The sequence below is a fragment of the Vipera berus genome (assembly GCF_964194415.1).
Source record: "Vipera berus genome assembly, chromosome: 3".
Classification (NCBI taxonomy): Eukaryota; Metazoa; Chordata; class Lepidosauria; order Squamata; family Viperidae; genus Vipera; species Vipera berus.
Window position 1 is genome coordinate 136262720 of NC_138204.1, and position 288358 is coordinate 136551077.

Below are 288358 nucleotides of genomic sequence, written 5' to 3' on the forward strand. Positions count from 1 at the left end.
AATAAGCATATTAGATGAGATAATATAAAGTTCCTGAGCTAGAATTTTGAATGGTCTTGCCATATTGGAGTTTTATCTTGGATATCATTGCTTCTTGTAGTGATACTGAATTCTTGTGTTTCACATAAAAATCTTATAAAAATAGAATTAGTATCAGTTAGCATTCTTGAAAGCTATAACTGATAAAAGACTTAAAATCACATGATAAGCAGTTGGCACTGGCTTAGTCAAAGAATACTGTTTCCAATATGGTGGCAATCAGAGCTACTGCCCTTCAAAATCCATATGCATATAGATAAAAAAATTAACAATTATTCAAATCAGAATCTTTAAAGGTTAACTCATTTCTGCTGGGCAAATATGCAAGTAAACAAGAATAGAGAAGTGCTCTCTGTTATTGTTTTTTTTTAATACACATCCACATAGAGCATTTCAAAAATCCCATTATCCTCTCTAAGTTCACAAATAGTAAGTTGTACCTTTTCATTACGCAGTTCTCCTGTTTTAATTGATAAACACATTTTTCTTCACAGTTCCATGGAATAACAACATGAAAGGGGCAATGTTCAGGAGAGAGGGAGAAGGTCCCAACATGCTGAAATCATCACCAAGATAATTGGCAGCATCCATAGTCACAAATACTAAGCCCAAATGAGTCTTTTAAGAAGTAAAATATGTTCTTTCAAGCACTTCTTTTCATTATCCATAATTAAGGGTAAGAAAACAAGCTTCCTTAGTGGCAACTGTCACTTTCAAAGGTTACCATGACATTTCAAAAACATTCTGCTGCACATATGACTGAATTATGTCTCTTCCTTTGCTGTTGCTTTATCTACAACACCAAATCCTTTGGAATGGAACTGACATTTTACATGGTAAAACAGGTTTCTTTTCTTTTCTTTTTTTTGTTAATTAAATGGGGGAATTAATGGTGTTGAGTTGGAATATTTAATAAAGTAAAAGCAAACATGACAGAGTGCTTGCAATCAGAATCTTGTATCAAGAATCCAAATGCAGCAATAGAATTGTTAACATTGCCAGGTGCTGAGAAAAATGCTCTTCTTGTTGCAAATTGGAGCCGGGAAGGAGAAATTACACATGATAGAAAATAAAATATAGAAAAAGACATATGAGTGGTGGAACTTTGTAAGAGTTTTATTGCTTTTATTGATCATCTGATGTTCTTACTGCTTAGGAATTTTGTGAGCAGTTACGCTGAAAATAATTACAGATGCAAACAACCGTGGTTTAAAAAGTAGTGGTTGAAACTGCTTCTGTATGAATCTGTTTGCTTTATTCATCCTTCAGGACTGACACATCATGAGAAATCAAAAATCCTGAGAAATGATGCTCAGACTAGATTAAAAGCAGCCTGAACAAACATGGGACTTGTCCCCTCCCTTATGCATATCATGATCCCATGGTTTATATAGAATCTCATGGAAAAATATTAGGATTTCTATGTTTTTGAAATTAGATTATGGTCTACCCTTGGCTTTTTATACCTTACCCTCAAATATACTACACTTTTTGCTTTAGAGATACCATAAGATGTGTATTGTTTTTTTTAAAGCAAGATATGCAGTGTCATGATTAAAGAGACTTTTTTTAAAAAAGATTTCCAGCCGAGAAGCTATAAACCTAAGAGCAATGTGCTTGTCACATTAAATATGCCAAGAGTAACAGGTCATATAAGACAAAACCAGAATCAAATTGGCTTTTTAAATAATTTTCTCTTCAGATGCTAAATCCGTCAAAGAATCAACGATGGGTTTCTCAAATGATGGAGTGGTCCAAGAAGGTCAAGCATTTCTCTCAGAATGATAAACATTCTTCCAATTTTCTTCTTACCTACATAACTTTCTGATCTAAAAGGTTAGGTGCCTTTCAGGGTACCATTTGATCTTTTACAGACCTCGAGAGAACCTTCTATCCTTTTTTGCAAGATTTGGGGGAGATATGTTGTGTCAATCTTTAACTATCAAAAGTTGAACTAAAACGTCTGCTGCATAGCCAAGACAAAATCCATAAGCAGGTCAAACTTTCCCTCTGTTTTTGGGTGTTTCCCTGAAAGTTGGGGGGGGGAGAAGGAAAGAAGGGCACTAAACACATTAAAATATAATCAATTAATATTTGTCCAGACTTTTAGATTAAACTCCTGAGAGACTGGAACAAAGATTTCAGAATTGCTCAAAGAATCTTAGACATGGAAAAGGACATTTAGTCCATTGGCTTTAAACTCTTTAATCAGTAGAAATCAATACATTCAAAAAAGGAGGTCTAGCCTCCTCTTGAACATATCCAATAAAAGGGTATTGGAATTCATTGTCAGAATGGAAACTGGTTGTCTAGTAATTTTAATTCTAATCCTTTTATTCCAGGGTTCTCCAAAGTGGACAATATCAAATCCCAAGGCTTGATTGGACTATCCAAGGGGAAATAATAATAATAATAATAATAATAATAATAATAATAATAATAATAATAATAATAATAATAATAATAATAATAATAATAAATAAATAAATAAAGTTGGAAGGTACCTTGGAGGTCACCTAGTCCAACCCCCAACCAGGTTGTTCCACTGTTTAATTGTTTTAACTGTCAGGAAGTTTCCCAATAATAATAATAATAATAATAATAATAATAATAATAATAATAATAATAATAATAATAATAATAATTATTATTATTATTATTATTATTATTATTATTATTATTATTATTATTATTATTATTATTATTATTATTATTATTAACACCAGCTGCCTGCAATTAGTGCAGGTTCGCATCCCACCAGGCTCAAGGTTGACTCAGCCTTCCATCCTTCCAAGGTAGGTAAAATGAGGACCCAGATTGTTGGGGGCAATTAAGCTGACTTTGTAATAATGCCGCTTGGGGTGTGTGTGAAAGCCCTAATAAGCAGGCATATACATAGAATGAAGGCTACTGCTAAGCTTGTAAGCCGCCCTGATTCTTCAGAGAAGGGCGGGATATAAATGGAATTTTTTATTATTATTATTATTATTATTATTATTATTATTATTATTATTATTATTATTATTATTATTATTATTATTATTATTTCCCCTTGGATAGTCCAATTAAGCCTTGGGATTTGATATTGTCCACTTTGGAGAACCCTGGAATAAAAGGATTAGAATTAAAATTACTATATGCAGTGAGGAAAAATGGGAAAAATAGAAGGAATAGAACTGGGAAATGGAAGTATTATGAAAGCACTAGCAAAGGATGATGGTTACAAATACCTAGGCATATTGGAAGCAGATAACATCTTGAATGGAAAAGTCAAAGAGTCAACACAAAAGGAATACATCAGGAGAGTCCGCAAAATACTAAAATCAAAGCTGAATGCTGGAAATATAATTAAAGCCATTAATACATGGGCAGTCCCAGTGATACACTACCCAGCTGGAATTATCAACTGGACATTGGCCGAATTGGAACACCTAGACTGGAAAATGTGTAAACTTTTGAATATGCACCACACTCTACATCCATGAAGTGACATCGACAGGTTGTACCCGCCAAGATGATATGCAGGTTCTGAGATTTTGCAGGTAAAAAATACAGGAAACCAGAAGCTGCCTTCAAGCTTTACGTTATTTATTCAGCTAAACAAAAAGACAGGCTCCTCTAAATGACAGCAGCCCCGAAACACAAGAAATCCTTGTATTTATCCTTTCTGGTTACATAAGCAAGCTATCCAGCAAAGCTGACACGCATATGATAAAGATTTCACCCAGTAGGTCTGGCATACTGTAGATAAGAGAGCAGAAGTAACAAACATGTTCCCTTCTGGGTGTTTCCTATAGATATTGTATGTTTTTGGGTGGATTAGGACATTGGGTATTTTCCTTGCTGGCCTTTCATGACCCTGCATCCAGGACTGTGCAAGAGCCCAAAGACAGTAGGGCCATCTGCACATTCACAATTGATATTTCCTATACTGTCCCCTAATTCTGGGTCAACATAATCCCCCCTTTTCATACTTAGAGCAGTGCGTAAAAGTATGAATACGGGATAAGCTTCTATAGTATCCAGGCCACATTGTTGAGGACAGGCAGAGGTGAATAGGGGCAAGCAGTGAATGACACAGCAGGATACAAGAACAAGGAATACTACAAAGAGAGTACCAAGAATAATTCCCTAAACCATCTTTATAAAGTATCAGTAGAAATCTTCAGATTTTTAGGGTAATTCTTAATTCCTTCCTCCATGAGATGTATGGTATCCTTGTGTTGGATAATATGAACAGAGGGAAAGATAATCCCTATAGTACATGTACCAGATCAGTAAGCTGGCAAAGACTTACAGGCAAACTGATCACAAAGGAACCACCAGTCTGAGTGATTAGCAAGATAAATGCCTGGTTCGCCTTCCAACCCCTTAGGCATATAAGCTCTTAACACCAGACATATAAGTTATGAGTCCCATTGCTCCAAACGAACTACAAAGAGCAGAGGGGACCTTCTTGTATGCCAACTATCCCACATGCCAGTATTGACCTTCCATGTGACTGTGCAAGGTGTATAGATCCCTAACTTATCTCTGGAAGAAGAACTTTCCTGACCCAAACGCAGGAAGAGTCCAGCCCTTTGTTACATTGGTCATGGTGAACATGAAGCTTCAAAGGGTGTAGTTTCCATGGCCAATCCATGTATACCAGTGGGGGTTACAGGGTATTTAAAATCAAGCAGTACAAAATACAAAATACAAAAGTTAAAAATACAATTTAAAAAGATTAAATTATCCCTTAACTAAAAACCTCAGTTAAAAATTCTCAGCCTGGGCCGGAGAGCTCAAAGAGCCAGGTCTTCAGGTCCCGGCGGAATGAACGAAGGTCAGGGGCGGTCCTAAGCTCCACGGGCAGCTGGTTCCAGAGGGCAGGCGCACCCACAGAGAAGGCCCTCCCCCTGGGTGTTATCCGCCCGCAATCTTTTACCGGCGGCACCCTGAGAAGACCCTCCCTGTGTGAGCGTGTTGGACGAAGGGAGTTTGATGCTGGCAGGAGGTGTTCCCTCAAATATCCTTTCTAGCCTTTCTCTCTGTCCCATAAAACTGCTGCTGTCTGTATACAGGTCCCCAGGGCTTTTTTTCTCATAGAACGCTCAGAACTGCGTTCCAGCACTGTTGTTTTTTTTTTGGAAAAAAAAGCTCCCTCTATTGGCCTTAGGAGTAGGCAATCTTGGCTCTTTTTTATGACTCATGGACTTCCAGAAATCCTGAGCCAGCCACGCTGAGGGGAAAGAGAGGGATTTCCAAGCTGAGCCATGCTGGCTCAGGAATTCTGGGAGTTGAAGTCCTTGAGTCATAAAAGAGCCAAGGTTGCCTACCATGCACTAGAGAAGGACATTAAAATTATTTACAAGGTTTCTTCTTTAGGAACTAAACTTTTAGAATCTAAAACAGCTAATTCAAAAAAGCCAACAAGAAAGAACCTCACATTTTTCATCTGCTTCTGTCTTTTGGAAGGTAAAATTAGATAACAAAATAATCTATTTCCTATGTTAACATCTCTGCAATGAAATCAATAAAGGTAACAGGAAAGAAATGAGAAACATTTTTCTCAATGTAATATGTCTAATTTAGCTGATACTAGAAAAAATAGTATCTTCTGTACAGTCTTGAAAACCATTTTGAATCTATAACCATCTATTACAACTAAACCATTTTAAATTAAACAATTCTTAAGAATGAAATATTCTTAATTTGGACTTTACTTTTACTGTTTGGACTGTTTGAAAAATAGATTATTTAGAATCAAGTTATGTTGCACTTCAGTCTTTAAATAATTAACCTAGTATATACATAACAATATATGATGTTTTCCATGGTGAGCTTAACATCAATAACAACATTTATTAAAAAGGCTAAAATAATTTCTGGTGGTATTATCTGTACATTAGAATTTTGTTTAGTCACAATCTTTCACTTTTCACATTCTGGACAAGCAGTGGTCAAGTATCCTAGCAAAAGATGTTACATATGTGCATAAGTGTAGTCAGTAGCATATGCCTTTTTAAAAATATCAAACATACAAAGAAACAAAAATAAGTCCAAAATATCTGTATTACATCCAGAAATGCCAACTTTGCAACCAATATTTCTCATCCATAACTATGGCACCCTAAGGATACCTGCATACATGCAAATGCTTATCTGGGATCAGTAACACAGCAGGGATTGCTTTTTCCTTCCAGTAACAGATTGCTGGGAAATACCAAACATGGCCTTGAGAATTCCAATGTATGTTACAATTTTTTCTGGATGTGGTTGGAAAAAGGCTGTTTGGTGCCAGAGACCACTGGCACAAGGAACACAGCTGTGGGTCAGGGTTCGGAGCAGCTCCGAGTGGGGGCTCAGCACGGGCCGTGGCGTGGCAACTGCGGGGAGGGGAATCCCCATGGTGGCTGTGGGGAGGGGAAGCTCCGTGGCATGTGGCTACAAGCCACAGGGGTGGGGGTGCAAAGGATGGGTGGTGACACTGTATTTGTGTGGGGTGTCAGTGTAAGAACACAATCAGTCTTCCCATACATAAAGATCAGATGTGGAGAAGGGAGTACGAACCAGGACCTCATCAGTGTCCCCCCTTCTAACAGCTACCTGCCCTGTGAGGGAGTAGATCCCCTCATGGGTGGTGGAGCAGAAACTAAAGCAGGAAAAGGTGGTGCCATAGAAGGTCACCACAGCCCTCAGTCTCTAAGCACCTGCTTATTCACATGTAAGGTCCAGAAAAACAAAAACAAAAACCAAAGAGCGTATGAAGTGTGCTGATCATGATCCATGCCTCTTTAAACACAGTCTCCATGGTTTCAAAAAGTCCCAAATTTATGGATTCCCCTGTGGGCCAAACAGTGGGTATGCCCTGGTGTCAGAGAGCATTGTATTTAATCAGAGTTTCAATTTCATATCCTGATGGGTTTTAAGCTTACCAAAGTTCCTTATGACATAGTCAAGGGGGCTGAGGACACATCTCTTCCTTTTATTCATTCTAACTGCCCTTTTATTTAGTCTAACTGGTCTTTCTGGGCTGAGCCCATGTGTTCAAGTCACTCACACCACTTGCACAGCCTATTGGGCCACAAGAGATCCACTGACCTTCATCCAAGATCAGTATCATGCCTAGGCCTAGTCAACAGTGGGAAATATATATATAAGGAGCAACCACAAACCACAAACCTCAAACCACACACCAATCACAACCCGTTGGAGCACATGAGTACAAGATTAATGCCCCTTGCTTTCTAGGTCCCCCCTGAACCCCCCAAAAAAGAGGGGGTCCCTAGGTGCGGCTGGCATTAACTCTTCCGCCAAGCTCTGGTCAACGGTGGGAAATAATTTAAGGAAACAGACACACGTTTACAAATACACACACAATCCCCAAGCAAGCCGGTGCAACAAACTAATGTATATCTGTGTGTCCTACCTTATCTTCAGCCCTCCTGAGTATGCAGGAACAAAGTAAAAGGCAACCAAAAAGAAGAAAAAAAAACTGGTTCCTGTTAAAACCATAATGAAGAGTCAAGAAGGGGGGCACCTCCAGGAAATCCCGGAGCGCGCTCGGTGCCTTCCCCTTTCCTGAGCCTCCCTAGGATCAACCAAGCACTTCTCCTGGTTTGCCAAAAATGATATGCAGTTTCTGAGGTTTTGCTGATAAAAAATACAGGAAACCGGAAGTTGCCTTCAAGCCTTATGTTTTTTTATTCAGCTGAACAAAAAGATGGGCTCCTCTAAATGAGAGCAGCCCCAAAACACAAGAAATCCTTGTATTTATTCTTTCTGGTTACATAAGCAAGCTATCCAGCAAAGCTGACACGCATATGATAAAGATTTCACCCAGTAGGTCTGGCATGCTGTAGATAAGAGAGCAGAAGTAACAAACATGTTCCCTTCTGGGTGTTTCCCTATAGATATTGTATATTCTTGGGTGGGTTAGCACATTGGGTATTTTCCTTGCTGGCCTTTCATGACCCTGCATCTAGGACTATGCAAGAGCCCAAAGACAGTAGGGCCATCTGCACATTCACAATTGATATTTCCTATACTGTCCCCTAATTCCAGGTCAACAAAGAAGAATAGGGGGCAGAGGGCTACTGCAAATCCACCAAACTGTAGAAAAAGAAAAACAAAGTTTGAATGACTATGTAAATCAAAGTACAGAAAAATTGCTGCAGGCTGTGAAAACAGAGAGCATTATAAAAATAACAGAAACAAAGGCAGAATATAAGGAAAAATGGCTGGATGACAGATTAAATAGAAGGAAAACTAAAGCTTTGCATGGACAGCATTTGAAAAACATTGAAGGAAAATGTGATAACAACTTGATATGGGCATGGCTTAAGATGGGAACCATCAAGAAAGAAACAGAAGGTTAGAGATCAAAGTCAAGCACATATAAGGAGGATATATAATGCACTGATAGAAATAGATTCAGAAATGGAACTTGTTAAAGATTGTATGATAAAATGGGCCCAGAATATTCAAGAGCCAATAACGATGGATGTTTGGGGAAAAAATTGGGTCAGAAACGTAAAATTTACCCAGGCACAAAACTTAAGGGAGAATTTTTATAAAATGTTTTATAGATGGCACTTAGATCCTAAAAAATTAGCATTTATGTATCCAAATTATCAGCATAAATGTAGGAGGTGTGGTTGTGAGGACGCAACGTATTACCATATGTGGTGGACTTGTAAAAAAGTTAAAGCTTTCTGGATTAAAATTTGGTGGAATATGCAGAAGATATTTAAGAAAAAGATAAGGTTTACTCCACAGTTATTTTTACTGGGTATTATTACTGATTGTACTGTTATAGAAACTAAATTGATGTTGAATTTAATAACGGCAGCAAGACTTTTGGTTTCGCAATACTGGAAGAAGGAGGAACTGCCTACTATAGAAGAGTGAACTTTAAAAGTTTCAAACTTGGCAGAAATGGCAAAAATTTTGGCATATTTGAAAGAACAATCACAACAGAGATATATCTCGGAATGGAGAAGATGGATTGATTATATTCAGAATAAATATGGGACTAAAAAATTTCACCTAGCATATGAATGAATATTAGAATTATAAGATGTATTATTATTTACTTATGTTTAAGGGGAGTTAAAGTGCGATAAGATTTAAAGTGTATTTATAGTTGGTTAGCATATTTTAGCTTAAGTTTGTTAGAGGCAATACCCTGTATTCAGCTCTGGGAAGTCGGGGGAGAGGTGGGGGAGGGAGGGAGTGGGGGGAGGGGGAGGGAAGGAGTATATGTTTAAAAAGTACTGTAAAACTTTTCAATAAAAATTGCTGACTTTGCAACGACACACTGGGCATTGTGTAAAAAATATGACTTGCCTGTGTCCGAGAAGTCATGGGAACATAGGGTGGAAAAAGTTGTTGAGAATGAGAGGGTGAAGATCTTGTGGGACTTCCGAATACAGACAGATTGCCATTTGGAACACAACACACCAGATATCACAGTCATAGAGAACTGAAGCATACAGTTGATTGATATCGCTGTACCAGGAGATACCAGAGTTGAAGAAAAAGAACTGAAAAAAATTATGAAATACCATGACCTGGCCATCGAAACTGCACGATTATGGATGAAACATGTAACAGTGATACCCATTGTCATCGGGGCACTGTGGCCTACGTCCAAAAACTTTGCAAAATACATCAAGAAATTACAGCTTCCTGCAATAACTCCAGCAAAGCTACAAAAAACTGCGCTACTCGGAACATCTTACATTTTAAGGAGATACCTGGTTGATACCTAGGATGCTGGCAGCAACCCGTGTCAACCATTAGTGCCAGTCAATCTGAGTGTTCAGTTGACTGAGTTTCATGTTTTATGAATAAAAGTTTTATAATAATAATTTAAACAACAATATAAAGTCACAGATGCCAATACTTTAGCTGGTATTATTCAAATTTCCAAGAACATACAATGTCTTAATGTATTGGCACAGTATATGTGCAGATCCAAGCAGTGTGTCCTTTTGTAATTGACAGATAGAAATTTAGTCTATGTGCAGATTTTCTAAGTGGAATCCAAGACTTTTTGTTAAGTGGCCACCTAGGTATTATTAATATTCATAATACAATTAGTTAAAGGTATTTATTAAATGATGTTCATATTTATTGATTTAGAAAATTTATTGATGATAAATTTTATAATGAATGTTTTGGGACTGATGAACTTAATAAAGGAATCAATGAGCTGAAGAGTTTGAGGACTTCTGTTTTATTCTGTAGCCAAAAAACAAACAAACAAACCACAGTTTGTGGCCTTTGTATCACTTTTCTGTAAAGTCTGTATCCCCCTCTGTCCATAGCTGCTGAAAACTGATGGCAGAGATTTTTACCATCCTGAAAACTGTAATGAAAGTACTTTTTTAAAATAATTTTCTTGCTTTATTTTGAAAATAAAGGAACAAAATATTTCAAAACTCTTCCTTTGCCAACTGGATATGTCTTAAAGCTCCATTCACACTGTGGCTCTCAACTTCTCCTAAATGGTAAAACAAGTGTGGTCAATGTCCACAAATGTTGTCTTCCCTTGATTTAGTGGCTGAGATCAGGATCCAATGTATTCTTGCTATTCACTATTTAGAACATCTTTTAAACCTTTTAAGCCTCTTCATTCTGAAAGATTTCTCATCCATGCTTTCCTTTAACACTGAATAGGTAAGACTTAGTCTCTTTGTCAGAAAAAACATCTGCAAGGAAGACCCTTTTTAAAGATCTTTTTTCTTTCCTTCTCATTCTCTTACTTGTTCCTTTCCATTTCTGCAATTTTACTTCTTCCCGAGCCAAATATTACTCAGCAGAAAAGATTCATACACTCTTATTTATTTGTCATGATTTAGACACTTTTGGCCTGTATAATTGAATTTTCATTAACATATTTCAAGCCATTTTGGAGAGAAAACCCCTGAAATTGGTTTGGCAAGAGCTGGTACATTCTTTTTCTTTCTTTTTTATTGGAAATAGATTTACTGACTTTATTGGGAAAGTAACTAGATAGTACACACTCCTGGCAAGTGTACAAAAAGTGACATCTTTGGTATTTTTCTGAGGGAATGAAGTGATCTCTAAGAATTTATATGCAGCCAAATTTCTGATGAAATGGAACTTCTTTTTTAATTTTATTGAATATACATTTAAAAAAAAAGTGGACATGTTACAACTTCTCTGGCTTCAACATTGCTATTAGTATTACCTTATATAAAGAAAGAAAAAAAAAGAAAAGAAAAAAGAAAAAGAAAAAAGTTACATTGTAACTAGTAGCTGGTACATTCTAACGACTCTTTGACTCTGCCTAACTAATTTTGCTCTGACTGATGAAGTTGTTTGGATGGCTCTCCAGCGTGGCTCTCCAGCGTCGCGGATGATCGGAATCGACCGCCGACCCTTCGTTTCTGTTTAAACCGCGGAGCAGCCGACAATCAGCTGCTCTGCAGTGTGAAAACCCCACTCCTTGGGTGAAGAGGGGAGGGGGAGTTCCCAGGTAGGGGTAGAGCCCCCTTAGAGCCCCAGAGTGTTTGTTCTGGGGCTTGAAGGGTGAGGGCCCCCCCAAAGCCTGGGAGTCTCCGGAGCAGACTCTTCTGCTGTTAGCAGAACAAGATGCTGAATCCACTCCTGCTGGATTTGATTGACATCTAGAAACATTGTTGCAGCAGAGCAGAGACAGGAGTCATATAAACAGCAAGTACAAGGCTTTAACCCTCAAAAAACAATTCTTTTTTTGTCCTGCTTACTATTTGGAAAAGAAAGGGAAAATGGCGTCTGAGTGAATAGGGAGGAGAGAGGGGAAGAACTTTTTTCTTTTTTTATAAGAGGTGAAGGGGTTTTTCTTTTTTTTCCCCTCTCTCACTTTTTTTTTTATAGTGAAAGTGTTTGCTGGGAGATTGAGGAGGAATTGGACTTTAAATTTGCTCTGCCTGAACTTACAAGATGTGGTTTTAGTTCTTAAAGGAGAAGAGAAGTGAAAGTGTGAACGGAGAGTTAAGTGCCTATAAAATGGCTTCTAAGCCTCCTAGAATCCCTGTTACTAAAAGTGCAGGGACATCGCCTGTTCAGCAATCTGGACTGCAGTCTTTGACATCATCCCCCACAGCTTCTCCACCTGTAACGTTAAAGGACTTGCAAGATGCCTTAAAAGTGGCCTTAGCCACTCAGTCTGAAAAAATAACTGAAAAAATAACTGAACAGGTGGCTGAGCTTATTGAGGAGAAGAACAAGGAAATGCGGGAGGACATTCTCTTAGCACTTCAGGGGCTGGCAGGATGTATTGAGACTTTGAATGAACGGGTGAAAGAAGTGAAACAAAATAATTTGTTGTTGGAGGCTAAAATGGGTGAAGCTGAATTTTAAATGGATAAAACGGAGGAAGAGGTTCTGATGATACAGTATAGAGATATGGAGTTTGCCCTAAGGATCAGAGGTTTGAAAGAGAACTCTCAGGAGAATTTGCAAGAGATGCTGGTGGATGCTTTGGCACCTATTTTGGGGTTTAAACCTGAAGAATTCTTTGGGGAGATAGATAAAGTCTTCAGAGTTAACTCTTGGATTGCCAGGCAGAGGAAATTGCCAAGAGATGTGGTTGTGTACTTTACGAAGAGGAGGATAAGAAATGAGATTATCCAAATTTTTTATAATAAGAGATTTACAATTGCTGGTCAAGAGGTGTTGATTCTGAAAGAGATTCCACCAAAAGTTTTGAGAAAAAGGAAAGAATTTGCTTTTTTGGCAGAAGAATTGGAAAAAAAACAACAGCTTCAGTTCAGATGGGAGATTCCAATGGGGATTGTGGTGAATTTTGCTGGAATAAGATATCATCTTAATACAGTTTTGAAGGCATGAGATTTTTATACTAATGTATTGAAAGCAGGTTCACCGCCCTCTACAGAAGATAAAGAAGGAAAGGATGAAGGAGTGCAACAGTTACAAGAAAAACAGCAATCTTCAGAAATTGTGCAACCCTTGGCTTTAGCAGAAGAAACTTTGACTCAAAGAATAACACGGGCTGCATCTAGACGTAAGGCAAAATAACAACAACGGCAACAGGATCAATGTTTGATGATTACAACTCCAGAATCAAGTGAAGCAGTGGGAGGAGCGAGGCCGAAGAGGCAGATTTCTGAAGATCTTCAGGCAGCGCTCCGGAGTCTTCAAGTCGCAAAGGATGGCGACAAAATTCCTGGCTTGGAATGTTAATGGCTTGAATTCACCACAAAAGAGGAAGAAAATATTTCAGTATTTGAAACATTTTAAAAATGACGTTGTATGTTTGCAAGAGACGCATATTTGGGTATCTGATCAGAAATATTTGATAAATTTGAGACTAGGTACAGAATTTATTGCATCCGCTCCAGAGAAGAAAAATGATGTAGTAATATATGTGAAGAAGGGTTTGATAGCCAAATTAATAGAAGCAGATATACAAGGAAGATATATTATTATTGAACTTTTGATTGAAGGGAAGAAAATACTTTTAATTGGAATATATGCTCCTAATCAACAACAAGAAGAATTTTATAAATTGTTACATAACAAAATAATTCAATGGGACTACAAGTCTTGTATTTTAATGGGAGACTGGAATGGTGTGATAGACATGCAGAAAGATAAAGGATTTTTTTAAAAATACTCCTAATCATGCTAGATTGCCTAGATCTTTTTTTGATTTGAAAGATGATTTGGAATTGAGAGACATTTGGAGAGAAAGAAACGCGGATGGAAAGGATTTTACTTTTTTTCTGACAGACATCAATATTTTTTGAGGATTGATTTTATATTGATTACTAATTATTTTTTTCTAGGATTAAGAAGATCAAGATATGTCCAAGAACTTTATCGGACCATAGTCCAGTTTGGATGGAATTGGATAAGGGTAACGGTGATAGAAGATCATGGAGATTAAATGAAAATTTATTTAGATATGTAAAAAAATGTGGAAGAATGTAAAAAGCAGATGAAAGAATTTTTTATTATGAATATGTACAAAGGCACCTCTATTAAAATGGTATGGGATGCAAGTAAAGCTTACATGATATGTGTCTTGATATATCTGAATAATAAATATAGACATAGAATGGAATTTAAGCGTAAAGAAATAAAGGAGGAAATAAGAGGAAAGAGAAATCCTTTACTATGGATCCATCTGATAAGAGGCTAAAAGAATCAATTAATTTGTTAAGAAGTCAGTTTGATATGTTAATGGCGGACCAGGTGGCAACTAATTTAAGATATGCTAAACATATTTTTAATAACGCAAATAAACCTGGCAGGTGGTTAGCTTATTTATTAAGGAAAAAACAAAGATCTTGCCATATAGATAAGATAGAATATAGGGGTAAAGAAGTATTTCAGCAAAATCTTATTAAAAAGGCCTTTGTTGAATTTTATTCTAAGTTGTATGTAAGGGATAAAAGTCAAGGTGTAGACATAGATAGTTATCTGCAAGGAGTGAAGATCCCGGCGCTCACACAAGAGCAACGGGAAGAGATGAATCAATTGATAACCACTGAAGAAATTATTCTAGCAATTAAACAATTAAAAATAGGAAAGGTACCTGGGACAGGTGGATTGACTGCTACTTATTATAAAAAATTACAATTAGAGATGGTGGAACCTTTAAAATAATTGTTTAGAATGATTCAATCCGAAGGGGAGGTACCTCCATCATGGAAAACAGCATTTATAACATTGATTCCAAAGGAAGATCAAGATCCTGTACAAACCAAAAATTATAGACCTATATCATTGTTAAATACTGATTACAAGATATTTGCAAAAATGTTAGCAGATAGATTGATGAAGGTTATGCAATAAATGATTTATACTGATCAAACAGGATTTATAAGTGGTAGGCAAATGAAATATAATGTGAGACACATTGTAAATGTATTAGAATATTTAGAAAGAAATAACTAAGTCCCTGCAGCGCTGATTTTCTTGGACGCTGAAAAAGCTTTCGATCAATTGAATTGGCAATTTTTATTTAAGGTGTTAGAGAAGATGCAGTTTGGGGATAGGTTTCTACAACCTATTAGGGCTATATATTAAAAACAAACAGCTCAAATAATAATTAATGGTAATTTATCAGAAGTTTGTAAAATTGAAAAGGGTACAAGACAGGGATGTCCATTATCACCATTGTTGTTTGTTTTAACATTGGAAATATTATTGATTAAAATACGTGATTCAAAGAAAATACAGGGAATTAAAATTAGAGATCAAGATTATAGATTGAGGGCGTTTGCAGATGACTTGGTTATTACGTTAAGTCAACCAATTCAATCAGTTTTGGATTTAATTGAAATAATTTTACAATATGGACAAGTTTCTGGATTTAAGGTAAATAGACAAAAAACTAAGATATTGTCTAAAAATATGACTATAGAACAAAAGGTAGTTTTAGAAAAATTAACAGGATTTGAAATAGTTAAAAAGGTTAAATATTTGGGGGTATATCTTTCAGCTTCAAATACTAAATTATACAAGAATAATTATGAATTTTTATGGTCAAAAATACAAAAAGAGCTTGATAGTTGGAGAAAATTACAACTGTCTTTATTGGGAAGAATTGCAGCTGTGAAAATGAATGTTTTACCTAAATTTTTATTCTTATTTCAAATGATACCTATACTTAAAAAAGATTCAAATTTAGAGGAATGGCAGAGAAGTATTAATAAATTTATTTGGGCAGGGAAGAGACCGAGAGTTAAATTTAAGATAATGCAAGATGTACGTGAAAGAGGTGGTCTCAAAGTGCCCAATCTTAAATTATATTATGAGGCGGCAGCATTATCGTCAATTAGTGATTGGTTTAATTCAACACAAAGGAGTTTATTGAATATTGAAGGGTGTGATTTGTTATATGGGTGGCATGCTTATTTATTGTATGATAAAAAAGTGGATAAAGTTTTTAAAACACATATATTAAGGTCTGCCTTGTTGAGAGTTTGGAAAAAATATCGATACAAGTTGAATTATAAAATTCCTATTTGGGCAATACCTAAACATGCAATACAAAATATAAATGTGGGATTTAAACATGATGTGATAACATATAAAGAAATTCTTAGATTGGAAAAGATTGAATGGCAACTGAAGTCTTTCAATATTTTAAAACAAGAAAAAATAGTACAAACTTGGTTTCAGTATGGGCAGTTACAGGCTAGATGGAAAGAAGATCAGAAAATTGGTATTTCAATATCAGATGGGAATTTGGTAAAGCAAATTAGAGATTAAAGTCGAGCGCATATAAGAAGGATATATAATGCATTGATAGAAATTGACTCAGAAGCGGAATTGGTTAAGGATTGTATGATAAAATGGGCCCAGAACTTTCAAGAACCAATAATAATGGATACTTGGGAGAAAATATGGGTTAGGAATGTTAAATTCACACAGGCACAAAATTTAAGGGAGAATTTTTACAAAATGTTTTATAGATGACATTTAGATCCCAAAAAAATAGCATGTATGTATCCAAATTGTCAGCCAAAATGTTGGAGATGTGGTTGTGATGATGCAACGTATTATCATGTATGGTGGACTTGTAAAAAAGTTAAAGCTTTTTGGATTAAAATTTGGTGGAACATGCAGAAGATTTTTAAGAAAAAGATAAGATTTTTACCACAATTGTTTTTGTTGGGTATTATCACTGATTGTACTGCTATAGAAACCAAATTGATGCTGAATTTAATAACAGCTGCAAGACTTTTGGTAGCGCAATACTGGAAGAAGGAGGACCTGCCTACTATTGAAGAATGGACTTTGAAAGTTTCATATTTGGCAGAAATGGCTAAAATCTCAGCATATGTGAAAGATCACTCGCAACAGAGATATATAGTGGAATGGAAAAGATGGATTGATTTTATTCAGAACAAATATGGGACTACAAAGTATCATTTAGCATTTGAACAGTTATTAGTTATTGTAATCAGAGCCTATATTATTTTTCTTTTCTATGGTTAAGGAGAGTTAAAGTGTGATAGGGTTTAAAGAGTAATTATAGTAATTAGAATATTTTAGAGTAAGATTGTATGATGTAATACCCTGTATTCGGCTCTGGGAAGTCGGGGGGATGTGTTGGGATGGGAGGGATGGGGAGAGGGGTGGGGTAGATGGGGTATATGTTTCAAAAATGTATTTTAAAACTTTTCAATAAAAAAAGTTGTTTGGATGAGCAATGAAATATCTCAGATTAACAAAGATTGGTCCAGTTGCCATGATTCAACCTTTAGATACTTTTGGCCTTGATGATCGAGTCTTCATTGACATACTCTCATCAAGGATTATCTACAAAAATTACAAGATGACAGGAAGGCCACCATTCTTTTTTGGTATATACCTGCTGTTTTTGTTGTGGATGTCCCTGCTTTCAACCCATCTCTTTCTTTTTCAATGCTCCTTTTTATACACTTTCCCCACTCCTTTCAAACCCTTCCTAGTTTCCTTTTATTTGTACTTCTCATATTAATTTTACCTCCAGGATTTTTGGGGATCCCAGACTGCAAGTTAAAAACCACCAAATTTAAACCCCCCCCAGCTAATGTTATTTTTCTTTTGACTTTCTACCACAAATTTCTTTTGTGCTTCAAATTGATAAATTTTATAATTAAATTAATTAGAAATCATTAATTGTTGTCTTCTCCCCGCAATTACTTGATGCTTTTTGGTCCTATAAATGTTATGTGTTTCTACTGTAGATACTGTACAGTGGTGAGATTCAAATATGTGAACAACTGGTTCTCTGTGTGGATGCTGCTTCCGGAAGTCCTTTCTGGGCCTGGGCAACAAAAAATTAGCTACCGGTTCTGCCGAAGTGGTGTGGACTGGCTGAATCTCACCACTGATATTGTTATATACAGTATATAGTAACCATATTTCAGAAGGTGCTTTGTTCCTGTAGCATAGGGAACTAACAGAGGGATAAAATCAAGATCACATGAAGTGTTAGTACCACTTTATAATGCCTTGGTAAGACCACACTTGGAATACTGCATCCAGTTTTGTTGTCACAATCTAAAAAAGATGTTGAGACTCCAGAAAGAGAACAGAGAAGAGTAACAAAGATGATTAGGGGACTAGAGGCTAAAAAATATGAAGAACAGTTGCAGGAATTGGGTATGTCTTGTTTAATTAAAAGGACTAGGGATGACATGATAGCACTGTTCCAATATTTGAGGGGTTGCCACAAAGAAGAGGGGGCTGAACTATTCTCCAAAATATCAGAAGGCAAGACAAGAAATAATGGATGGAAACTAATCAAGGAGAGAATCAACCTAGAATTAAGAAAAACTTTTCTGTCAGTGAGAACAATAAACCAGTGGAACAAATTGCCCTTCAGAAGTTGTGAGTGCTCCATCCTGGAGGTGTTCAAGAAAAGATTGGACAGCTATTTGTCCTGAATGGCTATTGGGTTTCCTACCTGAGTAGGGAGGTGGACTAGAAGACCTCCAAGGTACCTTCCAACTTTGTTATTCTGTTATACCCTCCTGTTGTTGTTGTTTTGTTTTGCTTTATTAAAAAGAAAAGAGTTTTCCATAACTGTCACAAAATTTTGCAAGAAAATTCTGTATATTATGAAATTGTTACATAATTTTATTTGACATTTCTTCTTAGCTAAAAAAATATGGAATTTGGGAGGGAGAATTGTAACATTTTATCCTGACATTTCTCTGAAGTGTATCACATAATTAAAAAAATACCTACCAGACACTATATATTATTGCATGTCTACATATTTCTATTTTTAATGAGATTGTGGTTAATGTTTCACATTTCACATTTCCTGATCTGTGGAAAGCAGGCATGGCAGCTTCAGAGTTATTTATTTACACATTTATCAAATTTGTAGTGATGCCCAGAGTTCCTCTAGAGTCAGGTGGACTTTCAGATCTGATAAACAGACATAAAACTCTAACTATTGTCTGCTCGTGTCTGTAAACTCCTTTTTCACAGGGAATTTTTGCCATGGCGAAGCATTGAGATGATGAAATATTTCTACCGATGTTCTGAAGAGACCCAGTTTGATATTTCCAAATATTTTAAATAGTTAAAGGATCAAAATATATGGCAGCTTTCCCTCCATTTCTTCTCCTCCAAATATCCTTTCCTCCATTATTCCAATATACCGGTAAATATTATTTGTGAAAAATATCAAAAAATGTATTTGATTATAAAGGCAAAATTCATTTTAGATGTAGCAGGTAAAAGTCAATACTTAGCCACTTTGAGGCTAAGAAATAAAGTTAGGTGCTGACTGTCACTGCATTTTTTTAGTTTTGCCCGCAGCTCATTTCTATCTGTACATTTTCCCCTGCTCTCTGCACCTGTGTTACTATCTTATCATGTAACCATAGTGAATCTCACATGTCCAGCCATTTTATGGTTTTAAATTGCTTTGTGCGCATGCCTAGAAAAAGATTCCCACAGTTACTCTTCTACTTCATTTTTTTCCCTTTTGCCTGACGAGAGATGTAGTCAGCTAGATTTTGCTTTATTTGCTCATTAAAAGTTTTACAGTAGAATATGCCTCGGATTTTCTTTCTTTGATATTCATCATGCATCAGATGAGCCACGGTCCATCCTCCTCTGATAGCAAGGTTAATTGTTCCTTGACACTGACAATATTAAAGAATTGAAAAAAAAAACATAAAACACTAGTTTTGATACATAGATCAAAATAGCACACTTCGAGCTACAAACAAATACTTAGGTGATTTTCGTTTTGACCAAATCAGGGAACCTGATGCCTCCAGATGTTCTGGGTTGTCATAATCTTTCCCAGTGATCATATGCTGGCTGTGGTTGATGGGAGATGATATGGAAAGCATTTGGAGAAGACCCAAAGTTTGATCCTGGTCTAGTCTTTTCACATAGGGTTTGCACTGAAGGAAGTTGGTACAATTGTTCCAAATCCATTTATGTTACTAAATGAAAACATGAAAACTTTTCAAGCTGCATTATAACTCTCTGAGTTTTAACTCATGACAGAGAGGCTCTGAGACCTTAAATGATTAGTGAACATGTCTTATTCTGACCTAATCCCAAAATAGGATTAAAGCAATTACTGAAGATATTTGTGTTCAGAAAAATACTCAGTGCTATAGCCTAACAAAAATATTTGTTTAAAGTAAGTACCGTTTAATTTTGTCTCTTCAGAAAGTTATTCTAATAACAGAGGCGCAAAGATTTTTCCTACTTCCAAAGAAAATGGTCAAGCTTTATTACAAGACTGTTGATACAAGGGTTGGCAAACCCTCTCTTTATATATATATAGTTTGTTAAACATTCTTAGATTACTTAATGTAATTGGGAATGTCAGAAAAAACCACCTTTGGCCAAATTCATAGAGTTTGGATTGGTTAACTAACCTGAAGTCCACAGCTTAGTTTTCAAGCCAGATAATCACCTGATTCTTAACCTCTTACATTATCGTGCCTTATTCAATCATAAGGGGAAAAGTTTCTCATGACAATTCTCTCCTGTACGGATTGGAAATAGCTCCATGCTGCATCTAATGTGTTGATGCTCTCCCTAAAACTTCTGTTTCTCTCAAGCCCCACTGATTTACCCGCAATGGTAAACTATTTCTTGACCACAACCAAGAAAGTAGTAGATGGAGTTGCCAAGAGTTGAGTTTACTCAAATGTCTCATTAGTTTTTCCAAGGCTAGACAACATTGTTGCCTCCAAACTTTGCATTGGATAGATATTGGAGGCTGAAACTTGTGGTCAACAGGTTTATGTTATTCTTTTGGGAGAAAAACGAAACCAAACCATATTCAGAACCCATATAAAAATATAGCAGAAGATAATGCAGACCCCATCCAGGTATTCATGTATCAAGGCTTGAAATTGAAAACTAGAGAACAAGGGCACCCACTCCCTCATCTTGTCCTTGCTGAATTTGAAGAAATGACTATCATTGTGTAATCTACAGCCCTGCTTTATTAAAAAGCCACACTAGAGATTTTGCGGAGAGGATGCACTGACTTTAAAATTGTGAAGAACTAAACGTGGTGCTTGACTTTTCTTTTCCTCATCCCTGAAGCCCCCTCTATACTATGCTTCCTGTTAATAGACAAATTTTCTTGCCATGTTGAGGTGAGGAATACATGAAAACACTAGTGTGAAACCTTAAAATATACCTATCACAGTTAAAACAACTCTCTCAACCTCCACTCCTCCAAACGGTCTTATCTACATGTACTGTATGTAGTGTTTCTCTCTTTGACTCCCAGTCTTCCCCCTCATGGGATTAAGTGAAGTCCTTGGCCATCACTTTTCCTATTTTGTTCCAGAGTAAGCACATAAAATCAATGGAATTTCTCTGGATCAGTTGGCTGCAGAGATAGCAAGAAGAAATTCCCTTCATAGGATGGCTTGGTTCAAGTTTCTTTCTTAAGGTCTGTAAAGGACAACATATATGAGCAAGTATGGAACAGCATAGGGGGGATTGTATTTCTCAGTTGCACTCACAAAGACACGTCCTGCTACTAAGCATCTTGATAGTCATAATGCTAAATTTCAGCTAATATAAAGACTTCCTGGAATAGTCAAGGATAATGTTACATGAGGAGAAAATTAGAAAAGCCTGTTTGATGAAAAGGGTTGGGGAAGTTTCTCTTCCAGTATTTGCATGTTTTGTTTAAAATCAGTTCAGTAAAAAGCCATGGGAGGAGGGGAAGCACTCTTATTTTTTTTATTTTATTTTTTTACAGAGAAAGAACAATTCTTCAACATTTCATTTCTCTCTGACATCATCGTTTATTAGATTCCATGAATTTAACAAAGTGGACTGTAAACTATGAAACCTTGTGTCAAAATAAGTGTATTAGTCTCCACAGTGCCCTGGGTTCTTTTCATTGCTTTGCTGCAAAAGGGCTAACTTTTTGAACACCAGAGTATTTGGCTGTGTTCCCATGGCAAACTAAGACCAGAAAACTCAGTTAAAAAGCATGCCTAGGCTGTCATTTTACCTCCTGCTATGTACAGACTTTTTAACCAAGTTCCATAGCTTAGCTTATGTTGCACACAAGTTAATGGTTGCATGTGCACTCACCAGATAATCTCTGTAGGCAATATAAGTCAAAGTTTAACCAATAATTTATAGTATAATCTTATATGTCTGTAGGAGAGAACCAACCCAGAACTAAAGAGAAATATCCTGACAGTTAGACCAATTAATCACTTGCCTCCAGAAGTTGTGGGTGTTCCAACACTGGAGATTTTTAAAAGCAGATTGGACAATAATTTGTCTCAAATAGTATAGGGTTTCCTGCTTGAGCAGGGGTTGGACTAGAAATCCTTCAAGGTCCCTTCCAACTCTGTTATTCTGTTATAACTTTGTTAAGTAGGATTGCACTATTAATAAAATCTTAAGTGCATTCACAACAGTCATTGTTTGAAACCTTTAAAATGTCTAACAGTCCCATGTGTGTATAAAGCCTCACTATATTTAATAAGATTTGCTTGCATGTTCAACAAGCCTTATTTAAACTTGTAATATCTTATTTCCTTTTACAGAACAATCCAGCAACAGAATCGTTATAAAACTGGTTTATTTCTTAAAAATAAATACAAAAATATAAATATAAAACATTGGCAGATAGAATCTGATGAAATGGAAGTTGCACAAAATTTTTCTTTTTAAACCAGCTGCATATCACATTAACACCACGTGTACATTTTCAGGGGTCATTTTTTTAAAAAAAATGTACAGAAATAGGGGCAATTGTTTTCTTCCTATTTCTTTTGGGTTATGATCCAAAAGGAAATGCACAGACATTCTGTGCATACCATTTCACTTTTTTTTCCCCAGTTCATTTTTCGGAAGCTGCACAAGCAAAAATCCCCCTAGTTATAACCGTTGTTCTAAATGAAATCCAAACGTGTATATCAAAAACTCTCAGGGTATACACCACCAAATTGTTTTCCAGAGGAGCTATTTTTCTTAAAAAAAAAAAAAGAAACAAAAAACCCCATATAACTAGTTTGTTCATTATATGTATAGATTTGGGTGGGAGCACACTCTCTGAATGAAAATGCTTAATAAGGTTTATGGGGGGGTCTTCTGTGCATAGTTTCTGAAAATGTGGATGTGCATGTAGAATGTGTATGCATGATCCTTTTGTAGATCACTGTCTGGGGTCTTTTTCAAAGCCGCCCTCACAAGTGGAGGATATGTACTTAAACGAAGCAACGCTCATATACTGTATATGACTGTTTGAGAGATTATATACCGGCTCAAACAGTGCATCCTCTATTTAATAAAATGGATGACACCAAATTTCAATCGCTTTGGCTTTCAGAACAGGGTGAACTAAAATGCTGACTATATTCCATGTGACATTTTACAAGAAAGAATAAAGGACATTAATGAGCAATTCAAAACCAAAGGAAAGAAAAAAAGAAGAAAAAGAAACATTGTGCCGAGTGGTAGGAGAATGCTCCTGAACATCAAATATTGTCACGTGGAAAAGGTATCTGTAAAGTTACTTCCTCTCAATTGAACTATATATCCTACTGTAGGTTAGGAAGTGTCTTTATCACTTTCGCCTCCACCATACATCTCAGCAAGCTTATTAAACCGAGGGCCCCATTCCTTGAGGTAATCATAGTTTTGGTCTCCCTCAGTAATGCCAGACTCTAATGAACTCAAGGATTCAGCTATAGAATCATTTCCTTCATAGGCATAAGTCGCCAGGGAGTCATATGGTGGAGCAGAGGGGTCATGATCATGCTCCTTCAACCTTTGGTTAATGAAATCGCGGACATCTGTGTTATCTGGAGCAGAAGGAGTCCTCCGTGGTATAAATAATGTTTCTGGGATAATATCTCGGCGGAGTTTCTTATCTTCAATAGCTGCAGGGTTTCTCAAAGTGCCTATATCAAAAGCCTGGGTGTCTTCCTCTCCACCCCCTTCATCGTTATAGCTCACGATATTGTCTCTGATGTCTTCTTTAGACAGGATCAGAGGCTCTTTCTTGCGCTGCCTCTTTAGAGCAGCAAACAACACCACTATAACTTGGAAGAAAGAAAAAAACATGAATTAACTAAAGCTCACATTTTATAATGCTTTTCTTTATGAACGCAAGTATACAACTGTATACAAGTATACAGCAAGTTTACTGTCATCATTATTAGCGTATGGCATTGTTACATTAGCCAGGAGAATACAATGCAATTGCAGAGTAGTAGTTTGGCTGCCTGTTTACCATCTCTGTCAGGTACACGCTTGTGCGCTTTCTATGATGTGCCACAAGCTTTGCACCAGAGAGGAAGAATGCCTCTTCCTGTAATGTCATCCAAGGCTCTCCTCCCTCCTCCAGAGCCACCTTGGAAATGGGCATCAGAACTGGGACGGTTCAGAGCCAGCAGGAATCTGACTGTCTATATGGAGCATCAGCTCACCTCCTGACTGAAGTGGTACCTATTATCTACTCACATAGAACATGCTTTTGTACTACTAGGCTGGAAGAAGCTGAGGCAAGTGATAAGATTACACCCCGCTCTGTAGTGCCAAAACTAAAACTGCTAGAGCAGAGACCAACTCCAACATCATTAAGCCACTGAGCCCCTGCCTCCTTACAACTTGGTTATTAAGTGCATTGTTATTTTACTAACTTTGTATATGTTTTCAGTTGTGGCCTGTTTGCCTGTGGTCTCCCTGTCTGAAAGGTTTAATATAAGAATGTTTTGCTATATATTTTTTGGGTAAACCTAATGATTCTGATTCTTGATTTGTGGAATGAACCAAGGATGAAGTGTAAATATCTCTGATGAAGCAGTCCAACATTTCTGCTTTGCTTTAGCATTTTGTTTTGTAGAGTTGATAATTTAGGGAGTTGTGATTCCAATATAACTGGAGGGCACTAGATTGAGGAGGCTGCTATAGAAACGCAGAAAAAGAATAAGAAGTTAATTGTCATCTTCTATCCTTGTTTCAAGCAATAATTATATATTATTGCACCTGAATATGGAAGGACAGATTCATTGCCAAACAGCTGCTGATTAATCTATCAACCATCAACTTAATGAATTTTGCTTTTTAAAAACACAAAAATCCATAAAAGCAATCAATTATGAACAAATTGAAACCTGAATAACCCCCTCCCCAATTTTTCCTGTTTTTAAGCTACTATAAATATACCATATTGAAAAAAGGGAGGAACATTTCATTAAGACCTGCAGTTTTCTCTCTCTTGTATATTTATACAAGTCCTTTATTTTTTATGTGTCTCTATTCTATACCACAGCAGGGCATTCTACACAAATATTAAAAGAAGTCATCCAAAAATACTTATTTTTAATAAAGTGTAATAGAACACGGTGCTAATGCTTTCTTGTTTTGCAAAACATATTATGTCAAGCTTTTGATCTGATCTGATCTGTTTTCCTATACAGTTTCATTCAGACTTATAAGTTGAAGAGAGAGCGATTTCTTTTGAGGAAAGAACTGCTAACAAAACTATGTATTTGGAGTCAATATATACTAATGGATTTTTTAATGCTTCTTTAACATGCATAGTCATAGTTATCTACCCTTTTAAACTATATATTACATAATGTATATATGTTGAAAACTAATTGCTTTCAATTAAATTAGATTGAGAATATCTTGGAAAGCACTTGGGAGTAATGAATTGAGACCTAAGGCTTAAAAAAAATAGATGCCAATAAAAGAAATTCATTATAGGTGGAAAACCCCACTCTTCTTATTATCTCAGCTTAATCTTAACAAGAAAATGTTGATTCACACATTTAATATGAAAGTTTTACAAAACTATTCACATTTTACACATTAGTTTCTAAAAAAAATGAGGTACTAAATTCATCAAGTGAGAACTTTAACATCTTAGAAAGAACTGTCTAATTCATCATGGAAATTTTAATAGAGCTGACTTGACAAGTTATATGTGTGGACTTTCAGTGTATGAGGGTTTACGTTTTAAGGAAGACATTGTTAGTGTGTGTATTAGTGTTCAGTCTGGATATGGTCGGACTGAAATCCTGAGGCCATAAGTGGCTTAAATAACACTCAAGAAGGGCTCTGAATTGTCGGGTAGCTGATAGAAATATACACACTTTGAGTTACAAAGAATATAACTAGGAATGTGCAAAATGACTTGAGTGTTCTCTATTTTTGAATGTTTGTTTTGAGTGTTTGGGGTGTTTTCCTCAAGTTATGAAAGAAGACTGTGTTAAGATGTCCTTAACGAGCATTGTCTTTTGAATTTTCCTGCTTGGGCCAGTATAAATGTTTGTCTTTTCTATTTGTTAGGAAAAAAGAAATGGGCCAGCAGGATGAATACAATAAACATCTTTTGGTCTCTAGGATGCTTAAAAAGATCTCCTTAGACATCCAAACAGTTATCTTTTCCACTGTGGCAACAATCTGTAGATTAGAGATAAGGTATCTGGTCTTAAACAGAGCAAAATACCATTACATTGAATGAAGCAGCCATAAAGGGTACTTCAAAGCGATCAGGTTCACACGAGCTACTATGAAAATGATGGCTTTGGACAAGCAGTTCTTCAATTTCAAGGTTCTGATACTGTTATTTAGTTAAGGTTAGTGTTAGGGCAATTTTTGGCTACTTTCAGAAGGTAGTTGGTACTATCTCTGTATCACCCATGCTGGAAAAATACTGCAATATCTGTGAGCACCAGATACCAAAACATACATCTACTTCATTTCAGTAATTTGGATGTAACTTTTTACTTTTTTGTCATTGTGCACTAAAAGGAATGGAGGACCTAGTTATGGGGAGATGCTACCTGATATGCTGAACACAGCTTATTGGAACACAAGGCAAGTGTGACTTTAAGTGCACAGCTGTAATGGGCACACAAAATAAACCTTCAGAGGAGAGGAAGTTTGGGGGCAACCAGAAGGGAAAACTAGGTGGAGATGCTATCTGCAGTAGTAACCAGCCGTCAGGTCTACATTCTGGCATGAGATGGTAATCGCCGAAATATTTGGGACTGTGCATATTCTAAACTTCCCATCAGAATAAAAGATTTGGAAGGGACCTTGAAGGTCTTGTAGTCTAACCCCCTGCTTCCTTGGTCTTAACTGAAAGGGAGTTTTCTTTAATAGTTTCCTGCAGTTTTGATGAAAAGTGGCAGCCAGTGTATATGGCCATGTCTGTTACTTTGGGGGGGGGGCTGTAAAAGGGAGCAAAGGGCTCATATGAATTTTAAATATTTCCTATCTAAAGAACATTGAAAATGTTTCAAGTTTTGTTTTAATGAAAGGCAAAACACTCAAGCTGTTCATAATTTTGTTCCATAACAATGCAGCCAACTCAACATTGTTCCAAGGAAACATTTTGGACGAGACTCTTCTGTTCTGTCCTTCAAATCTAATGTGCTGTCCCATTTTGCAATGGATTTTAATGCAGTATTTTGCAATCTGAACTGGGTTTACGCTGCTTGCCTTCGTATGACTTGTTCTCCACCTGCTTTATAATCCAAGGTTTTATTTTATTTTTTTATTTTAATTCCATTTATATCCCGCCCTTCTCCGAAGACTCAGGGTGGCTTACAAACTTAGCTGTAGCCTTCATTCTATGTATATGCCTGCTTATTAAGGCTTTCACACACACCCCAAGCGGCATTATTACAAAGTCAGCTTAATTGCCCCCAACAATTGGGTCCTCATTTTACCTACCTGGGAAGGATGGAAGGCTGAGTCAACCTTGAGCCTGGTGGGATGCGAACCTGCACTAATTGCAGGCAGCTGGTGTTACTTAAGGAGGCATTAGCCCACTGCTCCACCAAGGCACCAAAGTTGACTCTCAAATTACAGTAGCCACAAAGGGCTTGATTTCTGACTGGTTGCAAGGAGCGTCAAAAAACGTTGTACCCAATTCAGCTTGGTAGTACCTAGCATTTAGTAGTATTACATTTAGCACGTGTGACTTATTCTCTCAAAACTTACCCAGGAGAATAATGATACAGAGCAGAATGGCAATGAGTGCGCCTGTACTAAGGCCCGCTGGGAGGAGCAAAGCTTCAGCGTTGCAGGACTGCATGTTTCCCCGAGTGTCACAAGCACACACCCGGATTGTCAGTGTGCCTGTGCTACTCTGGATGGGGTAGTCATTATCTGATATCACCACTGGGAGGAGGTATGTGCTTTTTTCATGTCGGCTAAAGCCATTCCTTCTTGTCAAAATCCGGGCTGTGTTATCTGAACCAGGAAGTCACAAACAAGACATACATTACATACCATTCCCATCAAGGAATGTAATCCATAGTACTATACCAGACTTTGATCCTAAGAAGCAACTTATACAAGGTGCCTTTTTATCCATAGCCACACTTATAGCCTCACTGACATTTTCTACATGTTGAAACCAACTTTAGTAATAAATTCATTTTTTCTTCATATGGCACTAAATAACAATACTATCTTTCTCCTTTAAAGGTGTTCTTTTTCCCCCCTTTCACTAAATGTATATGCTTGGTTTCTGAGTGATAAATGCAAACATTTGCAACTTTTGTTTGAGAATTAAATTAAAATGTAACATGATAGAAGGCAGCATACTAAAAAGCAAAACACTTCAGTAATTGAACTTTCAGAGTCTATAGTGCAATTTCCTGGACCAATGCAGGTAAGCTGGATCTCTAATTTCTTTAAAATTTGCAATGTAACAGACACACCAGGTCCTGGTCTGAAATACATATTTAAACCCTCAATTGTCATATGCTGATTAAGTAGAACTTCTTTGTACAAAAGCATTTGAATTTGGGGCCTTCTGCATGGAAAGCAGTTATAATCTGTTACTTTTCCACCCTACAGATCTAGTAAGTCTAAGTAGCTTATTTCTAAAAAAATGAAACAACAACAAAAAACAAAACAAGCTTTTGACTGAAAAATAAGCAGGTATCTGGAAATTCTGAAAAACATTCCAAAACGTTAAGTGGTCACCACTCAGTGATTGAAAAGGTTTATCAAATCATCATCATGATCATCATCACCCCTCCCCCGCTCTCATATCTGTCCTTTTTATTTCACTTTTTTGTTATTTCAAACTTGCTAAACTTGCTTTGTTTGCCAATTCTTCCTTTATCAACATGTATAAAAACACATATTCATAATGATACACCCAAGTAATAAATAATACAACAGCTTAAGAGCAAAAAATAGAAATCAAATACTCTGCTATATTCCCTTCATTTTTTATTTCATTTCCAAAGTTATATTTAATTTTGAAGAAAAAGTCAAATAATTATATGCTTTTAACATGAATATACATATTTGTAATTACTACTGGTAGAATATCCACTTTTTTCTTAGTTATATCCAATTAAGAACCTAAATAATAACAAATTAAGAATTTATTATATAAATATTACTGTATTGAAATAACATATTGTACCAAACTGAGAAGATGGCACAACAGATGGTCAATTCAGCTAGATTTAATATGTCAAAGGTATTGTTTATTTATTTATTTATTTAATTAAATTTCTATACCGCCCTATTCCCGAAGGACTCAGAGCGGTTTACAGGGCAGCATAAAATACAATATAAAAGATAATATAAAATTAAAATACATTAAATTAATTAAGCCCAATTAAAACAATATTTAAAAAGCTAAAACCCCTTCAGTCCAGGCCTGATAGATCGAAAAACCAGGTTTTCAGGTCCCGGCGAAATGAACGCAGATCGGGGGCGGTCCTGAGTTCCACGGGTAAATCATTCCAGAGGGCAGGCGCGCCCACAGAGAACGCTCTTCCCCTAGGAATAACCCGCCGGCACTCCTTAACCAGCGGTATCCTGAAAAGGCCCTCCCTGTAGGAGCGCACGGGACGAAGGGAGCTTGATGCCGGCAGCAGGTGTTCCCTCAGATAACCCGGACCCAAGCCATTAAGGGCTTTATAGGTCATCACCAGCACCTTGAATCTCACCCGAAGGGCAACTGGAAGCCAATGCAGCTTGCAGAGTAGAGGTGTTACATGGGAGTATCGGGAAGCCCCCATCACAACTCGCGCGGCCGCATTCTGCACCAGTTGAAGCCTCCGAGTGGTCCTCAAGGGCAGCCCCATGTAGAGAGCGTTGCAGTAGTCTAAACGGGAGGTCACGAGCGCATGAGTGACTGTGCATAGGGCATCTCGGTCCAGATAGGTTCGCAACTGGCGCACCAGGCAAACCTGGGCAAAAGCCCCCCTGGTCACGGCTCCTATATGATCTTCTAAACTGAGCCGTGAATCCAGGAGGACACCCAAGTTGTGAGCCCTATCAACGGGGGGTAACACCTCACCCCCCATAGTTAACGATGGACAAAACTGGTTTTCCCGAGATGCCGGTATGCACAGCCACTCAGTCTTGGCAGGATTGAGTCGGAGCCTGTTTCTCCCCATCCAGACCCGAACCGCCTCCAGGCAACGGGACATCACGTCGAGGGCACCACTGAGTTGGTTCGGGGTGGAAAGAAAAAGTTGGGTATCATCAGCGTACTGATGATACCCCACCCCGAAGCCACGAATGATCTCACTCAGCGGCTTCATATAGATGTTGAACAGGAGGGGAGAGAGGACCGACCCCTGAGGAACTCCACAAACGAGAGTCCTCGGGGTGGACCTCTGCCCTCCCATCAACACCGACTGCGAACGGCCCAGGAGGTAGGAGAACCACCATAAAACAGTGCCCCCCACTCCCAACCCCCTGAGACGTCGCAGCAGGATACCATGGTCGATGGTATCAAAAGCCGCTGAGAGATCTAAAAGGACTAGGACAGAGGAGCAACCCCTGTCCCGAGCCCGCTAGAGATCATTCATCAGCGCGACCAATGCCGTCTCCATGCTGTACCCGGGCCCGAAACCCGATTGGTACAGGTCAAGTTAATCAGTTTCCTCCAGGAACAGAGGAAGCTGATGCGCCACCACACTCTCAACAACCTTCGCCAAAAAGCAAAGGTTGGAGACCGGACGGTAGTTATTTAAAACAGCCGGGTCCAGGGCAGGCCTCTTGAGAAGGGGTCTCACCACCGCCTCCTTCAAGGCGGCAGGAAAGACACCCTCACTCAAAGAGGCAGATATCACTGCCTGGAACCAGCCTCGTGTCTCCTCCCGAGCTGAATAAACCAGCCAGGAGGGGCACGGGTCCAATAAACAGGTGGTAGAGCTCAGCCTCCCCATAATCCTGTCCACCTCCTCGGGAGTCACAGGATCAAACTCAGTCCAGATAATACTACTCTCAAGACCGCTCGATTCCTCCCCGTCAGACTCTGCCCAGTCAGCGTCCAACCCGGTCCGAATCTGAGCAATTTTGTCCGCCAGATGCTGGCTGAACTCCTCGGCCCGCCCCTGTAAGGGCTCCTCCCTCACCTCCTGATTAAGGAGGGAATGATTTACCCTAAACAGGGCGGTCGGGTGATTATCTGCAGACGCGATGAGGGCCGCGAAGTGATTAGACTTCGCCGTCCTCATCGCCGCAAGATAAGACCTAATAAAAGATCTTAGTCGCAATCGGTCAGATTCAGATCGGCTGGATCTCCAACAGCTCTCCAGACTCCGTCTCCGACGCTTCATCTCCCGTAGCTCCACAGAAAACCATGGAGCCCAACGAGATCTGTGTCAGGTCAGGGGTCGCAAGGGTACAACACGGTCAAGTGCCTCGGTGGCGGCCCTCTCCCAAGCCTCCACCAATTATATATTAACACTTTAAAGGTATAAAGTGTTTCTTTAGTTTAGTTTCTTCAAATGTTATCCATTTGGGTGTCCTCTTAGATTCACAGCTCTCCTTAGAAGATCATATAGGAGCTGTGACTAGAGGGGCCTTCGCCCAGGTTCGTCTGGTACGCCAGTTGCGACCCTATCTAGACCTGGATGCCTTACGTACAGTCACCCATGCACTTGTGACCTCTCGTCTAGACTACTGCAACACTCTTTACATGGGGCTGCCCTTGAGAACCACTCGGAAGCTTCAGCTGGTACAGAGTGCAGCTGCACGAGTTCTTTTGGGAGTCTCCCGATACTCCCACATTACACCCCTGCTCCGTGAGCTGCACTGGCTTCCAGTTGCCTTCCGAGTGAAATTCAAGGTGCTGGTGATGACATACAAAGCCCTACATGGCGTGGGTCCGGATTACCTACGGGAGCACCTACTGCCGGCGTCAACGTCCCTCCGTCCTGTACGTTCCCACAGAGAGGGCCTCCTCAGGGTACCACCGGTCAGAGAATGTCGGCTGGTGACCCCCAGGGGGAGAGCATTCTCGGTGGGTGCACCAATCCTTTGGAACCGCTTACCAGCTGAACTCCGGATGGCCCCCGACCTCCGCTCCTTCCGGCGTGATCTAAAAACTTATCTATTCGAACAAGCTGGCCTGGCCTGATGGATTTGGGTTTTAAAATTATTTATCTAATGTATTATGTTATTATGTTATTATGTTATGTTATTAATGTATTATGCAATGTTCTTATTTTATTGCCCTGTACACCGCCCTGAGTCCTCCAGGAGAAGGGCGGTATATAAATCAAATAAATAAATAAATAAAATAAATTTAATTTCTATGTTGTCTATTGTTTTCTGATTGTCTATGAAGACTTTGTTGCATTTCATCATATCTTGTGTTTTTTTTTACTTTACCAATGATTTCTTTTTAAAAAAATCTATCCTAATTTCCCGAATCAAAGAACATTTAACTGCTAAGTACAATAAAAGGAAACACTGTAGAAATGTGTATGAGAATTAATCATCCATGTTCTGTATGCATTATACCTTCATTGTCTTGGACGGTGAAATTTGGATTAACAGCAGCTAAACTGAAGAAAAACTTTTGTCCTCCAAGGGGATCATCTTTATCAATAGCACTAATGGTCTGTATTAGCTTCAGGGAAGAACAAAGAAAAAGAAAGTACAGATTTGAAACTTACATGACTGATTGTTTTAAAAATAAAAAGGAGTCACAAAATATATTACTAAAACACCTGTACTGGTATAATACAAAATACAAACAAAATCAGTTATATATTAGGTATATTGGCTGATTTTCTTAAGCTGGGATAGGCAACAGGAGACCTGGCTTTCTACAGTTTTCAGCTGGGCTTCTAATCCTTAAAACCAGCTGATCTCAGTATTAGGCCCTATTCTAAATCCAAATGGAGAGATAAGCATACAATGCTTTAATTTCTCTTTTCCCTTAGAATGCATATAGATCAGGGGTGTAAAACTGCTAGCCCGCGGGCCGGATGCGTCATGCAGAAACCGCGCCCACCCCATTGTCAGCAATGGGAAAAAACTCGCGATACATCACGATACATCACGTGATGTTGTGAGTTTGACACACCTGATAATAGATGAAAGCAGGGCTTTTTTTGTCATAGAACGCCCAGAACGGAGTTCTGGCACCTTTTTTGGATGGAACTTTGTAGGGTAGGCAAGGTGGGTTGTATGACATGTGTGAGTTCTGGCACCTTTTTCTTTTACAAAAAAAGCACTGGATGAAAGGCAGGAGCAAAGTAGTATTTATGGAATACAGTTTTTTTTTAAGTCAGTCACACTTATAATTTTTCAGGATTTCCCACCTCTGGTTTAATTATCTGTTCTATATAAAAACTTAACGATGATTTTACACTATATTGTTAATTTAGTGCAATATAACTTAATTCCATCCATTTCCTCCTTTTCTTTTGTTTGAACAACAAAATAACTTTATGCAGATCTAACCATATATAACTCATATTGCTTTGGTTCCTTCGTCCCAAGCAAGATACTTAAGAAATCCCGAGATACACAGAGCATCATGGCTACCAAAGGTTCTACTGGTGGCCTGATTTGACATTATTCTGAACTTTGGGTGGTGGCACCTCAGATAAATTACAAAATGGTTGCAGTAGTGGCCTTGGCAATTACACACATACACACATGTACGCCTGGTGCAACAATGCTAGTGGGCACTATGGCGAGTGAATTAAACTATGGCATAACATTATAAACCTCCCGATTCCCCGTTCACCTTTTAACAAATCTGCACATAAAACATTACAACTTTCTGGTTTCAGACAAATGGCTGTTCAATCTCTTCTTAAAAAACTCTAGGGATGGAGCACCCACTACCTCTGAAGGCAAGCTGTTCCATTGATTAATTGTCCTGTCAGGAAACTTTGCCTCATAACTGATTTCCTTGGGTCACAAGGCATAATTCCAAATCCCAGCTATTTCTCATTCCTGGGTTACCTCTTTGCAAAACAAAGGTACAAGGCAATAGGTAAGAAATCAATATGCAAGGGAGTTACTTATGCCGACTAATGTACTTGTAGTTTGATTTGTTTTTATTGCTGTTCTTGTACTAAGGTATATTTTATTCTCTTTGGCGTATTCTGAAAGATATATAAAATTTGTTTCTGTTTCTATATTTGGTTTGTGGGTTTTTTGTTTGCATAGCAAAATCCAGGTAGTTTGTAATGCTTTGAAAACCACGAACATTTAGATATTAAAAATCTTTTTTTTTTAAAAAAAAGCATGATTTCTTCTATTAATTTGTAACGTACCATTAGCATTTGAATGGAAATGCTGCCTTTTGCATTTTTCTCACAATATCTGAGCAGCAAGTATTTCAAAAAAATTGGGCTGTGAGTGATTGGTCTCTATTTTTGTATCCCTTAAAAAATAAAAATAAAAACTATGCCTCTATATATTTTAATCATTCATTTCATCATTTGCTGCACACATCCATGCGTTTTTGATATACACTGTCAACTTTCTCTGAAGAGTTAAATGTACGTATTTTTAAATTATTCAGTAAGGTAAAAAGTATGTTTTTATTTCAGGTTAAAACAGGCAAAAGTCACATAAAAAGATTATAAAATTAGTTTAACATGCCACTGCATTTTACTTCATCAAGCAAGTAACCCACTTCTCTATCTAAGATTGTAAATTATTTGTTTAACATAGCTCTGGGTATCATACACAAAAATGATCTGATTTCTTTACTTTGGCTAACTGCAGTGGCTTTACAATGTGTTCCTTTTATAAGGATCCTGGTAATTCCAGGCAGACCTTCTCTGGAAATATCTGTAAAGTTTATATTTATACAATGTCTACTTTCAAAAAAGGTTTCTGCCCCAAACCAATCCTTGATCTTTTGTTCTCTACACTCTTGATCCAAGATTTACCCAGCAACTGTCACATCTAATTGTGCTTCCTAATTTTATGAAAACAGAGAATAATAACAGAATAACAGAGGAGCCTTGGAGGTCTTCTAGTCCAACCCCCTGCTCAAGTAGGAGACCCTGTACCATTCCAGACAAGTGGCTGCATTTAGTCTCTTTTTTAAACCCTCCAGTAATGGAGTACCCACAACTTCTTAAGGAAAGCCATTCCACTGGTTAATTGTTAGGGTTTAGGAAATTTCTCCACAGTTTTAGGTTGCTTGTCTCCTTGATTAGCTTCCATCCAATTTTTCTTATCTTGCCTTCTGGTGTTTTGGAAAATAAGCTGAGCCCCTCTTCTTTGTGACAGCCCCTCAAATATTGGAAGACTGCTATCATGTCTCCCCTAGTCCTTCTTTTCAATAGACTAAGATAAAGGTAAAGGTTCCCCCGCACATGCGTGCTAGTCGTTTCCGACTCTAGGGGCCGGTGCTCATCTCCGTTTCAAAGCTGAAGAGCCAGCGCTTGTCCAAGGACATCTCCATGGTCATGTGGCCGGCATGACTAGACGCCAAAGGCGCACGGAACGCTGTTACCTTCCCACCATGGTGGTCCCTATTTTTCTACTTGCAGTTTTATGTGCTTTCGAACTGCTAGGTTGGCAGAAGCTGGGACGAGTAACAGGCGCTCACTCTGTTACGCGGCACTCGGGATTCGACCCGCCAAACTGCCAACCTTCTGATCGACAAGCTCAGCGTCCTAACCCACTGAGCCACCGTGTCCCTAGACTGGAGCCACCGTGTCAATAGACTAGACATACCCAATTTCTATAACAGTTTTTCATATGTTTTAGTCTCTACCCGCCCCTAACAATTATCAATATCAAGAGCAATTCCACAAGCCAGACTCCACATTCTTAGAGTAAAACTGGAGTGGTAATTACTTATGGTCTGTTTTTTTGGGGGGAGCAGAGGTCTCAAAATCGGCTCCCTAAAATAGCCTTAATGAGCTCAGCCTTTGATTCTTACTATTTTTTTTTCTGGAAAAAAATATAATGAAAGTAGGATGGTGATTATTTGGTTTCTTTCCTCTCCTCATTTGTTCACTCAGAATCATCCTTGTTCTCACAACTTTGCCCACACATTGGAATTAAGGGAAATGGGTGATCTTCACTATTAAAACAACTGGTTTCTCTCTTCTCAAAAAGGAAATTTCTGACAGGATTCTGAATTTCACTGAACCTTAATGCTCAGTGCTTTGCTTTTTTCAATTATATCAAAACTCTTCTTCTATATAGGTATTCTGTATTCTACATCTCTCTGTAGTAAAGGAAAACATGTTTTTTTTTAAAAAAAACTAACAACTTTTTATTCTTTTGTGACATTTGTCAACAAGCTGACTGAGATAAAAAAATGGCATTTGTAGATGGAAATGCTGTCAGTGATGTTTTGATCCATATCAACTGAAAGAACTGAGCTACATAATGAAAGAAAAGTATACACACAGTCACAGACACACACTTGATTACAAGTAATTGCTTATAGCATACTTTTCTTCCACAAAAGTACCATAAAATATTATCGTATTTCTGAGAAAAGGGCTAAACAAAAACATGGGAGGATTTGAGGGGGAAAAAATGAAGTTGGAAGAACACAGTGTTTCGTGGGCATACAAAAAGGTAATGTTGGCATTGCTAGAAAGCACAACTCTACAAAACTGGATTCTGACATATTGAAAACCATTTTTCCATTATATTTTCAAAAGTACTGTTATATAAAACTTTTATTTTCCCTATTCCTATAACAAAACTTGAAAGTGTGACCTGTGTTCATAATTGACTTACTTGGCCTGCTCTTGCATTTTCACACACAAAAGTGTCATAAAATACAGCAAATTGTGGTGCATTGTCATTCACGTCCAATATTCGTACGTACACAGAAACACGGGTCGTCTCTTTCGGATTGTCTGTGAAAGCAGGGGAAATAGGCAATTTTGTTTAAAAATGGATTCACAGTCCTAAACCAGGATATCCACAAATACACTGCATATTTCTTTAAAAGATAAGCACATTTTCAACCTAAACACATTTCTGACAATGTCTTTGCACCCAGTTTGTGTTCTGTTACAGAGAGAAGGCACCAAAGTCACTGCTAATTCTCCATGTCCTTTCAAGTACGGTAAATAACAAATGTAAAGCGGTGAATAACAGTTTACTGACCAGAGATTACATTTTTTTTTCAACTCAGGGCCAAAGAAAATGTGGCTGAAAATAGTGATATCAATCTCAGCTGAATGGACAGAGCCAAAATTTTAAATCTATTATTTTAAAGTTTCTAGCAGTTTAAAACAGAGCAGGAAGCATCTTATGCCCCCTGTTTTGTGTCAAACATACAAGCGTAAACAGTTTCTTTTGAGACTTTTGAAAGATAGGAAGCAGCATAAAGGACAATTTGCTTCTTCTGGTTTCAAGGAAAACTATATTTGATGCCACAGAATTCTTAGTCTTAGACTGACATTATTATAAGTTATTCCAAGATATATCTGATTAGGGTATTATTTTTATTAACTCCAATAAAGTAAAGGGCAATTGGATAAGAACACAACTATATTCTTGTTTTATATCCCTTTTCAGCCTATCCAAACTTGCTAGTTTCCAATTTCCTCTCTGCATCACCAACCTTTGATATCACATATCAAGACAGCCTTAAATAGGGTAAAATTGCTAATGATTTCACAGCCCACAAAATAGCCATTTTGATAATGAAACAATATAGACTCATCAGTGCAATGAAATTCTCCTTTCTACTATAGTGCTGAATAAAATCCCTCCCTAAAATAAATTGTAGCCAAGCCGTTATAGGAATATGAATGGAGATGATTCAGAAGTTAACATTTCCAAAAGCAAAGAAAAATTGTTTTCTAGTAGCTTTTCTTGTTTTTGTATGACATCATGGCTACATGGGTATCCAGGGAAATGTGAACTGAATTCACAATTCACATATTTGAATTGTGCTGAATTAGGTAAGGCTGCCCCCTTCATGGATTACTGCCTTGTCGTGGCAAAGGGGCTTGTGTAATTCAATGAAGCTATGAGCTATGCCCAAGACGGACAGGACATAGCAGAGAGTTCTGACAAAACGAGATCCACTGGAGAAGGAAATGGCAACCCACTCCAGTATCTTTGCCATGAAAACCCCATGGAGAGTACCAAAAGGAAAAAACTGTCACACATACCTTTTGCTGGAGCACAACAAAACAGTATTACCCAGCTAAGATAGTTTTCTCTAGACCCAATAAATAAAATATATACACCAATAATAATGAACTTACTGATTTCTGATGCTATTACACTAAGGTTGTGCCACTGTGATATTTCTCGGTCAAGCATCTTAGAAGTATAGATAGATCCATTTCCTGAATGTATGCTGAAAATTCTATCAAGATCAGTGTGACGATCCAAAGAAAACCTAATGATTGGTAGGAAGAAAAATGAGTTTTATGTTGAGAAGTACATATATACCACATATAACCTTTGTGACTACAAGTTATTCTAATTGAGAGTAGTAACATAGTTGTCAGCAGCTTTTAAAAAGCATTAAAACCAGCGAGAGAGAGACAGTATTGAGATACAAATCTCAAAATAATACCCTTTATATGAGTGGCAACCACGCATAGATATTCAATATGCTTGCATCATGGCACAATGTTGATCATCTTGATGATCTCGACCCCCTATATCAGACATGTCAAACTTGCGACGTCACATGATGTCGCGTAACGTATCGGGACAGTTTTGCCATTGCGGGCAATGGGGTGGGCGCGGATTCCACATCATGCGTCTGGCCCACGGGCCGGCTGTTTGACACCCCTGCCCTATATGTTGCCTTCCTGTCAAATACTGAGATCATGAAGTTGTTTTGCTCAAGATGCAATAATTAGAACAGCGACAATATTACAGTTTGTGACAATAAAAATTAATCAGAGATAACTGGCATTTCTAGACTTAAACATATTTAGAACTGACAGTTTGGTCAATCAGACTGAATATAAAGATGTTTGTATCCATAAAGCTTAAGCTGCATCTGGTTGGAACTAGATGTGACAGCAAGGACAAGGTTGTACCCCACCAAAAATCTTACTGATGTTCCCTCATAATTAGTGGCATTCAACAGAGGGTCACAATATTATGGATTTTCCAATTATCCCTTTCATAGACAGTACTGTCAAGGGAATTCAGAGCTGGATGCAATACAGTAAAGCATCCGTGATGCTGGCAGATGGAGCAAAAATTTAAAGTTTGATTCTGTATGACCTGAAAAGGTCCATGTGCTTTTTCTACTGAGAACTTTCTCTTTTATAGATTTCTTTAAAACATTTCCAGTAAAACATAGAGAATGTTCATATCATGCAGTCAGCCTTTACAATGCTTCTTAACTGTGAAACACAAGGTAGCAGTGAAGTATATCATAAAAAGGTAATTTCTACATGATTTGCTAATGTTGAAAAAATACATGGTGCTAACCTAAATATATATAATCACTGTTCCATAGAGCTTATATTTAATCCCTCCTTTTTAAAAGAACGGTTTTGTTGCATCAAGTGCTCTTCTATTCACTAAAAAGACAGTTTTGGCAGGAACCATAATAATCACTTATTGTACTTTAATTGGCAAATAGCAACTTTTGCTTCCCTCTGATAAATACAGTAATTTACCTTTATTAGCCCTATTACCTCTGTTGGTTAAAAATATAATAATTGGAAAGATCTAATGAAACCCTATGGCTCTTACTCTGAAATACACCTATTATTACTGCAAATTGCCTAAAATGCATAGGGAGCTTTGCCTTTCAGTATGATCACTATTTCTAGTTCATTATTCACCTACAGAGTATTTTGTAAAAGTTTAAATCTTACCATAGTTCTTCTCTGAGACTACACAGAAAAATGCACTGGAACTAAGACTGAGTGGCTGTACATACTGGCATCTCAGGAAATTCAGATTATTCCATCTCTTACTATTGGGGGTGAGTTACTACCCCCCGTAGATAAGGCTCACAATTTGGGTGTCCTCTTAGATTCACAGCTCTCCTTAGAAGATCATATAAGAGCTGTGACTAGAGGGGCCTTCGCCCAGGTTCGTCTGGTGCGCCAGTTGCGACCCTATCTGGACCTGGATGCCTTGCGTACAGTCACTCATGCACTTGTGACCTCTCGTTTAGACTACTGCAATGCTCTCTACATGGGGCTGCCCTTGAGGACCACTCAGAAGCTTCAGCTGGTACAGAATGCAGCCGCGCGAGTTCTTTTGGGGGTCTCCCGATACTCCCATGTTACACCTCTGCTCCGTGAGCTGCATTGGCTTCCAGTTGCCTTCCGGGTGAGATTCAAGGTGCTGGTGATGACATATAAAGCATGGCATGAGTCCGGATTACCTACGGGAGCACCTACTGCCAGCGTCAACTTCCCTCCGTCCTGTACGCTCCCACAGAGAGGGCCTCCTCAGGGTACCACCGGTCAGAGAATGTCGACTGGTGACCCCCAGGGTGAGAGCGTTCTCGGTGGGCGCACCAGTCCTTTGGAACCGCTTACTGGCTGAACTACGGATGGCCCCCAACCTTCGCTCCTTCCGGCGTGATCTAAAAACTTATCTATTCGAACAAGCCGGCCTGGTCTGATGGGTTTGGGGTTTTAACATTGTTTTTAACTAACTTACTATATTGGGTACAATCATTTAACTTTAAATCTTGTATCCTGTATTCTTATTTTTATTGCCCTGTACACCGCCCTGAGTCCTTCGGGAGAAGGGCGGTATATAAATCAAATAAATAAATAAACAATGTTTTGATATATTTCATGACAAAATAAATGTTTAAATCTCTGGCAATTATGAAGTATGTAGAAATATCTAAACATATTGATCTTAAACTATGTTGCTTATTTTTATTTAATCTCCCTTTTTCAATAGAAGATCTACACAAACTATATGGACAGTTATTTTGCCCATCTCCAATAATGGCTGTTTGGATCTTTAGATTATGAAAAGACATCTTCATAGGGAATGGGGACATTTATATTAGGGGCTTCCAAATTAATAAAAGTACTACACTAGCATGAATTTATGAGTAGCTCTTGACTTAGTATTTTAGTTTAATGACATGTGTTTATCCTCTGTTTTAAGCTGCCATTTGAATGACACAAGCTCAGTCTTTTCCAGGTTTGCATGTAACGATTTGTCCAGGTTTTTTTTTCCATTTATTCATGTATTTCCTTAACTGATGCTGAACTACCTTTATTATTCTACAACTATCCAAAATGTCTACACAGATGTTGACATTATGCAAGCAAAAGAAACTCTTCAGAGAACTCAAGTTTGGGCAAAGCCAATCAGCTTTCATTATTAAGTCACAGTTGTTGGATTATATGTCAATTAATCTCTGATTTAAAGGAACTCTATTTAAAGACTTTGCATAAACATTTATGTCATACTTCACCCTTGAAAATAATGGACAAGTCCATTAATTCTAAACCCTCTCTCTAGACAATTGGTAAAATTTACTAATGTGATTATAATTGTGCACTTGACATAAATTAAGTCAATTATGTAGATATGGGCATTCTAGTTTTATGGATACCTTTTCTCCAGAAATGATCAGTTAAACTGAAGTTTTACTATATTGTCAAGTAAGATAGTAATAAATAATCTCATCATTTCTTGTTAGGGAAAAACAAAGAAGAAAACAAACATGCTTTGAAGAAATTCAAGCCATGGAGCTGATGTGAAATTATTATGTGACTATTCATTGAGGATTTTATATTTAAATTTAATAGTAGAGCTGTAATATTTGATATAACAAATGAAATAACTGTCTTTTTTATATTTTAGTATTGGAAAATTATATTTAATTATTGATTATATTTAAATATCAGGTACTACTATATAAAATGTAATATTTAGCATGAGATTTCAGACAATGATACTATTTGCCAATAACCTAGGAACTTTCATATTTGATATTGGCCAATTGAGATGCAGATCAATTAAACTTCAGGTAGACAATGGCAAGTTTCACATTAAAATTAAAGGGTATATTTCAAATGTGAATTTCTGGCAATTTCCTTCCATTTAGTAATGCCTGTTTCAGTTCTATTAATGAACCTCTATTAAAAGCAAGCAGGCTGCACTATTGGGCATTAGGTTATGCTCTATATATCAGCCTTTCTCAAACTGATATTTTGCAGTTATCATGGGACAACAGATCTTAGAACTTCAAATGGAACAAAATTATTACTTTTTCCCCATTATCCAATACTGACAGTATTGTCTGGAGACCACTTATTTGGCTAAGGCTGCAATATGCCTGCACAAGATTATCTCACATGTCTCAAATTAAATAGTGATCTGATGCTCCATTTTCTCATTGTTTTCTGTACATTTTATCACTCACAACAAAAGTATGAACTTAAGTAGTGATACAAAGAATTCATCTTCCTATAAACTGTAATGTTTTGGATTCTGGCATTTACCTTATTGGGCCTGCAGCAGAATCTGGATCTCGTGCCATGACCGTGCCTATGATGGTGCCCACCTCAATATCTTCATGTATTTCAAAAAGATATGAAGATCTGCTAAATATGGGAGGTTCATCCACATCTTCCACAGATATTTTTACAGTAGTTGTATCTTTAAAAGGTCCAAGGTAATAAAAGCGTGGGTCAACGTACAAATTCTCTGCCTCTACTTTCAAAGTATATAGCCTTCGATTCTCATAGTCCAATGGCTGTATTAAAAGTAAATAAATAAATACAGTTATTAACACAATGACACAGAAGAATCTCAGATATCAAAATGACACATGGTTTAAAAAAGCGTGAAAAGTATATCAAGCACTGTTTCCATTTCATGAAAGGTCAGTTGTGTGCTGGGTCCTGTAGTTAAAACAGAAACTATTTATGTTTTTTTATTATGCTATTTTATCAAGTCAAAATTTTATATTCCAAGTTATATTATGCAGTCTATGATGTAAACCAGTACTTTTAATAATGGAGCCAATGCAACTTTTCTCATGATAGGATTGAATAATGAATTTGCAGAAAAGCAGGTGAACCAATTGTACCAAAACTGATTTCATTCTCCAAAGTACAATGAATGTGCCTTTAAAAAAGACAAAATTCAGATTGACTTTAGGTGACAGATACCTTATTTAACAGATTTAATATACAATGAATTTTGTAATAGTTTTTTTTAATATAAAATACATATGCCCAATTTATCACTTTTTAAAAATGAAGAGATAATAAAGCTTGGAGTTAAAATTTATATGCTGTATGATAGTCTACATGTGTATATGGACATGTTTGTGTGTTTGCATATACTGTGTATTACAGGGAAAAAAATCTATGTTATGATTTCTTTGTAACTTTAAAGGAGTGAAAAAAGCTATGAGAAAATATAGTTAAAAAATGGACCCAGAATCTCTTTGGTGAATACCTTTGAATTAATTTAAACATAAATAAAATACACACAAGAAGTAACACTGTGCTTAAATCTTCTCATTTACTCAGAAGTCATTATATTGGAAATAAATATTCCTTTCCCATATTATCTTAAGACTCTCTTCCTTGGCATTTTAATGTAATTTTCCAGTTGATTTTTATCCTGAATTGTAATTAATATATCTCAAATAAATTGAGGTTTTAGAATTGCATAGGGTTATACACACTGCAGAGCAATAATGTGAATTCCAGGCATTGAAGGGAAGCCATCAAAGAAGACATCTGATTAGAAAAGTCATCCAATATAATTCCAGTTGACCTGTTTGAAATATGTCTGTAATTGCTTGGCTTTGAACAAGCATCAGGCACATGTCCTTTAAGAAGCCAGATGATTTTCCTAAATATTTTGCATTTGATGTTACATAAGCCTACTAAGCTAAGATTCCGATGTCTGTAATTAATTTAATGTCCTTCTCTGAAGACTTTATAGAAAATGCAAAGACCAAGTTCTTCTGAACAGCTTTTGATGACTTCTTCATCACTGCAATTTGGTCAATACATCACTGCCAAAGTAAAAGCATACCGGCATCAATGTATTTTGGATAGGGAGTTTCAAAGCCACATTTTATTTATTATACCTTTGTAGGGATCAATCTGTGATGGGAATGGATAAATGTTTAGAAAATGTTGGATTCCTTCTTATGATCATTCATGCCATGGCTACCTCATGAATGGACTGCTGCAATGCTTCTGCATGAGGCTGCCCTTGAAGATCATCCACAAGCTACAGCTGGCACAAAATTTCACACTATTCCCTGGTGCTACGTGGGCTGCATTGATTGCTAAGAAGCTTCCAGGTGTCATTCAAAGAAAGTCTTTTATGGCAGAGATCCTGTTATCTAAGCAACCACATATTCCGACACCACACCACATAGCCAACCACCACGTAAAACTAACCCTACCCTACACAAGAGGGGTGTCAGAAATGACAGTCAGAATTCTCCAACCCCTAGGAATAGCAATAGCCCACAAACCCACAGCCATCAGGAATTATCCAGAACCAAAGACAAGATATAGAAGGAGGAAAGAAACAATTTGACCTACAAAATCAACTGTAACCATTGCAACCAATTTATGTGGGACAAACATCACCTCAATTAAAAATTAGGATTCACAAACACTGGTTGGAAGTCAAATGCCACAATCCCAAATCCTTGATCTCTACCCACACTGACACCAAACAGCACCAATTCGAATGGACCAATACAAAAAACATCAGCCACACTACCACCTGCCATGCTCATGAGTTCATCGAAGCCTGACAGTCCACAAACAATTCCATCAACAGACACATTGACGTAAACCAGCCTACAAACTCCTCACAATCCAAATCAACCACACAGCCAACCAGACAGCACCGACCCTTAACCAACCCATGCAAGCTCCCCCTCCCATCAGCAGTTCACCTCTCAATGACCCTGACTTGATGTAACCTCCCCATTACAAGACCCATCACAAGACTCAATGATGACTCACACCTGTCCCATCACAAGAACCATCACAGACCCTCACTTGATACACTCACACCTGAAGCTCTTGCAAAAAAAAAGAACAGACACTGACATCTGAAATATAACTAGCATTAGAAAAAAAGGTTTAGTTGTTGCTTTTTTATTCATAATATTGCCAACATATAGTGTTAACAATATGTGCACCAAATTATTTTATATAAAAAGGAGTGTCAATTAAAACAAAACCAAATTGTGAGTATTTTTCATGTTTTTGCTTTTTGGGGGGTGGGTGGGGGCAAGGACTGAATGGTTAGTAGTTCCAAGCACACAATGCATCACATTGAAAAATATCCACCTTTCGTACTGTTATAATGCCTTCCTGTGTGTCCTTTTGTGTTACAATATCAAACATGTCTCTTCCGTCACCATCAATAATTCTGTATTCAAGTTCTGCATTTCTTCCAATGTCAGCATCAGAGGCTTTAATGCTTCCAATGGCAGTGCCAACTGGAGAAGATTCTGGAATGCGTAGATGGACTGAACCTGCAAAGAATAATAAATCAGTAATATGTAAAAGAAATCTGATTAAGACTCTGGTATGATAGCTTTGACCAAGAAACTTATGAATTATTTTTAAATGAATGATGCAGACGAAGGTTATAGATTTAAATCCAAGAGCATCAGGTTTCTACTTAACTACAGAGTCAATGCTTTCAAATGGACTCTTCCAAAAGCAAACTTGCACTTTGGTGGCTTGCTAAATATAGTCTGCTAATCCTATTGGGCAGTCTAAGAACTTGTTTTCCCAGCATTTCAAATTATGTTACGTTGAAACATTATTCCATAGATCAATCCTCCCTCCAATCATTGTATTGTTCAACATACTTAAAAAGAAAATGAAATGTCCAAGAAAGGCTTATGGGACTGGCTGAAAGACTCTTGCTCTACCTTACTTATGTAGTGATCAAGAAACACCATCCTGTCTCTCCCAATCTTTTTATGTCTAGTTTATCAGAAGCTCATGACAGCCTAGATTGTGCTTTTCCTGCAGGCTACTATAGTTGGTGACTATTATACATTTATTTATTTATTTATTTTATTTTATATACTGCCCTTCTCCCGGAGGACTCAGGGCGGTGTACAGAGAAATAAAGTAAGAATACAATAAAAATAAAATTATTAAAGCCCAAATCCATCAGGCCAGGCCGGCTTGTTGGAATAGATAAGTTTTTAGATCACGCCGGAAGGAGCGAAGGTCGGGGGCCATCCAGATTTCAGCTGGTAAGCGGTTCCAAAGGATTGGCGCACCCACCGAGAATGCTCTCCCCCTGGGGGTCACCAGCCGACATTCTCTGACCGGTGGCACCCTGAGGAGGCCCTCTCTGTGGGAGCGCACAGGACGGAGGGATGTTGACGCTGGCAGTAGGTGCTCCCGTAGGTAATCCGGACCCACGCCATGTAGGGCTTTGTATGTCATCACTAGCACCTTGAATTTCACCCAGAAGGCAACTGGAAGCCAGTGCAGCTCACGGAGCAGAAGTGTAATATATACAGTTGACAAATAAGACCAATGCACACTCTATTGGCTAAATAGGAGTGAGATGAAAAAAATGACAGGCTACTGCAACTTCAAAGAAAACACCCCAAAACCTAATGATTCATAAAATTTGAGTCTTCCAGTCAGAGCCAAATCCTTCTTTTGAGAAGTTAAAAAATGGAAACAAGCTTTCTGCTTAATTCCAAGGACACCTTTTTTGGTTCATAAAGCACAGGGAGGTTGCAGTACGATTGGGGATATGTGTAAGAGCAGAAATAAAAAGTAACAAAGCACAGAATCTTTGGGTACTTTGCAGTGATAAGATTAACCCAAATCATCACCCGAGAAATTCTAAAATAGGGATAAACAGAAGTGTATTTTAGGTGAAAGAAACCAGAGAATGTATTTTCACATACCGTTAGATTATCATCAAGTACCTAACCAGCCACAATAAATCACTGTGTGGCAGGTCAAATTAAAAAATAATAATGAAGTAATAAAGTAGGTTTTTACAGTAAGTGCAATTGCTAAGTGCAATTCTCAAAATGGTATTTTAAGTATAGACCCAAATGAATACTAATAATCATTTGCAAATAAATAAGTAAAATACTAAAGAGAAAGTACAAATAGCAATGCAATCCAATAGATTTAGAGGAGACAGTATATTTGCGAATGGATAATGGTAAAATTCTTAAGGTTCATTATGAGGACTGCTTGGTTTAGCTCCTTGTCAGAGGCTCCGCAGCTGTGCTCATTTTAAGTTTTGACTGTAAAAGGATAAATAAACTATAGCAATTCTTCTCAAGTTGTGTCTGAGGGGAGGGTTGGTACTGCAATTACAAAAATAAGCAGTACCCCATTCAGTTTTGAGTAACCATAATACAAGCATGCATCAACTTTCACTTGAATAAATCCTTTCTTAAATAGGGGCAAACAACCTGGCACTACCATTTGCAATAATGTATTCTGGCACTTAAGTTTAATCCTCATAAGTTTCAGCTAAAGTAAAAATGAGTCAAAAATTTTTTAAAAAAATCAAATCTAAGTACTACAATCATTTGCAAGTTCCACTAATTTTTGCAGGCGATGATTTGACCTGGATTTTGCCAGTGTCTTTTCCAACATCCCCCTGGTTCCTTGAAGTACTTTAGTGCTTTCAATAAGAAGGTGAGGTGAAGAAGGAACTGCATTCCAATCTGATACTGAAAACTTGCTTTTGAAAAAAAAAAATCACTGCAAGTGATTCGTAGGAATTCAAGGAAATTAATAGCGTCTGCAGAGTCATAAAATATTGCTCTTGGGCATTTCTCTTTCATTACAGCACAATTTGTACTGGACTTGTTTTTGATGGAGTCATGCCTCAATTTGCAGTATTTGATGGTTTCTCTTGTGTAGCATGTGTTGTACAAAAAAAGCCAAGTTTCTCTGTGTGGGCTTCTGTCTCTCCTGGCACAGGCAAACTGAACAGTAACATCCCCATCTGTATTTCTTGTAGCAATAGCCTCAAGTGAGTGTAAATTTGGTGAAAATGTTTATTTTGAAAAAGGAAAACCATTCTTCCAGTAGAAGCCAGTTTGCTGAAAATCAAACTACTCCAGTAATGTTTAGTTTCAAGGCAAGGCATGAAGAAGAAAGGATTTTATTATTATAGTTATTTTTTTTTAAAAAAAAATATAGTTTGGCTTCTTAAAGAAATCTGTAAGATACTGAGGCTAGGTCGTATCATGAAGAAAAGTACACAGAGAGAAATGTGTGTGAGAGATAAAGTTTCTAGCACTCCTTTCTTTATATTTTATTTCCCTTTTCCTTTTTTGTGCCTCATTAGACCATAAACAAGCAGGGCACCTAGATTTTTGAGGTAAGTTATAAATTACCATTATTATTCTTTATTTGCACTTTGCCTCCAGGAGCTAAAAAGCTCTGAAAGCCTTGAAGTAATATAAAATCACAATCAATCATTTTTTTATAACTCTAGCTGCAGTTTCTATAGCGCTGCCAAATTGCACTGCTCTTCTCAACTCACTTGAAGTGAATAGGCTTCATTTTGTGACTTTCAAAAGAAATCCAGAATACAGAAGAGGAAACTGCTCCTGCTGGTATTCAAAAGTATTTGTAATTTGTGAGGGTTGAAGCTGGCAATGTCTGAAAGTTACCATAGCCAGCTTGCCTGTAGCTTCTATCTTAACCTCTCTCACAAAGACAACGGAACCACCATAATCCCCTGGTGAAATTCCAAGGAAACTACCCATCCTTGCTTCTACTTTGAGAAAAAAGAACATTTATAAAAGAATTTTAATAAAGACACAGAGTGTCATTTCCTGTGCCAGTATCAAAGCGGCTTATGCACCAATCCATGACTCTCTGCTAAGAAAAAAAAAGTGTTTTATTATTTCCTGTCTCATAAGCAATAAGTTGGGATTTCATTTTCATTTTTCCTATTGGAAGAGTCAGGAACTGTAGTAGTCAGGGACAACATGAGGTGTAATTAAAACCAAGGACTTGTTTCAAGCAGATTTGATTTGCCTCCATTTGACACAAGGGAGTATGGAAATCTGGCCAATAATTCTACATTCAATTCTGCTGTTTTCAACCAATTTTTCAGCATCTTTTTTTAAAAAAAAATACCATTAAAACATAGCTATATAATATTAAAATAACCTTTATTATCATTTTTACTGTAAGCACACTGGCACACATTAAAAATGAAAAACTGCTGCCTCCTGTCAAACTAAAGTATATATCTATCCGCACACACACATACATAACACACATATATACATACTATACATTCTATATACATCATGACATGAAAATTGGTAAAAAAAATGTGCAAGAGATTAGGCACAGATTTCTTCTAAAATAAATTGACTTGCTCAATGTTCCCTTTCCCTAAATGTTCCCTTTTCAAAATGATTAGATTAAATTTCAGAGAAATATGACTTCATTCTCTAGTATCCATTTTCAAAATGGGTAATTTTAAAATTCAGGTAAATATTATGTAATTATAATTTCCATTTCAGTGGTTTTCCTAATGTCTTCTTAAGGAACACGCAATGCATGAATTACCATACAACACTTTGCAGAATGCTCTTAAACTCGTTTGGAATACTGCTGACAACAAACTTAGTTGTTTCTTTCTTTCTTTTTTCCCTCATGAGAAGAAATGGGATTTTGTGGGGAAAAAACCCCAGAAAGATCATTATAAATATTTTCAATGGGGTACGAACTTCCTCAAATCTCAGAGAGGAATCGTGGGTGGAAGAATCATAGATTTATTGAATAAAGCTATGCTTTATTCAGCAAAAATCTTCTTCCTGAAACTTACTTCCTCTGCTGTCAAAAATAGGCAAGAGAATCACAGCTGGCAACCAGTAAGAAACATTTTTTTCATATATAATGCTTCCTGATGCTGCTAATAGGACGTTACATCATTCGAATAGCACTATAAGGTGGAAAGATTATACTCCCACTGCTAAACCTTATGGGCTTCCAATTCCAGTTCAGTTACAGACAGGTTAAGCTGCTTTTCAGGAAGCTCCCTCCCACTCCTCACAATTCTGGGAATATTTCTGACTCCCTAGGAAAATATTTAAAATATTCTCCACTCTACTTTGCAGAAGGTGAATGGAGCTATGAAAGCAAAGCATATTACATAGTACCATGCTTATGACATGCAGGGGCTATCCCATTACTCTCTGTAAATTAAGCACACACTCTAAAACAACTTTCTCTATTTAGATCTATCTTGATTAGGAATGGTATCCAACACTTCTAGAAGGCATCAATTTGCGGAAAGATTATAAAACTAATGACAAAATGCTGGAGAAGGGAGGAGCTGTTCAACCTAAACACTAGAATTAAAAGTCCAGCAGTAAACAAAAATAATAAAAAAAAATCCTTATAACCTTACGCAGGTATTAAGAGCATTAACTAAATCTATCTGCAACTAAGGAGACTTAAGCACACAATAGATTTTCCATGAAGTGGTGTTTTTCTGGCACATCTCATGGGGCTGTTGTGGGGATAAAAAGAAAAGAAAGGGAGAAAAGGTATGTAAAAGTTTACATTTTAATTTTTTAGTGCTGAAAATGTCTCCAGCAAAAAAAAACAACTTGACTTGACTTGTTTTTGACTCAGAAGACTTGTCATTTATTGATTGTGTTCACAAGGCTTCAGAAAGGTGCCCATAAATGTGACTAGTTTTTTGTCATTAATACTAGCACAACCCTATTCTGATAATAAACTGTGTAAGGTCTTCCAATTTCAGAAGTCCTCTTGATCCATAATCAAGTCAGCAAATCAGACAAGAGATAAGATACGTTAAGTGTACAGTTTCACATTTGACACGAATGCTATTGATTCTCTTTTAAGAAGGAATCAATAAGGCCTTTAGCGCACTTACATGAATCAACTCCTTTCACAAGCCCATTCATTTACTTTCTTTTAACATGATATAAGCCTCATTAATAAAAAGGCTGTCAGGGGAACTGGGAAGGAAGAATATTTAATTTTAAAAAATGCCTTTTAGCAAAAAGAGAGTTTATCTTACCAAGTTCATATATAAGATAAAAGTAAATAGGCCCTCAAATTGAGTTTGATTTGAAAAAATCATGCAGTTTTCTTTGCAACATTAGAGGAGTGATTTGGCACTGTTCTCTTCCATGATATTTTTCCATTTCCCAGTCTAGTTTACAGGCCCAATGTCTTTTTGCATTAACTAGGCCCAAACCTGCTTAGCTTCTAGACCCAGACTGAAGACCCACTGATAGATACTGGGTTCGTTGCTTGATTGAAAAGACGAGTGAGTTCAGCAAGAATCATTCTTTATTTGGTTGCAGGAACTGAACTGGGAAACAGGGCTGCGAATGCAGCTATTTATACCCTGGCCTCTAGGTGGCGGCCAATAGGTTTAAAGCAACCTATTGCCGCCCTAGAGGCAGCCAATGGAAGCGCTGGAGATGGGTTGTCTGAGTAACTGGGAGCCGTTAGCCAACTTCCCTGCTTAAACAACTTTCTAGCAATTAACCCCACATGATACTCTTTAGTAAGACAAAACCCCAATACATTACACCCACAAACAGATATACGTACATTGTAGTAAAGGGAAAGGAGGGAATTCAAAAAAATAGAAATGTGTGCAGTGCTAACTTCCAGCAGCATCCTGACATCACAAAATAGAGAACTGACCAGTTTCCTGAGACTATAAAAGAAATTCAACCCTTTTTATTATCAGTCAAATGAATTAGTCTAGTGAAGGGCTAGCTGCCATAAGGAAGCTATAAGGAGGGACTAGGCTTTTCCAGCCTTGTAGTCTTATTACGTGTGTTGTAAATAAAATGTGAAAAAAGATTGATTACGTTCCACACTCTCCCGAGAGATCTATGGAATACATCTGGGATGCCTGAATTAATAACCTAAATGTGAATTGAACCTGATGGTCCAAATACCATTTCCCAAGTCTATGGTTTTATTTTTGTTAAAAAAAATGTTGTTAAAAACATGCTCTCCTATTTGCCTCTGATATTTTTTCAAAATGTGATGTAGCAATGCATTAGCAGCTGCAGAAATTCTCCTTTGATAAAGGAGTGGTTGTTATTTATTCAAAAATTACTTTTGAGAAACATTGGGAATGGATCTGCAAATACCTTCTTGAATCCTTTCCTCCTGCTGTTTGATTTTACAAACTGAATAAGGAGAAAGAAATGAAGTAGACGAAGATAGCTCTTTCCAAAACTTGTTCAGTATTTTTTTGAAAATTGAAATGCGTTAACAAGCTCTCTACTACCCTAAAATATATTAACTATGTACATTTGGCCTTGTATTTATGGCTCTTTGAAGATTTCTTTAAATAGCTTTAGTCTGATGAATGGAAGCTTCCTTTTTCAATCTGTAACTCTGAATTGTATTCATCTTTCAACAACCCTTGTTTTGCTACAAAAAGCATTCATATTTTGGTTTATGTTGCTTAAATTATTAACTTCCAAACATCAGTAAACAGATAGGTGCTTTTGCAACTTTTATTATAGAGTCAAGCTCAGAAGAAATCATTCTTCCATATCCTGCTTTGGTCAGACTGTACCTACTATAGAACATTCATTTCAGAGTACAGTTTAGGAAAGGAACTGGCAAATTACAGTATGTTCAGAAGAAAACAATTAATTAAACAATTAATAGATATTAGTAATTAATAGAAGGTATCTATAAAGGGGAAAAGGAAAAGTTTATATGAAACAATTGGAAACTTTGGATATGTTTAACCTTGACAAGAGAAAAGAGCAAGATGATACAATAGTTGTTTTCAATTATCTGGTTGGTTATCATGTAAAAGATGGGGCAGAATTGTTCCGGAAAAGAGAACAAAGAACAATGGGTTTAATTACAAATTCAGTTGGACATCAGGAAAAATTTCCTAACAGTAAGAGTTGATTAACAATAGAGCAGACTGCTTGGGAGGTGGCAGACCCTTCTTTGTAGGAAGTATAAACTGGATGGCCATCTGGTAGAGATGCTGAAGCAGTAGATTCCTATACTGTATTGTGTAGTTAGTTGAACTAAATAATTTCCAAGATCACTTCCAACCCTTACATACCATATTTTCCGGCGTATAAGACGACTGGGCGTATAAGACGACCCCCTACATTTCCTGTTAAATTATAGGGTTTGGGCTATACTCGCCGTATAAGACTACCCCTCTTCCAACGCACACCAAATAAAAATTAAAAAACATCAGATTTGATTTTAATATGGTAATTTTAATTCAAATGCTTATGACATGCAGGTGCTTAGTAGGAAAACTGTCACTTATAAACATAAGGCTGTTTGTCATCAAACATGTAAACATAAAACAGTGCAAGTGGATTAAACAATAATAATAATAATAATAATAATAATAATAATAATAATAATAATAATAATAATAATAATAATAAGTTGGAGGGGACCTTGGAGGTCATCTAGTCCAACCCCCTGCTAAGGCAGGAAACCCTATACCATTTCAGACAAATGGCTGTCCAGTCTCTTCTTAAATACTTCCAGTGTTGGAGCATTCACCACTTCTGGAGGCAGGTTGTTCCACTGATTAATTGTTCTAACTGTCAGGAAGTTTCTCCTTAGTTCTAGGTTGCTTCTCTCCTTGACTAGTTTCCATCCATTGCTTCTTGTCCTGCTTTCAGGTGCTTTGGAGAATAGCTTGGCTCCCTCTGCTTTGTGGCAGCCCCTGAGATATTGGATCACTGCTATCATGTCACCCCTCACCCTTCTCTTCGTTAAACTACACATACCCAATTCCAGCAACCGTTCCCTATTTTCCTAATTCACTTTTTCACTTTTCCTAATTCACTCTAAAGCTTTCCCTGCACAGAGCCTTAAGTAACACCAGCTGCCTGCAATTAGTGCAGGTTCGCATCCCACCAGGCTCAAGGTTGACTCAGCTTTCCATCCTTCCAAGGTAGGTAAAATGAGGACCCAGATTGTTGGGGGCAATAAGCTGACTTTGTAATAATGCTGCTTGGGGGGGAGGAGTGAAAGCCCTAATAAACAGGCATATACACAGAATGAAGGCTATTGCTAAGCACATTAATTTCTGCTTTAAATTGTAAGCCACCCTGAGTCTTCGGAGAAGGGCAGGATATAAATGGGATTTTTTTAAAAAAAAGACCAAATGGGAGATCCGCTCCAGGTTTTCCAGCCAGCCCGCCCAGTTCCTGAGTGAAATGTGTCCTTAGAGCTAAGCCATTGCTCTGGCTGCTGCCTTCCCCACCTGCCTTTCAAGTTGGGATATACTACAGCTGCTCTTCAACTTTAGAAGGAAAGACGCCCAGACCCCAGCCTGTAAAAAATCACAGACTGCAACTTCTTCTCCAATTGGTCCCGCTTTCCCTGCGCAGACTAAATGGGAGATCCTCTCCAGGTTTTCCAGCCAGCCCTGTCCCTAAATTTTCAGCACCCGGCGTATAAGCCCTGTCCCTAAATTTTCAGCACCCGGCGTATAAGACGACCCCTGACTTTTGAGAAGATTTTCATGGGTAAAAAGTAGTCTTATACGCCGGAAAATACGGTACTGTTATTTCTTCCATTCCTTTCGTGGAGCAGGGAGGGCAAAAGAATATCATTCTCGGCCATTATGCTAAGAATTATCCAATATTAAGCAATTGTTCTTTGCAACTGTGTTTTTCCTCTTCACAAAATTGTTCCCGTAACATGTCATTTTACTTTTTAATAATGGTGAATAAATCTGTGGATAAAGCCTTTTTTGTATGTGCTCCATAAACTAGATTTTTTTTACATTAAACCAGATGGTAGTTGCCTAATCATTCTGATATTTTTTGCAGCACAGAAGGACAATTAAAGGAAGCTTACTCTGTGAGAATCGAGGTGGATTGTCATTGACATCAGTCAGGGTGATGTTCACCATGGTGGTTCCTGATAATCCACCCATCTGGCCTCCCATATCTTTTGCCTGGATAACAACCTGATACTGCTCTCTGTTTTCTCTGTTCATATTTGGCAGAGCTGTTCTAATAATGCCTGAAAAAGAAACAAACAAAAAATTGTCATCACTCTGTATGGAACAATATGTCTATTTATCTAGAAAAGAATTTTAAAATGTCAAGCACTGTTTAATGAATACATTGAACACAGAAATTACAAGTAGGCAATAGTGGCAATTATATATTAAGCAGAAGTTTATACATTAAACAGCAATTCTGAGTCTGCAAGTTCAGACACTGAGGGAATATTTTTTGAATGCTCTGCATATTAAGAACAAAAACAACCACCTCTCTAAAGTAGTAAACTAGTAAAAAAAAGGAAGGTAATCTTTGCATAACATACTCCCTCATGTGTTTATTTTAATAAACGCAGGGAACTTTTGAGGAAGAGGGGAAAATATATATGTGTGTGTGTGTGTGTGTGTGTGTGTGTGTGTATAATAAATTTAAAATTTTTAAAATTTAAAAACTGGAATCCCAGGTGTAGACATTTGAAATCAGTAAAAATAAAAACGATGAACTCTGGGATATAAGAAAAAATTCTTTATTGCTGAGCTTTCGTCAACAAGCTGTTGACATCATCAGAGCAAGGGCTGAATGATAAGGGAGTCAGTACATACACTTATATGGCAGTTATAACGGTCAAATTGTAGAATGTGGGTGTGGCCTATTCAAGACAAGCTCGCTCGTGTATAATCACAGTGGTTCTGGCTTTGTTGGAAAAGGCCGGTCTCTGGTTGATTTTTAAAAATCGCGCCTAGCAGCTGATTTGCACCAAGCAGCTGCTAGGCGCGATTTTTAAAAAGATTATGTTTTAGTTCTTAGGAGTATTTCTCTGTGAAATGGTATAAGATCAGACAGCGATCCAATATAGAATAACTTGCTCTGAACTCAGCCTCCTGAGTTCCCAAGATTTTAGAGTCTGTTGGCCACATTGCTAATTTATTTAACAGATGCATAGCTTAAAATTTGCATACCACTGATAACAAACCAACGGGGCAATAGTTGGAAAGGTGTTTTGAAAATCTTTCTTAAATGAAGGTTTAAGGTACAAAAGAGTTTAACTATTTTTCAAACGTAGTTACACTGATTTTCTGAAACTGGATACTCACATTACTTATTCCATGCATCATATATATCACCATTATTAACTTTCAACACTTTTTAAAGTTTTCTACGGAACTGAATTTTGAATTTTCATTCAGATACAACATCTTTTAAATATCTATTATGCTGCTTTGCCCTGGACCTACTGACATTAGACTATATCATTTTAACAATATATAAATTGTATATAGTACCAAGCGCAGGATTCAGATAAATTACATAATGTAGGGTGCTCTCTGAGCGTGATTGTTTTCTTGCAGAAGTTTCATTACCCAAACTAGGGAACATCATCAGTGCTAGTAAGGAGTGTGGTTTGCTGTCAGTTTATATTTTAGTGGCTTGCTCTGTCAGTGTTGGTGGGGATGAATCTACCCAGCAAGCTAACAGTAAACAGCCCAATCAAAGAACCTCTATGATCACCCCACTGACAGGGCAAACTCCATTCCTTACTAACACTGATGATGTTACCTAGCTTGGGTAATGAAATGTCTGCAAGAAAATAACTAAGCTCAGAGGGCACCAATCCTGAGCTACAACCAACCCATTTCAACCCTGAGCTATAAATATTCTCCTTTATATTCAAAATGTAACTTCCCAGAATCTTTGAAATAGTCATTACTAATCATTTTTTATGGTATGAAACCTTTGTTTAACCCTTTTCACCTAGCTTCAGATTAGAAAACAACAATAAGTAAATCCATATCAAAATTTAATTGCTACCCAATTAGTGCCTAGATCTGAATTAAGTTATGGTTATTGTAACATTTTCTCCTATACTTTAAGAGAATTTAAGCTATTTTGAATATGACATGCAGCTGAAGAATAATGTGAGTACCATTTTCTGACAAGGCAGAAATCCTTAATTAAGAACAATAACTACAACACCTGTTTCTGGCTCCACAGAGAAATATGGCTGGCCCTGGAGTATGCTGTAGATAATTCTGGCACTATTTCCATACGAAGGGTCATCAGCATCAGTGGCTGTGACTTGAACAACAGAAGTACCTAGAATAATGGAAACGGAAATTAATTAGTATTATGTCAAAACCAATGCCCCCTTTTTTAAAAAAACTGTTGCTCTATTAATGGAAACATTTATCAACATTATATTTTGACCAGAGAGCTGAGGGGCCTACAGATAATTATAATATCTTCACTGCAATAAGAATGTAAACACCTCAGCATTAGATATTCGTGAGATTCATGCTGCTTACTAAAAGCTGCAGTTCTTTTTTTTCTTTTCCCTTTTATTCTTTTTCATCATATTCGTGGCTTTCCCAAATCATATTCTGGAATGTTCAGAATTACATACATTTCACTGAAAGTCTGTCTGTCTGTCTCCCCCTCTCTCCCCCTCCCTTCATTTTTCCTCCAGTCAGTCCTTTTGAGACAGAGAAAAAAATAATAATAAAGGTATCCCCTTTTCAGACAATTTCCAGAAAGTTGACAGCTGAGGCACCATTTTTAGTGACAGGCTATATTTCCTATAATTTCTCAAAACATAAAATAAAAAACCAGCATTATTTCAGCATGTCATTTCTGTGTTGCTTCCAACATTTAGGTCTCAAAACCCTGAGAACATCTCCAGAAGGTTCACACCATACTGTATATGTTCCTTTTGGACACATTATCAACTGGCAGGGTGGGAATGTTTCAGGGAAAAAGTAAATGCTAGTGTTTTTCTAGCAGTTCTGTGACTTCAATAATATTTAGTTGACAAGGATCTTTGGCTGCCTTTCACCAGCAATATGAATGCTGCTTCTTGAGGCAAGGATGTTTTCCTCATATATTATGTAAAATAATATACGTATTGTTAGTTCTTGATGGATACTTGGGTGATAAAAGCACCAACACATACTTATCTAAAGCCTTTTTAAAAAAAAGGCCAGGGAATGTAATGCACATGAAGTATTTATTTTCCTTGAAGAAATGTTGGCAGCTCCTGCCTCTGAACTTGTTATGTACTTTTGAAAGGGTTTCTATTCTAACATTTTCTGTAATTACAAAATAACAGTCATGAGAACAGAGGGTATATCATTTCAAAGATGGCTGGGAGATAATATCAACCTGTCCTAAATCACTAGTGAGGAAAAGGCCTTAAAAGCTTGCAAGCTTCTAATTTTATGTTCCACCTTACTTATTGAATGGCTGCCCGCTTCTGTTTTAAAAGAGAAGGAATAGAATGGTGGAGAAAACTTCTTCAGAAATGCTGTAATTCAGAAGATACAACTACACACCTGCAAACATTATTCAAAGAGGTCACATAAGCAATGCAGTGGTAGGTAATTTGAAGGTGTTTGAGGTTAGGAGATATTTCTCCTGGATTATCTTGTGAATAAGTCAAATTAGTTTAAACGTGTAGAAGAAACTTGCTAGCAATCCTGGAAGGAAATTAAGCAAGTACCTCTTTTCTTTCCTACTTTGGCATGCATCTTTTTGAAAGACAAAAACCAGCCAGAGCTGGTAGCCATCATTAAATCTTATGCCAACCTTGCCTATTCATTTCTTAAACTCTGGCAATTTAGTAACAATGGGGAAAAAAAAACTCCTGGAAAATCTTTGCCGCCGCCCATACATTTGGTAAAAGGCACACCAGAAAGGTACAATTTAATCCATCAGAGATAAATGCCTGATAATTAAAGCAGGAGATTGGTTTCAACCGTTTAATAAAATTGTAAGAAATAATTTGGTCAGTTTTAAAGGCACAGTGAATTCTCCCCTGTAGCTTTCTTGCCTTCCATTTCCCCATGCTAATCACTTGGAAGACTAATCCATGCTGATCAATTTGAATACATTAAGAGCCTTCCTTTCTATTTCATCTCTATCTTTAGCCATTTTAGAAACTGCACAGCCTTCAAAGACTTCTGAGTTAAATTTAAGTGAAACTCCTGACTCAGCCTTCCAGCAGTACCTTGCTTGTTATATTTTTGCATATTATACATACTTTTCTAGAGAATTATTTCATTTTTGCCTGCCAGCCATGCTTTTATCCCTGCCAGTGTGCACTGCATTGTAAAGCTCTCAGCCCCTATCCAAAGCATTCAAGAATTTCAGAAGGAATTTCCAAACTGCATAGAACTATTTTCCGTTAACTTTTTTTTCCCAGCCGAGGAGCTTTATGATGATGATAACTTTATTGTCACTTTGAATGTACACCAATCGGCATACATCAAAATGAAATTTCGTTGCACACAGCTCACAAAGGGTCACCACCTCCGATACACACTTCTTGTTTGTGGGCCGCTCAAATCTCACATTGTCCACTTTAGTCTCTAGGGAGTGAACGATGGCAAACAGGACAGATGGAAATGGGGCTCCATGTGGACTAGCCCTCAAATTCGCTTGTATTCTGAACATCTCGCGTTCTTTCCTTTTTCTGATCCTGACTCTTCCACCTTTTCCTTAATTTAATTTAATTTAATATTTGCATTTGTATACCGCCCTTTCCCTGAGGACTCAGGGCGGTTTACAGGGAATTAAAAATCAAAACATACAAAAGTTAAAACCAATTTAAAAAGCATTAAATTCACCCTGTACATTAAAACCCCAGTTAAAATTTTCTCCTCAGCCTGGGCCCGAGAGCTCAAAGAGCCAGGTCTTCAGGCCCCGGCGGAATGATCGGAGGTCGGGAGCAGTCCTCAGCTCTACCGGCAGCTGGTTCCAGAGGGCAGGCGCTCCCACTGAGAAGGCCCTATCCCTGGGTGTCACCCGCCGGCAATCTCTCACCGGCGGAACCCTGAGCAGACCCTCCCTGTGGGAGCGCACTGGGCGAAGGGCGTTTGATGCCGGCAGCAGGTGTTCCCTCAAATAACCCGGACCCAGGCCATGTAGGGCTTTATAGGTGATAACCAGCACCTTGAATTTCACCCGGAGGGCAACCGGAAGCCAATGCAGCTCGCGGAGTAGAGGTGTTACATGGGAGTATCGGGAAACCCCCATTACAACTCGCGCGGCCGCATTCTGCACCAGTTGAAGCCTCCGAGTGGTCTTCAAGGGCAGCCCCATGTAGAGAGCGTTACAGTAGTCCAAACGGGAGGTCACAAGCGCATGAGTGACTGTGCATAGGGCGTCTCGGTCCAGATAGGGACGCAACTGGCGCACCAGGCGAACCTGTGCAAAAGCCCCCCTGGTCACGGCTCCTATGTGATCTTCAAAATTGAGCCGTGAATCCAGGAGGACGCCCAAGTTGCGAGCCCTATCAACGGGGGGTAACACCTCACCCCCCATCATTAGAGGTGGAATAACTTGGTTAACCCGAGACGCCGATATGCACAGCCACTCAGTCTTGGCGGGATTGAGACGAAGCCTGTTTCTCCCCATCCAGACCTGAACCGCCTCCAGGCACCGGGACATCACGGAGAGGGCATCACTGGGTTGGTTCAGGGTGGAAAGAAAAAGTTGGGTATCATCAGCGTACTGGTGATACCCCACCCCAAAACCACGAATGATCTCACCCAGCGGGACAGATCGCCTAAACAGAATACATTATCTCTGCCCCTTAAAGAGGCCTTGCTTCTTTTCGCCCCTGGAGCACGCTGCTGCTGCCACCAACTCCTCCAAAAGCCTCTCTCTCTTCCTCTGGGCCTGCCAACAGCCTCATCCAGTTCCTTCGCTCCATAAGGTCCAGGTCCTCTCCTCCTCTGGAAACAGCCCTGATTTGCAATAGAATCCATCACTGGGCCAGCAGTCAGATCTTGCTGCTGGTAGAACAAATTCAAACAGTGCCAACGACTTTTAACGGTCTCACCAACAGTTCCAAAACAACTAGAAACTTGCCATGCCAGCAAAGATTGTCAGTCGTATGTCGTATGTTACCTTAGTTCCACCATGTTGCTCAAACACATTAAAATCTTCCTGATCATGTGGCCTATAGCCTTTACTATCCCTCCCAAAACTATTTGCCTTCAAGAGCCAATGCAGCCGCAGCCATTTCAGGCGCCGCCATCTTAAACTCATCAAGGAACCAACTTTCAAGAAACTATCATTCTTGGTTTTGATAATTAGGATATTCTGTATAATACTGTATATAATATTACGTTCCACTGCTTAATTGTTGTCACTGTTATGAAGAACAATTAGCCAGTGTGTTAAACACAAAAATAGTCACAAATTGAAATTCACTCTGTTTGTGTTACAAATAGAAAAGAAGTTTATTAGACTTCACAACAAAGTCTAAAAAGTAACGGTTTGCAAAGCGTGGTGGATTCAGGAAGGCAAACAATGTAGCCAAACACTGAACCACACCCCAAATTCCAAAATCACATATTATTATACATCCTATCACGACGCCCCATTCCCTCCTCCATGGCCCCATTGGCTTAGGCTTTGGAGGTTACAATCTATCAGAAGCGCCTAAACAGAATACATTATCTCTGCCCCTGTTTGCTTACGTTATACTAATAAGATCCCTCCCCTACTATCAATTCTAGAGGAGAGATGTCTCCCATGTTCTACACCTGCCAGGGGTACCAGGCACCAGAAGGTACTTAAAAACAATTCCTAGATAGTGACTCACATTTGGGCCCCATAGTAACTCCTGTTCTCCCACTCCCTCCACTTGAGGCCTGTATTTTTCCCCATATTCTACTCAAGCATCTCCTCAAGCAATTGATTATAAAATGATTATTATAAAATATAAAATATGATTACATGATAATACTAAAAGCATATATATTTTTATTTTTAAACTTCCTCACTACTTCCAGTTAGTTTCCACAAGTGGAACAGCTTGCCTTCAAAAGTTGTAGATGCTTCATCATTTAAGAAAAGACTGGACAACCATCTGTCTGAAATGGCGTAGGGTCTTTTGCTTGAGCAAGGGGTTGTACTAGAAGACCTTGAGGGTCCGTTCCAGCTCTGTTCTGATTGAAGTAATATTGCTCTAAGAAAAGCAAGATTCAATAGGTTTCCCTTTTCTTCTTTCTTGAAATTTAGAAAACCCTTGGTGAGATTTATTTATCTTATCTCTCTTCAAACTTTTGTGGCCCTTGAATGTTAGAAAAATTCCTCCACTGTTCTAGGTACATAGAGCTAAGCCCCACTAAGTACACAATTTGTTTTCCTTACTTGAGTCATCTGAAGTGGGACATGTGGGACTCAGATGTGATCTTTTACTATGTGGCATTGTTAAATAAGTGCTTTGATTCCCACCAAAATGCATTAAAAATTTTATTTAATGGAAATTAACTTTGGGGAGTGGCGAGGAACATTATAGTAGAGGGGAACATGATTTAGTGAGTTAGTGTGACCAGTGTGAAAAAGTCAGGTTCCAACAACCAAGAAACATACAGAGTTACTTCTAAGCAGTTTCCTTTATTGTTCCTATAAATAGATAAAATCTTACCCAACTAAAGGAAACTATTCACATCATTAAAGATATACTCTGAGAACTTCTAGGGAGGATCAGTTTTTCCTTCTTCTTCCCAATCAAACTTCTCTGATCTTTGCTGCCTTATTCCTCTGAAATCCACTTCTTCCTGGGAATGCAGACCACATTACACCACAGTAACAGTTGCTATATCATAAGCTAGGACCAAGAAGATCCATATTTAAGTCTACTCTTGGACGTAAAAGCTTCATGAATGATGTTAGGTCACACTGTCTCTTACAACAAACTACCTCTAAGGTTAATGGCTGTGAGGAAAGATAATTGTTTATTCTGCCTTAAGTTCTGGAAAAAAGTTAAGATATAAATTTAACAAATGAATAAAATGTTAGTAAAATATAATTAAAAGTCAGATATCTCTGCAAGCATTGTCTTGTAACTAGAAGCAAGATTGTCTTTGGAGATTCTCAGCCATCCAGGTCATGACTGTCTCAAAGGTGCTTTTTCAAAAAGCAACTGGACTTTGTTTTTCCCTTCAGTTCTGAAGAAGCAAAATGTCTTCCTCAAGGAAAAAACAAACAAACAAACAAACCCAAAACTGAAGAAGCTTCTTGGATGAGAAATAAAATGTCTTCCTCAAGAAAAACGAAGTCCAGTTGCCTTCTGAAAAAGTACCTTTGAGACAATAGAAGATTGTTTGTCTGTTTGTCTATCTATCTCTAATCTATCTATGCTGCAGCACGACCTATATTTCCCAGGTTGATGACTTTATCTTAGCAGCCAAAATATAAGTGAACTACTTTATGATTATGTATAGTTTTGCCATTCTGGGATGCTCTCTCAATTTCATTCTTCTGATACCAAAGCATTTTTGCTGATTTACCCTCCATGCAATAATATCTATACTACACACACACACACACACACACACACACACACACACACACACACACACTCAGTATGATGAAGAAACAATAGTAACAGTATTATGCAATAAAACCACTAGGACAAATGATGGTAAGATGAAGGACGCCTTGTTAAGAAGTGTAACGGATCTAGAAGCGAAAAAGATGCCACATCATACTAATGATAGAGTCAATGAGAAAACCGCGGAGGAAGGAAATGGAAGCTGCTAAAAATACCATGCTTTACTTCTGAAAGCAAAGACAAAGGGAATGCTGGCTCCAAATGTTAGCAGGATACCTTCTGCAGACTGCCTGTGGACTCAGAGATAGATCATACCTGTGTGAATTTTGCCCTGATATTTCTGAGACAGGAGGTAGAAAAGATTAAAAGCTCAAAGCTCAACAAGGAAGGATGTCAGCAATCAGCAATGCTGAAAAAAAATATCATGGCTTGAGTAATTCAAAAGATGAGCTATTAAATCCTGAAAATCCAAGGTTGTAAAAGTTTGGTAGAGAAAGCCATAGAACAAATAGGCTAGGAGGCAGAAATGGAATGAATATTGTGAAGTAGCAACCATGGATAAGATAGCAGCTGCAGATCAAGAAAAAATGCTTTAATCTTATTAAAATGACAAAAACAAATAAACAAACTAACAGACTCAAAAAGAGATATGTGTAAATGTGCATATGCACACACAAACAGTGAAAACTGTTGCTGCAAGAGGAAAAAAATGTTATTGAGGAGGGGGCTTTGAAAACTAAAGCTTAAACTAGAGCCTCTAGATCTTTTAATCTGCCAACCTTCTGGGATAATCACTGATTGTTTCGTACACAGCGGATTTATATTTAGGACATATATACTACTTATAGAGTAATGAGGGAGTGAGGGAAAGTTAAACAGCTGGTGCTATAGGATCTTATAAACTGAAGTTCTTGTGAAATCCCTTAGAATATACATAAACAAAAAACAAGATATAAAATGTGTATCTTCTTCTCTTATATAAAAGCAAAATGAATCTTTTTTAACGGGGCTTTTGTCCTCCAGAGATAGCATTAGGATGCCATGTCATTGACACATTTTCATATTCATTTGTGTTACCAGTCACAGTGAGTCAGAGTGAATGAACAAGCAATTCCTGGCTGCTTGACACAGTGCTTTATATGGCTAGATATTTGTGGGAAGGATCTTCTCTCACCAAGCAGATCCACAGACATAATTAATTGCTTGTGTTTTTCTACTTTTCCCTGCTTGTGAGCAGCAACCTCCCCTTAAACCCAAGGTGAATTCAACCATGTAAGGAATGAACACCATTTCCCAGAACAGTGTTCCATTCTACAGATGATTCTTCATGTTGTTTGTGCTCTCCTATGTTTAAAGTTAGTCCATCTATCCAGTGGTGGGATTCAAATATGTGAACAACTGGTTCTCTGTGTGGATGCCACTTCCAGAAGTCCATTTTGGGCCTGGGCAGCAAAAAAATAGGTACTGGTTCTGCCGAAGTGGTGTGAACTGGCTGAATCCCACCACTGCATCTATCCATCTGTCCATCCATCTGTTCATTCAATAACATTTTTCCTTATAATCTTAACTTCCATGTACAGTACTTCTCAGCTTTATAATTATAGTGGGAACAGCTTACTTCTCAGGGTTTCCCCTCCCCCATTCATATATTCTTTTTTTGCCTACCAACAATGGCCCCCTTCCTTCTTTTAAAATCATTCTGGAGAGTGGTAAAGGATGAGAGAAATATATGCATTTTTGAGGAGAGACTGAACATGTTTGCCTCTAACAGCATTAAGTAATGATTGCCAATTCTTTATATGCAGTCTAATAAAATGGGGACAACTGTGAGAAAATAATACATCTTTTCTTTAATTGGTGTGGAAGAGAAAAAGGAAACACAGGGACAGACTTCTCCCCTCATCTTTTCTAACAAACAAGGCAGGAAGTAGCCAGACCTCTATTATTAATGACGTTCCACTTCAAACTGAAATGTGGACAAAGAATAAAGTACAGGTTGATTAATAGCAAGATTTGAGAATTTATCATCAAAGCTGAGATTAAAGAATTAGAGGAACTTGGGAGTTTGCACTTCAAAGATATCAAAAGATATTTAAAAACATGGCGTAAGTGATGGATTTAGGTGTGGAAATAAGTGGTTTCAAGTTACTAATCTACAATAAAGCCCTGTGGATATCTTTGGCAAATTCCTTTCTTTCTCTTGCTGTAACAAGTTACAACATGAGTACGTCTAGCTGAAAGAATTATGTGAAAGTTTACAGACTGACAGAGGTTGAAGACACTTTATACAGAAATAATAATAAAAGTAGAAATAATGCACACAGAGACACATCTCATAATACAGAATGTCTGAATCCCTCTACAATCTTAATTCAAAGTCTGATTACAAGGTAACTTTGATCTATTGAACTATGGAATATTTCCCCTTAACATTTTAGTCCCAATGTATTTTTTTTCTGATTTAGCCAAGATGGGTAAACCTGCACAGCTTGAATTTCATACTGTAGGTAATCCTTGATTTATAACAGTTCATTTAGCAACCATTTGAAGTTACAACTGAATTGAAAAAGTGACTTATGACTATTTTTCACACTTATGACCACATGATCAAAATTCAGATGCTTGGCAGCTGACTCATATTTATGACAGATGCAGTGTCCCCAACTCACGCAATTCCCTTTTGCGACCTTATGACAAGTAAAGTCAATGGAGAAGCCAGCCTTACTTAATAACCATGTTACTAACTTAACAACTGTGGTGATTCACTTAAGAATTGTAGCAAGATAGGTTACAAAATGGGGCAAAACTCACTTAACAAATGTCTCACTTAGCAACAGAAATTTTGGGCTCAATTGTGGTCGAGGCCCACCTGTACATAGCTTGCATTATTTTAGGCAAACCTTCACTAGCAAGTAGCTTATTATTTTATAGTTAGTATATAATTCATTACATTTGCAAATAGAGAAAGAACGATGGGTTACTTTCTGCCATAAATAACAATTTTATTTCACAGCAGTCTTATATATATCTGCTTCAAAATAAACCTCGATGACTTGAAATGCATTTCTAAAGACTGCATACTAGTTTAAAAACATTTTTGTTTTGCAACTTTTTTTTTGACTTTATATATGTTGTCCTGCCAGTCATATGACCATATTGGTTAAAATATTCCAGTCCTTATTTAACAGATTAGACTTTGGATACCATCCAATTTTATAACTAAGGACAAAATGCCAATTATTGTTACAAGCATCTCCACCGGAGCCAAAGTGGAGTGGAGTGCATAAGAAAGGTTGGAATAACTACATTATTTCTGACAGAGGATGAGGTTATTAGTTGCTTATTGCATCATGCATGAAGCCAGTATCCTCAGAGGCTCCTTCCCTATCCTTTGCTAGCTTTCCTGATTCATTTTTACCTTCTGCTTAAGTGATGAGGCATAGATATAAAGCAGTGTTTTATTATTTGGTTTAAGCTGAATAATATGTGTGTGTGAGAGAGATTCATTCTATAATCACAGCTATTTTCACATCAATTTCTTAGTCTGGAATTGCTCTTTTTTGGTAATTTTCTTTTTGGGGAAAAAAACAAGTGTTATTGTATTATATTCAATAGTTTTACCATTTTTCAGTTCTGAAATATGCGGCATATCACAGACACACACATTTATAGCATTGTATGTGTGACAGAGCTTACAATATTGCTGTTTAGAAACTAAACAGAGCTTATAAGGTCTTTCAGTAGGTTTTATTCTCTTACTGACTTCTAGCTGCTTAATTAGTTTCTGTTCAAGAGTAATATAGTAATAGTAATTAAATCTTAATTAAAGCAAAATCTCCTTCAGGTTGAGCTTGACTTTTAGTGACTTAATACAATTTTCTTGGCAAGAATATAAAAGTGATATGCCACAGCCTTTATAGGGGATATTTTGTGACTTCTCAGTGTATCCTACAGCTTGGGAAATCTGCCATCCAAGTACTAAGCAGATACGAACGTTCTTAGCTTCTGATCCCAGACAAGGTCACCCAAGGGCTGGAAAATCTTAATTGCTCAATACTAAATTACTTTCAGAATAGGGTTAAAGTTTAATTAATTGTGCATTATCATTTTTAATAAAAGGATTTCAGTGAGAGTAACTGCTAATTAATGGACTTTCTTGAGGATGAAAGGATAATTGAAGAAGTTGAAGAGAAGTAATGAAATAATGTTAAGGTTGATGGTGTTCCTTCTAATTAAAGTTGAAAAGTAGGACTAAATTCTGAGTAAATATAAAATTATCTTGGCTAAACAATGCAAAACATTTCAGATTTGAAATATCGTAATCTCAAAGGGGCCTGTTTTTAGCATGAAACATTTGTTCTGAACATGAGATGGGATATCCTATGTTCAAAATGATCTGTTGGGCTTTCTGAAATATATGTGGAGTGATTTTAATGCCAGAACCACCTAATAAGGCTGGCTAATAATAATAATAATAATAATAATAATAATAATAATAATAATAATAATAATAATAATAATAATAATAATAATAATAATAACAACAACAACAACAACAACAACAATAACAACAACAACAGTGATCCACAGTTTTAAGGTTTACAGGATCAATGGAGCTCAAAATCTTTTAAATATATAAACTGCTAATCTTGGCAATCAGAAAGATTGCTGCCGGATTACAGATAATAATAATATTTAAGAATCATGTGGAGCCAAAGTTTTAATCTGGCTTTCTTCTGGTGTAGAAAATCAATCACAGATGCCAGTTATTTGGTTGACGTTGGCCTTCATACCTATTGAATTCTTCCTAAGAAGCTAGGACAGGGGTGTCAAACGGCAGGCCCATGGGCCGGTTGCATCATGTGGAGGCTGCGCCTTCCCCAGCTCCTGCAATGTGAAAAAAGTCACAATACATCGCAACACGTCATGTGATGCGGCGAGTTTGACACCCGTGACCTGGGATGTTGTATGTATTAGCATTACATACGTAATTGCCACATTAAGTATCCATGCTTTCCTCTTTTCAACCACACAAATCTGGTGTATTATGAGCCAAGACTTTATCAGTTTGTATTTGGAAATTCCACAGTATTTTTCATGCTTCCAGCCACCTAGAGTTGTTGGATATGAGATGGACGGCAAATAAATTTCCTAATAAATAAATAAAACTTAACCTTCCCATTTTCTACTACTTTTTCAACTCTATGTTCCCACCAATTTTTCTTTACTGGGATGTGATCATTTTTACATATGTTCCAGTTAAAAGTTAAGTTTGCCAGCTGTGTTATGTCATTGTTTATAATCGGTTTGTGCAATCTTCATGCACAAGCTGACTATGTGATCTACTGTTTCTTCGGCTTTGTACAATTTACACTTTGAAACATTTGATGTTTTTTAAAAAAAATTCTCTCCTTGATTACACTAGTTTGAATTACTTGTTTTTATGCAGCCAAAACCAAGAGTTCAGTTTCTTTCTTAGCAGCCGGGAGTGCGCGCGTGTGCAGGACTGCCCTGCCGGCTCCCGCCCGACGCCAGACAGCTCCGCCGATGCTGCCTCAAGAGGGAAGAGCGTGAGGCGCCTGCCATGGCTCTCCGAGGACTCCTTAGGAGCCGGGGAGCGTGCGTGTGCGCAGGACTGCCCTGCCAGCTCCCACCAGACGCCAGCCTGCCCTGCTTCCTCCACAGTTAGAGGGGAGGGCATGCCTTCCCGGGCTCGCTGACTTGCAACCAAGCCGGAGCCGAAAGGGGCTTTTCCTTCCACCCACCCTTTGGAATAGACGCAAGAGCTCCCGGGGTCTGGCGTTTGCAAGGGGGAGGGGAAGGGGCTGAGAGGCTCTTGGGGGTGGGAAGGGAGAGTCACGTTGGAGGGGGGACTGGACTAAGGAGGCTTGAAGTGGCTTTGCAAGAACGGGGGCGCTCGATTGATTTATGTACTATTTTCCGGCGTATAAGACGACTGGGCGTATAAGACGACCCCCCCAACTTTTGAGATGATTTTCATGGGTTAAAAAGTCGTCTTATACGCCGGAAAATACAGTAAACCTCTGCCTCCAGTTTTGCGGAACAGATATAATCCAAATATCACTACAGAAATGTCATGCATACTGAACAGTTATGTGTTCTCTTGTTTTGTATAGCATCTCAGAGATATGGCCCAGGAATTGATGGCTTTGATGGTATTTCCACCATTCAATTTTGTCTTTAGCACTTTTTTCACTCTTTGGATATATTTTTCACTGATCATATTTTTAACTTGTCCACGCTTTTTTTTTGTCTCCAACAGTAAAATGCCTAGATACAGCAGTCTTCATCCTTATGGCTCCTGATGGTTTGCCACTCTGCATTTCAATTCCATTATTCCTTGTGATTTTACTCTTCTTTCTTGCTACAGAGGAACATTTTTCTTATTTAAATTCCACTTCTATATTGGTATTAACAATTCTTGGAGTATTTTTCAGTGGCAAGATTTTGATTTCTGATTTTCCACAAAGCTTCAGATCATCCATATAAAGCAAATCTAGATTTTATTAGATTTTGTTGCTGTTTGACAGTCAAGATTTTTTTCTTCAAAAATCACTGAAAGTGGGATTGTAGCAATGTCAAATAATAAATGTGATAATAAGCACCCTGCAAGATGACTCTCCTAATGTTGATAAGCCCATAATATTCTATTGTTTTTAACTGACAGTTGTTTCTAAACTGATGAATCAATGTGGTAATGAATCAAACACCTTTTTATAATCAATGCAAACTATATGTACATTTATTGATCACAAGCTGATTTTTTGTGCCTCTGCTTTTCTTTATATTTCCTTTCAGTTTTCTTGGGTAGCTGTTATTTTCTTCTAAATAACCTTGGATATTTCCTGCTATTATGCTTGAAAATAACTTAAAACATTAAAAATAAGCATGTTATTGACCTATAGTTTCCTGGTGCTCTAAACCCATTCAACATTTTTATTAGAGTCTTTTCCAAAACTGGATTGTTTCCTTTTTGTTTGGTTTTCCATTTTCAGAATATCTATTGTCATTTATATTTTGGTAGAGTCTCCTCTGATCTCACAGAAATATGTAGCTGATTTTGCACAAAACAAATGATTTGGGCCTCACAGGATTCAATTTTTCTAGCTATTGCTATCATTTATTGCTTTATAATTTCCATCCTTCTTCAATTTCCTGGTGCTTAGCCAATGTTTTATATTAGGCTTTTATTGATCCTTTAGTTTTCACTCTTTAACACTTTTTAAGTACTTGTATCTGATCTTAATTTCTTTATCATGGCAGTATGAACCCCCATTTTGGGACTGAGATTTTGGTTTTTAAATTTCAATACCCAGTTCTTATGTAAACGTCGCTATTCTACTCTGTGTGATTGATAGAGGTTAATTTAGTCTTGCAAGAGCCTTATTCACATCCTTCTTTATAGGTGCAGGTCTTTTGTGAGCACAACTTTCAATGCTAGCAATCTTTGCCTACTGATAGATCCTCATATTACGATTTAGCCAGGTGTTTAAACTGGATTTGGTATTTTTATCTGCCTATCAATTTCTTTCCAAGGATCTGGGATAGGCAGATGTTGCTTGATGGTGTTAAAGATATTGTCCCAATATCTTTTGAAATTGAATGAGGGTGACTTTATCAATGCTAAAATAATATATAGCTTTCCTGATATTAATATTATCATTATTTGTTCACAACATGAAGCCAAAGCTGTTATTTCTTTAGCTGATTTTGGCCTTATATGCACTGAGTTCTTCCCAAGAACCTAGGATGTCATAATGTATTGGTGTAATAAATGCATGGATCCAAGCAGTGTGGCCTTTTACAAGTGACAGATGAAAATATTGTCAATGCACAAGTTTTCTACATGCCGTCCAAGGCTTTTGGGTATGGCACCTAGTGTGATGATAATTTGGGATCACCACAGCCAGATTATGAAATAATCTTATTGTTATATAAGCTATTGGTAAAAAGGCTAAGTTGAGATGTTAATGCTATTCCTTTTTACATCAAATATATTATAACATGCAACCCAACCAGGAAAAAAAACAGAAAAAAACCTTTATTATGTTATTTAGTAAATTATATAATCTGATCACATGAAATGACCTTTGGAGAACCTGTTAGTCCTTCCAACTAGCTAAATTTACAGTTAGATCCCCCAATTCTTTTGTTTTCCATTTCTGAATGGTATAACTTACCAACCACTGACATTTCAGGAACACTTGCTGTATAAATTTCTTCTGGAAATGTTGGCTCATTGTCATTGATGTCATGGATTTTGATGACAAACTCTGATTCAGGTTCCACTGGTTGGAGAGTTCTCCGGTTAATAGCCTGGGCACGCAAGGTATAGAAAGCTTTCTCTTCTCTGTCAATTCTTCTTGTGGCATGAATGTCTCCTGTTCTCTCATCAATAACAAAAAGAGTGCCAGCCCCGTCTCCTGACAAGATGTACTTGAGAGATCCGTCTCCTTTGTCCTGGTCTGAGTGAAGCTAGAGGAGAAAAAAAGGAGAGTAAGAAAGGAGAGAAATACAGAGCTGTGTAAACATAGTAACAACAATATTAATGTTCCAGTTAGTTACAATGTATTAAATTCCACATGACTGTAGAAAATATGAACTGACAAAATCTATTCCAACTCACAGAGACTGTAATGTGTTTCAGTATAGTAAATGTAGCAGAAGCAGGTATAGCATACTTCTCATTACCAGAACGCTCTTAATACAAAAGAATAAACTTGATAATTTAGCTTTGGTGGCAGATTTTAGTTTTTCTAGCAACACCTGTTCTGCAAAGCAGAACATTTGTGTCACAAATCTTACAAGAATTTTATGCTAATGCTGACCTTTTCTTTCTTGAAAATGAATCTATTAAACATTCACAACCTGCTGTGTTGGTTGTAAATTCTCTAAGCAGATAAAGGACATGACAGGATACATATTAATTAAGAATATCATATCTTCTTGAGCTGCTGGTGCACTTAAAAAAATCTCAAAGCTCCATATTTATTAAAGAAAAAATTACATGGAGGATCCTCAGAAATTTGTTGGTAAACTGCAATCCCCTAATATATTATTTCTGAAATCTAACGGAATATGGAACGAAAGCACTTTAGACATGGGACATTTTTGATCTGAAAAAAGATTAGAGACTTTGATTTATTCCAACAGATCTGCCTCTTGAAGAAGTAAATCTAATTTATTAATGTAACTTAACCTAATGGTCAATTTTTGGAGTGTATGGGTATGGGTCATACTGGTTTTGAGGCTGTCACAGAAGCCATATAGGAACAGATGTTTCATGGAAAACCCCCACTTAGTGTTAGGCAGATATCATTTTATTCTCTCAGGTTATTCTTCTTTGTGTTTGATTATAAGTTCTGAAACATTTTTGTTCTTTATTTATAATCTCTCTCTCTATGCATACATACTGAACATATAGATATACGTGCACAATTACCTCTCTCTCTCTCTCTATGCATACATACTGAACATATAGATATACGTGCACAATTACCTCTCTCTCTCTCTCTCTCTAGGCATACATACTGAACATATAGATATACGTGCCAATTACCTCTCTCTCTCTCTATGCATACATACTGAACATATATACGTGCACAATTACAGCCAAATCAGCACAAGGAATTTAGCATACTTGCCCTGTATCTCATACTTTATTCAGACTTTTTTTTTGGGGGGGGGGGATATTTTTCACTTTTGAATGATTTCTTTGAAAAGGGGGTGGGGTGGGGTGAAGGTAGGAAGGATAAAATATTTTCCAATTTTCCAATTCAGCAAAGATAATATCCTTAAATATTAGGTTGTCCCCAGCATTATATTAAAAGCAAACATGGAACACCTTTAGGCACAAAATTCATTATAACTGACAGTATGGAAGGATGCTTGCTGAATAATCATGTCATAGTCAATTTTTGTTTTAAGAGTTAAGGATTGACCCAGGTACTGAGGATTGAGAATATTGGCTAACACAAACTAGAGATTATACTTATTACATTTCTTTTTGTTATTGTTTTTGTTAGTGCAGTTTATGTGTTATATATAAACAGTTAATAATACTTCATTGTATAAACCAGGGAAAGCCGCCTGACAGAAAAACACGCGGGAACTTTGACAGCTGTCAAAGTTCCCCGCACTGCGCAGGCGCCACCACTGACAGCTCGCGGCTGTCAAACTCCGGACCATGTGGAAGCCTGAGCTGTCAAAGTTCCCCGCACAGCGCAGGCGCAACCACTGACAGCTCGCGGCTGTCAAAACACCAACCCATGCGGTAGCCGGAGCTGTCAACAGAAGACGACGCGGATTGGTCCCGGTTTTGACACGGCGCCAAAATGAACACGCCTGATTGGCCCTCGCTGCCAGCTGCCGGCTATAAAAGCCGGACAAGTTATTCTATGTTTGCCTTGCTCTAAATAAACCTGTTGTTAACTAGCCTGTCGTCCCGAGTGGTCCTTAGGCTACTTCACTGGCGACGAAGGTGGGATCGCTCCGGAGCTGAAGTCACGGCCGAGGAAGAGAGTTCCCGGCAAGAGCTGTCACGGAAGTTTTAACTTCCATCGGAGCCACCCAGGACCGGACGACATGGCAAACTTCGGGCGTGTGAGGGAGTTTGATACCCGCCATCCAGAGAGATGGCAATCACACCTAGGCCAGGTCGAGGGATTCCTCCTCGTCAGTAAAATCACTGACGACAGAGCAAAGGCCGCCGCTCTACTATACATCAGCGGACCTCCAGTGTACGATGCTGCCGTTGGCCTGTTTAGCCCGGTACCCATCACCGAAGTCTCCTACGCAGACCTGGTGGACCAGCTGAACAAGTACTATATGCCGGCTCGCTCAGAACTGTACTGGCGAGTGCAATTCGCCCAAAAGAAACAGCGACCGGACGAGCCCGCCAACGAGTTCATCGCCGGGGTCAGACACGCCGCACGGAACTGCTGTTTCCCCGACCTGGAAGACCGCATCAGAGACCAAGTGGTGATCGGTCTGAGGGACGAGAAGCTGCAGAAGAAGCTGACATCCAAACCCGACATGAGCCTGGCAGAGTTGACCAGAGAAATCATGGCCTACGAGCACAGCCACAAGAAGAAGCCGACAACCACGACCCCAGAGAGCCCAGCGACTGTCTACCAAGAAAGCGCAACTTTCAGCGACAGCGGAGAGTTGGTGGATTTCACCGACGGAGAAGCCCTGCAGCGCAGGATGGAGCGTCGGCAACCGAGGAGAGGCGACACGTCGGACCGCCGTAGGTCCAGGAACCCCCCTCCGCCGCCGCCGCGTTATGAGCAACGAGCCGCCTGTGCCAGCTGCGGGGGCAATCATGCCCGAGGAAGCTGCCGCTTTAGAAACGCTAAATGCCACAATTGCGGGAAGACCGGCCACATCAAACCGGTGTGCCGCAGCAAGGGCCGGGACAACATCAATGATGTGGAGGCAAACTCCCCAGGTAGGCCAGCTACCCAGGCCAGCAGAGAAAAACCGCCAGGCCCCCTGGTAGAGACAATTGACAGGGTAAACAGCCTAAGCTCAAAGGTTAAGATCTGGGTCAAAATTCAGGGGGTGCCCTGCCACATGGAAGTGGATTCAGGGTCAGCAGTCTCCTTAATTTCGTTAACGACGTACCAGGAGATCTGTCAACAAGGCAAGGAACAAATTCCCCTGAGGCAAACCCAGGTACACCTAGCTGATTTCCAGAAAACCCCCATTCCTCTGGAAGGGAGGGCTAAGGTCGTAGTGCAGTACAAGGGGTTCAAGGGTCCCTTAGAGGTCTTAGTTACGCCAGGGAATCGCACCAACTTGATAGGGTTAAACTGGTTCGAACCGCTAGGAATCGCCATAACGGGGGTAAATACAATTCAAGCACCCAGCCTGGAAGCCGTTTGCAACAAGTATGCAGACGTCTTCGATGGCACTTTAGGAAAATACACTGCCCCCCCCATTTCTTTACAGTTAAACCCAGCAATCCAACCAATTAAAATAAGAGCTAGGAGGGTACCCTTTGCCCTTAAAGAAAAAATAGAAAACGAACTTGATCGCCTCACAGGTCTAGGGGTGCTTGAACCAACGGAGGGGGGAACCTGGGAAACCCCTATAGTCACCCCAATTAAACCTAATGGAGAAGTGAGAGTGTGCGCGGACTATAAAGCGACACTCAACTTAGCCCTCAGCCCCCACGCTTACCCGGTGCCAGCGGTAAGGGACGTATTTGCGTCCATCCGTTCTGGCGCCATTTTCGCCAAACTTGATCTCACGCAGGCGTATTTGCAACTGCCTGTCACTGAGGACACCGCGGAAGCCCAGACTATTGTCACCCACCGCGGTGCCTTTAAAGTAAAGAGGCTCCAATTCGGCATATCGGCGGCCCCGGGTATTTTTCAGGGTATCATGGAGAAGACCCTGAAAGGAATACCCGGGGTCTGCCCCTATTTCGACGATGTTCTCATCGCCGGGGAAAACGAAGCAAGCTTAGCTGACAGGCTGTCAGCTGTGCTGAGCCGGCTCAGAGAAGCCGGCCTCAAACTTAAGCGAGAAAAGTGCTCCATTGGAGTCACATCTACTGAATTCCTAGGGTACAAAATAGACGGCCAGGGCATCCACCCCACCACAGAAAAACTAAAGGCTATTCAAACCGCACCCAGTCCCAGGAATAAACAAGAGCTTCAAGCTTTTTTAGGACTATTAAACTTTTACCATGCCTTCATCCCCCATAAAGCCACTATCGCGGAGCCTCTGCATAGGCTCCTGGACAAGGGTACGAGTTGGTCCTGGACCAAGATACATGAGAATAGTTTCCAATCATTAAAAAAGATTATCTGTCACAGCTCAACTATCACCCTTTTCAGAGAAGATACCCCAATATGCATCGCTTGCGATGCCTCTCCCTATGGAATCGGGGCAGTGTTAAGTCATATATTCAAGGACGGTACACAAAGACCCATAGCCTTCTATTCACGCACTCTGACCAAAGCAGAAAGAAATTACGCACAAATAGACAGGGAAGCCCTAGCAATAGTTGCAGGGGTCAAAAAATTTCATGACTACCTTTACGGAAGGCCATTTACTATATTTACTGATCACAAACCCCTGCTGGGCATATTCACTTGGAATAAAACTACACCACAAATTCTCTCTCCGAGAATATTACGGTGGTCCACATTCTTAGCAGCCTATTCCTATCAACTAATACATAAACCAGGAAAAGAATTGGGACACGCAGACTGCCTCAGCAGACTGCCCATGCAAAACAAGGACTCAGACCCAGCCCCAGCTGGTCTGATTTTAGCAATCTCCCAACTTCCAGAATGCCCCCTGACTGCAAACATTATAGCCAATAATTCAGCTAAAGATAAAATACTTACAAGAATCCTCAAATGGGCCACAACAGGGTGGCCAGCTCAAAACCCACAACCCCAATTCCAACTATATTTTAACAGAAAAAATGAGATTTCCACCCATAGGGGATGCCTGCTGTGGGGAAATAGGGTCATCATACCAGAGAAAAACATAGACCAAACATTACACATTTTACATGAAGGACACCCAGGCATTGTAAAGATGAAAGCAATGGCTAGAAGTTATGTATGGTGGCCAGGCATTGATAAACAAATAGAAAAGTATGTGGGAGGGTGCTATACTTGTCAGGCAACCAGAAACGAGCCACCCCAAGCACCAATCCACAAATGGGAAACTACCAGGAACCCTTGGTCACGTATACATTTAGATTTTGCAGGACCTATCCAGGGCCAAAGTTTCTTAATTGTAGTAGACAGCTATTCTAAATGGCTAGAAGTCACTCCCCTTAGAAAAACAACGTCCGAAGCCACTATTCAAGCCTTAAGGAAAATATTCGCCACACATGGCCTTCCAGACACCATAGTTTCAGACAACGGACCTCAATTCACCTCTCGTGAATTTCAGATGTTCGCTATGAAGAATTGTATTAGACTGGTCACGTCGGCGCCGTTCCACCCATCGTCGAACGGGATGGCTGAAATTATGGTACGGTCCACAAAAGAAGCTTTAAAAAAATTCGTTAAAGGGAACTGGCAGAGGCGTCTCAGCCAGTTCCTCTTGTCACAACACACAACTCCATGCACAACAACGGGCAAATCACCAGCAGAATTGAGATGGGGGAGGAGGCTAATAACACGACTCGACAGATTGCACCCTGACACATATCCAGAAGAAAAAGAGCACCCCCACCCAAACCGCACACTCAACCCTGGACAATTGGTATGGGCACGGTCATACACGGATAAAACCAAGTGGGTCCAAGGGACAGTATTAAAACAAACCGGACCCATCTCATACCTTATAGCCACACAAGCACACGGCAACATACGCCGCCATATTGACCAGCTCAGGCCCAGACAACCACCACACAACTCAGAGCAACCAAGGGATTCCGAGATACAACCCCCACCGGAAATACTGCCTATGCCAAACCAGGAAGAAGAACAGCAGAACGCACTACCAGAACCAGTCGATCCTCCACCCCTTCGCCGCTCAAACAGGAATCGAAGAGCCCCCACCTACCTAAAGGACTATCAGTGGGCGGGTTCCAACGGCCAAGAGGGAAGAAACGCGCCAGGGGAGGGGTAAGGGGTGTGTTATATATAAACAGTTAATAATACTTCATTGTATAAACCAGGGAAAGCCGCCTGACAGAAAAACACGCGGGAACTTTGACAGCTGTCAAAGTTCCCCGCACTGCGCAGGCGCCACCACTGACAGCTCGCGGCTGTCAAACTCCGGACCATGTGGAAGCCTGAGCTGTCAAAGTTCCCCGCACAGCGCAGGCGCAACCACTGACAGCTCGCGGCTGTCAAAACACCAACCCATGCGGTAGCCGGAGCTGTCAACAGAAGACGACGCGGATTGGTCCCGGTTTTGACACGGCGCCAAAATGAACACGCCTGATTGGCCCTCGCTGCCAGCTGCCGGCTATAAAAGCCGGACAAGTTATTCTATGTTTGCCTTGCTCTAAATAAACCTGTTGTTAACTAGCCTGTCGTCCCGAGTGGTCCTTAGGCTACTTCAGTTTAAGTCTGTTATTGCCTAGTTTTACAAGGTTCAGTCCTTATAAATTTCAACAGAAATTGAAACAATTATTTTTCTGCACATATTTCATCATCATAGACATTTATTTTAGGACATCTATCAAAGGTTCAGTGTTTCTCTTTAGCCCCATTTTGGCCTTTATTTGTTTTATGTTTTTGTTCACAAATTCCATTAAGGAAGGACATTTCTTTGTGTTGTGCTCCAAGAGGCCATATTGCTGAACCCAGATAATCACACCACTCATCCTATCACATGTCTTTAGGAAATGCACTATAGCCTGGCACAAAAGCAGACTGAAAAACATCTGGGTAATCTGCTTTCTCCAGGGCCCTCTGAGTTTTAAACCTGAATACCATGGTAACAATGGTAAGAAGTTTCCTGACAGTTAGAACAATTAATCAGTGGAACAACCTGCCTCCAGAAGTTGTGAATCCTCTAACATTGGAAGTTTTTAAGAAGAGAATGGACAACCATTTGTCTGAAATGGTATAGGATTTCTTGCCTGAGCAGAGGATTGGACTAGAAGATCTCCAAGGTCCCTTCCAACTCTATGATGATGATGATGATGGTGATGATGATGATGATGATGTTTTTGTATGAATCTAGCAATTGCATCTTGAATACACTATTACCTTCAGGGCAGGCAGAACCATTAACTTCATTCAAATTGATTGAAGTTATTTCAAATGAATTGGCTATAGCATGGACCTGACCATGTTTCACCAACTAGAAGGTCTTAACCAGCCAGGAGAGAAATGGATCAAAAGACAGGTGGATGGTTAACAACACAAAGGAACATTTCCACTTCCTTGGGTATTATAGGATCAAATATTTCCCAGATAAAAGGACAATGCTATGACTTAGCCAACTTGACCAGACCTGCCCAGTCAGAGTATCTCTGAGTAAATCTCAACAATGTTATATATCAGATGCCTAGGATATTTCTAAGAGCAGCCCTGAAGATGTTTTTTTATTGAAAAGTTTTACAGTACATTTTATCTTTAACAATCCCCCCTCCCCCCACCCCTACCTAACCCTTCCTATCCCTCCCCCCCATTCCCCCTCCCCCCCGACTTCCCAGAGCTAAGTACAAGGTATAAAAACAAAGAACAATCATAAACATCCATATGCTAAAAACAATAAACTATTTTTTTTAATTGAAAAGTTTTAACATACAATTTTTTCTTTAAAAAAAATCCCCCTCCCCCTCCCTTCTCCCTCCCCCCCTACCTCTCCCCCCTCCCCCCCTCCCCCCCGACTTCCCAGAGCTAAATACAAGGTATATATAAAAAAAACAATCATAAACAACCATATACTAACAACCATAAACTCTAAAATCCATCACTCTCTAGCTTATATAGGATAAAACAAACCTTAGTAATATTAAATATATATAGAAAACAAAAATAGAAAAAGAAGAAAAGAAAGAAGACTTATTCAAATGCTACATGAAACTTCTTAACCCTATACTTGTTCTGGATAAACTCAATCCATTTTCTCCATTCCATAATATAGCGTTCTTGCGAGTGATCTTTCAAATAGGCCGAAATCTTCGCCATCTCAGCCAGGTCGGAAACCTTTAAAGTCCACTCTTCTATAGTCGGCAGTTCCTCTTTCTTCCAGTACTGACCTATCAAGAGTCTTGCTGCCGTAATTAAATTCAACATCAACTTAGTGTCCACAACTGTAGCATCTATAATTATTCCCAACAAAAAAAGTTGCGGACAAAACTTTATCCTCTGTTTAAAAATCTTCTGCATGTTCCACCAGACTTTTATCCAAAAGGCCTTAACCTTTTTACAAGTCCACCATATATGAAAATATGTTGCGTCTTCATCACCACACCTCCAACATTTAGGCTGATAATTCGGATACATACTTGCAAGCTTTTTAGGATCTAAATGCCATCTATAAAACATTTTGTAAAAATTCTCTCTTAGATTTTGAGCTTGTGTAAATTTTACATTCCTCACCCAGATCTTTTCCCACGTGTCCATTGTGATAACTTCCTGGATATTTTGGGCCCATTTTATCATACAATCCTTAACAAGTTCTGTTTCTGAATCAATCTCTATCAACGCAAGATATATCCGTTTAATATGTGCTGGTCCCTGATTTCTGATTTGCTTTATCAAATTTTCATCAGTCATTGTAAAACCATTTTTCTGGTCTTCTTTCCACCTGGCCCGTAACTGAGTATATTGAAACCAATTTTGAACAACCTTCTCTTCTCGCAAGAGGCTATATGATTTCAAACACCAAACATTTCTTTCCAAGCTTAGGATCTCCTTGTACGTAGTCACATCATGTTTGAAACCAGCATGTATATTTTCTATTGCGTGTTTTGGAATTGCCCACAGTGGTATCTTGCAATCTAACTTATGTCTATACTTCTTCCAAACTCTCAACAATGCCTGTCTTAAAATATGCACTTTAAACACATTGTCTACCTTCTTGTCATACAACAGATATGCATGCCAGCCAAACAACAAATCGTGGCCCTCAAGATTTAATAATCTCTCTTGTGTCAAATTAATCCAATCACTTATTCCTGCTAATGCAGCAGCTTCATAATATAGTTTAAAATTAGGCATTTTAAGACCACCTCTCTCACGAGTATCCTGCATAATCTTAAGTTTAACTCGTGGCCTTTTCCCTGCCCAGACAAATTTATTGATACCTCGCTGCCATTCCTCCAAATTAGAATCTTTCTTAAGAATCGGTATCATTTGAAATAAAAATAAAAATTTAGGCAGGACATTCATTTTCACTGCTGCAATCCGTCCCAACAAAGACAATTGCAATTTTTCCCAACTCTCCAATTCTTTTTGAATTTTCCCCCATAATTTTTCATAATTATTTTTATATAACTTTGTATTAGAGGGCGACAAAAGCACCCCCATAAAATGGATTTTGGGGAAATTTTTTTACAACCGATTAGGGCATTATATCTTCACCACCACATCTCCAACATTTAGGTTGATAATATGACGCTGCAAACCCAGGCTTCGGGGGGGCTCAATCCTTCAGCCGCCCAAACTTAAAGCTCAGGCGGCCCCAGAGAGCTCAACCCCTACCTGGGGCCTCACCCCCTCCTCTTCTCCCGGGGAGGGGGCTTCCGAATCACCAAAACAGCTGATCGGCGCTGTTTTTCAGTGATTCAACAAAGCTGCGGAGCGGACAGCCCAAAGATGGCTGTCTTCAGCATCGCATCACCACCGGAAGTCCACCCTGAAGATGTTTTTGTGACATCCCTCCTCATTCTTTTACAGGTAATATGTATTTTATAAGGGGTTGAAGACAAAATAAGAATAGAAAAAAAGATTGTATTTTGATCTGCTGATATTCAATTATACATCTTGATTCCCAGCCAATGAAATGATGCAGACCACAAACACAAAAAGAATCGTCTAGGGCAGAGCTTTTCAACCAGTGGTATGGATACCACCTGTGGTACATTGGCACCTGGCAGGTGGTATGCGACCATCCTAAAAAAGTGGTAGTGGGGGAGGAGAATGAGCTGAACCAGTGGCAGCGCCGCACAAACTTGAGCGAGAGATGGCTGGAGCTGCAGGGCTGTCAGGGCTCAGTGGAAGCGCCAGGATCAGCGCCAGGCTGCAGCTGGAGCTCGGCATTGATACCGGCACATGTGCTGAGCCCAGAAGCAGCGCCGATCAGCTGGAATGTTGCAGCATCTCTAGGGTCATGTGATTTACATTCAGATGCTTGGCAACTGATTCATATTTATGACAGTCACAGTTTCCCAGGGTCATGTGAAGTGACCAAAACCTGCTACAACCACCCAGCGGACGGGGGGAATAAAAACCAAGCACCCCCCCACCCCACCCCCACTGCCAATCCTCAACAGAAATGCTCAGAACAATGAAAACCTTGGATAGGAGGAAGAGTGCCACCGGGCGGCCAGGCAGGTGTCTTGCTCGGCTGTGGCTTGGGGGGGCACTTTTTTCAGTGCCATTGTAACTTCGAACAGTCACTAAGCGAACTGTTGTAAGTTGAGAACTACCTTTACTTCATAATTTTTTTCCTTTTTTTTTTTTTGGTCATCACATTTTTGACACCTTGCTAGGCGACTGGTGGTACTCGGATGCTGCCATATCCTAAAAGTGGTACAATGGGTGAAAAGGTTGAAAAGCCCTGGTCTAGGGAAGAGACAGCTTTCTATACCCAACGTACCCAAGCTATTAACTAAAAAATTACTCCAATAATGGAATTTGAATCAGACTTTTGACATCAAAACTTCTCTTCAAGCAGTTGGCTTGGTCACGTCTTGATTGAACTAGTATAATGTATTTTACATGGGCCTGCCCTTGAAAACCATTTGCAAACTACAACTGGCCTGGAATAACATGGTGGAAGTGATGGATGTGTCACAGTATGAGCATGTATTCCTACTGCATCATAGGTTGCACTTCTCCTGTCCTTTGGAATGATATGCTCTTGGAGATCTGGTATTACTTTTGAATTTTTGCAAACTGTTGAAGATCTGGTTGTTTTCCCAAGCTTTAGGGCAATGTGCTGTGTAGCCAGATCATTTTGGGTTTTGGTTCTGTCTTCCAGGCAGCTTTGTTGCTAGATATATATTATTTTCTTCTATATATTTATTAATTTTAATTGTAAGCTACCCAGAGTTACAGTGGAGTTAGGCAGCCTTCAAACTGAATGAATGAACGAACGAATGAACGAACAAACGAATCCAGGTGGGCATTTCAAGAGAATCAAACCACCCTCTGTCCTAGCCCGACTCACTACTTTCTCCACATATGTCTTCTTTCCTTTGCTGACAATCAATTTTTCCTGATTGCCATCTTGTTAAAAACAAATGAAAATATTCCTTTATTTTTTGCAAAGAAATCACCCACTGACATTCACAACGTTTCCAACGGATTCTGTAATGTATCCTAATTGTATTATCACCAAATTGCAGAAAATGTATTAAAACTGGTAAAACTGTACCTTTCATTAAATAAGTCTGTCTCAAGGCTAATAGCTGATTTGATATTTTAAGCAGCAAGTTTGGCTCAAAGCTTATACTTTTGGTCCCCTTAAGGTGCTATAGCATCATTTATCTTCATGTTTTTGCTTCTTTCTTCTAAATCCAAGCATGTCCCAACGTAAATCATTGTTAAGTTCATTGGTCCCAAACAATGAAAAATGACTTAATGAAAAAGGAAGAGATTTATTTAGCAGTCACCACTCAAATTACAACTATTTATTACATTTTCTCCCCACTACCTCTATCAGTGACCATCTATTAGTAGTTTGGTCTTAATGCAAATAAATTGTTTTATTGTGTCCTTTTATTGATATTTGTCATTATTTCTCTGACATTTTAGGATTATGCTAAAACTCATAACATTCCAGCAATTATTTTAATGTAACTTCAAGGATAATTGGATATCAGCAGAATAATAAGGTTAGGTAGGTAATCATATAATCATACTGTATCTGACGTATTGGAGAAGTACTTTATTTTTAAGTAGCTGTTTTCTAAAGGACTCCCTATTCCATATCTGCATTTTTTTTTGTGTGGGTATGTGTATCTGAGACCAAAATCTACCCATATACTACTAATTCAGTTGGACTAACTCCCGAAGAAGTAAGAAGATAATTGTAGTTTTAAAAATTAAGAATAAAATCTGAGAAGTTACCACTTTTTAATAGTTACCACTTTAAAATTGGGGACACCATCAAGATCACTGTCTTTTCCTGTTAACATTTTATTAATATATCATATATACTCATGAGTGTACTATCTTCATATTTTATATAGTCTATGTCTATGAAAGTATGCATGAAATAAATCTTTTTTTAAAGCTGGTATTTTATTTTACACCATGCTCATTCTGTCCTTCCCATTTTCTGCCTTTTGCATTTCTGAATAATTTCTTTGTGCCTCTAACGCCCCCCCAATTGTCATATTGTCTATATTCTCTCTTCCAAATGCATTGTAAGAGTGACAGATGTCTCTCACTCTGTTCCTTGAAAACTGATCAGAATCCTCCTTCATATTCAAACCACTTCTATTTACCATTATCTCTACAAATTATTATGTGTCTGAGTAGAACATATGCATTAGAAGGGTAAAATATACATTATGTTTTTGAGAGTGACATATTTTATTTTTAGTAGCACAAAGAAGCCTATTAAAATCTTGTATCTTGAGAGAAAGCTTATTAACAAGGCAACACTTGTTGTAATCAAGCTGAATGAGTGGAAAGCTGCTTTTTTCACTTCTGCAAGCCAAAATCCTTTGATATAAATCAAGAGAATAATTTTTAATTATACGAGTTGGCAAAACATTGGCCTTTGAAATCAGCAATGAGAATAATTTAAATTCACATAACTAATACTAACTTAAGTAATAATACATCCAGGACTGAAATGCACCTTTCAATATATGTGCAAGCTTATATATATATATATATATATATATATATATGTCAAATACTTGTTAACTATTTAGATTACCTTGCTAGGCCCCAAACATGGGACAAATCTTTATTTCCTGTTTCAGCCTATCTTGAAGGCCATCGAACAGGCAGTAGTCACAACACCGGTGACAGCTCATATATTTATGTAAATTATTAACAAAGAATTAAGGGAGACTGATATGCATTTCAAACTTACTAGTTTTCATCAGTCAGCCATACCCTTCTGAGATTTGAACCTGGGCTGATTGCACATTAGACAGTTGTTTTTACCTCTTGTGGCTCAAGTATATATATATACTGGTGAAAATTAAGGAGTTATACAGCTATAATACTTAATTATCTTATTTGTCTATAAATTTTATTTAATTTGAATTATAATGTACTTTTTTGTAAGAAGTCTGCTACAATGTGCATATTAAAATATATTCACACAATAAAACACTATTAGTATTAGTATGGATAATATGCATAACTAATAAACGTACATCAGTCATAGTGAGTATGGGTTTCTTGTACTTAGATGTAGATTAAATCAATAAATTATCACAAATATTTTAAAATGGATTTTAGGTTGCACATTTTTTTGCATCCTTGTCCTCAGTGATGACCAAAAGAGCATCAGTAAAACATGCTGTCACAGTAATATTAAGTATCATTATAATAAACTGTATTTTGAGCACTTTTTAAGAAATAATAAATATCTAAATATATATAGTACAGTCAGAGAAGAATCTAAGGTTTGCATGGAGAAGGTTCAGTTTTGGCATCTGAAAGAACAGATGGAAAAATTTGTAACATGTCTTCCCCATTGACTTTGCTTGTCAGAGGGTTGCAAATTTGATCACATGGCCCTGGGACACTGCAACTGTCATAAATGCATGCCTGTTGCCAAGTGTCCTAATTTTACCATGTGATCACGGGGATGCTGCAACAATGAAAAATGCTCATATGTCCCTTTTTATTTATTTTAGTGCCGTTGTAATTTCAAACAGTCACTGACTGAATGGTTGTAAGTTCAGGGCTACCTGTAGCTGGCTCAGCACGTAGAAACTTCGTATCTCCTGACTGATAACTTTCAGCATGAAATCATTTCAGAGTTGCTCACAAACTTAAGATGAGCTGCAATGCCAGCTTTATTATAAATACATGATTCAGGAAATGAAAGTCTTGACATGTGAGACTTGTCTAAAGCAAGGGGCTCCAGCACTTCTGGCTTTGCGGACCGGCAGGGGGTGGGGGTGGGGAGAGAGAGAGAGAGAGAGAGAGAGAGAGAGAGAGAGAGAGAGGGAGAGGGAGAGGGAGGATGGTCCCACACAAGCAGAAGGGGTGTGTGATCACAGCTCCATTTACGCACAAATGGAGCTCTGAGCATGAGTGCTCACATGCCGCTTATGTGGCCCGGTTCCGAATGGGCTGTAGCTCGGTACTGGCACATGGACCCCCAGTCGAAAGGATGTATCTAAACAGAGTAATGAGAACAACTATTGCTAAGTACGGGAGAAACTTTTCTCTAACATTTATATTTTTACTGCCCAGATTTACAGTTTGCCCCATTTTCCAACAGACTTACTTCAACAGATTGTGGCAGAGGCCACCTTTTATGAACATTAACTTTTTTCTTTTTTTTTTGTTTGCTTCATCATGATTACTAAGAAACATATGAGCAGCTAAAAACTGTTCTCTATAGAATCCTTTGATGGCATTTCCCCAGCACTCGGAGAAAAAAAAACACCAAATCCTGGGAAATGCTTGTGTTTAAACAGCAAAATGTCTGTATCTTGCTTGGAAAATAATGAAAAGCAAGTTTTAGGAAAGGATGGTTAGCTCATCCATCACTGGTAAGGGTTTTGCAAAATATTAAAAAGACAACGCTGTAGGCAGTAGCAAGAGAAGGGATCGCAGGAATGTCCTGAATTGACTCTATTTTAGATAAAATAGAAACAATTTATTAGCAATACCCGCTGAACTTGTGTTGAATATGACATTTTTTTCTAAAAGTAAGAGTAGATTAAGAACTGAACCAATTGCCCGAAGAGGTATGGACTTCCTTTTACTGGATATGTTCATGAATATCCACCCATCTGTCAGGGATGCTTTACTTGGAATTCAGATTTTCCACATAACAGGGAGTTAGAGTTAGCAGCCTATGGGTTTTCTTCCAATTCTATGTATTATGAGAAAAAACCAAAACCAAAACCTAAGCATTCTGGAACAAAAGACATGTTTCTTCCTTGGGCCAACAATTATTTATTTAGTACTGTATTATCTGGGCTTATATGCCATTGCCATTCAAGTAGCATCTAAACCCTATCTTGGATGCTGCCATGCTTCCTTGTATATTTTAGCTGCCATTTCTTTCATGTTCTCAAACATGGCCTGTCACAGGTGCTTGGCACTAATAGCTTTTTCAAAACACCCACCTCCTTCTCTTTTAAAAGCAAGGCAAGAGCAATTTTGACATAGACCAAAATCATGCCGGGGAAAGAAGGTGCTTTTGTCAGCAGTTCCAGACAAATATATATATATATATATATATATATATATATATATATATATATATATATATATATATATATATATATATATATATATATATATATATATATATATATATATATATATATATATATATATATATATATATATATATATATATATATATATATATATATATATATATATATATATATATATATATATATATATATATATATATATATATATATATATATATATATATATATATATACACCCACCTCCTTCTCTTTTAAAAGCAAGGCAAGAGCAATTTTGACATAGACCAAAATCATGCCGGGGAAAGAAGGTGCTTTTGTCAGCAGTTCCAGACAAATATATATATATATATATATATATATATATATATATATATATATATATATATATATATATATATATATATATATATATATATATATATATATATATATATATATATATATATATATATATATATATATATATATATATATATATATATATATATATATATATATATTTGGTGAACTGTAACAGCGCCTGTTACTCGTCCCAGCTTCTGCCAACCTAGCAGTTCGAAAGCACATTAAAAAAATGCAAGTAGAAAAATAGGGACCACTATGGTGGGAAGGTAACAGCGTTCCATGTGCCTTTGGCGTCTAGTCATGCTAGCCACATGACCACGGAGATGTCTTCGGACAAGCGCTGGCTCTCCACCTTTGAAACGGAGATGAGCACCGGCCCCTAGAGTTGGAAACGACTAGCACACATGTGCGGGGGAACCTTTACCTTTACCTTAACATATAACATAAGACATTTTTATGTACTCAAATAATATTCCTTGAAATATCCAGCCAGATTTACTGGAGAACAGACTTTGTTACCATTGCCGAAACAAACTGCAAGAATTAAATAGCAAACAATCATTGAATAAAAACATAAGATTGGGGACAAGGCATTCACATTTTAGACTTTGATCTGTAATCACTGAAGCCTTTCTAAATACACTGAGTATCACAAATTATATTTGCTTGTCATGCAATGCAGCCTTATGTACAGGTAGTCCTCAACATGCAACCATAATTGTGCCCGGAATCTCTGTTGCTAAGTGAGACATTTGTAAAGTGAATTTTGCCCCATTTTATGACCTTTTGGGCAATGTCGTTAAGTGAATCACTGCAGTTAGCAACATGTTTGTTAAGTTAATTTGGCTTCCCCATTTACTTTGTTTATCAGAAGGTCATAAATATGAGACAGTTGTCAAACATCTATATTATTTTTTATTCTGATACACACATACACACACACACACACACACACACATGACGCGGTGGCTCAGTGGGTAAGGACTCTGAGCTTGTCGATCAGAAGGTCGGCAGTTTGGTGGGTCGAATCCCGAGTGCCGTGTAACAGAGTGAGCGCCTGTTACTTGTCCCAGCTTCTCCCAACCTTGCAGTTCGAAAGCACGTAAAAATGAAAGTAGAAAAATAGGGACCACTACGGTGGGAAGGTAACAGCGTTCCGTGCGCCTTTGGCGCCTAGTCATGCCAGCCACATGACCACGGAGACGTCTTCGGACAAGCGCTGGCTCTTCGGCTTTGAAACGGAGATGAGCACCAGCCCCTAGAGTTGGAAACGACTAGCACGCATGTGCGGGGGAACCTTTACTTTTATAGATAGATAGATAGAGAGATAGAGAGATAGATAGATAGATATAGATATATAGACAGATTTATATTGAGATATATTGATATAGATATATTGATGTGTGTGTGTGTGTGTGTGTGTGTGTGTGTGAGAGAGAGAGAGAGAGAGAGAGAGAGAGAGAGAGAGAGAGAAAGAGAGAGAGTGTATATATAAATATAAATTTCTTTCAAGAAAACCATTGCTTAGAAGAGCAAATCAGTTCCTTTATAATGTAACTCACATTACTTTTTTACCAGGAATAATGCTGGGTAAGGATCATAGAAATTAAAATTGAACATCTGGAAATCAAAAATAGCTCATCCATGTTTTAAAATATGTCTTTCTCTTGCCTAATTTTACTCAAATGTCAGTCAGGTGACATTATAAAAATTGAACATCTGGAAGTCAGAAAAAGTTCATCAGTGCTTTAAAAGATGTCACTTTTTTTTTACTTAAATGGCAGTCAGGTGACATTATAACTTTACCATCTCAAATTTTCATGGTAACAACATGCAAGCAGAAGAAAACTGGAGGGCAAAGTGTAGCACCAACTGAGACAACTGAAATCCCAGCTATCTTCTTGTGATATTCTTTCTTCAATAATACTCCAAGGGACTACTGAGGAAGTACTCCGATGCACTACTTAATACCAAAGGAGATATTTTGTCTTAATATTCTTTGAATAGCAGGAGTGGTACATTGGCCTACAGGTGGAGCTCTCACCTCACAATCAGGAGGCTGAGAATTCAATCCTAGGTAGCAGCAGATATTTCTCTTTCTGGGTGCAAAGAGAAAATGTCTGCTGTGAGTTCTGGGTAGGCATCAGGAAGGGCATCTGGGTAGTAAACGCTCAGCTTCATTCAGTTGCCCTGACTCCACTCTGAGGTAAGGAATTACAGGTTCATTAAAGGGAAAAAAAATATCTTTGAGTAACAAATTCTATTTACCATCTGTTTTTATGTTTATTAAAAATTAGAGAAAGGGCATAATAGCATTTATGGAATAATGAATGGAAAGTCCAGTACACAATCATGAAAAACAAGTGCCATTTGGGGATCTCTGTGTTCCATTTCTATAGACTTCAATTTAGCCAAAAGGGCTGTCTTGCCTTCTTGGGTGACTATGTAACATTTTATTCAGGAAAAAAAATCTAAGTTTTGATATAGTTCTCAAAATTCACCATTTCATCACAAAATAGCAACCCTTTTTAATGAGGTATCATTTTAACATTATTTTATCTATTATTATGTTCAATCCTCTAGTACCAGAGGGGATTCCGAGGGCTGCTTGTTAAAATACATTAACTAAAGATACTACCATTCACTATGTTTTAGCAAATGATAACCACAATCTTGCTAATGCTGCAGTTATTTGACTTGCTTAAAAATGTCTCTATAATATTGCTGAAATTACATATTAACCTAAATAACTGGAATGTTAAACTCTTAAATTTATAAAGTGGGCCACACAAATTATTATAAGTATGAGAGCAAATTCTAATGAGTAAAACTTACCATTAAATAACCGAAGAAAGAATGGAAAAACTGGAAAATTTTGAAAAGTAAAACTTTATTAGACAGTACATTTCCTGAGTAAAAAAAGAAGTGACTGCAAAATAGCGCACAAATTTTCTGAAAATACATGTTTGGAATATATAAAACAATGCCATGTATGATATACATTATTGGTATGAAAACATTGATTTTTACACTATTAATTTCCTTAAAAGCTAAGATCATTGATCTATAATTATGAATATTATGTAACAAAAGAACAGAAATTATAGTAAAATTTTAATTTCTGAGATATATTCTAGTTCAAGCTTTGTTGTTTTTTCTGTGCATTACTGTAACTTTCCAGAAGATTCTCATTTTCAAGTATGCTGTAGTTGTTTCCAAACTCAATCAATCTGGTGTTAGAGACCAATTTATACTGCACAGAGAAAATATACCAAACCCATTAATAAGTGTTATTAATTTTGATGGGGAAGACATATTTACTAATGTATACAATCTATACCAATGTATATCAAGACATATTTATTAATGCATACCAATGTATACTGTTTGTCCTCTGCAAAGAGTTAGCCTGGTAAATCATGTACTCTCACGATTCTAATTAAAACTCAAGTAACAAAAGTGAGGGAAGACAACTTTGCCATACATTCTTCCAAAAGCAAAGATCTAAAGCCTTTATAAGAATAGCCTAGATAAGATCCCATTAGTCCTTACTCACCTCAAATCCTGCTTTGTTGCCTCATCATGATGGGAGAGGCTGGGTTCCTGGGAATGCATGCTAAGAGCAGGGCTTTTTTGTCATAGAACACCCAGAACAAAGTTCCGACATCTTTTTTGGATGGAACCTTGTAGGGTAGGCAAGGCAGGTTGTATGATGTGTGTGAGTTCTGGCACCTTTTTTTTCTTTTTTACAAAAAAAAGCACTGGCTAAGAGTAATATAATCCCAGCAGGATTACACGAAGTGTGAATGTGAATTGGCACTCCACATTCTACTACTAAGGAAGAACTGAGGATCTTTTGGATCAGACATGTCAAACACAAGGCCCGGGGGCCAGATCCGGCCCGCGAAGTGGTTTCATGTGGCCCGCGAAGCCACCCTTGAAACAGTAAGGGAACGGCCCCCACTGCCTTGGTCCTGGCCCAGAGACCTCCTTCTGCCAGAGACCCTCAGATCTGTCCCACTTCTGCCCAGGCCCCCATAGGCACCCTTGATGCGAACGATGTAGAGTTGGCCATGCCCACCCAGTAGGCCATACACACTCTAGCCATGCCCACCCAGTAGGCTACGCCCACCCAGGCTATACCCACCCGGCCCCCTGAGGGCAACCGCAATGCTGATGCGGCCCTTAATGAAATTGAGTTTGACACCCCTGTTTTGGATTATCAATGGTGGTTGTGATGTGCCTGGATTAAAATCATTTAGTTGTTGATGTTGTTATAAAGGAAAAGAAAATTCAAAGACAAAATTAGAGAAGGAATATGGAATGTATAGGCACCAGCAGATTGATGAATACATATTAAATATGGATTACTACCAGCATTAATTTTTGTAGTAAAGCTCCAGTTATTGTTGCTTTAGGTTTTATGCTAAAACAGTATCTAAAACAGTACTAATTAGAGTCTTAGGCCAATATCCACCACACAAAAGCAGCAATGGATGGTACAAAGCTGGCTTCATTAATAAGAGGAAGTCAGTCACAGAAAGGGACAAGGAAAGAAGGAGGAAAATGTAAATGTAAATAATAATAATAATAATAATAATAATAATAATAAGTTCTAGGTTGCTTCTCTCCTTGACTAGTTTCCATCCGTTGCTTCTTGTCCTGCTTTCAGGTGCTTTGGAGAATAATTTCTTCATATCTTTGTTTTCATTCAATTTTAGATTCTTGCTTTTAGTAATACTAATCTGAAATAGCAGAATTGAAACCACTGGGAAAAATGCATCTCAAAAAGAAACTAAGCCTCTATTTTATTTTTTTATTTGGAATTTGTATTGTTTTGAACAGGAAATACAAAATAATTATCTCATTTCCCTTCCTGCAAAAGACTAGTTTTGTTTCTTTTCACATCTAGAAATTTTGAATGAAAACCACAAGGAACACTAATTTTATTTCAATCGTAGGGAAAAGCAGTTTCCAGTGTAGCCAATGATGAAATGCTATCCCTTTCTTTCTTTTCTTTCTTTCTTTTTCTCTCTCTCTTTCCTTTCTTTACTTTTTCTTTTTCTTTCTTTCTCCCTTCCTTCCATCTACCTACCTACCTACCTACCTATCCTTTATCATTTCTTATAGATGACTCAAGTCGGTCAACATACATATATACTTTTTCCTCCTCCTATTTTCCTGATAACAACAACTCTGTGAGGTGGGTGAGTGACTGGACCAAGGTTGCCTAGCTGGCTTTCTTGCCTAAGGTGGGACCAGAACTCACAGTCTCCTAGTTTCTATCCTATTGCCTTCACCACTACACCAGACTGACCAAATATGTACAGGATAGGTTGCATAATACACAGATTTTTCTTCTAATACTTCACTGACTCTGCCAAGGCTGCAACCATCTGCCACCAAAAGCCACAATCACACTCTGGCTATGGTTTGTCTGGCTCCAAAGCCAACTTTTGAGCCAGAAATCTGCTGGCTCACTGGTAATGTTAAACTTGAAACTAGTCCAGGTCTTGATGGGGTATGAGTGACAATAAGTATGTTTCTAACTATTGTGAGAATGTTTGGAACTAGTTTCTTCAAACGTTTATTTCCTTTTTCTTGTAACTACTGCACTTTTACTTTTCTCTTTTTTCTTAATATTGTTTCCTATATTCTTATGCTTGTCTTTTTTTAAAAAAAAATTTCTAACAAGATATGATAAAAAGGACTAGTTCAGGCCTAATATTATTAAATCATTATTGTGTTTAATGTTGTGCCATCATTAAAAAGGCACAAGAAAGAATGTTCTCCCTGGGTAAACTCGGAAAGTTTAGACTGCCCCAGGAGCTGTTGCCACAGATCTACAGAGGAATTACTGAGTCTGTCATTTCTACTTCTATAACCATCTGGTTTGGTACAGCAACCAAACAGGACAGGTACAGATATTTAGGGCTGCAGGAAAAAACAACAACAAACAATTGCAACCAGCACCTCTTCCATAAAGGAACTGTATATTGCGTGGATGGCTGAGAAAATATCTACAGACCCATCATCCTGGGCATAAACGGTTTCAACTCTTCCCCTTGGGATGCCGTTACAGGGCACTGCATGCCAAAAAAAACCCTAGAGAGTTTTTTTCCTTTGTGGTGAACACCTAATTCCTACAGTACTGTCTTACGTATGTCTAAATATATTTATCCATGTGGTATGGCTATATTATTATTATCCTTCTCATCTTATCTACTACTTCCTCTTATTGATATCATTATTCTGTTGTTTTGCATATACACCAAGAGCTTTTGCACTGGAGACAAAATCCTTGTATATCTGATCACACTTGGCCAAATAAAGTATACTCTACTCCAGAGGTCCCCAATCTTTTGGGCACCATGGACCGGTTCCATGGAGAGAGGTTTTTCGATGGACTGGAGGGTGCATGGTTTTGTGTGCTGCCTGCATCCCGCAGATGGGGCTTTGCTTGTGCCGACTGGTTGCTGGCATGACGCAGCCCGGTATCAGTCCACTGTCCGTGGGTTGGGGATCCCTGCTCTACTCTATTAATATTAAATAGTTCAAGACTACCCTACAGGTGATGAATAATAACAATATTCTGTCCTTTTTGGTCACTTTAGTACAATATGGGGTCAATTATTTCAAAATTTCAGTTTGATTAGATAATTTTGCTTCTAGTTCTGAATGGGAAATATTTACACAGTGTATGTTGGAGTTCTTATTCTTTCCTAGCCACACATTTTGTTTTTAGAAGTCACCTCAAGTTATAGCTAATTTAACAAGATGTCAAAGGCATCTCAGTGGGAGATTTTTCTGTTTCATCAGAAAAATAATAAAAATGTACATGCTGTGGCTAAACTAGAAGCCAATTATGGAGGAGGAAGAGGAGAAGGATTTGCCATAAAATAAACTGAAATAGACTAAACTTTCAGAAATTACCCCAGATTATTTTAAAGGTATTCTTTTTCCTTTGTGCTGTGGAAAAATGACAACAGCCACAAAAATCTGAAGCGTAACAGTGCGGTTCTTATTTTCTGTCATAAGCATAAAATGTTCAGACATTTCTTTTGGCTAATGGACATCTGTGATTTATGTCAGCCAAGCTGAGAAAGGAAAAGACATCTGTTTAACTGAGCAATTTTCTCTCTCCAAATGATCAGCTGTAAAGATGTGGTTTTGTTTTTATATCTTGCCTTTGATATTTTGCAAACTGTTACTTCAACGAATTCCTTTATTTTCTCCCCATCAGTAGCATTTGACTTTAGAATAGTCACTAACCATACCTTCCTCTTTTGAATCTGAATAAATATGTATTATTTGCTACAATATATCATGACTTTATCCTGTAAGGCATTTCTCTGCATGCCAGTTTTTCATTGTATTTGTGGGATTTATGTCCTACTTTCCAAGAGTTCAAGACAGATTTCATGAGGATCTCCCTTCAGTCATATAGATCTTCCTTTTATAAGATATTGGTTGGTGTCATGAAGTATCATGCAGAAACCAATTTGTAAATGTTATGATTCATAAATGCCCCTTAACAGCAAAGATGAATTTGTACAGAATATTACTCTCATATACTTAAAGTTAAATACTTATAGTTAAATATAGATCAATTTGGTTGCTGTAAAAATTCTATTGATTGTTCAAAAAGACACGTAACTATATGTATGTGTAATATTAGTATATTACGTATAAGAATAATGTGTATTCCAATACATATGCATACATGTATGCATGCATGTATTCTCTTGGTGCTTATTAGGCATTATTCATATCAGAGACCATAATTTATAAATGATATAGTCTATTCTAGCTATAAAATTATATTTTCTTCCATTGGCAGAGATGATGATGATGATATTATTATTATTATTATTATTATTATTATTATTATTATTATTATTATTATTATTATTATTATTATTATTATTATTATTATTAGCACAGTCAGCCAGATGTTCAGACTGGATTTGGCATTTTTGTCTTACCAAGGACCTGGGATAGGCAGATATGGATGTTAGATGGTATTACAGATATCGTTGCAGGATGGAAGCAATTCCTAGTAAGGCCGCCTTTTGCAATTGACTAATGGAGAATTTGTCAATGCCAATGGTGTTCAAGTGGTGCTTCAGTTGTTTTGGGATTGCACCCAAGGCGCCTATTACTATTGGTACTATCCTTGCTTGCCTTTGCCACAGTCTTTCTATTTCTATTTGTACGTCTTTGTATTTTGTTATCTTCTCCAGTTCTTTCTCGTCTATTCTGCTGTCTCCAGGCACTGCCACGTCCACTATCCAGACTTCTTGTTTTTCTTATCGACAATTGTTAAGTCCGGGGTGTTATGTTGCAGGTGCTTGTCTGTTTGAATTCTGAAGTCCCAGAGCAGTTTAACTTTATCATTTTCTATGACTTTCTCTATTTTATGATCCCACCAGTTCTTGCTTACAGGCAAATTATATTTCTTGCACATCTTCCAATGCACCATTGTTGCTACTTTTGTCATGCCGCTGCCTGTAGTCAGTCTGTGCGATCTTGCAGCAGCTTACCAGGTGGTCCACTGTTTCTTCAGCTTCTTTGCATAGGCAGCACTTACTGTCTGTTGCTGTCTTCTCAATTTTGACTTTGTATGCATTTGTCTTTAAAGCTTGGTCTTGTGCAGCCAGAATTAGTCCCTCGGTCTCTTTCTTATTATTATTATCTAGTAAAGCCTGTAAAGCTCTAGAATATCTAACTTCAAAAACAAAATAAAGCCATGAGACTGAAAACTATGAATTGAGGTCTGACTGATATATTAAAATAGCCCATATCACCTAAGAAATAATTTCAGTATTTTTCTTCCTACATTCAAGTAAACTTCCCTGGGGCCCTATTAAAGCAAATGGCTGGCTTGATTCTATTTAGAAGGATGGTCTGTATGATTTGGGCACTTCCAAATTCCTTAATGAATGGGAAAGGGAGAAAAAAGAGCTCAGAGAAGAAGTTTTTTTTCCTCCCAACTTTCTCTCTCTGCATTCTTAAGGTTCTATCAACTGCTTACATCACCTGGGACACAAGACTTCTTTGATTGTAAAACAAAGAATTTAGTTGTCATGCAAATGACACGTCAGTCTACATTCTCCTGGGGCAGTTAGTAAGTGTAAGAAGCTCATTGATCACACCCACCAAAAGTACATAACTGTCGAAGCTATGCACAAGTTAGTAGCAACACTGAATAGCTGCTTCAAAGAGAAATTACTTGAAGTGTTGAACTGAAAATTGGATAAGTGCTCTTCCTGTATAGGCAGATACTGTAAGAGATTTTGGCCTTACTGATTTGCATTTAACATCTCAACAAATCTTCAATAAAATTTCCGTGAAACATGGTGTTCACCCCACTGCCTTCAATGCAACCTATTTCCACCAGCAAAATATATGTATAAGAAGTTGGAAATATGGCTCAGAAGTTATTATAACCTTCATTATTCAAGAAGGAGGAGGAGCTGGTGGCAACTATGATGGGGAGGAGGTGATTTGCACAAAACCATTATGTGTGACAATTATGCCCATTTCCTGGACTGGGAAGCCCTGTTCAGGGTCAGTCATGCCTTCATCACTTTCTATCTGGTTTACAAGAAAATAATAATAATAATAAAACCCCTCAAATACACTGATTGGATATTTTATGAGCGTGAATTCTTATTGAAAAGATTCTTCTGATTTATATTTTTAGTGTGCGCATGAAGATTATTTTACAGGTTAATATAAGCTAAGTGTCAACGCTGCTAACATCGGATGTTTTTGCATTGACAACAGATAGAAACGTAGCCATTTTTTCCCTTTCACTTTTAGTTAGATGATGCTGGGAGGGGGGATGTGAGGGGAATGACATATCGAAAAGATGCCAGCTTTTCTTTACTATGGTTTTCTTTACTAGATGGTTCCGCCCCAGGCGCCTAATGGACCCTGAATGGTTCCAGATGGCGCTTGGGTCTATACCTATCGCCCTCACTCACAGCCCAGCTGATGTCTTGGTGGATGCCTGGGAAAGGGCGGCCACTGAAGCACTCAACTGTGTTGTACCCTTGTGACCTCTGACCCAACGCAGATCCCGTTGGGCTCCATGGTTTTCTGTGGAGCTCCGGGAGATGAAACGTCGGAGACGGGGTCTAGAGAGCAGTTGGAGGTCCAGCCGTTCCGAATCTGACCGATTGCAGTTAAGAACCTTTATAAGGTCTTATCTTGCTGCGATGAGGACGGCGAGGGCTAACTACTTCACCGCCCTCATCGCGTCCGCAGATAATCGCCCGGACGCCTTGTTTAGTTTGACTCGCTCCCTTCTTAACCAGGAGATGAGGGAGGATCCCTTACAGGGACGGGCCGAGGAGTTTAGTCATCATCTGACGGACAAAATTGCTCAGATCCGGGCCGGTTTGGACTCTGACTGGGTGGAGTCTGACGTGGAGGAATCGGTCTTGAGCATGTTATCTGGACTGAGTTCGATCCTGTTTCCCCTGATGATGTAGACAGGATCATGGGGAGGCTGAGCTCCACCATTTGTTTGTTGGATCCGTGCCCCTCCTGGCTGGTTTATGCGGCTTGGGAGGGGACACGAGGCTGGTTCCACGCAGTAATAACTGCTTCTTTGAAGGAGGGTGTCTTCCCCACCGCCTTGAAGGAGGCGGTGGTGAGACTACTCCTCAAAAAGCCTGCCCTGGACCCGGCTGTTTTAAATAACTATCGTCCAGTCTCCAACCTTCGCTTTTTGGTGAAGGTTGTTGAGAGCGTGGTGGCACAACAGCTTCCTCTGTTCCTGGAGGAAACTGATTACCTGGACCCGTACCAATCGGGTTTCAGGCCCGGGCACAGCACAGAGACGGCACTGGTCATGCTGGTGAATGATCTCTGGCGGGCTCGGGACAGTGGTTGCTCCTCTGTCCTAGTCCTATTAGATCTCTCAGCGGCTTTCAATACCATCGACCATGGTATCCTACTGCGACGTCTCAGGGGGCTGGGAGTGGGAGGCACTGTTTTACGGTGGTTCTCCTATCTCCTGGGCCGCTCGCAGTCGGTGTTGATGGGAGGGCAGAGATCCACCCCAAGGCCTCTTGCTTGTGGAGTCCCTCAGGGGTCGGTTCTCTCGCCCCTCCTGTTCAACATCTATATGAAGCCGCTGGGCGAGGTCATTCGTGGTTTCGGGGTGGGGTATCATCAGTACGCTGATGATACCCAACTTTTTTTCTCCACCCCGAACCAACCCAGCGATGCCCTCGCCGTGATGTCCCGTTGCCTGGAGGCGGTCCAGGTCTGGATGGGAAGAAACAGGCTTCGTCTCAATCCTGCCAAGACTGAGTGGCTTTCCGTACCGGCATCTCGGGCTAACCAAACTATTCCACCTTTAATGATGGGGGGTGAGGTGTTACCCCCCGTTGATAGGGCTCGCAACTTAGGCATCGTCCTGGACTCACGGCTCAATTTTGAAGATCATATACGAACCGTGACCAGGGGAGCTTTTGCACAGGTTCGCCTGGTGCGCCAGTTGCGACCCTACCTGGACCGAGATGCCCTACACACAGTCACTCATGCGCTCGTGACCTCCCATTTAGACTATTGCAATGCTCTCTACATGGGGCTGCCCTTGAGGACCATTCGGAGACTACAACTGGTGCAGAATGCGGCTGCGCGAGTTGTGATGGGGGTCTCCCGATACTCCCATGTAACACCTCTACTCCGTGAGCTGCATTGGCTTCCGGTTGCTCTCCGGGTGAGATTCAAAGTGCTGGTGATGACCTATAAATCCCTAAATGGCTTGGGTCCGGGATATTTGAGGGAACACCTGCTGCCAGCATCAAGTTCCCTTCGTCCAGTGCGCTCGCAGAGGGAGGGTCTTCTCAGGGTGCCGCCAGTAAAAGATTGCCGGCGGATAACACCCAGGGAGAGGGCCTTTTCTGTGGGTGCGCCTGCCCTCTGGAACCAGCTGCCCGTGGAGCTCAGGACTGCCCCTGACCTACACTCATTCTGCCGAGACCTGAAGACTTGGCTCTTTGAGCTCTCTGACCCAGGCTGAGAATTTTAACTGGGGTTTTATTTTCAGGGATAATTTAATCTTTTAATTCTCTTTTAACTTTGTATTTTATATTGATGTGATTTTAAAATGCCCTGTAAACCGCCCTGAGTCCTTCGGGAAAGGGCGGTATATAAATCTAATAAAATCTAAAATCTAAATCTAAAATCTACTGTTTTCTTCTTTTCGTCTGAGGATCTTTTGATATCTTTTTATCTTTTGCAAGTCATCTAGGTTGTAATATAACTCAGCCTAGTGTCAACTCACACCCATATGTAATAAAAGCCATATCTTCCAAATTACTTTCAAATTAGTGTAAAACTTAAGTCTCTTGTGATGAAGAATTTTACACTGCATTTGAATGAGACATTTAAAATCTCTCCTTTAACTGTTGACATTTTCACTCATTATTGTGGCAACTGAAATTGTTTTTGATTCAATATTGAACAGGATAAGAGGATAAGTAGTCATATAGGGAGCCAAAAGTGGTAAAACAGGTTTTTGTTTCTATCAGTAGTTATAAACAGTGTACCTCAAATAAAACAGATCAATATCATACAGCAAAAGGTTAAACACAGTGCAAAAGGGTGTTGTTAGGGTCTTATTGTGATCCAAACCTTGAGATGGACACTACATAAACTTATATTTCTAGCATTGCCTGCTATTAATGCATATTTTAGTCCACAACTACAACTATATATTTATTAATGCACTTGAGGATCTATGTATATATTATTTTTTAAAGCTTACCTTTTGATTCTTCTTCAGATCTTTTATTACAGGAATTTACTTTGAAAATCTGGTGTTTCACATACTATGTAGAAACAAACCTTAATGTTGTTTTGTTTTGTTTTGTTTTATATATTTTGTATGGTCACTCGTCTCACCATGTGGCTCTGGCCAGCAAACAAAATTTTAAAAGTGAAAACACGGCCCTGTTTGCAGCACAGGTGTGCTCGTGGCCCCGTTTGTGGCGCATGCGTGTGGCTCCTTTCGCATGTGTGCATGCACACATACAGGTGCCTGCTCCTCCCTTTCCTTCTGGACCACCAACCAAGAAAGGTTGGGAAACTCTGGTTTAGAGAGTGCTGTAAAGCATTATGAAGCAGTATATAAGTCTAAGTCCTATTTCTATTGCTAAGTGGACACCGATATTTACATCTGAAAATCAAGACACTAAGAACTAATTTTCAAAAAAAAAAAAAAGGTTTTGGTTTTTTTAAAAAAAATATATAGATCTGGCAAAGGAAGAATTATGGTGTTTTTATTTGACTGTTACAGATTGCATGATACACTTATTCTACCAATATGTACATAATATACACCTATACAGTCCACAACATTTTTGAGAAGATTTTTTTTCCAATATGCTTCTCTTTTTATAAAGGAAACAAGAAAAAAAAAGTATGCTTGATGGTTTCTCAACTTTTTGTTTCCTCTTCTTTATGTCTAGATTATTTTTAAACTCTCAGTAATAAAGCAATCAAAATATCACAAACATAACTATCAGATATTATGAGAAAAGTTCATTAGCTAACACAGTAATGGGTTTTTCTTATGCTAGACATTACTGTGGTACTTTGTTTTATTATTCTATCCAGGCAGCAAATAGTTTAATTTTAACACAATGTATTTTGTCAATGCTTGAGGGAATTCTGTGAGTTATACACTATCAATATCTGTCACAGGGTCTCAGTTTAATATCTAGCAATATCCATTTAATGATTCATGCAGGAGAAAAAGTATATCTTGCTTGCTTTTATATATTAAAGTAGTTTATTTCTATTTTAAATTTCTATTTCACATTCTTGGCAGGTACTAAAACATTTTCCCTAACTAGCTACACTAGCTTGCTACGTGTAATTTTGGAAATTTAAATTCTGCAGGACTATCTGGCTGGCTAGCTCTTTTTCTTCCCTTGGGAACACATTCACTACAGTCAAATTACAAATCACTAGATAATTTGTCATGTTTTCAGATCAGTGCCTTTTAGAGGATTTGGGACTAAAGAATGGGTCTGCTGGTTTACTCTTCAGCCTTATTTCACATTCTTTCTGTCAAATGTTGACATACAGTGTCACTGTTTATTTTCTCTTTCTCTCTTTAGCATTCATTAAACTAGAAAGACTACCGTAGTTCTATTTGCTTATGCCAATTTCCACAATCCTTTATCTGGGTACAAAAATCCTTTCTTAAATTGATTTTTTTTTTGCATGTAAAAAGGAACACTATCTACTTTTCACTGTATCCAATGGAACTTAAATGGGCTTTATGGCAGCTGCTGCTATATCATGCATTTATCACTTCTTAAAAGAATAGAATAATTTTCATGCTCAAAGGTCTATCCCATTAATTTCTGGAATCTAGCAGAAGATGTTTGCCTTGCATGTTTAGAATGTAATTTATCATTCACTAATAATTTTGCTTTTTTTATTGTCATTAACTCTTTTCCAACTGGAAACTGCTCCAAGTCATTGGCAGGTGTACAATTGTAGAAACTAATCAAGTGTTTGATCAGTCAATCAATCAATCAAGCAAACAAACAAACAAACAAATTTCAATTCTTCATAGGCTGAGGCAAGAGTTTATAAAATTATTTCCTGCTTTATTTTTTAAATACCTCAAGACAGCAAACATATCTAATACTGCTTATTCCACAACAACAACCCTACGAGCTGAGAAAGAGTGACTTGCCCAAAGTCATCCAGCCAGTTTTATGCCTAAGGCAAGACTACAACTCACTGATTTCTGATTTCTCAAGAATGATCTTTGAGCTTGGATTTTTTTTTTAATTTAAAAAGTGAAATGCATTCATTAATGCTCAATGATGGATATTATGCTTCTGTGATCCATGAGACCAATCCGTGAAGAAAGGATATTCAAAAGCTAAACTGCTGCTAAATGTATTTTAAAAACCACTAAGATTTTGACAACAGACAAGGCCAAGCCAATGTACTGTAAGCTTGGAAGCGAAAACTGGCCAGCTGAACTGAATTTGCTAATAAAAGTAGAAGCTAATATTTCCAAAAGAATATGAAAAAAATCTGGAAAAGATAATCCTCTTTTAAAATGTTTATTTTAGTTAACAATCTTAAAGTATTTATAGTCTGAATAGAGTTTTGAAATGGCAAATTTCAGATTACCTACCGCAGAAAATTTCTGATGCTAAAAAAAAATATCAACCTATGTAAACAAGACAGCCACTCTCAGTGTCACAGAGGAACATTGAACATGTCTCTTCACTGTGCAGCAGTCAGACATGATTCTTTTCTACATATATCTTAGCTTTTCTAATAGGCATTAATATTTGAGTAATCTTACGGCTGATGAAAGGGACAAGGCAGCTGAAAGAACATGGGACAAATGGGGGATAATGTGATCTTTGTTTTGCAATTTGTCTGACTGAATAGCAATTTCTCTTCCTTTCAGCACATTTCCAGTATACAACCAATCCTATATACTTAATAGGGAAAAAAAGTACTGGAAAGTAAGCATATAGTCATTATTATTATATTTTATTAATACCCAGGATGTCTTCGGCTCTTTAGACTCATGTAACTGAATTTGAAGCCAGTGTCTTGTAGCTCTCCTTATGATATAAAATGTGTGTGTGTGTTGGGGGGGGGGGGAGAGAGATTGCAATTTACGTCCAGCAATGAGATATGAACAAGTTACATCTGCAGGAATTTGGGATTTTATTTTTATTTATTTTATTTTAATCCCATTTATATCCCGCCCTTCTCCGAAGACTCAGGGCGGCTTACAATCTAAGCACAAATCAATGTGCTTAGCAATAGCCTTCATTCCATGTATATGCCTGCTTATTAGGGCTTTCGCCCCCCCCCCCCAAGCGGCATTATTACAAAGTCAGCTTATTGCCCCCAACAATCTGGGTCCTCTGGGATGATTACAAGCAAGTAGCAACAGGAGTATATTTACAGTTTTATGTCAGCCTCTGTCATGCCAAACTGTGGCGTGGAAGGTGTTTTGTGCCGAACAAAGCAGAAGTACTTATTAGTGTTCTGTTTCAGCAATGACTAATGCCCAGAAGAAGTACAAATCACAACACCTATCCTAAGGCAACAAATCAATCAGACGTCTTCAGCAAAATCACAGTTAAAGAGGGGTTTTCTTATAATAGCACTATCAATGACTGTACACTATCACCACCATCTCTAAGTAGGAGTGTTGTCTCTTTATTTTACAGGGGTGAAATGGCAGTGCCTGAAATAACCATCACATCACTTTGGCCAATATGGAATAAGTTGTCACTGTTTAAAAGGGTTGGCTTATACAACAATACACTTCCAAATATCAATTTTAAAAGAAATATTTAATTACTGAATGAGGGAAGGGAAGTGATGCAAACTAACAATCTGTCTTTAAAAACATTTTGGAATACCTTGTGGAGGGGAGGTCTAGAACTGAAAAGAAATGGAAACTTGTGTAATCTAACTGAAGGAGAATCAAGTGAGAATAGGTTAAGTGAAAATGGGATGAGAAATGGGAGGCAATAAATATTTAAGAGCTGCTATCAGTTACTTGGGCTCTGGAGTCACATATTACAAAGGAAGAGAACTGAAATGTAGGTGTATTGGTTGCTATAAATCTATGTTCTAATTCACAAATGGCATTTTCTTATACAACCTCATAACATTTCTACTGAAGGGAGTTAGGTTTCTTTTCAAAAATGGTTAAAAATCATTTACTAAAATTTATTCTGAGCCTGTAAATTCCAAGAGCAGTACTGACTCAAACTGTCCTTGGGACCAATGTTTCACCCATCTTTTTGTCCTTCCTGTCTATTCACCATTTATTTATTGTTTACAATTTATTTCCTGTATTACAGTCAGGAAGACAGACAAACCACTCTGGAACTAATAGCCTTTGATAGTACTTTTTTTTCTCTCAGAGGCCCCAAACCATGTTTCAAATTATATATCATGGTAACTGCAAAATGCCTAAAGGTCTTAAGCAAATAATTCCCTTTTTGAAGCATAGCTTGCTCTGTTGTAAACAGAGCTTCTAATTGCTGCAGCAAAGTTCTAAACAATAATACATAGGTATAGAGAAATAAAGTTCACATTTTTAAAAAATAATGACTTGCAATTTAATATCATATTCTACCTCTATCTACCATATTCTACCTGCAGCAAGAGTGTCTATTTCAGTCATATAACACACAGCCTACCTGATCCATTCCATGGCTCTGCATCCTTCTACCTGCTCATTCAGGTGTCTGGGAATTAGCTCCTCCAAAATGAGTGCTGTGACTCTGGAGGGAGGGAGGTGCCTCTCCCTATTGCTAAACTTTCAAATAAATTGTTTCACAGGATTGACTAATCTTAAATATCCATATTGTCTAATCTAATGTTCCAGTGCTTCTATTAAAACACAGAGTTTATAATTTCTATGCAGGGAAAAATCTGGTTGTATAATATTGGCTATATTCTCTATACATGTACAGTTACTCAGCTGTTTCTTTCAGGCTGGGTTTTAGAACACAATGACTTCATACATTTTTAGATTAATTTCAGTCATTAACTATAGTGGCAGATCCTTACATTCTGTAAGTTTGGTTAGTGGTACCTCATGTCAATGGTTGCTGTTATATACTGGATTCGATGCTTGATTGACGAGACAAGGCGAGTGAGTTCAGCAAGAATCATTCTTTATTTGTTACAGGAACTGAACTGAGAAATAGGGCTGCGAATGCAACAATTTATACCCTGGCCTCTAGGTGACGGCCAATAGGTTTAAAGCAACCTACTGCTGCCCAGGAAGCAGCCAATGGCAGTGATGGAGATGGGTTGTCTGAGAAGCTGGGAGCTGTTAGCCAGCTTCCCTGCTTAAGCAACCTTCCAGCAATTAACCCCACGTGATATTCTTAAGTAAGACAAGGCCCAATACATTACACCCCTTCCCCCTAGAATGTACACATATCATAACAACAAAGGAATGATTACAGCAATTACAAGTTTTACAGAGATACAGAAGTAGTATGCAAATGTACACATTTTTCCGTACTTGCTAATACAGAGGCTCTCCTGGCTAGCAGCAATTCAATGACATATACAACATTATAGCTCAGTTATTTTGGAACAAAATCTTGTAAATACGCAGGTTTGTGAACCCTCGTGGAATGCCTAGGAGAGCCAGGCACTCTCTGGTCTCCCAGCTTGCCCACCAGGCTGGGTAGACCAGGGTTCATAAGTTCAAGTGGGTCTGGCTGACTCAGAATTCTCTGGCTGGCCATTCCCAGTCAGCCCACCCCAGAGTCTAATCCTTCCGCAGAGTTAGCACAGCGGCTGTAGTGTTCTGGTTGACTATCTCCGTCAGGGGCCACATGTTGCACTCCTGGGCTTTGCCCCCCTATGACCACCTCCCCGTTGCTCTGACTACTTGGGACCTCAGAGCATATGGACTGATTGGCCTGGCTGCTGGTTTGAGGTCCGTGGATGGGACCTGGAACGAAGTCCTCGCTTTGTGGCTGTTGTGGAAAACGCTTTCTAAGCTGATCGGTATGGCAATGAATGACTTGCCCACCCATGCCCATAGTTCCAGGCCCACACCCCATTGCCCACTTGCAAACCCCTCGGGGCTCTTGGGCGAGAGGCCTCTGCTGCCACCCAGTCTGGGTGCAACCTGTCCAGTTTCGTGATTAGTCGCCTCCCCCAGCGCAGCTCTGCTGGGCTTTTCCCCGTTGCCATGCACGGTGTGGAATGTTGGCAGAGCAAAAAGTTGGCCAGTCTGTGGTGCCAGTCCACAGTCACTATGCACTTCAGTGATTCTTTCGTGGTGTGCACCATTCGTTCGGTGTGCCCGTTACTAGTTGGGTGAAATGGAGCTGATGTTGCATGCCTAATGAGGTTTGCCCTCAGGAAAGCCTGAAATTCTGCCGCAGTGAATTGGGCCCCATTATCAGACACTACGACGTCCGGTAGCCTGTGCATTGCAAATAGTTTCCTAAGCACCTGGATGGTCCTAGCAGTAGTCATATTTGCGATTGGCATAACTTCCAGCCATTTAGAGTGGCTGTCTTTCTGGGTGAGCTATATCAAATTCTTCCAGCTTTCCGACCTTTGCCATTTCTGCTGGTCTTCACGGCTGGGGCTCATCGTCTTCTTATCCTGATCCTCCGTATTCCCAGGGACTGGTCCTTTGGACATGTGGTCGCTTGCGTGGCTGTGCTAAGCCGACCGTAGGGGGGAATTGATTTTCCCGCCAGGCGCGCTTGGCTCTCCCCTAGTGACTCTCAGCTCTGTTGGAGAAGCAGGATCCCATCCTCGTCGCCAGTGTTATATACTGGGTTCGATGCTTGATTGATGAGACGAGGCGAGTGAGTTCAGCAAGAATCATTCTTTATTTGTTGCAGGAACTGAACTGAGAAACATGGCTGCGAATGCAGCAATTTGTACCCTGGCCTCTAGGTGATGGCCAATAGGTTTAAAGCAACCTATTACCGCCCTAGAGGCAGCCAATGGCGGCGCTGGAGACAGGTTGTCTGAGAAGCTGGGAGCTATTAGCCAGCTTCCCTGCTTAAGCAACCTTCCAGAAATTAACCCCACATGATATTCTTAAGTAAGACAAAGCCCAATACATTACGGTTGCCTAATGGCCATTGTAATAATTCTTCCTCTAGACACTCAATACTTTCATGGGAAGGCAAGGATTCACCTTACATAGAGAAAATATTTCATTTTATATACCAGCAACCTTAGTTACCCTGTAAAATAACTCCTAGAAAGGCTAACAATCTGGTTCTACTGAAATGTATGGCCCAATATTTAAACAATGAGTCTATCTCTCTTGTCCTTTGGTTATAAATGATTTGCAATCTATTTCTCATAGTGATCATCTCGTTTACCCAGTCTCTGTTTAGAAAATAATATTTTCTGCTCCCAATTCCCTTATTTTCTGCTTTACATCTCTTGCTGGAAACTTTCCCCTGGATCCTTAAATGTCGTTTTTGCAACCTCTATGCTTAAATTGGTACTTCAGTTGGTATTTCAGATGGCTCTCTTCATGGAGCAAAATATGGTTGAGTATTTTTTTATTAACTGATCCTTATAGTAAACTGAATTATTGTGAACATCAGGAAAAAGTCAAGGGATACTTATTTATTCCGGAATAAACCCTGTTGTTCTGCACAGGAAGGACAAAAATTCAATCCTTAATTATAGTTTGAAGCTTAACAGAAAATATGGATTCTTAAAGAAGTAGAACATCCTACTATAATTGTGGCCTAATGTTTTCCTGAAATAATGCAACAATTGAACAAATAAATTCTGAGAAGAATTTTATACGCACATAAAGGCAAGACTTCAAGCAGAGAGATTAAGAAGACTTTAACTTTTCAAATGCAGTGAAACGCCCATAAGAAAGGTGAAAAATCACTGTTTTCTCCTACTCCCAGTCAAATCATTCACTCTCATCTCAAGTGCCAAATAAGTAGATTTAAAAGGTCAACAACCTACAAGAAAGAGCCAGCACCATCCCTAACTACCGCATTTCAAATTATAGCTAAAATAACTAATTTTTAAGTTATTACATTTATTTATGACTTTAAATAAGAGGCACAGATAACGATCAGTAATGGGGAGTCTTTCTTATTTTCAAGTAATTTACCATACTGTAAAGTAGTGGTTTTTCCTCCCTCTTCTCCCTCATTTTCTTCATTGGCTTCTCCCATGAATACCAAGTATTACGATTTAATCAGCTTTTTAATGCAGTCGAGGAGCTTTTGTGATAGGGAACTGTCAACTTGAAAAGAGAAACTTGTTTCCCAAGTTGTGTTTTCTTGAAAGGCAGAGAAAAAGGATTATGTCCATGGACTCGGATCATTGCTAAGTTAAAAGTCAGATAATCTCGCAGCCCTAAAGTAGCACATTGCTAAGTTAAAGTCAGATAATCTCGCAGCCCTAAAGAAGCACATTGCATCTCATTAAAAATTCATTTTCTTTTATGTTTGCCCTTACTCTCAATTTCCCTGCCAACTAACCAATGAGATGCCATTTGCTGGCCTCAGCTGCCAAACTGTCTCACTGAGATGTGAGAACTTGCCATAATGGAGCAATTCTGGAGCACAGACATGTAAACATCTCCATTAAGCACAGAGTTCAATGTAAATAAGATAAAAATAAAAAATAAAATACATATCTTAACTGAAAGACGCAAATAGTCTTGCAATTATGCAAGATTCCCGTGGTTGATTCTTCTCTCCTTTTTCTGCAAAAGATTGACCCAAAGTATCTAAAGCACCTTTACATCTGTTGGATAAGTGGGACTATGGCATTTTCCAGAAGTGACTCCTAAAAACAACCGCATCCCCTTGCTCTTCCTCAGCCTCTACTGCTACTACAAGTAGTGCTTGCTTACTGACTGCTTCATTTAATGATGGTTCAAAGTTATGACACGACTGAAGAAGTAACTTTATTACCAGTCCTCATATTTACAAGCCACACCACATCTCCACAGTCGTGTGATCAACACAACTGGCTTGCAACAAAGAGTCAATAGAGAAGGTAGCAGTGAAATCAGTTGCAGTCATGAGATGTCTCATTAGATGACTGCAGCAAAAGTAACATGGTAATATTGTCATAATCTGATGATGTTTAGTTTATTGACTTCAGTGTTTACTGACAGAGTTGCTAGTCCAACTGTGTTCGCTAAGCAAGGACTGCATGTTTTCCTCCTTATGTGTTTGCTTATGCTGTGCATATTAAGAAGGAAAGCTGAAATCTGGAAACAGGCATTTACCAATACAACTTTTTCAAATGAACACTTATGATGACACCAAAATTACAACTGTCAATTGCATAACTGCACTGTGTCAGGTGTGTGCTGGTACTATTTTTGTGGCTCAGTCTTCATGAATAGACAGAGTAAAACATTTCACTATGGAGTAAACATGGGTGTATGTCTAAACAAGTAAGTTAGCTATCTTAAGCCTTGCAAAAATTAAAAGTACTTTTTGTACACCTGAAAAAAAAACCTTCACCCCCACCCACAACACAACACAACTTGATTTTTTTTTACAGAGGGGCTCTTAATATGCCATGAAAAGTCCAATTTGGTTCACAAGCTGTAAGAACTTGTCCATCCTGGATTATACAGTATATCTGAGGCAAGCAAAGGAGTTAAGGCTGGGATCCTTCTAGTAGTAAAATGGGCATCAATTAGTACAGCTAGAATCTCAGTAAAACCTGAGCAACCAAGTCAAACATGTACCTTACAAATCAGCCAACTGTCAGTTCAGTTGCTATATGGGTAGTGCTTGACCTACAGCCACAATTTGGATTGGAATCGCGGTCATTGAGTAAAGCTTTGCTCAACGATCACAATCCTGGCACTCCTGGTTGTGGTCATTAAGCACTCTCACAGGTTGTTAAGCAGACGGAGTGCAGATAAAGAGCAATGGGGATCTTGGAGTCAAGAATTCTGGGAGGCTTTGCTCAGGAGGATTTTCCAGGTCTTGAGCAAGGGGCACTTGTGGGTGGCCTGAACCAGGCATTCCCACCTGCGTGAAGCACTATCTTTACCTTATTGCGCAGCCCTTCTGCTTGGATTTTGGTTCCCTCTTCTCTCTGGGGGCTGGCTGACACAGAGCTCCTTGATGCAGGAGTTCAACTCTCCCACCCCTCAACTGGGCAAAGAAGGCTACTCCTCTTATAATTCAAGCTCTGTTTCTACACCCCACTGAAGGAGTTCAGCTCATCTCTGTGAATGGGACAGAGTTCCTCCAACAGGGTACAGCAACAGAACTAAAAATCTTCAGGATTTGAGATAAATTCCAGCACCTCATTGAACTAAGTCAGCCTCCATGGCAGCTAGCTCTTCTTTCAGCTAGCTCCCAGAGATGCTGCTTGCAACCTTCCTTGCCAGCTTCTCCACTGGGAAAGCTGGCAAAGAAGATTTCAAATGTGATTGAATTATTACGAGGTGCTTGGCAACCAGCTGTAAATGCGAGCATATCTAGATTGTGGTCTCATGTCCACTGGAGTGGTGGTGCAACATTTTACGATGTATAAAAATACTTTAGGAACTCCCTTTCTGAGGCTGTCCTAATTCCAGACCATCGTTAAATGAATAGTCATAAGTCAAGGACTACCTGTGTAGTCCAGATATACTTTGCTGGGGTTATACTCGCATTCCATTGATAGCGGAAAAGTGCAGCAACATAAAATGAAATGCAGGAAAACAAGAGTGCATGTTGTAATCAGGTCTTTCTATTTCTGTCCAGATCATTCACAACCTGCTGATGACCATGGTACACATATCACTCATTCAATTGTTAAAGCTGGGGAGGGCAATGTTCGGCCTTACAATCTGATGCTGCCCACAGCCTAATTTCATGCAGCCCTGGATGGATCTGATTCCAAAATCACTTTATCAAGCAGCAATTTAAACTTCTGACAAAAGCAATCTGCTCTTTCCTTGGCTGGTTGCTGTGTAAGGAAAGAGAGAGAGAGAGAGAGAGAATATGATGGGGACATTGGCATCTCCCCCCCCCAAGGTTTAAGTACACCCCATTTATACATCCAAATGCAGAATGTTCATCTTTTGCACAATATTTCTGTGACCTGTTTATTAATCTGAATCACTCTCCTTTCTCCTGATTTTGAAAAAAAAAGAAAGTTGTACATAAATTCCCATCCGTGGTCTGCCTAAAATCCATGCAATTTTGATGGTATATAAATGTCTTCTGGGGATTTCTTACATAGAATCTCTTTAACGAGGAAACAAGACTGGGAAAGAAGGATATTAGCATTATTCCAGCTTTATTTTATTATGTTTGTACTATCAAATCTGCCACAAATGTTATGAAACTTAGTAAGGAATGTTAGAGGAAGCAGAATATATTGCTGCCTTTAAGTATTTCCCTGAACACTCTCTGTGCTGTCCAGTTTTATTAATTTTTTTTTTTTAAATGACTTGGGCAAAAGCTCTTCTAAGTCAGTATTAACTCCAGATTTCAGTAAAAATTGAAGTGTTAATTTCTTAGCTGTTTTTATTATAACTGTTGGGGATATGGTTTAATAAAGTCTGAAATAATACTATTAGCACAATTATTGATCAATCTTAATACATAGTTTTGGTCTAGTGGTTAAGGCACCAGGTTAGAAAACCTGGAGACTGTGTCCAACCTCAGATATATGAAAGACAGCTGGGTGAATTTACGCCACCTACACTTTCTCATTTCAACCCATGTCACATTGTTATAGCAAAAATAGAAGGAAGAAGAGAGTATTAGATATGTTCACTGCCTTGAGTTATTTATAAAAATAATAAAGGCAGAATATTAAATAAATGATTTTTTTTAAAAAAATGGATATGAATCAACATTCCATTTAACTACTCAGAATAAAAAGTTAAAACTAACTATGTTACTCCTTGATTAAGATGAGAACAAATAATTTTTTAGTGATGGTAAACAAAGACTTGATTATTAAATGTATCAGATTTGGTGGTAAAATCTAAGGCTGCTCCATTTGTTTTATTCACAAATCAGAATTATGATTTAGAGATCAATCTTTGTACCAGCTACTGATGTTACAATGGAACATTTTAGGATAAACAATTTCTGGATGACCAAGATGATCTTATTAATAGCTACATAAAGCATCTAGAGTAAGTAGTTCATTAGACTGTGGTGCTGTATCATCATTACACTGATGATGGCCCATTTCTACATTACCATCCCAAGCCATGCTTACACCTAGAATCTGGAAGATATAGGCAATTGATGGAACAAAATTGGCTGAAGCTGAGTCGAAGCAATTTTTGAATTAGGACCATATAAATGTAATACATTCTCTTAACTTGCAACATAGTTTATGTCTGCAATGCATGGTCTATTACATGATGATCCAATAAGATAAGATTTCCCTGCAAGTTATACAATTAGGAGATGTATACATGAGCCAGCAAAGACTGTCCTAAGCAACTTGCTCTAAGTTGGAGCTGTAGACTCTAACTTCTGGCATTGTAGAAGGAATGCCAGCACCTGAGGGAAGAGTGAAAAGGGGGATCAGCCTAGAATACCTAAATAGTCACAAGTGAACTCCTTTGAGTGCCGTTGACCCTTCTCTAACTCCAAGCAGCTGCTGACAGATTCCTAAACACAGGCTTTTAGCAATAAATCAGCTTAATTAAACCTTCATATGTAGATCTGGCCTTTTAGGCCTCACAGTCATTTTGATCACTGATCATGTTTAATGAGGGATGATAAGAATAGGTTTCCACCTCTTTGAAAGTTCAGGTATGCTATTATTGTCCTATATTTTACTGTACCCATTATCTCTGTTTAGATCTTAGTCAAATCAAGCAGATATCTATTTTGTTATTCTTTTTTTTATTTAAAAAGTTTTACAGTACATTTTAACTTTATCAATCCCCCCCTCCCCCACCCCTATCTAACCCTCCCTATCCCTCTCCCCCATTCCCCCCTCCCCCCCCGACTTCCCAGAGCTAAATACAGGGTATAAAAACGAAAAACAAACATAAGCATCCATATGCTATCTACAATAAACTATTAATTCTATCACCCTCTAGCTCATGTAAAATGATTACAAACAATATTAATATTACAGATAAAAAAAGAAGAAAAACAGAAAAAGGAGCTTTATTCAAATGCTAAATAAAATTTCTTAGTCCCATATTATCATATTAATTTTTTTTAAAAAAAACTTTCATCTACTATTTACCTCTAATTTCTAAACAAATTCTCAATTACGCGCCAAAAGCGCCTATCTCTATTAACCTTATTAATCTCCCACCAAACTGAACTATGATCAAAAATAGTTCTTGCATATATCACACCAAATGTCTCACAATTCCAGATCATCCTTGAGTTCAAATAAAAAGGAAATTTAGGCAATCTAGCATGACTCATGACACGCTTAAAAAAAAAATAAAAATAAAAAAATAAAAAAAAATAAAAAAAATTAAAAATTTTTATAATCCAATTAAGTACCCTTTATGTGTAGTAAGTTAAGAAAAGTGAACTTGTTGTTAATTAGGAGCTTGCGTACCCAATCTTAAATTCAGTAAATACTTTTGATCCATAACCCTAATATACGTTTCTTGCAACCAAAAACATCAGTCTTAAATTGTTTTAAATATTGAAAGACTTTCTTTCTCCTCTATGATGAATTTAATCCACTGACATTCTAAATTAGAAATTTAGTCACCAATCTTGACGCCCCAAAGCTTTTGGAGCATGTCTGAAATGGCCCCTGTAACTTCTTTGGACCGCGCCCCTCCCACAGCTTCACTGTAAGTACGCTTTGGAGGTTCCATAACTTTCTGCTGGTCTTGCTCTTGCTCTCGTCTCGCTCGTCTTAGGGCGGCACGCGACATCCTCTGCTCTCCAGCAGCAGCCGATGAGACTGTAACTTGATCCCCTCCAACACCATTCTCCTCTGTCTGTCTATCTGCAACATCTTGAGGCTTTCCCTCGCCATATCCTTTTGCAGCTTCCAGAAGTGATAGGGGGGTTGCTTTTAACACGTTGCTATAAAAATCACGTGCCTGGGCCACAGTAACCAGACGATGTCTTTTACCTTCGTGCATCACCACCAGTCCAACTATTTTGTTATTCTTAGTTCTTCGACTCAACTCTTTCTTCTCTCCCACTTTTCATTCCAGAATTGGTAGTATTTATGAGGATCTGTAGCTGACTTAGCTGGCCTGCACATACAATTCTATGCTGGCCTGCGTTTTTCTTGCCTTGCCTTACCAAGATTTACACAAATACAACATGAATACAAAAACAGTGTGCATTTCAAGATGTGGGAGGAACCAATGTGGGTGGGAATGAACCAAGGAAAGAAAATGACATTGCTAACACAAAAGCCAATTCACTAAAATCTGACAGCTTAAATCCATGGAACAACCCACAACTTCAGCATGTGGTGCTTCTGGTTTCTCTGTTTATTCCTTTTGAGATAAAAGACAGAAAAGGGAGATAAAACATGTTTTGCTTACTACAGAAAGAGTTCATCCGGAGACTCTTGTTCTTAGTTGTGAAGTAGTGTCCGACACATCATGACCCCATGGACAACATTCCTCCAGGCCTTCCTCAAATGCTATCTACTATCTTCTGGAGTCCATTTAGGCTCATGCCTACTGCTTCAGTGACTCCATCCAGCCACCTCAGTCTCTGTTGTCCCCTTCTTCTCTTGCCCTCAACCTTTCCCAGCATTAGGCTCTTCTCCAGTGAGTCCTTCCTTTTCATTAGGTGGCCAAAGCATCTGAGTTTCAACTTCAGGATCTGGCCTTCTAAAGAGCAGTCAGGATTGATCTCCTCTAGGACTGACCAGTTTGATCGACTTGCAGTCCAAGGGACTCGCAGGAGTCTTCTCCAGCACCATAGTTCAAAGGCCTTTGGCACTCACCCTTTCTTATGGTCCAACTTTTACAGTGATACATTGCAACTGGAAAGACCATAGCCTTGACTATACACACTTTTGTTGGCAGGGTGATGTCTCTGCTTTTCAGTGTGCTGTCTAGATTTGCCATGGCTTTCCTCCCGAGGAGCAAGCGTCTTTTAATTTCTTGGCTGCAGTCCCCGTCTGTGGTGATCTTGGAGCCCAGGAAAATAAAATCTGTCACTATCTCCATTTCTTCCCCATCAATTTGCCAGGAATTGAAAGGGCCGGGTGCCATGATCTTGGTTTTCTTAATGTTAAGTTTCAAGCCAACTTTTTCACTCTCCTTCTACTGTACACCCGCAACAAGAGGCACTTTAGTTCCTCTTCACATTCTGCCATTAGAGTGGTATCATCTGCATATCTTAGGTCAGGGCTTTTCAACCAGTAGTACGGGTACCACCTGTAGTACATTGGCACCTGGCAGGTGGTATACGACCATCCTAGAAAAGTGGTAGCAGGGGAGGGGAATGAGCTGAACAGGTGGTAGCACCACACAAGCCTGAGAGAGAGATGGCTGGAGCTGCAGGGCTGTCATGGCTCAGTGAAAGCGCCAGGATCAGCGCTTCCTCGGGGCTGTCAGGGCTCAGTGAAAGCACAAGGCTGAGTGCCAGGCTCCAGCTGGAGCTCGGCGCTGATCCTGGCACTTCTGAGCCCAGAAGAAGTGACGATCAGCTGGAATGTTGCAGCATCTCCAGGGTCTTGTGATTTACATTCAGATGCTTGGCAACTGATCCATATTTATGATGGTCACAGTGTCCCAGGGTCATGTGAAGTGACCAAAACCTTTTGCAACCCAGCAGATTGGGAGAATAAAAACCAAACACCCCCAACCCCACCATCACTGCCAATCCTCAACATAAATGCTCACAACAATGAAAACCTCGGACAGGAGGAAGAGCGCTGCCAGGCAGGCAGGCATCTTGCTCGGCTGTGGCTTGGGGGGGGGCACTTTTTTAGTCCCATTGTAACTTCAAACAGTCACTAAGCAAACTGTTGTAAGTCGAGGACTACCTGTACTTCATCACTTTTTTCCCTTTTTTGGTCATCAGGTTTTTGACACCTTGCTAGGCTACTGATGGTACATGGATGTTGCCATATCCTAAAAGCGGTACAATGGGTGAAAAGGTTGAAAAGCCCTGTCTTAGGTTGTTGATATTTCTCCCGGCAATCTTAGTTCCAACTTTTGATTCATATAGCCCTGCCTTTCTTATGATGTGCTCTGCATATAAGTTAAACAGGCAGGGCGACTGTATACAGCCTTGCCGGATTCCTTTCCCAATTTTCAACCAATCAGTGGTTCTGTGTCCAGTTCTCACTGTTGCTTCTTGACCCACATATAGGTATCTAAAGAGACAAATGCGATGGTCTGGTACTCCCATCTCTTTGAGAACTTGCCACAGTTTGTTGTGATCCACACAATCAAAGGCTTTAACATAGTCAATGAAGCAGAAGTAGATGTTTTTCTGGAACTCCCTAGCTTTCTCCATGATCCAGCGTATGTTGGCAATTTGATCTCTAGTTCCTCTGACTGTTTGAAATCCTGCTTGTACTGCTGGTAGTTCTCGATCCACATATTGCTGGAGTCTAGCTTGTAGGATTTTAAGCATAACTTTACTAGCATGTGAAATGAGTGCAATGGTGCGATAGTTTGAACATTCTTTGGTACTGCCTTTCTTTGGAATTGGAATGTAAACTGATCCTTTTCCAATCCTGTGGCCATTGTTGACTTTCCCAAATTTGCTGGCAAATTGAATGTAGCACTTTTATTGCATCATCTTTTAAGATTTTGAATAGCTCAGATGGAATACTATCACCTCCACTATCTTTGCTGTTGTCAACTTTCCTAAGTCCCACCACGTCACATTCTAGGATGTCTGGCTCGAGGTCAGTGACCACCTCATCGTGGTCATCAGGGATGTTAAGCTCGTTCTTGTATAGTTCTTCTGTGTAATTTTTCCACCTCTTCTTAATCTCTTCTGCCTTTGTTAAGTCCCTACCATTTTGGTCCTTTATCATACCCATTTTTGCATGAAACGTTCCCTTCATCTCATCAATTTTCTTGAAGAGATCTCTAGTCCTCCCTATTTTATTGTTTTCTTCTATTTCTTTGCACTGTTCATTTAAGAAAGCATTCTTATCTCTTCTAGCTATTCTCTGGAATTCTGCATTCAACTGGGTGTATCTTTCTTTTTCTCCCTTGCCTTTTGCTTTCCTCCTTTCCTCAGCTATTTGCAAAGCTTTCTCAGACAGCCATTTTGCTTCTTGCATTTCTTTTCTTTGGGATGGTTTTAGTTGCTACCTCTTGTACAATGTTGTGAACCTCCGTCCATAGTTCTTCAGGCACTCTGTCTATCAGATCTAATTCCTTAAATCTATTTGTCACCTCTACTGCTTTTCCCTACTTTCTTCAGTTTAAGCCTAAATTTTGCAACAAGAAGCTCATGATGTGAGCCACAGTAAGCTCCTGGTCTTGTTTTTACTGACTGTATAGAGCTTCTCCATCTTTGGCTGCAGAGCATATAGTCAATCTGATTTCTGTGTTGACCGTCTGGTGATGTCCAGCCCTCTGTCTCTTGGGATGTTGGAAAAGAATGTTTGCTATGACCATCGTATTTTCTTGACAAAATTCTATCAGCCTGTGCCCTGCTTCATTTCATACTCCAAGGCCAAACTTGCCTGTTATTCCAGTTATCTTTTGGCTTTCTACTTTAGCATTCCAATCCCCCATGATGATAAGGACATCATTTTTTGGTGTTAGCTCTATAAGGTGCTGTAGGGTTTCATAGAACTGGTCAATTTCATCTTCTTCAGCACTGGTGGTTGGGGCATAGACTTGGACTACTGTGATATTGAATGGTTTACCCTGGATTCGAACTGAGATCGTTCTGTCATTTTGGGGATTGTATCCCAATATTGCTTTTCCTACTCTTTTATTGACTATGAAGGCTACTCCATTTCTTCTGAGGGATTCTTGCCTGCAGTAGTATACCTGATGGTCATCTGAATTAAATTCACCCATTCCTGTCCATTTTAGTTTGCTGATTCCTAAGATGTCGATGTTCAGTCTTGTCATCTCTTGTTTGACCAAATCCAGCTTTCCTTGATTCATGGATCTTACATTCCAGGTTCCTATGGAGAATAAATCTTTACAGCATCGGACTTTCCTTTCACCACCAGATACATCCACAGCTGAGCATTCTTTCGGCTTTGGCCCAGTCGCTCCATTCTTTCTGGCGCTACTAGTACTAGCCCTCTGTTCTTCCCCAGTACCATATTGGACACCTTCTGACCTGAGGGGCTCATCTTCCAGCATCATATCTTTTTGCCTTTTGGTACTGTCCATGGGGTTTTCATGGCAAAGATACTGGAGTGGGTTGCCATTTTCTTCTCCAGTGGATCACGTTTTGTCAGAACTCTCTCCTACGACCTGTTCGTCTTAGGTGGCCCTGCATGGCATAACTCATAGCTTCATTGAATTATGCAAGCCCCTTTGCCACGATAAGGCAGTAATCCATGAAGGGGCTGGAGACTCTACAAAATTGTTAATTAACCATCTACACTACATATTAAAACATCTCTCTAGACCCCTCTAGACAAAGCCTAGGTTCCAGAAGGCAGTTCAAATTATTTTGCACTGGTCTGAATGCACCTATTAGTGCAATATGTACAGGATAGTCTGTTTCCACATTTTGATTTGTTACATATTTTCTGTGCTCTCTCTTCCTCTTTTATTAACTTACAAAATGGCCATTTTGATATAGTCTTAAAACGAAGCTAGGGAACAATGTAAGGCTACATTTCTATTTTGTTTTTGTTCCATAGGCTTTGTTATTGTTCCCTAGGTTATTCATTTTTTTTGCTCTCCCTCAAGCTAAATTTAAATAAATCCTAGTAATTCCAGTACTGCTTATTTTGAAAATATATTAGAATTTTATAAATTATGGATTTATTAATATATTACTTTTATATTTTACATATATTGTAAAAGTTATTAATTAGAATATCTGTAAAAATCATCAGGATTCCTTTTTTGCCTAATAACCTAAAATCAAGACTGTTCCAAATTACTGATGCGCATGTTAAATTAAAGTTAATGACCCTCAAAAATAAAACAAATATACATGCATATTAGTGATGGATGAAGCAATGAACATATAATTTCTTCAATATATGCAAGATAACACAAAAATCATGTTTATGGAACTGCATTACTGTATATATTTTCTTTTTTTAATGGATTGTTAAAAGTAAAATTTTGTACATGCATATTGAGAAGTGTTATATATTCCCAAAATTGTCAGCATCCCTTAAAGCTAGTGAATAAAAATAGAAATGGAAACAAAAGATCACAACTGAAAACAGTGTCTGAGTGAGCAAGCATAGTTGCTTTTACCAACACTTGTATTCAAAATACTTTATGCTTGAAGACAATTTGGAAGCTATAGCTAGTGCAGAATGCAGCAGCAAGACTAGTACACTGATGCACCAACTGACTTCCAAGTGCAATTTAATATGCTAAGGTTCACCTTCAAAGCCCAGGTCAAAATATTTGTAGGCCCATCTCTGCCTATCCAGCAAAACCATGATTGGCATGCTTCAGATCCTAAGCAGTGTCATCTGATGGAACCTAGGAATTTGTCTTTGGTGTCACTGTGACTGCCTTAAGCAATAGCACCTCCCCTCAGATTCAGATGGGCCCCATTTCTGCCGGTCCTCAAAAAGGCATTGAAGATCCATTTCTCCCCAGGCTCTGAGTCAGGACAACACATAAACCTTTACAAGTGAGTTGTTTCTGGTGTGTGATATGTTTTAATGGATTTCTATTTCTATTTACTTTTTATGTTTTCCTAAACATAAACTGTTAGCTGCTTAAAACTGCATTCTGAGTGGGCAGCTATATAAACCCTATATAAATAATAAATAAATAAAGGCATACAAATGTGTCCACTGAGAAAACTCTGTAGTTTGGCCATTAGCACAGAATAATACAAGTCCTTGATTTTATGACATTATTTTCTGGTAGTCGTTAAGTGAATGCTGCAGTCATTAAGTGAATGCTGCAATCATGAAGCAAACCCATCATTTTTTGCCAAAACCCAGATGTAAACACTGGTTTCCAGCAAAAAAAAACCATCATCAATTGCAGTCATGAGACCCTGGGATGCTGCCAATGGCTGTAAATGTAGGCTAGTTGCCAAGTGCCCCAGATGAGATGGGGTGAGGGTGGACATCAGAACTTCCAACTTTGGTGTCTGTTGTGACTTCAAATGGTCACTAAGTGAGGACTACTATATCCTTTCTATAATAGTCACTTGCCTCTCTCTTAGAAGACAGGATTAATAGAGGAAAGCCTCTGGAGACTACTTAATTGGCAGGCAACCTCCTCTGTTTATTCTTATTATTTATTCTTTATTCTAAAACTAAAAAAAGTGATTATATATCCTTAATGTTCCACTTAAGAAATAAGTTAAAACCCAGTGAATAGGACAATTCTGAAAACTTTCTGACAAAAGAAAAGAAAAAAAGGTAGATATTATACAATATAATATAATTGAGACTTTTAAAAACTGTTTGTTCCTCATTGTCACTATTTCATGTAAAAATTCACGTAAATTTTGAAGAAGCTGAGATTGATATGTTGACAAGAATGAATCACTATAATTCTCACCTTGAAAGTGTTGATCAAAATTGTTGATTATAGCACTGAATTTCATCTACAAATAAAAAACTGTAGTCTTTGAGAATTTTACCACTACCCTGTGTCATGTTCCTTGGGTGTTAATGAATGAGCAAGTTGCTCTTTCCTTCCTTATCAGTCAATTTTCCCTTATATTCCTTCAAAAATTGCATACCTTTTAACAATTTCTCATCATTCTTTTTTATGTTTAAATTAACATTCATCAATTCAAAGGCCCGAGTCAAACCACAATATTCCATTAAGAAAACTGAGTACCGACTTGGATTTTGCTTACGCTGTGAAAAATTTAGACTGAAATATGTTAACAGGGTGAACTAAAGAAAAGGCTATCAAAATGAGCTATGCAAAACTTCAAAAGGATGCTTTGATTAAGTGAAGATTTGAATGAATCATCCCAACCAAGCCAAACTGCATATCAAAGCAGAATCACTTTAGTGCTACAAATTAAATAAGGGAGCTGTGAAGCGCTTTGCAGAGTCAATGCATTTTTTTCCTGTTGCTTCTAAGGTTCTTACAGACAATATACAAAGTCATAACTTCCCTATTCTATACAAAAAATACTGCGGATGGACATCTAGTGATGTCATCAGCTGTCTTACATTGAAAGTAGAAGCTGACCAATACATTTATTTCCTCAACTTAAGTTCTTGGTCTATCAAAGCCTAACTTGGAAGCAAAATTATCATTTCTTTGGATTAATTCATTTTTTAAGTTCGAACCTATTTAATATGACCAGGCACAAGACTGTACTATTCTTTTTCTTGTGCTAATAGAAAGTTTCTCTTCTGTACTGATACTTCATCTGTATTTGGAGAACTCTGTATATGTGTTTAAGGCTGGCCAATTTAGTACAGTATATATAACAGCGTTCCGTGCGCCTTTGGCGTCTAGTCATGCCGGCCACATGACCATGGAGACGTACCTTTACCTATACTGTTGGATCAAACTTTCTTTTTAAATTCTGCAAAACCAGGCCAGGACTAATTTTCTCTACAATGGCTAAAAGTGTGCCAACTAAGAATTACAGGTGTTAGTCAGCCTAAATGCTTACAGCTTTCAAGAATAGGGGTGGTAAGGCTTAAAATTCCATTTTCTGATGCCAGATACTTTCTCTGGCCAAATGTTGCCATTTTGCCTTGCCCAGACTGGCATCCAAGAGGGCTTAAACTGGCCAAAAAGCCATTTCACAAACCCAGTGATCAAATGAAGCAAAACTGTTTCACCCCATAAGGGCAAGTTAAAGAACATTCTTCAGAATTAAGCCCAGCTCCTCAGAAAAGACTTTTTAAAAATGTTTGTGTGTTTTAAATTGAAGTGGAACACTTTGTGCACTGATTCAGTAAACTTTCTCTATAAGTTTTTTTTGGATACTTGAGAAACAGTATTTCTATACTGTTATATATATTACACACACACACACACACACACACACACACAGACACACACACACACACACACACACAAACAGACCAATGTATTTACTGCAGCAAATCACATTTTCTAAACTAGTCATGTCTATCATCCCTATTTTATTTCCACTCTGCCCTCTCCCCCCCCATGAAGCAGCTACAGTCATTTTAATCTGCTCCCCATTATCTACCGGATAATGTCTTTTACCAAATGTCAGAGTGGCCCAAATGTCCAAGTGGTTCAAATCAAGTTGGTTTGCACTAAAATCTTTACAAAAATGCACCTATGAGTTGAAAGCCCTTTTTGACTCTCAAATTAAAACTGAATCAAAACGGATTTGCGGCGCCTTAATAATATTCAGGATTTTGTCTATCTAGGATTTTAACAAGTATAGTTTAAAGATGTTCTTAGGATGAAAGACCCAATGCAGTTGTGGACCCCAACGCCAACCTTTTGGGCACCAGGGACCCATTCTGTGGAGAAAGGTTTTTCCAGATGGAGCTTTGCAGGCATGTCGCGGACTGGTTGGGGACCCCCTGCAATACAGTAGTGTGTGTGTGTGTGTGTGTGTGTGTGTATACACACACGTTTTGTCATAATTGGTAGGATCAGCAAATGCCACATGTCAAATTTGAATTGATCAAATAGATTTCTGGGATTTGTGTCTTAAGAATAATATGTAAGCAGAAATTGATTCTTCATTCACTTTATAAAACTAGGATATCGTCTCAGTTTTCAAAAAGAGTCAGAGCTAATCAACATCACTTTTGAATTTATCTTTATTTTTTAATATTTTTTATGTATTAAGTGTATATGGTGCCCACCTGTACCTCTGCTGAGATGCAGGAAACCTACCAAGGTTCTATGCTAGCAATACTGCTTCAAACACTGCTATTTCAGTGAGGAATTCTAAACAGCCAACAGCAACATGATGTTGAAATCAAAACAGAAGTCAGAAGGAACTACAGGTAGCTATTTTATAATGGCACATACTAAATGATTATCAGTACAACGAATGTACCTCTTAGTTGGTGGAATGAGACAAACAGTATGTTGGCTTGCAAGAGAATCTCTAGATTACAAATCTTAGCTTGTATAGAACCTTGGAATAAAGCTGGGCTTTTACTGTGTAACCACTGCTGTCCTTACCACTAGGAAAGAATGCTAAATATGATATGATATCAGCTTCAGAAACTAAGACATGTGAGTTTCTTTTAAGCTGTTTCCTTTATTGTTTCACATCTATAGACAGAAATCTTGCCAAACTAAAGCAAATTAAACCAAACTATTTAAAGTTTGGCATCAGAAAGATATAAGCTCAGAACTCTTAGGCAGGTGATGTCTTGATCCCCTTCCTCCCAACTTAATTATTGAAACTTTGCCATCTCTTGCTCCTCTGGAAAGCAGTCCTTTCTGAAAATCTAGACAACATTCCACCCTACATGTGGTCACCTAACCTATGTTTTCTCTTTTTACTAAATTACATTATGCAAAAACTTTGATTGACCAAAGCAATGATGGGTAGTTGAGGTCAATGCCTATGAGCGTTATCTGGTAATAACTACTCTATGCAGAAAATTGAAATTAAAAATATAAGAAGGGTAAATGGTAAAAAACAAACATAAGTTAATTAATGAAAGACAGAAAATAGACATCCTTTATGTCTGTGAAATTGAAAAAAAGAGGAACAGTGTGATTCTTGCTGAAGGATCTGAATATGATCTTATCTTTCAAAGTGAAATAAATGAAGAGAAATGAAGATGCAGAAATGAATGAATGAGCAAAAGAACTAAAATACATGTCTTCCTGGATTTTTATTGAGTTTTGTATTTTGTATTTTAACTTTGTCTTGAATAAAATATTTAAAAAATATATGCAAATTATGACTTGTTTTCATTCAGATTGTTTTAAGTGTGTATGAAATTAGGATAACAGATTGGTATACTTTGTATTAAGCTCCACTGAATGGTCATAATGGAAGGCAATAATATGAGTTTAACCAAAGGGGGGGGGGAAACTTGTTAAAATGAATATGATCCAGAAGCAAAAATAAAATAAAAATAAAAACACTAAGGTGATATGGGAGGATAGGACCAGACTGAAACAAAATAATAAGTACAAAAAAAAAAAGCAAATTGGTCTATTTAGAAACCCAAGGAGTCAGGATGATGATGAGTGTCTGCCTGAAAAAAATATCTGTTTGTTTCGATGTACACATGGGGGGAAAAAAGACTATAAAAGTTTACAGAGAAACTTGTTTCTGGATTTTTTTATGGAGAAACACTGGAATAATTAGTAAAGGATACATAGGTAATGAGAAATTTTTTTAAAAAAAAGATAAAAAAGGAATTCTTGACTACTGTGCAAATGATAGAAAACTGATAAATTTTGATGGTGTAACTTGACAAATGTTAAATATAGATGGAGCTCGCTTACAAATCACTGTGTATCGTGTGTGTGTGTGTGTGTGTGTGTGTGTGTGTGTGTGTGTGTGTGTGTAATGACTACTGTAATGTACAGGCTACTTTTGTACCTGATATTTTGAAGAATGTCGTTATTATTCCTATACGTTAATGTAAAAGATAGTAAGAGTGAGTTTAGAAACTACGGGAGGACTAGTTTCTTATGTGAGTCTGGGAAGCGTTTAACAAAAAAACCAAAAAAACACTATAGTACATGACACTCAATACAGTGCAGCTTTATGCCAAGTAGGATTATAGAAGGCATATTTGCTCTTCAGCAGGTCATTAAGAAATGAATGAACATGAGAAGAAAATTTATCATATGTTCTTGATTTTAAAAAAGGCATATGATAAAGTGAGTAAGTGAAGAAGAGAATAAACTCCATTCCAGCACTGATGATGTTACCTAATTGGGTAGTGAAATGCCTGCAAGAAAGCCACCAAACTCGGAGAGCACCAAGGATCCCACATTATGGAATGTGCTGCAGAAATATTATTGCTGAATGTGATAATAACCATATTTAATGGATATAAATCACTCATAAGTAGAATATCTAATCAATATGGAATAAAAAAAAACAATGTGCAATATTCCCTTGTTTAGTATATTTATGAATAAGTGTGTAAGGAATGCTTATAGTGATATTGGATATGTCTTGGTTGGGTATATGCAGTATTGTTTGCAAATGATTCCATACTGTTGGCTGAAAACCCAAAGCATTGATAGGCAATGTTAGATACATCTGAGATGCAATAAGGCGTGTGAATCTTAAGGACAATGAAGTGAACAATTACAAGCAATAAATTAATTAAATTAAATTAAATTAACAAACCTAGATCAAATACATGATATTGTGCACCTTAGAATCCTTACGAACGATTATTTTATTTTTATTACAATCAAATAACAGCAGTACCAACGAGAATAAAAGAAGGGCAGGACTAAAAAAGTAGCTACTGGCAAAAAAAAAGGATCCTTTTTGTTCTAATTGCTGCCACTCTATATTTAGCTACAATGTTGTAGCTAACATGTTTGCAGTCTGAGAAAAGAAAATTGGCAGAGTTGTCTTCTGTCCTTCCTGGGAGGCATTGCAGCCGGGATAATATACTGCTCAAAAAAATAGAGGGAACACAAGATAAGACATCCTACTATTAAATACAGTACATTGTGTTGTTTAAGTGTTCCCTTTATTTTTTTGAGCAGTATATATATTCCTTGTTCAGATCCTTATTAAAATTGCAGTGAAGCTACACATGTTGGGCAATTTCTGTTTCCCCAGAGACACATGGGCAGACAAGTTCTGTTAGTGGGATTTTGATAAATATACCCTATAATAATGGCAATGATAACACATTATCTCAGGGCCTGGAGAAGTTCTTCACTTTGGGAAAGGTTAGTGTGAGCACCGTAACTTGCAGACTGCCAAATATTTTTAGCTATCAAGGTTTTGCTGTTATAGGAAGGGCCAGTGCTTTTTTTGTATAAGAAAAAGGTGCCGGAACTCACAAGTGTCATACAACCTGCCTTGCCTATCCTACAAGGTTCCATCCAAAAAAGGTGCCGGAACTCCGTTCTGAGCGTTCTATGAGAAAAAAAGCCCTGGGAAGGGGGTTAGCTAGTATATGGCAAACCTAGACATCCTCAGCCTCTGATTCATTGCTGATAACCATGGTGAGGGACAGTCATTTGTCAGAATTAATAGTACCAGGCCTTTTGGGGACAAGGTAATCTTTAGCCGGTATGTCATGACTAGCCTCCATATCCTCTATTCCGAGCATTCTTGTCTCATCAGACCTGAGTAAAATACTGCATTGAGAACATTCTTTAGATCTGAAAATATGTAGCTTTTCAGCATTTTTGTATAAGATTTTTTCCTTCATATAATATCCTATTTGGCCTCAGTGTAGAATATGTATAAGAGTTTCAGCCTCAAATAATCTTAAAACTGGTTTACTAAAGATTGGAAACTCTATGGGGGAAAAAGATGTACAAATTTTGTTATAAAGTTAGTGGGTAGTCTATTTCTTGTTCAAAGAAGCATAAATGGTTTGTACAAGAGTGTGCTTTGTTATATGGAAATGCAGGTTGGGAGGAAAAAAAAGTTGATTATAGAGAAAACGAAAAGAGTGAATCGGTATATTCTAATGGCAGACAAAGATGAGAGGCAAGAATGGATTATGATAGTGAAATCAACATAAGCAAGTTGAATAACTTTTGTCACCTTGTCCAATCACAAATTAAAGTCTGTTTACATTTCACAACAATTTATGCTATCTAAGAGAGAATTCTGTGCTGCTTGCTTGAAGTGATAAGCCACAAAATATGCCTGAGTAGCACTTTCTGGGTGTCAGTGGCAAATTATGGGAATTGCACAAAAGCAGCTTTCAGATGTGTGGTAAGTATAATGTGCATAGAAGCATAACATGTACAAGTCATCCATTCTGGGTTATTTTTTTAAAAAAAGGATTTCTGCAGCAGGAACTTTTGATGAGATTATCCCTGAAACTATGACTGTCCCAGCCTGCCAGAGATGCTATTTAGATATTGGGTTTCTAATGGCACATAGGTTTTAAAATTATTATTATTCATTTATTTAGACATTAGGTTTGGAATAGCACAAGTAACAAATTATTCCAGTTGGCTGCACATTCAGCCAGATGTTTAGACTGGATATGGCATTTTATCCACTTACTGAGTTCTTCCCAAGGACCTCGGACAGGCATAAATTATTGATATTATTTTTTGCTGATTTATATGATTCACTTCTGCTAATTTAAATGCTAATAATTTAATTGGCTAGCATTGCATGCATTTATGTGGAGCACTAGTACTTGTTTAGTACAAAAGGGCATATATATTTATAGCTTTTCTCCACACACATTTCCTCACATAAGCACTTCTCCTCACTCACATTTAATTAAGCACCAATAGTAACTAGAGCATCTAATTCTGATATTCCCCTTAAGGAAGGTAAGTCTCCAGGAAAAAGATATATGTTAAAATAAGAAAAAAAATATCTATTGGGATTTTAAAGAAATAAACTCAGGATGAGAGACTAGCAATCACACTCCTGGTTCTATTACCTCCATTTCTAACTGTCCTGTCTTGAAAGGTCACAGAAAACTACTGCAATTTTTCAGCTGAATGGAATTACAGTTTTTGTAAACCTTTTCTGTAAGATCAGGAGTGGCAAGAATAATGATGGAACATACCTTCCTTTCCACAAATACACCTTAAAAGAACTAACTATTTATTTTCTTCAGATAGGATCCCTGAAATAAGACCTGATTTGGATTGCAAAGATGTGGTGGACTTACTTTTTGTACAAAAGGAAAAATACATACATTGTAAAATAACATTTTGCCAATATCAATAACGATGCCTCTGAATATTTATAATAAGGATGGCTGCATCCTGTTGCTGCACTTGACTCCAGTTTGTTATTACAAATACAGAACAAATTCAGACAATTATACAAACGATATTTCATGATGTATGTATTACCCACGGTTATAGCCATAGAGGTCATATGTATCAATGTAATTGCAAATATGACTTACAGCACATGCAAATATAACATCTGAAATTCTGTTTTATAGTTCTTCCCTACAGAGAAATAAAGTAATTTGATTCAAGTCAGGAACGTATAAATATATTCACAGGTAGTCACTGAGATGTATGGAACCAATTAATCCTGGATATTTTCAAGCATCTTTTGAAGTTATTGATTACTCTACAGGAAAGAGAGAACAATATCTGGGCAGGAAGTAATATTTCCCAAGACATGAGTGTAGGCTCTTTTCTGAAATGGGTATCAAATATTATGCTATCCAAAAAATCCTTTCCATTTTAAACAACTGCTTCCAAGGAACTTCTGCATGTGTGATACAGAATCTTAAATACCATTCCAAAATACCAGCATAGATCCTATATTCTACTGTCCACTGGACAAATCTGAAAGTACAGCTACTATTTATGGGTATTGACTATCTTGTGGGTTTGCTGTTTTATATCATATGGACTAGTGTAATTACCAATCTAAGTTTGTATATTTGTAATATACCGGTACTTATTCAGACTTAAAGTTCGGATCCAGAAAGGTGCTTTAAAATGGCAGAGGCACAAACATAAATTTTGTTACATTAAATTACTAGATCTTTTCTTGAAATCACTTGACTTTATTTGCTGGGGAAGTGATTAATCAATAAATCATTACTTATTACAGCCAGACTGTATAGTAAAGTATAGGCCAAATATCTACATACTTTTAAGATTGTTTTATTTCTACATTCCAGAGACTGAAGCCAGGGGCAAATTCTTAAGGGCTTTCCCCTATCTTACCTACTTTTTCAGAGAATTTAAAACACTTTTCCTAATAACTAGTTCATGTATTGCTTCATAATTTTTTACATCAGGCTTGCTGGTGAGAATTACTTTCTTTTCAAACGAAGAGGCACTACTGGAAGGTGGGGAATATTTGCATTTTAGAGAAAGTGGTAGGATGTGTCATTTGAAAAATGGAGCACTGAATGTGTTAATGGAAATTATGATTCAAAACTCAAATCCGAAAGGAACTATAATGTCACCAATATGCAATGGAATGACATCATTATTAATTGGTTTGCTCCCAGAAGAACATTTGTCTATCAACCTGCTGTTCCTATTTGCCAAGCTCTGGTGCTTTTTATTTTTAACAAAACAAAGTGTGCTCAACGATAATTTCATGCCATTCCGTTCAACTCAGCACGTTGGATTAATAGAAGAAACAGTGCATGATACCTACCTTGCCTACATATTGGTAATCAGATCCAGTATATTCCTCCAACAAGAAAAACTGGTTCCACATCCAGCCTCGTTTCTGACGGTGCAGAGCTTTCCCATCATTTCCTATTCCATGAGTTCTGAAAGTTGGGGGTTGGTGATCTGTAGTCCTAGTAAACACCATTGCTGTCAAGCAAGGCTGTAGCAGGCATACCCAGAACAGCACCAGCAGTAAGATTTGCTGTATTATCATAGTTCTTGGCTTCACACGTGCCTTTGACTGCAAGTTCAATGTTACACTTCTTCTTAGAATAAGCTTTTTTGTGCGCCCTTGGCAGAGTTTATAAAAAACAGCCCATCTGCAGTCGGTGCATATCCAAAACCTTAAAGCAAACAGAAAAATAATTTATAGATTCAGATACACTCCTTCACTGTACATTAGGTTTCACATTATACTTGGCACCATAGCTGCAAATATTATGTAAAATTTGTTATTTTCCCCCAAACACATTTAAATAAAAATAGAAAGGTTATTTGGTAACTGTCACCTAATTCAACTTTTGCAAAACCTTAATGTAGTATGGAGTTACTTCCACCACCACATATTATGTAAATCAATGCTTTTTCCTAGTCTTCTTATGCAGCTCTTGAGTTTTTAATAAATTTATTAAAATGTAATAAATGTAGTATCTATTAGAATGTTCATCATGTAGATTAGGGAAATTGTACCACAGGTACTTAAATGTTAAATATAGTAGCTTTTGTTGTTGGTGGTGGTAATGCCTTTAGATCAGTGTTGACTCCTGGTGACAAATCTCTGAAGATTTATTGCAAAGTTTTTCAGAAGCGATTTGCCACTATCTCCTCCCTAGGGCTGAGAAAAAGTGACAGACACAAGGTCATCCATCTAGCTTCATGCCCTTGGCAGGACTATAACTCCATTTCCTGGTTTCTAACCCTATTACCTTAACTGCTACATTAAATTGGCTCTCACTATAGTCTTTATCTAAAATGTTTTCTGCTTGATTTGACTTGAGTGTCAAGCAGTGATTTATTAATTTTGTCACAAAGAAATAAAAGACTAATGTGGTTTTAAAAATTACAGAAATTGTAGAATAGTAGTTTTCCAGAGTATTGTAAAAGGCAAAAAAAAAAAGAAAAGACATCATATGCATCAGGAAAAAAAACATGACCAGAATCTATTTTAAAAATCAATTCCTAAAATTACCCAAGAAGACAAAGCAAATCATGAAGAGACAAATGCTAAAGTAAAGATGATATTGGTCTGCATTTGAGACTATGGAAAGAAAAATTGCTATGTCTTGTCACCTCACAGCATAGATTGTTGTCCCAATCTAGAAGCAGAAAAACAATCAACTATACGTAGATGCTTTTGACTAGGAATTATGTAGACAATTATGTTTTATAATGGTCTATTTAATTCAGTAATTTATTCTCTGGTTTACATCATTTCTCAGAGGTATCAGCAAAATATTTTCGTGCTCTTTAGATGAGAGAAAAGTTTTGGAGGGGGAAGTTGCATTTCATATTATATAATATGATATAATATTAGCATCTTCTGAACCTTGATGGCAAAATGTACAAATGGTTTCGCTGGCAAAGAGTAATGAGAACTTGATTGCAATGCCTTTTCTTATCTACTATACTTTTTCAAACTATTAAAAATAAAACTAAGCAATACCAACTACATTTTTTTAAAAAAAATGATAAGTGAAAGGATTTATAAAACATCCATTTAGTATAAGCTATAACATATAGTAATGAATCACTAAAACCCTAATGGTAAATAACAAATCATTTATTACCTTAAACAGGATGTGATTTTTATGTTCATTGACTGACCAATTTATATTATAATACACTTCTAGAGATCAAACTTTTAGAATCAATGGCTTTCCAAATGTTGGCAACTGGAAATCCTAACAACTTTCCGCATGCTGTGTAGCAATGATGTGAGTATATTTCAGCAATAACTGGAGTGCGGGCACACATACACACACATGTGTGTGTATAGATATAGACATTAGTGATAGATAAGATGGATGGATGGATGGATGGACAGACAGACACACAGACAAAGATATAACTATTTGAATGTCACAATCTGCATTCCAGGATCACTCTGTTTCCTTTGAAGTCAATGTAAAAGTACACCAAAATATCTACCTACCTACATACCTATCAACATTTTATAAGACTTTTTCTTCCCACTCAATTAAGCAAGTGTTTGTTAGAAAAAATAGTATCTTTCCCACAATCCAGAAATATGAATATAAACTACCAAAGGAGACAACTCCTTCCTGACAAAAAAGATATGGCAGTAAGAGATAAATTTGGCACCTTCTCCATAGCTCCTAACAAAAGTATCAACAAACAGAAGAGACCAACCAAGCTCAGAGAGCACTAAGGACTCCACAAAAGTGCCATCTTTGACACTTTATTAGTTGTCTACTTGATCTAACATATATACAGACAAAATTTCTGCTCTTGGGAAGTATTCTCTTGATTAATTGACAGACTGAATGACTTATAGCTAGCTAGCTATCTTTGAATATATAGCACAAAACTATATTATTAAACTATATTTATTAAATTCCAAAGTCAGACATTAAAATACAAGCTAACATAAAAGAGAAAGGGAACAACCAAACAATTTAAAAATGACAAAAAATGCAATAAGTAAATTTACAACAAAGACGACCTCTGACTTTCTTTTAGACCAGAGATAACAATACAACATTTCTCTAAATTTAAACATATAATACCAATATCTTGAAATACTATTAATCAACATTAATACAAATATTCATAAAATATTCTTTTCATAATTTTAAGCTAATATATAATAAATTGTCAAATGAGCAGCACAGTGGCCTAGAGGTGAAGATGCTTGCCTCCCACTTGGAAGGTTGAGAGTTCAATCCCAGGCAGTGACAGATATTTCTCTATCAGGGCAGAAAGAGAAAATATCTTCTGAGAACTCTGCATAGGCATCAGGAAGGGCATCTGGCCAGTAAATAATATATAAACCTTTATTGTCAAAGTACAACATGTGTACATTGAGATTAACTGAGCCTCCCCCCGTGCTCTCTCCCCCCAACACACAGTGACAACAAACCCTCCATCCTACCACACCATGTGAACCAACTACACCACACACCGGTCTCCCAAGTCAATTCTGCATAAGATTATGTCCCATTTAAAAGCCTAACAGCCCACGGATAAAAGCTATTTTTCAGCCTGTTGGTACGGCTGGCTATATTCCTGTATCTCCTACCGGATGGTAATAGAGTAAAGAGATACCGTCCAGGGTGTGAGTCATCCCTGAGAATCTTCCTCACTCTTCCAAGGCAACGAGCCCTGGCGATGTCATCCAGTGGTGTCAGGGAACAGCCCACAATGTCTTGTGCTGTGCTCACTACCCTCTGTAATACTTTCCTGTCCGCGGCTGTCAGACCAGCATACCAAACCACAATACCATACGAGAGGACACTCTCTATGGTAGACCGGTAAAAGAGGGTCATTAGCTGTTGTTCTACCCTGTTCTTCTGCAAGATCCTAAGAAAGTGAAGCCTCTGTTGGGCCTTTCTAGCCACCTGGGTTGTGTTAACTTTCCAGGTCAGATCTTCACAGAGGTAGACTCCCAGAAATTTAAAGGAGGAAACTCTCTCAGCTCCATTCAATTGGCCCGACCCCACCCCAAAGCAAGGGATTATAGGGTTGTAAAAAGAAATATATACATAATAAATTATCAAGCGTGAATCACTTTATATTTAAAAAGCTAAATATTTCTCCAATCCAATCCAATCTAATCCTCAAACCCCAAAGTCAATGTTCTTAAATATTTAACCTTAACAAATAATGACTATTAATGTTACATAGGTTACCATAAAAACCACTAACACTCCATCTTTTGTTATAAAATAGAGTAAGTTTTAAACTGCTTGTATACAATATAGGACTTTCTCCTCCTGTTTCCTTTTATAGGAAGGCATAATCCATTCTTTACACATTCTTACTTGATGTTAAAGTATTGTTAACTTTCTCTGGGGAAATAATTCTTCAATGTTAGCTATTGTTATTGGATTTCTTTCTTGTTAAATTAGCTTAATGGAATAAAAGCTTGGATGGAATGTGTTGAAATTACAAAAATAGCTTGTGTACACAGATATGGCATACAAGTCTGCTTAATGGATTGCTACAGTGGATAAATTTCTCCCCTCCACCCTTTACCTATTGGCTTGGGAGAATCCTGCCTAAGTACCGTTTATTGCTATAAGTACAAAAGACATTTCTAATCACCTAGTTTTAAGCATCAATATATTTTGTGCCTATGTGCAATAAAAGAATTAAGGCAATGAGAACGGCAGTACATTTACAAGGATGAAAGGGTTTTCTTTGCTTTCAATTTTTTTTTAAAAGATGCACGAGTCACTATAAAAGAGTCATTATAAATTATATTTTTTTCTTTAGGTAAGCACTGTGTGGCGAATACTAAATATGTAAGTGAATTCTAGTGTGATAAGATGATTTCATCCCCGCAAAATTCCATGAAGGGAAAGGATTAGAAGTGGACAGGAAAGATACATGATCTTCTCCTTCTTGCTTTTTTCCTCCTTTTTTCCTGTTCCTGTTGGAGAGGACTAATGCAGATGGTCTTGAAGGGGACATTCAGGAGCCATTGCAGAAATAAATAAGAGCAGAAGCCTTTCTTAAAGTCTGGGGAAGGATATAGTATTAGGGAGAGAGTCAGGCTGGCTTCCTTTCTGACCACCTGGGCATAGGAAGGAGGAAATGTCAAGCCAAACTAGATTTGCAAGATTCCATAACTCTATGAAGTATTGTTATTCTCTTTCTGTGCAGTTTATAGATCTGCTATACCTCATAGGGCTGACAGACAATATGTATTACTAATAAAGGAGAATATTGGTAGGTCAGGGTTGAAATGAGGAGTCTTTGGTGCTCTCTGAGCTCAGTTGTTTTTTTGCAGATGTTTCATTATGCAAACTAGGGAACATCAGGAGTGCTAGTATGTATGTATGTATGTATGTATAATATGTATGTGCATGCATGTAGACATGCATGAGATCTCTGTATTAATAAGATCCTTCCTATGTAAGACTGAAAATGATTGAAATATGTATATAAAAATAGAATCAGTTATTTTTATCTGTTACTGACCAGCTATTTCTCATCTCAAAAGCTGTTAGATGGAGATCACTGTTACATAAATGAAAATTGCATTAACGGGAAAAGCCAATGAAGTGCTTAATTTTAACTGCATTATAGTCATTTAGTTTAAGAAATGCCAAAAGGAAAGATAATGGATGTGCAATTGTTCTTTGCCTTTTTTGGAAACCCTATGCAAGTTTCTATGACGTCAACCGATTAAACAACTCAAATTTAAAAAAAGGCAGAAAGAAAATTGACAGACTCCAGATAAGCTCTCAACCACTTCTTACATTGCCTTTCAACATTTGAATAACTTTAATTTTTTTAAAGTTTATATTATTCAGTCACAGTAAATTTTGAAAAACTACTGCCTGAAAATCTATGTGAGAATATGAAAGCAAGTGCTGAAGTTATTGATCTTTTTCCAATAACACACCCAGCATGAATATGACTAATCATACCAATTGAATTGTACCACTGAAATAGAAGTCTGAAAATCTAAGATTTCCTTTAGATTGCCAAATTGATTTTGTTGTTGTTGTTGTTGTCCCACTATTGGAACAGCACTTCTATGTTGTCAACAGTCTGGATTAATACTGCACGAACAGGCAGCTAACTCATGCCCTCTGGATAAATTCCTGCTCCGTGGTAAGAATTCCACTAAATGACACTGAATGTCTCTAAGAAGGCATTTCTTCCCTTTAGGCCAGATAAAATATTAAATCTCTAGGCCCACTCTCTCTGTCTTTCCCTCTCTATGTCAGCAAGTTACCAGGTTTATTAATGAAAAGGAAGGGGCAAAAACTAAGCAAGTATCTAAAAACCTGCCATTAGCTTTTCAAGCGTTTGGAATGTCTGCTGAGGCTGAAACCCTGCAGCTTCAGAAAGCAGAATCAATTTCATCAATGCATGAAGACACTGAGAAGCAGGAGACTGTGATTTAATGTTGCTACTCAACTGAAGTATAATAAAGTTGATTTTATTAAAGCCCAAGCACAACCATTACTGCTAATTAGATGATGGCACTACAACTAAGTTCTCTTATACAGACAGGTGCCAACAGACAAGGTGCATCCATATGGGTGCCAACAGACAAGATACATACTGATATTAACTGTCTTCCAAATGAATGTCTAAATATTTATTCTTCCAGTAAAATCATTACCACCACCCCCACGCATTTTTATATTTCCAAAAGATTTTCACTTCATTACTTCAAGGGTTGCTTAAGGAATCTAATCTTTGTCAACTCGAATATAAAATTACCTGAGTTGTCCCACTTGGGTTGATTTAAAGATCAGAACTTGGCTAATGCCTCCTTAAGTAACACCAGCTGCCTGCAATTAGTGCAGGTTCGCATCCCACCAGGCTCAAGGTTGACTTAGCCTTCCATCCTTCCGAGGTAGGTAAAATGAGGACCCAGATTGTTGGGGGCAATTAAGCTGACTTTGTAATAATGCCGCTTGGGGTGTGTGTGAAAGCCCTAATAAGCAGGCATATACATAGAATGAAGGCTACTGCTAAGCTTGTAAGCCGCCCTGAGTCTTCGGAGAAGGGCAGGATATAAATGGAATTAAAATAAAAATAAAATAAAAATTCTGTGCTTTTCTGGATTTGCAGCACAGAGCTTGGAAATTAAGGAGATTAAAAATGTTATTTGTACATAGGCACAAGTAAGCATTACAGATTGATGTTTATTATTAATTTATAATTGCTACTTATTAGGCAGGATTGTAATGGTATTGCAATTAATGTAAAATGCATATTAGACAATTCATTTAAGATACAGCAATTACATTCAAGCACAAAAGAACCATGGGTAAATCATAGAAAAATGGTGCAGACTGAATAAGATATTATTTTTTTCTGGATCCAAATGTCCACTGGAAGTCCAGGAGCACACTATCATCGTAATAGCACCTCAACATAACTAAGCAAATTGGTATTTAGCAATATTTTGTCTCCGATATTGGAAAGTAAGTTTGCTTCTCATGCTGCCTTGACTTATACTGGGAACATTCTAAAATCTAAAGTATGTGATTTCAGGAAGAAATGTGATAAAAATGTTATTTATTCATGCTGGATTAGACAAAAGGGATATAACCCTGCATCTTGCTTCCCTAGTGACCCAATAAGCACAATTGCTTTCTTCTATTGCACTATTTACGAATGACAAGTCCACCCATAATTATTTTTCCTGATTTCCCAGAAGAAGTAAATTATCAGAAATACAGTATAAGTAATCAAAGTGCAGACTGGAAACAAGGAGGCTGAGGATACACCAGCTAGAAAAATGTGATTCATAAAAGATTTCAAATTAATTTTCAGAATGTAAAAAAACCTCCTAACTATTATATGAGAAACTATATATAAAATAACTTAGGAACATAGGAAATGTGACTTGAAAAAATGATATTGGCATCCAGAAAGTATACTGGTACCAATTTGGGGGGGGGGGGGCTCAAGGTATCTTAGAATTGACTTAACAAATGGAGCAGCTGTTGGGTTTTTTCTTTGTAATATCAGATCTCATAGTGCCTTTAAAGGAGACATTATAAATGCTTCTATCTGCATGTACCCCATTAAGTAATGATCCTTTAAGAAGTTTAAAAGTGAAAGATACCATTCTCCTGGGAGACACTCATTGTGTGAAGCCTTCTCCCCCCACCACCCCATCTGAGAGCTTTAACTGAGAGATCAAACACAAGTGGCTGTAGCAGGCTATCTAGCTTCATTATGAGCAAAGTTAATTGAATTGTTAGAGAGTGTGAGAATGAACTAAAATTAATACTAAAACCAATTATGGATTTAAAAGCTAGAAAATACATAGATCATTAAGGGTTCTTACTGAGACAGTATGGACCAAATCCAACCGCCAAAGGAGTACATTCCATAATCTATGTTATGTTAGAAAAATTTGGCTTCACTCAAAAGGGACAGTCCTGCAGGTTTTAACAGTGTAGAGTATGGAGAAACTTTCCTTTCAGACATGTCAAACTTGCGACGTCACATGACGTCGCACAACGTATCAGGATGGTTTTGCCATTGCCGGCAATGGGGTGGGTGTGGCTTCCGGATGATGCATCCGGCCTGCGGGCCGGCACATTAAAGTTCTACACCAATGCCTTAAAGTGTACACAGTAAGGAATTGACGATCAGCACACAACTTTCAATAAACCCATGATATTACTATGCTTTTACCATTTATCATCATAATTGTCACATTTTAGATAAGCCACCTTCTGGCTTCTTTTCAAGGGCAATTCCTCATGCAGTGTGTTACTTTACAGCAGACATGTCAAACCTGCGACGTCACATGACGTCGCATGACGTATCGGAGCTTTTTCCCCATTGCCGACAATGGGGTGGGTGCGGTTTCCTGGTGACGCATCCAGCCCACAGGCCGGCAGTTTGACACCCCTGCTTTACAGGATACAATCACGGTATAGCTAATTTTTGTCCAATCTGATTGCCTCAGGAACAGATGCTGCAGTCACACCAGTTAATTATGTGAAAGTTTTTCTTTGCCATGCCACCATTTATAAGTTTTGCATGAGGACAATGAGATATTCTGGGGTTCCCATTTTCCCTACACATTCCATAGCTTGATATGGTTGCCACAATCACAGTTTTTTCCATAATCCATGAAGAACATTTTGATTTTTTTTAATATTCTTCCATTTTCTCAATTATTCAGCAATGTCGTTTCTCAGTCTTTTTTAAAACATTTGGCTTCTCTCTTTCCCTTGTAGCATGTGAAATTAAGGATATTGTATGATCATTTGCACATACTTTTAAGTCTTCTTTGGCATATATATGGTCCTTTTTTAATCTTGTCACTCTACAGATTTTCTGACATAGCCTTTACTAATTCTTCCTCTGTTAATTGCCATATTTCTGTAGTTATTCAAGCAATTCCTTTAGTCTTGTAATAACTTGAGAGCTGATCTAACTTCATTTTCCAGTACTAGAGGTACTTGGAATTTGACATTTTAAAGATTTCTAGGATGTTGACATCTCTATCAGTATATTCCTTCTATCTTTGCTTGATTTTCTATGAATTAGTTATTATCTGTCAACTGCAGTAATACAGCATCAATTCCTGAAGAAATATATTATTTAAACCTTTTTCATTCAGAATCCTATCTTGGGCACAGGACAGAAACCACACTGGTTACTCTCATGGTCTAAGACTTGAATAAGGAAAGTGTGATCCAGTAGACCTGATTGATCTCTTGGTGAACTTTATTGGCCATGGTTGACAGTATCAAAAGCTGCCAAGAAATCAAGAAGCACAGGATGGATGACAACCACCACCATCTCTACAGTTATATCTAAATACTAAATTCCAGCTTGAAACCTAACTGAAACAGGTTAAGAGAATCTCATTCCTCCAGAGTTCTTATCAACTACAGACCAATCACCTTCTCAGGAACCTTCCTCAAAAGGGCAAGGCTGGAAAGTGATCAGTAATTATACCAACAACACTCAGACCTACAGTATATGCCACTCTATAGTGCTTTACAGCACTCTTTGAGCAGTTTACAAATGTCAACATATTGCTCTCAACAATTTGGGTTCTCATTTTACTGACCTTGGAAGGGTGGAAGGCCGAGTGAACCTTGAGCCAAACAGGATTGAACTCGTGGCTGTGGGCAGAGTTAGCTCGCAATACTGCATTCTAACAATTGCGCCACCAGGTCCCTAACAGCTTAAGAGTTATCATTAAAAACCACTGGATTCAAGGATGGCCTCTTGAGAAGGGGAAAGCACTACCACTTCTTTTTAAGGTTGACAACCCCACCCCTTCCATCAAGGTAGCTGACACTACATCATGGCCCCAACTTAAGCTTGAGGAAACAAAGGGAGTCAAGCTTTGGGTAGTCTTGAAAAGAAAAGAAAATTACTCTGGAGTGAAAGAACATTTGCAATAGAGTTAGATCTATTGGAACAAAATGTAGGAAATATATCCCATCACAAACTGCTTCTTCAGTTTATATAACCAATTCAAAACTTAAGTGGGTTTCTTGAACAGTGGAAATCAACCTGCAAGAAGCTGAAGAATGGTCTCTTTAATGGCTTCTTCCCCAGAGTAATTTTCTTTTCTTTTCAAGGCTACTCCAAGCTTGACTCCCTTTGTTTTTCCAGCACAATGACCATACTATAAAATGTGGATCCTTGAAACTGAAATACATGGATCAGTGGATATTCTTATTACTTGGAAAAGCATGCTTTTTAATGTGTATCTGTGCATGTGTGTGGTCCACACATTGGTCATCTCTCAGGGAAACAATGTTTTATATTTTTCTCTGCCTATATATAACTATCCTTTCCACAGCTCTGTGTATTAGTCATCCAATAGCACAAATCTTGTGAAGCCATTAACAATCTTCAGTAAGTGCAATATTAACTTGCACTAGCTTTTTAAAAAAAATAATCTAGTGATTTATTTTAATACAGTTTAACAAGTGGAAGTAAGAAGCCAGCACTGTATAATCAACAACTTTCCCTCCTCCTCTCAGCACCAACATTTGGGAATTACTGTTCTAGAGAATAAAATATCACTTGACTGAGATTCTACATCAGCTGCTGAAAAGGCTACCTACTTTTCCCCTGCCCACAGGGATTACTATAATTTGAATGCAGATATATCCATTCGTATTATGTTTAAAGGTAACTCGCTTGGCTATACTTTCATTTTAAATTGTCACTGCAGAATACATGGCGGCTTTTGAAAAATACTTTTTACCATTATGGGCAAAGAGAAATGTAGCTCAAGGGCATCACTACACAATGCATGTACATCTTATATATTTAAAAAGAAAACTGAACTGTTCTAAATGGAAGAGGTGCTGACTGAAATGTAAAGATTAAACTATATAAATGCATCAGTAGAGCCTCTGTTGAAAGAGGGATATCTTCTCTCCAGTGTCTTTATAATGCAGGCCTTTCAAATCCCACTGAATTCAAGCTGCCAAACAGGGAGATGGTCCTGTTAAAATTAATCACCTTCAGATAATGACTTTGCAGATTTCAGTGAAAGTTAAGTAAATTTCTACCATTAAAAATCAAGATACACAGTGCTTAAGAGTCCTTCTACTTGTAAAAGGAGATATTTGACACATAGTTATCAGAACAGCTGTTTTAGGTCCCTCTTACTGTATATCGATAAGCAACAGCAATAGCATTTAGATTTATATACTTCTTCATATGCTTTACAGCCCTCTCTAAGTGATTTACAGAGTCAACATATTGTGGCCAACAATCTGGGTCCTCATTTTACTGACCCCACAAGGATAGAAGGCTAAGTCAACCTTGAGCCAGTGAGAATCAAACTGCTGGCAAATGGCAGAATTAACCCGTAGTACTGCATTCTAACCACTGCACCACCACACCCTTAAGGACCCATACTTAATCACATTTAAAGAACAAGCCTCTGATATCAATTAAATTAGTAATTTATTAGTAATTAAAATTAAATTACTAATTTAAATCCATGTAAGCAATTGGGCCAACTGTAATGTGTCTTATCTACATCGAAGAAGCCATATATTTATTAGAACAATTCATAAAAAATGTGGGTTTCTGAAAGGCAAAAACAAATTTAATAAGGGCAGCAAAATCAGCTGTAAAAACTGGGTCATATCTTAAACACTAATAATACTCTGCAGATGGTTAATCTATTGGAACACTGTTCAATGAAAATGAAAAGCAGTTGATTTTCTGAATGTTATATTGAAGCACCTCCTCCATACATTATGTCACAAATTAATACATTTTGCAGATCTGAAACAACTGCAAATTACACTGCTGACACCCCATACATTGGAGAAAAGCTTTTTTATTTTTATTTTTTTATTTTTTTAAGACTGTTATCCATTAAAAAGATTTTCACACTAGTATGATGATTGCTATTCCAGAATTGTTACTATGCATTGTGTTCCATACTGCATACATAATTAGCCTGACTGCATATCATCTGCCATGCAAAGGAACAACTTGTAGAATATGACATTTTCCCATTTAGAAGCACAAACCTGGGTAGCTGTGTTTGTTAATTTGCTGGATATTTCTCTCACGGATCCTGTTTCCCAACTGTCATAATTCAAAGCTCTACCAGCTATTTTGAATTATTTTGAGCTTTTGTTCCTTATACAGAGCTACTGCATACTTCTGTTATCTTTTCTACCAGGCTGTTTCTCATTAGTTCTTCCTATTCAGAGCCCAGAGCTAGTAAGATACTGCAAAATCCTAGCCTTTGGCAAATAGTTCCCCAAAGTCCAATCACAGCTATTACATTTAATGTTAAACTGTTTCTCATTAAATCTCTCATTCAAAGCATGTATACACTTATTGGGTTCAGACTATACTTGGCAATTACTCTTCAACATGTTTAGCATTCAGCTATGCTTTTGTTATGATGTGTATGCTGCTGCTTGTTTAGGAAGCTTATACTTTAAATATTTACTTAACAATATTCATAGGCCACCTCAATCCAATTCTGGATGGCATGCTATCATTCAAAATCAAATGAATTTTTAAAAAGTAATATAAACAATGCTGTAGCACTTAACTAATTTTGATGGTCTTACAAAACAAAACAAAACAAAATCCCATAGGCCACACTTGGTTGCTAACAATAAGAATACCTGTACTTTGGAAGCAAGATGCTCTATAACATGGAGACCATCCTCAAGAAGCCTTGTCAACCTGTCTATGTCCTAATGTTCTCCACAGGGGAACTAGACCTTCAACAAGGTTGCTTTATGTGTCTAACTAGTTTGGCAGATTTTGTTTTGGCAAGGCATTGCCTAATATATTATTTTAAAGCTCTAATAAAGAGCTTAGAAGTAATGGCCAACATATTAAATTAAGCACACAGGTTTACTAGTAGCCAATGAAATGACTTCAAACCTGGACATTGTCAAACCTTGCCATATTCTGGAACAGCTTCCTCCTCTAGGTCAGGGGTGTCAAACTCGCAATGTCATGTGACATGTCACACCGTATTGCAACTTTTTCCCCCATTGTTGGCAATGGGGTGGGCGTGGTTTTGACAGTTTGATACCCCTGCTCTAGGTTATCTACAAAGGTGTGTATAGTGCATTACAATAGTCTATTATCAGGTATGAGTAATTGTCATAGGACAGCCGGATGAAACTGACAAAAATCTCATTTCATTATAGTTTTTTCTTGCTGTTCCACTAGGTGCCAGAAGTCCACAAATACCTCCTTGTAATGATGATGATGTTGAAAGGGACCTTGGAGGTCATCTAGTCCAACCCCCTGCTCAGGCAGGAAACCCTATACCATTTCAGACAAATGGCTATCCAGTCTCTTCTTGAAAACTTCCAGTGTCAGAGAATTCACAGCTTCTGGAGGCAGGTTGTTCCACTGATTAATTGTTCCAACTGTCAGGAAATTTCTCCTTAGTTCCAGGTTGCTTCTCTCCTCGATTAGTTTCCATCCGTTGCTTCTTGTCCTGCCTTCAGGTACTTTGGAGACTAGCTTGATTTCCTCTTCTATGTGGCAGCCCCTGAGATATTGGAACACTGCTAATAAATCATCTCTTTTTGGTCAGGGGAGGGGACACAACCCCTATGAAGGGTAACTGCTGAGAGAGTTTTTATTGGATTGCTAAGGTAATTCGTGAGTAATGCAGCAGCTAAAGCAATATCTGGAACATCTAAGACGGCTCATATTAAGTTTTTGTTCTACCAACTGTACCGGCTACCAGTCTGCTTCCAAGTGCAGTTCAAGATGTTGGTTATGACTTTTAAGCTCTTAATGGCATAGGTTCAGGCTACCTGATAAACCATCCCTTCCTGCTAAGACTAGCTCATCCTACTTGGGCTGTAAGGGAGAGCCTAATGTGGATCCCATTAGTCAAAGAACTTTCAACTGTTGGAATCCAGAAAAAGAGCCTTCTCTATCATAGCACCTATCCAACTTCCTATCCTTCCATAAGAGCTGAAGACCTGTCTCTGCAAATTGGCCTGGGGACAATGCAGGAGTGCAACTCTGGAGGTGGCCACTAGATTGACTGACCAATTTCCCATCAACCAAGGGTACAAATAGGGCCCTCATACTGTTTGCATTACAAATATCACATTCATCATATATGATGAATAAAGTCCTGTTACTTAGTTGCACTATGTATAAGTTTGTAAAGGAAGCACTGAGTCAACTCAGAGCAGCACTCCCATCTGGGTGTTTTCTAGATATTATTAGGCATTAGCTGATGCTGACTGGAATAATACTGCAGTTGTAATCCTACCCATAATGTTGATAAAGGTGCTTTAGAGCAAAACCCTCCAACCACGATAAATTCTTTGAAGTTATCATCAACCTCCTGACTGAACTTTCAGGAATAAAGTCTGTTCCAGTCTCGTCACAAATTAGATTCTGTATCTATCCAATTAAGCTATCCATTTTCAGTCATGTAAGTCCGTCTTGAACTTTACTGATAACACAACTTGTGCCCTGAATTAAGACTCTCAAAAGATCAATGCTTAATTGTCAAAAATGATGAGCAAATGTTTTAACAAGTTGAGATAAATCCTATAGTTGGAATGAAAAGACAGTTAAATGCCCAGGCTCTCAGAGAGTAAATCAGGCTTTACTTCTACGGAAGGGAAAAATAGATTTAACTAAGATTAGGAGCCTCTTTTTAGGTAAAACCAATCATTGTATGATAGCAGACGGTAAAGCCTGTTGAGTTGGTGACTGAATGGCAAAGGGAAACTTGAACAATTGAGAATATCCCAAGAATAGGTAATAATACAAGTAATATAATGCCTATTTAAAATGCCCAGAATTTGTAGCTTCAATGTTTGTGAATTATCGGTTAATCAGACTTTGCCTGAAATGAAGCTAATAGGCTGAGTCAGTAAAATAAGAGTTCATAGAAAACTTTTCCTCTGTCATCAGAGAGGCAATATTTTGTGTTGGATTTGGACTTATTAGAAAATGTACACAGGTAATCCTTGACTCATTACCACAGTAGGGGACTCACTTTTAAGCAGTGCAGTCATTACGTGACGCATCACGATTGTATGTGATTTTACAAACTTTTTTTCCCCCTTCAATTGTTAAAACAACTCACTTTAGTCCTTAGGCGAGACACCACATGACTGCAATTTGCAACTGCTTCCTGGGTTCCCCGTTGGCTTTGCTAGTCAGGAGCCAGCTTGGAATGTTGCAAAAAGCAGTCACATGACCTGTGGATGTTGCAATCATTATTAAGTGCAAGGACAGGTGGTAATGCAAGTTACTTTTTTCCAATTCTGTTGTAACTTCAAACATGATAAATGCCCTATTTGGTCTAATTACAGTATTAAGGCACTAGGCTAGAAAGCTAGAGACCATGAGTTCAGGTCTTGTCTTAGCCATGAAAACCAGCTGGGTGACTTTGGGCCAGTCATTCTCTCTCATTCCAATATTCCTAAAAAATCATAATCATGTTAATATGATATTTCTTTTCTTATTAGTTATTTTGGTTGCCTTATCATAAATTCTGTTTCAGTACTTATTTCAGTGTATTTCTCCCAAGTTTTAAATATTCTTACTGGTGACAATTTTCTCAACAATTAATTACATTTACATTGGTAGATTTAATTCTATTTTTTTCCATATAAGCCTTCTCACAATTTTTTTTTTATTTCTTAAGAAATAGATAAAAGAATAAAAAGAGAAAAGAAAGGGAGAAACAAAAGAGAAGAAAAAAAGGCAAATGCAGTGAGATACATGAAATAACATACTACTTAATATATATATCCCTCCTAACTTAATATATATTTATTTCCACACTTATCATATATTTCCTCTTGTGAAGTATTCATTGCCTCAGATTTGTTAGTCTCACTTTATCTACACAGCTGTGTTTACTGGAAACTTTGAAGGTCAGAGACAGAAATTTGTTCCCAAATAATCCTCACCCACCAGTAGATGTCAGTGTTGGTTCCTTTTTCAGATCTTTCTAGTCTTTCTTTTCCCTCTAAACAGGGTAAAATTCACCACTTCCAATAGCCAAAAGGTGGAGGCGAAACCTCCTCCTTCTTCTTTCACACGTCTTTTATTTTTGGGACTTCTCCTCTTCAGGAAAATACCGTATATACTTGAGTATAAGCCGAATTTTTCAGCCCACTTTTTGGGCTGAAAAATTCCACTTCGGCTTATACTCCAGTCAACAAAAAAAACTTACCGAGGACTTGTGCGCGGCCGAGGCTTTGGTGCTTCCGGGATCGCCCGCACCTCTCCCAAGCCACCGCCGTCCGAGACCTGCCGAAGTTTGGGGAGGTTTGGGGAGGTGCGCGCGCACCTCCCCAAACTCCGCGCCTTGCCTGCCTGCTTCTTTCCGCAGCGGAAAGAAGCAGGCAGGCAGGGCGCGGAGGAACGGAGACTTGCCGACGTTTGGGGAGGTTTGGGCGCCTCCCCAAACCTCGGCAGGTCTCCGTTCCTCCGCGCAGACCTGCCGACGTTTGGGGAGGTTTGGGCGCCTCCCCAAACCTCCCCAAACGTCGGCAGGTCTCCGTTCCTCCTGCCGACCTTTGGGGAGGTTTGGGCGCCTCCCCAAACCTCGGCAGGTCTCCGTTCCTCCTGCCGACCTTTGGGGAGGTTTGGGCGCCTCCCCAAACCTCGGCAGGTCTCCGTTCCTCCTGCCGACCTTTGGGGAGGTTTGGGCGCCTCCCCAAACCTCCCCAGGTCTCCGTTCCTCCTGCCGACCTTTGGGGAGGTTTGGGCGCCTCCCCAAACCTCGGCAGGTCTCCGTTCCTCCTGCCGACCTTTGGGGAGGTTTGGGCGCCTCCCCAAACCTCGGCAGGTCTCCGTTCCTGTTTGGGGAGGTTTGGGCGCCTCCCCAAACCTCCCCAAACCTCGGCAGGTCTCCGTTCCTCCGCGCAGACCTGCCGACCTTTGGGGAGGTTTGGGCGCCTCCCCAAACGTCCCCAAACCTCGGCAGGTCTCCGTTCCTGTTTGGGGAGGTTTGGGCGCCTCCCCAAACCTCCCCAAACCTCGGCAGGTCTCCGTTCCTCCGCGCAGACCTGCCGACCTTTGGGGAGGTTTGGGCGCCTCCCCAAACCTCGGCAGGTCTCCGTTCCTGTTTGGGGAGGTTTGGGCGCCTCCCCAAACCTCGGCAGGTCTCCGTTCCTCCGCGCAGACCTGCCGACCTTTGGGGAGGTTTGGGCGCCTCCCCAAACGTCCCCAAACCTCGGCAGGTCTCCGTTCCTGTTTGGGGAGGTTTGGGCGCCTCCCCAAACCTCCCCAAACCTCGGCAGGTCTCCGTTCCTCCGCGCAGACCTGCCGACCTTTGGGGAGGTTTGGGCGCCTCCCCAAACGTCCCCAAACCTCGGCAGGTCTCCGTTCCTGTTTGGGGAGGTTTGGGCGCCTCCCCAAACCTCCCCAAACCTCGGCAGGTCTCCGTTCCTCCGCGCAGACCTGCCGACCTTTGGGGAGGTTTGGGCGCCTCCCCAAACGTCCCCAAACCTCGGCAGGTCTCCGTTCCTGTTTGGGGAGGTTTGGGCGCCTCCCCAAACGTCCCCAAACCTCGGCAGGTCTCCGTTCCTCCGCGCAGACCTGCCGACCTTTGGGGAGGTTTGGGCGCCTCCCCAAACCTCCCCAAACCTCGGCAGGTCTCCGTTCCTCCGCGCAGACCTGCCGACCTTTGGGGAGGTTTGGGCGCCTCCCCAAACCTCCCCAAACCTCGGCAGGTCTCCGTTCTTCCTGCCGACCTTTGGGGAGGTTTGGGCGCCTCCCCAAACCTCCCCAAACGTCGGCAGGTCTGCGCGGAGGAACGGAGACCTGCCGAGGTTTGGGGAGGTTTGGGGAGGCGCCCAAACCTCCCCAAACAGGAACGGAGACCTGCCGAGGTTTGGGGACGTTTGGGGAGGCGCCCAAACCTCCCCAAAGGTCGGCAGGTCTGCGCGGAGGAACGGAGACCTGCCGAGGTTTGGGGAGGTTTGGGGAGGCGCCCAAACCTCCCCAAACAGGAACGGAGACCTGCCGAGGTTTGGGGACGTTTGGGGAGGCGCCCAAACCTCCCCAAAGGTCGGCAGGTCTGCGCGGAGGAACGGAGACCTGCCGAGGTTTGGGGAGGTTTGGGGAGGCGCCCAAACCTCCCCAAACAGGAACGGAGACCTGCCGAGGTTTGGGGACGTTTGGGGAGGCGCCCAAACCTCCCCAAAGGTCGGCAGGTCTGCGCGGAGGAACGGAGACCTGCCGAGGTTTGGGGAGGTTTGGGGAGGCGCCCAAACCTCCCCAAACAGGAACGGAGACCTGCCGAGGTTTGGGGACGTTTGGGGAGGCGCCCAAACCTCCCCAAAGGTCGGCAGGTCTGCGCGGAGGAACGGAGACCTGCCGAGGTTTGGGGAGGTTTGGGGAGGCGCCCAAACCTCCCCAAACAGGAACGGAGACCTGCCGAGGTTTGGGGAGGTTTGGGGAGGCGCCCAAACCTCCCCAAACGTCGGCAGGTCTGCGCGGAGGAACGGAGACCTGCCGAGGTTTGGGGAGGTTTGGGGAGGCGCCCAAACCTCCCCAAACAGGAACGGAGACCTGCCGAGGTTTGGGGACGTTTGGGGAGGCGCCCAAACCTCCCCAAAGGTCGGCAGGTCTGCGCGGAGGAACGGAGACCTGCCGAGGTTTGGGGAGGCGCCCAAACCTCCCCAAAGGTCGGCAGGAGGAACGGAGACTTGCCGAGGTTTGGGGAGGTTTGGGGAGGCGCCCAAACCTCCCCAAAGGTCGGCAGGAGGAACGGAGACCTGCCGAGGTTTGGGGAGGTTTGGGGAGGCGCCCAAACCTCCCCAAAGGTCGGCAGGAGGAACGGAGACCTGCCGACGTTTGGGGAGGTTTGGGGAGGCGCCCAAACCTCCCCAAAGGTCGGCAGGAGGAACGGAGACCTGCCGACGAGCCGCGGCCACACAGGGTATTCCTGTGTATTCAGGCTTGCAGAACGGCGGATCGGCTTATACTCGAGTCAATAACTTTTTCCAGTTTTGGGGGGTGAAATTGGGGGTCTCGGCTTATACTCGAGTCGGCTTATACTCAAGTATATACGGTAGGTAGGATAGAGAAAATCAATATTCTTACCCAGATTCAAATGTACTGTTTAGAGTCAGCTTAAAGTAGAGCTTGTGACTTCCGTTGTTTGCAGCTGGGGCTAGACAATGGTGTTAGCTAGCCTTTTATTCTGTTGGTTTTTGGAAGGCTTCTCTTGGACCTTTCGGGGAGACCGCCATCTCTCCTAGGTCCCTGGGACTTCCTTTATGCCACCTCTCCAGGGTGACCTTTGGCCCATTTAGGGTCCCCAAACAGAAAGAAATTCAGCTGGAGGGTTCAGCATTCCGAATCTTCCGTCTGCTTCACTGCTAAACAGCAGGACCAGAATCTTCTACCTACACTGCTGTTTCTTTTTAAAGAAGAGGGTTAAAGTCGTTCTGACCGCTGAGTAAATAATCAAAATATGATGAATTGAGGTTCATAAATAAAATGGTTATGATACATGGTACCTCGGTAGTCATCATTAATTGGTTCTGGGAGACATAATGAGTACCAAAATCAATGAGTACCAAACATATTTTTCCCATAAGGCACCCAGTATTTGTAAGTTCTAGCTTGTGCGTTGAGAACCAAACAAACGATGCATACTGGAAGAAAATTTCTGTGTCAAAATGCATTGAGTACCAAATTCCATTAGTTTCAAAGCAGTTCAGTACCAAGGTATATCTTTACTTCTATGATACTTGAAAAGCTAAACTCTGTAACATAGTTAGCCCACAAACATGGTGATAGTTAAGAAAAATTTTTTATCCAATAACAAAGATATAAAGCATAATCAGAAAGCTGAGTGGTAGAGTACTATAGCCACTTGAAATTTAGACATGGAATAGAAGAAATTGTAATTAGTATAGCCATATATCAAACTATAACTTCTTGCACTTCAACTCTCATGAAAATAAATAAATTAGACAAAACTATTTAAAAATATATAAAAGTAATATATGATCAGCTAGAATATAAATAAAGTTTTATTCTGGTTTGCTGGGTTAAAAAATGAGAACTATAAGGTGAGCACTTTCTGTCAAATTGTTAGTGTTTATTATATCACATTTACTAGGAAGCATCTCTATGTTAATATTGATTTAATGCTCTCTTGCAAAAGAGGCTAAGCAATTGAGTGCAAAGGGAAAAATCAACATCCATAAACATTTCAAGGTTTCTTAAATAAAGAAAGCTTCCTCCATTTAAGAGACACTACCTCTATGTGTCAAGTAGTATTGAATTTAATATTGTCCTGCACTGTATCCACTAAAAGACAAATTCCTCTTACAAATTTAATCATGAAGCAAGAGTATTTAACTATGAAAGAGCTGAGACTTCAGGTGTGGAAAATATCTTGAGTTACAGCAGGTGTTCCAAGCTCATCTATTCCACTAGTATATCACAGACCAGGGGTGTGAAACTGCTAGCCCGCGGGCCAGACGCGTCATGCAGAAGCCACACCCACCCCATTGCTGGCAATGACAAAACAGTCCCAATACAAGTTTGACATGTCTGTCATAGACTTACCAAGAGTATTTTCCAACTCTGGCGAGTGAAGAACACAATTCAATGTCTAAATGGGACCTTTGGAAATTGGTTTATTCAAAAATAATTTGTAAATATCAAGTTTGAGCTTATTTTTTATTTGATATTATATTATTTAAAAGGTTTATATAGATGCCCAACTTAAAGCACAATTCTAAGTGCCTAACAGCAACAATTAAACCATAGAACAGTGGTGGTGAACCTTTTTGAGACCAAGTGCCCAAACTGCGACCCGAAACCCACTAATGCATCGCTGGGTGCTGGAGGCGTGGTCACCAAGTGGGCGATGCTCCAGCGACCCGATCTGGGCATCGAAGGTCTGCAAAATCGGCCGTGGGGGGGGAGTGAAATCGCTCCACAGCCCTAGATCTGGGCAGCAGAAGCATTTTGCAGGCCTCCGATGCCCAGATTGGGCCACTGAAGCATTGTAAAATGATCAGCGGGGGGTGTGCAAAATCGCTCTGGAGGCTTACCTGGACTCATGCTGCATCTGCCTCCACCATCCAGCCCGGATCCGCCCAGCTCTTGCAGCTGCTCCCTGACTCTCAATGCAGAGAGAAAGAGAGCAAGAGCGCAGGAGCACGTGGAAAGGGGGCAGGGCAGCCTGGCCCCGCCTCCCTCTTGGGTGATGGTGTGCATGCCCACAGGGATGGCTCTGTGTGCCGCCTGTGGCACACGTGCCATAGGTTCGCCACCCCTGCCATAGAATCATTAAAAACCACAAAACATAAATCAGGGGTTCCAAGTGAAGGTTTGTAGCAGTCTAGACATCCCCAAATGCACTGCAGTGGAAATTGGCGCCTGGACAAATTCTGGGTAGTACAGTGTTTCTGCATTAAGAGATAGTGAGGTTGCCCACTTGCACCTGGACAGTTGCTCCTCATAAGAAGACTGCTGGCTTTTTATGAGCCAAGGAGCTGGGGATTGGGAGAATTAAATCAAGCTCACAGTTGGAATGCAACCTATATGGACACAAGGTTTGCACCAGCCACACTTTCTTAACCACTTTCAGATGCAATCTATTTACAGCTATTTACATATTTTCTCAGTGACAAGATAAAGGAAATCTACTTCATGAATCAACATTTTGTCTAAATTAAAAAAGAAAAAAACAGGAAGTGGGCTTCACCGGATTTAAATTTTATCAAAAAGCTTAACAAAGATTGGCTATAAGAAAGTTTAAAAAAGTTAAAGGAGGCATTAACTTCGAATGATTAATTTATGGTGAAAGTACTGTTGAACAAATTGGAGTTAAACAAACAAATGGATTGGATCTTATGAGAATGTTGTATGTTTGCTATTAAAGAGTGCAGACAATTGGTAGATTTTACAAAACAAAATATTTCAAAATTTGTGTGGCAAGAGAAAAAAAATCAGTTAAATATAAAATGTTACAACATGCAAAGGAAAGAGGAGGATTGGGTTGGAAAATACATTTTTGCAGCTTGCTGTTCGGTTTGGATGAAAAAGTGGGTGTTGCTGAGAAATGGAAGGCTTTTAGAGTTAGAAAACATGACTTGAGATTTGGATGGCACGGATATTTGTAGCATGATAAATTCAAGGTTAATGTGGATTTTAAAAATCTTTATGTTAGATGTCACATTAAGAACATGGAGTAGATACAAATCCAGGCTGTGTCCCAAAACATTTTTGCGCCTCTAAGAACAAGAAGTATTATATGGACAAGAAATAATAGGCAAACGCAAAAGACTAATATATTGTGAAATGCTGTCCTAGAATTTTATCAAGGGGAATGCAAAATAAAATCAAGAGCCCAATTGGTAGCAGAAGGCTATACTTGTCAATGGTTTTCTTACAGTTAAAAAGAAAGATTTAAAGTATTCAAAATAAAAGAGTTTAAAGGCACTTCAAATTTATGTTGGAAATGTGACCAACAAGAATGGACATTTTATCATGCTTGGTGAATACATAAAAAAGCAAAGAAATTTTGGATTAAAATATGCACACGTAGGATTTTAACCATTAAGACCAGAAGTTTTACTTTTGAAATTGTTACGACAGTTGAAAAATCTTGAAACTTTTGTTTTTTGTATATGATAACCGCAACATAATTATTCTATGCACAAATCTGGCAATACAAAATTCAGTAACTCAGTCATCACCCTGAGATGCTCCAACAACTAACCCCAGTGCCTGGATAATCCAGTGCCTGGATAAAAAGCCACATCTTAATGGCCTTCTAGAAGATAAAGCAATGAAGACTATCAGTGTGTGTTCCATGAAATAGGAGCAGCCACAGAGAAGACACTGCTTTTCTATTCGTTTCCAGTAATGCTTTCTTAAGTATCCAGTAAGAAACATAAACCTGTCGTTATTACAGAAAAGCTAGTTCAAGGGAACAAAAATATTTCCACACATATATATGTATGTAAAATTCCAAGACAAAAAGGCTAAAATAAGTCTGAAACACTGAAATACTGTGGTGTCCTATTGTTTCAGAAGATTTCCTCAGTGGATATTCTTCTAACTCTGTCATCAGAGTTTCATGACTTATTTTAAAAAGTGGCAGCCAAATCTCCAGAAAGTTTTGAGAATTACAGAAAGATTAGATAATTTGCTGTAATAGAAACGGCTAGTTATATAAAGGTAAAGGTAAAGGTTCCCTCGCACATGCGTGCTAGTCGTTTCCGACTCTAGGGGCCGGTGCTCATCTCCGTTTCAAAGCCGAAGAGCCAGCGCTTGTCTGAGGACGTCTCCACGGTCATGTGGCCGGCATGACTAGATGCCAAAGGTGCACGGAACGCTGTTACCTTCCCATCATAGTGGTCCCTATTTTCTACTTGCATTTTTACATGCTTTCGAACTGCTAGGTTGGCAGAAGCTGGGACAAGTAACAGGCGCTCACTCTGTTATGCGGCACTCGGGATTCGACCCGCCAAACTGCCAACCTTCTGATCGACAAGCTCAGCGTACTAACCCACTGAGCCACCACGTCCCTTGTAGTCATAAGGCTAGTTATATAATAATGTGTAAAAACAAAAGGTTTAGGTTAGAGTGTGTTTTTACTTTGTACCTTGCTAAAAAGTCGGAAGTCAACACCTTTTTTTTTCTTTTCCCTTGTACACCTTCTCTTCCCCTTTCCTTTTCCCTCCCTTAATCCTCTATCTTTTTTTTATTTTCTTTGTATTTTATATTTTATATACTAAATAAAAAAGATATACATATAAAAAGGAAAAATAATGAGAATTATAGAAAGAAAACACACCTGCCTTAAGAAAGAGGATTATCAATAGTGACTAACCCTCTTTACTTTTTGACAGATTATACAACCAGGGAAAAATATAGTTCTTTTTTATTTTAATATTAAAACAAATCTTTTCAACACTCTTTTTAGACCTCTTGGTGAAACTGCTAAAAAGCCCCCTGAGCTTGTCCATTGGTTCTACCATAGTTCTGAAGCAGAAACCCTGAACTATTGTGTAGACCACCGTATATTTTCTCAGGCCTTTATGGCAGAAAGTTCGGTTTCTTGCTTTTGTTTTTCATCATTATCATCTCTGTAATATAAAGCCTTGCAACAATGATTCAAAATTAAATTAACCATTATATTTATTTAGACAACATTATATCCCAGCACACGAGAACTTCACCTTTGGACAGCCTTTTGTCCGGAATGTTATAGGGTCTCCTGTTTGAGCAGGTGGTTGGTCTAGAACACACGTGTCAAACTAGCAATGTCATGTGACATGTCACGACATATCACAACTTTTTTCCCATTGCTGGCAATGGGGTGGGAGCGGTTTTAGTGTGACGCATCCGGCCTGCGGGCCGGCAGTTTGACACCCCTGGTCTAGAATATCTCCAAGGTCCCTTCCAGTTCTATTATTCTGTATTCTGATTTATCCCATTTTCCAAAATTTTATTAATGGCTGATTGGTAAATAACCTATCACAATTTACTTACCTCATATTAGATCAAACATCTTTGTTTTTATATAAACATTTATATCATTTTTAAAAAATGTGTTCCTCTAGAACATAATCTTTCTGAACAATAAGGACAGCTGCCATTTCAAGCATGACATAGCTAGTCGTAAGGCACACAGATGTTAGAAGGCTAATTAGGTAAAAGTAAAGGTTCCCCCGCACATGCGTACTAGTCATTTCCAACTCTAGGGGCCAGTGCTCATCTCCGTTTCAAAGCCGAAGAGCCAGCACTTGTCCGAGGACGTCTCCGTGGTCATGTGGCCGGCATGACTAGACACCAAAGGTGCATGGAACGCTGTTACCTTCCCACTGTAGTGGTCCCTATTTTTCTACTTGCATTTTTACATGCTTTCAAACTGCTAGGTTGGCAGAAGCTGGGACGAGTAACAGGCGCTCACTCTGTTACACTGTTCGACCTGCCAAACAGCCAACCTTCTGATCGACAAGCTCAGCGTCCTAACCCACTGAGCCACTGTGTCCCTGTCCAGAAGGCTAATTAATGTAGGCTAATTTATCTATTCAGCTCCTGAAGGAACTCTCCACATCCCAAGCTTGTCTTGCACCATTTGTTTTCTTCGTATAGAAGCACAAATTCAAAAAACACAGGACTGCAGCCTCATTTTAAAATTATTTGTAACAACAGCTATAGGTTTTAAAATGGGACTCAGAAGTACTTTTGGAAATAAAAAAGATGCTAAATTATTTAGTTGCCTTAATAAAATGTATTTTTTTTAAAAATCCAGTGAGTATAAAAGGTAAAGGTAAAGGTTCCCCCGCACATGCATGCTAGTCGTTTCTGACTCTAGGGGCCGGTGCTCATCTCCGTTTCAAAGCAGAAGAGCCAGCGCTTGTCCGAGGACGTCTCCGTGGTCATGTGGCCGGCATGACTAGATGCCAAAGGCACACAGAACGCTGTTACCTTCCCACAGTTGTGGTCCCTATTTTTCTACTTGCATTTTTACGTGCTTTTGAACTGCTAGGACAGCTAAGAAAGGAAATACATCGATATGATCTCTCTTAAGATTATTCTCTTTATTTTTTTAGATGTTGATTTGAATCTTCATTTCTCCTATCTTGATTTAGAACTTCAATAAGATCAGGTGCATTTCCTCAGTTATTCATGTTGATTTTATATCACAATATTTGATTTTATTGAAAACCCCTCCAGAAGAGAGGTTGTACTGTGCTATTGTACTGTGTTACATAGTATATACAGAGTTTTAAAATAAACTTAAAAACAGCTCTACAAAATGTGCTTAACCAGTTCATTCTGGATGTGATTGTTATAAGCTACTAAAGCCAAATCGTTTCCTCAAAATATGGAGAGGAATCAGCTGAAGCTGATAAAACAAAGCTATTCAATATTTTCTCCACCTGAGCACACAAGCATAATGCCAGTTTCAGGAGCAGCAGCTCCAATTTGCATTTAGAGTCCCCAGAGGAAGCATAATTCTTTCCCAAAATATATTTCAATTCAGATAAGAATTCCTAGCCAAACTACACCATTTCTAAATGCCTGCTGAGAACTTTGATCAAATGAGCATTCAGCAATGGTGAAAAAATGCACAAAAATGCCCCTTTGGGTAGGTTAATGATTTCCTAATAATTAGCTGCTATATTTGAGGAATATTAATACTACAAAGTGACCTGAAGTATCAAAACAAAAAGTGTTTAGACCTGGAATCATGTTCCAGCTCAGGGGTCCCCAACCTGTGGGCTGTGGCTCACCAGTGAGCCGTGAGGTTTGCAACCAGGCCGGGAAACAGCCGGTGAAAGTGCGCGCACTCTCACTTGCGCGAGCAGCAGGTAAGCAGTGGGTGCAGGCACTCCATTTAAGTGAGCAGCAGGCATACGTGTACACTGCTCATGCAAATGGAACTACACGCATGCTTGCTGGCCGCTCACACAGAAACATCCCACCCTCTCTCCCACCCTGGTCCGCAAAGCTGGAATCACTGGGGAGCTCTGTTCCAGCTTACCTGCTAAAATATGTCTTTGTCTTGACTGTATTGCATTTAAAATTCTAGCCTTTCTATGAAATATTGCAGCTACTTCCCATACCAGTAAAAAAGCTATATTGCTATTAGTTTTGTGGTGGTCGGGTTGTTGTTGTTGTTGTTGTTAGCTGCGAAGTCGTGTCCGACCCATCGCGACCCTATGGACAACATTCCTCCAGGCCTTCCTGTCCTCTACCATCTTCTGGAGTCCATTTAAGCTCACGCCTACTGCTTCAGTGACTCCATCCAGCCACCTCATTCTCTGTCGTCCCCTTCTTCTATTGCCCTCGATCTTTCCCAGCATTAGGCTCTTCTCCAGTGAGTCCTTCCTTCTCATTAGGTGGCCAAAGTATTTGAGTTTTAGCTTCAGGATCTGGCCTTCTAAAGAGCAGTCAGGATTGATCTCCTCTAGGACTGACCGGTTTGATCGCCTTGCAGTCCAAGGGACTCGCAGGAGTCTTCTCCAGCACCATAGTTCAAAGGCCTCAATTCTTTGGCGCTCAGCCTTTCTTATGGTCCAACTTTCACTGCCATACATTGCAACTGGGAAGACCATAGCCTTGACTATACGCACTTTTGTTGACAGGGTGATGTCTCTGCTTTTTAGTGTGCTGTCTAGATTTGCCATGGCTTTCCTCCCCAGGAGCAAGCGTCTTTTAATTTCTTGGCTACAGTCCCCATCTGCAGTGATCTTGGAGCCCAGGAAAATAAAATCTGTCACTACCTCCATTTCTTCCCCATCTATTTGCCAGGAATTGAGAGGGCCAGATGCCATGATCTTGGTTTTCTTAATGTTAAGTTTCAACCCAACTTTTGCACTCTCCTTCTTCACCCGCAACAAGAGGCTCTTTAGTTCTTCTTCACTTTCTGCCATTAGAGTGGTATCATCTGCATATCTTAGGTTGTTGATATTTCTTCCGGCAATCTTAATTCCAACTTTTGATTCATCTAGCCCTGCCTTTCTCATGATGTGCTCTGCATATAAGTTAAATAGGCAGGGCGACAGTATACAGCCTTGCCTGACTCCTTTCCCAATTTTGAACCAATCAGTGGTTCCGTGTCCAGTTCTCACTGTTGCTTCTTGACCCGCATATAGGTTTCTCAAGAGACAAATAAGATGGTCTGGTACTCCCATCTCTTTAAGAACTTGCCACAGTTTGTTATGATCCACACAATCAAAGGCTTTGGCATAGTCAATGAAGCAGAAGTAGATGTTTTTCTGGAACTCCCTAGCTTTCTCCATGATCCAGCGTATGTTGGCAATTTGATCTCTAGTTCCTCTGCCTCTTCGAAATCCTGCCTGTACTTCTGGTAGTTCTCGATCCACATACTGCTGAAGTCTAGCTTGTAGGATTTTAAGCATGACTTTACTAGCATGAGAAATGAGTGCAATGGTGCGATAGTTTGAACATTCTTTGGCACTGCCTTTCTTTGGAATTGGAATGTAAACTGATCTTTTCCAATCCTGTGGCCACTGTTGAGTTTTCCAAATTTGCTGGCAAATTGAGTGTAGCACTTTTACTGCACTGTCTTTTAAGATTTTGAATAGCTCAGCTGGAATACTGTCACCTCCACTAGCTTTGTTGTTGCTCAGCTTTTCTAAGGCCCACTTCACTTCACATTCTAGGATGTCTGGCTCGAGGTCAGTGACCACCTCATTGTGATTATCAGGGACGTTAAGCTCATTCTTGTATAGTTCTTCTGTGTAATTTTGCCACCTCTTCTTAATCTCTTCTGCCTCTGTTAGGTCCCTGCCATTTTGGTCCTTTATCATGCCCATTTTTGCATTAAACGTTCCCTTCATCTCTCCAATTTTCTTGAAAAGATCTCTGGTCCTCCCTATTCTATTGTTTTCTTCTATTTCTTTGCACTGTTCATTTAAGAAGGCATTCTTATCTCTTCTAGCTATTCTCTGGAATTCTGCATTCAATTGGGCATATCTATGTTTTTCTCCCTTGCCTTTCGCTTCCCTCCTTTCCTTAGCTATTTGCAAAGCTTCCTCAGACAGCCATTTTGCTTTCTTGCATTTCTTTTTCTTTGGGATGGTTTTGGTTGCTACCTGTTGTACAATGTCGCGAACCTCTGTCCATAGTTCTTCAGGCACTCTGTCTATCAAATCTAATTCCTTAAATCTATTTGTCACCTCTACTGTATATTCAACAGGGATATGATTTAATTCATACCTGAGTGGCCTAGTGCTTTTCCCTACTTTCTTCAGTTTAAGCTTAAACTTTGCAAGGAGAAGCTCATGGTCTGAGCCACAGTCAGCTCCTGGTCTTGTTTTTACTGACTGTATAGAGCTTCTCCATCTTTGGCTGCAGAGCATATAGTCAATCTGATTTCTGTGTTGACCGTCTGGTGATGTCCATGTGTAGAGCCGTCTCTTGGGTTGTTGGAAAAGAGTGTTTGCTATGACCATCGTATTCTCTTGACAAAATTCTATCAGCCTGTGCCCTGCTTCATTTTGTACTCCAAGGCCAAACTTGCCTGTTATTCCAGTTATCTTTTGGCTTCCTACTTTAGCATTCCAATCCCCCATGATGATAAGGACATCATTTTTTGGTGTTAGTTCTATAAGGTGCTGTAGGGCTTCATAGAACCGGTCAATTTCATCCTCTTCAGCACTGGTGGTTGGGGCATAGACTTGGACTACTGTGATATTGAATGGTTTGCCTTGGATTCGAACTGAGATCATTCTGTCATTTTGAGGATTGTATCCCAGTATTGCTTTTCCTACTCTTTTATTGACTATGAAGGCTACTCCATTTCTTCTGAGGGATTCTTGCCCGCAGTAGTATACCTGATGGTCATCTGAATTAAATTCACCCATTCCTGTCCATTTTAGTTCGCTGATACCTAAGATGTCAATGTTTAGTCTTGTCATCTCTTGTTTGACCACGTCCAGCTTTCCTTGATTCATGGATCTTACATTCCAGGTTCCTATGGAGAAAAAATCTTTACAGCATCGGACTTTCCTTTCACCACCAGACACATCCACAGCTGAGCGTCCTTTCGGCTTTGGCCCAGTCGCTTCATTCTTTCTGGCGCTACTAGTACTAGCCCTCTGCTCTTCCCCAGTAGCATATTGGACGCCTTCCGACCTGAGGGGCTCATCTTCCAGCGTCATATTGTTTTGCCTTTTGGTACTGTCCATAGGGTTTTCATGGCAAAGATACTGGAGTGGGTTGCCATTTCCTTCTCCAGTGGATCACGTTTTGTCAGAACTCTCGGCTATGACCTGTCCGTCTTGGGTGGCCCTGCACGGCATAGCTCATAGCTTCATTGAATTACGCAAGCCCCTTCGCCACGACAAGGCAGTAATCCATGAAGGGGGGTGGTCGGGTACATGATTCTAACCACTTATATATGGATAATACAGATGCAAACTGGATGCCAGCAATGATTTTTTTTCTAATCTTATTCACTTTGAATCAGGAAATCAGCTTCATAAAAGTTTAGAAATGTACATATTTCAATAACATACTGCATTATAGTATAAGCATATTACCAATATTCCTAGATATTTCAATGCTCAGGAAAGAAAAGGTTTTCTAAGCTTTTAGACCCACCACAAGATGGCAACAAAAGACTAACAACCATAAACTTACTAACTTGCAACAAAACATACTTTGCCAAGAATTTCATCCGAAAATGCTAGAGGTCAAATATATTATTAGCATCTTTGAATAATACTACTATAGATATTATAGATAGATGTTTCTTGCAAAAAAAGGAAAAGTGTTTTAGGCTAATCAAAACACCTTAATGAATACTGCACGGATGTATGACAGAGAAGCTATTTTGATTCAGTAGTCAAAGTCAATGGGCTAGAAACTTAGGAGACTATGAGTTGTAGTCCTCCTTTAGGTTTCCCAGTTCTAGAAAAAAGGGCAACAGAAAAGAATTTTTGAAAAATGTTGCCAGGAAAACTGCACAGTAATCACTACGAGTCAAAACTGAAGGAAAGGGAAGGAGGAGAGAGGTGGTGGTGGTGGTGGAGGAGGAGGAGACACATTTTGGGAAATGAAGGAAGTCCACCACAAGAGTTTTTGCTAGCTTGACTTCTTAAATTGTGCAAGTCAGTAGCATCTATATCGGGGTGTCAAACTGGCGGCCCTTGTGCTGGATGCGTCACATGCAGGCCACACCCACCCCGGCTCCGCAAAGGCAAAAAAATGTCACAATACATCATGTGACTCAATCAAGTTTGACATCCGTGATCTATATACATAAAAATGCATACATGTCATGATATGGAAGTTGTATGTAAGTTCTGATACATTGTGCTAGTATTATCTTAATAACTACAGTATGTTACAGATATTGAAGGCAAATAAAATTTTCTCAATATTTATCAAAATAAGATCATTGTTAACATAATCTGTTAACATAAAGCACACATGCACATCTATCCTATTATTCTCTTTCACGGGAAGCAATTTCTGGAGAATCAGAGTAAGAAATAATAAGCTAAATAAATGAAACCCATGACATAAGAAAAAGGAAAATGAATAGAGCTCATTTAGTTTACACCAATATCATTCATTATGTCTTTACATGTATTTCCACTCTTGCCAACCATGTTTGCTTCTGCCACTTCATGCACTGCTTTTTGGCTTTAGCTTTTTGTTTTTGAGGATATCATCCAAACATCACTTTCTCATTCTTTTCCTACTATCAGCCCTATGCATAGGCCAAACCAATCACAAGTTTGATTGGAAATATATTTGATACATTTTTTACAAATAGAATCTTGAACGTCCAGTGTTTTCCTTTCCCTTAAACCCGAGAGTTGAGAAAGAACCATTCTGAGTTTCTTAATGTTTTGTTTCCCTGTCTTAAGGCATCTTTGTGTACCTTTTTTTTTTAAGCCACCTCTGTTGACTTTCTCCAAGGTCATCTGTTATAAACAGCTCACTCCTCTTTCATATATTGTTTGCAATTTGATTCTGATCCTCTCCTTCTACCGGTATATATCTAATTCATCTCAGCATACTAGTTCCCTTTTGCATTCAGCACACATTTATTCGACGGCCAATCATTCTTGATTCACTACTTCATACACCCCATTTTCATTCCATCCAACTTAAACTTTGCATTTCTTCTCACAGGTCCAACTCTTTATTTCCATATTCGAAAATGAACACAGTCACATTCCTATACCACAGCTGTTTCACTTGTTTTGACAAATATTTGTTCATCCCACTTTTTTAGGACCATGTATTTTCTACTGCCTTTTTGCTATCATTTGCACATCTTAAAGAATTCTCCATCCCTCTCTTTAGTAAACATTCTAGCAAGTATACAAATGCATGCACATGCTTTAATCTTTCACCATTCAAGTATGGCATTCAATTGTTTTTACCATTTTTGCCTGTCTCACACATCTAAGCTTGGTCTTTTGACATACTAATTTTCAGTTACTGTTCATACTCCACCTTGTTTATATCATCTACTTTGGTGTTCCACAATCTCAGCAACTTGAAGATGTGTGGACATCAACACCCAGAATCCCCCAGCTCATAAAAATTCAAGGATTGGCTTATCCACAAATGGCTTCCATGTGAGTATGTACATTAGATATATGGTCCCAAGTATTCTTTCTTTCTTTCTCAATTCACTAGCTTTAGGAATTAGGTTTTCATATCATACTTCATGTTATGATCTCAAAATACAAAAACAAAAAACAACAATGTGCACTTCTGTTGATTCACCAAAGTCATATATCTAAAAATGTAGTATGTGAATTGACAGCAGCATTTACACACTTTTATCGAACCAGTAACTTTTTAGGGAATGGAGCTTGTAACAATCAATCAATCAGAATAGATCTGGAAGGGACCTTGGAGGTCTTCTAGTCCAACCCCCTGCTCAAGCAGGAGACCCTATACCATTTCAGACAACTGACTGTCTGTCTCTTCTTAAAAGCCACCAGTGTTGAAACACCCACAACTTCTGACGGCAACTATTCCACTGGCTAATTGTCCCCACTGTTAGGAAGACTCCTTGTAATACAGACCCCCTGAGTTGTGGTCCACTCAAGATGTCTAACAATTAATCAGTGGAATAGGATGCCTTCAAAAGTTGTGGGTCCCCCATCACTGGAGATTTTTAAGAAGAGATTGGACAGCTATTTTTCTGGAATGGTATAGGGCAGTGGTGGCGAACCTTTTAGAGACCAAGTGCCCAAACTGCAACCCAAAACCCACTTTTGTATCATCGGGTGCCGGATGGGTGTGGCCAATTGGGTGGGCGTGGCCCATTGGGTAGGCATGGCTGTGGTGGTAACGGCAGACTGGGTGGGACTAAAAAGTTCAATCAACCAATTCCAACTTTTCAAGATCTTTTTCTTCCCCGCAATAAGTTTAAATTGATTGATTGAACTTTATTTTTTTTGCACACGGCGGCGGAAGCCTGAAGCGAAAAGGTTTTATAAAACCCAGCTTGAAGGCCTAGGACCAGGATGATGGCGCGCGTGCCCACATAGAGGGCTCTGTGTGACACCTGTGGCATACGTGCCATAGGTTCGCCACCATGGGTATAGGGTCTCCTGCTTGAGCAGGGGGTTGGATTACAAGAACTCCAAGATCCCTTCCAACTCTTGTTATTCTATTATTCTGTTTATCTTCCACCACACTGCAACATTTCCATCTTAGTAGTTTATAGCATTTTACATCAATATTCGAACTCCACAATGGTGAGATTTAATGTTTCTTTGTTTGTTTATGTGACAGCCAGTTCTTGGCAACTCTCTTGAGGAACAGTACTGACCAGCAGGTGGATCAGTTCAAAAGGGAAGGGCAGAAAAGCTGCACCATCATTTTGCCTGATGATGACAGTCCCTCAAGGAGAGACTCAAGAGGGTGTCTGCCCTAATAGATGGCCAGGCAGATATTCACCTCAATTTTATACACTGTACCACAATCACCATATTGGTTTAGATAATAGTTTCAGCTAGGAAGAAAATCATCCTCTGAAAGAGACATGAACGCTCTTTCTGTGTTTATGTAGAAATGCATTAAAATAATTAAATTAAGGCGTAAGCTATTTCCCCAATCCCAAATTAAGATGCAGGAAAGAAACATAGCCTATTTCCATTTTAATATAAGCAATAACAACTAAAAAGCTTATGATTCGCTTACTTTAACTTCTTAAAAATTCATGTAAATGAATATGACCAGAATTTTGCCACATGAGTAAAACTGCTCTACCGGCTAGGAAAAGAACTAAATCAACTCATTTTTCAATAGATTTATTTATTAAAGAACTCCACGTAAACACATTAAGAAGCCAGGAGAGAGAAATTTAAAAATCAGCAGCGGCTTTTAAAATGAAATGTTCAGTAAAATAAGATTAGCTGGATAAACTTCTTAAGACTCTAAATACAAGAATATTTTTACCAAAGCAGGTAGTCTTTCAGAATCTCTTTAACATAAGTCTTAGTCACAGAAGTCACTCTTATATGCTTGTAGAATTTTGCCTAGATATAAATGATACAGAAAGGGGAAGAAAATTATATTTATCATTAAGAGCCTTGGTGGAGCAGTGGGCTAATGCCTCCTTAAGTAACACCAGCTGCCTGCAATTAGTGCAGGTTCGCATCCCACCAGGCTCAAGGTTGACTCAGCCTTCCATCCTTCCGAGGTAGGTAAAATGAGGACCCAGATTGTTGGGGGCAATAAGCTGACTTTGTAAAAATGCCGCTTGGGGGTGTGTGAAAGCCCTAATAAGCAGGCATATACATAGAATGAAGGCTACTGCTAAGCTTGTAAGCCGCCCTGAGTCTTCGGAGAAGGGCGGGATATAAATGGAATTTTAAAAAAATGTACACCCAAGGATAATGAGTAATTCCTCCTTCATATACATACTTATATATTTATATTTGACAGGCACTATGAGGCACTATTCATTGCTAACTGCTAGTACACAGACACTTTCAGAGACATTTAAATTTAATACACATTAAACATAATATGACTCCATTAGTGGTTTATTACATCCATCCATCTGAATGCTAGTAATCCTAATCATGTTTATTACATCTTATTTTAATTCAGCTCTACAGATCGTCCTTTTCCATGTTGTCTAAATAATAATTTCATTTCAGGCCCATTAAAGCAAAGGATATGGAAAAACTATATGCAATCAAAATCTATATCTAATCATTAACTTTATCTACAGAAAAAAGTTCAGAGACAGGACTCTTTCCGTCATCTCCTTAACCATGGCACAAACAGGCACATAATTGCATTTTTCCCCTGCTATGTCCTTGTGACATTGCTTCCATCTCATCTCCAGCCCCTACCTGAAGCAGCTTAAAGTTCTTAGCAATTCCAGGGTGAAAATAATGTTCTCTCTTCTTCCAACACATTTTATAATGTTGGTCTATAATCTAGCACATGTCACTGATGATGTGGCTGTTTACACTGTTAGGGCTTGGGATCTGTCCAGTCCTATTTGCCTCTTTCATGCTTCTTTCTGCATGGGGAACCTGAATCTGCATTTAGATTTCTGACTGTAGGAAAGACCAGAAACTTCTGCAGGATTATCTGCCAACCTATTTGAAGACTGGTACTCGCTGAAGCAAATGTCATGTTTTATGAAAGCTCCTTTTAAGCCCAGGTTTAGAAATCCTTTAAAAGAATACTAATCTTTTTTTTTCTTTTTTTTTTAAAAAGGCTGGAAATAGCCCCGTGCTGCACAGCAAGTTAATTTAAACTGGGAAAGAGAATTGTCTTCTGCCTGCTCTCAGTTGCTAGTTCTATAATATGCCACTGGATCCATTATGAGTTTTCTGCTGCTCCTGCTGAGAAGGAACTTACTGTGGTATGGCAAAACCTTGTATTGATATTATTCTTTGGAGGAGATGCCATTATGCCTGTTCCATTCTGGCTTGAGCATCACTAAATGTCATGGTGATGATTCTGACCTGCACATCCATTTAGTGAAATGTGACCAACATATACAAATTAAAATAAATCTGCCTCATTTCCCATGTAGCAATTGGCTTCTTTTTTCAAAGCACTTTTAAATGATAGGTTAGCATAGCTGAGCAGAACATTTTCCACTGCATTAACACATTTGCCAATTCCTAGCATATACGTCCATATAAAAGTACAGGTGTACATTAAATGAGTCTTGGGCCAGGGTGGAGGGCGTTTTAGCTATGCCACTTCCACAGATGCAGCAGTGTTTATAAAGTTGTTACATGCCATTGCACTCCATGTGGTTGTTATAATATTTATGTCATCCCTGTAAGTGTGCAACCCACCTGCAATCCTTAGGAGGGATGCTATTTCAAGCTTAAATTATGGAAGGATGTTTTATAATAAAATCCATTAGTTTACTCTTAAATATATTTAAATTGAACAAAGCATTGGGCAGAAAAATATAAAACAGATAGGCAAATAGAGAGATAAAGGGCTTTTTTTGTCATAGAACATACTGGAACAAAAGTTCTGGCACCTTTTTTCGATGGATTTTCCAGAGTTGTGTTCTTTTCCTATTGTTTCACTTCCTATCCTCGTTTGTTTTTGAAAATGCCCCACCAGGGGCCCCTCCAGTGCTGTCTGCCTCCTCTAGGAGAGCATGCCTTGATTGGCTATGTCAGAACATGTGATGTAGAAACAACTGGTGGTAGTGGGAGACACATAAACATGGAGGCCCTCTTTCACGAGAGGGTGAGTGAGCCTTTTACCTTCCCTTATAGAAGGTGGGGTGAGTGTGAGGTTAAAAAGAGTGTGAGGCAAAGTGAGAGGAAAGAAAGGCAACTGCCGTGGAAGCTTGCCCGACAACAAAACTTTGCTGTTTCAGTTCCTTGGGTAGTTCAAAGGCTGGGATGTCTACAAAAATCTCTTTTTCGTCTTTTATACTTTATATTCAAACTGCAGAGAGGACGAATAAGAATAAAGCCAATGTATTGTGTTTTGGAGGTATTATTATTATCAATAATTGTTGATGTTGTTGTTAGCTGCGAAGTCATAGCCAACCCATCATGACCCCATGGACAACATTCCTCCAGGCCAGGGGTCGGCAACCTGAAAAAGCAAAAGAACCACTGGGAACCGGTTCCATCACACATAAAAAAAAGTGGGAGCCGCGCGCGTGCATCCATGCACGTGCATGCGCATAAAACAAATGTTTTGCGCATACGCAAAATGTTGTTTTTGCACATGCGCACGCGTGCATACACGCGCGCGGTTCTACTTTTTTTAATGTGGACGCACCTGCACGCCAGCGGCGACGGGTCTCCGTGGTGACGGGCGCTGGGTTGCGGCGCTGCCTTCAGCCCGGGCGTCACCGGAGCCACCCCCGGGACCTCCAAACTGGCTCCGGCGACGCCCGGGCTGAAGGCAGCGCCGCAACCCAGCGCCCGGCATCAGCAGGTCTCCAAACCACACCTCCGCCCGAACACCAGCAGGTCTCGACACGGGTGTTCAGGCGGAGCTGCGCGCGCACCTCTCCAAAGGTTTGGAGAGGTGCGCGCGCAGCTCCGCCTGAACAGCGGTTTGGAGACCTGCTGGTGTTCGGGCGGAGGTCGGGCGGCAGTTTGGAGGTCCCGGGGGTGGCTCCGGTGACGCCCGGGCTGAAGGCGGCGCCGCAACCCAGCGCCCGGCATCAGGTCTCCAAACCGCACCTCCGCCCGAACACCAGCAGGTCTCAACACGGGTGTTCGGGCGGAGCTGCGCGCGCACCTCTCCAAAGGTTCGGAGAGGTGCGCGCGCACCGGCCGACTGGGAGCCGCAGGAGACGGCTCAAAGAGCCGCATGCAGCTCCGGAGCCGTGGGTTGCCGACCCGTGCTCCAGGCCTTCCTGTCCTCTGCCATCTTCTGGAGCCCATTTAAGCTCATGCCTACTGCTACAGTGACTCCATCCAGCCACATCATTCTTTGTTGTCCCCTTCTTCTCTTGCCCTCAATCTTTCCCAGCATTAGGCTCTTCTCCAGTGAGCCCTTCCTTCTCATTAGGTGGCCAAAGTATTTCAGTTTCAACTTCAGGATCTGGCCTTCTAAAGAGCAGTCAGGGTTGATCTCCTCTAGGACTGCCTTGCAGTCCAGGAGACTCGCAGGAGTCTTCTCCAGCACCATAGTTCAAAGGCCTCAATTCTTTGGCGCTCAGCCTTTCTTATAATCCAACTTTCAAAGCCATACATTGCAACTGGGAAGACCATAGCCTTGAATATACGCACTTTTTTGGGTAGGGTGATGTCTCTGCTTTTTAATGGGCTGTGAAGATTTGCCATGGCTTTCCTCCCCAGGAGCAAGCATCTCTTGACAAAATGCTATCAGCCTGTGTCTTGCTTCATTTAGTACTCCAAAGCCAAACTTGCCTGTTATTCCGGTTATCTTTTGGCTTCCTACTTTAGCATTCAAATCCCCCATGTTGATAAGGACATCATTTTTTGGTGTTAGTTCTACAAGGTGATGTAGGATTACATAAAATAAAGGTAAAGGTTCCCCCGCACATGCATGCTAGTCATTTTCCGACTCTAGGGGTCGGTGCTCATCTCCGTTTCAAAGCAGAAGAGCCAGCGCTTGTCCGAGGACGTCTCTGTGGTCATGTTGGCTGCATGACTAGACGCCAAAGGTGCATGGAACGCTGTTACCTTCCCACCGTAGTGGTCCCTATTTTTCTACTTGCATTTTTACGTGCTTTCGAACTGCTAGGTTGGCAGAGGCTGGGATGAGTAACAGGTTCTCACTCTGCTACGTGGCACTTGGGATTTGACCTGTCAAACTGCCAACCTTCTGATCGACAAGCTCAGCGTCCTAACCCACTGAAGGTAACAGCATTCCGTGCGCCTTTGGTGTCTACTCATGCCGGCCACATGACCATGGAGATGTCCTCGGACAAATGCTGGCTCTTCGGCTTTGAAACAGAGATGAGCACCAGCCCCTAGAGTTGGAAACGACTAGCACACATGTGCGGGGGAACCTTTACCTTTAGGGTTTCATAGAACCAGTCAATTTCATTTTCTTCAGCATTGGTGGTTGGGGCATAGACTTGGACTACTGTGATACTGAATGGTTTGCCTTGGATTCGAACTGAAATCATTCTGTCATTTTTGGAGATTGTATCCCAGTATTGCTTTTCCTACTCTTTTATTGACTATCAAGGCTACTCCATTTCTTCTGAGGGATTCTTGCCCGCAGTAGTATACCTGATGGTCATCTGAATTAAATTCAAACATTCCTGTCCATTTTAATTCACTGATTCCTAAGATATCGATGTTCAGTCTTGTCATCTCTTGTTTGACCATGTCCACCTTTCCTTGATTCATGGATCTTACATTCCAGGTTCCTATGGAGAATAAATCGTTACAGCATCTGACTTTCCTTTCACCAGCAGATACATCAACTGCTGAGCGTCCTTTTGGCTTTGGCCCAGTCGCTTCATTCTTTCTGGCGCTACTAGTACTAGCCCTCTGCTCTTCCCCAGTATCATATTAGATGCCTTCCGAGCTGAGGGGCTCATCTTTCAGCGTCATATCTTTTTGCCTTTTGGTACTCTCCATGGGGTTTTCATAGCAAAGATACTGGAGTGGGTTGCTATTTCTTTCTCCAGTGGATCACTCTCAGAACTGTCAGAACTCTCTGCTATGACCTGTCCATCTTGGGTGGCCCTGCACGGCATAGCTCATAGCTTCGTTGAATTACGCAAGCCCCTTCTCTACAACAAGGCAGTAATCCATGGGGTTATTAATAATAATATATATTAATTATGTATTGGTCAGATGTAAAGGTAGACCTACAGTAGGAGGTTTAATCAGATCTATTTATTAAATTGAGTTTAACCTAAGGGTAAATTAACAATAATCTGTTCACTGACAAAGTTTCAACTTTAATTTGTTTCAAGTCAATATCCATATTAAACTCCAAATGTAAATTTTTCCACCTTGACAACTTCTTAAAAATATTTCAATCTTTTACAAAGAAACCTCCCCCCCCCCGAGGAAAGCATGGTACCCTGTTTCCTAGGCTTCCAGAAAGCTTTTAAAATCTAGCTTTCATCCCAGTCCTGAGGTTGATGTTTATTATTTGTTCAATGGTCCCTGTTTTGTTGATTTTGTTGTTTATCAAACTGTTTTAGTCTGGGCTGTTTCATTTAATGCTTTTTAGATATTTTTTTATCTTTTTTCTAGTTTTATATACCATCCACATTCTGCTGGAGTAGGGTGGCCAATAATTTTAAATAAATACGCTAATAAATACCAGATGGGTACCAAAGATGTCTGTTTATACCTTTTGGAATTTTAAAGATGTATGTTTATGACTTGATGATGGGTAGCCAGTATGTGGTGGTTAAGGCATCAGGATAGAAACTGATGCCGATTTATGACCACAGAAAAATTATCAAAAATATATAAAGGTTCTTCAAATCAATATTAGAAATGTAAATGATGATGATGATGATGATGATGATGGAACATTTTGCCATGTGTAGAAGACATGTGAAAAAGCAAGAAATCTTGGGATACAAATACAATGATATAAAAACTTTTCAAGATAAATATTGAGAGAAAGACAAAATTATTTTTATTGGGACTCTCTCTCTCTCTCTCTCTCTCTCTCTCTCTCTCTCTCTCTCTCTCTCTCTCTCCCTCCCTCCCTCCCTCCCTCCCTGCCCTAGAAAGAAATCAATGACAAACCACTTCCAAAAATGTTGCCAAGAAAACTCAACAAGTTGTCCAAGCAGTAACCAGGAATCAACACTGACTGAAAGGGTCCAAAAAGAACAACAACAACAAAAAAAAAAAAACACAACACTTGACAGTAGCATTACAAATTGTGCTTGGGCTACAAACAGAGAAGCTGTAGATCTTTTCATACCTATTAATTGCTCTTTTTAAAATGAAAGGATGAATAAACAAGCTATTCTTTGTTGTAGTGTTTGGTCTCTGGAATAGTATTCCTGTAGAGGCAACTGTAACTTCCCCCCTGACATATTTTCAGATTTGTGTTCTCCCAGGTCTTGGGGTAGGATGAATGTGCACCCCCTGTTGGTTGTAATTTCTTCTTCTTTTGTTCTTTGCTATTCTTTTAAAGTAAAAGCTGCCTAGGGTTGCTCTGTAGTAGGCCAGCCTTTAAATTTAATAAGCAATGCAGCCATCTGTTATTATAACAAACAATTAAAAGATAATGTAACAAGTGATGAAGAGACAAAGCTTTTTAAGTTCAATATTTTATTCTACTAAATGTTTGCACAAAACTATTCCAAAATTTCTGAACTATGTTTTAGGGATAATGATGTTGTAAAATTACCATGTTACAAAGGGATACGTAATTCTATCCTCCTCCTTCTGCCAAGACATAGGATCAATGAACCATACTGGATTGGAGGCCAGAAAAATGGGAAAGGGTACAATAAATTATATCAACAGCCGGAAAAAATAAGAATTTTCTGCTTCCATTCCTCAAGAAATGGAACCTCTGCGCTTTTCTATAAAATAATTGGGTCTATGGTCTGCTTCTTTTTCTGGGTTGTGCAAATACCTCGTATCTGAGAAGGAAGACTAGTTATGTGAATTTGAAAAAAAGAATCAACCCCAACTAATGATTGACTGATTCAGAGAAATGTGAGAGAGGGCATCTGAATAGCCTCATTATTTATTAATTTATTTTTGGGACTTATATGCCGCCCTATCTCCCGAAGGACTCAGGGCGGCTAACAACAATAAAAGACAATAATACAAATGTTTAAAAAAATAAATTAAAGCCCCAATGATAAAATATTAAAAACATTTTTAAAAATCTCTATTGTCAGTCCAGGTCAGCCTGATGGAAAAGAAATGTTTTAAGGCCGCGATGAAAGGACCGGAGGTCTGGGGCCATCCGGAGCTCAAGGGGAAGTTGATTCCACAGGAATCAATTTTATTATTTTTACTAATTCAGGGTTGTCGAACCTAAAAAAAATATTCTTCTTAATACTGAAAGTGTGTGAACTCTGTGAAAAGAAAATGTGAGCTAAATTACCATTTGGAGTTTTGCTGGGTTACCTAATCAAGATGAACTTTGGTTCTTAAATATTATAACAGCCACAAATATTACTATGCTGCACTAAAGTCATACAGTTTTGAGCAACGATGTCAAATTACTATTTCAATTCATATGCTTACTTTGGAAAAGGGTTCTCTTTTCTTTCTTTAATAGTAAAGGCATCTATTGCCGGCAGAAAGAAAAACCCTCAGTATGTAGTGCTAAACAAATAAAACTTAAAAAAAAATGTAAGATTGGATTATTGTATTGACTGAAGTTACTGGGTCTCAGAAAAAATTGCACACCACTAACATGGTTTAGTTGAGACACTGCTACTTTAATCATTTCTCAGATAAAACAGCAAGCTAAGCAGAATTTCAAAAGACCCTTCCAGGAGATTGACCATTGCAGCACAAAATTTTCTTTATCAACCCCAATGCTCAGGAATCTACTGCACAGACAATTCTGTCAGGGGTATCAGGCAAATACCAATTTTAACCAGATAGAAGAAATGCTTGTATATTATAAATTAAAATTCCTATGGCTCCATTTCATGTCTGTTAGCATAGACATCCATAGGGTACAGTTAAAAAAGTGAAGACAGTGGCCATAATGGAACAATTGAAGTTAAAAAAAAGAACAGGTGGAGCTTTGATTGCAACATCATGGCTGCCATCTTGACTTTTCTCACTATAACTTTCAGATACCATGCCTGTTAAATACTAAAAAAAAAATAAACTGGATCTTAGTGCAGACAGCCATGGGAAAGGCCTTGAAAGGAATATTCAGAAGTTGTTACAGAAATAACAAGGACAGAAGACTTCCTCTAACTGTGAAAAAGTGACAGTGCTCCTCCTTGATTCACCAGGATATAAGAGGGAGCGAAGGTAAAGCACAAGCAGATTTGCAAGATTCTGTTGCTATAATATAACCTATCTCAAAGTATTGTTATTGTCTTCCTGTGCCAACAGTTTCTAGATCTCAAGGCAGAATTACCTTGTAAAGCTGACAATTCCAGGTAAAATTATGGAGGAAAAAAACACACCAAAATATCAAAGCTAGGATTCGTAGACTCCTGTTTCCTTCATGACCTCTCCCTCCCACACAATTTTCGTATCTGAATGTTACTACACCATATAGTAAGAGAACTGAAAACCACACCAGCTTTATGAGGAATTATTTATTATAACATTAATAGCCATCCATTATTCAGATTGTAGCTGCGATGGTCCCATATTAAAGACCTAGCTGCATTAAAAAAACACACCAAAAAACCCCTCTTTCTACATAGCGATAGACTAACAGAACATTTTTCTGATACCAAGTCTAAAGTATTTCTGTTTTGTTTTGCTTTTAATAATGGGGAATATTTATACACTAATCTGCAATGGAATTATGTACAATCTACTACCCATTATCAACTGCAAAAGAAAAGTGTGTATTCAGCTTTAGGGAACATTACTTGCAAATACCATCAAATAAAACTGTTTAAATCAGTCCTGTACACCAAATAAGGATTATGAAAATCTTAACCTTTTAAAAAAGGTATGAACACACTTTTGTCTATACCTCTCTGCGGATTTTACTCCACTAGTCATTGCTGACTATAGGGGGTAGTGCTCATCTCCGTTTCAAGGCCATTGAGCTGTCTAAAGACACATCTGCAGTCATGTGGCCAGCATGATGTCACGGAGTGCTGTTACCATCTACACATAAGTGGTATCCATTTATCTACTTACATTTCAGGAGCTGGGGTGAGAATGGGAGCTCACCCTATCACGTGGAGCTTGGGTCTCGAACCTGAGCTACTGGCTTTCCAGCCAACAAACCCAGCATCTTAACCACTGAGTCACTGTGCCACCCTACCTATGTAGTACATCTATTCTATTAATAATTGTTTCCAGGTATTCTAAATAGTTTTACAATTGTCTTGAAAGTTGATTGACTTTTGTACATCTACAGGTCGATCTTTAAGTCCTGTGTATTTTTACTTGCAGTGCTAACCTTCATGGTTCAGCAAATGTAATAAAGAATAAGAGTCACAAGATTATCTTAGATAAGGAATGATTCACTACAGGTCAAAATAAAAGGGGTGCTCCCAATATGGTGCTTTCCAGATGTGCTAGATCACAAGTTTCAGAATCTTCAGCCTGTACAGCCATCTTTTATCTTGCAATAAAGCACACCTGGATGGTACAAGATTACGATCTTCAGCCTGTACAGCCATCTTATATCTTGCAATAAAGCACACCTGGAGGGTACAAGATTACAAGGCCTACACATTAGCCTCACACCTCACATTTTCAGAGAACTCAACAATCTTTATAGATAATAAGGCTGCGTGGAAAAATAAGATAAAATAAAAATTACCATTGCAATCCATTCTAAAATGTACATGGTTATATAGCACAGTTTATAAGATGCTCTTGCTACAAGATTGGTACTCAAACCACACTTCACATTAGCATTAAACAACCATATCTTGGTAAGGGGAGAAGTTCGGCATATTCTGATACAGTCATGCAAGAGAGAAATGGGAGGGAGGGAGGAGTAGAGATAGAACGTATGTAAGGCAATCTGATTAAGTTTGCAATCCAACCACAGTTAAACATCTCATTTTTTCCAATAAAAAGTATACCCCAAATTCTTAGCCAAAGTAACTACTAGTTTTTATCATTGTCGTCAATGGAATTTTAAAGTACAATCAAGGTTGGGCTGTATAATGAAAATTAGTTAGAATGTTAATAGGTTTTGATGAAAGGCCTGGAAAGGTACCTGCCTCCAGAAATGGTAAATGCTCCAACACTGGAAGTTTTTAAGAAGAAACTGGACAGCCATTTGTCTGAAATGGTATAGGGTTCCCCGCCTGAGCAGGGGGTTGGACTAGGTGACCTCCAAGGTCCCTTCCAATTTAATATTGTTGTTGTTGTTTATCAAACCCAAATTCAGCCCTGGCCAAATGGTTAATAATTAAGAAAAAAGGGTGTGAGCAGAGTAGTGTAAAATGAAAATAGTGTAAAAACACCATTTGTCACATGGGAAAAAAGTTGTTTTATATGCCATCTTTTCATTTTGTGAATAAAGACCATCTTAATTACTGGATAACAATCTATCCATTGTAGTCTGAGTTTTAGAGTGAAAACTGTTTAAACTTCTGGTTTAAACTACAATACAAGAATTTTGTTTTGCTATAATGTTTCCATGCCAAAAAAAATGGAATCTGCTTTAAAATACATGGCAGGATTCTCAATATGTAAGGAGCTTTGTAGCTTACTGGATCTCTGTAATGTGCTTTACTGGAGCTCTGCTTAAAGACTACTCAGAAATTCCAATAGGTTTAAAATATAGCTTCCAAATTGCCAGTAGCTAGTCCCGTTTGGCAGTATATGCCAAATCTGTAAGAGCAGAACTGGGTTTTAACAGTAGGTTTCTGGATACAGTTGAAAGTGCTGATTATCTATAAAGTCCCTTCACTGTTCTACTCTTCAATTTTCATAGGATTGCTTTCTACAAATAAAGCATTCTTACACTATGAGATGCTTTATTCCACATATAGCCTGGGGCAGTGGTTTTCAATTTGTGGTCTGCAGATTCCTGGGGGCCAGGATGTCATCACAGGGGGTCCACAAAGGCTTGAAGAAATGTTATGATTCACATCTTAAGTTAGGTCTTGGGAGTCCGTGGCCATAAAAGGTATTTAAAGAGGGTCCGTGGAGAAGAAAAGGTTGAGAACCACTGGTTTGGGGAATAGCAGCACAGAGAGAAACTTCCATCGTTACCATTTTTTCCCAGTCTTTGGAACTCTCTTACTCTTTAAGAGAAGATAGCTCTTCCAAAGTGATCTTCCAAAACAAAGGGAGGGATTCAATTTTGTTGAGCCTTTGGTAGGTTGACAAAATGGCAGTTTCTATGTTTGTCCCTGGAGTTTGTCAGTTCTATGTTTCTGGCTATTAAGTGACCTTGTCTATACTTTTATGTTGATTTTAGAGCTGGAGAATTTATTGATATTTTATTGTTGGGAGCTGCCTAAAGTCTGCAGAAGCAGGAGGCATATGAATAATGCAAATACATACGTAAATAATATATATCAACAGCAGGAAAATTGTATCAATATATTTATTTTTACAATTGGAATCAAATATTTCCCTGAGACAGAATAGAAATGTGGCTACAATTCTGAAGTAGAAGCATGACGGCATGAATCCTTTGTATCTAGCACACTTATGCTTCCATGGAATTTGTGGAATTAAAAGTTATATCCCCATAATTCCAGGTGCTATCATAATGCATTTTATTTGCTTGTAGATTTATATTTCACTTCTGTTCCAGGAGGTTAAGGTAATATACAGAACAATCCTACAATCTTATGAGGTTGGGTGACCTGAAATAATGATGGATTCATCATTATATGAAACGACTTTCCATAGCAGAGGGTAGGCACTGTATCCAGGTTCTCACAATCCCAGTATAAAAGCAACATACCATATCTCTTTTAATCTACATGAAAAGTTTTCAAACCAACTTAAAAACCACCAACAGACCTTTACTAGATTGTTCTCTTGCTGAAAATCTAGATCTTCTGCAGTGAGAATACAATATTAATTACCGGTAGCCTTGTTGCATCTATTACATACAGTAAAGAGATTCCAGTTCAGCACTATTAAAAATTATAATTTACATATTTTCTCTGAATCAATCAATCTTTCCCCTCTTGCTTTATTTGTTTCATTCCTGCTTGCCTTCCCCTGTGCCCAGCTGGAGATAAATACAGCACTATGATGCAGAGCAGTGAGGACTGTGGTGCAGTTTAATGAGAAACTGGATAGATCATATAAAATACTTCAGCTACTCATCATTAATCATTTTTTTAAGAAAAGAGGTCAGTACTTAATATGAACATAAAACACTCTTCTTCCACCTCTTTTGTGTGACTTACTCAAGTTTTTTTCACCACACTTTTCTGACCCTGTGTGCAACTGCTGCAGCCTAGTGGCATTATAGAGCATGAACAATTATTACCATTTGCATTATTAGTATTATAAAAATAGATAGAAAATAAGTCACCTCGGCAAAAATCAGACAGCAAACAAGAGTGTTTTCACTGTTATTTTCTTCCTTTTGGGATATCTTGCTAAAATCAGGAAATGGCTTTCTAAGTACCAGAAAAGGTTATCATTTTTAAATTAACCTTTTCTCTCTTCTGTCCTCAGTACTTTGATTAAAAAAAAATGAAGCAATTGTCTTTTTTTTAATCAGCCATGTTCAGTGGCAAGGCTTTTTGAATTAACTTTAACATCAAATTTCTCTGACTGATGAATAAAAGAGCAATATGTCCTCTGTGTATCTGGAGACTATGGAACTTTCAGTTTTATCTCCTTTTCTTAGTAATAATACAGATCTGCTTTCAGCACCTGATTCCATTTAAAGGAATGCATTATTGCATTGGGGAAATTTCTGCATACCTTTACAGCACTAAACTACAATACAGAATAAAAATACACACTGTACTCTCCAAGTACACCTGCACATAACATTTGACTGTTCACAAAAATCTAAAAATCTCCCTCACTGAAATTCATCCACAGTCCAAATATGTCAACAACAAACTAAAGTCAGAAGTAACACAATGCAATGAGCGCAACACAAACTAGAAGACCTATATATTTTTTTTGGGGGGGGGGTACAATTCTTACACACCTCAGACAAATCATAGCTCCTTTCCAAAGCTAAAAAAAACCCAAAGTATGTGATGCAATTTGATGTGACATCAAGCCGAATTCTAATAAATTGAACTCCATAGTTTTAAAGGTTAGGTTGAAATGCAAAACCAGTTTCTTTCACAGGACAGAACTTTCACATTAGAAACACCCACCTTCAATCAAGTGTGCACAAAAGGATCAGCTTCGTCATAGGTTGGAGATGAAGGGCTTTATTTGATTTGGTTAGGTTCTGAATCACATTGTTCATCCCTACCCACCAAATGATGCTGCCATTTTTTTAAGCCAGTGAGAGGGTTTCCCCCCCCCTAAGCAAATAGAATTTGTCCTTCTCTATTTCTCTGAATATTCTTTGCCTTCATCCTTCCCCTCCCACCTCTCTCGCTCTCCCATTTTTTTTTGGGGGGGGGCGGTGCAGAGAAGTGATGTTTATTAGCATAAATATCTGAAATGCAGACAACAGTAACCTAAGCTCAACAAAGTTTTCAAAGCAGATAATTTTAGAAAAAGGCTCAACAAATACCAAGTCAAAATATGTAAATATGGAACCTTCTATCCTATGAAAGCAAATAAATTCTTCTCTCTTCCTCTTTTTACCATCCAGAGTAAAATCACATATGTACTTCAAAGCATTTCAAAACTAATGAGCTACAGTTTTGAAAACAGACCCCCCCCCACACACACACCCTCTTCTTGTCTCTTTTCCAGATTGTTAAGTCAGGGATGGTGTGAAAGGGCTCCATTGGGGTGGAAGATGCAAACCAGGACGATAGGTCAGGTACTACTGTTTGTTACTAACCACACATGCTGTCAGTTGGTGGCCTCTTTGATGCTGAAAGCTGTGTTTAGTTCAGATAGCCTCAGCTGGCATTATAATGCACAATCATTTGCTGTAAATTTTGGAGCAAAGCACAGAGAGCAGCTGACAAAGCGACCGACAGTGACTTGCTAGGAGCACAGAGGGGGACTTGCACCATGCTGCATTAATTTAACACCACATCAAATATGGATTTTATTGCAGCAGGGACAGTGAAGGCACACACAACTTGCTTTTCTCTCTCTCGTGGTTTGCAAGTCTCTTATCACAACATGAGATGGGTGCATTCTCAACCTTTCTCTGTGTAGCTCTCCATAAATACAGGCAAATAAGTTAAGTTTCTATGCTTCAAACACTCCTGGAGCATTCTGAAACATAATTTATTCCAAATACGGGGTGGGGGAAGGGAGGGTGAGACATTTACCGTAGCCTCAGAACTGAAAACCCTACAGGCAATCTTATATAAAAAGGATGAGGTGAGTTCCGACACGTATGTTTGCAATTCATGCAAAGCCCACAATATGGGGGGGTGAACGATTAAGCTTTACAAATGTGCCTTGAATTTCCCATCCTCCCCCTTTTCCTCAATAATGAAATACGTTTCTGGTTGTTGTTGTTTTTTTTCTAGTTAGGTAGGTAGTCTTGAACGGAGAGGTAAGGGATTTATATTCTGCCCCGCATCCAGCTCGGCAGTTCTTTTGACTAGCTTTGCAAATTGCCCTTTTGAAGCAGCTCAGCTAGAATGCAAGGCAACATGCTCGCGCAACTTCGGGTTTGCAAGGTTGTTTTTATACGAGCGAGCGAGCGAAAGTTACCCGTTTTATATCCCCGTGCTTGATAGAAATACGCTACACAGGGACGGGGGAAACCTCTCCCCCCCCCAAAGAAAAAAATACAACTCCTATGCCCTTTCCGCTACAAAGCCAAAGGCAAGAGAGTCCTACCTTTTGTGGTGAATCAAGTCGAGTCCTACCCAGGCAGCAACCCCCGAAGTCCCGGACTAATCTTCCTCTTTATTGGCGCGGTTTCTCCCACCACCACCACCACCACCACCCCCTTCGCTATTTTGCCCTCTCCACCCAGAGTCGAACTCGAATCGAATTCAGGCGTCTTCTGCGAGCATCACTTAACTCTGGACAGCAGGGAAAGCGGCGGGGATGGGAAGCGGGGAAGAGGAGGGGGAAGCATTCGCAGAGCTGGGATGGCAGGCTCGCTCTGACTGGCTTTCATTCAGGGAGCCTGATTAAAAGAAGAAGAAGAAGAAAAAGGAAAGAAAAAAAAAGCCACCTCGCAGGGGAGCAGTGGGAGGAGGAGGAGGAGGAGGAGGAGAGAGAGAGAGAGACAGGGAGAGAGAAAGGTTCTGCTGAGAGAGCCGCAGCACTTGCCACCGGAAGGTTACAGAAACTAGGAGAAGAGCAGGCTTTCCCAGGGATTTGCAAGTGAATGTGTGGGAGGGATACAAAGGAAAAGGGGCTTTGCCGAGAAGATTCGCTCCTCCTGCTCCTGACAGAAAGAGTCTCTGTGCTTCAAGTCCAAGGTAATAATCATCAGCCCCGTCCGCTTTGCTGGCGGTAAACAAGACACAGTCATAACCACCACTTCAGGCTTGGTGGTTTGTTTGGGGTTGTTGGGGAGGGAATGGGTAGAGGGGGAGGGCTGTCTTTCTGAAATCTTTAATTCCCCCCCCCCTCTTTCTCTCTCCACCGGGAGACTGCAGCACTTGTCTCCTTGTCCCATCTATTGCCAGGTGACAAATTAAATTATACTTTTCTCGGAGGTGATACCAGAAGAAATTGCCTTTGCATTTTCTGGCCGGGCCACTGGAGACAGGGCAGCATTTAATCTGCTGCTTGCTTTTCAGCTCTCTCTTGCAATAAAAAAAAGCGGGGGGGAGGGGAGAAAGAAGAAGCAAAGCTATTATGAGATACTGATCGTGCTGGATTCTTTCCCGGCGACTTCTGCAGAATTTAAATTGTCAGTGCTACTCGTGCAATCACTTCTGCAAAGCAAAAGTCCCAACGGCTCGTTTTCTGGCCTCCTACGGATCTGGCGTTTTTTGGTCCCAGCCGATCTCTGGCATCCCATGTGTGTAGGGGTCATATTACTTGAATTGCTGCGCTTTAGTTTGCTATTCTGCAGATGTCATCCTCTGCACGCGTTAAATCTGGAACAGTTGATGCTCCCTCATGCTACACATTGGGCTGTGCACAATTCTTCTTGGATCATATTGGACCAAAGCCTCCCATTCTTGGCGAGGGAGGGGGGGAGGGGCAAGGATTTTGTACTTCGTAACACATGGGGATGTGCTGCAAACAGTCCCTTAAGAGTAAACCAAAGGATGTCAGTATTGCTCCATCCAATCTGTGGTATGAGGAAGGTTTGGTGGATGCACTTAAAAACACACATGCACAACAACACTTGCTTTCAAGTATGAAAATCAGTTCAAGTGTTCACTTAAAAGGAAGGAAATTTTCCTAGCATGGTAAGGCTGCAAAGTCCAGTAATTTTGTCAACAAATAATTTAAATGTACTATGACTCTATTCAATTTAAATATGTTTTGGATGTTAACATGCTATCAGTTTTGGTTAGAAGAGGCAGTCAAAGCAGCCTCTGGATCATATATACAAAATAAAAGAAACAAATTAAACATTGTTGTTACATGATAATAAAATACTAGTATAAACAGTAAAAAAAATGAAAGAGCAGATTATTACCAGCCAAAGCTCTGAAGTAAAAATAAAATGGGGAATTTTGCCATTTTCCTTGATATCAAGACAGATTGGTATGAGGAGACTAATAAGAGAACAGCTTCAAAGGCAGGGCACCAAGGGTAATATGGAGGAACAGATCATAGATAGCCTGCCAATTATTTTATTGATTTATTTATTTTTATCCCACCTTCATTATTTTTTTATAAATAAATTGAGGTGGCAAACATACCTAATGTTCCTTCCTCCTCCTAATTTTCCCACCACTACAACCCTCTGAGGTGGGGTTGGCTGATAAGAGTGACTGGTCCAAAATCACCTATCTGACTTTAATATCTAAGGCCAGACTAGAAAGTATGGCCTTCCAGTTTCTAGTCTGGTGCCTTAACTACTAGCTAGACCAAAATGGTTCTCTCAATTATGTTTTTATTTGTGTTCATATGAACAAATTAGTTAAATTCTGGACCAAATGAGTGATGTTAATTATCTCCTCTGATTTAAATATAGACAGAAAAATAATATGTGGAAGAAATTAGGGGATGAGATTTGTTACAACAGAACTTTTGAAGGGGTATTGGATTTTGGGACCCTGAACTTCTTTACCCCATTCTTATAGCAGCTGCAGAAATAGAGTGTTAATGTTCTTCTGTATATCTGAACTTCAGTGAATCTGAATTACCATCCATGGAGAGGGAGATATTCCAGGAAAACAACTCTTATACAATAAACTTGAGAAAGCCAGATTGACATAGTGGCTAAGGCACCAGGCCAGAAACCAGGAGACCATGAGTTCTAGTCCTGCCTAAGACACAAAGCCAACTGGGTCTGTCATTCGTCACTTCTAGGAAATAGGCAGTGGCAAACCACTTCTGATAATGTTGCTCCAGGGCACACAAACTGAAAAGCTGATCCTTGTTGGGCTTTTAACCTGGGAAACCTAGGATGAGATAGCAGATATAGCCATTAATTATATACATTTGCTATTGAGTAAACCTTATTTACCTTACTGAACATGGCACATATTATTTAGTAAACATGATCAAAGAATGACATTTGAAGTAGGACAACTCAAGTTCAAATTCTTGCCCTTTACTTACCTCATTATCTAATCAACTCACCGGAATTAGGACAACATTGCTCTGAGATTAAAATGAGAAGCATGTATATATGCAGCCCTCATCTCCCTCAGCCCCAGGTTGAAATACAAATAAATGAAAAGCATCTGTCTGTATCTGACGCTTAATGAGGTGTTTTCTTTCAGTTACTATCCCAATTTGCAGAATAGCCCCCTACACAGATGCACACACAAACAAATGTGTACACAACCTTTAGAATTTAGATTTATTCCATCCTTTCAAATGTTCTAGAAATTATTTAATAGACAGAGTTCTTCTGAAGAGCACTTGGTGAATAGTTTTTAAATGTCACTAGGGATGCGGTGGCTCAGTGGGTTAGGATGCTGAGCTTGTCGATCAGAAGGTCAGCAGTTTGGCGGGTCAAATCCCGAGTGCTGCATAACAGAGTCAGCACCTGTTACTCATCCCAGCTTCTGCCAACCTAGCAGTTCGAAAGCACGTAAAAATGCAAGTAGAAAAATAGGGACCACTACGGTGAGAAGGTAACAGCGTTCCATGCGCCTTTGGCGTCTAGTCATGCTGGCCACATGACCACGGAGACATCTTCGGACAAGCGCTGGCTCTTTGGCTTTGAAACAGAGATGAGCACCGGCCCCTAGAGTCGGAAACAACTAGCACGCATGTGAGGGGGAACCTTTACCTTTATTTATATTTTAACTTGAGTTAATTTAATTTAATTTAATTTAATTTAATAATATTTCTATACCGCCCTTCTCCCGAAGGACTCAGGGCGGTGAACAGGGCAAGAATAAAAATACAGGATTACAAAAGTTAAAAAATAATTAAATACATGCCCATATACTAAAAATACATCTTAAAACCCCACTAAAATGACAATAACAACCCCCCCCCAGTCCCCTCATCAGGCCAGGCCAGCTTGTTCCAAAAGGTATGTTTTTAGCTCACGGCGAAAGGAGCGAAGATCGGGCGCCGTCCGGAGCTCCACCGGTAGCTGATTCCATAGCTCCGGGGTGCCCACAGAGAAGGATCTCCCCCTGGGGGCCACCAATCAACATTCTCTGACCGGTGGCACCCTGAGGAGACCCTCTCTGTGGGAACGCACAGGGCGGAGGGAAGTTGATGCCGGCAGCAGGTGTTCCCTAAGGTACTCCGGCCCCCTGCCATGTAGGGCTTTGAACACCATTACTAGTACCTTGAATCTCACCCGGAAGACAACTGGTAACCAATGCAGCTCACGGAGCAGAGGTGTGACATGGGAGTATCGGGAGACTCCCAACACAACTCTCGCGGCTGCATTCTGTACCAGTTGGAGCTTCCGGGTGGTCCTCAAGGGCAGCCCCATGTAGAGAGCGTTGCAGTAGTCTAGTCAAGAGGTCACGAGCGCGTGAGTGACCGTGCATAGATCATCCCGGCTTAGATAGGGCCGCAACTGGAGCACCAGGCGAACCTGGGCGAAAGCCCCCCTAGTCACAGCCCCTATGTGGTCTTCCAAGGTGAGCCGTGAATCTAGGAGGACTCCCAAGTTGCGAGCCCTATCTACGGGGGGTAATAGTTCACCCCCCATAGAGAGAGGTGGAATATCCAAATCAACCCGGGATGAAGGTATGCAAAGCCACTCAGTCTTGTCGGGGTTGAGTTGAAGTCTGTTCCTCCCCATCCAGACCCGAACCGCCTCCAGGCAACGGGACATCACGTTGAGGGCATCACTGGGGTGGTTTGGGGTCGAAAGGAAAAGTTGGGTATCATCAGCATACTGATGATACCCAACTCCAAAACCACGAATGATCTCACCCAGCGGTTTCAAATAGATGTTGAACAGGAGAGGCGAGAGGACCGACCCCTTTAATTGTTTGTTATTTTATTTTGACATTTGATTTCATTATATTTGTCTTCCATTTATTTGTAATAGTTGTAATTTTGGTTGCATCTATCTAACAGACTAATTGTTTCAGTCCATATTTTAACTGTTTAAGGATGATTTTTTGGGTCAACTTTTTATGAATTGCTATGAGTTTCTAATGATTTCTCAGGATAAAAGATGGATGGATGAATGAGTGAGTGAGTGAATGAATGAATGAACAAACTAAGCTCTGGGGTCCTCTATTTCACAGCATATCTTTCAGATTCTTGATCCTATTTTCTGCAGGGCACAATACGTAGGTGTTTTTCTTCAAGCCTAATACTACGCTTTCCATGATTCTCAAGGATGGGCATTGTATAATTTATAATATTTCCACAAAGCCATTGTTGCCATTTATCTTGTCTGAGATTTAAACAGCCCTGAGTTGCTGTAAATTCACCACAAAGTTAGCCAAGCATTACAGAAGCTTCCAGCAATCTTTAATATGCCTCCATTTTGTAACAGCAACTTACCTGCTTGCCTACTTACTCACTGCCGGTCTAAGGTGGAACACCCTCTTAAAGTGATATCTCTGCTACAAATTTTATTAAAAGGGTAATAAACATTGTACTTTCAAGTAGAATAGTTCGTAATTTTGTTACTTGAACCATGGCTTGGGTTTTCAGTTCAAAGCACTTTATGAAGGAACTATTTCTTTTGGGGTGGTAGATGGCTGCAAATACCTTAATAACCACTGGATGAGGGCAAGCGTAGAGTTTTTAGTATCTTTTTTTCTGACATGTATTATCTAGATTTTGCAGTTCATATCTAGTGTGCCTGTTGTTACAGTGGGATGTTTTACTATAATTTTCGACTGAATACCCTGAATACAGGTAGTCCTCGACTTAACGACCATTTTTAACAATGATTCAAAGTGACAATGGCCTTGAAAAAAGAGACTTACAACCTGTATTTGCATGTATGACTGTTGCACACCCCCACAGTCTTCTCATTGCAATTTGGGCACTAGATACACCAGCTTGTATTTACGACCAGTTGCAGTGTCCTACGATCGTATTGTCACGTTTGTGATCATTTTTGCCAATTTCTGGCAAAACACTCCCATTGGAGAAGCCGGATTTGTTAATGATTCACTTCAGGACTGCCATACAAATTGTCTAAAATTGAGCCCAAATTGGTTTATGACCACAATAACTTATATTGGATATTTCCATCCCAATTATGGTCATAAGTCAAGGATTAGCCATAGTCGTTGAATGTCACCCTTCCCTTAAGAATGTTACTGCTTTCTCCAGAAAACAAATCTGAGAATAAATAGTTTATAGTTGTTAAATATTCTTCTCAGTTGCATGCTTAAAAAGGAAACAGCGTTAGGCCTCTGCTAAGCTTCCATTACAGGCAAAAAGGAACCTGTGGTTGGATTGCAGGTTATATTTTTAACATTAACTTTTTATATAGGAAGCACTATATTGGGGAAAAAAACTGGCAGTTGTTCTGAGATATTCTCAAAATTAGGTCACTACTCCTAATAGAATCAAATTCACATTTTCTTCTGTCTTTACTGTTTTTTCCACAGGATTTCCCTCCCCCTACCTCTTCCTCTCAGAGGGATCTTAGTAGGGCAAATCGAATATCACAGAAACATACATACATATCCATTGCTCTAATCCTTTTTTGGGGAGAAGCAACTTTATGAAGGGCAAAAAAGAAGCTCTAATACACCAAAGAAATTACAAGGGCTAGATAAGAAAAGTGGGCTTGTTTCATCATGTCTTTGAGTTGAGCAGGTGCAAAATCTATGGGAAATTGATGGTATTAAGTCATATTTTTGCTTCTGTCATTTTTGTGTTTTTCTTTTGTTTGCTGCAAGAGTACACTTGAGTGGGGCTAATTATAAAAGTTGTTTAAATAAATTGTTTAAATCATCATTATTTACTATTCCTCTGCAAATTATTTTGTACTTTATAATAAAATAATATGTGCAAACATAATTCTTTTGTTCTTTAAATTCCTCAAATTTATTCCTCAGTTATATCCAACCATATTTTTCTGATCTTTTTCTTCCTTTTTACCCACCCATTGACTTTTCCTACAAACATGCATTCTGTATTTATTTTCATTATTATTTATTCTCTTTGTAAGATGAAACTATTTCGTTACTGTACTTCTTTCCTTCTGGTCATTTTTTACCCACATTTATTCAACACCCATTCATTCAGCACCCAATCATTCTTCAATATATTTATTCTTGTTTTTTAGACAACCATATCTTAATTTCTACATTGAATTTATTTTTGTGTTTCTCTAGACTTACTCAGTTGTCATAAAACAAAAAGGATGGAAGCACACTATTATATGTAGTCATTTTCACTTCTTTCAATATTCACACTTTGCGATACCATATACTAACTACATTTCTAGCAGAATTGTCATGTGTTAAATATTTCTTCATTAATTTTCCAATCTTTAGTAACATTGAACCAAGAATGCAATTCTTCTACTTTCATTTTTTTTACCATTTATACATAACTGGCAACCATTCAGTCTTTTCATTTTCAAAAACAACCCTGGCCTTTCATACGTATAATCATGGGAATAAAATTTGCTTGGCAATCCACTCACACTTAGGACTAACCATAGGGATGTTGCATCTCCTGACCGTCTCCCCCCATATTCCATCTTACTGGATCCCTGCAGGCCTTGGGCCTGCTTTCCACCCCACCGGGTCCCTACAGATATTCAACCTGCTTCCTACCCCTGCTAGGTTCCACCTTCTCCTCCCCATCCCACCCCCAATCACCGATTGGTCATTTAACTTTTATTGCAGGTTTCCTTCTTCATCTCCTCTTCATCTTTGCAGACTATGACTCCATCCCAGAAGCAGGTGTCCTTTTGGGAGCAGACACAATACATTGGGGTTGCTCTAGAATGGTGCCCACTTTTGGGATGGTGTCATGCGGCCTAGGGATGCCAAGGGGGGAAGTGACCTGTTCCCTTTCCTCAATACAATCTCCAGAGATATCTTGCAGGGCTGGGCCGGAAAGGGGGCCCCAAGGGATGGAAAAGCGGGTCCAAAGCCTGTGGGGACACTTAGGGGCTTAAGCAGAGCATGGGGTGGCTCAGGTGGTGAAGGAGGTTACGGCTTGCAGGCTCAGGCATTAGGTTTTCCAGAGCCACCTCAGAGGGACCAGGCTTTGCACTTAATGGCTGACACAATCACATAATGACCACATCAGGGAAAACAGGGATAGGAATCATTAAGTATTCATTAATGAATAATTAAGTAATCATTAATCATTACTGCTAAGCTTGTAAGCCGCCCTGAGTCTTCGGAGAAGGGCGGGATATAAATGGAATTTTTTTAAAAAAAGTAAGGAGATTAGGGTGTGCCTCCCTTAAAAACATGCGACTAATGGGCAGGCTTGATTACTGTCATACATCAAGCACTGTTGTCACATTCATGCTTCTGTATTTGGATGTTCAGCCAACAATATACCATTTTGCATGTAAAAGTGCATGTTACATTTATGTTTCCAACCAATGTACATCGTAATACCCACTATTCATTATATATTTATTCAATACATCAAGCAATGAAATATCATTTTCTTAACCCTAGCTTAAACTATAATATCAGTTATATAATATATGTTAACATATTACATGTTAACTGCAGGGAAGGGTATTTCTGTACTTTCTAGTCATATCAGGGGAAATACTGTATAACTGTTCCTGGGCAACATAGTATGCTACTAAAACAAAAAGCAAGAATCAGATTATTTGACAAGAGGCCACGTTTAATCAGACTTGTATCAGTTCACCTTCCCAATCATCAAAGAGCTTATATAACTATTTCCCAAAGTTGAACATTTCATTTGTACAATTTAGCACCAAAAAAAAAGATTCAGAGGATTCATAAAAAGAATCAAACAACAGCATTTAGAAGTTATTTTCTAAGCTTAAAAGAATTCAAGACAGTGTTTAATTTTTAAAGAGAGAAATGTGGATTTCAGCTCTCTGGAACCTAGTGTTTGTTTCATTTAGAATCATTTTCCCCAAATCCCCTTTTATAGACACGTTCCACTTGGGGGAAGAGAAGAAAGAAGAACCCTCAAATCTATGTATATTCTACATTTTACATTTACGTTTTTCACAATATAAAATTAACTTGACCTAAAAAATGATTGTGACTCTGCTTGGTGTAGTGGTTAAGGCAGGGGTGTCAAACTCAATTTCATTGAGGGCCGCATCAGCATTGCGGTTGCCCTCAGGGGGCCGGGTGGGTATGGCCAGGTTGGGCATGGCCTACTGGGTGGGGGTGGCTAGAGTGCGTATGGCCTACTGGGTGGGCATGGCCAGCTCTACATGGTTCGCATCAAGGGTGCCTATGGGGGCCTGGCCAGGACAGATCTGAGGGTCTCTGGCAGAAGGAGGGTCTCTGGGCCAGGGCCAAGGCAGCGGGGGCCGTTCCCTCACTGTTTCCAGGATGGCTTTGCGGGCCACATGAAACCACTTCGCGGGCTGGATTCGGCCCCCGGGCCTTGTGTTTGACATGTCTGGGTTAAGGGATATCAGGCTAGAAAACAGGAGACGGGGAATTCCATTCCTGCCTTAGGTTCAAAGCCAGCTGGGTGACCTTGGGCGGAGGAGGAAGGAGGCAGTGGCAAACCACTTTTGAAATCTTGCCAAGAAAACTGCAGGGACTTGTCTGGGCACTGACTTAAAGACACATACACACACTCTCGTGCATATGTGTGTGTGTGCGCGCGTGCACACAGACACACAACACCCTGATGTCATATAATTAAAATTAAGCCCTAGCTGAAACTGAAGGTATACAATCATCACTTTGCCACTGAAAATGGTCACTCTGGTTAGAAAAGATCTCTTATAGAAAAGTCATTTCATGTGGAATATAAGATCATAATTAGAAGTACCCAATATGTTTTAGAAAAAGCTAATCAGAGAAGGGGAAGGCAATCCGAAGCATAAATAGCTTGCTTTATTATTCACCTCAGGAACAGCCACATGTATACCCCGAGACAGAAGGAAAAAAGAGAGAGGAAGAATAAGTGTCACAGGCACACAGATACCCTGAAGCTTGAAAAATGTTCTCTGCATCATAGTACAAGGGTACCTCAAAGCTCTGATTAAGCCTGGCATTTTTTGGAAAATACACATTGGAAGCAAGACAGAACAACAAATGTCGTTGGCTGGAGTTTTATTCTCCCTGTCAGTAAATGAGGTCCCTTTCTCCTCCTGAACAGTAACCTACTTCTACCTTCCACTTTCTCATGAAACTCCTATATACACAGGTTGTAATTAGTTTTACCACCACCATTTATTTTGTCGTGCAAAAACTACAGTGGTTTTGGAAGAAAGTAAGATCCTTAGCAGGCTGTTTTCACTGATTTTTTTTTCTTTTCTTAATGCAGATCCGACAGGCAGAAATGAGCCTGCTGCAGAAAAAAAGGAGCTGGGTGTCACCATCCCAAAGTTTGTAGCAAAGTCAAAAATGTGGATCAGAATAACAATAATATATTTTTTTAAAGAGACATGAAATGTTCGTCCCTTATTTTAGATAACAGATCCACCCCATCGAAAACAGAAAACGGTCTTCTGAGTATGACTATGCACTGATGATAAATATTTTTGATATGTATCCCATTCAGAGCCTTCAGAAAGTAGGCTAATGTGGTTGGTCTAGACTCTAGTCCAATTTGCTTGAGATCCAAGTCACAACTTTGCTTTGGAAAACCAAAAATAAATAAATAAATCACATAGTTATTAACCATAATGGGGAGACCAAGAACCATTGCTTTTGTTAAGTTTTCGACAAATTTTGAATGGATGAAATCTGACAGCTACAGCATTACAAGGCATTTGGGGTTTTTTTTCAAATAAACTTTTAAAGACTATGTTCCCTGCAAATAAATAAATAAATCCCCTATACAAGTCTTTATGAAGTGATATTTTAATATGGCAGTCATAAATATGATTGATGAATATTCCAAAAGAATATTGGTGCCTTATTATCATTTTTCACCTTTATGCATAATTTCATTTTATTCACTTATCACTGGGGCTCAGTTCATTTTTCAGTAAGTAAATATATTGGGGGGAAAAAACAACAAAGAAGGGAGAACATGAATAAAGTCTCTCTCTCAGCGTATTACTTTCCCTCTGTCTTTAAGGCTATATTAGGGAAGAAATGTTTTTAAATTCACTGTGGGTTCCAGTAGACTTTAACTCTGATATTTCTATTCCTTTAATATAAATTGCACATTATTTTTCCCTGTTTTGTTGTTGTTGTTACTTTAGATGGTTCAATATGATTACTAAACTTCATGTAATTTAGTGTATTGGTTCTTAATCTTTCATCTTTTAACCACCACCAATTGTTTTATGGAAAAAAGTCTCCTAATTATGCTTGAAACAAAAAAGCATTTTCCCCCAACAACGTATGTTTATGTTATTATTAGTACTTTCATAAGCCACAGTAAATTTTAAGGACAGTAAGTACAAAAATAATGCAGACAAAAATTTGTAATACTGGGACTGATCAATACGTTCTTACTGCAGCTGAAGCAATCCCTACAATTATGAAAACAGTCTTCCCCCAGACCAAACCAAGAAACAGGTCCAAATAATGAGGGAGATTGTTAAAGCAGTCTTTCCTAAACCCACCCATGTTTCTCTGAGAGCAGTGGGCAAGTGCCCACAGCCCCATTTGCGTGAGCAGTGGGCATGCATACCTGCTGCTCGTGCTTATGGCACGCATGTGCAGACGCCCTCTGGTCATGCAAGTGGGGATGCTCGTACACTTGCCCACCACTTCCGCAGACCGGTTCCAAAGGTCTCAAGGTCCGGTAGTGGGCTGTAGCCCAGGGGTTGGGAAGCTCTGCTATAAAGCACTATGAAGCAGTATATAAGTCTGATTGTTATTGCTATGGCTTAGTAACCATAACCGTAGCAAAAGCACGTCAGACAATAAGTAATCATGTCCTCCTAATCTTTTTGGGGATCTTTGCTTTTTTGTGATGGATATCCTCCTGGTATTTTCTGTTTTGTGTTTGTTGTACTATTCTTGGCAGAAAATAGTTTTTGCCATTTCATAAAATCTCTGGTTTAGCTTAGAATCCTATTGCTTCAAAAAGATGTAAGAAACATAGTCTCGATGTTTGTATAACTGACAGATCCTCATCAAAAGCATATCTGTGTACCTAAATTAAACCTCCTAAGTGCAGGATTTTGGACAAATTTATTTGAATATTTAATAAATAAGATGATCCAGAAGCAACAACTGTCTTTCTTGTTTTACCTGTCATAAATAAAACAGATCTACTGGGCTTTGGTTAAACTAACCTGTACTGGTGGTATGGGATAAATAAAAAAATATTTTGGAGACGCAATAACTGTTGTGACTCTGTAAACATAAATAGTGATGAGACTCCTCCTGATGTACATGACTTCTGCATTATTGGACTCAGTGCAATTCCTAAGTGCAATCTAATAGCAGCAGCTAGGCAGTTGGAGAAGTAAACAAGAAAGTGTATAGAAGGCCAGGGAATTCAAAGCATCATTAGAGTTAAGGGGCTGGTGCACCTTTTTGCTACTCATAATTTTTATGTGTCCATTTCATACACCCCATTGTTTTCTGTTGAGTGTCAATGGCTATTTTAGCCAGACCTTTTTGATAGAACTCTGTAATGAAAAGAGAAGTTTCAAAGGAAAATCAGAGATATGGTAAAAAAAAGTCAAGGAATCTTCATTTCTCTGGTGCTAAATCTATTAAATATTATTTACTTATTAACATCCTACCTGTATACTTGCTGCTATCTGCTATCTGCAGATTCTTGGCAATTAACAACAGCCAGATGGCAAGCAACAATACAGTAAAGCATTCATAACTATTGTAAAATAAAAACAAACAACAGTCACAAGACTAATAAACCGACGGAATTGTTGCATCCGCCATAGTCTCTCTGAAACTATCCAATTCTTAAAAGTTGATAGAAACTCAGTAACATGGGGGCCAATCTATTTCCAAGTAGGAAGTGTTTCATAAGGCAGCTGTGAATCTTCAGGTGAAAATAACAAAACAATGCTCTATTGTAGTTTTGTTGCATGTCCTTTGGTAAATTTAACTTGTTCATCACAATATATTTGGATCTATGTTTCTCAACTTTTATAACTTGAAGATGGCTCGACTTGAACTCCTAGAATTCTAGCCATGAATTGAGGTTGTCAGGGTTGGGAAACACTGAATTAGATTATCAGATTTGTGCAGAGAAGGGTTAATTAATACATATGGATAATATTAACCATTCGTGCAAACTTACTGGTCTTATAAAGGAGATGCAACTATTTATAAAATCTGAGATACCTCTCCTTCGTAGTTTAAGCCATTTTGCACCTCCTTCAGCATGCTTAAATCATTTCCTTTCTGTTTTTCAATAGCTTCCTAACATAAATAAATTGTCCCCATCCCAAGTGTCAGCATAGCATTTTTCACAGGGAACATTTACTCAAAAGCGTGTTTTAGTTCACACAGCTGTAAATTTTAGTGCATTGCTTCCACAATATTGTGGATGCATCTCTCCCAGAAAGGGTGACAGGTAAGTACATTCCAATCCCATTACACTGGAAAAGAGCATGTATGTGCATATGCAATTGTGCAGAAATGAATGAGCAAGCAAGCCCTCCTCCAGTGATAAGGTTAATCTGTGTTTTTCCAGATACCTTCTTTAAACTTTGCACTCCACAAAAAAATGAGATTGCTCTGACAATAGAAAACAAAAGCTAACCAGCTTCAGTCCCATTTCTCACATAAAGGAAAAGCTTAGTTTGTATAGAACAGCATTTTTTATCAAGTCAACATTAGACATACATTTTGGGGGAGTGCAGTCCATGATAAGGTGCACCTATCATATTATATATCCATGAGAAATAGAGAAAAGATACATTACAGATCTATAACTGATGACATAACTACACCTCAAAATTGTAAATTGTAGAGAGGAAAACTGCAGAAAAGGGGCAGTTAAAATAATTACAGGGCTATAGAAACTCTGACAATAGAAAACAGCATCAAGGGATCTTTAAGCACAGGAAGAAGAGAGGCAAGATTCTAAAGATACATCTAATATAAATATTATGGAGACAGACAAGTTTTTTTTTCTCCTTCTGTCTTTAAATGCAAGTAGGATCACTTTGTATAATGGGCGTTAAACTCTAGTTTAAATCAATTACAGTCAAATAAACTAGTTAATATCTGTGTTTGTGTTATTTTTTTTCTTCTTTTAAATCAAAGTGTCCCCAGTGTGGCAGTTTTTAAAATGACAAATCAGATTCAGGCCATCAGTGGCTTAGTAATTTTCATACTGCATGAATTAGGGGCTGCATATGTTAAATAACAGCTGCTGAATGGAAAAGAGCTATTTTCCTTCTATCGTAGCTTACAAGCTTTCCAAATGCAACTGATCAGAAAAAAAAGACAAGACAAATAAAGAACAAATTAAAATAAGGAACAAGTTTGGGAAATCTGGTCAACAACACATAAGCACCTTTCCATTCCCCACCATCTAGTCAGAGCTGAAGAAGCTTCTTGGATGAGAAGCGAAACATCTTCAAAAAACACCAGTTGCCTCCTGAAAAAGCACCTGTCATGATTCTGATAGATGAAACCAGTTAAAAGAACTTCAAGGCAAGGATTTCTTCCTTAAAGAACATTTTATTAGGAAACGAAGTACCGGCACTTACATAGTTCAAACCAAGAATGAAATTCCCTCCTCCCAGATACAAAGTAACAAATTGCAATTCCCACCCCACAAGAGCTGTCATAAATCACATTCCCCAATTAGCACAAAATGCGGGCTTTCCATTCGCTCAGCCTGCCAAAACCTTATCAGAACATGTCCTTGAGTTCCCAAACTTCTACATTGTTATGGCAAGTTATACCTTCAGGCATTTACCCAATCCCCCCTTCTACATCTGAACTCTAAATGAATAGAAAGACACATTAAAAGCAAGAGTAAAAATGGCTGCTGGTCCTCAGTTGTCAGACTGATGACATCCATTGTCACTGCGTTGACATCTGGCTCCCTTAACAAAAGGTGTAATCCTGCAATTTAAACAGAAGCATAGATTAAGGGTTACCCCTTGGCTTATTGGGGTGCTGGTCATAGAATTTACAGATGAGCCTATCAGCTTTCACATCATCAGATTTCACCCAAGTGGCATCAGATAATGAATATCTCTTCTAACGAAATACTGTAACTTTCCCTTAAAAATTCTAGAATCAAGTATACATTTTACTTTGTAATGTGTTTTGTCCAGCTACCACTAGGGGACCACGTGCTTTCTTGAGAGGAGGTCATAAAGTGGACCCCCAGAAAGGTTTTAATAAGCTGCAATGAAAAACAGGGTGAATTTTTCCTAGGAGTAGAGGGAGTTTCAACTCCACTGTAACTGGGTTTATGATTCTGACAATGGGGAAAGTACCTAGGTATTTTGGTCCCAATTTCTTACTAGGCAATTTGAGTCGCAGGTATTTTGTGGATAAGTAAACTTTTCCCCAACATGGAATGATCTATGGGGAGCCCTCTTCTTTTCAGCTTGTTTTTTGTAGGTCTCAAAGGCTTTTTTCAGTGTGATTTTTGTCTTGTCCCATACTTTCCCCCACCTGTCTGGACAGACAGGAAATAGGTAGTCCCACAGATGAACTCTAAACTATTACATCATGTGAGATGAGATCTGAAATGCGTTAGAATATCTGCAAGGATAGGACTGTTTTGGCTACCAAAGAGTCTGTGTAACAGTGAGACGGAATGATCCAGGCAGGAAGACATTGGGGCAAGATAAAATAACCAGCTAAGTCCTGTGTCAGATTTCTAAGCCATTTTTCACCTCTCTGTAGCTTCCACTGTAAATTTTAAGTTTGGTCCCAGGGTAACTATTGATGTCATGACCTTTTTATTAAAAAAAAAGCCATCTGTCCTGTGACTGACTTGCATCTTTCAATTAACACCTGGAAGAGAAGCTGCTTAGAAAAACTAGCTGTTCTGATTTACTCTTGTAAACTGTGCGATAACAGACTTTCAGCTCTAAATCCAAAACAAATAATTCCTTTTGTTATAGGGCGTGCTATGCACTTAATAATTAATATCAAACCTTCCTTTGCTGAGGAACTGTGGGGTTGGAAGGGGAAAGAGAGTTTGCAAGGCTATAAAACCTGCCCAATGAAAGCAACCCCTTTGTAAATTGAATTTTGGAGACCATTCTTGCTACTCAGGCTAACTGTAGCAAATGGAGGGGGAGCCCATGGTCCTGTAATTAATAGGGTCAATTTAAATAAATATGATGCTGTTTGTTACATCCTGGCAAATTCATCTCTTTGAATGTCTTCCTGCTTCAGTTTCTGTCCTGCAAATACCCTTTTAGCCAGCAACACAGGGGTTAGAAAGAAATCAGGTTCGTTTCTCAGCTGGGAATAATAATAATAAAGTGCAGGCAGTTGTTTGAATCAGAGGTGAAGTATATTCCAAGAACACAATACACAATCAGCTATTTGGAGGCGGCCACATTGAACCCTCTCCTGCAATCCTTTTATATAGAAAAACCTCACCATTATTCCTCAAAAGCACACAAAAAGTGTCCACCTGTAGGAATTCCAAGAAAGTGTAGTTATTAAGAGTTTTCAGAAGGGGATCCTCTGTAGTTAGGCAAACTGCTGAGTTTGTGGTTTCCACTTTATTTAATTTTGCAAAAAGAGGTCGCAATCTTGTAATTATTTATTATTTAATTATTATTTATTATTTAATCATTTAATTAGGAGGCTCTCTGGCCTTGTGGAAGGAATTTTCACCTGAATAGGTTAGTGCCTCCTGACACATTTTAGTCGTTGGGCTCATCTTCAGCCCCTTGCAGTTTCTCATCTTTTCTCCGGATCGTAATTTTTAACTGTTTTTTCCCCCTGATAAATAATAGGAAGATTGTATGGCAGGAGGTGTTGATTTCTTTGCCACACAACTATTTCAGAAAGCACCATCAATCCCAAGTCTCTGTGCTTGTACATATGAAAGAGAAAAGCAGAGAAAAGCGAAAGTCTTTGTATGAGGAGGCACAACTCAGTAGAGGTACAGGTAGTCCTTGACTTATGACCACACTTGAACCCAACATTTCTGTTCTTAAGTGAGACATTTGTTAAGGGAGTTTTGCCCCACTTTATGACCTTTTTTGCTTCAGTTTTTAAGTGAATCAGTTGATAAATTAGTAACCCGGTTGTTAAAGCGAATCGGGTTTCTCATTGAGTTTGCTTGTTAGACGGTCACAAAAGGTGATCACATAACCTTAGGAAACAGCAACAGTCCTAAGTATGAACCAGTTGCCAAGCATCTGAATTTTGATCTCATGATCATAGGGATGCTGCAAAAGTTGTAACTGTGAAAAATGGTCATACATCAATTTTTGATCTCATGATCATAGGGATGCTGCAAAAATTATAACTGTGAAAAATGGTCATACGTCAATTTTTGATCTCATGATCATAGGGATGCTGCAAAAGTTGTAACTGTGAAAAATGGTCATACGTCAATTTTTTTCAGAGTTGTTGTAACTTTAAACGGTCAATAAATGAACTGCTGTAAGTCGAAGGCTACATGTATAGATCTGGTGAGTATACGTATATTTAGTATTTCTCTTACTCTTACCATTCTTTTTGTTATTTGAAAAAATGAGCTTAATAGTTCTCTCTCATCATGACTTCTTTCAACAGTGTCGCCGTTCTCTTTTCTTAAGTTATTATAATGACTATTTGATAAGCACTGAGTTTTAGGTTACTTGAGATATGAACATCAAATGCAGAACTGCTATGTTCTCAGTCTGTGTGCTAGTGACTACCAGTTACCAAGGTTAAAAAAAAGTAAATTATTACCTCATAATTTTACTGTGGCTTCTTGAAAAGATTGTGCCTTTTACTAAAATTAATTAGTCTAAAAGATTATGTTCCAATTTCTGATAACCACTAGACAACCCATGATCCACTGAGTGATCATTAGAGATATTTCCTTAGCTTAACGGAGAAACAGAATGACCATAGATAGGAGGGGGAAAAAATCAGTAAAAGCAGGAGTAACTTCCAGCTTCTCTCCAGCTTCTGTTAGGGAGAGTCAAAAATCTTCCTTCCTTCCTTCCTTCCTTCCTTCCTTCCTCCCTCCCTCCCTCCCTCCCTCCCTCCCTCCCCCCTCCCTCCCTCCCTCCCTCCCTCCCTCCCATCTATCCATCCAATGGGCTTGTGATATACGGTACTTTACTCAGCATCAGTTCTACAGACAGGATAAAATCTTTGCTGATTGTGTATTGTAAAAAAAAATGGAATATGAGCATACTCCAATTTCCATACATATGAGAGCATAGGCTTCAGTCATTTTCTTTAAATTTGTCCTTGTCAAGAGCAGTTGCATGCTTTTAGTTTGTTCTTTAATACTTAGGCATCAGAATTATCTTAGTAAAAAAAGCTTTCTAACATAATTTGCTTCTATCAGTATAACTTCTCTATCTTGATTATTTTTAGTAGATGGTGGAATCATAGTCATTTTTTTCAGTATCTCTAGTTGAATGGTGGAAAAAATGATAGGTAAGAATGTGTGTACATATATACTGTATGTATATGCATAAAAATCCATACTCATGCATCACTTTTATAAGGCTTCTTGTCTTCCTAAGTAGCTTTCTATAGCATCCACAAATGAAGGGGTCACATCAGAAGAACATCTCAATTACCGTATATACTTGAGTATAAGCCGACTCGAATATAAGCCGAGACCCCTAATTTTACCCCCCAAAATTGGAAAAAGTTAGTGACTCGAGTATAAGCCGAGGCTTGGAAATGCAGCAGCTCACCTTATGCTCCTCTCCAGAGATCTTCCCTCAGCAGCGGCCGGCAAAGTAGCTCGCACGCGAAACAAGCCTGGCAGAGGAGCCGGAGCAGCGAGCAGAGGCGCCCGGCCCAGATCCTGCAAGGCCCGGCCGAGATGCGCCCCCAGCAGCGGAGCTGCTCCGGCTCCTCTGCCGGGCTTGTTTTGCATGTGAGCTACTTTGCCTGATGCTGCTGGGGGTCGCGTCTCAGCCGGGGCCTTGCAGGATCCGGCCCGGGCGCCTCTGCTCGCCCTCAGCAGCACCTGGCCCAGAATCACATGCGAAACAAGCCCGGCAGAGGAGCCGGAGCGGCGAGCAGAGGCGCCCGGCCCAGATCCTGCAAGGCTCCTCTGCCGGGCTTGTTTTGCATGTGAGCTACTTTGCCTGACGCTGAGAAGACCTGCTTGGGCACTCGGGTTGGTGTCAGTCTCCGCAGGCCCTTCTCGTTTCCAGGAACGTCAAGCACGCTTGGCTCCCCACCCCCACGGCAGGGCAGGGCAGGGCAGAGACTTGCTCGCCCTTCTGACGGCCCTGAAGAGAAACGAAGGGCTTGCAAACTCCCCGCGAGAAGCTGGGCGAAGCGCGCGGCTGGGCGAGTGTGTGCCTGCGCGCGTATTTACGAAAGAAACGCTCCGAGAGTTCTTCTTTCTCCGCCCCCTTGGGGGGAACTCTAGCGACTGCTGTAGCCGCGCTTCTCTTCTCGGCTCCGAAAATAGGGATTTCTACTCTCTCTCTCTCTCTCTCTCTCTCCCCTCCCCACCCCGCATTCTCCTGCCTCTTCGATTGCGACAATAAAAGGGCGAAGGGTGCGCTGGTTTCTTCCTCCTTCTTCCCCCCCTCCCCTCCCCTCCCCTCCCCGATTGTCAGGTGTGGCTTCGACTTTAGTTTTTGCCTACGGTGCAAGGGAGTTGCCAGTGGTGGGATCGTTTTCGGAGTTGCGTGCTTGGCCCAGAGGTGCAAACAAAATGTTTGGAAAAAGGGGGGTGAGGTGGGGTGGGGTGGGGTGGAGGAAGCAGTTTGCGAAGCAGCCGAAATGGGGGTATATAGAGGATGGGAGGTTCCCACCGAGAGAGCCAGCAGAGTTGTTGTCGAAGCGCGTCACACGCCTTTCCAACCACCAGAGAAGGGAGGAATAAGAAAGAAACACACACACACACACACACACACCAGGAAATCGAGGAAGCTTGTGTAAGATCTGAAGGAGACATGATCGTGGGAAAGGCACCGAGCGTGCTGTGGAAAAAAAAGAAAGGGTGGACTTGGGCTCGGCTGGTTTCGCAACGGGAAATGGGAAATCCCCGCAAAAGATGCCGGGGTCGACAGCGTTTTTTCTACCCGGAACAAGCAAACGCTGCCCCAAAACTGGGGCGTTTCAAGCCATGGCTCCTCCGGCAACAGTCGCTTAAGCTGCAGTTCATCCGGTTCCCCCAGCCTTTCCAAATATTCCAGGCTGGAGCATTCACTCCCTCCGCAGTTCCTCCAGCCATTACGAGCCGTTTCTGGTTAAGTTCAAACAAATACAAGCAGATTCAAGCCGTGGCTCTTTCCGCCCCGAAAATCAGCTGATCGGGCGTTTCAAGCCGCGGCGTTTCAAAACGGCCACAATCTCCCGGCAAGACCTCCTCTGCAGTTCCTCCAGCCATTACAAAGCAACTCTGGTCAAATTCAGGCCGTTTCGGTCTAATTCAGGCAGATGCAAACAGATTCAAGCCGCGGCTCTTCCACCCGAAAATCAGCTGATTGGGCGTTTCAAGATGCGGCGTTTCAAAACGGCTACAATCTCCCGGCCAGACCTCCAGCTGCCTCTCGCCGATATGGAGGGCACCAACGCCCCCAAAAACAGGGACGACAAAGCAGTCTAGTCATCCAGCCCTAACGTGGAGGCATTATGCACTCCAAGGGCGCCCCCAAGACCACCAAACCACACCAAACTCACAGAGCTCACGGAGCTCAGCTCGACACGTCTGCCATCTTAGTTGAGCCTGTTAACAGACTTCATCAGTTCCAAAATCAAGATCACACCGGCAAGCTTTGTCAGTTGTCACTCGCGGCAGTACAAATACACTAGTACGGAAAGCTGCCGTTCACTTTCGGGGGGAGCAAAAAACAACACAACAACACCGCACGCTTTAAAAGATTGGAGTTTTGCAGCCTTTTTTCTCGGGCCCGTCCGCCACCTTTAACTTAAGGCTGCGCTCTCGATTTCCTGGTGTGTGTGTGTGTGTGTGTGTGTGTCAGACCCACGGGAATGGCTGGTAGGGAAGCGGCATTCTGGCATTCCCCCCCTTCCTGTGTGTCAAGCCCACCGGGCTCGACACACAGAGAAACGCAAATGCCGGACTGCCGCCACCTTTACTAGCCATTCCTGCGGGTCTGACACACACACACACACGCACGAGGGGGAGAAACAACGCTGGACTGCTGCCACCTCTGCCAGCCCTGCAAGCCTCTGCCGCCCCGGCGTTGGTGGTCGAGCTCTTCGGAGCCGGCAGAGAATCTCCCGCAGGAGGAGGTCGCGGCTTTCTCTCTTGCTTCGGACTGCAAGGATTTAAACTCCATGAACAAATCCCGATGGAAGTTTTTTTTAAAAAAATACTCCTCCGGGTCGGACAGGGGACCCAGGCTGAGGTCTAGGGGTAGTGGGGGGGGGCTCGCGGACATAGATGGGCTCAAGTGGAAGCCAAGCAGCCCTCCCGAATCTGGGCTTCTGGACGGAGCAGCCGGTGGTGCGTTTCAAAAAGCAGAAAAGTTGGATTTTGAACATTTCAGCAGTGCATCTGCACCCGCTGCTTTTAGAAAGTACGAGGACCGGCAACTCCACTTCTCGGCTGATGCAGTGGGAGGCCCAGCCTCTCTTCAAACTCAGCGCCCGTGGCGGGGCTGGATCCGCCACCCGAAAGACTCTCGGGTGGCGCTTCCATGACGCAGTCGAAGCGCTTTACTCCGCACACGGAAGGAAAAAGGTCGGCCCTCCAGCCGCGACCCGTCTGGTGGGCGCTCCTGCTTTGCGGCTCTCGAGGTCGCTGCCGGGAAGCCTCCGCAGTCGTGGAGCGAAAGGCAGTGGCGGCACCTCCCCATGGCGGAGGCTCCCCGGCGTGTCCCTGCACCGGTCTCCCCCGCCGGCCGTGGGTCAAGCAGGCTACGCTTCCCCGGGCGCTGCAACAGCACCCGTCCTCCCCCATGAGTCTTCACTACCTGGCCCCTGCAGAATCGCGGCGGCGCCCCCGGAGAAGCCTACCCCAAGGCTGCGGCCGATTTTTCCTTCTCCAAGCCTCTGCCGCCCGTTTCTGTCTGACACACACACACACGCACGCACGCACGAGGGGGAGAAACAACGCTCTGGGCGGCAGATGTCTGGAGAAGGAAAAATCGGCCGCAGCCTCGGGGTAGGCTTCTCCGGGGGCGCCGCCGCGATTCTGCAGGGGCCAGGTAGTGAAGACTCGCGGGGGAGGATGGGTGCCGTTGCAGCGCCCGGGGAAGCGTAGCCTGCTTGACCCACGGCCTCCCGAGTTGCCGGTCCTCGTACTTTCTAAAAGCAGCGGGTGCAGATGCGCTGCTGAAATGTTCAAAATCCAACTTTTCTGCTTTTTGAAACGCACCACCGGCTGCTCCGTCCAGAAGCCCAGATTCGGGAGGGCTGCTTGGCTTCCACTTGAGCCCATCTATGTCCGCGAGCCCCCCCCCACTACCCCTAGACCTCAGCCTGGGTCCCCTGTCCGACCCGGAGGAGTATTTTTTTAAAAAAAACTTCCATCGGGATTTGTTCCTGGAGTTTAAATCCTTGCAGTCTGAAGCAAGAGAGAAAGCCGCGACCTCCTCCTGCGGGAGATTCTCTGCCGGCTCCGAAGAGCTCGACCACCAACGCCGGGGCGGCAGAGGCTTGCAGGGCTGGCAGAGGTGGCGGCAGTCCAGCGTTGTTTCTCCCCCTCGTGCGTGTGTGTGTGTGTGTGTGTCAGACCCACAGGAATGGCTAGTAAAGGTGGCGGCAGTCCGGCATTTGTGTTTCTCTGTGTGTCAAGCCCCGTGGGCTCGACACACAGGAAGGGGGGGAATGCCGGAATGCCGCTTCCCTACCAGCCATTCCCGTGGGTCTGACACACACACGCACGCACGAGGGGGAGAAACAACGCTGGACTGCCGCCAGCTCTGCAAGGCTCTGCCGCTCCCTTCTCTCAGCAGCCTGTTCCGAACGAAGGGACAGTTCTTTTTTTTGTTCACTGGAGTATAAGCCGAAGTGGAGTTTTTCAGCCCAAAAAGTGGGCTGAAAAATTCGGCTTATACTCAAGTATATACGGTAACTTAAAATAGCATTATGCTTTTTATTTTGTTCTGTTGTCCTTTCCACTATTTCAGTGTCCTCCGATTTACACTGGACAAACATTGTACAACTTCTCTGTCCCATTTTCTGTATCTTTGAAGATTTATTAAATGTCATTATGTACTTCTCTGTGAACTGATTTTCAATCTTCTGTTATTTGCAAGAGAAGTGGAAAATTATGCTTTTGTGAATTCTATCGACCTTGTAAGAATATTTACTATTTTTATTGAGAGTATTAAGCACTTCAGTGACTCACTGCATGTGAATGCAGATGCCCATTTGCCATCTGTTTATTTGCTAGTGAGTTCATAGCTATTTGCATCATCTGTTATGATTTCACATTCTGACTTTCTGAAATTTTTGGCCAAGTGAGGACTCATGATAGAATTGCCTCACCATTTGGCAGGACAATTAAAACAAAACCAAACAAAAAACACCAATTAAGTGGGAATATCCTTAGTTTGCTGATTTTTAAGGAATGAAGAATAAATGTAAAATCTGTATCTATCTATCTATCTATCTATCTATCTATCTATCTATCTATCTATCTATCTATCTATCTATCTATCTATCTATCATCTATCTACCTACCTACCTACCCACCAATACATACATCTCCATCTCTCCCTCTCTCTATTTCTCTATCTCTCTATCTACCTACCTATCTACCTCATCTATCTACCTATCATCTATCTACACAGATACATACACACATACATATATACATATTCTATCATCTAGCATCTATCGTACGTGTGTGTGTGTGTGTGTGTGTGTGTGTGTGTGTGTGAGAGAGAGAGAGAGAGAGAGAGAGAGAGAGAGAGAGAGAGAGAGAGAGAGAGATCCAATTATGTGTCCTCAAATTGTTAATTTGTAGCAACCACATAGACAGACTTTCTCTAAGATGATCCTAAGCTGATCCTTCAGGTGTTTCAACCATGCAACCGTTGTTACTGTCATTTTGTACCTCCATCTTTCTCTGGATGTCTTGACATCTCTTTTATTCCACCTCTTGCAGCATTATAGATTTCTCAAAAGAGCTGTGTTTTTGCATAATATTGTATGTCCAAAACATAATACGTTGACTCTGATAATTACTGCCTCAAGTGAGAACTCCAGATTTCATTTGCTCTCTGATCAATTTCTTTGCTTTTCTTTAGCTGTTCATGGCATTCTCAGGAATCTCTGTATCTTAGGGATAATATAAAAAAATAAAAAGTGAATATATTCATTAAATAACATATTGGTTATATGTTATTTAATATCAGATATGTTATAAATAATATAACATAACAGATCACATGCCTAAGTAATTTAAATAAATAATCAGGTTATGGGAAATTTAGGCTGAATTGTTTTATAAAAACAAATGCCTGAAAGGGAATAAGAAAAGTAATTGTTAAATGATCTTTCATTAGTACAATTTAATCAATTATAATGACTTGCTTTTTCCAATGTAGCTTTAGTTGTGTTTTAAGCAAAATAAAATTGCAAGTGGAGCTACACTTCTGAATCACACTTTGTGCCACACTGTCATACTATTATCTTGTGCTTTAGCAGTAAAATATACACTCTGCATTCATATCTTTACTTTGATGCATCAAAGGAAAGCAAATGAGGGTATTTTCAGAATCGGGTGAGGCCAAATCTGAAAGATGGCAGGAACTGCCATGATAGCTAGATAGCTATCATTTTTCAATAAAAAGTGTTCACTTTCAGGTTTGATTATCCATAACCTGTCATACATCTGACTTTCAAAATGTAGTTTAATTGTGGCTTATGTGAACCAAGCCAGCTTGAAAACATAGATTATGTTGCTGGTTAGCGTCAATACATCTTAATTAAGGTAAATCATATTTCAATGATTTGACAAGATAATGGATAAACAAAAGTAAAGTGCCTAAATTTGTTCCATTTATAGCAAAGTAGAATTCATTGTGATGTTCCAACTCAATCACTTGCTTCTTTTGCTGTTCAAATTCAAAGTAACTGAGGAACCTGAAATCCATAAACATTTTACATATAAAGCAATATTTTAATACTTTTAAATTATTGATTGATACAAGTGAAGTGATAGCACTGAGTTAAGCTTGCTCATTAGTAATTTTTATGCAAGAGATGTCAAGAAAGTTGGAATCTTCTCAACCCTGTCAAAATAATAGTTTGGATCGGCAATATGTAAGTTAACTCAACTTAACTCCCATTAAATCAATGAAACCTAAATCACAACTAACATGACCCATTGAGTTTACTGTGACCAAAGTTCAGTGAAGGGGGAGATTGAGAGAAATCTCTGGGAAAAAACTTCAATGTGTATTAGAAATAAATGACCTGGTTTTTTGTACCTAGCCTGTTATTTTCTATTTGTTGCAGATTAAAGCAATTGTGTGAGGTGCAACTGAATCAGAAATATAATCATTATGATTATAGAACATTACATGGATCCTTCTTTATTCATTTTGTCATATGCTCAATAAAGTAAGTCCCAATTATTGCTCTTTTCAAATGAACTGTTTGGTTTATTTTTTCCCCTTGAATTATTCTAATCAGGTTAGCTTTACAAGGCATATGGGGGGAGGTCATTATTTGTTTGTTTGTTTGTTTGTTTGTTTGTTTGTTTGTTTCAGAGTTACTCAATTTTCACTCTTTCAACCTAGCTGAGAGTCAGACAGACAGAGAATCTATAGCCTGAAGTGCTATAGCATAGGAAAAGCTATCTGGTATTCTGTCTTTATTTTAAAAATATAAAGAGAGATGATAAACATAGGTATAGGTATAAATTTACCAACATACACAGGAACACACTCACACAAAATGTCTTACTGCACAGTAACTGCAAAGGATTTACACATACTGGTATGGTCTTTTATAGAAAGAATGTTGTAGCTCCATACTCCACATGAAGTTTAGTGCGTACATGAACAAGGATAATCAAACTGCCCCATATTCAACTATTCTTCTCTAGCCTAGAAATATTGCTATAAATGGTAATTTCATAGCAGTGAATTTCATGTCAGGCTTTATGCTATATAATGAAGCCAGTTTTTTTTCCCTTTTTGACTTGACTTGGATTTTAATGACAGCCAAAGAAGAGTTCTCCCTATTATCTCTATCCAAGCTATTACTGTTTCCTTCTTCCTGTCACCATCCAACTGCTATTGCATTGGCAACACTGACAATAGTCAGACAGGAAGAACAGAAATTGAGCTGGCCTGTTTCTACTCTTCCACTCCTCCAAAACATTCTGTCTTTGACCTTCTTCTATTTCTGATACCTAATATTTTATTAAGTGATAGTAAAAATCCTATCATCTTGAAAACTGAGGGACTAGGATCAGAAACCTAATGCTATATCTTCTACTTCTCCTTTAAATATATTGGTGGAGAGAGAGTATGTGTTTGTCAATGGCTGAAAAAAAGCTCTATTAATATACCTGATGATATCTGATTCAGCAGATGCCAGAAAGAAAGGAGGGAGAGGGGGGGAAGTTGAAGAAAGGAGGAGAGTTCCCTCCATCTTTGCTACTTGGGCCTTAGCAGTTGCCAAGGAGAAAGAAGAAGAAAAATACTTCCTTCCTACCACTGTCAGAATAAATGGTGAGGAAACAGCTAGTGCTTCTACCATTAGATATGGGGTCATAGAACAAGGACTATCAATGGCATGTAACTTGAAGACTTTATGGGGGGCAGAGCCCTTTTTTCATATAATTGCTAGTCCAAGTCCCAATCCAAATCAGGTCTGACACAATTCATCAATTCTGACAATGGGCTCAGATTCAAATGTCTGAGTTTTTTGGGGGGGAATTAAAGAGCCTTTGATTGTCTGATGATGATGATACCATAAAATCAGAAAGACAGGATGCTTCTATAGTCATCGTATACAATGTTATGCATATACACACATATTCTAACTCCAAAATGTTGCTTATACTTAAAAATCTAAGCAAAGATCCAAGTGTCCATTTTTCTTTAGTATTAGAAGGGGTTTCTGCTTTCTATTTCTCATATTTAAAGCCAAAGGATTGCTGCTTTGGTATAATTCCAAACAGTTCAGTGGCTGGAACTTTAAATACTTCAATACTAATATTACATCATCCATCCATTGTTCATTCTTTTATAAATAAACTCAGAAGTATATAATAAGAAACTGCACATGATAAACAAAACAGATTTCAAACTGTGGCATTCTTCCAATGGTCTATTTGACTGAGCAAAATGGTTCTGCTGCTTTCCACTTTTACTGTTTTCTTTTGACATAATTTGCATCCATTGAGAAACGGTAATCCAGAGTTAACCGGGTGGGGGAGCTCTTTACAAAAATGCGTAGGCTGTCACTTGAGTTGTTTATTTACTGCTTCCTCTCATTTCTCAGAAATGTCACCAAGTAGTATAAAATAAATTTTGCATAAAGACTTGTAAAAGACGATAATGTTTTTGCCTCAGGTTAGTAGCATCTGAAATGTGGAAAGGGGGAAAAAAGGAAGAAATTAAACAAAGAAGACCCCAAATTAATCAGAAGCCTTTAGAAATTCATTTGGAAATTGGCCAGATATTCATTTCTTTTTCTCATTAGGCCATTTAACACATCTTCCCCCACCTTTTCCTTGAAGAAAGTAAGTAATCAAGAAGTTGGGAGTCCTGATATCTTCGAATTACACTCTTGTGCAGAATAATGTGAGATATAATGAAGGCCTATGGGAGAATATTAGTATGGTTTTTTTCAGAAATGGCAAAACTTCCTTTAAATATTTATTTTAGTTGCTAACCCATATGTAGAAGCAGCGATTTCAAAAGGATTTAGTGAACAAGCCCCAGCATCAAAAAGACAGAACAACACTATAGAAGAAATGAGCAGGTGCTTTCAATTCAGTATTTGCCCCCCATTAAACACACTCACAATTGGGGGCAGGGATCCTTCAAGCTAAAAAAAGAAACAAACAGATAACTCCAAGGGGAAATGCATTGGGGAAGAACTCCTGTGTTACTATAAAATGTGGTTTTGCTATTTTTCCCCCCAACAAGGTAAAATGCTATTGATTCACCCTGCCCAGAAGGCGTCTGCTGTCACTCATTTTTACAATATGATTTAGGGCGTGTTATTCAAAAGTCTAGCATGATCCAGTAGCTGATGAAGATGCAAATTTATCTGTTGTAAATATATGGTAGTGTCCAGGTTTAAATGGAGACAGTTCATATGCTCATCTGAGAATCATCATGTTGAACAATACAATCTAAAACATGAGAGAAAGCTTATCGTCTCACAGGACCCCAAACAACAATTTGTTGTGATTCAGTGTCACACTGTGCTCCCAACAGCTGAGTCCAATGAATCTGAGGAGGAGGAGGAGGGGTTTGGAGAGCTTTTAGTGTCGGAGGGAGGTTCTGATGCACTGCAGGACTCTCAGCCTGGCCTCTCCAGTCATGTTCCTTATGAGCCCAGCTGTGTGAGCATGAGGTGTTGGACTTATTTTTGTGTGTGTGTGTGTGTGTGTGTGTGAGCACGAAGTGTTGGACTTAGATGAGTCACAGCAGAAGGCAATCCAGCAGAGCAGAGCAGAGAAAATCAATGAGGCAACTCAGTGAGAGGAGGAGAAGGCAATGAGAAGCCACGCCTTGGGACTGATAATAAAAGGAGAAGGTGTGGGTGGTGCTGATTGCTGAAGGCAACCGTTTGAAGACATTCTGATCTGTTCTTGTTACTTCTATTTAACTCTTGTTTGATATTTTGATTCATTTATTCTATTGCTTTTTTGTTTGAACTCTAAATAAATTTAGGTTGGGTTTTTCCAGCCTATTGACTGTAAAAAGGAAAAAGGGGTTGTCCTTGATACTAACAGGGCCGGTTGTAGGCTGGAACAGAATACAATTACTCTTTTTTTTCCTGTTATTTGTGCCTCTGCATTTGTAAGAACATAATTGTTTACTCATCTAAGATTACACTTTAGCACAATGTATTTATTTTAAAGGTGATGAAAAAAATCACCTAACATCGAATGTTCTTGCTTGACACTACTTTGAAATGCAATACCAAAACCTAAACCTTTGATCAAAAATCATATGGATATATCAATGTTTGGCCATTAGTTCAAATATTTTTATTTCTTATCTTTAGCATTTTTGCTGCAGTTCTACATTGTTGCTGCAGTTCTACATTGTTATGTCCATTCTGCACCATTTTATCTGAAAATTAATAATATGTATGGATGCTTATATTTCTAAAAATGTCTTAATAGCTTTACATCTAAATATAAAAATCATTTTAATTTCCTGTGCTAATTCTGAAACCAAAATGAGTACGCTCCAGGAAGTTATCTTAAAAATTCATTTCTATACGTTCTCATAATGTGCATATATGTATTCCTAAAAATGAAATATTTGACATAAAATATCAACATTTCCCATTAAATTATATTTGATCAAAGAATTGAACATGTCACAACAGTTAATACACATAGTTATCATTTACTGGGTTGCTCATTTTGCAATCGTTTGAAGTTATGACAGTGTTAAAAAATAAGTTTTGCAACCAGTTCTTGCATTTATGATAGTTTCAGCATCATACATTCATGTGATAACCATTCATGTGCTTTAGAACTGGCTTTCAACAAGCTGAGTTAATAGAAAGCACAGAAAATCATGGTAACATGTTTCAGCTGATTTATTCATGACTGAATGGAAAGTGATGTCGTAAGCCCATAACAGTCACATAATTTTCTGCTTAGCAACTATGGTGCTTAGGAATGTAATTGTCAATCCAAATTGTGGTTGCTAAGCAAGAACTACCTGTAATTAATATTAAATGGTGTATATCAATTGATACTACTTTAAGTTTCATAGTTCCTATTACAAGAGCTCTTAAGCAAGTAACCATATATTTTTTCTAATGGAGTTGGCCAGTTGTTAGAATTAAGCCACCATTTTAAATGCTGCCTAGGGATGATGATTTGTATACTGTTATATGTTATATTTTGCCCTGGTCTCAGCCACCTAATTTTATGCAAAATAAAATGCTATGCAGTTCTTTTTTCAAGACAGGTCTTGAAAAAGATTCTTGAAACGTCTAAGAAAAAGTGTGATATTTTATTGATTTATTATATTTTAAGCCTGCTTTATTACTAGAAATTATACCAAAACACAATTACCTTCTGCAAGCACGTTCAGAATCTCTGTGTTTTATTGTATGGAATAAATAACCTTTGTGGGGAAGGAAAATAGATGGGTTTCTCTCCCCCTGCATTTCACACCTATGACTATTAATTCTTCTGGAAAAGCAGCAGATGCTATTTAGTCCTTAGATTTATTTATTTATTTATTTATTAATGGGATTTATATCCCGCCCTATCTCCCGAGGGACTCAGGGCAGCTAACAACAACAAAACTTAAAGGTCTCTGTACAGTAAATTAAAAATAAAAATTTGAAATAAATTAAAATAAATTAAAGAATAGAGTTAGAATTGTAAATATAATTAAAATCCCTGTCAGTCTAGGTCAGCCAGGTGGAAAAGGAGTGTTTTGAGGCCGCGGCGAAAGGACTGGAGATCTTGGGCCATCCGAAGCTCAGGGGGGAGCTGGTTCCACAGGGCTGGCGCTCCCACAGAGAAGGCTCTTCCCCTGGGGGTCGCAAGCCGACATTGTCTAGCCCAGTGTTTTTCAACCACTGTTCCGCGGCACACTAGTGTGCCGCGAGATGTTGCCTGGTGTGCCATGGGAAAAATTGAAAAGTAATTATAAAATACTTTCTTTGTGTTTATTTGATTCCTATTCAAGAGAATTACTTTATATATAGTCAATATAGGCACAGAGTTAAATTTTTTAACATTTTCTAATGGTGGAGTGCCTCGTGATTTTTTTCATGAAACAAGTGTGCCTTTGCCCAAAAAAGGTTGAAAAACACTGGTCTAGCCGACGGTACCCTGAGGTGGCCTTCTCTGTGTGAGCGTACTGGGCGATGGAAATTTGTTCCCGGCAGCAGATGGTCCTGCAAGTATCCCGGGCCTAAGTCATGTAGGGCTTTAAAGGTAAGAACCAGCACCTTAAATCTCACCCGGAGGGCAACCAGTAGCCAATGCAGCTCACGCAGGAGGGGTGTAATATGGGAGTATCGGGGTGCTCCCATCACTACCCGTGCAGCTGCACTCTGCACCAGTTGAAGCCTCCGGGTGGTCTTCAAGGGCAGCCCCATGTAGAGGGCATTACAGTAGTCTATACGGGAGGTAACGAGTGCGTGGGTGACTGTACATAGGGCATCTCGGTCTAGAAAGGGGTGCAACTGGTGTTCCAGGCGAATCTGGGCAAATGCCCCCCTAGCCACGACTCCAATATGATCTTCATAGATAGATGGACAACATTCATGCCTTTTTTTTGTTGAACAATTTCAGAAACTGAATAAGAACAGGAGGGAGCACAGAAGCAAGTTTTTCCTTGCCAGGTTATTTCAAAGGAATTGCAAGCTAGCAGGCAGGAAATGACCAAAGATCTTAGCTAGATCATAGACTATTGTAAATTTAAAATGGGGAGATATTGGAGTCCCATAGGAATATTGACTTCCTCAGGACTCAGGAACCTGCTAAGATTTCCTTGAAAAACTATTCACCCACATTTAGTTTTGTTACCTGCTGATTGCTTTGGTACTTCTGTCTTGGCACTTCCATCTACTTTATAAAATTGTCTTCAAGAGATAGAACATATTGAAATGGTAAAAGAGAGATGAAAAGATACAAGGGAATGAATTGCCCCTCAGTAACCTAAATTGCCTCCTTACAAATTGTATTATTTTATGGTTTTTTGAACCACATTGTTCTGAGATTTTATTTATTTCCCTCTCTAATTTTAAGCATTTCTTTAAAAAGAGAGCTTACAGGGCTACAAGGCATGTGCTGTAAAACTCCAAGCAGCCAGGAGATGGTGGTAGAGAGCTCTGTGCTCAGTTTTTAAAACAACCCTGTTTTTCAATCCTCATTTTTCAGAAAATCAGCCATGGAGTTAAAACATTACATTATCCACTTAACAGCCCGGATAAATTTATTAGCTTAATATAATAATCTACCTGCCGAGTGTCATGTTCAGAAGTTTTGAACAGGATTTGTATTTTTCTGAGGAAAAATACCAAAAGGTTACATTTGCAAAAAAAAAAGCTTTCTTAATAATACAGGAGAGATGGCACTGACATATTAAGCCAGATTTAGGCAATTCCTTCACCTAAATCACACACTGAACTCAAAACCAATCCTTTTTAATTTAGGCAATTGCATATATATCATCAAATACCCAAGATATTTCAACATTAAATCAATAATAGAGTCTTTCACAAAGAAAATATAATCATGGCTGGCAAAGTATCCTTACTGACTTGATGGGTTGACTTAGGGGATGGATGGAGAACATAAATGCCCAAAAGACAATCATTCTGTGCTTAAAAAAATAACAAGAATTATTTATTGACTAGCATGAGTTCTACAACTTGTATAAACCCAGTTCTTCAAATGTGCAGTTTTTCATACAAATAACATTTTGTATGCATCATCCTCAGGCTGGTGGCTTCAGCTTCGTTCTTCTGGGAGAAGTGTGTGGTAGTGGCAAATCCGAACCCACAACGATAACGACACACAACCACAAAACAGAAACCTAACTACAGCTGCAACATCAGCCACTTTAAACCCCTCCAAACCACACAATAAGCAAACTGACACCCACTATAAAAACATGGCACCACCACAAACACGGAGCCGAACAAAAGAAAGCACAACTCACCAGTTCAGGTCTAAGGCTGGCAGCTGAGACCAGCCCATCCACTCAAAACACATCCAATCAGAACACAGCCCCCATTCAAAACACACTCCCACCCAATCAGAACACAGCTAACCCCCCACCCAATCAGAGCACACCTCCACCCACAGAACACACCCCCTCTGGCAGTTTAAAAAAGAGGAACAAACAGCCACTACCACACACTTCTCCCAGACGAAACGTTGCTCTTATACCTTCAATTCTAAGTGGGGAAAAACCCGAATGACAAAAGATCTACATACAAACACCCGCGAAAACCTCAGAAAACACACACACACACACACACACACACACACGTATGTATGTATGTATGTATGTACGTACGTATGTATGTAGTAAGATGTACACAGTTGTTTCTGAAATATTGGCACCTTCAGCCATATGCTAAGCGCCCGCTAGTTTTGGAAACTTGCTTTTTGTAAAGAGAAAGTTTTACTGGAAGCTACACAGTACCTGCATCTCCACCAACTATTTTCCCCACTGTGTTCCTACAAAACAGAACGTTCATACAGCCTTGGCAAGAATTCCTTTCCTGCTGTGTTCAGATATGCTGCCGCCACTTGGTCTTATAGTAAACACAAAGAACAAGATGCCACCATGAAGATGATTGCTACACGGCAAGAAGCAACTCCAAGAGCAGTTCTCAATTATCTGTTGCAGGCTCTTCCAAGCTATTACCGAGTTATTCAGGACCCCTGCTAGTACTGAATAAATCATTTGGGAAAGCCTTTGGGGCATACTTAGCCCATCCTGAATGACCTCTATTATCTTGTTATATGTATGCCCTACTGTATGCCCATACATTACAGTGTACCTCTGGAGCTCTTTAAATAATATTCCTAGCATTTAAAAAAGAAAGAATGAAGACAAAGCGGTTGTGGTTGACTTCAGCTGAAATTAATATGCCTTGTGAATAGCTAAGGCGGCAGCAACTAATGCCCAGTTGTTTTCTCTGGATGGCATAAAGGACATACATCAGGGGTTATTTCTTAAGTATAGGGAATGCTTGTTGTTATAACAGCAAGCTGCTGTACACCTATATTTGTGAAAAGAATTCTCTTTTTGTTTTTGTTTTTCTTTTGTACTAGCAAAGCAGCAGCTATTACTGAGAGATCTTGCCATCTCTTCATTGGAAGAAATACCTATGTGATAAAACAAAAGAGCAGGGATTTTATCCCAACTGATTAGTTCAAACATGGGTTTTGTTTCATTGCCAAAAGGCAAAGGCCAGAAGCATGGATGATGCATTACTCAACAGTTGGGAATATTTCAGGAAATTTAGGAAGGAGTGGCTTTCTCCACCTTTGCAGGTTGACCTGACATTGCTTAAATTCTACCTTCTACATAATTGGTTCCCAGAGCTGATTTGGGATAAATAAAAATGCACAAAGATAATGTACAGGAAGGTCATTTGATTGTTCAGAGCAATAGACAAATTTGCCCTATGCTTGTTTTTTGTTTTTTGTTTTTAAATCCTGCAAGTGTTGATTGATTTCCCTGTTTTCCTTCTTGGGCCAGAGATGGATCTACTTCATGGGTATGGGAAACTGTTCTGCATGTAGGAGAAGGAGAGATACAACCTGCTACTGTATCCTGGATACTTTGCAGATGACTGTACCCCACTAATGTCAAGGAACATATTGTACCCCCTACTTTATTTTGCCTAGATAGAGTCCTCACTTTTTATTTATTTATTTTTTTATTTTTATTTTACCGGTAATTCCATTTATATCCCGCCCTTCTCCGAAGACTCAGGGCGGCTTACAAGCTTAGCAGTAGCCTTCATTCTATGTATATGCCTGCTTATTAGGGCTTTCACACACACCCCAAGCGGCATTATTACAAAGTCAGCTTAATTGGCCCCAACAATCTGGGTCCTCATTTTACCTACCTCGGAAGGATGGAAGGCTGAGTCAACCTTGAGCCTGGTGGGATGCGAACCTGCACTAATTGCAGGCAGCTGGTGTTACTTAAGGAGGCATTAGCCCACTGCTCCACCAAGGCTCTTGCACCTAAGTGTAGCAAAATACTCCCTTGATGACCTTTTTTTCTCCTGCTGTATACTTATAATGCTACCTTAATCTGAGTTCCCAACTTATACAAGGTATGGAGTCACTATTATTGCAAAATAGTGTTTTCCGTCTTATTCCAACACAAGTTTTACCTTGGATACAATCCAACAGGCTTCACTGACCATTCTGTTGGTGATGCAGTTGGGTGACTCTGTGGGTAGGATCAAACTATGAACCACTTAGCTTCTGCTCTCTGATTTCTGGACATTATTTTCCAGGCTGCTCTGCTTTAGATTAGGGGAGTCAATATAAGAATAGGTTCCAAGCCTGATAAAGAAAACAGTTCTTCTGTCCCCCCCCCCCTTGTTCCTCTCATTGCTCGCTCTGCTCTGTTTTTCAGCCTGGGTTCTTATTATGTAATTATGTAAACAAAGGGGGTTTGGCCTAAGATACTTTCCTGAATCAAACTCTGTCCCATCATTTTAAAGTTTGCAGCCTGGAATGAATGGATGGATGGATGGATGAATTTCTCTGAATTGTGTATTACAGAACCGCAGATCAGAATTTTTTCAGCAGAAAGATATATGTTTAGTTTCAGGGGCATCCAAGGAAGAGGACATGTTCAGCAGTCAAACTGGCAGGCAGAACTGTGGGCAATCAATGATTACTCTTTTATGTTCATGTGAGGCATATTACAAGGGGTGTTGATCATCTGGAGGTACTTGTCATTCTTATGCTGTTGATCCCCCTTCTATCCCCAGGACATATTCCTGTAGATATAACACCACACACACACATACACACACACTCACACACACACACACACAAGCTCATAATTTCCCTAGGTTTCAGTTGCATTATTGTTCTGAAGTTACATTCTGATTATTTTGGATGACGTTCTTTTTTAAGTCCAGTAATTGTTCTGCATTTTGAGCAATTATCAATGGATTTTACGAACACATATCTATATATGCATTTTTTTTTCCTTCCAGGGTATCAATATACAGATAGAAATCTTCTGTGCATGATTAAATGAGATACTCTGATATGGGTATGTGATAAAGATCCATGTTGGAAGTCTTTTCCCTTCATTTTACCATATCGAGTTGGCTGTTGTAATAACAAAAAAGGAAAGTCAAGGATATGCTGTCCCTCTTCCACAAAAAAAGAAGTCCTAAGTAACTATTTTCATTAAAACAGCACTAAGGAAATGGCATTTTGGACACATATTTGTTGCACAGGGTACACAATTGATGGGAATATACCCTGAGGATAACTTCTATTTATACAAATAAATAGTCAGGAATGTGCACAGCTTTCAAAAACAACTGACACAGAATGGATTGTCTCAGTTGAAAAGTGCTCTGGAACTTATTTTGGATGGCTTGTTCACTCACAAACCTAAACACACAAACATCATAATTTAACTCATCTAGTGGTTATCAGTCATGTATGAACTAGTCCTTCTAGAGTCAGATCTTAATACTCTTCTAGCTGGCTCCATCGTACTGTCGTACATCATACAGCCCTCAGAGGAAGAAAAAGTCGGTGAACCAACACTTTCCCTTTCACGCACCAAAACCCTGTGAGTTTAACAAATGAAGCCACATGTTTTGGTGGGATCCTTTTTTTCCCTTTTCCTTCTCGTTCAGTCATTACATTATTCACATCATAGGAGGACTGTGTGAGCTGTCACAGTTGCAAGAGGAATGACTAAATAATGACAGGAACCATGCAGTAAATATTCAGTGAGGAAAGTGTAAGTGTGTGTGAAAGAGAGAGAGAAGGAAAAATGGGAACAATTTTCAGGAGTGCCTGTTTTGCTACTAGGGCAATTAGGAGCGCTCAAACTGAACAATGAAAGGAAGGGTCAGGCCTTTGTTCTGAAGGTGTTTTTGTAGAAAGGTGATGATGGCTCACAGCTTTGCTCCACTATTACTTGTCTATTCTTTGCTGAATAATTAGGCCAAGAATGATTTTGCACATTTCACTTTATTATATGTAATTCTTGTTTATTATTATTATTAGTAGTAGTATTAGTATTAGTATTAGTATTAATTTAATCTTCAATTCAATTCACAGTCTGGGACTGGTAAAAACCTAACAGTTCAAGTCCTAAGCAAGGATCTAAGAGCTATTAAGATAGCACCTGAGTATATAGGCAGTTCCAAGTAGGGTGGTTTTTTTTTTTTTACAAAGTCAGAATATTCAGCTTCAATAAGTTCAAAGGGCTCCTATTAGGTCCTTACGGGCCCAGGAAAATTTTCCACACTTCCTCCACCCATCTCGTCCTCTTCCTCCAGCTGCAGGCCTCGAGGCTTGTCACAACAATCACGCTGCTGCCGCTGCTCGTGGCAAGACATCACCACGTGGCTCTTTGCGCCACTTGCACTGATGCCACTGCTTGCAGCAGGAGGCCATGTGGCTTGTCATGCCACACGACAAGCCTCATGGCCTCCTGCGACAAGCGGTGGCAGCGATGCTATCTGTGTGACAAGCCTTGAGGCCTGTAGCTGGAGGAAGAGGACGAGATTGGCGGAGGAAGAGTGGAAAATTTTCCTGGGCCACAGCTGCACCCACAGCATCTGGAGGGTCCTCCAGCAATCCTCTTTCCCCCAGTCCAACAGGAGGAGCCTCCACCCACACCACAGCTCTGCAGCAGTCTGGATCCAGAACCAATGGAAACCCAGGAGGAGCCTGGCAGCAGCTTGCCCATGCATTCCTTTACCCCGATAGCATGGAGCCAGGGTGTCTCGGGGTCTCTCTCAGTCAGCAAGACAGTCTAGGCAAGATTGGCGCCACTGAAGCTGACCTGGTGCCTAGCAAGAAGGCGAAGTTGGCAAAGGTGGAAGGTGAGTAGCAGCCCACAGCAGCAAGAAGGGCCCTTTCCAAGCTTGGCCAAATCCTGCAGGACTGTTCTCTACCAAAGGTGCCAAGGAGCCCAAAGAGAACTGCAGGTTAGGCGACGGTGTGCTGAGTGTAAAGGTGAGGGCTATGGTAGGCTTGTAAAGTGCCCCTGCCAGGGACTCTATACTCTATACTTCCCCCTGCAAGTATAGGCAAGAGACACTCTGGTGACTTCCGGTGGCGGCGGAGCGCCGGAGACAGCCTTTTCGGGCTGCCCGCGGCTCAGCTGTGTAGATTTCACCCGAAACAGCGCCGATCAGCTGTTCGGGTGAATTTGAAGCCCCCTCCTCGGGAGAAGAGGAGGGGGTGAGGCCCCAGGTAGGGGTCGAGTTCTCCAGGGCCGCCTGAGTTTAAAGCTTGGGCGGCTGAAGGATCGAACTCCCCCATAGCCTGGGTTGCTCCCAGCTGGTCAGCGTCTCTGCTCCGGATTTCTTGGAGCAGAGCCAGGCGTTTACGACCACCCCTGCCAAAAGGAAAGACCCTGGAATAAAAGGAGCAGGCAGAGCGGTACAAGAGGAAAAGGTGAAGAGGATCTTTATTTTTACTCTCGAGCTTAATGGACTTTTTAAACTTAAAGTGAAAGTGCGTCACAAGTGAAAGTAAAAGATGGCGGCTAAACCTCCCTCAAAAACTCTTCGGAGTGCTGGAACTTCTCCGGTGCAACAGACATTGTTGCAAACCTTGCTTCCTCCTGCTGCATTGACATCGAAGGATTTACAAGATGCCCTTGAAAAACATGCCCAGGTAATTTTAGTAACATTGGGTGATAAATTGGCAAAAATGGAGGAGAGAATAGAAGAGAGGATGGAAGAGAAATTTAGTGCGATGAGGGTAGACATTTTGTCTACAGTGGAAAGTGTGGCTGAATGTGTGCAAGGTCTGGAAGAAAAAGTGGAAGATTTGACTCAAAAAAATGCTGTACTAGAAGTAAAGGTATTGGAGAATGAAGACTTAAGAGACAAAATGGACAGAGAGTTAAGCCTTGTTCAGTTTCACCAGATGCAGTATGCTGTTAGAATCAGAGGCTTAAAAGAAAATATTAAAGAAGATTTAAAGCAGCTGATTTCTGAAGCCCTGGAAGCAGTATTGGGTCAGCCAGCATCTGAAATAAAGGGATGTATGGATAAAGTTTTTCGTGTTAACTCATGGATTGCCAGACAGAGGAAGTTACCTAGAGATGTGGTGGTTTACTTTACAAAGAGAGAAATCAGAGATGAAGTTATTCAAGCTGCCTACGATACTAAAGTAGTGGTTGCTGACCAAGAAGTTTTGGTCCTAAAGGAAATCCCTCCAAAGATTTTAAGGAGAAGAAAGGACTTTGCATTTATTGTGCAGGAACTTAAGCAACGTGATATAAGGTTCAGATGGGAGATTCCAGTTGGGCTGGTGGCGATGTATGAAGGTAAAAGATACCGCCTGGTTACTGTGGCACAGGCGCGTGATTTCTACAACAATGTTTTAAAAGCAACCCCACTATCACTTTTGGAAGCGGCAAAGGGATCTGGTGAAGAAAAACCTCATGAGGCTGAAGATGGTCAGACAGAGGAGGATGGTGCTGGAAGGGATCAATTTACAACTTTGTTGGCTGATGCTGGAGAGCTAAGGGTGACGCGTGCTGCTTTAAAAAGAGCAAAACAAATAAAAGAACAAGACCAGCAGAAGTTTATGGAACTTTCAAAGCGTACTTACAGCGAGGCAGTGGGAGGAGCGCGGCCCAAAGAAGATAGGGCCATTGGAGAGGTGCTCCAGAAGCTTCGGGGTGACAAGAATGGCGACTAAATTCTTAACTTGGAATGTTAATGGACTAAATTCGCCTCAGAAGAGGAAGAAAGTTTTTCAATACTTAAAACAATTTAAGACTGATGTTATATGTTTGCAAGAAACGCATATTAGGGCTATGGACCAAAAGTTTTTACTGAATTCAAGATTGGGTACGCAATTTGTTGCCTCTGCAATGAATAAGAAAAATGGAGTGGTTGTTTATGTTAAAAGTGCTATAACAGCGGACTTAATTGAAGCAGATAAGCATGGAAGATACGTAATGATAGATTTGTTGTTAGAGGGTAAAAAAACGCTTTTAGTTGGACTGTATGCTCCTAATCAACAACAACAACAGGCTGACTTTTTTAGCTCACTTCATACAAAGCTTACTCAGTTGGATTACAAATCGTTTATTTTTATGGGGGATTGGAATGGCGTTTTGGACGTACAGATGGATAAGGCTGGTTTTTTTAAGCGTATTCCGTGCCATGCCAGATTGCCTAAGTCTTTTTTTGAAATGAAGGACGATTTGGAATTGCGAGACATTTGGCGTGACACACACCTGCATGAAAAGGATTATACTTTTTTTTCTGATAGACATCAATCTTTTTCTAGGATTGACTTCATTTTGCTGACTAATGACTTTTTTTCTAGGATTAAGAAGGTAAAGATCTGTGCAAGAGCTATTTCTGACCATAGTCCAGTATGGTTAGAGATCAATAAGGATAATAGAGATAGGCGCTCGTGGCGCGTAAATGAGAACTTGTTTAGAAATCAGAAAAATGTGGAAGAATGTAAACAACGGATGAAGGATTTTTTTGAAATTAATATGAATAAGGATACGTCTATGGACATGGTTTGGGATGCTAGCAAGGCATATATGAGAGGGGTGCTGATATACATGAATAATAAACACAGACGTACTTTGGAAGCTAGAAGGAAAGAATTGGAGAATGAAATTAAGGAAAAAGAGAAGGCCTTGATTTTGAATCCATTGGATGTGAAGACTAAGGAGGCTATTAAGCTATTAAGAGGACAATTTGATAAATTAATGGCTGATCAAGTGGCACCTAACTTGAGGTTTGCCAGGCATAATACTTTTTGCAATGCTAATAAGCCAGGTAGATGGCTGGCTTATAGACTAAGGAAAAAGCAGAGGGCTTCTAACATAGACAAAATTGAACATAAGGGGAAGGTAGTGTTTCAACAGGATTTTATTAAGGAAGCCTTTGTGGATTTTTATTCTAAATTATATGCTAAGGAGAAGATTAATGAAAAAGATATTGATGAGTATTTGGAGAATGCTAGCATCCCGGTTCTTACGCAAGTACAAAAAGAGGAGATTAATCAATTGATTACAGAAGAAGAAATATTTACAGCAATTAAGGAGTTGAAGGTCGACAAAGCGCCAGGTACAGATGGTTTGACTGCGGCTTACTACAAAAATTTACAATTAGAGATGGTTAAACCGTTAAAGCAATTGTTCCAGACAATCCAGAGAGGGGGAAAGGTGCCTCCATCTTGGAGAACTGCTTTCATCTCTCTGATCCCGAAGGAAGACCAAGATGCTACTCAAGTAAAAAACTATAGACCGATATCACTATTAAATACAGACTACAAGATATTTGCTAAGGTGCTGGCTAATAGACTGATGAGGGTTCTGCAACGGGTGATTCATGGGGATCAAACTGGGTTTATTAGTGGTAGGCAAATGAAAAATAACGTGAGGCATATAGTTGATGTGTTGGAATTTTTGGAAAGGAACAACCAGATCCCTGCGGCGCTAATTTTCTTAGATGCTGAAAAAGCTTTTGATCAATTGAATTGGCAATTTTTGATGAAAGTTTTAGATAAAATGAACTTTGGGGATAAATTTTTGCAACCAATTAGGGCATTATATCAAAAACAAACAGCTCGAATAATAGTTAACAATAGTTTGTCAGAAGTATGTAGTATTGAGAAGGGTACAAGGCAAGGGTGCCCGCTATCGCCTTTATTATTTGTGTTAACATTGGAGATATTATTGGTAAAAATACGAAATTCGGAAAGAATTAAGGGTATACGGATTAGAGATCAGGATTATAGATTGAGAGCGTTTGCAGATGATCTGGTTGTTACAGTGACCCAGCCGGAGAGCTCTGTTGTGGACCTGATGGAGATAATAATGCAATATGGGAAGGTTTCTGGATTTAAAGTTAATGTACAAAAAACTAAAATCTTGGCCAAAAACATGACAGCATCGCAAAAGGCCCTTCTAGAAGGGTTAACTGGATTTGAGATTGTCAAAAGGGTCAAATATTTGGGGGTGCTTTTGTCGCCCTCGAATACAAAATTATATAAAAATAATTATGAAAAATTATGGGGAAAAATTCAAAAAGAAATGGAGAGTTGGGAAAAATTGCAATTGTCTTTACTGGGAAGAATTGCAGCAGTGAAAATGAATGTCCTGCCTAAATTTTTGTTTTTATTTCAAATGATACCGATTCTTAAGAAAGATTCTAACTTGGAGGAATGGCAGAGAGGTATCAATAAATTTGTTTGGGCAGGGAAAAGACCACGACTCAAACTTAAGATTATGCAGGATACTCGTGAAAGAGGTGGTCTTAAAATGCCTAATCTTAAATTATATTATGAAGCTGCTGCGTTAGTAGGTATAAGTGATTGGATTAATTTGACACAAGAGAGATTATTAAATCTTGAGGGCCACGACTTGTTGTTTGGTTGGCATGCATATTTGTTGTATGATAAGAAGGTAGATAATGTGTTTAGAGTGCATATTTTAAGACAGGCATTGCTGAGAGTTTGGAAGAAGTACAGACATAAGCTAGACTGCAAGATACCATTGTGGGCAATTCCAAAACACGCAATAGAAAATATACATGCTGGTTTCAAACATGATGTGACTACGTACAAGGAGATTCTAAACTTGGAAAGAAATGTCTGGTGTTTGAAACCATATAGTCTCTTGCGAGATGAGAAGATTGTTCAGAATTGGTTTCAATATACTCAGCTACGGGCCAGGTGGAAAGAAGATCAGAAAAATGGTTTTACAATGACTGATGAAAATCTGATAAAGCAAATCAGAAATCAGGGTCCAGCACATATTAAACGGATATATCTTGCATTGATAGAGATTGACTCAGAAACAGAACTTGTTAAGGATTGTATGATAAAATGGGCCCAAAATATTCAAGAAGTTATTACAATGGACATGTGGGAAAAGATTTGGGTGAGGAATGTAAAATTTACACAAGCTCAAAATCTAAGAGAGAACTTTTATAAAATGTTTTATAGATGGCATTTAGATCCTAAAAAGCTGGCAAGTATGTATCCGAATTATCAACCAAAATGTTGGAGGTGTGGTGATGAAGATGCAACATATTTTCATGTATGGTGGACTTGTAAAAAGGTTAAGGCCTTTTGGATAAAAATTTGGTGGAATATGCAGAAGATTTTCAAGCAAAGGATAAAGTTTTGTCCGCAACTCTTCTTGCTGGGAATAATTACAGATGCTACGGTTGTGGACACTAAGTTGATGTTGAATTTAATCACGGCAGCAAGACTTTTAATAGGTCAGTATTGGAAGAAAGAGGAACTGCCGACTATAGAAGAATGGACTTTAAAGGTTTCCGACCTGGCAGAGATGGCAAAGATTTCGGCTTACTTGAAAGATCACTCGCAAGAACGTTATATTATGGAATGGAGAAAATGGGTTGAGTACATTCAGAACAAATATAGGGTTAAGAAGTTTCATGTAGCATTTGAATAAGTCTTCCTTCGTTTTTTTCTTTCTTTATTTCCTTTTTTTCCTTTCTTTTTTCTTTTCTATATATATTTAATATCATTAAGATTTGTATTATCCTGTATAAGCTAGAGAGTGATGGATTTTAGAGTTTATGGTTGTTAGTATATGGTTGCTTATGATTGGTTTTCTTTTCTATACCTTGTATTTAGCTCTGGGAAGTCGGGAGGGGAGGGGGGGAGGGGTAGGGAGGGAGGGAGAGGGGAGGGGGAGGGGGGACTGTTAAAGATAAACTGTATGTTAAAACTTTTCAATAAAAAAAAAAGAGACACTCTGGTGACTCGGGAAGAAGGCCAGACAAAGGCCAAGCGATGGCTGGCTGTAGAGGGTGCTCCCTGGAACTGTGATGCGGTGGCTGCATGCAGAAAAAGGAACTGGTCACGCCAGCACAAATCTTGCAGTTCCTGAAAGAGAAGCTAAGAAGTTGGGGTTGCGGGGGAGGGGGGAATGAAGTCATTTCCAAGAAAAGGGGAAAGACTTACAAACCAGTCAGGCCTTTCAAATCGGTTTGCCGAACTCAACAAAAAATTTGGTAACAGTTCTGGCGAAACAGTGTGAACCACCTGAATCCCACCACTGATTTGAGGTTCCTGAGCTGATAACATACTTCTATAAGAAGCAACAAAGTTTATGAAATGTATACAAATGTTGAAATAATTAACCAGAATATTTTGTTCTTATGAACAAGGAAAAGGTCACCTTAAAAAATGTGAAATTATTTTGATTGAAAATGAGTTTAACACAAAGTTAAATTATATTTTTGAATATGTCAGACATTTCAAAATGTTTATTAAAATTTATACTGTATCCATAGGGCTAATAGTCTAAGCATGTAATATCATTACTATGGATGCTGAACTGGTACTGATTCAGTTCTGAGTACAATTTAGGGCACTATTTTTAAGCCATAAACCCCTTAATAGCTTCTGGATAGCCTCAGGATCATCTTTTACAACTTGTTATCAGCCCAACTTACTAGAAGACAGTGGGAGAGTTTGACACTTCAAAGGATATGCGCAGCTCAGGTTAGGAAACCTGAGTGTCAGTGTGATGCAACATTTTCCCTGCCACCTTGAGGGCCTTCAGAAGGCTATTAAAAAAAAAACTTTTCCAGAGAATGCTGTAGTAATTTGCAGCTTCTGAACTTTTTTAAAAAATATTATTTTTAATTTATTTAATTTATTTTTAAATTATTATTTTTAAATATATTGTTATGGTATATGTGGTTGTTCATTTAGTTTTATTTTTTATTGTCCCTTTATGTTCTTTGTGTTTTATCTTATGGCAGATGTTTTAAATTTTTATTTTCATATCTTAGACACTGCCAGGAAAGAAGGCGAGGTTGTCAGAATACAAGCGAATTTGAGGGCTAATCCACATGGAGCCCCATTTCCATCTGTCCTGTTTGCCATCATTCACTCCCTAGAGACTAAAATGGACAATGTGAAATTTGAGCGGGCCCCGAACAAGGAGTATATATCGGAGGTGGTGACCCTTTGAGAGCTGTATGCAACGAAATTTCATTTTGATGTATGCCGATTGGTGTACATTCAAAGTGACAATAAAGTTATCATCATCATCATTTACATCAGCAGGATTTATTTATTTGCATAAATACATTCTATTTTTTCCCTTCAACTGATGATTTTCCTTTCCTCCCTTCCCTTCCCTCCCTCTCCCCTCCCATTCCCTCTCCTCTTTCTGCTATCTTATCATTTTTAATTATTCCTTTAAATTTTTATACTTTGTTACATTCAATAATACTAATAAAAATATTAGTTTATATTTTTATCCAGCTTACATACTTAAGCTGAAACAAGCTGCTTTGCTCTCTGGCTTTGTAAGGAGTTATTGGAACTGGTGAACCTTTCTTCCTATTTTTTTTTCTTCCTGCAGAGCCTAGGGTTCTTCTAAGCATACCAGATTCTTCCTTCTTGTTTCTCAATGTGATGCCATTTTGGTTGCCATCTCATGAGCACTCACTCTGAGTTTGCTGTGGGAAGAATGATAGTCTACTATTCCCAGAGACAGACCTTCTTTTTTCATGTCTTCTTCCATCTTTCTTCATTAACTCTTGAGCTGAAATAATTTGTGATGACCTTGGCACCCCAACCCTAGGTTTACACTGTGAAAGAATTCACTATGGGCTATTCTCAAGCCAACTGAAGCTTCTAAGACAGGGGTGTCAAACTCAATTTCATTGAGGGCCGCATCAGCATTGCAGTTGCCCTCAAGGGGCCGGGTGGGCGTGGCCTACTGGGTGGGCGTGGCCTGCTGGATGGATGTGGCTAGAGTGCGTATGGCCTACTGGGTGGGCATGGCCAGCTCTACATCATTTGCATCAAGGGTGCCTATGGGGGCCTGGGCAGGAGTGGGACAGATCTGAGGGTCTCTGGCAGAAGGAGGGTCTCTGGGCCAGGGCCAAGACAGTGGGGGCCGTTCCCTCACTGTTTCCAGGATGGCTTTGCGGGCCACATGAAACCACTTTGCAGGCCGGATCCGGCCCCCGGGCCTTGTGTTTGACATGTCTGTTTTAAGATGACTGAAGATTTGCATAGCTATTAACTATTGATTGTTCCATAGGAAAGAGTTTATTCAAAGAACGGCAGCCCTATTCATACTGAGATATTAAACCTGGATTCCAAATGTGATCCTATCCAGTGGCAACTGAGGGATCACATAACTGTAAAGAAGACTTCTACCAATTAAGAAGGAAGGCTAAATTCCATCCTTCTCATGCTATCTTTCTTTTAAAAGAAACAAAACATTCTGGTTCCTGTTGGCAGTCTGAAGAGATATAAGCCAATTTCAGATTTATTCTCTTTATTCAGAACTGGGTCAGAATGTCCTTTGGGTCACATGCCCTTCCTAGTTTTACAAAAAGAAATCAGGGCAAATGCCTACAAACCAAAGTTTTATATGCCACAATTAGCAGGCGATGATATTGAATAGGCTAAAATGTTTTGGATCCAGTGCCAAAAAGCCACTTTGGAGCACGTGCAGCACAATCTGCTACTCTTTAAATCAGGAAAAGATGTGTATGCATTAGAGAGTTGGAAATAAGTGCTGTGCTTGTGCCTGCCCCACCCCAAATGTATCCTTTGAGGTGTGTTTTTAAAAACACCATTCAGCCCTAATATTTAATCTCCTATTTCCTGAGTTCTTCACAGCAAAGTTCCTCTGCTAGAGACCTGGAGGAAACCTGGATGATTTGGGATATCATTTAGCAAGCCAAATGCCATCATAAATCATGCAGTGCAATATTCAACGAGTTACAAAGGTACAGTCCAGTCAGGTGAAACTTGCTGATCACTGTACATTCAGCACCTCTTCATACAGTCCAATAATGCCTCAGAATGCTCTTTGATATGAAGGCTGTTGTATAGTATAAATTAAATTTCCACAAACAATGTCAAATAAGCTGTTATCAGAAACTCATCATAACAAAATACCAGATATTGTGATGCCTCTGGTATAGTAGCAGAAAGTACAGCCATATTGTTTTCAGAATAAATGGGCTTTGCATGATATGAAAGAATAAAGCTTGCCCAGAAACTCAAAAACTCGTAACTCTTCAGAGACAACCAGCAACTTAAAGTCCATAATATGAACATCTGAAGGGACAAGGATATATCCTTGGTAGAAAAGGGAATCAAATGAAAATATAATGTTGACTGGTATTTATTTCATTTTTTTTTTCTGAAGACATATTGTTACCACCACATTTTCTTCTATGATAGATAGCCATTCATACAGGTAGTCCTTGACTTACAACAGTTCACTTAGTGACAGTTCAAAGTTATGGTGGCACTGAAAAAAAGTGACTTATGACCATTTTTCACACTTATGACCGTTGCAGCATCCCCATGGTTATGTGATTTACATTTGGATGCTTGACAACTGACTCACATTTATGACATATGCGAAGTCCCAGGAACTTTTTGTGACCTTCTGACAAGCAAAGTCAATGGGGAAATCAGATTCACTTAGCAGCCGTGTTACTAATTTAACAACTGCAGTGATTCACCTAACGAATGTGGCAAGAAAAGGCGTAAAATGGGGCAAAACAAGTGGTTCACTTAGCAACATAAATTTTGGGTTCAGTTGTGGTCGTAACTCGAAGACTACCTGTATTGGAAGACAGGAGTAACTACTACAAGCATGCACTGGATTGAGGCAAAACTTAAGCTCCTTGGAGCACTTCAGACAGATAGAAGCTATAGCTCCACAAGAAGAATCGAGATCCTTTGAAAGTGACCAGAACTGAATCAAGATCATCAAATATCTATGAATCATGCTCATCAAATTCTATGATCCTAAGAATTGTTGCTCATTGTGACTTCTGATCATGAGGGATCAGAAAGGGATGAAAGGGAGTTGCAAATCAGCCTCACCACCTCCTGTTGAGCAGTATAGTTTAAGCTATCCATGCCATGATATCACTAGAAAGGGGCAAATTTGACTGGGGGTGGGGTAGGAAAAGATGGCTTCCTGAAGATAAGACTATAGCTGAAAGACAAAAAAATTGCCAAAAAAAGGAGCTACAGTAAAGGTGGGAAGAGAGACATATAAAAGGCAATTCTACCAGGTAATGATAGGCATTTCGCTTCAGGACACGCAAGTCACAATTCTTTTTTGAAGTGCTTTGCAAAAGTAATTAATTCTGTTAGGAAACAAAAATAGACATTTATTTTAAAATCCGTAATTTCATGGGGAGGCTAACTTCAATTTCCTCTGTTTATCCTTCTATCATTTGTCAAATTTCTTACCAAGGAATATCTCTGGCATATCTCCATTTCTCAGCAGTTTATAGAAGCCTTGTCTGCCTCTGTAGTTTTCAGACAAAATATCCATCAATGGAAAGATGAGTATATCTTTTTTCTGTAATCTGCAACAACTTTTCTTCTGTAACAAAGAAGTGAATCTGCAAAATGTTTTGATCTCTGACTAAAAGTAACTATGCCTAAAAATGTACTCTTAAGTATATCTACAAACTACCACAAAAAGTTAAACATGCTACCCTGAGGTGAAGAAGAGGATGCAGATTAAAAACAGCCTAGCTCCAAAATCCTTTACTTACTTTTCAGGTTTGGGCAGGTTTACTCCCACATATGAGTTAATTTGCCTGCAAATTTCACTGCAATGCTTAGGTTCACAAAATATATTGATCCACAAATAACAAATTGGGGGGACTTAGCATGTCATCCTGAACCATAAACTAACCATGTTAGGTTTATACAACATGCTAAGTGCAATGTTCTTGACTAGTTTATTGCTCAGGGTGTCATGTGAATATACCTTATTAAGAAGAGATACAGATTTATTAGGGTTTCATATTTAAATCAATAAAAACCCAATGTTTTGACTTCCAAATCCTGCTTCTGAGTTGATTCATGAATCATATTAAGCAACCTCTGACTCAGTCAAGTCAAAGTGGGCAGCAATTTTGAGTAGTGCTGGCATAATTCTCCATCATTATGACATAAGGTGCAGTGAGTAATACACAATACCTGCACAACAGTCTAACTGAAAGATTCATACTTGATGAAATTTTAATTCTGATGATTTATAGTATTTATACCAAGTACATGATCTAGATTCAGGTTGAATCTTTGATCTATTCTCAAGGCCAAGCAAGCATGATATGTCACTTAAAGAACATTTGCTTCTTTCTTAAAGCAACATTTTCTCCTAAAAAGAATGCATGCCTCTTCTCTAGCAATCATAATATTAGCCCAATAGATTACAATACCACAGGTTCTTGGAAATACTGTTGAAAGAAAAACCGGATTCAGTTCCAAGTTGGAAGTAAATAAAATGGAGGCTAAGATGCTGGAAATAAAAATGGAGGATGCTTAGGAAAGAAGGTTCCAGTTTATTGATGAACAGAACCAGCAATGGCACGCAATTCTAGTGGTGGTGTGCTGACTTCCCACAGTACTCAATGTATATGAAGTCCAACACTAACTAAAACTGGCAACTGTTGTTTCACATTGTTGTGAACAGATAATTATTACATAGATTACAAACAACAGCACGACAGAAAACAACAATGGTATATTGGAATATCTGCAAGAAATAAACTTGCTTGAAAGCAAGATTTGATGGGACCACAAAATAGACAAAGTAATAGAAAACAAAACTCTGGGAGTTTAGAATTCAAACAGAAAAGTACCTACCACATAATATCCTTAACAATTCTCAATAAAAAGACCAAAAAAACTAAACAACAACATACTTTATGCCTGTCCCTGGTCCTTGGGATGTACTCAATAGGTAGATAAAAATGCTAAATCCAGCCTAATCTGGCTGACTGGACGACTCACCATAACAGCGATAAGCAAATAGTTTCCCTTCCACTGCAAATCAGCCCTATCCCTAGCAAATCAATTTCACATCCTTTTTGCTCACCTACTTATATTTCTGTACAAAGAGCTACTCCTGAGGAATGCTCAGAAAACTTCAGCTACTTCAAAACATAACAGCTAGACTGCTAACTAATACATAACACTGGATTGGCTTCTAGTTGTTTTCCAGGCACAGTGTAAGGTGTTATTATTATTATTATTATTTTAAAGCTCTGAATTATTTAGGACACTGCCTATGTTAATACAAATCTCTTATTAGAAGCTTTCTTAAAGATGTCCTCACTTTGCAAAATCCATTTGTCATGCACAGAGAAGATGGTTTGATATAATGATAGAAAAGTAGAATTAGGATTTAAGACACTTTTGTTTAAGGCAAAAATGAAAGCATCCCATTTGCATAATGTAATTCTTGGAATAAATTCCATCACAGAAATAAATCATTTGGTATTTATAAATAGATATTAAAAATTGTCCAAATAATAGCAGAGTAGTCTTCTCTTACATGGTGCACTCTAGATATGTGAGCCAGGAGGCCATGTTGACAGAATGTATCGGGATGAGGACAGTTGAGATAGATTGCTAAGTTAGTAAACATGCACTGAGTGTTTATTAGAAGCAAAAACCATGAACAACCTTGCCTCATTCTTCATTCTTAATCAGAAATGTGAAGTTTTATAGAATTCTGCTGACATGGTCATTTTAGCCATTGCTGGACTGTGGGGCATTCAGGCTCACTTCATATGGCCTGTCAAAATTATGAGGAAAAACAGTGCAAATTGTCAATATGTCTTTTTCACACACCAAAGTGCTACAGAACAGTTTTGCCCAATGGCAGAAAAAAGATAAATAGTTCAATGCTACTTTTATACAACCAGTTCTTTAAGGGTTTCTGTAGTTGGTTAATTCCTCTGCAAGATTGTAAAACCATTAGGGATTCACACCTGGCACTTGTCCTACATAGATGAGACATCCACACAGAAGAAATAACTCATACAAAAGAACCATTAGTGAGAATGACACCTACAGAGAGGTTGAAAGTTTTACAGAATGGAAAACAGCCAGGGGAACACATAAGGTCACATTGCATGCCTCCTTTCTTTTTTCACACATTTCAGTCCTACAGCTGTCTGCTAATAAACTGTTATATACTGTTATATTTGCAAAGTGGAGCCTCTTACTCATCTGTTATTCATAACATCTATGCTTATAATCTTTTAAGTATACATACTCTGCATCACTTTTGCATTTCATTTACCAATAACAAAAGAAAAAAGGAGAGAACAGAAGTAATATTATTATGCATGTTTGTACAGTATTCTGTATATGTACAAGAGTTCTCATTTTAATATTGTCACCTAACAATGCCCAGGCTACAGTGTTATTCCCATTTGCAACCTATTTTCCAAAGCAGCAGAAGGCAAGACAAGAAACAACAGATGGAAACTAATCAAGGAGAGAAGCAACCTAGAACTAAGGGGAACTTTCCTGATAGTGAGAACATTTAACTGGTGGAACAGCTTGCTTCAGAGGTCGTGGGTGCTCCATCACTGGAGGCTTTTAAGAAGACAGTTACTTGTCTGGAATGGTATAGGGTCTCCTGCCTGAGCATGGGGCTGGACTAGAAGATCTCCAATATATCTGCTCTGTTATTCTGTTAGTATCTTATGGCTCCACAATCTCAGAAATTTGACTTTTTTTCCTCCCTCCCCATAAAGTGCATCATATATAGTTTTATTCCAACCAAAATAATTCAGTGACCTTATTCTCTCAAATTAGGATGGGGCATGACAAACTGTTGCTGACTGTCAGTAGGAGGGATGCATGGTTATATGCATCCTACTCACATTCTCACATTCCCATTTGCAGTGATCTGGGAATCTGTTGAACATTTCCTTTCTATATGAACTTTCCGAGGGCTCCATGGACATCTGAATCACTATACTAGTCATACCACAGAGGAGGAAAGTGGAGAATTTTCCTCCTCCTCCCAAGCTGTCAGCTAAGGCAAAAAAAAAACAAAAACAAAAAAATAAAATAAAAGGGGGGGGGGTATTTCAAATTGTTCATGTCAATTCCAGGAAGAATTAGTTGGAATATCTGATACAGGAACACATCAAAGGTTAGAAGTACCTTTGCGTCCAAAGTCCAGTGCCATCTGTAACTCATTATTAATCCCATGATCAATTTTATGTCTTATCCAATTATTGGTGTGTATACAACCTGGTAGTGGCTTGGCATACATGGAATTTCATGAGCAGCACTGGGCTTTTATGCTAGACAGAACTGACTGGATTGCATACATGCTTGTGGTAGGACCCTCTTCCACCTACCGTCTCCATAGGTGATTCTGAGTGTAATGAAAAATTAAGGATCGCAATAACCAGTAAGATAAATATGTCTCTGAGAAAAAACATTCTCGTTAAACCCAATGTATCATCAATAAATATTTATATATAATTTCATAAATAATATAAACAGGCAGTGTAAGAAACAGAGCTGTGAAAAGCTTCAAATCAGAATGTTGTTTGAAAAGCAATTCAATCAAATATCCAATCAAAGTGGCTTTCTGAATCAAAAACTATCATTTCAATTCAAATTGAGAGTTGATGTCGAATGTCTACAAATAATTTTGGATGCCTTTTCAACTTCAGATCCAGATTATTAGCATCCAAATGTATTCCTGATTCATCCAGGCCTAATAAGTTCATTATAATATATTTTACCTGACTATTATCTAATAAACAGTGCACCAAGATTCTAAATATTTAAATACTAAATAATAAGCAATTTTTACTGAGTCGTAGTCAATTCTAAACATATTTTTGCAAGAAAGACATCTCAGAGAAATAAACAAGATTTACTTCCTAAGAAAAGACATTATAATTACAATCTTTCTTCTGCAATAAAAGCAAATGAAAGAGGAATTAATTTAGGGATCTTTTTTTCTAAACCAACCAGAGCAGCTGCTTCAAAGAACATGAAAGTACAAGAAGAAAAGTACACAGACACATACATGCACACATTCATGTGTATTTTACAGTTATGTACCAAATGCACATATATGGGGGTGGGATGTTCTTTTACTATTTATTCCTTCTGATTTACAAATCTTAAGCTTCTGGATTCTTTTTCTTCTTAGGAAAATGTGAAAAAGGGGTGTCAGCCTAGAAATCCATGTGTTGATCTGTCTGTCTATGAATGAGTGTGTATGCACATACAAATTTCCATTTTTCCAAAACCTCAGATCAGCACAAACTACAGCTCAATGTTCTACCAAAACAATTGTCTATACCAGCAAAGTTCCACTTTCCAGGAACTGAGGCTCCATATGCAAAAATAAATTTATTTAAAAATGGTTTGAACAATTATTTGCACACCTTAAAAATATAGGATTTATAGAGTGCTTTTATTTTTACTGAAATGTTCATTACAAAAGTAAAGTTAAATTGTTGGATGTCTGTTCGGTGTTGACAGGAGGGCAGAGATCCGCCCCAAGGCCTCTCGTTTATGGAGTTCCTCAGGGGTCGGTTCTCTCTCCCCTCCTGTTCAACATCTATATGAAGCCGCTGGGCGAGATCATTCATGGTTTCGGGGTGGAGTATCATCAGTATCAACTTTTTTTCTCCACCCCGAACCAACCCAGTGATGCCCTTGCCGTGATGTCCCGTTGCCTGGAGGCGGTCCAGGTCTGGATGGGGAGAAACAGGCTTCATCTCAATCCTGCCAAGACTGAGTGGCTGTGCATACCGGCATCTCAGGTTAACCAGACTATTCTACCTTTAACGATGGGGGGTGAGGTGTTACCCCACATTGATAGGGCTCGCAACTTGGGCGTCCTCCTGGATTCATGGCTCAATTTTGAAGATCACATAGGATCCGTGACCAGAGGGGCTTTTGCCCAGGTTCACCTGGTGTGCCAGTTGTGACCCTATCTGGACCGAGATGCCCTACGCACAGTCACCCATGCGCTCATGACCTCCCGGTTAGACTACTGCAATGCTCTCTATATGGGGCTGCCCTCGAGGACCACTCGGAGGCTTCAGCTGGTGCAGAATGCTGCTGCGCGAGTTGTGATGGGGGTTTCGCGATACTCCCATGTAACACCTCTACTCCGCGAGCTGCATTGGCTTCCAGTTGCCCTCCGGGTGAGATTCAAGGTGCTGGTGATGACCTATAAAGCCCTAAATGGCTTGGGTCTGGGATATTTGAGGGAACACCTGCTGCCGGCATCAAGTTCCCTTCGTCCTGTGCGCTCCCACATGGAGGGCCTTCTCAGGGTGCTGCCGGTAAAAGACTGCCGGCGGATAACACCCAGGGGGAGGACCTTCTCAGTGGGTGCACCTGCCCTTTGGAACCAGCTGCCCGTGGAGCTTAGGACTGCCCCCGACCTTTGGTCATTCCGCCGGGACCTGAAGACCTGGCTGTTTGAGCTTTCTGGCCCAGGCTGAGAGTTTTTAATTGGGGTTTTATATTTTTCAGGGATCAAATTTAATTATTCTTAACTGTTTTTAACTTTTGTATTATGTTGACGTTTTTAAATACTTTGTAAACCACCCTGAGTCCTACGGGAAAAGGGCGGTATATAAATTCAATAAACTTAAACTTAAACTTGTTCACAGGGCTTTTTTTGTCATAGAATGCTCAGAACCGAGTTCCGGCACCTTTTTTGGATGGAACCTTGTAGGGTAGGCAAGGCGGGTTGTATGACATGTGTGAATTCTGGCAACTTTTTCTTTTACAAGAAAAGCACTGTCCGTTCACAAACTTTTTCCATCTCTTAGTGATTTGAATTCTAAATATTTATGCAAGTGCATTTGACTGCATTGTTAATGTATTGTTATGTTGTGTGATATTTTGCAATAGAGCTGAGGATGCTATTCATGTCAAGAAGCACTGGTGTACTGATTCCTTTCTACATGTGAATATGTAATTTTAAATATGTACTTCCAGTAACCTTTTTTTTCCTTTCGTGGTGCATCTGAAAACCTTCTCATCTGAATTCCCTTCACATATGAATTTATGCAATTATTTTTGCCATGCTGCATTCCAAGAAATGGTTTAATCCACAGTTTGGTGGTGGTGGACTACATGCTTGTGTGTGCGTGTGCTTGTGTGTACAAGTGTTTGCGTGGACACATATACATCTATTTATGTATTTAACATCCACATAACTCCAGTATACTGCTAAGTAGCAAATTAATGAATAATAAAACAATACAGCAAAATAATACAAATATTCAGTAAAATGTATTTTTGAAAAGGTGATAGAAAGGGAAGATATAAAGAATCATTTTTCTGATATATTGAAAAGCCCTGGGTCAAAGGTATTCCTAGTTGCAAAGATCATTTGGGCCTCCAAGTAGGATAATCATTCTGGCACCACCATTAAACTATACTGTGCTCTCTTCATTCAAAGAAGACCCTATTTAGAACAGACAACTCATTGATTCCTAAATCCAGAAACTAACTTTCCATTCACTAAGTCTTTGTCTGAGATTAGTCATAGTTTATAGATTATCCATCCCATCAGAGTCCCATATATGTTATTAAGAAATATTTTTCCAGGATTTTATGCCTCCACAAATCTGGTGTCACAAAAGAATTTTGTACTAAACAATTTGCTTGATTTTATTTCCATTAGTGCTAGAGATGGAAGTATGGTTTTGGGTTAGAAACCAAAGTTTAGTGAGTTGGCATGACAAGTTGTACATAATGCATTATGCTAAGGAGCTCTACCTACCATTGACTGGAAGCAAAGAGAGAAGGGAGGAGATGTAAAAGTTGGATCAGACCTATCAATTTAAACAAATAATGCAAAGTATTTTGTCCAACCTTTACTTGCATCATTGCCATTTAGCAGTGCCTGCAACTAAAGATTTAAGCTTTCCTTCAGTCCTTCTCTGATAGGGATACTCTCACCAAACTTAATTCGAAGGTTAGTTATTTAAAAGGTAAAGGGGATCCTACAGATTATCAATTCAAATGAGGGACAGAGAACTCAACTGGCCCTTTCAACTGCCCTATTTGTTTTCTCTCCTTCAGTTCCATTTTTTAAATGACTTAGAAAAAGAATATTACTTCTCAGGCCCTGCATTGACAAGCAAAAGCTTTCCGTGACAGCATGTAGTTACTCATGGCTCTCTGTTATCTGTCATGCATACACCCACTCAGAAATGTTGTTCTTGCTAATAGCAAACCCTGAGAGTAAAGAGATGGCAAAGGTTTTCAAGACTTGCTCATGCAAAAGCTGAGGTATAATGGCTGGCAGAGCAATATGAATCCTAGGCAGTGTTGACTATTTGTGGTTTCCAAAAGAGCAGGCCCAATGTGCCTGAAATAATTTTGAGTAGCAAGGGTTCAGAAGATCCATTTAGGGAAAAAGAGTACTCTTGTGAGACAAATCTCTTCAAAACAGATGACTATCATAGAAAGCTGAAGAAGACAAAGGGGATTGCACACATTCAGCTAGCTAGTGGAAGAAAATGTCGGATTGCGAGTCTGAGAAAGCTACACAGTATAATTACCCCTTGTTTATCTCTAGATAGGACATAGGAATAGACTGCAGATTTTAGTTTGCTTCCTGGTCATTATTTGCCTATTTATCTTGGGGAAAGGCAAAAGGAGGAGGGTGAAAAATAAAAGACTGCCTAAAACCAGAAGTTGATACATTTTTCTGTATTAATAAAAATAAATAAAAATAAAAATGTGTCCCAAACGCTATGTCTTGAATCAAATATTGTGAAGAATCAAATATTGTGAAGAATCAATTTAGGATTCTTTTTTCTAGAACATTCAGGGCAGGTGCTCCAAAGAACATGCAAGTACAAGAAGGAAAGTACACAGGCATCTACATATTCATGTACCAAATGCACATACATGGGGGTGGGATGTTCTTTTACTATTTATTCCTTTTACATTACAAATCTTAAGGTTCTGGATTCTTTTTCTTCCTAGGAAAATGTGAAAAAGCCCGGAAATCCATGTGTTGGTTTGTCTATCTATGAATGAGTGTATATGCATATACAAATTTCCATTTTTCCAAAACCTCAGATCAGCACAAACTACAGCTCAATATTCTACCAAAGCAATTGTCTATAACAGCAAAGTTCCACTTTCCAGGAACTGAGGCTCCATATGCAAAAATTGTTTAAACAGTAACTGTGAAAGGGACCTTGGAGTCCTAGTGGACAATCACTTGACAATGAACCAAAAAAGCTAATATAATCCTTGGTTGTATAAACAGAGGCATAGAATCAAGATCATGTGAAGTATTAGTACCGCTTTATAAAAACCTAGTAAGACCACACCTGGAATACTGCAGCCAATTTTGGTCACCATATCGTAAAATAGAAGTTGAGAGTTTGGAAAAAATTCAGAGAAGAGCAACAAAGATGATCAAAGGCAAGGAGACTAAAACATATGAAGAATGTCTACAGGACTTGAGTTAGGCTAGTCTAAAGAAAAGAAGAAATAGGGGAGACATGATAGCAGAATTCCAGTATCTGAGGGGCTGCTACAAGGCAGAGGGGGCCAGGTTTTTCACCAAAGCACCAGAGGGAAGGACGAGAAACAATGGTTAGAAACTGATCAAAGAGAGAAACAACCTGGAATTAAGGAGAAACATTCTGACAGTGAAGACAATCAACCAGTGGAACAGCTTACCCCCAGAAATCGTGGGCACTCCATCACTGGAGATTTTTAAGAAGAGACTAGACATTCACCTGTCTGAGATGGTAAAGGTTCTCCTGCTTGATCAGGGGGATGGACTAGATGACCTCCAAGGTCCCTTCCTATTCTATTCTATTCTATTCTATTCTATTCTATTCTATTCTATTCTATTCTATTCTATTCTATTCTATTCTATTCTATTCTTTGCAAATGTTAAAAATACAGGATTGATGCAGTGCTTTTATTTTTACAGAAAGGCTCAGTCATTACAAAAGTAAAGTTAAATTGTTGAATGTCAGTTCACAGACTTTTTCCATCTGTTAGTGAAGCTCTTATGACACTTTCTGTCTGGCATCTCTAAATTTAGGTCTCAATAAATTAGATAAGATTTCATATATATGTGTTTGTGTGTATGTGTATGTATGCATGTATGTATATATGTATATATGTATATGCAGTGCTTTTTGTGTAAAAAAAAAGGTGTCGGAACTCACACACGTCATACAACCCACCTTGCCTACCCTACAAGGTTCCATCTAAAAAAGGTGCGGGAATTCCATGTTCTATGACAAAAAAGCCCTGTGTATATGTATAAGTATGTATGTATAAAGATTTATAATATACATACAAAAATTCCTTTAAAAAATTAAAAAATCAGATGTGTATAATTTGGTGCTTTACTTGGAAGCTCAGAACAAAGTATAATGTTATATGGGAATGATCTTGGGAGGAGGAAGATCTACAGCCTGGACAATTCTCATGCAAAAGGTATCTTTTGGCACACTTTTAAAAAAAATATCCCCCCCAAAAAAACCATCAGGTTGTCATGTACAGAAACAACAAACATTTTATCAATAAAATTAAAAACAAAACTGGAGCAGGTGATCTTTTTTTAAGTTGGGCAAATAGTATTTTCTTCATGTCTACCCATTCATATCCAGTGCCTGATAAACAAGGTCAGGGAGGCAACTGACTCAAATCTTCAGCAAACAGCAATTACTGTAGCAGAAAAAAAGGCAGTTTCAAGTGGAAAAGTGGGAATGGATGTGTCATCTTTTTCCCCTCTCACATCAAGCTTTCTTATAGCTTGGATATAACTTTATTATATTTACAGGAAAGGACAGGAGATACCATAACGAGCCAGTCATCATAAAAGCACTTAAAGCAATGAGAGTGAGAGAGAGACCTTCACAATCACCATCTGATTTATCTTCCCTACCTCAGATAAAATGTTAGCCTGGCTTCCCAAAATTGTGTTTGTTCTCTAGCCAGGTGCTTCACTCCACTTCCTTGGGGAATCACTATAAATATTTGTTACATTATATGGAGCTTAAGTATGCAATACATTGTGAGTTCTAGTTTCTAGCAGCAGAGTGCCATGGTTGCTTCTCCATCTCTTGGCATGGCAAAAAGTGGCTTCTAGGACGGTGTAGAACAGGGGTGTCAAACTCAATTTCATTGAGGGCCGCATCAGCATTGCGGTTGCCCTCAGGGGGCCGGGTGGGTGTGGCCTGGGTGGGCGTGGCCTACTGGGTGGGCATGGTCAGAGTGCGTATGGCCTACTGGGTGGGCGTGGCCAGCTCTACATCGTTCGCATCAAGGGTGTCTATGGGGGCCTGGGCAGGAGAGGGACAGATCTGAGGGTCTCTGGCAGGAGGAGGGTCTCTGGGCCAGGGCCAAGGCAGTGGGGGCCGTTCCCTCACTGTTTCCAGGATGGCTTCGCGGGCCGCATGAAACCACTTCACGTGCCGAATCTGGCCCCCGGGCCTTGTGTTTGAAATGTCTGGTGTAGAAGATCTTTCAGGAAGTACAGTGCTTTCCTTGCTTCTAAGAACAAATCTTTCCAAAGAACGGATCTTGAAAGCATCTTACCTGCAAAGTTGTTTCATAATTAGAAAAAAAAATAAATTATCCATATTCAAAGTTAAAAAAAAGAGCATTATGTTATGGAATACTGGATGAAGCTCCCTGCGTATCGGTTTTCTGAAGTGGCAAATGAAGAAATATTCTAGGAATGGGCTTTATTGTAGTCAGGTAGAACAATAAAGTTTTTCTTGAGCAACATCAAGGCAGGGGTATTTTGAGTATCTTTCTTACACTTTCCTCCTTATCAGTACTAATTAATCTTTCTCCAGTTAAACTTTTTTTTTTTGGTTCATCAAAATATAAAATGCAAAGAGAAATTTTTTAAAAAAGTAATAGAAAACTAGGAGGAAGGAAAAGGAGAAAAAAATGGTGTAAAGAAGGAAAAGGAAGGAAAAAGGCACCAACTTAAAACATTTTTTTAGCCCAGAAGAAGATAACATTACAACCACAACTTTTTACTTTTACACAATAGTATGCAGAAGCCATTTCTATAACAATAAACCTATCTAATTAGCAAAAACAAAATCAAAGTCTCATTTTTTTTATTACAAACACAAAATTCGGAAGCAATTTCAAAATAAAAACAAAGTTAGATATAGTCTCTTCGTTGGACAAAAGAATTAAGAATCAATTTAACTATTTCTGCTTCTCTTTGCTGTGGGGAAATAATATATATTAAGAGAATCCTCTTTATTGCTTCATATTTTGTTTTAACCCTAAAGGGAGAAAACATTTTTTCTAGTTTGGATATTTTACTAACTTTAAAAAATACACAGGTATTTTATATATAAGGGGAGGAAAAAGAAAACCTCTTCATTTTAAACCCAGAACCCAGAACCCAAAACAAATTAATCTTTCTTCTTAATGGTTTGCTTATTCATTCCATAGCTCAGGTTGACATTCCTTCACATTGCATCGCCAATTGGCCAATTATTTGGCCTCAGCTGCTCCTACACTATGAGGATGTTTTGAACATTATAAAGAGGGATGTGTTGTCCTATGTGTTGTCTTACAGACATTGATTGAGGAAGAAATCTGAAGTACTAATAGGAAGGAAGGAAGGAAGGAAGGAAGGAAGGAAGGAAGGAAGGAAGGAAGGAAGGAAGGAATAATATTAATTTTTGTAGGCACTCACAGTCAAGGTAGACTGGGGCAGTGTAAATATAATAAAACAAATCAAACAAAATAAATTAAAAATATAGGCCAAAAGGATAACTTTGACTGAAAGATAGATCAATGTAGAAGAAAAAATATTGGGTGAGGGTCATGGGGAAAGCAGAACAGTCTTATGCAGGCTATTAAATAATTATAATTAGATGTGGAGAGTGCTATTCTTTTGCATGCGTGCATATAGGGTTGGTTTTTTAAAAAAAATCTAAATATTTTTTGGCTACCTGTAATGACAGACTCTCTTTCAACTAACTTGCAACAACAATGCCTTACAAATAAAAGGACAATACAATGTGATAGAAAGTGAATACAAGGAATCCAATGCTGTTTTTGCTGGCCAATTTTCTTCTATTACGTACTACCTGGGATTCTTTTGACCCTTGCAGTTCCTCAGACAATTTAAAATCTTCCTTTTTTGTACTGTTTTAGTTATCTGAGCAGGAGACCAAAAGGAAGAGTAATAAAAAAGTTCTCCCACTCAGATAGACTTTTGCTTAATGAATTCTGCTCAAAGCTAAAAAGGCAAACATTAAAATAAAATAAAATTTGAAAACCCCCTCAAATCCCACCTCAGGAAAAAAGAACCCAGTGATAGTAAATAGACCTTTGTTTGCAATGTTAATTATTTCCTATTACATCCTGGCACATATGTGTACACTCCCAAGATACTTGATCAACTAGAGCAGGGGTAGGCAACCATGGCTCTTTTATGACTTGTGGACTTCAGTGTCCAGAATTCTGGGAGTTGAATTCCACAAGTCATAAAAGAGCCAAGGTTGCCTATCCCTGAACTAGAGTATTACTGAATACTTGTAAAGACCATCAGCACCAACTAGTGGCATGAGAAACTAGTCAGTAAAGCAGAGAGGGCACAGCCAAGCTTTTTAGTCTCTGGTTCAGATCAGGTCTGTTAGAATCTTCTGACTTTGTGCATGACAAATGGAGCACCGAATAAAAAATAAAGGGAAAGGAAACTGAAATAAAGTTTTAGTGAAAACATCAGGAAAGTAACAGGAGGGTGAGACATGGCAACAACATTCCTCCAAGAAGGATTGGACAATACAGAAAATCTATCTAACTATACATTCCTTAAGAGTCAGCACCAATTTGATGGCATATAATCAATCCACAGTCAGGAACATTCAGAAGTTTTGCAAGCTCCACTACCAGGGTCATAAAATTAGGCAATCAGAAAATCAGAAAATCTTTGCTGCTGTGTCATATGGCATCTTCCACATCTGATTGTGAAAGGCTATGAAAAGGCATTATGCAAAAATGTTGTAGCCTATGGTCCAGTGTCAGTGCCTCACACACTCTTGCCCAAATGCCTTAATACAGACATGCTAAAATATGTTTCAAAGTATTATTTTCCTGACTTTAGCCTTAGTCTGTTGGTCTGCCTGTACTATTTTTTAAAATGAATTCTAACACAAAATTGGAAAAGATCCTGCTTGATAATTTGGCTTTGAATATAAAATATCTCAGACCACTGCCAATGGAAGAACTAAGTAGTACTTCCCACTGATTTCCTGAGCCAGTTGCCTACTGCTCTACTTTGAAAATTGTGGCAGCTAGTAAGATTTCCTTTTGAATAGATTCTCTTCAAAGATATTAAGATGCAGGTTTTGCTGAGAGAAAATGTTACTTCATTAATGCATACTGTGAAATGTTATGGTAGAAAATGAGCAGTTTAGAATAGTTGAGTCCCTTAGTATCTCAAGAAGAATAAACTGCATGAATTTTCTTGTTTGCTGCATCATCATCATCATTATCACCATCATCACCATCATCATCACCATCACAATTCATTTATAAGTAAAAAACAAAGTCTAAAAAAATAATCAGTTTGAATGCTATAAAATAGGAGCTCCAACTCTAATTGAATGTACTTATTACTCTCCCCTGTTACTGTTAGCATTAGAGAGCTCCCTGCAAAGTTGTAATGGCAATGCTTAAACTGCTTAAAATAGAACTCACATTTCCTTTTCTGCTTTGAAAAAAAGGAATAGCCAATGCACCAGGAAACTTCAAAGTTATTTTGATCTCCTTTGAAGTTTCTCCAATCAGCTTTTGCTAAATAAACCTGATACAGACAACTGCATCTGGGATTTTGCTGGATTTTTTCTTTCCCTTGCACCCTTCAGTTTGCTGATTTGGAAAAGAGGAGACTTTTAGGGGATAGTGTATCGTATCATGACTGGGACAGAGTTGTCCAGTGTTGTCATTCTCCTGGTTTGTGAATTTCAACTTGCTGGATTTCATAAGGAATCATGGAAGAAAATTCTGAAACTCTGAGGGAACTTAGAACATTGGAAGGGACCTTGGAGGTCTTCTAGTCCAACCCCCTGCTCAGGCGACCCTACACCATTTCAGACAAATGGCTGTTCAGTCTCTTCTAAGGCTGTTCTTGTGTAGTCTTTTCTTGATAGTCTCTCTTCAAACCATTTTTCTCCTTCCTTAAGGATCTGGGACTCTACAGTATATCACATTTGATTCCTTAGGCTGTTAAGCTGATCCTGCCCCAGTGTGAGATTTGAGAAGGTCAGCTAATTGTTCACAGGTAGTTTCCCTCTAAAATGCACGGCACTTGAAATATATGATTAGTAATTGAGCTTTGTTTTGTTTTTCATGCCTTTGAATGAGTGTTGACTCCTGGCAATTGCCTGAATAAGTCCCTGCAGTTTTCTCGACAAGATTTTAGAAGTAGTTTGCTGTTGCTTCCCTTCTAGGACTGAGAGAGTGAGTGACAAGACCAAAGTCACCCAGCCAACTCCTATCACAGTGAAATTCCTTCTGTCAATTCTAGAAGCCATTTCCTGTTTGGGTTGGGCTTATGTATGCTAGTGGTGCTGGGTTTTGTTTGTTTGTTTGTTTTTGTTTATTATAATAATCAAGACAAAACATTTACTTTCCACTTCCCACCTCTCTGCAACTTGGGTAGTCTGTACACTTCTTTCTGTTTATTCTCTTAAAAGAATAACTAATTTAGGTACTGTATGTGTTCTCTTTACAGACATACCCATTTCAATATCCTCAAAATAGCAATATCCTGCCTAGAACCAGAAATAAAATGTTTTCTAATAGTAAGCAATCCTTCATGTTCTTCATAACTCCTCTTGAAGTTGGAAGTCAGAAACATATAAATGTGGAGAAAAGGAAAGCAAAGTAAGAAGCAGCATCCAGGTAATGTTGGTGTTGGAATAGAGCAATGTTCTTCAAATATATAAATCCAAATAAGAAATAAGAAATTGGCTAGCCTTTTAAAATCTAAAATCCTGAAACAACGTTGAAAAATTGGTGTCTCTGAAAAATAAGTAGGTGAGAGACAAATGAACGACATTCTCCATGTTGCTATGAAGCAATCAGGTTACTCTTAGGCATGTTTGAAATAAATAAATCAATAGTTGATTACAGTGCTTTTTTTGTGAAAGAAAAAGGTGCTGGAACTCACACATGTCATACAATCCATGTTGCCTACCCTACAAGGTTCCATCCAAAAAAGGTGCCGGAACTCCGTTCTGAGCGTTCTATGAGAAAAAAAGCCCTGGTTGATTATATATAAGTAAACCCAGATGCCATCCAGATACATCTGATTTCTGAGCTTAGTTGTATTATTATCAGTGAGATCATTTTCTTAATTTTGGTCTCTGGAATGCTGTTTTCATACTGTTCCCACTCAATTCATTGTCTTTTTTTACACCAGAATAATTAGTAAAAGCACACAGAGACACACCTCTTTTAATAAAATTAGACAAATGTAATTTTATGCTACACTTGTGATATTTGTGGACTTTTATTACTCTGTCTGTTTAAGTGTGTTATTTTATTCTTTGGTTATTTCTATTACTCTTATTGACTGTGAGCTGTTCTGAGTGTATATAGCTGAAGGGTGGGATAAATAAATAAACAGATTGAAGCTAATAACTTCCTTTGCTTAAAAATGCCTTCAAGGAATACAGGGAATGGCCAGAAATGCCAAATTATCATTGTGTTTTAAATAAATGGAGGTTTATAAGTAGTAGTAAGTTTATTAATTGATTATATCAAGAATAAAATAAAAATTAAATAGAGCAGACATGTCAAACTCCTGACATCACGTGACATCATGCAAAGTATCGGAGCTTTTTCTCCATTGCCGGCAATGGGGTAGGCGTGGTTTTGGGATGATGTGTCCGGCCTACAGGCTGCCAGTTTGACATCCCTGAAATAGAGGATCTAATTCCAGGGTAAAATAGATCAAAGAAAATACAGTAATAAAATACATACGTGGTAAATAGAAAGAATCAGCATTCAACTAAATGTATCACCTTTACAGGATACACTGATCTGTTTTGATATAATAGGTTTATATCTTAACCACCTTAACAGTTCTGCTCACAATGTATACATAAGAGTTCAGGAGGAAATAGGACAATCTGTGATTTAGGTCCCATTGGGCTGTTCTTTCAAGTAGGGATGTTAAATATCTAAGCCTAAGAGGGGCATATAGTTGACAGCCAAACAAAACATGAGCAGTAACTTTGATGGTTGAGGAACCACATATAGATGTCCTCTTATGATATGGAGGTGGTGGCAGTGCCCATATTTGACCATAATCTAGCAATTCAAATCTGGCTCTAGAATAGGTCCTTCCTGAGAATTGTATCAAATTCATTGGCAGGAATTTTTCAAATCCTGACCCATCTTCCATGGATAGGAGTGGACATTTGAGAAATTTGTGCATATATATATATATATATATATATATATATATATATATATATATATATATATATATATATATATATATATATATGTGTCTGTGTGTGTGTGTGTGTGTGTGTGTGTGTGTGTGTGTGTAAATTTTAAATTGCTAACAAAGAATTAAGGGAGACTGATATGCATTTCAAACTTATTAGTTTTCATCAGTCAGCCATACCCTTCTGAGATTCTCAGCCCAGGTTCGAATCTCAGAAGGGTATGGCTGACTGATGAAAACTAATAAGTTTGAAATGCATATCAGTCTCCCTTAATTATTTGTTAGCAATTTAAAATTTACACAAATATGAGCTGTCACCGGTATGACTACTGCCTGTCGATGGCCTTCAGGATAGGCTGACACAGGAAATAAAGATTTGTCCCATGTTTGGGGCCTAGCAAGGTAATCTAAAAATAGTTAACAAGCATTTGACACACACACACACACACACACACACACACACACACACACATATATATATATATATATATATATATATATATATATATATATATAGTTATATTAAATTTATTAGAACTGAAATGTATGATGGATAGATAGACAGACAGACAGAACTACTAATGCCATTGTCAGCATGGATCAACTACTGAACATAAACACTCATTCTCTATGGAATCTTCAGAGTCATATAATTCAATATTTAGTTCACATACCATGTGCTGCTGATCATTTAAATGCACATGAAATTATATATGTGCAAACAAATCTGTAGAGATGCAAATCTGTTAAGGGGGCAGAGGGCAATTTGCTCAGATAAGCAATGAAGTTCAAAAGTGCAGATGTTCATTTTACAAATGCAAACACAAGGACATGGGAATGCAATTGCTTATGTTACTGAAAATGCCTGGGTGGTAATTTTTCAGAGTATAATTGCTGCACAATAGCTACATGATAAATTCTACAATGCACTGTCCACTGTGTTTAGAATGTTAGCAGAAAGGATAAAGTTCCTACATTTGGAATCAGGAGAAGTCAAAAGGCCACATGATTTTGTAGCTAATAACAGAATATTGCTGGTTCCCCTTGCAGCTGTCATTTTTTGTTTCTTAGCCTTTATCTTTATACTAGATCAAACCATTTTTTTGCATCTATGCAGTCAGTATTCTTCTTGTTTTTAATCAATCAATAATTTCCTGCCCATAATCCTACCTCCTTCTTGGCATTTTGTTTGTTCTCCACTCAGGTTTACAGCAGGGTTTTATCACAAAACCCAATCCATTCAACTCCATAATCCCTTAATCAGTTTTACAATGCAAATTACAAACTCTACACCATGATTTTCCTTGCCTAGTTAAGTCACAAGTTTTTTTCCCCACCTAGCAATGTTCTACAAATAACACTGACAGAGATCTAACTTTATCACACCTTGTGTTCACTGGCAAATTGAAGTTGCAATTCCTTTATCGAATCAAGGATAGCATTTTAGAGGGGGGGGGAAGTGCAAAAGGAATGGTTTGGTGTAGTCTGCAAATGAGGAATGGACAATAATTTCTGTGTAGGTTAAGGATGCCCATATCTGGGCTGCAAAAACCTGCATAGTCCCCATTCGTCCATTTTGTATTCTAATTATGTACAATGCAATCTTTCCCCTTTTTGAAATATGTTAAATGGGCCTCCTGAATGTCAGATTTCAAATCCAAAACTAACATGGGTTTAGTCTATTTGGACATAATCCAGAATGTTGTCATTCAGAAAGGTTCAAATTCTGCCAAGCCCAGAAGCATAACAATTTGATTGAAAATGTATTTGAAACAGTTACTGTTTACTCTTCTTTCTTGCTGGCTCTATACTTCTTACTTTATCCAAACAATCATTGGTCTCAGAGCCAGAAATTCATAAAAGAATGTGATTCCCACTGGGCTTGAAGACAGCTCTGAAAATGTTGGCAGCTGAAAGTACTTTGTATATACAGTAGAACAGAAACTTGGACTAAATCTAATTAGCCCAAATTTATCTTCCATATAATCAATCAAAGATGTGAAGGATATAGTTTGGAAATGATCATTGGATAGCAAAAATAGACCAAAGACTAGGTAACAGTTTAAAAGCATAGGCAACAAAATGAAGTGAAGCTTAAATAAACTTTGGTGCCAAATCTATGTGCATACATTCTAGGAAACACAGTGTGTATACAGTAAGTAAAAAGCAGTAGGTTGGGATACTATCAAAACTAACAGTATTTGTTTCCATGACTGTGGCTGCCATCTTGATGTTTTAAGCCCTTTCCTGAATAATCTCTTCCTGCCATGCCTGGAAATAAAAAAGAAACAACAATCTTATATCAGCATTATGGGTAGAAGTAAAAAGTGAGGAAGTCAGTATTTAGTAGCCCATTCTGATGTTTAATAGAATATGTATTTGTGATAGAGAATGAAACACAATGCATATTAAATGAAACACAATGCATAGTAACCTTCAGAAATAATACATGTTAAATCCCTCATTGTATATTTATAAAAGCAAAGCAACCTAACAACTGATAAAAATTAGACTGAATCTTGCCAATTTCTTTTCTTGAAAAGAAGGTTTTTTTAAAAGAAAAATCTGTTTACCTTCATTCACATAATATTCCTTTAGTTTCTAAAAACACTGCTTCAGATACATCCTTGTTGTAAGAGAATGCTAAATTTCTATTGTGATAGACTAATGTGATGGAAACTCTTGTTAAAGATATATAGAAAAATGTTGCAAAATTATAAATATAAATCATGCATTCATTCTCCTTCATTTAATAAGGCTGGCATTAAAATAGACTGTCCTTTAAAGCAATGGTAATTAAAGAGACTAAAATGTCATGTTTCTGTTAAGTGTGATTATTGCATTATTACTAGTCAAATGCACAAATTGTATAAACTTAAAAGGTGGTACTGAATTTTGATTCTTTTAAAAAACTTGTTTGTCAACTACAATTATATTTTATTAAGCCTAAAGGTAAGTTTGAGATTACACTAAAGATCATGAGTTCTACACCCACTTTAGTCATGAAAGCCAGTTGTATGACTTTGGGCCAGTCACTCTCTCTTACATAGTTGTTGTTGTGGAGAACATAAGAGGAGTAAGTTATTTGTAAAAAATAAAATAAAATGGCAGGATATATGTATATATGTATAAACATGCATAAATTTGAATCACCATTTAAAAAACACAGGTAGACTGAAAAAAAGCAGGTAGGTCTGACTACAAGCAAATAAATCAATTTAAAAGCATTTCTATTTCACAGATATTGGACTACCTACTGACAAAACAGAGTAAACTGCCTCGTAAAGAGCTCTCAAACAACTAGGCCTCAGTGTATCTCCTTTCTCTGAGGCACTTGCATCATCATATATATTGGTAAATAAGGCAGAACATGGGAAAGCAATTCAGAACGTGGTTTGAAAGAAAGCACAGAAGGAATGAAATGAGATCAAAAAGGCTATTTAAAGTGGGTCAAATTTGTTGGCCTGGTCTGACAAACTTTTCTTTCCTTAGGGCAAACCTTGGTGAACAGGATAACTAAACATTAATTACAATTGCGCTTATGATATGAACTCCACCTATTAAGTTTGGAAGCTATCTTTGTACTCAGCTCAATACAGCAATGTTCTTTGTGATTCCATTATTGGTTATGATAATTTTCTTCTGTGGTGAAGAAATTTGAAGTGCAACTCAAACTGCACCTAAAACAAATTCTTTATCAAATTTACTTGTCAACCAAATCTTAATAAACTCTTGGTCATTTACAACAAAATAAACTAATAATACTTCTGAGGAGTTTGTGGGTGACAGGGCTTCCTATTAGTAGAAACTTGCTTAGTGTCTTGCCTCAGTCTGGGGTCTTCCCCTTTCTCACAGGTGATCAGTTAATTGCTGAGACACTATTATTACAAAGAAATTTAAAATGCAGCAAAAATTAATGCCTTCTTGGTTTTGCATCACTCCTACATCTACTTGGGTTTTTTTGAGAAAATCACTAGAAAAATGTATAGAACATGAAATTAAAAATTAAAACATGGACATGGAATGTTGTTTGATCACTTTGATCTGTCATCTGAAAATAATAATAACAACCTTGTTTAAAGCTATAAAACAGACTGAAGATAAGTTCTAAGCTTCTTCTGAGGAACTGATGAATAGAAATCAGTGTAATATGAAACTGCCCTAAATGATAATAGATGGTTTAGTAGTTTGTTGGCTCAACCCAACAAATGTAGAACATTTGATCATAGATTATCACTATTAAATCATTATTAAATAACGTTTGGACCCATGACTTAGTTTGATGAGTGAAAAATGTCAGTAAGAAATAGGCAGGCAGTGAGCTGAAGGAATCTTACGTGGCTGGGTGTTTGTGTTTGTGAGTGTGTCTGGGAGGGAGAATAAGATAGTAGAATTTCTCCTTTACAGTAGAGTTTAGTTGATCCATAAGCTGTCTTCAGCTTATATATTTGTAAGTAAAGTCAAACATGAGAAAATGTTCCACAAACCTCTTTCTCTACAGATAACTAGATTACATTATACAGAAATGGAGAAGAAGCATAATAACTAAAATGTGTATTGCTGAATTGGATCACTGGAATTATCTGGTCCGGTGCTGTCTTCTGTATTGTCAATAATTTTCTAAACTTCAGGCTGTGGGGGTCTCCTAACCTGAGACCTTATTACTAGAGATGTTGATAACTAATCCTGAGATTGTACTTCTATCACATATCCTTCTGCTGACCTTTAGCCCTACCACTGGAGATCATGAAACCGAGTATATCTAAGCAGGGAAGATAATCCCTAATAATGAAAGCAATAATTTATTTTATCACAAATGGATGAGCAGCATCTAAATTATTTAAAAACTTCCTCTGAAATTCATCACGATATTTTGTGCATATTACAAAGACTAGTTTATGTAGGGCTTAAAAACAGAAGTTAAGAGCATGACCTTGAAGAGCAAGCATGTAAATTAAATATATGCTAATTTATTGCCCCTTCAACATGGCAAAAGTTTTCATTGTGCCATCCAGGTTATATTAGACTTCATTCTGTTTATAGTATAGTGGCAATTTATTCTAAATGAAATTAAAAGCAAAAAAATTTGAAAGAATCCAAGAAGCAACAATAAATAAAAATGGAGAAATGTGGGTGTGTATGCAGGGCAGATTTTCATATACAACAGGTGATTGATAAATGCATACTTGAGAGAATGAATCTTTACCATATATCAATTAATTTAGAGAACGTTTGCAATCAAATTAATAAGCTTCAAGAATAACTCTTTTGCATGAATATGAAGTTCAAGGTTGGTTTCTCTCAAGTGATACAAGTGGTATATGATAAGCAAAGAGGCCAGGAGAATAAATGGAATGCCTAATACAGTATATGGTTTGCTATGATCAGTGAGTGATAAGTACCTATATTCTTTATTCTTTAATGTGTTAATAAAGACAGATATAAAGAACTGACTGATGAACCAGACCAGTCAGAATACAGCTAGCACCATTCTCCAACTAATAATCATTTGATTCTTCCCAAGAAGCCTCCAATCAGCAACAGATTAGAAATACTGCAAAGTGGTCTCCACATCTGAACTACTGCACTAAAGAAGCTGTGCTGTAATGTAAGGTAGAAGAATCTAATCCCTATTTTGATATTGATTATTTTTGGTATTGGAGAACCTCAACTAAAAGTATATACATACACATACATACATACATACATACATACATACATACATACATACAAACACTTGTTGTAACATTAGAGCCTCATTGGTTTGGGATGTTAATGTGGGCATTTTATGCAGGTGAACCTGGAATGTAATAAGCTATAATGAAAAATATATTGTGCTTGCTTGGCACTGTGTTTGAATGAACTTTAAAGTCTTCCAAATTATTATCAGTTTGGACTTTAATAAGTTATTCAGTACCTTAAGAAGATGATACTAATACTAAAAACCTTTCTTGGTGACCAAAAGATCCTTATTAAGACATTATTCCCAACTGGAACAGTTATTCAGAAAGAAATTCATGGGGAGGTGGTTGTTTCCAAACTCTGAACTTAATTGTAAACAGGCTGCTTCTTAGTGAAATCCAAACCAAGTGAGAGTAAGAAAAAGTTAGTTGAGATCTGGAGGATGGGTTAAGAAGTGAATGACTTCATTCATTCATTCATTCATTCATTCATTCATTCATTCATTCATTCATTCACTCACTCACTCACTCACTCACTCACTCACTCATTCATTCATTAGCTTGTATAGTTACCCATCTCATATTCATGATTCTGAGCAGTTCACATAATTAGAACACACAAACAATAAGCAAAAAAATCAATAAAACAATACTATTAAAACCATAAAACATAATAAGCAGGGAAGTTCTCCAAACCATAGGCATAATGATCCAGAGATATAATGATAGGCAAGCAAGGTTAGGATTAATCTAATCTCAGGGGTGGAGTGATGCCCCAAAAGGCAAGCGCCATGTCAGAAAAGGCTCTCCTTCAGGTCCAATCAAATGGAGCTTCTTAATAGACAGGACTGTACCATGTCTCTGTCAGATCTGATGACACAGGTGGATGTAATCAGAAAGAAGCTAAATAACTTCAAATAATCCACTCTCATGATAGGTAGGGATTTATAGGTTACTATTAGCACCTTGAATTATACTCAGAAACACAATAGCAACAAATACAGAGATATTATGGGCACTGATTGAGAAGTACACATGTACAGTAATTTCATTTGTGATGTAACAAGGGCATGTGTGATCAATAATACAGTCCTCTTACTAAAATTTCTCTGGTAGAAGCTGCAGTTTCAAAGACAATATCTTTTCAAGGAGCAGGATCTACAGCAAATCATCTAGATGGACAGTAAAATCATTCCCAGCAAATGATGGATACAGGTTAGAAAGCCAAGAAGACTATTGACCAAAGCAAAGTTATTACTGTATGTTAAAGCTTCCCCTAACAAGAATGAAAGCCAGTTAACTATTGATGAGCTTTTTTTTCAAGTGAACACTTAATTGGGCCTTCTTGTGTCTCTCCTGCAAGTGCTTCAAATCATGAAGGATGCCCTTCTTAATAAAAGGGGTAGGAAATCTGATGGCAGATGATGAGAGATCAGGAGTATTTATCTGCCATCAAGCATGCTGGGAAAGTCTGGAAATAATCTAATATTGCATTTAAAGAACATTTAAAATAAATTCCTTCCCGTTAATCTATTCTGTTTCCATTATTTCAGTTGCAACTGGAACCTTTGGGGCTGTTCATCAATGTCTCTCTTGGCATTCAAAGGAGGTCCTGCCTCTTCATTTCCAATCCTGCATAATCCCTGTTTGGCCATTCAGCCTGTCAGTATTTGAAACACTAGTGTGAAGCCACCTGAGCTTATCCAGAAGTCCAGGGACATTTGGAAATGTAATCCAACCAGCACTTAGAAATGTTGAAATTCAAAAGAGCGGAAGGTTGTTGATCTTTGTGTCTCAAATTCTATGAGAATGCTATGGAGGCAATTAAATAAGAAATAAACCTTTCAGGAGATGGAATGAATTGAACTCATAGGGAGAATTGATTTCCACTCCAGTGTGGTGTCCTGTGTCTAAATTATCACCCCAGCGAATTCAATATCAGCCATTCACTCCAAGAGGGGGAGATATCAGCAAATTTAGACAATTATATAGATATAGATGTTATACAGATAAATGATACCAATATTCTTCTTTTTGGAATAGTATCGGGCAAAAAATGTGCACTAAATCTACAATAAATAGACATGAAGAGGATTATTATTTTTTTTTAGAAAAGGAGGAGTGAATGGGCATCCACAAAAATGAAATGTATCTACCTCTTTAAAATAATATATTTAATAAAAGCCTTTGAGAATCTTTAGAAGGCATTCTTGACAAAACTACAACTCTTAGTTGGGAGAGAAAGAGAAAAAAAAATCCCAATGCTGGCAATTAAAATGCAAGTCAAATCTGCATGTGTTATCAAATTAGAAAGACAGGAATTAATTAAGTTCTAGGAATGAGGATCCAGCATGTTTAATGATAAGCCAGGAAAGAATTTACTTAATCAAATGCCAGACAGACATTGCTGTTATTGATCCTTTTTTTGTTTGTTTGTTTGTGGCTGCCTTATTGAACTTCAGTTTTAAAGAGAGGAATTGAAGGCTCAAAAAAAAAAAATAGCTGAAGCTTTGCTGAAGGGATGATTAGCATACTGGTTAGATATCAGATTGCGGTGGCATTAAGGTTCAAAATCATAAAATCATTTTTTTCCCCTCAAGAGCTGCTGGCTATCCTTGTTCAGCTCTGACAGGTCTCTTCTTCTGACACTTTGCACTTTTCCCTTATACAGCAGCTCAATGATGAGGTGTTCATGTTTCTTTTGGCTTTTTCTCTAAATCACATTATTATGCTTATTTTTTTCTCTTCACATTTATTTTATTCCTTTGGTTTCAAACCAGGTCACTACAACTCCTGGACAGAGCAAGGGCAGGTGAGAATTTTGTTTAACTCTTATTTGAATAACAATATACCAGATCTTGAACCATCAACTGCATCTTAGCAATTTACAACATTGGGACTTACAGTAGATATCCAGGCAGGTAAGACTAAAATGCCATTTCTTTATTATAATAGAAACATCTACTCTGCCTAAATTCTGCCTATTGTTTCAAGATCATTTTTTGCATAGGAGATTTTTTTTTACCCTCTGGCCTGTGTTGCTATGTTACACATTAAGACAGACATGTCAAACTCGCAACATCACGTGATGTTGCGAGATGTATCAGGACTATTTTGCCATGGCCAGCAATGGGGTGGGTGAGGCTTCTGGATGACGCATCTGGTCCTTGGACCGGCAGTTTGACACACCTGCATTAAGGCAAAACCAGAAGGTATCCCAGCTCCCATAGAAAAAAAAATACACCTGTATGACTTCAAACAGGTTGAATCCATTCCTCATACATTATTCAAATGTCCACTATATTCATGCGGGCAAGGAATTGTAATTTCTCTCATGTTAGTCATTTTTTTCAATTTTTAATTGACCTGACTTTATGTCATTTTTATGCATATTTTTAATTCTTAAGTATGTTTTCATGTGTGTTTGTCTAGTGTTTGACTGCAAAGCAACAAAATGCATAAAAATAAAAATGATGTGCAGGCTTCATTTAGAATTGCACAAACACCATATCTCAGCCTCGTGTAAACATGGAATAACAGGGTTGAAAGGGAACTTGGAGGTCTTCTAGTCCAACCCCCTACTCAGGCAGAAGACCTGATATCTGGACAAATAGCTATCCAATCTTTTTTTTTTAAAGTTACAGTGATGCAACACTCACAACTTCTGAAGGAGAGAGAGAGAGAGAGATCAGCATGGCCCCTAAAGAAGGACAGCAAGGTTCAATGAAAGATGCCAGAATAGAGAAAGCTTGTAGCTTTGCCTTCTCCTGTTCATAACAGTAACCATTTAGTCATTTCCAGTCCTAGCCTACAATTCATCCAGTTATTTTTTTATCAAGAGAAACCTGTCCTATTTGTGTAGAATTAGATACTAAGATTTCATCCAAGAATGCATCTTGGCTTGTTTAGCCTTTAGCCCATATTCAACATAATAAAGGTTGAATTGACTGATATAGAAGCATTCCTTTAGCACAGACATGTCAAACAAAAGGCCCGGGTGCCGGATCCGGCCCACAACGTGGTTTCATGTGGCCTGCAAAGCCATCCTGGAAACAGTGAGGGAATGGCCCCCACTGCCTTGGCCGCGGCCCAGAGACCCTCATTCTGCCAGAGACCCTCAGATCTGTCCCACTCCTGCCCAGGCCCCCATAGGCACCCTTAATGCGAACGAAGTAGAGCTGGCCATGCCCACCCAGTAGGCCATACACACTCTAGCCATGCCCACCCAGTAGGCCACGCCCACCCTGGCCATACCCACCTGGCCCCTTGAGGGCAACCACAATGCTGATGCGGCCCTCAATGAAATTTAGTTTGACACCCCTGCTTAGCACAAAAATGTTTAGCTGGCTTTATTAAAGGAATCAAGAGGTGAAAAAATGAATGGGGCTCCAAACAATTTTACCTTTCCCAAACTTAAGAGAGGTTTAATAGGCTGAGAAATTAATAAGGAGGCAACATTTATTGGCTGGCTACTTATGAATGTCAGTGAGCCCAAAGAACAGTTCCTGACTGGATATTTGAAGAATGGATACCACAGGAAGCAGGATAAATCCTTCAAAGTCCCAACAAAAACAAATATCCTGAGCTGATCTTTAAAGGTTACCTTGACATCTATGGGTGGATCTAATCAGTTGATTAGATGCTAAATTTCAGGATTTTCAATTGGGAAAACAAAATTCTACCCACTATTAAAAACAACCAGATTGTGCTACTCTTCTTTGCATTGGGAAGGAAGCTTCTATACTTTGTTTTCAACTATTCATTAAACATGAAAATGGATTTATAGTATAATCCTTATATACTTATTCAAAAATCTCCCAACTGAATTCAATATTCCTTACCTCCTGGTGAGTTCAGATCGTAATAATGTCATTAGTTTGACTAAGAAATAAAGAGCAATGATGAAATGTTATTTGCTTCATAAAGCATGCCAATTTTAAAAATGGGATGTGATTTAAAAAAAACCAAGTGAAAGGTATAGAGCCAAGTATATGTAACTATACTTTTGCAACTCAAACCACAAAAAACCAATAAGCTAAATCAAAAGTTATAGTAACATGAAAGAGAATAAGCTAAATAAAGAAAGTGATGGCTGTTGTATGTTACTAGCTGCCTTCATTTCTTTTTTCTTGTACAATGCAGTTAACACCTTAAAACAGTTGTTGAACCAATGTATATTCAGAAATATAGTATGTATGATGAACATATAGGGGTAAATGTATACAATATAAGTAGTCAGCTGGTATCATTTAGTCCTTCCAGGCAGAGCTTTCCAACAGTTAATTGAACTTGAAAACCTAGTATCAAGCAAGTAGACAGCAGGCTGTAACTGTGCTTTTCCCAAGAAATAAGGATAGAACAACTTAATCAATCAATTTGAAATCCCTTTGATTTTGATTAGTTCTTTAGTTCCTTGTTAGAACTATGAAAGAAGGATATTAAAATGAACTTAAAAAATAAACTGTGTGTAAGGATTATCCACACTGCCCAGTTACTCTGTTGCCAGAATGGACAACAATCATGGATTGTGTTGTCTTCTTTACCCATCTCTCTTCCATCCTAAATCTGATCTGGATGTATTTTCCTGTTGCAGTTTGAAAAACATTTCCTTCTATGTCACCTTGAACAGTGTCATCCACTGTGGCTTGAAATGGACTTCCCTTACAGGCTAGCCCAAGCTGTTTATTAGCTATTTTGCACCATATTAGCTGAAGCAATAGTTGCCTTGATCAGTGAGCATTTAAGGGTCCATTTCCATCTTTAGTATTAAAATAACACAATGGTTATGAATTTCACCTAGTATGTAAGAGTTCCAAGATATTTTTCCACTGATTTTTGGCTTCTGGTATTTTTAAAAAAGAGACGTGGTGGCTCAGTGTGTTAGGACGCTGAGCTTGTCGATCAGAAGGTCGGCAGTTTGGCGGGTCGAATCCCAAGTGCCGTGTAACAGAGTGAGCGCCTGTTACTCGTCTCAGCTTCTGCCAACCTAGCAGTTTGAAAGCATGTAAAAATGCAAGTAGAAAAATAGGGACCACCATGGTGGGAAGGTAACAGCACTCCGTGCGCCTTTGGCGTCTAGTCATGCTGGCCACATGACTACAGAGACGGCCTCAGACAAGTGCTGGCTCTTTGGGTTTGAAACAGAGATGAGCACCGGCCCCTAGAGTTGGAAACAACTAGCACGCATGTGCGGGGGAAACTTTACCTTTACTTTATTTTTTAAAAAGTGTAGGATTCCACCAGGATCACAACATTTTACTGTTTCTCCAGTTACTGGAGGTAAAGGGTTTATGAATGGAAGGACATACTAAGTTGCAGTCCAAACCAATCATCTTGCATGCCATTAGCAGTGTGTCTCAGTCTGGATATAGTTTTCAAAAAACTAACTTAGATTTCAGCTGCTAAGAGCATGAGGCAGAAACAGCTTAAATGGATGCAGTGCAGATATGCCTTACATATAAAAACAGCAATTAAAATTTTTTTTAAACTATTTTTAAAGGTGTTTCAGAATGTTTATCAAACACACACACATGCACATATGCACAAATATATGGGCTGCTATTGGATGGCATTGGCAGATGTTCTGTCTTCTGGACAATATCTTATCTTAATTTCTATTTTAAGTGATAAATATCATTTCCTTTTGACATAACTAAATGATCCGTGTGGTTATATTGCATGATTTACTCAGAGTGAATGCACCGGGCCATCCATTTTGCACAGATACAGATAACAGCAAGTTGAATTAAGATGGAGATTAATCATAAAGGTAATTAAAATATATTTGTTACTCTCATAAAGCTGTCACAGAGAAAGGGAATTTGTTTCTGCAATTCCTAATTGCAGGCTATACAGACTAAATATTTCTGTACGTAACTCTCATTAATTATTCACTAGGCAATCTGTTGCTCCAAAGTAGAATTTCACTGATGTTCTTTTTACTTACAATTTGATTTCAAATACATTCCTCCTGCTCAAGCTATTTCTTTTCCCTGAGAAAAGAGAAAAAGCAAAATACACACATGCAGTAGGTTGCTTTTTTGAGGGGAATGGGGAGGCTTTGCTTTATGTTTTAGTAACAGGCCCACGTGGGGCATGAAATATTCCATTTTTAAACACCTTCGTATCTGGAATGTAACATATTATCAAATAGCTTTAGGAGCCAACTGGTCTAGGCAGGAATTTTGAAAGGTCTGCAAAGCATTCATTAGTTACTTTGCTAATATTATATTTTAATTGCCGAGTACAAGAATTGGTCCTTGTGGGATTTGTCTCTCTATTTTTGCCTCAGGTGCCAGAATAACTTGGCTGGATGTACATCATAACTTTATGTGGGTGTGACATTTATTGACAACACACCATTCAGTACTCATCTTCTTATGTGTCCTTACTACTGTCAGGGGAGAGTCAGCTGTCCATGCCACATCTCCCTAATTGCTGCATGGTGACAGCCTTTTTTCCTATTGTGCTTACGGTCCGGGAAAGTACCAAGTGATGCTGCCTCGCTTGTTTTACACTTCGTCTAAAATTATCTGTCTATTCATTTCATCAGTATCTTTACATGATTATCATAAGCTGCTTCAGTGTTTACATAAAGAGAGCAAGTCAAAGTGTAAGCAAGAAATCATGCACATTTGCTTTCTAGCTTCAGGCAGGGAAATGCCTTAAGTATCTTCTAAACTAGGGGTGTCAAACTGTTGGCCCATGGGCTGGTTTCATCATACCAAAGCCACGCCCACCCCATTGTTGGCAATGCAAAAAGAGTCGTGATATGTCCCGACACATCATGTGATGTGGCGAGTTTGACACCCGTGTTCTAAACAATCTTTTTGTCATTCCTTTCTTCAGTTCCCCTTCTTGCAAAATTCTGTCACTATAGGTATTACAAAAAAAGTAACTGTGTCCTATATTGCGTTGGTTTCATAGTCTGGTCTACCTTTTAGAGGTTACGATGAAAGATAGGAGGAGGCAAATTATGTTATGTGTACAGAGGTAGGATGGCAGCTAGGTAAAAATGACTGGATCCCAGTTGACAAATATTTAAGGGTGATTCAATGAAGTTTTGTAATTTTTTTACATATTTATCTGTGTCCATTTGTGGATCAATGTCTATGTCTTGGAACATTACCTCACTTAGATGATTATATGACAAAATTGTCTTGTAATTCTAAATCTTTAATTGCCACAAACTTTCCTTCTTTAGACATCACTTTCTGACTGATTATTGTGATATCGCTTATGTGCATGGCTGTACCTATCTTAAAGCTAGGGACAGAATTTTCATAAATTCCAGAAGTGAGCACTGGAGATAGATTTCAAGTGACATCTCAAGAGCGACTTGATAAAGTAGTATGAGAAATAATCCCTACAGACATGATTTTTAGACAGTTTCCTCTGGTCTTGTGGGGTTGCAGAAAACTATATTATATCCGAGAAGCAAAACTCATGACTTTGAATTTGTGATGGTTTCTTAACTGTATACCCTTTCATGTTTACAATTCTCCTCACTCAACCAAATTTAGCCCTGGTGCTTTTTGTAACGGAGGGGTTATTCAGGCTCACTAGGAAAAATGATGCCAGGCCATCATTGTCAAAACTGGTTACTATGCTGTTACTGAATTCATTTTCACATGTACATATATTCCAGCATTTCTATATAGATAAATTCAGTTCCAGATAAAACTGGAAAGGTCCATTGTTACATTTCATTCCAGATAAAACAGAAACCTATATAACCTTTTACATTTGTGAGGGGAAAAACACTTTGTTGACAAATCAAGTTCTATTTATTTACAGCAGTTATTTTCTTTAGTTGGATATTTAATCTGCCTCTCCCAAAGTGATTTAACTTGAATATAAATGAATATAACAATTTAGTAAGCAATACAGATTCAAAAAGACTTTCTTCTAGTAGCTACATCTTTCATGAGACTCTAAATTCTATAATCTAGTCTCTCTTTCAGCAGTCTGTTCTCTTTCAATTCCTTTTTCCCATCATCCATCCTGTCATTGCTCTAAAAATTGTTTTTCCACATTTTTCTTCTTCTTATATCTCCTTACCTTAATGCCTTACACCAGGGTTGTCAAACTCAATTTCATTGAGGGCCACATCAGCATTGCGGTTGCCCTCAAGGGGCCGGGTGGGTATGGCCAGGGTGGACGTGGCCTACTGGGTGGGCGTGGCTAGAGTGTGTATGGCCTACTGGGTGGGCGTGGCCAGCTCTACATCGTTCGCATCAAGGGGGTGCCTATGGGGGCCTGGGCAGGACTGGGACAGATCTGAGGGTCTCTGGCAGAAGGAGGGTCTCTGGGCCAGGGCCAAGGCAGTGGGGGCCGTTCCCTCACTGTTTCCAGGATGGCTTCGCGGGCCACATGAAACCACTTCACGGGCCAGATCCGGCCCCCGGGCCTTGTGTTTGACATGTCTGCCTTACACCCTCTGTTTTTGCTTTGATAATATGTATTTATTTGATTATTTACTTATTCAATCAATTGGTATGGCTGCACAATGTGATTCTGTGTAATTAATATCACATAATAAATGATAAGCACCTTGGGTGCAATTCGGAAACATCTAGAGCATCACTTGAATGCTATTGGCATTTATAAAATAACTAAGAGTCAATTGCAAAAGGCAGCTTTATTCAGAACAACTTACTTCCTACCACAATACTTGTAATATATCAAACATCCACAAATATTCCACAACAAACTATTCCAGGACCTTGGAAAGGATTTGATATGTGGAGAAAAATGCCAAACCCAGTCTGAACATCTGGTTCATTTTGCAATGAACCATAATAATAATAAAAATAAAAGCATAGCACATAATTCAATAATTCTAAGACAGGCTTACCTAGAACCCCAACCCAATGCCTGAATGATGCTGATGATGGTCTTTTCATCCAATACATCTGTTTTGTTTTTTGTTTTGCAGTGTTTGTGTGTGTGTGTGTGTGTGTGTGAGAGAGAGATTGATCAGATCGCCAATGATTGCATAAGCCATGATGTGTAATGTCACAGAAAAGCCTCAGATGCTTTTGGCTGGCCACAATAGAACTAATACAGTATAGAACATCTCTGCTATCAGAGATTTATTCATCTGTATTGGAAGGCCTGAAGGATCAAGAAAATTGCTGTACAGACATTAAGCCATCAGAAATCTTAATGGGTGACACTTCAATCTAATGGAAATATTTACTTACTTACTTACTTACTATATTATGAATCACAGACCCCAACTGTATAAAAAAATACAAAATATAATACAAAATGCAATGGAGCATACATAGTAAAAAAAAAGTCCTGTCATCATGTTTAGTCTAAGTTGTTGTCAACAGCACATGAATTCTACAAACTTTGTGACAGCAATAGTTATCATGGGATCTTAATCTGCCACAAGATGCTGTGTATAGAATTTCTCTATCCAATGTGCAAATGGGCTAAAAAGAGGTATTTTTATTGTTAGTTGCGAAGTCATGTCCGACCCATCGCGACCCCATGGACAACGTTCCTTCAGGCCTTCCTGTCCTCTACCATTTTCTGGAGTCCATTTAAGCTCACACCTACTGCTTCAGTGACTTCATCCAGCCACTTCATTCTCTGTCGTCCCCTTCTTCTCTTGCCCTCAACCTTTCCCAGCATTAGGCTCTTCTCCAGTGAATCCTTCCTTCTCATTAGGTGGCCAAAGTATTTGAGTTTCAACTTCAGGATCTGGCCTTCTAAAGAACAGTCAAGGTTGATCTCCTCTAGGACTGACCAGTTTGATCACCTTGCAGGCCAAGGGACTCGCAGGAGTCTTCTCCAGCACCATAGTTCAAAGTCCTCAATTCTTTGGCACTCAGCCTTTCTTATGGTCCAGCTTTCACAGTCATACATTGCAACTGGGAAGACCATAGCCTTGACTATTCACACTTTTGTTGACAGGGTGATGTCTCTGCTTTTTAGTCAGCTGTCTAGATGTGCCATGGCTTTCCTCCCCAGGAGCAAGTGTCTTTTAATTTCTCGGCTGCAGTCTCCATCTGCGGTGATCTAGGAGCCCAGGAAAATAAAATCTGTCACTACCTCCATTTCTTCCCCATCTATTTGCCAGGAATTGAGAGGGCCAGATGCCATGATCTTGGTTTTCTTAATGTTAAGTTTCAATGAATGAATGAACCTTTATTGTCAAAGTACAACCATGTATACATTGAGATTGGCTGAGTCTCCCTTCGTGCCCCCACCCCCAACTTACAGTGACACAAACCCTCCATCTTATTACACCCTGTGAGCTAATTGCACAATGCACCGGCCTCGCAAGTCAATTATGCATAAAGTTTATATTATTAAGTTTATATTATATTATATTATATTATATTATATTATATTATATTATATTATATTATATTATATTATATTATATTATATTATATTATATTATATTATATTATATTATATTATATTATATTATATTATATTATATTATTATATTATTATATTATATTATATTATATTATATTATATTATATTATATTATTATATTATATTATATTATATTATATTATATTATATTATATTATATTATATTATATTATATTATATTATATTATATTATATTATATTATATTATATTATATTATATTATATTATATTATATTATATTATATTATATTATTATATTAAATTATTTCCCATTCAAAAGCCTAACAGCCCACAGATAAAAGCTGTTCTTCAGCCTGTTGGTATGGCTGGCTATACTCCTATATCTCCTACCTGATGGTAGGAGAGTAAAGAGATACCGTCCAAGGTGTGAGTCATCCCTGAGAATTTTCCTCACTCTTCCTAGGCAGCGAGCCCTGGCAATGTCATCCAGTGGTGTTACGGAACAGCCCACAATGTCTTGTGGTGTGCTCACCACCCTCTGTAATACTTTCCTATCCGCGGCTGTCAGACCAGCATACCAAACCACAATACCATGCGAGAGGACGCTCTCTACAGTAGACCAGTAAAAGAGGGTCATTAGCCGTTTTTCTTCCCTGTTCTTCCACAAGACCCTGAGAAAGTGAAGTTTCTGTTGGGCCTTTCTGGCCACCTGGGTTGTATTAACTTTCCAGGTCAGATCTTCGCAGAGGTAGATTCCCAGAAATTTAAAGGAGGAAACTCTCTCCACACAGTCCTCCCTGATGTAAAGTGGGGCAGGTTCCTCCTTTTTCCTACAGAAGTCTAGCACCATCTCTTTGGTCTTGCTGATGTTCAGGTGCAAGTTGTTGTTACAACACCATATGGATAGTTTTTGTACCTCCGCCCAGATGATACTACCCACCACGGTAGTATCATCTGCGAACTTAATTATTGTAGTAGATGGGACAGATGATACACAGTCATATGTACAAAGAGTAAAGGTAGGGGCTAAGTACACAGCCCTGTGGTGAGCTGGTGCAAAGCTTCAGGGGGGTGGACAAAGCAGACCCGACCCTCACTCTTTGTAACCAGTCCCTAAGAAAGTCTTGAATCCAATCGCAGATAGAGGGTGAAAATTTCAAGTCAGTCACCTTCTCGATGAGAGTGCTCAGCAAAATGTTGTTGAAAGCCGAGCTATAATAAAAAAAAGCATCCTGACATAGCTTCCAGGTTTCTCAAGATGACTTGCTACAGAGTGTAAAGCAGTAGCTATGGCATTGTCTGTTGATCTGTTCCCTCTGTAGGCAAATTGATGTTTATTGAAATCCAGTGGGAGGCAAGTTTTGCACTTTTGCACTCTCCTTCTTTACCAGCAACAAGAGTCTCTTTAGTTCTTCTTCACTTTCTGCCATTAGAGTGGTATCATCTGCATATCTTAGGTTGTTGATATTTCTTCTGGCAATCTTAATTCCAACTTTTGATTCATCTAGCCCTGCCTTTCTCATGATGTGCTCTGCATATATGTTAAACAGGCAGGGTGACGGTATACCGCTTTGCTGGACTCCTTTTCCAATTTTGAACCAATCAGTGGTTCCGTGTCCAGTTCTCACTGTTGCTTCTTGACCCACATACAGGTTTCTCAAGAGAGAAATAAGATGGTCTGGCACTCCCATCTCTTTAAAAACTTGCCACAATTTGTTGTGATCCACACAATCAAATGCTTTAGCATAGTCAATGAAGCAGAAGTAGATGTTTTTCTGGAACTCCCTAGCTTTCTCCATGACCCATAGTATGTTGGCAATTTGATCTCTAGTTCCTCTGCCTCTTCAAAATCCTGCCTCTACTTCTGGTAGTTCTTGATCCACATACTGCTGAAGTATAACTTACTAGCAAGTGAAATGAGTGCAATGGTGCGATAGTTTGAACATTCTTTGGCACTGCCTTTCTTTGGAATTGGAATGTAAACTGATCTTTTCCAATCCTGTGGCCACTATTGAGTTTTCCAAATTTGCTGGCAATTTGAGTGTAGCACTTTTACTGCATCATCTTTTAAGATTTTGAATAGCTCAGCTGGAATACTGTCACCTCCACTAGCTTTGTTGTTGCTCAGCTTTTCTAAGGCCCACTTCACTTCACATTCTAGGATGTCTGGCTCGAGGTCAGTGACCACATCATCGTGGTTATCAGGGATGTTAAACTTGTTCTTGTATAGTTCTTCTGTGTAATTTTGCCACCTCTTCTTAATCTCTTCTGCCTCTGTTAGGTCCCTGCCATTTTGGTCCTTTATCATGCCCGTTTTTGCATGAAACATTCCCTTCATCTCTCCAATTTTCTTGAAGAGTTCTCTGGTCCTTCCTATTGTATTGTTTTCTTCTATTTCTTTGCACTGTTCATTTAAGAAGGCATTCTTATCTCTTCTAGCTATTCTCTGGAATTCTGCATTCAGTTGGGTGTATCTTTCTTTTTCTCCCTTGCCTTTCGCTTCCCTCCTTTCCTCAGCTATTTTATTTATTTAATTACATTTATGTCCCACCCTTCTCCGAAGACTCAGGGCGGCTTACAAGCTTAGCAATAGCCTTCATTCTATGTATATGCCTGCTTATTAGGGCTTTCACACACACCCCAAGCGGCATTATTACAAAGTCAGCTTATTGCATCCAACAATCTGGGTCCTCATTTTACCTATCTCGGAAGGATGGAAGGCTGAATCAACCTTGAGCCTGGTGGGATGCGAACCTGCACTAATTGCAGGCAGCTGGTGTTACTTAAGGAGGCATTAGCCCACTGCTCCACCAAGGCTCAGTATTTGCAAAGCTTCCTCAGACAGCCATTTTGCTTTCTTTCATTTCTTTCTTTTTCTTTGGGATGGTTTTAGTTGCTACCTCTTGTACAATGTTGCGAACCTCCATCCATAGTTCTTCAGGCACTCTGTTTATCAGATCTAATTCCTTAAATCTATTTGTCACCTCTACTGTATATTCGTCAGGGATATGATTTAGTTCATACCTGAGTGGCCTAGTGCTTTTCCCTACTTTCTTCAGTTTAAGCCTAAATTTTTCAACAAGAACCTCATGGTCTGAGCCACAGTCAGCTCCTGGTCTTCTTTTTACTGACTGTATACAGCTTCTCCATTTTTGGCTGCAGAGCACATAGTCCATCTGATTTCTGTGTTGACCGTCTGGTGATGTCCATGTGTAGAACTGTCTCTTGGGTTGTGTTCTGAACCAGCCTGCTACCGGCCTTGCAATAAGGCAAACCCCTGTTCAAACAGTAGAGACTGGAGAGCGTCTGAGGCTGGAAAGCGTCTGCCAAGATTTATTACTCAAACAACAGAACAAGAAACAAAACACTGGAACTTGAATCCTCAAACGGAAGGGTTGCTTTCAGCAACCAGCCCTTCCCCAAACACTCCTTTTATTTAGAGTTCAGGGCGTGGCCTCCCTGTGCCTCCTTCCGAGGAGTCCCACAGCCTTTCTCTGTTTGGTCCTGCTCGACTGCCTCCTGCGTCGGGCGTCCTTGAACAGGGCCAGCTGTGGGTCATCATCCTCCGCACTATCGGGCTCACGCAGCTGAGAAGAGGGCCCCGGCTGGGGGCTCTGCGAAGCCTCCAAGCCATCATCAGCCAGTTCGTCTTCCACACCCTCCTCCTCCCCCTCATCTGAGTCATCCGAGACATCTGAGCCGGCTGCCGGACCCACAGGCTGGCCCTGAGTCACAACAGGTTGTTGGAAAAGAGTGTTTGCTATGACCATCGTATTCTCTTGACAAAATTCTATCAGCCTGTGCCCTGCTTCATTTTGTACTCCAAGGCCAAACTTGCCTGTTAATCCAGTTATCTTTTGGCTTCCTACTTTAGCATTCCAATCCCCCATGATGATACAGGCATCATTTTTTGGTGTTAGTTTTATAAGGTGCTGTAGGGCTTCATAGAACTGGTCAATTCCATCCTCTTCAGCACTGGTGGTTGGGGCATAGACCTGGACTACTGTGATATTGAATGGTTTGCCTTGGATTTGAACTGAGATCATTCTGTCATTTTGAGGATTGTATCCCAGTATTGATTTTCCTACTCTTTTATTGACTATGAAGGCTACTCCATTTCTTCTGAGGGATTCTTGCCTGCAGTAGTATACCTGATGGTCATCTGAATTAAATTCACCCATTCCTGTCCATTTTAGTTCACTGATTCCTAAGATGTCGATGTTCAGTCTTGTCATCTCTTGTTTTCTTGATTCATGGATTGTACATTCCAGGTTACTATGGAGAATAAATCTTTACAGCATCAGACTTTCATTTCACCACCAGACACATCCAAAGCTGAGCGTCCTTTCGGCTTTGGCCCAGTCACTTCATTCTTTCTTTTGCTACTAGTACTAGCCCTCTGCTCTCCCCCAGTAGCATATTGGATGCCTTCTGACCTGAGGTGCTCATCTTCCAGCATCATATCTTTTTGCCTTTTGGTACTGTCCATGGGGTTTTCATGGCAAAGGTACTGGAGTGGGTTGCCATTTCCTTCTCCAGTGGATCACCTTTTGTCAGAACTCTCTACTATGATCTGTCCATCTTGGTTGACCCTGCACGGCATAGCTCATAGCTTCATTGAATTATGCAAGCCCCTTCGCCAGAAGGCAGTAATCCATGAAGGGGAAAAGAGGTATTATGTCTTGGTAAAAAAAATACAGTACAGTATAGAATATGACCCTGTGATTCAATATTCCCATCTTTAAAATAACCAATACCTCATTTATATATGACCACCTGCTGAAACATGGCCTGAGATATTAGACATACTTAATGGTATAGAGAACCTAGAATAACCTAGAATACTACACAGCCATGTCTTTAAGGCCTTTTGGGAAGCCAAAAAGATGAGGTGCTGATCTCACCTTGGGGAGCATGATATTCCAGAAGGCAGGAGACACAACAGAAAAGCATCTTCTGCACCCACCAGTCAAAATTCCTTGGCTCATGAGGTCCACAGCTTGCTTCTTCTGGTGCTGGTGTGGTGGGGTAATCTTACTGGGTTGAGCTGGCTTTTTAGATTGCTTGGAACGATGCCATGCAGGGCTTTAAATAACATACCTTAAATTGAACCCAGAATTGGACAAACTAGCAGCAGTGAAGTTCACAATGAAGCCCACCTTAGGGGCACCAAGAACTGCCTGAACAGCTATGTTCTGCACCAACTGAAGCTTCTGGATATTCTTCAAGGGTAGCCCCATGGGAAGTCATCATCATCATCACCATCATCCAAGTGTTTTCCCTGCAGGTGCAGGGTCCACTTTTCAGATCATGGTGGTGAGGTCTGCTCCTCCTCATGGTGCTGCCAGATACTGGCCATCTGCTTGGGCTGTGCTGAGCTGAACACAGACCAAATCAACATCAGGTTCTGGTGATAAGCCAGTTGGTCAGTTTTTGTTTTTGTCATAGTCAGTGGCCACATATGTAGCCCCATGTAGAGTGCATTGCAGTATTCCAAGCATAGGATGACCAGGGTTTGAGTGACTGAGTGCAGGGACTTCTTCTCAGGTAAAATATGCTTTATTAATAGTCCTCTATACAGAGCTGTACACAGAAGAATAAGGGAGGAAGCTGTCAGGATATCCATTGTCGGCCTGGTGCCTTGTTGGGTTCCTGCCATCAAAGGGGAAGGGAGGGGGGGAAGCCTTTGGGGCAATCCACACTTACTTATGTATCTAATGGTGGGAAATGGGAGGAGGAAGTGACAACAGAAGACCAGATCACCAAACTGGCTTGTACCAGGATCTTTCATATCTCAGAGTTTCTCAAAACATCATACTGGTATCACATTGGCTGGCCAGGGGACTGGTCATGGAGGGAGGGATTGGGAGTTGGAAAGAAAAGCTTTGTATTTTGCATGGGAACACGAGATTCTGCCTGACTTTACTGCAATCAGTAAAAGTTTCAGTAAAAGTTCCTTTGCTTCAACTAAGTGGAGTCATGACTTTTACTTTTCTGAAAGAGCAAAATGAGGCAGGCCTGACAGAAAGCAAACAGTTCAAACAATGTTGTATTGTTGTAACACAAATTGCATCCATTTTATAGACATGTTGTGGTACAAAAAGGGCAGAGCTTTTGTTGTAAAGGTGCAACACTCTCATTGATCATTTTAATAAAACATTGGATCCTGCAGATGCTTCTTCCTGGAAGAAGTTTGAAAAATCTCTGTCAGGCCGCCTCATATGGAAATAATAGAACACACTCATCTTGTCCTGGGCTTTTGTTAGCAATGATAAGTGAACAAATGTATTATAAGATCATAATGGTAATTTGGAAGCTCAGGAATATTATGTTGGTAGCAGAAGCATTTGGGAATGTCATAAGAGTCTGCTTTTGCCAAAGAATCTTGCATATTCTTTGCATTATTCAGGAGCAACGGCTCTGGCTTGATGTAAGGTGGCTTGAAATAGTGGAACAGCAATCACCTCAGCTTTCTTGAATGTATTGCTTGCACTTAAGACCTATTCATCTTACACAAGGACATCATTTCTGCTTGCTGTGGTTTAAGATACAGCAAACTGTTTTTCTGAAGGAGACCTCATAGGAAGTGCCTATATTATTCCTGGTAGTCTTTGGAGAAACATAAAGGAAATGGCATTATTATCTATTTCATCTATGTATTACCCTTATACAGATTAGATAGCAGACATGAGAAAGCATCGGTTTATTGGTGTAGCTAATGGGCTGAACCTCATACTCCCAGCGATATTTTTTTCCTCCCTTCCCTGACAGTAGTCATTTGACCATCCATCTGCAGTGAAACCAGAAAATTGGATACTTGCATAGGAAGTATTGTCCATTCTTTCTTGCAGACTGCTTTTTCTCACCTCAGAAGATGCAACCTCTTGGAACTTTCCTTTGAAACTCGGGGTTCCTGATGCAAATGTTGAGATACAAGGGAACAAGGAAAATAATAATAACAATAACAACAACAACAATAATAATAATAAAGGGGGTTGCTTTCTCATTTTTTCTTTCTTTCAACCCTCTTCTAATGCATTCACTCTTTGAGAGCCTTTTTATCAGAGGAAGGACTAGTTGGAAGAATGCCCTTTTAAACTGATGTCACTACTTCTACCATAAAAATTGAAAAAAAAGAAGGTAAGGGTCTGTTCTTTCTTGAAGCCAAACCAGAAATGGCCATGGAAGGCAGAGCGCCATGGAAAGGGGCAGTACTGCAGCGGGCCAAATGGAATCCTACAGGTCACCAATTCCCTCATGTTCTTGTTCTGTGCAAATCAAAAAGCAAATCATTGTTTTGCTGTTCAGTTTGATCTGGCTTCAGCCTGTTTCAGATGCCTGATAGCACCAAGCTGAAGGCTCTACTATGATGCCCCATAAATACTCCATAAGTGATTAGCAGGCCATCTGGGCATGAGGACAAGAGATGGTGGTTTTCTGGGTATATCTTAGGAATCAAGCATTCACATGCATTCATACAATTCATACTATTTTTTAATATATCTTTTATAAAAGAATCTGGTCCACATCTGGCTTTTTATGGAATTCAGCTTTAGAGAAAACTCAGACTTGTACAACCAAAGTTCTGGCACCTTATAGGAATTTCAAGGTTGCATCTGTCTCATTTGTTTTACTTTTGAGAGCAATAACATTTAATGCACACATGCACACACACCCCATTAAATGAGAAATATTGTACTATAAGAGAGACGGTCTGGTGTAGTGGTTAAGGCGTCAGGCTAGAAACAGTCCCTCTGTCAACACAAAGCCAGCTGGGTGACCTTGACAGTCTAAATCTATGAAGAAAAGGATTATTTAGAAGCCAGATAGAAACAAAAGTATAAAGTATATATTATAATCCTGTCACCACTTCAGAACTTTACAGGTAAGTGTGTATGATTGATTTAATGTTGGGGTTGTACATTTATGCTAAAGTATGCTGGAATGAGCACTACTTGTGCCTTCCTAAGCATTTTTGTTTTGTTTTGTGAGGCAAAATTAGCCCCCAGAAGAGTCCCATTATTTATTTTTCCTTCCTTGGTTTGTCCATTCTTTGAGGTAATGAGAAGACGATTTGCCTTTAAAAAGAAATGCAATGATAGGTAGCAATTTTCTGGGTTTATAATGAACTGTCTACCTGCAAATGTTAAAGAAAAGGAAAAACTGCATTAAAAACTTGCTTATCCTCAGTTTCTGAACAACATCTTAAATTTGAAGGCGGGAGGGTGTTAAACTAAACTGCATCAACTCTGTACCATTTGAGTTTTGGAAATGTTTGTGAGATTTCATACTTTCAGCTTTCATACTTTGGAGATCAACAGCCAGAGATTTTCTTTGGCTCACCACAAATACTTCACTTTTGAAAAAGTATACACATGCATATTAATGGAACTTGGGATGTTCAAAAACCTTATTTCACAACAAGGACAACATCAGGGCTCATTACTGTGGGGCAAGATCAATCCTCTCATGAGGCAGAGTGAGATGATTGCCTTAGGCAGTGGATGCTAGGGGACAGCAGGCTTCTATCTTTTTTTCTCTTGAATTCCCCAGATGTCTCAGTTGAAGGGAGAGCTCTGAATGTTACAGAACCTATAAATTAGCTTGCTTACTCACTGGAAATCATAATCCCATTGACAAAGAAGTAAGGTTCAAATAAAACATTAGACCAATCAGTTTCAATATAGTTTAGGCTTTGGAGACATGACAGCATGCTGTCATTCATTTGGGAGGCAGTATTGGTGGGCAATCCTATTGATAGGCTCTTGCTGAGAACCATAACTAGCAGCCTCTCCTGACTAAATTCCATAATTACATTCTCTTTCTAACCATCTTTCTTGCTCTTGCTATCTATCTAAGGGTCCGCCTTGTTTAAATCATCTATGGCTGTCAACAGGGAGATAAAATAATAGCTTCACTTAGCTTGCCAAGTTGCTCTATGTTACAGTGCAGAGTAATCTAGACCCCATAAAGGATCCATTGCAACAGCAGTGAGAAGGGAGGAAATTTTCTGAGAATATCTTGCCCAACCTGTTGCCCAAAATCTTGTTCCAGCTTGAGTGATTGAAAATGTTGGAAAATCCATAAGGTGGTGTATTTCCATCTTATGGTCTTTCTGATGTTTTCCAGCTACAATTTCCAGGATTAAGAAATGGTTTTATTAAAAAAAATTCTAAACAAATAACTGTTCTATTATTTTTAATTGAATTTCATTGCCTACTTGTAAACCTCAATTTAAACAATAAGTCTCCCCTTGTTTTTCCTACCAAGAAGTAAATGGATGGAACTGGACAAAAAAAATAGATTTGGGGTAAATATCAGAAACCTATAAAAACTGTACTGTAAAAAAAAGATTAGAAACACAAGTTAAGATAGGCAAGAAAATGGTAAGTGAGCACCTGTCCACCCTAGACAAGTTCAAATCATGAGGGCCTGATGGATTACACCCCAAGGCTCTGAAGGAACTGGCAGATGTGATCTCAGAACCACTGCACTATATTTTTCAAAGATCCTGGAGCACTGGGGAACTACCAGAGAACTGGAAAAGAGCTGAAGTAGTTTCCATCCTCAAAAAAGGAAAAAAAAATGGATCCAGGAAACTACAGACCTATCAGCCTGACCTCAATACCTGAGAAGATTCTGGAAAAGATAATCAAGCAATGAATCAGCGAACACCTAGAGGCAAATAAAGACATTACCAAAAGCCAATATGGGTTGGTCAAAAACAGATCATGCCAGTCTAAATGCTGGAGCTGTGGTAGTTTAGAAGCCACCTATTTTCATATGTGGTGAACTTGCAGAAATATAAAAGCTTTTTGGGTTAAAATTTGGTGGAACGTTCAAAAGATTTTTAAGAGAAAGATAAAGTTCTCTCTGCAATTGTTTTTATTGGGCATTGTTGTAGATTGTGATGTTAAAGAAACCAATTTGATGTTGAATTTGATAACAGCAGCACAGTTACTGGTGCGACAATATTGGAAGAAGGATAGTTTGCCTACTATAGAAGAATGGGTGTTTAAAGTTTCGAATCTTGCAGAAATGTCTAAGATTTCTGCTTATTTGAAGGATCATTCACAAGAAAGATATATTTCAGTTTGGAGGAGATGGATAGATTATATTCAGAATAAATATGGGACTAAAAAGTTCCATTTAGCTTATGAGTAGATTTTAGAGGGATATTGTTATTAATTTTAGTGTTAGTATTTTGTATGTATCTATGTTAAAGGGGAGTTAAAGCACATTATGAATTTGGTTAATTTTATATTATGGATAATTTTTAGTTAGAATATGATTATTATAACTATAACCCTGTATTTAGCTCTGGGAAGTGGGGGGGAAGGGGGGTGGTTTGGGGTGGGTGGGTTTTGGGGATGTATTGTAAAATCTTTTTTTGTAAAACTCTTTAATAAAAAAAAACAGATCATGCCAGACAAATCTTATTGCATTGTTTAACCAGGCAACAAAATTAGAGGACCAGAGGAATGCTGTGGATATAATTTACTTAGACTTCAGTAAGGCATTTGATAAAGTAGATCACAACCTACTACTTGATAAGATAGAAAAATGTGGGTTAGACAGCATCACAACCAGATGGATTTGTAGCTGGCTGACCGGCTGTAGTCAATGTGTGATCCTTCATGGAACTGCATCTACATGGAGGGAAGTGTGTTGTGGGTGCCCCAGGGCTCTTCAACATCTTCATCAATGATTTGGATCAGGGGATAGATGGGGAACTCATCAAATTTGCAGATGACACTAAGCTGGCAGGAATAGCTAACACTCCAGAAGATATGCTTAAGACAAGAAAATGAAATTCAATGTTGAAAAAAGTAAGCTTCTACATTTAGGCAAGAAAAACCAAATGCACAGGTATAGTATAGGTGGTACCTTGCTCAAGAGTAGTAACTGTGAGAGGGATCTTGGAGTTCTAGTGGACAATCACTTAAATATGAGCTAGCAGTCTGCTGCAGCTGCCAGAAAAGTCAACACAGTGCTAGGCTGCATTAACAGAGAGATAGAATCAAGAAGTGTTAATACCACTCTACAATGCCTTGGTAAGAACACACTTGGAATACTGCATCCAGTTTTGGTCACCACAATGTAAAAAAATATTGAGACTGTAGAAAGAGTACAGAGAAGAGCAACAAAGATGATTAGGGGGCTGGAGGCTAAAACAAATAAGGAACAGTTGCTGGAATTGGATATGTCTAGTTTAATGAAAAGAAGAATAAGGGGTGATATGATAGCAGTGTTCCAATATCTCAGGGGCTGCCACAAAGAAGAAGGAGTCAAGCTATTCTCCAAAGCACCTGAAGGCAGGACAAGAAGCAATGAGTGGAAACTAATCAAGGAGAGAAGCAACCTAGAACTAAGAAATTTCCTGACAGAACAATTAATCAGTGGAACAACCTGCCTCCAGAAGCTGTGAATGCTCCAACACTGGAAGTTTTTAAGAAGAGACTGGACAGCCATTTGTCTGAAATGGTATAGGGTTTCTTGCCTAAGCAGGGGATTGGACTAGATGACCCCTAAGATCCCTTCCAACCTATCACCATCATCATCGTTGTTGTTGTTGTTGTCGTTGTCATCATCATCATGATTATGATCATCATCATCCGCCACAGTGAAAATGCAGTATTAGGTTTTGAAATCTGAAATGGACCATATCAAAGAAGTGACATTGAAGTGATTTAGAAAACAGGACTTACTAGAATCTTTAACAACCATCAAAATATTGTACAAAAATAATCTGTTAAATATGATAAAATCTTTATTATAAGGCCCAACAAAAATTGAAAGCATTGAAATAACATGTTTATTAACAAAAGGTGAGAAATTTGTTAGGGTCCAGTCCAAATTCCTTCAGAATTGGATGCTCTTGTGCTGAAGTAAAACTTATTATTCCATTTCTGTTGTTTGCTTGACTGTATGATGACTTATTATTTCCCATACAGAGAAAAAAAATAACAGGTTCATGCTATCATGATTATGACAAAACAGGTCATTTAGTATAGTATTTTTATTGTTGATGCTTTGTACACCTCTTTACATCTGTGGTTCTCCAACTGTGCATCACAGCATCCCAAAGCACAATATATTTACAGAGGCTCCATGGGATATTTTTTGACTAAAGAAATGGAACTGTGCTGCAACATCCTGTTTGGGAAACAGGAAAACATTACTCAGATATTAAGCAGGCCATGAACTTAGGAAGTTTGGGAAACTGCTTTGGACTCTTAGGCCATGACTTAAGCCACACAAGTGTTCAAAATATTCGCAGGATCCAATTTGAGTCTGTCACTGGAACCAGAGATGTTGTCTTCAGCCCAGAGCACACAGAGAAGTTCCCTGTGGATGGGCTCCAAGATGAGTCCGAAAGCTCAGAAGACAAAATCTCTGGTCCCAGTGACTGACCCAGATTGGATCCTGCAAGCTATATTTTCAACACTTGTGTGGCTTAAGCCACGGCCTAAGAGTCCAAAGCAGTTTCCCAAACTTTCCCAGTTCATGGCATGCTTAATATCTCAGTAATGTTTTCATGTCTACAGAACAGCCCAGGGCACACAGAGAAGTTTCCTGAAGATGGCTTCCAGCATGAGTCCAAAAGCTCAGAAGACAAAACCTTTGGTCCTGATGACTGACCCAGATTAGATCCTGCCACATTACGCTGGGACACATATGTTTGCCTTCATTGGTAAAATGTAGCTTGCTGAAGGAAAAGAGCAACAAGTAACATTTTTGTCTGCTCATATTTAATGCCAACCTGTATGTTGGAATGACACTGTCACAGAGTATGGACCAGGGTTTGGGCAACAAATTCTTACCCAAAACGTAGACCATAGCCTTGAAACAAAACAGACATTTTCTGTAATCTAGGAGCCAGAGGAAATAAATATATGCAAGTTCTTGTGGGCAAGATGTCATGTTCATTTCCAATTTGAATTGACATTAGGATATAGGATAAGGAGAAACATGTTCTGTAGGCAACATGTTGTAAAAAAGCTGTCCTAAAAAGTACTTTGAAGATATTGCTGCTTCAGAATGCAGGGGTACATGCAGCACTGGATACAGTATGGTACAATGAAATGCCATTGCTACGTTACCTTCACTGGCTTCCGTAGGCATCTATATGCTATTGAAAGTGCTGGTTGTCATCTATGTGGTATAGGGATCAGTTACCTGTAGGATTTCTTGTCCCTGAAGATTTCTGCCTTTCCCACTAGATCTGGCAGAGCAGGTATACTTCGTGTCCTCTTGATGTAACAATGTCATCTGGAAACTCCTAGGTGTGTGATGTTTCCTTCATTGGCATCTGTCTTATGGAACAGCCTTTCATGGAGGTTCAGATGCCTCTGACTCTGTTGTTCTTCCATAAGGTAGTAATAGCATTTAGCCTTATATGCTATCCCCAAGGGCTATTCAGTACTCTCCAGGTGATTTACAATGTAGAAGTATTATTTGCATATTGCTCCCAACAATCTGAGTCCTCATTTACTGACCTTGGAAAGGTGGATGGCTGAGTCAAACTTGAGTCCTGTCAGGACTGAACACCAGGCTGTGGGCAGAGTTTTGTCAGCAATACCTTACTTTAACCACTGCACCACCAGGACTGAAGATCATGAAGACCTAGCTTTTCTCCCAAGCAGTGAAACAGTGTCTGATCTCTATTTTAAGGCCATCAAAGCCCACAACTGTTCCCATATCTTGGGGTTACAAGGTCCACAAAGTAACTATGCAATGCTGCATTAATATTTCTTTTTAATTTACAGGATGCCAATCAATTTCATCAAATCATCCAAGTTCCAATTTTAGAAAAAGAAAAACATTACATTTTCCCTGCTTCATGAATATTCATTCCATGTGTTTCTATTATGCTCCTGATACCATATTTCTACTATATTCTTATTAAGTGTTTTTAAGTAAAGGGAAAGAAGAAAGAAAAATAAACAAATAGGCACAAAAGGAAAAGAAAAAAAGTTGAAAAGAAAAAGAAAAAAATAAGCACAAAATGAGTAAACAGAGAACTTGGAAGGATCATAAAATTTAGGTTAACTGTTCAGTATTTATTTAATTTTAAGCAACTGAATATATTAGATTGCTTTAAAACCTGAAAATAATATTAAAAATCCAAGTAGTACATGAATATCAATAGTTAACGGAGTATAAATTCACAACTTGTGTTTAAGAATTAAAGTAATTTGTTTCCAAGCAACTATAGACTTTATGTTAACAGAAATTCAAATTTTAGATGTGGTACAAGTTCATATATAGAGTAAAATCCAAAAAATGTTTCCAAATTGAATTAAATTCTTTGCCAGTTTTATTTTTGAAATAATAGTTATTTTGCACAAGTAGGCATGCTCCTAAAGCTTAATTACCGGTACCCATTCTTTTGCAGAATAAACTATGCACACTTTCCAATTGCAAATGTAGAATATTTTTACAGCAATTACTAATTCACATAGCTTTGTGGGACTGTAAAGCTTTAGTAATAATCAAAATGTTTGGTAATATTTAATGTGTGTGTGTGTAAATATAAATATGTTTATTAAATAACACACACATATGTGTGTGTGTTATTTAATAAACATATTTATATTTAGTACAATGTTTAAATTACGTTGTCATACTATCTGTAAAAAATGACCAAGTCAGTTAGAAATTATTGATTAAAAAAGAAAGAATATGAAACCATATTAATGCTTTTCGGTCTTCAAAACAGTTCACATATATTATCAAGGAGTTCTATGGCATCTCTATATCATAGGTCACTATTATTACCTACATTTTGCAGATTTGGGAGAAGGGGAGTTGAAAGATAATCATTTGCTTAGGGCTACCTGATTCATTCAGGGTGAATGTGATCATTCTTCCCTTCCTGCTCCTCTTATTCCATCAGGATTTTCTGGTTCAGAACTCAGCCTCTGGCCACAATAATGTACTAGCTTTCTGTGAGCTACTCCATGATGATAGAGTTCATCTCCATTTTTATTTTATATGGATCTTCAGCAATTAATGAGAAGATGCCAAGTATAAGAAAAATGCAAGATCTTTTATCTCAGTTTTCTCGAGTGTTTAGTTAAAAAAAATATCAAAAGTTCATTATTTACAAATGATGATAGGATGATTTAGGAGAATATTGGTAGCTCAGGATGGAAATGAGGGGTCCTTGGTGCTCTCTGAGCTTGGTTGTTTTCTTGCAGATGTTTCATTTCCCAAACTAGGTAACATCATCAGTGCTAGTCACTAGCATTGATGATGTTACCTAGTTTGGATAATGATGGCTAGTCTGGACAGCATTTCTTTTTCTCTCTATAGTATCAATTCGAGATCTATAGCTTTCTGTCAGGATCTATACATAATGATTTATATTATTCCTTCATTTCCTTCCATTTTAAAAAAAAAGATAGTTGAATAGCTATGTCTATATAGGAGTCTTTAATAATATTTCAGAGACCCAAGAAAACAAACTACATATCATAAAAGAAATCAGTACAGAATTCTGATCTGAGATTCAAATGACCAGGCTTAGGTTATCATATTTTGGATATATTATGAAAAAACACAGCTGCTGTATAAAGTCTACAGTGGATCAGAAGATGGAATGAAGGATGACCAGCAGGAAGTTGAATTAATGCAATCATGGTGGCAATGGGTATTACATTAAAAGACCTTAAGGGCAAGATTAGGGAGAGATCAACTTGGAAATTATCTATGTGGTGTCTAAAAGTTAACCACTATTTAATGGCTCATAATTAATAAAGGGATTCCCCAAATAACTCTTAAACAAATTTGATTATATTAAAATTTTAAAGTCAAGAACAGAATTCCCTTAATCCCCAAATAGACTTTAATCCATGAAAAATTTTGTTCCTCAAAATAAGCCTAAAACTCTACAAATATCATTGCTCATATTCAATATTCAATTAATATCCTTTAAATTTATTAGATGATTCAGATGGAGGTCTCAGATTCACTGTGGATTTTGTTTATGCAACATTTCTATCACAATGGTAACACAGTATAGCTTTCTTGATACTTCTTTTCAGACATGAAGTTAAAGCTCAGGAGATGCAAATAATTACAATAACAAAAGATGATTGAATTAAATGGTGATATACAATAATGTATTATTCATCTTGGTATTAACATGTAAGCACATATTCTTTTACTATTTTGGATATTCACCCACAGCTGTGTGATCAGCATTAAAAAGGTGACTTTTCTCACATCACTGAATTGTATATTTATGCTAAATAAATAAGCTTCTTTGTATTTCTGTAATTTGTGCATATTCCATATGCCAGTGACTGTATTATCCTTGTCTTCACATAATCTCTGCTTCAGAGTGTAATGTATTGGGCTTGCTTGTTAACACCACGTGGTAACGGCTGGAACAGGGAGCTAGCTAACGGCTCCCAGCATCTCAGACAACCCATCTCCAGCGCTGGCATTGGTTGCCCCTAGGCAGCAATAGGTTACTTCAAACCTATTGGCTGCCACCTAGGGGCCAGGGTATAAATTGCTGCAGCTGCAGCCCTGTTCTCTAGTTCAGATCCTGCAAGCAATAAACCATGATTTTTGCTGAACTCACTTGCCTCGTCTTCATTCCTGTGCAACGAACCCAGTACACAACACTGGTGATGAGGATGGGATCCTGCTTCTCCGTCGAAGCTGAAAGTCACTGGAGGAGAGGCAGCACATGCCTGGTGGGAAAAGCAAATTCCCCCCCACATGGTCGTCTAGCTAAGCCACGCTAGCGACTATGTGCTCAGAGGACCAGTCCCTGGGCAACGGAGAGGGCAGGATTTGAAGACGCTGAGATCTAGCTGCGAAGACCAGCAGAATGCCCAAGGTCAGAAGGCTGTGAGAATTCGACATCAAGCAATCAGAAGGATGGCCCTCATACCTGTCCCAGGTCGAGAACTAACTTTGGGTGAACCCGGTCGCAGCAGATGGACTGAAGGCTACCACGGTGCTTTGTGTGTGCGGCCCAGTGACGTTTGATCTGGCCGAAAACCTGTTTGCACCCACACCATTGGAATCCGTCTCCTAGGCTGAACTGAAGAAGAAGCTCAGAGAATACTTCCAACCAAAGATGTCGGTGATTGCATGGCACTACACCTTCAAACAATGAATACAGCAGCCAGGAGAGACCACATCTGAGTACATTGTGGCCTTGATGCAGGCCACATGCCTGTGTTGATTTTCAGACGTCAAAGAGCGACTTTGAGACTGGCTCATCTGTGGCCTCTGCAACAGACAGCTGCAGCAGAAACTTTTTGCCAGAGAGGTCCTGTCATTCACAGATGCCCAGAACGAAGTCATGGCGGATGAAGCTGCCGGGGGAGCCGTCCGAATGATCTGGCCTGCCAGAAAGACGCAACACAAAGAAGCCGTCCACCACGAGGACGCAGAACTCACCAAGGACTCTGAAGAAGATGCCAAAGTCGACAAGTTGCACAGACAACCCGACCAATAGCTCCGTAGCAGCAAGCAGCAAGAGACTACTTACAAGGCAGATCTCTTGCCTAGATGTCCAGGTTGTGGTGGCCACCAGCAACGCTCAGACTGCAGGTTCCGGACAGCCACGTGCTGGGCCTGCAGAAAAACCGATCACATCGCATAAGTTTGCAGAGGTCGCCAGAGGGACCAGCCATCAAATCACCAGTCAGAAGATCCAGCCAGGAGAGGTACTGGGGCCCCAGAGCCATTCAGCATGGGGTTTTGCTCAAACCGTAGAAGTGTCTGTCATACTGGGGCCCGACGCCCCCTTAAACCCAAGTATAGACTTCAGGTAGAGCTGCAAGGGGTCTCCTGTAAGATGGAGCTGGACACAGGCTCCACCGTTTCCATTATTTCTCTGGACACATTTAATTTTGTGTGCAGTCGGAGTAGGAGATGGGCCAGGCTGAGGCCCTCTGACATACTTTTAACAGATTTTCAGAATGCAAAAGTCATAGTAAAGTGTGAAGCTACCTTGGCCGTTAAATTTAAGGGGTTTTCAGGGCACCTGGATGTTGTTGTAGTAGGGGGCCAGAGAATGAGCCTAACTGGGCTCAATTGGTTTGATGCACTAGGCATCCAAGTAACCGGTATCAACCGGACACAAGTCACGAATCTAGCGTCAGTTTGTGAGGACTTCACAAACGTATTTGATTCAGCCCTAGGAACTTACACGGGCCCACCAATAGCATTCAAACTAGACCCAAACATGGTTCCCATCAGGATTAAGCCTCTCAGGGTCCCCTTTGCCCTCAAGCACAAAATAGACATGGAACTAGACAAGTTTGTGGAACAGGGTGTGTTGCAACCAGTACATGATGGGGAGTGGGAAACTCCTATTGTAACACCACTTAAAGCCAATGGGGAAGTCAGAATATGCACAGATTATAAATGCACAATTAACTGGGCCCTTAAAAAGCATGCATACCCAGTCCCAGTGGTGAACCACATCCTGGCATCTTTGCAGGGTGGCACCACTTTTGCAAAATTAGATTTGGTGCAGGCCTATCAGCAACTACCTGTTGATGAGGCCATGGCCACAGCACAGATAATTGTGACCCACAGGGGAGCTTTCAGAGTAAAGCACTTGCAATTTGGGGTCAGTGTAGCCCCGGGCATTTTTCAGGGAATTATGGAACGCACACTCAAAGGCATTCCAGGGGTTTGCCCCTATTTTAATGACATGCTTATTGCTGGGGAATCCACAGAGGTGCTAGCAAGGAGGCTCAGAGCCATCCTGTAGAGGCTGCATGAAGCAGGCCTCAAACTCAAAAAAAGCAAATGCAGTATTGGGGTTCCCTCAACTGAATTTTTGGGGTTTCACATTGATGCTAATGGCATCCACCCAGCTGAGTACAAAGTGAAGGCCATTCAGATCACACCTAGCCCTAAAACAAAAGGAGAGCTGCAAGCATTCTTGGGCCTCCTCACTTCTACCACACATTCCTTCCTAACAAGGCCGCAGTGGCAGAGCCGCTTCACAGGCTCTTAGATAAAAAAGCTTCTTGGAAGTGGACCAGCATTCACAAAAAATGTTTTCAGGACCTGAAGGCACTTCTGTCAGTCAGTTCCACTATCACTCATTTCAGGGAGTCTAAACTAGTCTGCTTAGCATGTGACACATCCCCATATGGGGTGGATGCAGTCTTGAGTCACTTAGAGGAAGATGGAACCCAAGTTCCCATTGCATTTTATTCGAGGACACTGTCCTCTGCTGAGCATAACTACACCCAAATTGACAAAGAGGCATTGGCCATGGTAGCTGGAGTTAAAAAATTCCACGACTACTTGTATGGCAGGGACTTCATGGTCTTCACAGACCACAAATCACTACTGGGGTTATTCACCACAGACAAACAGACAACCCATATATTATCCTCTAGAATGATGAGATGGTCTATTTTTTTATCAGCATACATGTTTAAGCTGATTCACAAACCCGGCAAAGAAATGGGCCATGCAGATGGACTGAGTAGTCTTCCACTGCCACAAATCAAACCAGATCCAGCCCCAGCAGCCCACATATTGTCCATTCAGGACTTGCCAGAGTTTCCCCTCCATGCTGGGGACATAGCTGCAGAAACAGCAGCTGATAAGATACTAAGTAGAGTGCTTTCTTGGATATACACAGGGTGGCTGGATAAAAGCCCATGCCCTGAATTTCAGAGTTATTTTACTAGAAGACATGCGCTATCAGCTCACAAGGGTTGCATTATATGGGGGAACAGGGTCATAGTCCCCACCTCACTAAAAGACAGGGTCTTACAATCACTGCATGAAGGTCATCCGGGTATTGTCTGTATGAAAGCTTTAGCTAGAAGCTACTTATGGTGGCCAGGTTTAAACAAGGCCATTGAAGCCCAGGTGCATGGATGTTACACATGCCAACAATCAAGGCCTGAAGTGCCGCATGCTCCAGTTCACAGGTGGGAGGAGACTCACATTCCCTGGTCTAGAATTCACATAGACTTCGCTGGGCTCTTTCAGGGACAGCTCTTCCTTATAGTGGTCAACAGCCACTCTAAATGGCTTGAGGTAATTCCAGTTGCTAACATGACTACTGCTAAGACCATCCAGGTGCTTAGGAAACTCTTTGCCACACATGGGCTGCCAGACGTCATAGTATCTGACAATGGAGCCCAATTTACAATGGCAGAATTTCAGGCATTCCTGAGAGCAAACCTTATCAGGCATGCAACGTCAGCCCCATTTCACCCTTCTTCTAATGGTCATGCCGAACGCATGGTCTGGACCACAAAAGAGTCACTGAAGCGTATAGTGACTGGGGACTGGCATCACAGATTGGCAGATTTTTTTACTTTGCCAGCATTGCACACCCTGCACGACTACAAGGAAAAGCTCAGCAGAGCTGAGGGGGAGGCAACTGATCACGAAACTGGACAAGTTGCATCCAGATAGGGTGGCAGCAGAAGCTTCGCACCCAAAACCCCCGAGGGGGCTGCAAGTGGGTGATGGGATGTGGGCAACAAACTATGGGCATAGAAATTTGTGGTGCCTGGAAAAAATACTAAAACATCAGGCCCCCTCTCTTACGAAGTGGGGCTGGAGGGCGGGCGAGTTGTCCAGCACCACATCGATCAGCTTAGGAAGCATTTCCCAGAATGGCCACAAAGCAATGACTTCGTCACAAGTCCTTACCAAGGTCCACAAACTGGCAGCCAAGCCGGCCCATGCATAGTCCCTGAAGGAGGAGGGGAGCCCGGACGTGCAACATGGGTCCCCTGACAGAGAAAGCCAACCTGATGCAGAGAAAGCCAACCACTGTGCTAACTTTGCTGAACAAACTGACTCTGGGGTGGGCCAACCTGGAAAGGCCAGCCAGAGAGCACGGAGCCACTCTGAATCACTTGAACTAAGAGACACTGGTCTACCCAGCCCGGCGGGCAAGCTGCTAGGACAGGAATTGCCTGGGTCCCACAGGTATTCCACAAGGCCATGCAAACCTCCTGCTTATCTGCAAGATTTTGTTCTGAAATAATAAAGCTATAATGTTGTATGTACCTTTGTAATTAATGCTGACCTACAAGATCGTAATGGACAATGGAGCTATAATGTTGTAAGTACTTTATTGTGCTGCTAAGTGGAACCTATTCACAAAAGTGTTAAGTCTTTGTAAAGTGTATTGCTGTAATTACTTTCTATTGTTGCTATAATGTTGTTCGTTCTAAGGGGGGAGGAGTGTAATGTATTGGGCTTGCTTGTTAGCACCACATGGTAATGGCTGGAGCAGTTAATGGCTAGCTAATGGCTCCCAGCATCTCAGACAACCCGTCTCCAGCGCTGCCATTGGTTGCTCCTAGGTGGCAATAGGTTGCAATCAATAAACCATGATCTTTGCTGAACTCACTCGCCTCGTTTCATTCCTGCACAACGAACCCAGTACAGAACAGAGAGTATAAATGTTCAGGCAAGTGCAAGATTAATTGTAGTTATCAGGCTTTAAGATTCAAAAATAAAATGGGTTGGAACAAACAAAAGTTGAGTGCAAAGACAGCACAAATGATCCAGGATAACAAAAACTTGGTGCACAATCAAAACTGATTATGGTGATGATTAACAACTTTCTTCAGTTTTCCATAGCTTTATAGACCTGCAAATTTCATAAATGCTGGAGTTGGCTGTAAAATTATTTTTTCGTCATAATTGCATAGTCTTGCTCAAGTTGGTGTCATCTCTGCTAAACCAAGGAGTTCAGCTCCTACCAGTAGATCCAAGGCACTATAGACATTTCTATGTGCTAAATAATAATTATTAATAAATTAAAATACAATAAAATTAGCTGTCCCAACCCTCATAGTGGTCATCATACACACATTTTCTACTAACAGTGTCTTGCAGAGAAACTTGCAAGAAGCAAATAACAAACAATAACACACTTTGATATATTGGCACAGTATATCTTTCCCTCTTGGAAAGTCTTTTAAAATCAAATGGGTTTGAGGTCTATTTTGATATATTTATGAATGTTCTATATAACAGAATTTAATTTTAGTCTAATCGTTCAGAAAGGGAGACTACTTTTAAAAACATTTGTTGGAAGTATTAGTAACAGATCTAAGCTAATTATAATCATGCTTTTGAAGACTATCAGAGTATGATTACAGAACCAAACCAGAATCAATTCAGTCCAAGCCATTTCATTTGCAATTCAAGAAGGTAAAATGTACAAGAAACCCTGGAGTTCCTAGTGTATTAGTTATATGGACATAAACCACATAAATGTTTATGGGGAGAGGTATGCATGAACTCCCTTTGAACTCTTTCCCCAAATATAATAAACTGCAACATTACAGTTGTTATAGTATTAATATGAATGGCCTTTTGAGATAGTTATTAAAATCCAAATATGCAGACCTTCAATTTAGGTGCCATAAGCAGCCACAGCAAAAAAAAAAAACACCACCCTGACTGTAACTGCTGCTTCCCCCCCCCACTTAACTTGAATATAAAGGTGTTCCTTTGTATTTATGTATGTAAATATATACCATCATCTTGTTGTCTCTGTGTAAATATATACCATCATCTTGTTGTCTCTGTGAAAGAAAAAAAATGTGTGTGTGTGTGTTTATGTACATACCATTTAGTCATACACAATATATAAAGGTAAAAACATTAATTCAGTCTATATCATCACATCGCATTTATTATGGACAATCCCTAGTTTTAATGGTATCTGTAAATCATGACCCTGTTTTGTTTTTCAAAGATACACTTAACATTCTATTGTGCATGCATTTGTGCTTAATCTGACTGTACCAATTAAAAAAAGATAGGTCATAAAAGTGGATCAGTCCAAAGAACTAATTAATACTACAATTTAGTTGACACCGTGACAAACAAGAAGCATTTAAGGAATTTCATATGCATAACATGTCTCTAAGGGACACAGTGGCTCAGTGGGTTAGGATGCTGAGCCTGTCGATCAGAAGGTCGGCAGTTTGGCAGGTCGAATCCCAAGTGCTGCGTAGCAGAGTGAGCGCCTGTTACTCGTCCCAGCTTCTGCCAACCTAGCAGTTTGAAAGCATGTAAAAATGCAAGTAGAGAAATAGGGACCACTCCGGTGGGAAGGTAATAGCATTCCGTGCACCTTTGGCGTCTATTCATGCTGGCCACATGACCACAGAGACGTCCTCGGACAAGCACTGGCTCTTCTGCTTTGAAACGGAGATGAGCACCAGCCCCTAGAGTCAGAAATGACTAGCACACATATGCGGGGAACCTTTACCTTTACCTTCAACATGTCTCTATGGTTTTTCCCTAGTGATGAGAAACATGCTACCTTTGAGTCTGGGGTATTTTTTGCCATTGTGATAACATTACTATAGATTTTCATTGCAAGGGGTATAAATTGATAAATAGAGAAAAACATACAGCTTTAACACTACTGTAATTCCTAGCCACTTGCTTCAAATATATATATTGTTATGTTGGAAGACAGCAGAGAAAGAAATATTTTGGGAATATTAAAAGGCAGAATATTATATTTCCCAAAAGGATCTTAAAGGCAGAGAAGCAGGCCCATTTTTTGTTAATAGCCCCCAGTGGAAACCATCAGGAAACCATCTTTTAGAAATGCAGATTTGATAATCCCATTCAGCCCCATTCATTAGCAAATACCTCCAGGCAGAAGCCCATTTAAGACAGGATATTTTGAAATACCTTGCAGCAAAACTGATAGCTAACAATAGCAGAGTGATAGAATTAGAATCAGCAACCTGAAAGGAATAAAAGTATTATTCATAAATTTCTAATGAGTCTAAAGGTTGAAGCAGAAGCCAACTGAAGATCAGAAATAATATTTTATCTAAGTATTGACAAGCACAAATATGAAAAGCAGAAGTTACAAATTGTAAGGGGAAATAACTAAATAACATAGAAGACAGACTGTGGTAACAGAAAATCAGATAGTGAAAGATAGGATATGGACAAAGGGGCTTCCTGGAACATAGGAGGGACAGTGGTTTTGGGCGGTCCGGAAAGTTTATCGGATTATTAGGGAAGGGGTGTTGAGTGCGATAGGGGAGGGGGAATCTGCATCAGGGATAGGATATAAAATGTGTCAAACAGCTCTGTAAGGTGTGGCTGAACTCTTGTGTGTGTTTCAGTCCACCAAGCCTTTGCAAACGCTTCTTTTGAAATAAAACTTTGTTGCTGGAATTACAAGTGAGTTTGTTTTGTTTTGGATCTTGAGCCACTTTCCAAACAAACCCCTCACCCAAGAAATCCAACACAGGAAGTAAGCCATCAGCTACAGCCCCAGAGAAGCAGGATATGACTTTTAGGACATAATAAGATTAACTCACCACCATCAGAATACCAGAAAGGCACACTGAAAGCTTAGGTCAAAGTTCATGCCACAGGAAATACTCCAACACAAAAGCCCAAGAAGCTATAAAAAGCCAGCACTCCTAGCTACATGTGGTCAGCTGCTCCAGAGCCTCATGTCTTCTTCAATAAACTTTCTAAAGCAGTCTCCATTTTGTTTATTCCCGGTTTGGACTGGACCCTGATGAAGATTTTTCATTCAACAGTTAAATTAATTAAAGAAATAAAAATAAACTCTACCTAGATACATAACAGATATTGTTGAATACATTAGTTTACTGTACTACAAGAATCACATTTATTGAAATATGGAATGAAATGCTCTGTTTTTAATATAAGTGTTTGAAGGCTTTTTCCTAAAGTAAGCCATAATGCAAAAATACGTGTTCTTGAGAATAAAACAATGATTAACAGAGCATAGTCAAACAGACTGAAATAATTATTTTGTGAGTAGAAGCATTAGGAAAAAAGTTCCTATTTTATTTGTGATCCTTATCAGAAGAATCTTTTAAACTGAAAAGACTATGGATTATTATTAAGAAACAGCATAATAATACAATATCAATAATGACACAGAATTCTGAAAATTCATCGCACACTTCAATTCTCTTTTAGAAAGAGGAAAAATCTATTTTTAGAAGAAAAACAAATATTAGCTCAAATAAATCTTCAGAGAAGAAAGCTTAACCTCACATTTTTGTAATTGCCAATATAAGCTTATCTATCCTAAAGTTTAACAGGACGTTGCAATATTTTTTTCACATGTGAAGTCTGTAAGGTATATATCACAACCCATTTTGTCTTCCTATATACTCCATTCCGTATTCCATCCCCTCACCTGCTAGAATACTGACAATTTCCTTCAGCAATTGTAGCTGCCTATGCATGTTCTAATCTGGTGAAGTTATAGCATTTAATTATAGGAGTAGTTATAAGGCTATGGAAACTGTTTTGCAACAAACAACAAAATTCCTAATCTTATCTAGTCTTAATTTAGCTCTACAAGAGAGGTGGACAAAAATGCCAAGTCCAGTTTAAACATATGGCTGAGGGTATGAACAACCACAATAAAGGTAATTCCCCCAGGTACGAATATTCATTTAACAAGTTTTTAGAAACAAATGAATTTGTTCAGAAAGGGTACTTACATTAGAAATTCAATTTTTTTGCAAGCAAAAATAGGCCTCTGTAGCCTTAAAGAAGAAAGTCATTTCTTTTTCCATATATTGCTGGAAGTCTTTTTCATTCAATACAGTTTGATTTAATGTCCATCTTGTTCTCTTTTTTTTGTCCTTTCCATGTAATTGTGACTGGGTTGTGGTCCGCCCATGTGCTTGTTTCTATGTTTATATTTTGTGTACTTGTAAATAAGTCTATTGATGTCCATATTATATCTATTCTCAACCAGGAAAGGTGTCTGTTAGAATAGAATGTATATTGCTTCTTTTCTCAGGTCTCTCCTTTCTCAGGTCTCTCACTCTTCTTGGGATCTGTTTTAACATCACTATCTCTCTTCCTTTATATTTTATTTTAACATTTCTCAGCTTCTGTAGTATATCTACTCTTAATGCTTTCTTAGTAAATCTTATATGCACCTCTCTGGGGAGAGTATTTCTCATTGCATATCTAGTGTATATTCTAAATATCTATATCATTAATTATCTTTTCCTTGCTTTCCTCCAATGCTTCTGCTAATATTCTTGCCATTACATCTGCTAGGTTCTCTCCCTTTTCTTCTTCAACATTTTGGAATCTTAAACAATAATCAGCTCTATCCATCTCTAAAGCAATAATCATTTTCTCCTGGTTCCTGTTTGTTAATGTAAGTCGGTTATCAATCTCCTCTAGTCTCTTATCTGTTAATTCAATTCTTTCTTCTGCTTGTTGCAATCTTTGTTCATTTTTCTCCATCAGTTCTCTGACCTCTTTTAGGTCCTCTTCTATTTTGCCAATCCCTTCTTTAAAGTCTGTGTGTAGAGCCAGTATCATATTTTTCAATTCCATGTTGGGTCTATCTTGCTGCGTTGTGTTGTCCAGTGATTTCTGTGCCACCGGACTCTGTGAAATTAGGGCAGCTGTTGCTGGGTGTGTTGTGGTCTTCTTCATTTTCTCCAGTAGTTTGTAATCCAAATGTTGATGGGGTATTATAATCCAATGTACTCAAAAAAAAAAAAAGAGTACAAAAAATTTCAGCGACAAGCAAAGGTGAGTACAAAGGAAAAAATAAAGAAAAAGAGAAGGAGAAAACCAAATATTCTTATATCTTAAAAAAAAAAGAAATTAATCCATATAGGTTATGCTCTTTGTTCGTTTCAGAGTCTCTGTGCCTTAGTCCAAAAGAAAAAAAATCAAAGTAAGAAACAATCCACCATTCTGCAAACTAAGAAAAAAAAACAGACTCTGTAAACTTATCAGCAGCTGTCATTCAAGGTCACTTACTCTCCCTTTTTTTCTTAAACTTCAAGGGTATCCGAGATACTTAATTCATTGCCTTCTTTTGCCTTCCATTGTTGTCCACCACTACAGTTCCAGGAGAGGAGCAGTTTAAAAAATCCTCTCCCCACCCCCACTTCTCCACGGCTTCAAATTCTTCTTATTTCCCCCCCCCCAGTTTCCAGCATTTAAGGATTCTCAATCTTCTCACCCAGGCAATCCTCCAAACTTACTTTCAAGATCTTCCAAGTGGTCGCCCTGGCTTCTGACGGTTCACAATGGCCGTCTGACAGCTGCTGGTCCTGGAAGCTTCCGTCGGCTCTCCAGGAGATTGCAATCTCTCCTGTGCTGCCAAATCTGTGCCTCCCTTCTTCACCATCCCTATAGGACAGCTCTGATCTGTCTGAAACTCAGACAGATCCCCTAAACAGCTGAAAAGCGACAATCCTTCGGGAGCTTCCAAAAGGATGTCGTCCCGCCACGGCACTGGCACTCAAAAAACAAAAACAAAAAACAAGAGGCCTCTGTAGCCATGTGACTTGGACTCAGTTACTGCTGCAAGCCATGGCCATTTTAACACTGTGACTTGACTTACAAA

The 288358-nt window shown here is 39.1% G+C and overlaps 1 protein-coding gene across 1 annotated transcript; it reads right to left on the reverse strand.

Moving 5' to 3' along the window:
* Nucleotides 1–22938: 22938 nt before the first annotated feature.
* CDH10 (cadherin 10) lies at nt 22939–129983 on the reverse strand (the record flags this gene model as incomplete). Its single annotated transcript, XM_081323256.1, has 11 exons — nt 22939–24062; nt 27982–28233; nt 32770–32878; nt 36985–37106; nt 38472–38608; nt 42666–42919; nt 45501–45688; nt 55041–55208; nt 57164–57283; nt 71732–72026; nt 129753–129983. The coding sequence occupies 11 exons, from the start codon at nt 129981–129983 to the stop codon at nt 23569–23571; spliced, it is 2370 nt and encodes a 789-aa protein (XP_081179382.1). The 3' UTR covers nt 22939–23568.
* Between the last annotated feature and the right edge of the window lie 158375 nt (nt 129984–288358).